The 281365-nt window shown below is 49.8% G+C and overlaps 10 protein-coding genes, 2 long non-coding RNA genes, 2 other non-coding genes and 2 pseudogenes across 29 annotated transcripts; 7 read left to right on the forward strand and 9 right to left on the reverse strand.

The window, feature by feature from the left end:
- Window positions 1-8998: 8998 nt before the first annotated feature.
- Window positions 8999-64125, reverse strand: GCN1 (GCN1 activator of EIF2AK4). 2 transcript variants are annotated; one of them, XM_019977433.2, is made up of 58 exons: window positions 64073-64125; window positions 59079-59181; window positions 56137-56200; window positions 55512-55643; window positions 54889-54997; window positions 51879-51977; window positions 51653-51787; window positions 50804-50872; window positions 50567-50675; window positions 49896-49970; window positions 49527-49655; window positions 48562-48612; window positions 48194-48292; window positions 47801-47974; window positions 46252-46404; window positions 44658-44750; window positions 43008-43083; window positions 42699-42858; window positions 41702-41891; window positions 41489-41613; window positions 40559-40737; window positions 40233-40326; window positions 38978-39091; window positions 38694-38892; window positions 37418-37573; window positions 36769-36950; window positions 34944-35024; window positions 34480-34623; window positions 33440-33567; window positions 33079-33268; window positions 32817-32887; window positions 32139-32304; window positions 31573-31767; window positions 29975-30221; window positions 29446-29567; window positions 29030-29144; window positions 28122-28301; window positions 25494-25714; window positions 24255-24323; window positions 23932-24070; window positions 23647-23843; window positions 23327-23469; window positions 21901-22018; window positions 21572-21787; window positions 20382-20546; window positions 18575-18736; window positions 18250-18342; window positions 17908-18051; window positions 17547-17816; window positions 17228-17341; window positions 16555-16785; window positions 14786-14979; window positions 14558-14672; window positions 12653-12749; window positions 12169-12317; window positions 11657-11764; window positions 10246-10464; window positions 8999-9712 (listed from the first exon to the last, which is right to left on the reverse strand). In XM_019977433.2, exons 1-58 carry the CDS (start codon window positions 64088-64090, stop codon window positions 9587-9589), a joined length of 8016 nt encoding a protein of 2671 aa, XP_019832992.2. In that variant the 5' UTR covers window positions 64091-64125; the 3' UTR covers window positions 8999-9586. The 2 variants fall into 2 exon arrangements, 1 of the variants encoding a protein (XP_019832992.2); XR_011561291.1 differs by lacking the exon at window positions 8999-9712 and adding an exon at window positions 10769-10977 and having other exon boundaries at window positions 10327-10464.
- Window positions 47080-47162, forward strand: LOC139176879 (U4 spliceosomal RNA; annotated as a pseudogene).
- A 38-nt stretch (window positions 64126-64163) lies between the features above and the next one.
- LOC109571068 (uncharacterized) lies at window positions 64164-68921 on the forward strand. 2 transcript variants are annotated; one of them, XR_002182592.2, is made up of 3 exons: window positions 64164-64508; window positions 64861-64998; window positions 66896-68921. It is a non-coding gene; the product is annotated as an uncharacterized lncRNA (long non-coding RNA). The 2 variants fall into 2 exon arrangements; XR_011561194.1 differs by lacking the exon at window positions 64861-64998 and having other exon boundaries at window positions 65321-68921.
- RPLP0 (ribosomal protein lateral stalk subunit P0) lies at window positions 65374-69488 on the reverse strand. The gene is made up of 8 exons (XM_019977217.2): window positions 69383-69488; window positions 69033-69134; window positions 67903-68078; window positions 67717-67804; window positions 67438-67584; window positions 67146-67331; window positions 66187-66327; window positions 65374-65606 (listed from the first exon to the last, which is right to left on the reverse strand). The coding sequence occupies exons 2-8, from the start codon at window positions 69084-69086 to the stop codon at window positions 65442-65444; spliced, it is 957 nt and encodes a 318-aa protein (XP_019832776.1). The 5' UTR covers window positions 69087-69134; window positions 69383-69488; the 3' UTR covers window positions 65374-65441.
- Window positions 69489-72283: 2795 nt separating this feature from the next.
- PXN (paxillin) lies at window positions 72284-115405 on the reverse strand. 7 transcript variants are annotated; one of them, XM_070769669.1, is made up of 15 exons: window positions 115247-115405; window positions 84297-84520; window positions 83874-83989; window positions 83367-83503; window positions 83054-83255; window positions 82000-82135; window positions 79683-80543; window positions 78382-78657; window positions 77852-78145; window positions 77099-77200; window positions 76670-76840; window positions 76394-76567; window positions 75774-75855; window positions 75521-75669; window positions 72284-74511 (listed from the first exon to the last, which is right to left on the reverse strand). In XM_070769669.1, the coding sequence occupies exons 1-15, from the start codon at window positions 115257-115259 to the stop codon at window positions 74245-74247; spliced, it is 3204 nt and encodes a 1067-aa protein (XP_070625770.1). In that variant the 5' UTR covers window positions 115260-115405; the 3' UTR covers window positions 72284-74244. The 7 variants fall into 7 exon arrangements, with proteins under 7 accessions (XP_070625770.1, XP_070625773.1, XP_070625771.1 ...); XM_070769672.1 differs by lacking the exon at window positions 115247-115405 and adding an exon at window positions 84782-84890; XM_070769670.1 differs by lacking the exon at window positions 77099-77200.
- Window positions 115258-119453, forward strand: LOC109570933 (small ribosomal subunit protein uS2 pseudogene; annotated as a pseudogene).
- An 11327-nt stretch (window positions 119454-130780) lies between these two features.
- On the reverse strand, window positions 130781-130921 carry LOC139176876 (U4 spliceosomal RNA). The gene has a single exon (XR_011561349.1). It is a non-coding gene; the product is annotated as a U4 spliceosomal RNA (small nuclear RNA).
- A 657-nt stretch (window positions 130922-131578) lies between these two features.
- On the reverse strand, window positions 131579-131719 carry LOC139176877 (U4 spliceosomal RNA). The gene has a single exon (XR_011561350.1). It is a non-coding gene; the product is annotated as a U4 spliceosomal RNA (small nuclear RNA).
- Window positions 131720-134793: 3074 nt separating this feature from the next.
- SIRT4 (sirtuin 4) lies at window positions 134794-147499 on the forward strand. 5 transcript variants are annotated; one of them, XM_070769677.1, is made up of 6 exons: window positions 137803-138625; window positions 141661-142161; window positions 144234-144528; window positions 144831-145043; window positions 145309-145444; window positions 147128-147499. In XM_070769677.1, exons 1-4 carry the CDS (start codon window positions 138549-138551, stop codon window positions 144981-144983), a joined length of 1026 nt encoding a protein of 341 aa, XP_070625778.1. In that variant the 5' UTR covers window positions 137803-138548; the 3' UTR covers window positions 144984-145043; window positions 145309-145444; window positions 147128-147499. The 5 variants fall into 5 exon arrangements, with proteins under 5 accessions (XP_070625780.1, XP_070625778.1, XP_019833557.2 ...); XM_019977999.2 differs by lacking the exon at window positions 145309-145444 and adding an exon at window positions 138939-139052 and having other exon boundaries at window positions 138585-138625; XM_070769679.1 differs by lacking the exons at window positions 137803-138625; window positions 145309-145444 and adding an exon at window positions 134794-137787.
- A 7954-nt stretch (window positions 147500-155453) lies between these two features.
- On the reverse strand, window positions 155454-161944 carry PLA2G1B (phospholipase A2 group IB). The gene is made up of 4 exons (XM_019977129.2): window positions 161800-161944; window positions 159258-159417; window positions 158372-158499; window positions 155454-155662 (listed from the first exon to the last, which is right to left on the reverse strand). Exons 1-4 carry the CDS (start codon window positions 161831-161833, stop codon window positions 155547-155549), a joined length of 438 nt encoding a protein of 145 aa, XP_019832688.2. The 5' UTR covers window positions 161834-161944; the 3' UTR covers window positions 155454-155546.
- Window positions 161945-168336: 6392 nt separating this feature from the next.
- Window positions 168337-193492, reverse strand: MSI1 (musashi RNA binding protein 1). 4 transcript variants are annotated; one of them, XM_070769683.1, is made up of 15 exons: window positions 193306-193490; window positions 193097-193137; window positions 192447-192528; window positions 192264-192348; window positions 189311-189352; window positions 187446-187538; window positions 183802-183850; window positions 182561-182643; window positions 181885-182002; window positions 178711-178791; window positions 177468-177524; window positions 172633-172701; window positions 171629-171783; window positions 171105-171168; window positions 168337-170164 (listed from the first exon to the last, which is right to left on the reverse strand). In XM_070769683.1, exons 1-14 carry the CDS (start codon window positions 193362-193364, stop codon window positions 171127-171129), a joined length of 1056 nt encoding a protein of 351 aa, XP_070625784.1. In that variant the 5' UTR covers window positions 193365-193490; the 3' UTR covers window positions 168337-170164; window positions 171105-171126. The 4 variants fall into 4 exon arrangements, with proteins under 4 accessions (XP_070625784.1, XP_070625781.1, XP_070625786.1 ...); XM_070769680.1 differs by having other exon boundaries at window positions 171629-171816; XM_070769685.1 differs by lacking the exon at window positions 177468-177524 and having other exon boundaries at window positions 193306-193492.
- Window positions 193493-193552: 60 nt separating this feature from the next.
- Window positions 193553-195329, forward strand: LOC139176856 (uncharacterized). Its single transcript, XR_011561336.1, has 2 exons — window positions 193553-193804; window positions 194545-195329. It is a non-coding gene; the product is annotated as an uncharacterized lncRNA (long non-coding RNA).
- A 55833-nt stretch (window positions 195330-251162) lies between these two features.
- On the forward strand, window positions 251163-253062 carry COX6A1 (cytochrome c oxidase subunit 6A1). The gene is made up of 3 exons (XM_070769686.1): window positions 251163-251322; window positions 251469-251608; window positions 252774-253062. Exons 1-3 carry the CDS (start codon window positions 251220-251222, stop codon window positions 252855-252857), a joined length of 327 nt encoding a protein of 108 aa, XP_070625787.1. The 5' UTR covers window positions 251163-251219; the 3' UTR covers window positions 252858-253062.
- A 1147-nt stretch (window positions 253063-254209) lies between these two features.
- TRIAP1 (TP53 regulated inhibitor of apoptosis 1) lies at window positions 254210-256514 on the reverse strand. Its single transcript, XM_019977541.2, has 2 exons — window positions 256326-256514; window positions 254210-255196 (listed from the first exon to the last, which is right to left on the reverse strand). The coding sequence occupies exons 1-2, from the start codon at window positions 256512-256514 to the stop codon at window positions 255113-255115; spliced, it is 273 nt and encodes a 90-aa protein (XP_019833100.1). The 3' UTR covers window positions 254210-255112.
- A 19-nt stretch (window positions 256515-256533) lies between these two features.
- GATC (glutamyl-tRNA amidotransferase subunit C) lies at window positions 256534-264321 on the forward strand. The gene is made up of 4 exons (XM_019977538.2): window positions 256534-256658; window positions 256757-256929; window positions 261284-261387; window positions 262583-264321. The coding sequence occupies exons 1-4, from the start codon at window positions 256578-256580 to the stop codon at window positions 262633-262635; spliced, it is 411 nt and encodes a 136-aa protein (XP_019833097.2). The 5' UTR covers window positions 256534-256577; the 3' UTR covers window positions 262636-264321.
- Window positions 264039-270444, reverse strand: SRSF9 (serine and arginine rich splicing factor 9). The gene is made up of 4 exons (XM_019977537.2): window positions 270137-270444; window positions 267606-267766; window positions 265950-266122; window positions 264039-264532 (listed from the first exon to the last, which is right to left on the reverse strand). The coding sequence occupies exons 1-4, from the start codon at window positions 270322-270324 to the stop codon at window positions 264389-264391; spliced, it is 666 nt and encodes a 221-aa protein (XP_019833096.1). The 5' UTR covers window positions 270325-270444; the 3' UTR covers window positions 264039-264388.
- Between the last annotated feature and the right edge of the window lie 10921 nt (window positions 270445-281365).

Genomic DNA, 281365 nt, shown 5'->3' on the forward strand with positions numbered 1-281365 from the left:
CGGGTTTAAATTCCTACCTGCACTAAAAATAGGTTGCGCCTACTGCCATCCTCCTTTGTAGAATTGCAGGGGGAAAATGTAAGTTACTGCTGAGTTCTGTATAGCTCTGTCCTTTTCTAATCAAGTACTTGCTAGATATTTCTTCTTGTTTTCCCAAACTTATTTTGACTTTATACAAAGTAATGCCTGTGGAGTTTTTTTTTTTTTTAATGTACAGAAGCTTACCAGAAAGTACAAGTTACCATTTACCCCCTCAGACCCACCCCCTCACAAGTTACTAAGTTTCTTGATACCTTAAAATGGTTAACAAATATTTGTTGAATGAATAAATGTCTTTCAATGAATTGTCTTTGCCTGTGGAACACACATGTATGTAAATTGCCTTTTCTCTCTTAACAGCATACTTAGATCTTCTGTCATTTCACAACCACAGAGCACTCCATCATTGGCATACTATAATTTGACCACTCTGCTCTTGATAGGCATTCACGTTTACAATCTCTTATGATAAACAGTGTTGCAGGGAAGATCCTTGAGTAGCACATGGGGTGTCTTGACTCAAGCTTTAAGTTGTTTTTCCGGGAGCTGAGAATCGGCCTGGTGATGACCAAAGAACATGGGCTTAGGATCTGAAGGTACTAGCTGGGAGGGGAGCTCTTCATATGATCATTGAAACAAAATGGTCCTTCTTGCTCTGGGAAAGATTAGTGGGATCCCCTTTGATTTAGCAGTTTTAGAAAATACAAGAGAAGAAAGAAGCCTCAGTTTCCCCCAGGCAGGCACAGTCCACCCTGCCCACCTGGTGAGGCAGAAGGTTGCTCTGGATCACCACCTCAACCTGCTCTGGAATCAGACAGGCTTTGGTTCAGTTGCCAGCTTTGAAATCCTGGCACCACCCCTTAAAAGCTTTTGAGAGTCTGGAAAAATCACATCAGTGTTTCAAAGCCCCCAGTTTCCTCATAATAGTTGTGAGGATGAGAGATGTTTGCAAATCACCCGGCTCCTACAGGCATATGATAAACAGTAATAGTAATGCTGTTAAACCTGAGGTCATTTTACACTGACTCATTCCTGCTTTGGGCCATTTGCTGTTGCAGACCTTAGCGCACATACCCAGGGAGGCCTCTTGAGAGCACAGCTGTAGGATACTTTGAAGAAGTGGAGCAGAACCAGCCGTTAGGAAGCCCAGACTCCTCTGACTTACCTCCGTGTGCCTTCTAGGAGGCAATGGGTGTTAATTCCTGTGCCACAGACTCTAGGATAGAGCTTTTCCCATCCAGGAGCTTTCAGTCTCATCAGAGATAAGACACACTTGTGAGGAAAAAAAAATACAAGATGAAACAGCTGTCAGATTAGCAGACTAGACTTCAGAGGAGAGCTAGCACTTTTGATTAGAATGGGGGGAGGTGGGGGGAAGGATTTCATCCTAGAGTTCTCATGGTGGAATTGGAATTGAGAGAGCTGGGAATGGCAGGTATGTTTTAAGAGCTGCTCTCACAGCCCTGAGGATGATGGGTGTTAGCCTTGAGGGAGAATTCCCCATGAGACAGGGTGTGTGCCTGGTTCCCCAAAGGGAAAATCTGAGCACATTTTCCTCTAGAAACATTGTTATACATGATCTAAACTACAATGCAGTGACTGGAGCTATGTTACGGTAGATAAAGTCTCTATTTAGAACAACATAAACTTTGGTGCCCCTGGAGGTAAGCAGCAGTATGTGCTGCCAATGGGAAACTTTGTTCCACTGTTCTGAAGGGCCAGCTTAGCGATGATGAGCTTTGCAACACCACCTGTTCAGACCTTACAGCGACTACAGTGGCGGGCATTGAAAGTTCCTGAGCAGAGGAGCATTATCAGAATGTTCTGGGGGGATGTTATCTGGTACAGGCACGCAGGAGGATTTTCAGCTGCAGAGCTTTAACGAAGGCTACTGCTGAAGCCCAGGTGTGACGTAACAGCAAGAAGGACCAGTACAAAATACGATATGCAAACAGTATCTACCAAATTTTTAGAAAACAGTTAGCCTGACACCTGGATCCCTTTACTAGTAAGGTAGGTATTGTGCACCTACTGGGTGCCAGCACTGAGGACCTACCAGGAGCGAAACAAAACTCCATCCTCAGGAATTTACAGTACAACTGGGGAAGATGAGGCAGTGAACATTTGAGGGCTCACAGCTGCCAGGCACTGATGGAGGAGCTGGAGAGGTGGCAGGAAATAAAGCTTTCAAGTCCCTGCTTCCATGGAGCTCACATTCTGATAGAAAATGCAAATAAACACATGTTAAAAGGAAAAACCAAAGAGAGTAAGAGGGACAGAGTATACAGAGATTTACAGGATATACAGTGATGCCCTGAAGGCAGTGGGTATATACTGTTCATTCAGTAAGTCTGGTTGTGAATGAAGAGAAATGAAGGGGCTGCTGAGAACAGTGGGGTGAATAAAGTATTTTCCAGGATAGCGTAGGTAGAGGATTGGCAGCCAGTGAACAGTAAGCATAGAGTAGTAAGAATGGGAGGAAGATGGGTTAAGAGCACTTTAAAAAGCTCAACTGGCAGAGGAGAGTCGAGTGCTGTGGAGGCGGCTGAGGGGAAAGGGGAGGGACCCCTGAGTGTGAGGTCTGGGTTCAGAGCCAGCAATGCCCAGAGTGGGAGGACAGATGAGGGCTAGTGCAGCAGAGGCTGGGGAGGGACCTGGGAAATCCACAGTTCGGGCTGGTCACCAGTGAAGTCTGAACTTGAACTCTCTGTTGAGGGAAAAAGCAATTGCTGCAATCAGGTAACAGGAAGTGGGTGCAGGTAAGACCAGAGGGCACCACTACCCAACATGATGGTCCAGGAGGGAGGGAATAAACGGAACTGTGGTCTCTTCTCTGACGGACCTGAGAACTGGCCCGACTCCCCACCTGTACGCTGCAGGCCGAATTGGATCAAGAGACTTGGCCCTGCCCTTTGGTCGCCCCTCTTCCAGATCAAGTGGACATGAAGTCCCTAGATTGCAGGGACCATCCTGATACCCACTGGGACCTGGACATGGTGGGCACTTGGTTTCCATTCAGTTAAAGTGCAGCCACACCTAGAATTTACAGTTAGGAGCCTCAGAAATAACCTGATTGAACTTTCTCAAGTTTGCTTTCTGTGAAGTGTGGGCCAAATTTGGGGTCTCTCATTGTAACTCAAGGTCAGACCCCCTCCCATTATAAGTAGGATTTTTCTCCCATCTTCAAGATTCGATCAGAATTTTCTAACTGCGGTCTAGAGACACCAAGGCCCCCTATGAGACTCAAAGGATTTGTGAAGCTGAAACATTTTCACAAAACTGAGATGTCATTTGCCTTTTCCACTCATTCCTTAAGAGGGCATGGTGGAGTCTCCCAGGGCTGCACTGAGCAGACGTGAGTATCCAGGAAGTGCAGAGGCGTGCAAAAATGCAAAGCAGTGCTGCCCTCCTCAAACTTAACACTTGCTATATGGTTATCTATGCTAATGTGTAATAGATTTATTTCAGGTGAATTAATGGAGCTTCTAAAATTGACCAGTTTTGCTAAGATGGTAAGTATCAGTAGGCAAGTTGCATATAAGCAAGAGTTCTTTGCGGTCTGCCACCATTTTTCACAGTGTAAAGGAGTCTTGGGGCTGAAATATTTGAGAAACACTGTGTTAAATACTGCAGTACCCCAAGCGTCCCACTTCCCTTCTTTATGAGGGTCTAAATGGTAGTTTGTGACCCAGATGCCATCTCAACCAACTCTCAGAGCAGCTCACAGTGAACTGGTGTTTCCATGCAGACACACTCAGGAATCTCACCCAGAAATCCCACTGAGCTGATAATCTTTGGACTAGTTTTTCCAGTTTCCTAAGCTTTGTTACTATCAACACCTTCCTTCCTGCAGGGAACCCTCCTAGCAGCTCAGAACTGCCCAATGAAACAACGGGGCTCCACCTCTTCTAAAAAGTGAAACCCAGTCACTCCACAGAACCACACGCCAAGAACTTGACTTGTTTGTTAAATTCGCCTTCCAAAAGTATTTTTATAATATGGCCCTGGGGCTTGGTGACCACAGTATCAAGAAATGTGGGTTTGCTTTTCCAGTTCTGCAGCCAACTGGCCACATGACCTTTGAGACGCTCCCTTCCTTCCCTACCTCAGTTTTGTTGTTGTTCAGTCATGTCTGACTCTTTGCAACTCTATGGACTGCAGCATGCCAGGCCTCCCTGTTCTCACCATCTCCCGAAGTTTGCCCAAGTTCGTGTTCATTGCATCAATGATGCTATCCAACCATCTCATTCTCTGACGCCTCTTCTGCTCTCGATCTTTCCCGGCATCAGGGACTTTTCCAATGAGTTGTCTGTGCACATCAGATGACCAAAATACTGGAGCTTCAGCTTCAGCATCAGTCCTTCCAGTGAGTATTCAGAGTTGATTTCCCTTAAGATCGACTGATCTCCTTGCTGTCCAAGGGACTTTCAGGAGTCTTCTCCAGCACCACAGTTCGAAGGCATCAATTCTTTGGTGCTCTGCCTTCTTTATGGTCAAGCTCTCACCACCATAAGTGACCACTGGGGAGACCACAACCCTGACTATATGGACCTTCGTTGGCAGAGTAATGTCTCTGCTTTTCAACACACTGTCTAGGTCATAGCTTTCCTGCCAAGAAGCACTCATTTCTTGACTTCATGGCTGCAGTCACCATCTGCAGTGATTTTAGAGCCCAAGGAGAAGAAATCTGTCACTACTTCCACCTTTTCCCTTTCTATTTGCCATCAAGTAATGGGGCCACATGCCATGATCTTAATTTTTTTTTTAATATTGAGTTTTAAGCTGGCTCTTTCACTCTTCCTTCACCCTCATCAAGAACTCTTTAGTTCCTCTTTGCTTTCTGCCATTAGAGTGGTATCATCTGCACATCTGAGGTTGTTGATGTTTCTCCCTCCTGTCTTGATTCCAGCTTATAACTCATCCAGTCCAGCATTTCTCCTCATAAAACAGGGGCTGGCTCCCAGCCTCTCCTGCTTCAGCAATGACAGGACTGCTGTCCAGCCCAGGCACAGTGAAGACCTGTCCACATGCTTACGTGCCTCTCTTTCAGTGTTTCAGTTCAGTTCAGTCGCTCAGTCATGTCCGACTCCTTGCGACCCCATGAATCGCAGCACGCCAGGCCTCCCTGTCCATCACCAACTCCCAGAGTTCACTCAAACTCATATCCATTGAGTCAGTGATGCCATCCAGCCATTTCATCCTGTCATCCCCTTCTCCTCCTGCCCCCAATGCCTCCCAGTATCAGGGTCTTTTCCAATGAGTCAACTCTTTACATCAGGTGGCCAAAGTATTGGAGTTTCAGCTTTAGCATCAGTCCTTCCAAAGAACACCCAGGACTGATCTCCTTTAGAATGGACTGGTTGGATTTCCTTGCAGTCTAAGGGACTCTCAAGAGTCTTCTCCAACACCACAGTTCAAAAGCATCAATTCTTCGGCGCTCAGCTTTCTTCACAGTCCAACTCTCACATCCATACATGACCACAGGAAAAACCATAGCCTTGACTAGACAGAACTTTGTTGGCCAAGTAATGTCTCTGCTTTTGAATATGCTATCTAGGTTGGTCATAACTTTCCTTCCAAGAAGCAAGCATCTTTTAATTTCACGGCTGCAGTCACCATCTGCAGTGATTTTGGAGCCCCCAAAAATAAAGTCTGACACTGTTTCCACTGTTTCCCCATCTATTTCCCATGAAGTGATGGGACCGGATGCCATGATCTTAGTTTTCTGAATGTTGAGCTTTAAGCCAACTTTTTCACTCTCCTCTTTCACTTTCATCAAGAGGCTTTTTAGTTCCTCTTCACTTTCTGCCATAAGGGTGGTATCATTCAAACACAGTAATCAATCCGCCAGAAAGATCTGACTCTAGGTTGATGGCTTTTCAAAACTTGGGCTCAAAAACTTAGCATCTGCAAATTCTGGGCCCACGGTTACCCCCAGATCGGAGCACTAGCAGAGCACTAGGTGCCCACGGTTCACTTTTTGTCCACACACCTCGCTTTACTCACACCATCCACATGTGCAGCACCTCCTGCGGGCCCGGCCATGTAGAGGGCGTTACCTCACCCACTCCAGACAGCCTGGGGGGCTGGACTGTCACTGTCCAGACGAGGACACGTTCTGAGAGGTTAGGGGACGTGCTCTGGATTAACATGAAGCAGTCAAGTTAAGGTTTAAACCTGACTTCCAAGTCCATGCAGCTCCACCAGGGTGCTCTGTATGAGGATTTTAAAGAAACAGCTGTTTCCTTAAAAATATTTTAGAACCTGTTAGGCTGGTTCCTGTTTTTCCTATTGCTCTTACTTAGAAAGGCTTGGAGCAGTTAAAGACCAGTCCACACAGAACCCTAGTTAGAAGAAAAACATCCCCAACCGCCTGTCTTGTTTTGACATCCACTCAGTAAAATAATGTCCCCAAATCCCTACCAATGAAATAGTGTTGACTCTGCAGATCCCCTGCCCTCTCCCAAACCCTCCAGCATCTTGGCAGTGGGATGAAGGGAACAAGGGACGTGAACCACGTCACACTCCCCTACATTTTAAAACAGTCTCAACACCAAGATTCCAGAGGCTCCCAAAGTTAAAAGGTTAAGAATGCTCAGCTTAGTTTTCTCCAGATTAGCTAAAGGCACACCATCTTGTCACTGCCCTTCTAACACATGGCAGACAAAGACAGGGGTCCCCTCTCTCACAAAAGTCTCAGAGAAGTGTCTTTTCTAACAACAGGAAGTGTTGGAAGTGTCCTATATACAGGGTGAGGTATGGATCAGCCTGCAGAGCCACGGGGGAAGGCCTGGGGTGGCTCAGGCCCCTGGCCAGTCACCTGGAGCCGCCTCGGCACTTCACCTCGTGCACTGCAGGACAAGAGAGGCCTGCAGGACCAGTCTATAGAGTGGCACAAGACAAGGCTTGTGCCCAGCTAGCCAGCGCAGCGGGAGGAAGAGCCAAGCTAAGAACACGAGTGGCTCTGGGGACAGACTGCCACTTATGACTATCCCGTGCCTCAGTTTCCTCCTCAGGAAAAAAGTCCTAACTAGAGAACCTACTCCACAGATTGAGTGTGTTAAGTGGGGGAAAAAAAAAAAAAGCCAAACGGCACCTGTTATAATTACTATTAACCCCTAAAGGATAACTTTAAGACATATGGGGAGCTTCCATTCCAAATTCCTCATTTTGCAGATGAGAAAACTGGCCCAGAAAGGCTGGGCGACTCCTCTGAGGCTAAACAGCCCTACGAACCACCAGGGCAGATGGCTTCATTCTCTGCTGCCAAGCTCCTTCTCCTCCAGGGTGTTCGGTCTGGGCAGCTGTTTTCAGGACCGCAGTAATTGTGGGCTGGTGGGATCCCCTTAACCTGCTCCACTGGCATGGCTGTGACAGCCCTTTGCAGCCCACTTTCCCACTTTCAGGGGATGCAAGTCAGTGCACTCCAGGATTCTGAGTCATCTCCGTCTGTGAATCAACCTTCATCCGTCCATCCATCCTGAATAGAGAGATCTCATTGTCCTCCAGTCTCTGAATGGGAACCCGGTGTTTCTCCTTTGAAAATGTCAGTGTGTTAGTTGCTCAGCCATGTCTGACTCTTTGTGACCCCATGGACTGTAGCTCGCCAGGCTCCTGTGTCTGTGGGATTCTCCAGGCAAGAATATTGGAGTAGGTAGCCATGCCCTTCTCCAAGGGATCTTCCCGACCCAGGGACTGAACCTGGGTCGCCTGCATTACGAGCAGATTCTTTACTGTCTGAGCCACTAGGCAGGTTTGGACTTTGCTTACTCAGAGTCCTCCAGCTGTAAGTACCATCAGGCTCTCCCGATTTCAGACTAGGGACAGCACACCAGAGGTGGACACAAGTGTCTGCTCTAAGATCCTGGAGGAAGCACTGGACACACCTCGGGCGCTTCAAAGAGGCTTCCCAGCCCACAACCCCTCCCTCCCATGAGAACTCCACCTGCCTCCCCAGGGCTGACCGGCAGAGGTGACTGCAGCTGCAACTGGCTTGCTGGACATATGCCCCAGGCAGCTGGGAGCCTGCCGGCAATCATCTGAATCCCAGGAGCAGAGGACAGTTACCATGGCTACCAAAGCTGTAACCATTGGCTGCTTTGGCCGTGGGGACCGGCTCAGCTGTCCTCTCAAGGTCCCTTCCAGCCCTGGGACTCCACAGTTCCAACGAGCCCGTGGAGACCACGTCTGCTGCAAGAAAACAGGAAGTCCTGTGACACACAAGGCTCAGGCACCTCAGAGGTCACCTGTCTTATTCATCAGAAGTGCTGAGTCACAAGGCTTTCTACCTCCGCTGCATTATTAATAAGCAAAGCCTCGCTTTTGTTTGTTTTTTGGTATAGTACTTTAGGCCTTTTATAACGTGAGCTCGCTCCCACCATGTTTCATTTTTTCCCTTCCTTTTACAGCTCATACCAGAAATTTTGGTACAAGTTTTGTTCCGTATTGTGACCAGGGAAAATAGCCCAGGAACACTTGCGTCACTGGGGCCCGGAGGGGCGGGCTCCGTCAGACAGGACGCCTGGATCACAAGCCTTCTAAGAACCAGGAGGAAGGAAGTCATTCATAAAGGAGGCAGATGCTCAACTGCGACTTTGGTTTCCTCTTGCAATTCTGATTACAGGAATGTGGTTTGTTCTTATTCCACAGAAGGGAAGACTTTCTCTGTAAAACTCGACTCTCAGAAGCTGCCTACCTTTCTGAGTCAGGACAGAACAGGGAGGCGGCTGATTCAACCCCTAGGATCTCCACACCAGTGAGATCTCAGGTCTGACTGCAGCCCTCTTGAGATCCGGTGGCTGCAGGTATCTATGAGACTTCAGAGAGCAGGAGAGACGCCCAGAAATCAGAGTTGCCTGTGCTCACGGGGACAGCTGCACGCACCCTTGCCTTGCTCCTGATGCACGAAGCTTCATGTTTAGTGGATGTTCGGAGATTTTTAAAAATCTGCTTATCAAGATCAAATCAAAGCCTTTATTCAACATCCCTCCTTCAAACTACCTGCGTTTAAACCTATTCCCCTCCCCCAACTTGCAAACTACTAGGGCTGTGCAAGTTTTGTCCCTGTCACCTGATGGGTCAGATCCAGGTGAGCTGCACAATGCTGAAAAGCCACGCTGAGACACTGCACGGGCAGGCCTCTGCAGTTCTCTGCCCCCTCGGGATCTAGGCAGAGGTTGGAAGCACTGGCCCTGGAGCCAGAGCTCTGGCACAAGAGACCAGGAGGCAGACGTCTGAGCCTCACGTTCTGGACCCAGCCACGCAGAGTGGACAAGCAGCTCCTGGTGACCGCTGGGCGAGGCTCATGCGTGTGCTTTTTCTTGTCTTCTCCAAAGAAAAGAGTGAGAGATGGAGGAGGCAATTTTCAGTTGTGTGTAGGTTTGATTTAAGGCTTTGGCTGTGGTCTGTTGATACATTAAAATACTTTCTGGGAACGCCATCTCCTAAGCTCCCCATCAGAACAAATGTATTTTCAAAAATGAAAACAGTGAACAAAAAGGTGGAGCTGAAATGCTGATACAAAGCCCAGCGGACGGGCCTGGGTCCGTCAGGTCAGGATGGTGTCGTCCACCTGCTCTGTGGAGTCAGCCTGGCCGGCCAGCTTCTTCAGAGACCTCCGGTTGCATTCATTCAGCACTTCCAAGCTGGCCACATCCAGGATCTTGCAGAGGGACTGGGGGGAGGAGGGAAATGAGGAGACAAAATGAGAAAATATGGCTTCAGCTTTCTCCAATCAAAGACAACACTGAACGCGAACCCAGAACTAGAACCACTGAGGGGGACCCTGGCAAAGGAAGAAAATCGAGTGGATCCAGAGACAGCCAAGACATGCAGGCCTCACACCCCGAGCCGATGATAGAGTGGGGCCTGGAGTGCTCAGCGCTTCAAAGGTGGCTCAGCAGGCAGGGGGCTGAGGGACAGAACTCTGGGCCTCAACAGGCAGCCCTGGGAGGTCTGTTACAGGTTTGGGAGCCACCTGAGATTTTACTTGGAGGAGGAACCCTGCTGCTGAAAGGAATCTCAACACCTCAGGAATAGAGGGAGTGTTTTTAGGCACCAGACCAGATGACTACCAGATGACTATCTGCCCATCAACACTCATGCCTATGGGGTGGCAGAGTACAAGCCTTAAACACTGTCATGCAGAAGGCCCACAAGACAAGCGCCCAGAAGCTGTGGGGAGGCCCGCCAGTCCCAGGCTCCCACCTGAAACACCTCCTCTCCCTGCCTCATCTTGAGGAGGTTGACAATCGCCTGGTCGCTGTAGGCCCTGACGACGGTGTTTTTATCCTTGGTGTTGTCCAGGAGGGCCTTCAGGATGGGCTTGATGGCCTGGGGGTCCAGGGCAGGCAGCGGGTCCTTGTTTGCCCACCAGATCATCTTCTCAGCCACCAACCTGATGTCACTGGATGGGTTCTGCAGACACTGTGAAGAGGAGCGTGGGCTTTCCATCAGGCACATCCAGCCTGCTCCTCGCCACAGCCCAGGCTCTGCCCTCGTCGTGGGACCTGACCCCCTGCTCCCTCCACAGCATTCCCACTGTGAGAGGGCGGCTGGGTGTGTTCAGACCCTACCTCCTCCACGTCATCTCACACCACCCTCTCCTCGGCTCGGCACTCTCAGCCCACAAGGGCTTCCAACTTCCTCAAACACCCCACGCTGCTTCCTGCCTTGCGCCCCTGCACTGGCGGGTCCCACTACCTGGGACGTGCTTGCCCCAGATCCTCACCTGGTTGGTCCCCTCTCATCCTTCAGGCCTCGGCTCAGATGTCAGCCTTCAGGCATCTCCCCGACAGCCCTATCTAGATGAGGGCCCTCCCACAGGCTCTTTGTGTACCTCCGCCTCCAGAGATCTTGTCTGCCCCGTTCACCTCTGTACTTCAGGGTCTAGCCCGGCCAGGAGCACAGCAGGTCCTCAGTAATAAACACTGACGACAGCTGCATGCGGGGTGATACAGGCTCAGTCCAATCAGGGCCCTGTACACCCTCCTCTCTGGGTGTCTGCAGGGTGGGGACAGCAGCCGTGGGAGCCTCCCTGCTCAGAGTGAGGCCAGTGCACCAGGGCCACTGACTGCCCGGGAGCTGGTTACAAAGGCAGGGTGTAGAAAGAAAGGCGGGCTCGGCTGCATTTCTTAAAACGTAGGTTCTGGCTCTGTGTGCACACCAGCGTTCGAGCAGTATGCTCTATCACGCAGATGCTGAAGACCCCTCTGCCAGGCTCCCCAGCTTTCCCAAGCGGGTCCTGCAGCCACCAGAGTAGCCATGCCTTCTAATTACTGTCATGCCTACTAAAGGGAGGCAGGAAAGCAAAGATAAATTTGAACCCAGGTCTGCCCCAAAGTTTGAAAAATTGGGGTACCTAGAAAGAATGCCTAAAATAGAGGTTCTTAACTTGATTTGGGGTCATGGATCTATGGGAGACTCTTGACAAAAAGTTGGGCCAAAAGAAAAAGTTGGGCAGTCTTCCAGAGACCATTCTGCACCCCAGCCCTACGGGCTCAGAGACCCCCCACCCCCCAGCCCTGCAGGCCACCCTCAGAGTGCCTGGAACACACGGACACACTTCCGGTGTCTTCTGGTCACAGATCCGTCTCATGAGCCAGGCTGCCCCACTCACCTTAATGAACAGGCTGGAGAGTTTGGCCGGCAACTGTCCTCCTCCGGTCTCGATGTGGTGCTTCATCAGGAAGCCCATGCCCCGGACCCCACTCACGGCGATGGGGATCTGGAAAGTGAGCAGAGAGCTAGACAGGGTGCCTCCGGCTCCCTCCTTGGGGCAGCAGGGCCATACACCATCCCTTCCCCAGGCATTTCCGGGGACCCTGGCTCTCCACCACCAGTCCCCACCCCACCCCTGACTACATCATCTCCAAGACCTTTTGACAGCTCTCATAAAGAGCTTCTGCCTGGCTGTGGGGCAGGTGAACAAAGCCTGAGACACTAGTTCCCAGAAACAGAATCAGAGACTTTCTGGCCTAGAAGGGACCTCTGGATGCTCCAACCCAAACTCCTCACTATTTAGATGATGAACCTGGTGCCCAGGGAGACCAAGCACTGGTCCCAGGGCACAGGAAGTTACTGGCAAGAGTGAAATTCTGACCACCTGGTCTGGCTGCCCCAAAGCCTTACCCTGTCTGCCATGGCATTGCTGAGGATCATGTCCTGGACGTCGCTGCCATACTTGCCTACGCAGAGTCTGCCAGGAGCCACGCTCACAGCCACGGAGAGAGCCAGGCTCCGCCCATGCCGAACCATCCAGTCAATGCCAGACACATCCGCTGGGTGGAAGGACACAGGGGGGCTGACCTGCACCGTCTACCGCCCGCGAAGCCCACCTCCACCACCTGAGACTCGTGTGTCAGCTCGGAGCCTGGTGGGAACCCCAGTCCTCACTGCACACAGACCTCCCTGCCCGAAGTGGCCGCCGAGCGGCCATCCCTCACAGGCCACTCCCAACCACAGCTGCATCCTCGGAGCAGAGACGCTCCGGGCTGCAAGACCCCTGGAAACTCCGTTTTGACATTTCCAAGGAGAGGGTGGTCCAGCTGCCAGAAGACCCTCTGAGGGGCAGGGGAGACAGAGAGGCCCCGAAAAGTGCACACAAGAGGCCTACCCAGCAAGTACTGCTGAAGAACAGTGCTGAGCTCCTCTTCCGTCAGAAAGGCACATAGCTCCCCCAGGCACCCGGCTGAGGAGATGCGCGTGTTGTCCTGACGGGGCAGAGAAGGTAGTGAACCAGGGTGCCACCTCACATGGGCTCCACGGGCACCAGGGCGGGAGGGAGGCGGACGCCAAGTCCAGTCTTCCCTGCAGGCACACTCACTCCCGCCGCCAGAGCAGGGCTGCCACTCACTGCGGCTGCCACTCGGCACCGAGTTAAAAATTACACACCCAGCACTTAACTTAATTATAGAAAACTCCAGCATGTGTGCATATGGTGATCATCATCATAATAGCAACAATAACTGTATTTACATAGCACCTTTCTTCTTACAAGCCTGAATACTTCACGTTTATTATCTCAGTTACTATCAACAGCCCTGTGAGGTGGGAAGGGATGCAAGCTCTGCCCACAGTCCTCAGGGAAGGTGGTTAGAGGACCACTGGGAGCTCCACCTCAACCTCACCCCACCCCACCCCACTCCCAAACCTCTCATGTGTCCGCCTGTGTCCAGAGAGGCTCCCTGCTGCCCCAACGTTGTGTGGGTCTGTCCTGGGAAGTCAAACTGAAGCTCTAATCAGCCCAAGGCAATAGGGAAAGGCTGAGGGTTCTGTGTCAAAACCAAAGTCTCGTACATAAGCGCTTCCTGGCGGCTCTCCCTGCTGGCTCACTACAGGATGCTGTGCAGAGGATTTTGGGTTACGTGCTATAATATTCGAAGTGCCAACTTGGCGTGCCTCTCCCAAACAAAACAACCAAAGAACCAACCAGGGCCTCAAGGGCCCATGGGGAGGCATGAGCCAGGCCGGCACCCTGGATTGCCACCTCTGATCCAGCTGAAGTTCTGAGGGGGAGGAGGGTGGCCGGCCGGCAGTCTGGGCCTCTGAGCTCCCAGGTGTCACGCGAGGCTAAAGCTGGCTCTCTCTGACACAACACCCACTCTCTCAAAGGAGTCTATTTTAAGCTCCATTGTGGTGAAATGCAAATTGGTTTGCGTACTAACTTTTGCTTGCACTGTGAGTGGCCCTATAAAACCCTGACAGACCGTGACCAAAAGAAGGCAGAGGCTCCCTTCTGTGCCACAAAAGGCCGGGGCCTCAGCTGCAGGGGATAACCGGCCCCGGGCATGGGCAAACGAGGTGCAGCTCCGCGCAAACCCCAAGGCCTCCCTCCAGAGATCAGCCCCACAGTGTCAATCTGGTGACATGGCAGAGAGACGTCTGTCAAAGGGGAAAGAGAAAATCCTTCTCAAAGACTCAACCGCTTTGGGGCTCACCAGAGCACAAGGCAGCCAACTGGTACTTCACAGATGCTTGCAGACTGGGCCAGGAAGGGCCTTGGGACTGAGAACCAGGAGTCATGGGCTCAGTCCCAGTTCTCACTCTAACACATGGTAGGGCACGGCCCCAGGTCAGTCTGCCCCTCACAAACAGGGCTGAACACCCCCTCTGGACAGACACCAGACACTGTTTCCTCGGGGCTGTGCCCACACTTCATTCACCTATGGGCAAGGCTCTGCACATCAGCAAATGTTTCTCGAGCCAAAAAACAAAACTCTTCATTTGACAACTGGGGAAATGAGGGGCAGAGCAGGGGAAGCGACTTAAGACTGGAGAACAAATGAACGAGACCTGGGACTTTAGAAACCTTAGGTTCCCTTACCTATATGATACGTCGTCCATATCAACACTAAGTGCCTATCTCCCTCAAGACCAGAGGTGTGGCAAACCAGAGTGACACGAATGTCGGGAGTGATGATCACTCCTGACCAGGTTCTGCTTCTCGAGGCAGAGACACCAGCCCAAGGGAAGGGAAACCAGCCCAGCCCGCGCGCCCCGCGTCCACCTGCGGCAGTACCTCGTCGTGTCCCAGCATGCTCAGCAGGAGCGAGACGATGTTTTTCCGGATGACCACATCCACTTTGGCCCCCGCTCCCTGAATCACAAACCTCAGGGCCTGCAGCATGGTGTCCCTGCAGAACCAACGTGCCCGACTCAAACCTGGCTGTCCTCCACCCACGCTCCCACTGCACAGGCAGGGCCAGGCCGCCCCAGGGCCACAGCTCTCCCCGCGCCAGCGCCTCACCTGACGCCTGGGTCCTCCATGACCCGGATGCCATTCAGCAGCTCCGTGAAAAGAGGATCCACCTTGATGTGGATGGAAATGAGCTTTCCTAGCGCATCGGCGGCCTTCAGGCGCACGCCGCGGTTAGAGTCCTGCAGGGCTTTGGTGAAGGTGGTCTGCAGCTGGGGCAGGAAGGGCTTCAGGGCGATCCCGACCTGTCAGAGAGACCCCCATCCCAGAGCCCGGCTGAAGGGGAGTGCAGGCCACAGGGCACACAGGCATCAAAACAGAGCACCCCAAACCTGCGGGGCTCCACATTCAGGCTAGGAGTAGAGGCGCCACAAGATGGGGGAGCCCAGCACAGAGGGTCCCCTCAGCCTCCTCTTCTGCTTCCAGCTTCCCACGGGTGGGGAACCATCCGCTCAGCTTAGGGGAGCTCTGCCCACGTGGACAAGTGACTCGAAACCCCCGGCTCTGAATACATTACAGAGCGGGCCAGCAGACCTGTCAGTACCGTGGAAGAACATTCTGCAAAGGCAGATAAACAGGTCAGGTGCCACCTACTGCACACAATCCTACAGAACAGGTGGCTTCGGGAGGTCATCCCTGTACACACGTGCACCTATGCACTGACAATCCAGTCTGAGTCCTGACCACGTACAGGAAAAGACGCACGTCTGTGACAAACTACAGATGGGTCCCAGAGGAAAGATCTACTCAAGGCTAAAAGGGAAGGAAAAAGAAGCTGTTTGGAGGCTCAATGCCATTTACGGTCTAGAGACACTGGGGTTGGGGCTGCAGGCTGCTGGGAGGCGGACCACAGAATAAAGCTAGCAAAGCTGCGGTGAGAGCCACCTGCCCACGGTGACACCTGGCTCACAGCCTGTGGGACAAACTCCAGGAGGGAAAGGTTCCATCTGGACACAGAATTCACACACACACACACACACACACACACACGGCACAGAATGGAAGATAAAGATGATACTTTAAATAAAAAGAAAAAAGAAAAAACAATTTCCAAGAGAACGAGGCTGATGCTCACAGTCCCATTTTTTAGCTGGGAAGTTGCTCCCCCACACTTTTCTCACAGAAGGAAAAGAGCTACCACTCTCTTAAGCTTTTGTTTCCAAACCACAAGTAACAATTTTTTTTAACAAAATAAATCTTGGCTGTTTATAACTCTCTAAGCCTAAAGGCTTTAATTATTGGCCTGTAAAGTATCAGAAATAGTTAATGTGTTGCTTCACTTCTGACACTTTGGGCAAAAACTGAAGTTACTGCAGTTGCTCTTGGACTTCCTTTGCGTTCTCTCCTCATATTCTCTTCATCTCCCTTTATAAGGTAGTCATAAAGATGGGAAATGTATGTGAACAAAGTTTCTATTGTACTCACATGGCCCTGGATTTTGTCCTTTGAATCAACCACTTCTAATAAAAGCGATTATCAGACACACACACGCTGGTGTGTTGAGTTAGAACGTGTCATTAGATGTTATTTCACCTGAGCCCCGTATCTCACAGCCCTTTGAGAGACAAGCAGTGTTGTACCCTCAAAACACAAGTGAAGGAGCAGACTCTGAGGTCATTCTGGCCACACATCTGCCAAGTGGTGGACCTGGACTTGACCATGTGTGGTGAGTCTAGAGACCAAGGTCTTTGCTCCCTCTGCTCTGCCGACTCCCAGGCAGAGCTGTCACTCTGCCTGCACAGCACAGTGGGTGCCGGTCTCCCGTGCACAGATCTGTGCTCTAAGATCCGCGTGGACCAAGTGAACCTGTCAGTCCTCACCTTGGCCAGCAAGAGGCTGAGTGTCTCGAGCAGAGCCGCCTTCACGTTCCAGCTGAACCGGTCCCCCAGGATGCGAATCAGAGGGCCAGTGATGTTGACCACGGATGGCCGCAGGGCGTCCGCCGAGGTCAGGCGGATCACCAAGCCTAACGCTTTGGCAGCTTCCTCCTTCTGTTCCGGGCTGCCAGTCAGGACCCCCTCCCGCAGCACTGGAAGGATGGACGTTACCCCCTGACAAGAGAACCACACCTGAGAGTCAAATTGCAAAGGTTCTGGGCCCGGGTGTCCCCGACCCGAAGCCAGGAGCTTCTGTCAGCCACCCTCTCTTCAACTCTGTGAGCGACCGAGTCGGGTGGCCAGGGTCGTGGCCTGAGGGTGCTGGCTGGGGAACAGTCTCCTCGACTTGAAAGTGATGAGAGCAGAGTCCCTGCAGCCCTGTCACTCATCTGCTCTGAGGTGGCCTCCACAGCTGAAACTGGAGGTGGTGAACTCTGACCCTGTCCCCGCGGGGCCACCATGGGGAAGAAACACGCTGTCCGTGGAGGTGCGCAACAGCACCTAGAGCACTACATGGAGTAACACGCAGCTGCTCCAGCAGCCCCAGCGCTGGGGACCCAGGGAAGGCAGAGGAGGGCCACAAGCCCACAGGGCCCTGTCCAGGGCCGTGGCTCACCTTCTTCGGGAGGCAGAAGCCTGGCACGTGCTCGCCTCTGCTCTCATTTCCTATGAACCGGATTTCCTTGTGCAGTTCCTCAATGAGGGCCAGCTGGTTGCCTGCATCCAGTTTCTGTGGGACACCGGGGAAAAGCAAAGAGGATGTCAGGGTTCAAGTCAAGCCCTCTCAAGACAGCAGGAGGAAGGAAAGGAAGGGGGTGGGCGGGAGTACAGGTAAGACTGGCCACGCATGGACAGATGCTGAAGCTGGCTGACAGCACCTAGTCTTAGAAACGCCTGGAACTGTCTTCACCAGAGGTGGTCCAGCAGCCCCTCACCTTGGTGATGGCATTCAGGGCGTCCCAGCTCTCCTCCAGAACCACGGGGCTGGAGTCGTTGAAGAGGCGGATCAGGCCTGAGACCAGGCTCCGCAGGTGGCTAGTGTAGTCCGCCTTGGAGCGTGAGCAGTAGATGTTGAGGATGATGGCCGCGGCCTGCCTCATGCCCACCTCAGGGCTGCGGGTGGCTTCCAACAGGTCCTCGATGATGATCCGGTGCCCGGTGTCGTCCTCCACGGACAGGATCACGGCCTGACAGTTGGCCATCTCCTAAAAGCACAGGCGACACCTCAGCTGAGCACACGCCTCCAGGATGGGACAGGACATGGATAGAGTCCGCAGGGGTGACTGTGCCCCTCACCAGCTGCTCGTCTGGAGTCCCCAGCTTCTCCTTCAGGGCCAACATGACCGCCGGGAGGATCACGCCAAGATGACGTGTCAGGGCATCACCCGCCACAGATGAAAGGAAAGCCAGCACCCGGGTGTTGACGGGCGGGGTCGTCAGCTGCAGGACGATGAACATCAGCTTAGTGGGGCCTGCCCATGCCAGCTGCAGTGCTGGGCTCTGGGAGATCCTGTCCCATTGCAGAGTCGCCGGCCTCCCCCAGCATCCAGGTTCAGAGCTGGTCATCACATAGACCTGGGGATGGTGACGTGGCTGTGGCTGCTGGGCCAGAGAGGGTTGCCATGTGTGGGGACTTACCTTGGGCACGAGGTAGGGCAGCACCACACGACTCTTGATGGCCATCACCTGCTTCAGACCATCCAAGGCAAACTCGGACACCTCCTCGTCATCCTGCAGAGGGGCATGGGGTGACGTCTGGGAGCCGCTCTTCTCCCCGCCTCTGCAGTCTGGACCTCCCTGGCCCCGACACCCCCCACCTGACCCCCAAGAGAGTCAATGCCATCCTGTGCACCCACTCCCTCTGGAGCCTGCACTGGCTGCCTTGGCAAGAGTCAGCCCTGGCGTGTGGCCTCCACGGAGATGGTGGAACCCCTCCTGGCAGGGGTGAGGCGGAGCCACTCACCAGCTGCTTCAGTAAAAACGGGAGGATGTCCTCCAGGGCCTGGTGGCCGATGGTGGAGTGCAGCTGCTCAAACGTCTTGGCCGCCGCCTCTCTGACCTCCTCCAGCGGGTCACACAAAGCCTTCCTCGCCGTGGGCACGAGGGACTCGGAGAAATACAGCACCTGCAACAGCATGAGAGTGCTGAACCTGACGTGGTGGAGGGAGGGGAAGTCAGCGGGGGATGGGGGTGGTGAGGACCTCTGGCCTAGACAGGCTTCCTGGACTCTTGCCGGGTCTAGACTTTTCACTCAGCTGGTTTCTGTGGAAATGCACAAGTATGAGAAAGCAGAGAGGATTTGCGATCTGCCCCTAAGGAGCCTTCCCCCAGTGGTGGTTGTTTTGTTGCTAAGTCATGTCTGACTCTTTAGACTCCCTGGACTGCAATCCGCCAGGCTCCTCTGTCCATGGGATTCTCCAGGCAAGAACACTGGAGTGGGTTGCCACTGCCTTCCCCAGGGATATTCCCGAGAAGGGATGGAACCTGCATCTCTGTGTTGCATTGTAGGCAGATTCTTCACCAACTGAGCCATGGACTTAACAGTTAATAGTCTTGATTTTTTTTGGCAAGTTCCCCAGATACTCTGGTCTCTCATGGGAATGCCAAACTCCTTCCCACGGTGAGGCCCCAAGTGACCTGGCCTCCACTCCCCAGGCTCCTTTGTTCATCCTCTTGGGAAACTCCAAGTCCTTCTTCAAGTCTCAACTCAAATACCTGGTCCCTTATGAAGTCTCTGGGTCTACAGTGGGGCCAACAACTGCTCTGTGCACTCCGTAACCAATTTCACCAAAGCAACGCCCCTCCATGAATCTAAGGACCAAATCTGAATATGGTGGCCATGTCATGGGCAGGGCCTCAGGCTTTGGGGCACTACCTACTTAATTAATCACAGTCCCATTTGATGACAGAATTTACCTTTGTTCTTTGAAAAACGCAACTATAAAAACCCCAAATGGCACACATGTACTGACACATGCAGGAGAAGAATCAGATGAGGCTGTTCAGGCTGAGCAACTGGCCACGTGCTTGCATCTCTGACCCGCTATCCACTCATCGCTTTGGCGCTTTCATCCCAATCTAGAGCTCTATGCCTATGCTCAACCTACTCAATTAGAAAAAGTAGGGTCGGTGAAAGACTCCAACCCCCCTTGACTGCTGCCATATGGAAACAATCTCACTGCTGGAGACGACGCGTTTCCACCCACTGGGTGCTCACTCTCATCTACTCCACGCCCTCCTGCTCCCCGCCACCCTCCACCTCTCACACACATGCACCTCCCTTCACGGCTAAGCACACCACACACGTGAACTGAACTGATGCACTGACGCAAAAGGATTAATCTGAAGCCACCTCAGGAGTGCTGAGAGAAAGACCACTTCAATCTCCAAAAGCCACCCCGCCCCTAAATTGCTGAGTTCTTAGCCTGTAAACTGATGGGAAAGCTGAGAGGTGAGAAAGCCCAGGGCGCTGTGGCCCCATCAGCACCTCACTGTCCACAGCACCCTCTGGAGTGAGGCTGGCGTGTCCCTGAGGGTGCAGTGTCGTTAATGGAGCAGCTTCTCCTGGAGCCCTCACCCCCTGGCCCTCTGAGGTGGGTAGGGGGCAGGCCTGCAGGCCCTGAGGACATGCTCACAGCATCCCACACCCCCAGGCCCTCTGAGAGGGGGTGGGGGGCAGGCCTGCGGGCCCTGAGGACATGCTCACCGCATCCCAACCCCCTGGCCCTCTGAGTTGGGGGCGGTCCTGCAGGCCCTGAGGACATGCTCACCGCATCCCGGCTGGTGGACTTCATGATCTCGCTCAGCCCGATGCACACGCCCTGCCTCTCGTCACTCTTGGGAGATCTCAGGCCTTCCTCCAGGATGGGGATGATCTCCGGCAGGATTTTCTCCCCTAACTTCCGGACGAGATCTCCCAGCGTCCTGGCTGCGATCTGCCGAGCAGAGCTCAAGTTAGGACAGACTCCCTGCAGACCCCGGGACACCCAGTGGGCCACTCCAGAATGAGGGCCCCAGGACCTCCCAGATGTTATTGGAGCCAGACTTAACTTTCCCCAACCCTCTATCCTGTGAAAAGCCCCCAGGGTACTTGCAAAACACCACAAAATAAAATTCTCTCTGCATCACACATGCCTACTCAGCTTAAAGAGTCAGCACCTTATGGACGAACAAGAAACTCAACACGTGTTGTCCAGTTGAGGGCTGATATCCCTGGATTGAAAACTGTGGCCTGGAAGTCACTTAACCCTCATGATCTTGCCCAGGAAAGGAGAGCTGGGTTTGTAATCACAACTTTCAGGGAAAAAGACCCATCTCCTCTGAGGCCGTGTGCAAACCCTTGTTCAGAGCCAATTATGCAATCTGTTTGACAGGGACGGGGGTTGGGAGTGGACTGTCAGAAGTGATCATTGGCCCTGGGGGCCCTCCTCCAGCTGCCCTGGCCTTTGCTTAGCCCCTGCTCTGGGCAAATTCCTTGCCCACCTCAAGGCTTGTGTGTGTCCAGTCCTGGTATCTCAACCACTGGTCCTTTGGTCCCAAACAGTCTTTCATCACCTCCTCACCTGCTAATGCTCACTCACCGTCCGTCTTCAAACATCATTTCTTCTGAGAAGCCTTCCCTGAGCCCCTAGTTGGCTGACCTGGTACACGCACTGGCAGTGCCATGTAGCACTCGCCATAGCTGCATTTCCCACTTGTTTGTGTGACTGTTTGATTAATATCCGTTTCCTCTGCCAGACAGCAGCTCCACAAGGCTGCTTTTCTTCTCTACAAGGTCCTAAGCCTCCACTTAGCACATGGTAGGTGCTTAAGAAATATTTCTTAAATAACTAAGTAAATAAAAGTTCCCCTGCTAGATGGTGGACCCCACTGTTCTCCCATTCTCTGCAGACCCAGCTTTCTAGCCTCTGAAAGGAGGCATCAGGGCTATGTGGTCAGAAGCCAGGCCCGGGACACTTACTGTTCTCTTATCCGCGCATGTGCTGGCCAGGAAACCCAGCAGGAGCCCAAAAAGGGTGGGAAGGATCTCACGCAAGGTGCGGGGGGTGTTAGAGACCACAATCTTCCAGACGTGCAGGGAGGCCTGCCGCACCACCAGCTGGGTGTCCGAGCGGCCCATGTACAGCCCCGCCAACACCCGGTTCCGCCGATCTACCCCCAGGGCGGTGATAATCGCCTGCAGTGGCAGAAGGGAGCCCAGAATGAGAGGTGGTGAAGCCTCCACGGTGTGAGTGCCAGGGAGTCTCCCCACCAGCAGCAGAGGGAGGAAGGTCAACTGGGGCTGTGCACCTTGTTGGACTGCGCGGTTCCAAAGTTGTCATCCTCTGAGGCAGTTTCTGTGGTCATCTTCCCAGTGACTCCTGAGATGTGGAACAGGAGATCGCCAAGGAGCTGAACAGAGCTGAACCTGAGAAGGAGGCCAAGAACAGAGTCATAAGGGTGCAGAAGGAAGTCTCAGCCAAGCACCAGCCAGAAAAAGAGACTGAAAGGAAATGAACCCCAAACACTGGTGGTGGTTCTCTTAGAACAGGAGAGGTCACAAATTATAGTCATTTCTCGACAGTCTCCCACGTATGTTCCTTCCAAGTTTTGTACTAATGAACGTTACTTTAATAATGGAAAAGAACAAGCTATTTTTAAAAGTGGATACAAATATTTCTATAATAAAAGTTATTAAAGAGAGAGAGAACACAGAGGAAAGTATGAACAGGGAATCCAGGAATGCAGATCATCAGGATGTAGGACATAAGGAGAGGCCTAGGAGAAACTGTTTCTCTTTGAATGAATGAGTATAAAACTAACAGTTGTATTCAAACTGAAAATTCAATTAATACAAACAAATAGAAAGAAAGAGAGGGTAAACAAGCGCCCAGACTGCCAGCACCCAAGCAACCGCTCCGACACTCCGGTGACAGCCTGTACACATCAATCACCCTGTACACAGACACTCCTCCCACACACAGGATGTGCAAAGTGGGCCTGCACAGGACCTGGCCACGGCCCGCACCGCCCCACCCGGCAACAGAAGGCGTCCGCTGACACAGGACGCCGTCCTCACACCATTCTTCATAATGGCCGGGTCAAAGTTCAAGGTGTGGACACGCTACCCGACTTTTTCGAACCTACCCCCAGGTTTTCAAATGGTAAGCAGTATCGAAACACACATCCTTCTAAATACATCTTTAAGCACTTGACTAAATATGTCCCTGAAATGAAATCCTAGAAGGAGAATCTCAAGATGAGAAAGTATTCACATTTAAAATTTTGATACAAACTGAAGGACTGAAAAGAAAGAACATCTTAGAGGAGAATCAGAATTACAGACACTGCTGTAGGAAACTGGAGAGTTACCAAATGGTGAAAAATGAGGATCTGGAAAAGTTGAGAGCTTTTGGCAACATTCTGCTTTTCATTTCTCAGTGCATGCGTGTGTGTGAGCTAAGTCACTTCAGCTGTGTCTGACTCTGCAATCCTACGGACCAAAGCCTACCAGACTCCTCTATCCATGGGATTTCCCAGGCAAGAATACTGGAGTGGGTTGCCACTTCCTCCTCCAGGGGATCATCCTGACCCAGGGATCGAACTCATGTCACTTACATCTCCTGCATTGGCAAGTGGGTCTTTACCACTAGCGCCACCTGGGAAGCCCTCATTTCTCAGTAAGTTCCCCAAACACAAAGCTATGGTCACTGGGTCTTTCCGCCTGAGTTCTTACCTTATTCTCCAGAGGTCATCAAAGAGGCCTTGCTCCAGCTGGGGCAGCAGCAGGGCAATGGCCGTCTCAGCATACATGGAGATGACCCGCTGGCCTGCACGCAGGGCAGTATCACGCACAAACTCGTTCTCATCAGCAAGAGCCTGTGCACAGAGCGGGTGTCAGCCAGACCTGCTGCCCCCTAGGCACCGAGACCCAAGAAAAAATGGGACTCCCTGCCACCCCAGCTGCATCTGGCAGAGAAGCCGAGCCCCCCAGGGGAGAGCATGTGTCCTGGCCCCACCCTAGGCCCTATCCTCAGTGGGGGCACCGGTGCCTACTTTGAGGATACAGGGGATGATGGGCCCCACATAAGGAGTGAATTTGTCCCCGAAGGTGATGGGCAGGTAGTTGAACATCATGATGTAGCCGTCTCGGACGTGGGGGGCAATGTCCACTTTGCTGGCTGTAGCCACAATTTCTGGCATCAGCTTCTCCAACTTCTCCACCCCCAAGCCGGCCATGACCTCAGCCAACCCTGCAGGAAAGGGACAGAGTGAGCCCACAGGACCTCAGGGCCCCCAGACTGCCTCCCAGGTCTGGCCCCTGGGCCCGCCCTGCCTCACCCTGCGCGGCGCCTGAGCGATCCACAGAGCTCTGCTCGTAGGTCAGTGTCTCCATCAGCCACGGCAGCAAGTCCTCAAAGCATGACTCCCCCATGCCCTTGACCATGGCCCCAAGAGCCTTTGCAGACACTGTCCGTACCTGTCAGGGAACCGAGAGAGGGCAAGGTGGGGAGATGTGACCACAGAGGAATGAGGAGAGGTCCCTAGGGTCTCCTGCCCTTCACCAGACAGATGCAAACGCAGCTTCTATGGCTTCTTAGCGATCGGTTGGCTGGGGTGGGGCTAAAGCCATGAGCTCCCGCCCTCTTCCCTCTCAGACTCACCTCAGGCACAGGATCCAGGAGAGAGGCTTTCAGACCAGGCGTCACGCTTGGCAGGTAAGGAGCCAAGTCCTGCAAAGACGGAAGGAGCGACTCAGTGGAGGCCTGAGGCCCACTTTCTCCAGACTGGTTCCTGGGTAGATCTTGACCACCCCACTCTGCTGACTAGGAGCACTCACAGGGATAAAAAACCCCCTCCATCCCCCTGGTTCCCTGAAGGCCCTGAGTGATCACTCGGAAAAACCTTTGAGGGACCCCAGGCCCTCCTCAGGTGGTGGAGAGCCCCCAGCTGCCATTCAGAGCTCTTTCTCCTCCTGGGACTGAGGGCTGCCCAGCCTTGAGCATCCACAAGATTCTCTTAGCACTTTCCTTTCAGAGTTGCACAATCTTTACCTTAAAAGGTTTATGTCTCTTGATACAGCACTCGACTTTCAGAAACAGTTTTAAATATAGAAAGAACCTTATGTTCACTGCAGTATCATTTAAAATAGCAAGAAACCTTGGACACTATGTGACCGACAATAGAATTATGTAAGTTATGGTATATAAACTTGTTGGAATGTTACATAACTATTTAAGACTCGGTTTTATGAATAACTCGTTATAACTTGGACATACGTTTATGTTCAGAAATATCATTTTTAAACGTAATTTTAAAACATAATTGTCTAGGCTTCTGGAGGGCTGAGGGTAAAATGTTTTGGTTTTCCAAATTCCAATTTCCCAAATTTCCTAGGATTGACCTAACTTTCCACTTCATCTCTTGTGCCTGTAGCCTCAGCAAGCAAATCAGAGCTGTGGTACTAAGAGCACAAACATCAGCCTCTGGGAGTGAGTGAACAGAGCAGATCTCTCAAACGAGGCTAATTTCCTGAGAGGCTCACAGAAGCCAGTGCTTATGACAAGGAGACACTGCCAGCAATCAAAGCGGCAGCCGCTTTCCCAACACCCCTGAAAAGTCAAAGGCCAGGCTGGACCTTTCCTCCCCATCAGTTGGTGAAAGGAGCTCACGGGGACGGGCCTCATCTTGGGGTGGAGGTAATCGAGACTTGTGTGGCTGGGCTCTGCAAGATGTGCAGAGGGCTCAGACTTCCACCCTCTACCCCAAACAGTCCACTTCTGCCCTGATACCATCAGGAATCAAATGCCCACAGCTGCCCTGTGTCTACTGTCGGTAGGGACCGTGTGTCCTGAGCCAGCATCCATCGGTCTGTCCTGCGTGAGCCCCCCACAGGCCCATACCTTCTGGTCTGTCAGGGAGTACATGTTGCCAATGATCTGGGCGGCCATCTTCCGTGTGTCCGTGGAACGGTCCTGGAAGGCTCTCTGGACGATGGGCATGATGAGGGCCAGGGACGGTGCATCGATGAAGTGGACAAACTTGGTGTCCAGCAAGGTCTGCAAGCACTTCTGGGTCTTCCGGGAGGGGTCTGTCAGGGCGTCCAGCAGTACCGGGGCGATGGCTGCGTGTCCAGACAAGAGAGAGGCAGCTGGGTACAAGTCTGTGGGGCAGCTGCCAAAGCCCCCAGCACTAGATGGGTCAGAAGAAAAGGAGACCAGGGGCCCTTTCCCGAGAGCCCCACAAGGGGCTGAAGAAGCCAGCCTGTCTGCAAAGAGCAATTCTATTCTTGCTCCCCAGGAGGAAGTGGTGTGGGGGCGGCAGCTGTCACCCCCTTGCCCTGCAGAGCTGTGGCTGGTGGGGTGCCTGCCGGCTAGCTTCAGTGGCCCTGAGCTACAGCCCCAGCTAGGCCTCCAGGGGAGGCCACTTAGCAACGTGGATCTTACTCAGGAAGCAGCATCAACCCAAAGAGGCTTTGTGAAAAAAACCGTTTGGAGACGACAAAGGCCCCCTGAACCAGTGGTGGGAATAAGGTACACAACACTCAGAGCAGCCGCCACAGGTAAAATGAGCTCTCCAAAGTCAGTGTTATCAGCCCAGTAGAAGGAATTTCAAGAAGGGTAGCTGGCTCATCTTTCCCACAAGTCCAGGGAATTCACCACTAACAAGATACACGCCAGTCAAGAGTTCTGAGGGAATTTCCTGGCGGTCCAGTGGTCAAAACTCGGCACTGCGGGGGCCTGGGTTCAATCCCTGGTTATGGAACTAAGAACAAGCAAGCCATGCAGAGTGGTGCCCCATTCCCACCCCCAATTTTTTTTTTTTAAATAACCCAATTTAAAAATGGGCAAAGGATTTGAATAGACAGTTTTCCAAAGAAGATATGCAAATGAAAAACAAGCACATGAAAAGACGTTCCACATCATTAGTCATTAGGGAAATGTAAAACAAAACCACAATGAGTGGTTAAGACTCCGTGCTTCCACTGCAGGGGGCATGTGTTCGATCCCTGGCTGAGGAAGTAAGATCCCGCATGCTATGTGGCATGGCCAAAACAAAACCACAGTGATATGCCACTTCATACCCACTAGGATTTCTGTAACCAAAAACACAGACGGTAACAGTGTTGGCAATTGAACACCTTTGTGCGTGTGTATATAGCTACTCAGTGTGTCAGGAATGGTACAGCCGCCAGGTTAACAGTTCCCTAGAAGAGGTGAACAGTTACCACATGACCCAGTTATGCCATCTCTAGGTATCTAACCGAGAAACCTGAAATCATGTCTACAAAAACAAAAATCAAATAAAACCTTGAACACAAATGTTAGTAGCAACATTAAAAACCAAAAAGTGGAAACAACGCAAACACCCATCAATTGATGTATGGACACACAAAATGGCACAGCCACACACGAGATACGTTATTAGGCCATAGAAAGGGATGAAACACTGACAGATGCTGCCATGTGGATGAACCCTGAAAACATATAGCTAGACACAGAAGCCAGGCATAAAAGGTCACACAGCGTATGATGCTGTTTCCATAAAGTGTCCAGATATGCAAACTCAGAGACAGAAAATAGACTAGGGGTCATTGGGGGCTAGAGGTAGAAGGGGAAATGAGGAGTGAAACCTAATAATGGGTGTGGGGTTCCTTTCTGGGGCGATGAAAGTGCCCCAGAACTAGACAGTGGTGATACTTACATAATTTTGCGAAGATGCTAAAAACCACTATGTTGTACATTTGTATAAAGTGAATTTTATGCAAATTACACTGCAATTAAAAAAAAAAGAAAAAAGGACCCAGGCTGGATTCCCAAAATGGAAGGCCTTCATTTGATAAGAGATAAAACGGTTCTGGGCCTTAGAAATGCCCAGGGCTGTTGGACATTGTAAAGAACGACAACAAAACCCACATCTACCTGTTCCTCCCGTAAAACCCATCATTTTCTGATTAAAATCAAGTCTGGAAATACTTAGGCTGAAACGCACTGAATGGTCACCAATGCCCTAAGCTGAAGCTTAAAATTTGACAAGTATGGTGCTGCAAGTCCACATAGCTGGCTGGGGTTTACTTCTAGAAATCAGTCTTTCCTAGTCACTCAAGAAACAACCATACTAAAGAGTAAGCTCCCTAATCTTCCCTCCATCATAGGTCTCCTGGAATGAGCGTGAATACAAAGTTCCCTGGAACCTAACCCCTGAGGGGTGCTGCTGCTGCAATCCAGAGCCTGTCATTCAGTTCTGCGGATCTCAAGGCTCCCTGAGAATCAAGCTGCCTCCGGGTCAACACCTCAGTTTCCCCACCTCTATGGTCAATGAGTGCTCTAGACCAACAGGAAAACAGACCACTTCTGAACTATTTTCCACTGATTATCGTAGGAAAAGGGCTTCCCTGAGTTTAAAGGTTATCTCAGGGCGACTGTCTCTGTCCTCAGAGGGCCTGTGCTGAACAAGTGCACGTTCCCTGCAGTGTCGAGGAGCACAGGGAGGAGCACGGCCTGCGCGCTCGTGGGAGAGGCCTTACGTACCCAGGATCTCTGGGTTCCTGATGACAGAGCCGATCTGCCTGAGCGCCTGCTGCCCAGCCTTCTGCACTTTGACGTGGGAGTCGGTGAGCACCTCTGTGAGCTTGGGCACGATGTTGGGTAGGCAGGACGACAGCTGCTTGGGAGCACAGTAGGCCATGGCCCCGAGCAACTCCACCGACCCTGCAGACGGCAGACACATGCCTGTGTGAAATCATGAACCACAGGCTGGCAGTTCACCCAGGCTGGCTGCCTGGGCAGAGGAGAAGCGGCCTGCTCCTCCCCAAGCGGGAGGGCACAGGGCTTGGCTCCAGCCAAGTGAGCAAGACGCGCCTGAGGCCGGCTGAGCCGGGGGAGCCCGGGTGAGAGCCTGGGCAGTGGTGGGGACAGAGGCCAGACCCAGCCTAGAACTGGCAGTGTCCCCAGGTCAGTTCACTGAGCTACTCTGTCCTCAGTCCGCTCACCCACTGAGTAAGAGAGTGAGTTTTCAAGACACAGTAGGGCAAAGCCTGAAGGACCACGGGGGAGCCCCGCCCAACGCTGACCCGCCCCAAAGCAGAGCAGCTTCGTTTTACAAGTTAGGATTCCAAATAAGATTATATTTTTAAAAAGAGGACTTAACAGGGGAAGAGATCTTAGAATCAGAGACCTAGCCACAGACCAACTTTAGAGCTCTGGGATTTTCTGATTTAGGTCTGTGGTTCTTGTCAGAGGCCTGTTTCTTGAACGAAAGTGAACAAACTATTATAGAAACAAGCCACCTGATGAGAGCCCTGGCCTCGCCCCTGGGCGGGAGGGTGGGGGGGGGGTGGGTGGTGTGCACACAGGACAAGAGCAGCATCTCTGCACCCCTGGGAAGGTGCTGTGCAGAACAGGAAGCTGAGACAGCGGCACCAAAGGAGCAGCCTCACCGGCTTTGGTTCTCCAGGATTCCTCCTCCAGGGCAGCCAACAAGGAGGGGAGCACCAGCTTCACCCCATGAGCACTCAGGTTGCTCATCACAGCCTTGGCACAGTCATCTGCAGCCTCGAGGGAGGAGAAAAGACGTTCAGGGGCTTTCTCCAGCACACCAGGGTCAAGGCCTAAGGCTGGACCTTGTGCCCCGCTGGTGATCATCGCTCACCAGGAGTCTACTGTGTCAGAGCCCGGGCCCCGGCCCACACAGGCAACTGACAGGAGGGACGCGGTTTCTCACCTCACCAGGCTTCCGTACTGCACTGGGAACCAGGGGAGTCCACACCAGTGACCGGCACTCGAGCGGTGGGCAGAGGGGCTCCCGTGGGGCAGGCCCCCCCACACCCCCACCCCGCGCAGCCTCAGGACTTACCTCCCGCACATACTGGTTCCCGTCCCCAAAGCAGAGCAGCAGATGGGGCAGCACGTGGACCACATACGGCTCAAAGAGCTTCCCCAGCATGGTGCAGAGCATCTCGAAGGCAAAGAGGGCTCCTGGGGGTGGCAGGGCGAGGTGGGGCAGTGAGGCTGGGATCGGGACATCCTCTGGGGATGGGGCAGCCACAGGACAAGTTCCTCGTCCCCTCCTCACCCTCTAGAAATGCTCAGGGCAGCTGGGGGGCTACAGTGGCCGCTCAGGAGGGAGCAGCGCCCTCTGCCTGCCCCAAACAGAAAGGAGGCAAGAATGGGAAGCACCACCAGTGAGAAAAGCACAGTCTCCCTCGGCTGAAGGTGCTTGAGTCAGAAACAAGGACGCCCAGGCCACACCGGCGTGGCCGGGAGGAACAGCTCACAGGAGCACACAACCCGACGCCAGCCTTTGGCAGGGGAGGAAATGCCAGGTTCCCTCCTCAGGCAGCCAGGGCGGGGAGGGGGCAGCGGCCGAGCCTGGAGATACTCACCCTCCCGGCGGCGGAAGTTCTTCTTGTCCTGAATGGCATCGGTCAGCGCGGCCATCATCTCCTGCTGCTTCAGCGACAGGATGCCCAGGCCCTTCACCAGGCCCGCCAGCCCGTACGCAGCCCCTTTGCGCTCGGCGTACTTGTCTGACTCCAGCAGCTGCTGCATCAGCCTCTGGATCATACCCCCCGCGTCTTCCTTTATGGCAGGGACGAGGGGTGGCAAGCAGCTGGCCACGGATTCCTGGACCTGGGGGAGGGGCCTGCCCATCAGTGCTGAGGCTCAACCACAGCCGGTGCCTGGCGGCTGATGCGGTCCCCCAGGCCAGTCTCTGCCACTGCCTGTCAGCCCACAAGGAGCATCAGAAAGGCCAACAGGGGCCCATGATCACGTCTGAAGTGCGTGCCCACAGGATGCACGCTACGTCTGTGAGCCCCCAAATCATCAGCTGTTATGGGGCTGTTTCTGGTCTGAAGGGAGAACCAAGGCCTGGGCAGGTGGGGTGGAGGCTCAGTACGGAAAAACTTACTCACAAAGAAGGATCCCGAGAGAAGTGGGCTACTTTGTCTTCTTAGAAACAGCCCGAGTCTCTCGATTCTCAAATTTGTTAGAATCACAGGGAAACGGGGCTGGGACTTAAAGGACCAGGCCCAAATGGAGTGGTTCCAGAAGATGCTGTCAATCATCCCGACAAAGTTCAGAATGCCCAACCAGGCCCAAGAGGCGGCCTGTGGCTAGGGGCCCTGGGCATGATGCTTTGGAGGCCGGGTGCTCTGACAGCTTATTCGACCACGATTCTGTAAACCTATGGTTTTCAACTGTGCCTTTGAGGAGGACACTCTGGATGGCTCAAAATGAAGTGACCAAAACGCAAGTCACAGAAAATACACGTAATGTGTTCTTCAAGAAAGAGAAAAAAAAAAATCCTTTGCCCTGTGGCCTGAAACTGCATTACTGCTGCTGCTGCTGCTGCTAAGTCACTTCAGTCGTGTCTGACTCTGTGCGACCCCATAGACGGAAGCCCACCAGGCTCCCCCGTCCCTGGGATTCTCCAGGCAAGAACACTGGAGTGGGTTGCCATTTCCTTCTCCAATGCATGAAAGTGAAAAGTGAAAGGGAAGTCGCTCAGTCGTGTCCGACTCTTAGCGACCCCATGGACTACAGCCTACCAGGCTCCTCCATCCGTGGGATTTTCCAGGCAAGAGTACTGGAGTGGGGTGCCATTGCCTTCTCCGGAAAACTGCATTAAAAGGCCCCCAAAACATACAACACACACACAGAGAATGTCATGAAAAGCCTAACACACCAAGGACGATTTTTTCCCCCTAATCTTTGTATATCCAGAACCAAGTTTATACTAAGTGCAAAAAATAACTATTAAAAAATGATTTAAAAAAATGCATATATTTAAGAGATTTAGAACATAGTAACAAACTGACTCTCCACTAGGGCATTTCTAACTGTAAATAAACGAGGTAGTCCCCCTGAAAGAAGGGCAGAGAACACAGCCATCTGGATTTGACATCCGACTTCGTTTGCAGCTCCCAAACTTCATTTGCACTGCCCACCCAAACAGGGACCAGGTAGTCGGGGCACATACCTGCTGGGAGGGGGTGGCGAGGGCAGCAATGAGCTTGGCGACAATCGGCTTCACTTTGGGGTCACTCTTGTCCAGGTGCTTGGCTAGAGAGCCCATGAGGACCACCACGCTCTGCCGCACGGCATCGTAGCTGGCATCGTTCGGCGCGTTCTTCAGGAACTCCTCGAACACCGGCAGCAGCGAGTTGACGTTCTCCTGAAAGCCCAGAGCACCCAGAGCCTCACGTCAGCCCCAGGGGCCGTGCCTGGGGACGACGGACTCTGCCCAAGCCTGGGTGAGTGACAGGCATCCTGACCAGTCAGCCAGCCATGCCAGAGGGCTTCCCGGTTTTCTGGCAGGATTGCAGCAGACTTACATCAATTTAATACCTTTTTGGGGTCTTTCTGACCCCAAGGAAATACAAACAGAATCTGCTGCGGGGCCAGCGCCCAGCCAGGACGTCCAGCACCAGGCCTCGCCATGGCACCATGGTGCAGCCTGCCGTCTGCCCCAGCCCAGCCTTCTTCCCGCTCCTTGGGTGCCTGAGACCTTCTCCCCCATCTCCTCGCCTGGCTGAGATCTCCTACCTTTCCATGTGTGTTGAGTGTCGCAAGAGCTGCATCCAACATGCACTTCCGGACATCTGGGTTTCGGTCGTTGAGGGCGTCGGGGACAAAAAATTGAAAGAGTGGCTTCACCTGAGAGCTGTCCAAACACTGGGAGAGCTTGTTCAGGGCCAAAGCCAAGCCACACCTGGGAAAGAAGGGGAAGTGTGTCAGGGGAGTTAGAGGCCTCCCGGCTAGGGGCCTCTATCCTGGCATGTCACGAGGAGCGCGAGCCTGCCAACAGCACACGCTGCTCCAGGGCAGAGCACAGCACAAAGCCTGCTTCCCTCTGTGTTAGTGCACTGCCTAGCCTTCTCCCACCAGGCAGGAGGAGACGGAGGGGAAGGAGGCAGAGGTGACAACACCAGAAATGCCCGTATTCTACAAAGCCAAGTATGGTGAATCAGCCACGGCCGTGAGGAGGTACCTGGGGACCTCTAAGAAAACAGTTCCCAGGGGAAAGGAGAAACACGAGCAAAGTAGCCCAGCTGGCCAAGAGGAGCTGGAAGTGGACCTCAGGCCTCTGACTCAGAGGGAGGTCTTGTCTTTTCCCATCCCTGCTGACCCATCACCCTCTGCTGCCTCCTCACGGCATGCAGCCTCCACCCAGCCACACGTCCAGAAGTGCTGAGCGGTACAAGGCTGAAACAGCTGTCGTACCTGGCTTCCCACTGGTCTGGAGGAGATTCGGAGATAACTCGTCCCAGAGCATCCAGCACCGGGGGCGGCCGCTGCAAAAGACAGGTTATCGATGCACTGCAGGGCTCTCTCCGGGCCCGCAGGCCAGCCAGTCGCCCAGGTGAGGCGGGATCAGGCACAAGCCACCCTGAGCCACGGGGTGGCTCTGTCTGGATTAGGTTGGAGGCTGATCAGGGTCCAACCCCACCTTGTATGCCCAGACTACAGTGCCCAGACTACTCACATAGAGCTTCTCCTGGTAGATCTCCATGAGCCTGCCCATGACCTCAGCCGCCTGCCGCTGGTAACGCGCCACCGCCTGGGAGAGGGCTTCCGCCCCGGCCTGCCTCACAGCTGCCTCGTGATAGATGACGTCGTCGATGAGCAAGGAGCAGAGGTCTGGCTGCAGATCTAGGCCCATGGTCGACCAGAGCCTACAACAGACCAAAGGCATCTATTCGGACCAGGACTTGCAGCGCAGGCCCTTCTGCCAAAGCCAAAGTCCCAGCCCTCGATCCCTCTGTAGGCTCAGCATGCTGGGTCCGATTACTCCATGAGAAGAAAGAGAACAGACCAGGACAGGCCAGCCTTCTGATGGCGCTCACCTCTCGGCCAACTTTCGGATCTCTTCCTCCTTGTCGAACTTAACCACCCAGAGCCTGCGGAGAAGGTTCAGGCCATTCTTCTCATCGGTGTCAGGCGCCGGCAACACCATGTGGAGTTCCAACAGGCCCTGAGAGGGGTGGGATCGCACCACGTGAGGCAGGACCTTTGGGAGAACACTCCGACCTGCCCTCCCCGCCTCCCAAGATGAAGCCACCAGCCACACGTGGGTCTCCACAGAAAATCAATTAACGAACTCTTAACTTCTTCAGCTGCACCAGCCACATTCCAAGTGCTCAGGAGCCACGCGATGGCTGGTGGCTGTCCTGCTGGATGACACAGTTAAACAGTCCCATCCCGGCAGACAGCTCCGCTGGACAGCAGTGCTGGTTAGGGAGCGCCATGAGGCAGCTCAACTCATTAGCTGCTCTGTCTCTTCAAAGAGCTTTTCTTTCGTGAGATGATGGCATGCAGTGGTAAAATTTTTTTTAAGTAAACTTTCAAAATTCAACTGTTAACATTCAAGATCGACAAAAATCTCTGAAAAAGGATGTTCCCTTTGTTTTAAGAATATCTGCCGCACTGCCATTGTGTTTTCCATTTTATCAAGGACTAGTGAACACTCTGTCACAGAGCAGTAGCTGGAGGCTGCAGACTGGCATTTGGGAAACACGTTCTCACACTCCTACGGGATCCTTTAGTTTGGGTCCCAAAGCTCCAAGAAAGGGCAAGTATAAGGTAGTGGATTGAAGAAATGAGCCAATCCTGTGAGTCAGATCTACAAAACTACCAAGTTCCACGGTGCGTTTTAGAAGTTAGGTGACGTCTTCAAAGGCAAAGGAAAAAACCAGTGATACAACTGCTTCGTTGTTCCAGTTCCCAGAATGATCCCAAGCCACCCTCTGTGACCTTGCTCTTTGCCTCCAGGACACACTGGTGCACACACGCGGCACATCCCATCAGGGCAGCTCAAACAGCAGCACTGAGGGACGATGTTGGGGGGCGGGGGGCAAGGCAGCCCCGTGAGGGCATGGGCACACACCCGGAGTACAGTGTCCCGCACGTTGGCACAGGGGGACAGCAGGGCGCAGAGCAGCACGTCCACCTCCTCCTGCTCTGCAAAGGCACAGCCATCCTCGCCACTGCTGCTGGCACACAGGGTGGTCAGGGCCTCTGAAGCCAGAACCTGAGGGAGACATCCAGCCACTGGGCTCAGTTCGACAAATCGTTTCCTACTACAGGGCCAGGCAGGGGAGCTGGGGATGAGCTTCCGGGGGGAATCTGAACTAAGAACGCCCATCCCACCCACCCCTACTAGGCCTCAGACCCCAGCGCCAGACCAAGGCCAGTGGCAGGATCCAAGCAAAACCACTCATGAGCTGAGAACAGTCTGGCTGGCTCTCACGAGTACCGCTGTGCCCAAGGTCAGAACTGTGGGCTGGGAGAGGCAATCGGAACCTGAGGGTGGGGTTGTGAACAGTAGAAGCCAGCAGGGGACCAGATTACCTGAAGTCGGGGAGAGCCCGTCCCAATCACCCAGGTCAGAAGGCGCAGCATGGCCACGCGAGGCAGCAACTCCGGGCCGTTCTACGGGAGAAAGCACATGAGGCAGGACGAAGCTCCACGGAAGGTCTGTAACCAAGCCCAGAGGCACGTGAGTCCCTCTCACCCACAGGGGAACATTCTGGGTCTTCCTGCTGACCACACTGGAGGGACCCTGTCAAGTCTACAACTCAATCCACAGGAGCCAACCCCAGTCAGCCGTGATCTCCAGGGACTAAAAATAACTATTCCTAACCTTGGCTGAAATTCACAGACTTTTGAAATACAGGTGGCTCATGAATACACAAAGAGACACTGAACTTTACAAATAAGTAAAGAAATGCAAAATAAAACAAGATACCATTCTTCCACCTGTCATTGACAAGCTAAACACTACATGAGGTTGTATGAGGTTTGGAGAAAAGGAAACGCTTAGCAAGGGTATAGTTCAGAACATGTCACATGACCTAACAATTCCACGCCCAAGAATCTGTCCTATGAGAATGTTCACGTGGTGTGCAAGGCATGTAAATGAACAGGGGACACCCCACAGCTGCATTCAAAACATGGAAACGTTTGCGGCCTTAAAATGTCAATCAGCAAGTAAAAAGCTGACTAAAACATTGTGCGCCCACAGAACACAGCCTGTAATATGAGATCCACATGATGTGGACCACACAGGTCCTGACACTGGAGGAGGCCCAGAGAAGACAGTCCCGTGGAAGGAGCGGTGCAATCCATTTTTTGCATTACTGCATTTGTGGGTATGAGCTTTATACGTGCTTAAATAAAAAAGTCCGCGAGGGTATAGACCAAACTGTTATTAATAGCTACCTCTGAGGAGGGGCATTTCTCTTTTTGCTTCTGTACTGTTGGAATTTTTTTAAAGTACGTAAGCACTACTTTCAAATTTTTAGAACATAATCTACTAAAACTGGGCTTCCTCGGTAGCTCAGCTGGTAAAGAATCCGCCTGCAATGTAGGAGACCCTGTTTCAACTCCTGGTTGGGAAGTTCCCCTGGAGAAGGGATAAGCTACCCCCTCCAGTACTCTTCCCTGGTGCTTCAGCTGGTAAAGGATCCACCTGCAATGTGCGAGACCTGGGTTCAATCTCTGGGTTGGGAAGATCCCCTAGAGAATGAAACAGCCACCCACTCCAGTTTTCTGGCCTGAAGAATTCCATGGACTTTATAGTCCATGGGGTCAAAACGAGTCGGACATGACTGAGAGACTTTCACTTTCAATCTATTAAAAAAGAAAATTCCTTGGGACTTCCCTGGTGGTCCAGTGGTTAGGACTTCAGGTTCCAATGAAAGGTGTGGGGATTCTAACCCTGGTCAGGGAGCTAAGATACCACATGCCTTATGGCCAAAAACCCAAAACATAAAACAGAAGCAATATTGTAACAAATTCAATAAAGACTTTATAGATGGTCCACACCCAAAAAGTCTTTAAAAAAAAAAAAAGAACCCAAAAATCCTGACTGAATGAGCTCGTCTCAAAAGCAAGTGAAAAGGATAGTAACCAGCACTGTCTTCTTAAGAACAACATACAATAAGTTAGAGTCCTTCAACTCCTTTGGCTCAGAAACTATCAGATGCAGGAGACCCATAGCTTCTGTAAGGCCTTGGAGGCTCTCTCAATAGAACATTTAGGGTCTCCCCACCAATGGCCGCTGCTGTAGGACCCCCTCCCCAGAACTGTTCATGGGTCAGGAAGTGTCAGAAGCCCCTGCCCTACCCCCCGCAACCCCACTCAAGCCAAGGGGGAGCTGAGCTCCCCAGCCTACCTCGTCCACACGCCCAGGTGGGTTGCTTGGGGAGGCCCGCAGCTGGGCGTGGACTGTGAGGATCTGAAGAATCTGGGCCATTCTTTCCTCCTCCTCCTCACTGTGGTGGGGCATCTCAGTCAGCACCATCTTCAGAAACGGGAAAACCAAGGAGAAGGCTGGCGCGGACAGGGGCGCAGCATCTGTGAGAGCAAGAAGTAGACCGACTCTGCAGGCGGGCCGGGCCCCGAGTTTGGCCGCCACAGCGTCCATCCTCAGGGCAAGCGGGCAGGGAGACGGCTGGAGGCCCTTTCTGATACCCTGAAGCCAGAGGCATGACAAGAGGGACAAGAGACGGCAGTCCAGTTCTAAAGCCAATGCCGCTCCTACCCCAGACAGCGCCTGGTTCCACAATGTGAGCATTAAAACAGACAAGTAGATTCCAACAGCAAGAACTAAACCCTCAAGGGGGGCGGGGGTGGGGTGGGGGGTCACAGTGACTGGACTCAAAAATCATCCATCTGGTTCAAGGGGTGAGGTGAGGAAATCAACACCAGCAAGGGGAGAGACCAGCGGAAGCTGCGGCCTCGGGAAGCCCGGAGGATGGAAGTCAAGCCCCCGCACGGTTCACCCACCTTGCGCCCTCTGTCCACCCTATCCGGTCCCTCACCTGGCTCGCCCTTGCCTGCCCTGCTGGTGATGGTGTGACTGTGCAGCAGGGTCACTGCTCTCTTCACGGCCACCGACAGCTCTTCCTGGCACCATGACTCGTCCAGGGCACATTCCGGCTTCAGCAGGCGCAGAGTCACATGGCTCACCAAAGTGCCTGTGTCCAAGAGAAGGGACCCACAGGGATGACCCACGCAAAGACACACAATCTGGCTCGGGTGTGAACCAGGGACCCACATCCCCCTGAGTTAACACTAATCAAGCTCTGCTCTGCCCTGCCCATCTCCTCAACCTAGTTTCTCGTTTCATCTCCGTGACACTCCAAAAGCATGGACAAGCTGGCAAGGGGCTATCCTCCTGACAGTAAGGAATCGGAAGTATGCAGCAAGGAGGCATGAGCCACACAAGGTTACTCAGCTGGGAGTGAAGCTCTAGCCACAGGGTGCTCCCACCTTCCATGCAGCAGCCCAGCCGGCTGGGTAACACTTCCGATAGGTTCTGTGTGCACAGCCTGACTCCAGCCTCACCCATGGGAACGTATCCTTAAGGCTCAAAGGTGTCATACAATCCACAGAGCGAGGTTACCACAATTCCCAGCTACCTCACAAGGTTCTTTGTGGCTAAAGAGAAAGCTTCTCAAGGCCACAGAGCCCTCTGGTCACCCACACCTGGCTGCTCAGGAGCTCTGGGCTCCATAGATAGGCCACGTGGCACCAACTATCCCACTGCCACTGAATTTAAAGCTGCTACCGAAAGATCAAGGGCTTCCCATGTGGCCCAGTGGTAAAGAACCTGCCTGCCAATGCAAGAGACATGAGAGATGAGGGTTCAATTCCTGGGTCAGGAAGATCCGCTGAAGTAGGAAATGGCAACCCACTCCAGTATTCTTTCCTGGGACACCCCATGGACAGAGGAGCCTGGAAGGCTACAGTCCATGGGGTAGCAAAGAACTGGATATGACTGAGCGACTCAGCACATACACATACACATACACACATACACACACACACACACACACACACACACACACACACACAATCACTGACTAGCATCTAAAACTTGGTCCTCAGAGTGAAGCCACAGTAGACATAAAAAAGGAGAGGAGATGGCATCACGTGCTCCCCGGGATGTGTAGCTTGGGCCGCCTGAGGCTGCACCCATGGGAACACAGGTCAGTAGCTGAGATCACTGCATGCCTCCCCCAAGCACTCAGGGCACGCCTGTCCGCCCCCCTCCTGACCCGGGGTCATGCCCACAGCCAGCCAATGAGAACTAACCCAAAGCCTTGAGCCTCGGGGGCATGACACAGGCAGCCAAGGACAGGAAAGGGGTCTTGATCCTGGGAGCAGCCAGGGGAGACTTCAGCAAGGGCAGGAAAGAGTCGACCAGGACCGGGATGTACTGGGTCAGGCCGGACGGGTTCTTGGCCAGGATGGTGTCCAGCAGCCCCAGAGCCGCCTCCAGCTCACTGTCCAGCTGTAAGCAGAGTCAGCCCAGAGGGCTGGTCAGCAGGGCCTGCCCTAACAGCAAGTGAGGCGGGGTCGCTGGGGCAGCCGCTCACCTCCTGCAGCCGCCTCCGGATCTGCGCCTCCTTGTCCAGCTGGGCCTGCAGCATCTCCTTCTGTTTGCTGGTCAGCTGCACCTCCTCTTTTATGCCTTTCTTCTTCTTTATCTCCTGAAGGAACAAGCACAGCAATTCCGTCTCCAGGGCCCAGACCTGCCTCCCTCCCACCACCAGGCAAGGTGAGCTTGGCGCCACCGTCGGTCCCAGGCCAGCTCTGAGTCTGTGATCTGGGCCCCAAACCTGCCGGCTGGCCTGCCCCACTCCCACAAGCCCAAGGCCGCCTGGTTTCTACAGAACAGAGAGCAGTAGAGCGGCCATTTCTTGCCAGATTCTCTATAAGGAAAACACAAAAAGAGTCTTTACATGTTAAGAGAAATGGAAAGTTCCTCCAAGTGTTGAAGAGGGTATTCTGGGAGCCACATAGCTTCAGAATTCTAGCCTAAGGCTCTCCTACCTCTGACCAGCCTGCCCTACACTCTCCTCTAGTGTAAGCTAAAGCCTGGCAGAGGCTGAGAGCATTCATTCATCTGATATTCACTGAGCACCTAGGAGGTGCCAGATGCTGGGGAGACTGTGGGAACAAGACCAAGTCTCTGCCCTTACAGAGCTCACCATCTTAGTGGGGGTGGCTATACAACGAACAGGGAACAGATACATAAGCAAGGTGGCTTCAGATCATGACAGGTGTCATGAAAGGAATAAATATGCGTAACAAACGAGAAGGGGCGGCTCGGCTCTGGGTAGGGTGGGCAGAGGGGTCACCTCTCTGCAGAAGGGACATGTGGGCAGAGATATAGAAGACAAGAAGAACTCAGCCTATAAAGATTGAAGAAGAAAATAAAAAAGACTGAGAGAGGTGCACAGGCTGAGACAAGAGAAAGAGCCCTGTGTGCTGTGCTTCCGCCAGAACCAGCCCCATCACCACTGAACACAGCCATGAACCCCGATGCCCCAGAGGCCACACTGTGCCAGGGCCCGCGCCTAGTCAGGAGGACAGACGGGTCCCGGCCATCCAGGAGCAGGGCGTGGGGACGGGCATAGAGTCAAGCTACACCATTTAGCACAGGAAATACATGAACTACTGACAGCAGGAAGAAAAATCTCTTTTCCTGGAGTTGCGGGTGGAGAAAGCTACTGAGAGACAGCAGATCAAGAAGGTGACAGGAGGAGCCGGGCAGAGCAGGGAGGTCAGAGGAGCATGCCACGGGTCAGGGTGACCCAATGGACCGGCCTGAGGCCTCCGCACACCCACCTCCTTCAGCTCCAACTCGATGATCTGCTCCTTGAAGGAGTAAGCTTTGTTCTCTCGCTTCATGTTGGCCTTTTTTATGCTGTCCTGCTGGGCACTGAAACACCAGAGTGGGTGATCAGCCAGGTTCCATCCAGCCATGAGGCCCTTTAGCCTCCCACCAGCCACGAGATCCCTGCTACCTCTTAAGTCATGGGCACCAGGCAAGTGCTGGGTCCTCCACACGCTCTCGTATCCGGGACCGAAGACTGTGTGTGGACCACAGCCAGCACTCCCCCAACGAACAGACAGACTGTATCACTTACTGAGCCCTCGAGCAGGCGGCTCACCTCTGAATGATGGACTTGTCGTACAACTCCCCTGCAGGGGTCTGCATGATAGCAAACTCCTCCCGCGTCACCTGGCACAGTGCTGGGTTCTGCACGGAGGTGGTGATGGTGCTGATGAGCTGCGGGAGGACCCGGTCTGGGGACAGGATCGAGAGGGAGCCCATGGCGTTCATGGAAGACTGCCAGACAAACACAGACACGGTCAGTGCCTGCCGCGGCTGGCACAGGAGAGAGGGCCTGCCATGTCTCACGCCCCGGGCGGCAGGCTCCCCTTCTTGCCGCTGCCTGTTCTTTCTGAGCCCTGCTGCTGGAGTGGACGGCTACAGGGTGTGCCTGCCTTCTCGGCATGCTGCACCCCGACATGGGGGACATTTCTCTCCCACTCTTGATCTCTGTGGTTCAGGCAGAGCTTCCCCCACCCTCGCTAGAGATGGACACGTGACCCAGACTGGAAGGATGGGCCCTGGGATGAGCATAAGACCTGAGTCAGGTCAACCCAGGCGGTAAGGTCCTCTGCCAGCTGGAATGGTTGGAAAACGCCAGCTTTTCCCACTGGAGCTAACAGGGGATGAGACGTAAGCCTCGAACAACTATCCTGCTACCAAAAAGCAGAGACTGGTAACAGAGCCCATGCTGCAGAAAGCAGCAGTGAGGCACAGACAGAGGAGGAAGGGAGACAGACAGAGAGCAAGAAACATACCACTTACGAGGTCTTGAGGACATTTCAGTCCCTGTCCCGTCACATCCAGGGGCTTACCAGTTAGACGTGGCAACCAGCAAGCTCCCTGCTAAGCTCAAACTAGTCTGCGCTTTCTGTCACTTGCAACCCAACAGTCCAACCCACTTCTCATCACCCCGTCTTCTGTTTCTCTGAATCTTCCTGGTCTGCCTGCTGACCTGATGCCAGAGCCAGCTCACAGGCCCAACTACCTGGTTCAAGGGGTTCTGGGTGGTGATCCTGGGGATGATCTGGTCCAAGTGCCTACTAATGAAGGCTTCCGGATCGATCTTCATCCTGGCGAGAAGTGCTGGCCAGAGGCCAGACTGCACAGCCACTGAAGGGAAGGGGAGCTCTTTGAGGCCTACTGCCCGCCTGCTCTTCCGACAGAGTCCCTGCCCTACCCGCCCACCCAGGCCACAGACCTAAGGATGGGTGGTGAGAGATGATCAGCATCTCCTGTGCCAGCTGTTCCATGCCGGTGATGCCACCCTCCAGCCCTGGCACCCCGGAGATGACACAGAGAGCCTCCTGCAGGACCCGCGGGGGCACGTAGGCCTTGCCCGCCTCAGTCACCTCCCCAGTGTCGGTCACCAGAGCCTCGAAGGGCAGCACCTGTGGGGAGACAACGAATGAGCCCCAATGATCAGAGTCCCGTGCCGGCCTAGCCCTCGGGAGATGAAGACGCCAGGAACGTAGCTGTCTGTCATTCAGTAGATTCTCTGGGCCCCCTGCTGGCGTGGAGACCAAGGCCCAGAGCCCTGCGCTGGGATCCACAGGCTGTGAGATAGGCCTGGAAGGAAACACCTAGGGTCCTGAGCCTCAAAGAGCCCAGAGTGGGTAAAAAGGCAACAGAATCCGATCCAGGGGGAATGAACCTGAGACTGCAAGTCTGTCACCAGCCCACATCCCTTAAGCCGGCTCAGGGAGGGAGGGAAGCAGTGAACGGGACACAGAGAGCACTGAAATCAGGAGCCAGGTCCCCGTCCTGCCGCCACCCGCTGAAGGGAGACGCTGAGCAAGTCATGTCAGCTGCCAGAACCATGAACAACTCCCATAAAACAAGCATAGTAAGCCTGTCAGCCTTTTAAAGGCATTATGAAAAACGGACAGAGAGAAGGGTAGAAAAATGTTTTAAAAATTATAAAGTGCTTTAAAAATGAAGTGTTTTTCCATTACTCAGGAATAAAAAGGTTGACTTATGTGTCATAAGACACGGGAAGAAAGAAAGGCATCTGCAAAGGAATGGTGTGAAACAAGGTGGTCCCTGAGCTGTGGGGCAGGGCAGGAGACCTTGGCATCACACGGAGCCCACGTGAGTGAGGACAGCCAGGGAGCACCCCAGGTGAGATCCCACAGCGCAGGCAGGGGCAGCTCGGGGGTCTGTGAGCCCCAGTTCTGGGGCCCGGAAGAGGCCCTGACCTTGTGAGAACTGAGGACGGTCTTCAGCTCCTCCAGCAGTCCGTAAGCCAGCTTGAAGCCCCCGAGAGAGGACAGCAGCTTCCGGGCCGTCTGCTGGGCCTGCCTGCGCACGTGCCAGGGGCGGCTCAGGAGCACGGCCGCCAGGGCCCGGTGGTACTGCCTGCAGCAGAGGGACAGGGCGCGCTGGGGATGGCCGGGCGCGGCTCTCTGCAGCCAGCCTCCCGCCCCTCACACACAGCTGAGGCTCGGGCTCCTGCCAGGGAACGGGGTCATCTGGCCCGAGGGGGAGGGTGAACGAGCCCCACGTACTGAACTTTGTTGCCTGTGAGTCGGTGCGGATGGTCAAGAAACAGTCTCTCTGTCAGGTGCAGCACGGTACACAGGGCTGGCGAGGGGAGAGAAACAGTGCAAGTGTTTTTAAAATAGAGAATACATCTGCGGCTGAACTGCCCTGAACGGGCCCGATCTCGTCTACAACAGAGGAAACGGGGACTTCCCTGGTGGTCCAGAGGCTGAGACTCCGCGTTCCCAATACAGGGGGCCCAGGTTCCATCCCTGGTCAGGGAACTAGATCCCACATGCCGCAACTAAGGCCCAGAGCAGCCAAATACACAAAGAAATTAATAGAGAAAATATCCAGAAAGAACTGGAAAAGTTGGAAATCAAAATGTAAGCGTAAAATCACAGTTTCACTTGAATTTTCTTTTTTTTAAACTTTTTACTTTATATTGAAGTATAGTTGATTAACAATGCTGTGTTAATTTCAGATGTACAGCCAAGTGACTCAGTTATACGTATATGTGTTATCTACTGAATTTGCTTTTCTGCTAAAAGCAAGTTATGCTTTTAGCATATACACACGTGTATCTTGGAACAAGCAAAAGTATACACTTTCTTTTAATTAAAACAGTGAGATCCTATGGTATAGCACACGGAACTATATTCAATACCCTGTGATAAACTATAGTGGAAAAGACTATGAAAAGGAACGTGTATATATATATATATAGCTGAATCATTCTGCTGTACAGTAAAAATTAACACACGAGTGTATTAATTCACTGTAAGTATATTCAACTATACTCCCATAATTTAATTTGTATGCAGTTCTAAAGAATAAGAGCACTTACTGATGTGAAATGATTTCCAAATCTAGAGAGCACAATGCATATAGCATGCATATTACCTTTTATATAAAAAGGAAGAGAACTAACACATAAGGATATTTATTGGTATAAAAATAAAATATCAACAATACACAGCAAGGGGATAAAACTGGCTCTCCATGGCTAGGGATACTGGGCAGATATCAAAGCAAAAGTGTAACTTTCAGTGTAGCCCCTCTTGGGGCTTTTATTTTTGTATTATGTGAATACATTTCCTGTTCAAAGACTAGCTAAATGTGTTTTAAACATCAGAAAGTGACTAACAGTTGTAGCTCATGAACAGAATGTTGTGATGTGCGAGTCAAAAGACTTTTCAAGTCACCAATTAGCCACAGATACTTCTAAGGCAACCTAGAATTTTAAACATACACTTAAAGATCCACAGTTCCTTTTCTGCCAAGATAGAAACCAGTAGTTTTTCTATCTCCCAGTGGGGGAGTCGAGCCAGCCACACTTCACTAGAGCTTCTCAGCTGTCTCTGAACATACGAAAACCTCTGAGACAGCACCAATTACCCAATCAGCTGTAATTATACCTAATATCACAGCTCTACAGCTATTAGTGCTCTGTCTCCACAAATCTCCCACTTCACTCCCACCTCCCCAGCCTTCCAGGCCCCACAGGAATAAATTCATTCTCAGGAAAGCTGAGCTGTTAGTCAGATCGCTCTGCTCCAGGTCTTTGCCGAGCTGACTGGTCAAAACAACAGGCAGTCCGGGAAGGGTCCTCTGTGAAGACCCACCAGAGAGACTCGGCCCTAAGTTCAACTTCGAGTAGGCAGGTAGTGACTCACCATCCTCTGAAGCCATGAGGAGGAATTTCTCGGAAGTGAAAACCTGCTTCTTCTCATCCAAAATGAGCTGCCAGAAACCACTCAGTTTGGCCTCTGCAAGAGACAAAAGGTCACTCCACCACACAGCCCACCGCCTCCCCCAGGGCTAGCCCCGCCACGCTGCAGCTGCCAGGGCTGGGTCCTCTGGAAGACCCGCCTCAGTGCAGCAGGCCAGGGTCCTCGCTCGGCAGGAAGGGGTCACTCCCAGGCTCACCGTCCTCCCACGCCAAGAACTAACTAGTTCTTCTGGTAGCATCACCCCTTATGGAAACCTCTGGTGCTTCTCCACTTCCTGCAGCAGCCCAGACGACTTGCCTCCCCCCTCGGATTCCCACCTGCTCCAGGTGCCAGGCTGAGCTCCTTAAAGTCCTCACATGGCACCTTCCCTTGTCCTTCCCTGGTCTGAACTCACACTGGGCCGTTCCCTTCCAGTCAGTGAAACTTCTTCTAGTCCTCAGGGCACTAGTTCAAACGCTCCATCCTTCAGGAAGCCTTTCCTGGCCCCCAACCCCAAAACTAAAAGCAACCCATCCTTCAAACCTGCTCTTATGCTATGTTTTGCCTTTAACAGCCGATAATGTTTGCATATCCCTTCTCCCATTACAGTAAAGGCAGCTTAAAATTTGCTGAAGCAGGGTCATGTTCATTTCTGCCTCCCCCCACGGAGAAGTAGCTGAGTGCCTTGGCATATACTCAGGTGTCAAGCAATAACATGTGAAGAGCTGAATCTTGTTTCTAACCACAGGAGTACGTCCAGCTACGTCCGCACAGAGCAGGAGTTAGACTAAACAAGCATGGAATACCCTGTAGCCCCAAAAACAGGAACGCTCTTTTTGTTGCACTGATATGGAACCTTTTCCCAGATGTGTTCAGTATATAAAATGCCACACTGTTGTTGTTTAGTTGATAAGTCGTGTCCAACTCTTTTGCAACTCCAGGGACTGTATCCTACCAGGCTCCTCTGCCCATGGGATTTCCCAGGCAGGAATACTGGAGTGGGTTGCCATTTCCTACCCTGGAGGATCTTCCCAACCCAGGGATCAAACCCGAGGTTCCTGCATTGGCAGGCGGACTCTTTACCACTGAGCCACCAGTGAAGCCCGTGTATAGTACGTTACCCAGCGTGTTTGGGCAATTTCACATTAGCCATCTCTGGACACGAAACTGGTACTGTCCTCCAAGGACAGAAACTGAGTGGCTGGAAGGCAGGCTGGCTAAACTCAGGGGACACTGTTCATGTTACACCTTAAAACTGTATAACCAATCAAAAACAAAGTCCCACTGAGCACCTGCAGGGATGAGCCTCAGGGTCACACTGAGCAGTGGGAGGGCAGCAGGGGGCGCTGTCACCGTCCTCCTCTGCTCTGTCGCCCCAGTGCTCAGGGACGGGAGCTTGCAGATAAAATCCATCCCGGCAGGTGCCAAGTGGCCCCGTGGCTGCCCAGGGGGTAAGTGGCCAAGCTGATGCAGCCAAATCCTGAACATTTGGCCCTCCTCCCAGGGACTCTGGAAGAGGCCCTTGTCTGCAGCCTCCTGGACACCGCTGGACTCTTACCAGCCTGCGAGTCGGCCATTGAGAGCTTCGTGAGCAGCAAGGCAGCGGCGACCCCTTCGGTGACAACGGGAACCTGAGTGCCTTGGGAGGCCGCCTTCTCCACTGTCTGGATGAGCAAGGGCAGCAAGTCCAGGGCCTGCAGCAGTGTGTCGCCTGTGGAGACAGGACCGGCGCCTGTCCATCACTCGGGGGCAGGGGCGGGGTGGTGGGGGGGAGCGGCAAGATTACCCGGGAAAGGACATTCACCCCTGTCTGAACCGGCTAATGATTACCTTTCAAATACCTCGAAGGAGTGGAATAGAATCTAGGGCTTAAATCAAACTCTACAACCTTACAGATAGAGCTAGAAGGGTCCTTACTAACCCAAGAGTCTGGCTATTCATTTGATGAATAAAGAAACAGAGGGGTGAAGTGAGTTGCCCATGGCCACACAGCTGGTTGGGCGAAGAGAACCAGGGCAAAACCTCAGGTCCACCAATTTCTTTCTGGGGCACTTCCCCCATACCAGACAACCTCCAGACCCAAACCCCCCAACCAGAACCAATCTGCTGACCTATGAACTAAAGTCTGTTTTTTCAAAAAAAGGTAAAAACCTACTAAAACCTGTAACTAAGCTCATAAATTACCAAAGTGGTATATCAGAATATTTCACACAAAGAAAGCATTTCATTTGGACAATGCCATGCTTTTGAATCCAAGAAATGTATATTTTAAAGGTTTATTTTATGTTTGCTTTTAAAGTCTGGAGCAGAACTAGAACTAGCTCCAGCTAGAGACGAGGTTAAACCAAGACTTGGCTACTTAGAACTCAATCTAAAGTCAACTTTGAGCTTTGCACAGTGGCAGTATCGTAGCCAACGAGGTTTATCCAAGGCGTGATTATTGCTAATTGAAAAAATAAATAAATAAATAAAGTCAACTTTGATCAGTGCAGCAAAACTGCAAAGTGATACAGACTTTGTCTGCAAAGCTCGGACACAGAACAGAAGGGGGTCACCTTTTTAGAGGGCACTTTGGAATCTCCCAGACATTTCTTTAGACAAAATTGTCATCCATTTAAACCATGAGTGAAACACAAGCCCATCTGAGAGGTGGAAATCAGCGCTGGAGATTTTCTCCTTGGGGATCAAGCTCCTACCCAGGTTTGCTGTGTCCCCTCACTGCACGTGGAAAGGAGGCAAGTGCCCAGATGACACGCTTGTCAGCCCTGGCGCAACGGCAGGGCTAGTTTCTCACAGGTCCAGGGTGCAGATTATACATTTACACCTCATACATCAGTCTATCAGAATCATATCTTCATGATTTCAGAAAACAGAGTGACAGGTTCTAGCTATGGGTCCTCTCTGAATAAACTTTGTACTCTGAAGGTCTGATAAGGGGGAGAAGTCAAAATCAAACGGGGCTCTGATTCTAGGCTTTGTGGATGACTAAGCTGGATGCTCCCATGGACTCAGGAAGAAACAATATAAAAAAGGCTGGACCGAGAGGGCAGGCCCAGAGCCATGTCGACGCCCTGAAGACTGTGTCTCCTCTGCGGGGAGCCTCTCACCTCGAAAGCAGACCAACATGCACTGCAGGTAGGCGTGCCTCACGGCAGAGGTGGAGGTTTTAAGGCTGAAGGCTTTCTTGAACCATTCGGTGAGCTTCTTGGGTACTTCCGTGGTGAAGCGGTGACACCAGAGAGCCAAGACAGAGACAGCGTGCACCAAGGTGCCTTCATGAACTAGGGGAGGAAGTTGGAGCCGGTCAGCCAGACATCTTACACCCACGTCACATCACCGCGAGCCGCATGCAAAAGCAAGCCAGGTAAAGGGAGAGGAAGCAGTGAGGCTTCAGGGAGGGGAAGCAGGGCCTTCAGAAGGGGTCACCACAGGCTCCAACCGCGAAAACCGGGCTCAAACACGGCGCCCAGCTGCAGCCTCACCGTGCTGCCCAGAATTACCTTCTTGCTGGAGGAACGGGATGAAGAGCTCAGCCACGGTCCCGCTCAGGACTTGACTAGAAGGCCCCGACACCACGTGATGACTGACACTTCCGATCCCTGGAAGACGGGGGTTCCCTGCTCAGCCCCTGGTCAGCACAGAATTGCCAACGCACCATCTTCCTGTTGCTGCCCCCTCCCGAGCGGCCACGCCTCTCCTCTGGCCATCACTGACCCTCCCTCAAACTCCCATCAGACGTCCTGCCTTTTACAGAAGCCAGGCTGGGACGTCCAAGACTGTCAGGATCCAACAGATTCGCCACACCTGATGGTCAGGGTGACCCTCATCTACAACCACACTTCCTGACACCCGAAGAGAAATTCTATACCTGAGAGAACGCTCATCTTCTGGGCTACAATAGTTAGCTTCCCCTCCGAGCCTAAGAGGAGAGAGAGCAAAGATTCAGAATTCCCATCTGCCACCTTTCCCAAGGGGGTGAACAAAGTAGTCATGTGTGTGACATCAAGACACACTGGGGGACTTCACTGGTGGTCCAGTGGTTAAGACGCCATGCTCCCAGTGCCGAGGGCCTGACTTCCATCCCTGGGTGGGGAACTAGATCCCACAGGCCAAGTGGTGCAGCCAAAAAAGGAAAAAAGAGAGAAAGAAAGATAGTTTCTGATTCTAAAAGTAGAGCCTCTTTATCATGAAGTTGGGTTTAAAACCACACTAATTGGGTTTTTCTTTTTTCTGACTAAAGAAGTAAATGGAGAAGGCAATGGCAACCCACTCTAGTACTCTTGCCTAGAAAATCCCATGGACGGAGGAGCCTAGTAGGCTGCGGTCCATGGGGTCACTAAGAGTCGGGCAAGAATGAGCGACTTCACTTTCACTTTTCACTTTCATGCATTGGAGAAGGAAATGGCAACCCACTTCAGTGTTCTTGCCTGGAGAATCCCAGGGACGGGGAAGCCTGGTGGGCTGCTGTCTATTGGGTCGCACAGTTGGACACAACTGAAGCGACTTAGCAGCAGCAGCAGCAGCAAAGAAGTAAATATGTTCTTGCAGAAAATGTGACGAACAGAAAAAAATTTTTTTTTAATCTAAAAACCACCCATCTAAGAATATTACTTATATTTTGGTGTATTTTTCTCTATTTTTTATAACCTATGTGCACAAAAACATCTATACTTAAATCTGAGCTCACCCCCATCCACACCACTCTGCCTGTGCTTCTACTCACATTCCTGACACAAGAAGACTCAGAGCACTGAGCTCCCAGCAGGCCCCAGCGCCTAGGGAGTGCCAGAGCCCGCACCTCAGCCATCCCCATGCCCGGAAAGGCGAGCCCACCTCCGAGGATAGCGAACAGGTGCCTGGCCAGGGCTTCCATCGCCGAGGAGTCACTGCACTGGCGGGCCAGGTTCCGCAGCGCCAGCACGGCTTCATCCATCAAGCGAGGGCTGTTGGACTTCAGCTGACCTGGACACAGAGAGCCGCTGCTCAGAGCTGAGTAGCCAGGCTCTCGTCTGTCTTCCTGGCTCCCAACTCATCCATCCTGGCTCTGCGTTCTCATGATCAAGGATCTCAGAAAAGAAACTCCGCGCCTGTAGTTTATTTCTAAACGGGGCTGTCTCGTGCCCCTTCTTCTACAACTGGGACAAATGCAACCAAAAACCCAAGGTGTCATTCCAGGGGTGGGAGAGGGGTCGGGACACTCACCAGCCAGTCCTTTCCCAATGTCCAGGGCATACTGGCTGAGATCCAGAGTCACGGATGCCAGCAGACTGGAGATAGCTGAGGGGGACAGAAAGCACACACCATGCTGACCTCGGAGGGAAGTTGCCCGTTTCTGCCAGGCTCCCCAGCCAATGCTCAGGCCCGCTATCTAGCCACATGGAACACGACCACTTTTCACCTCTATATGGTCACACCTTTATCCCTCTGCTCTGCTGTAAAGCTGTACACTGCCCCATCCCTACAGCAAAATCTGTGCCCCCAACACTCCACCTATACCTCTTACCAAGATAAAAAGGGACAGAGACTCAACTCTCATATCCTAGGGTTTCAAATACCACCGGCACCAAGGTCAACCTGTCTAGAGCAGAGGTTCTTAACCTGGTTTCCAGAAGGTTCTCAGACCTCTAAAAATGTATGTATGCAGCATTTTCAACGGATACACTTTGCACACTCTTTCAACAAGAGGGCCCATTACTTTCAACATACTCTCGAAAGGGTCCCTAAGTCTCCCTCTCGAGGGGCCCAACGAGGTACACAGTGAATACAGCCTCCCCCCACACCCCCCATAAACACTGCCTGTTGCCAAGCAGCTGCGATCTGGCTCACTGGGTGATGTCATCTCCCTCCCACTGTCCTGGCTGGCAGCAACCTACTTTCAATGACATTCTCTGGACTCCTCAGTAAGGACTTCTGTATGGTGGGCAGGACCAGATCCTTAAACTCCGAGTGGGACACGTACCGGAGCAAAGGGGCACAGTTATCCTGCCAAGAGAAAGGGGTCAGGCACCCTGCCCTTGTGGGAACAGACTAAGAATAAAGCATGGCTCCGAATCACAGAATTTAAAAGGGCATTCAGCTGGACGGACGAGGAAGGGCCACCGCTCACTCACCAACAGATACTTCTGAGGCTTCACTTTGCTCATCAGGATGTTCTTCACGTAAAAGTCCAGCAGGGCACTCTGGGGAAGAGAGACCTGTCGGACCCTGGTGCTCTGAGGTCCCTCTTGTGCGAGCACTTGTGAACAGTACCAATCAGGGCCCCATATGACATGGAGTCAAGCATGGAAATGCCAGTGTCCATGCCACTGCCCAATGAAAAGCCCTCCACAGCTTTCCATGGCTCCTGGGATCAAGTCCAGGCCCCTGGCGTGGCTCACAGGCCTGCCGGCTCCTCTCTCACCCGGGCAGCCACGTACCGCCCACGTCCCAGCCCACACACTGCTCTCTCTGCCCCAGATGCCCTTCCTTGCCTCTTGGCCTTGTTAACATCTCTTCACCCTTTAAGTTCCTTCCTTAGAGATGTGTTGCCTGACCCACAGCCTGAGACAGGTCCCTGCCACAGAGTATCACAGCCTCTCGTGTGGTCCCTTTTGTAGCGTGTTTCACAGAGATGACAAGATGCCGCTCTGCCTAACAGTGGGCTCCTCAGACTCAGCCCCGCCCGGGCAGGGATCACGGCCCCCTCGCTCACTGCTGCACCCCCAACACCTGGCACAGAGGTTGGCATAAGGCAGCTGCTCAGGGGTGAGTGACTCAGTGACAGCAAGAACAGGCAAATCAGCATCCCAGTAACTGCGGCAGGGCCCACCCCCAGTGAGAACCAGAGAGGAAACGTTCCCGCTCCTCACACATCACTGCGAAAGGCCGGGCTCTCGGGAGAGAAAACCAGCCAACTTCAGATGGGGCCAGTGGCTGGGGCCACTGGGGGAAAACGCACGCCCCGCCCAGCGCCCGCTTGCCTTGTGCTGGTTGGCCACGTCCATCTCCTTGTGGCTCGTGCAGAACTGCACCAGCAGCCCTAGCATGCCCGCGTAGCTCTGGTTGGGCTCCAGGCTGAGAATGGCTGACAAGTACTGCTCCACCAGCCCGGGGTTCTGAGGAGGAACGGGGAGGGCAGGGGTATCAGATGGCAGGGGGAGTGTGTGGAGGAAGCAGTGCCTGCCGCCCACCGCAGCCTCCGGTCACCTCTCTCCACAGCTTGGTGAGCTTCTTCACGGCACTGTCCACGGCGTGCTTGTGGGAGCCACCCAGCACCTCCAGCAGGAGCAGGCACTGCACCTCCACCTGCGGGGACAGGGTGCTCGGGTCCGGACGGAAACGGGAGCAGGGGACCCGTGGCCCTCACGGCCTGCCCAAGGCCTCCACCAGGCCCGCCAGCCGGAACCTGAGGCCATCTCTGCCAGGCCTCTCCCACCCGACTCCAGCCAGCCCCTCTTCCCTCCACCCCCCAGACCCCCAACTCAGCCCCTGTCCCAGAATTACATCTGTTCACTCAAGCACTTCTTAAGTATCTGCTGAACACCAACTATGAGTCAGACAATGAAAACACCAGGAGAATAAGACAGATATGGTCCTTGCTTTCATGTACCTCACACTCCAGAGGGAGAAAGAGATACTAAACAAATAAACACACAAATGAATACATAATTACAGCAAGGGAAGCGCCATGTGGAAAAAGGGTAAGCATTCTGTTGCAGGTACTTCTTCATCTGCCTTGACTATTTCCCCATTAATTCCCAGGCAGTGAGCGCTGATGAAACGGCAGGCATTAGGCTAGGCACTGTGGCTCGAGAAGTCAAGACCAACAGGCTGATCCTGCCTGCGGGAGCTCACTGTCCAATCCAGAGTGGAGCACAAACAGGTGCTCGGTTAACAAGCCTCACAGAGACCGTACGGGCCACAAGCACCTGAGGTCACTGGTGTGGACTGCCACCCTGAGAACGAGGGCAAGCGTAAGTCAGCCGAGTCCCATCTGCATGTGTACAAGGTGGGAGATGCCCAAGGTTACTCACGGCAACGCTTTTATGATGAGAGGCTATAAACACTGTACACGGCCATCAACAGGGGACTGGTTACATACTGTGGTACATCCACTCAAAGGGTTAGTAACAAGCGTAGAGAATGAGAAGCTCTTTATACAATACTCCAGAACAAATTCTACATCCGGTTAAAGAAAAAAACACAAGATGAGACAAAAAGTTTATATCTATGCCATGGACAGAGGAGCCTGGCAGGCTGCAGTCCATGGGGTTGCTAAGAGTCGGGCACAACTGAGCGACTTCACTTTCACTTTTCACTTTCATGCACTGGAGAAGGAAATGGCAACCCACGCCAGTGTTCTTGCCTGGAGAATCCCAGGGACGGGGGAGCCTGGTGGGCTGCCGTCTCTGGGGTCGCACAGAGTCGGACACGACTGAGGCGACTTAGCAGCAGCAGCAGCAGCATGCTATCATTTGCGTAAAAAAATCGACTTAATTATATACACAAGGAATATCTTTACCTACACAAGGAACTAGTTCTGGCGGGGGACCAAGATGCCTAGAGAAGGGGTGGGAAGGAAACTGGTATACATTCGACACTTGCTGAATATTGAACTTTAAAAAAAAATTTATTAAAATAGCTTTTTAAGCTTGCTGACATCTCATTAAGAACTGTACTGCTGTTCCTTCTTCCTGAATGCTCTAACCCTTCATCTGGGCATGGCTTCTTCTTTCACACCCTTCAGGTCTCTGCTCAAACGGCACCTCCTCCGGAGGCCTCCCTCCCACCACCAGCGTCGGCCCTCTCTCTATCCTCCTGCCTGCTTTTCTGCTATGCGGCTCTAAACCTTACCACCCAGGTGTGGACCTATTTGCGTCCAGCCTCTCCCCAGGACTGAAAGCTATGAGAAAGCAAGGTCCTCTTCCTTGTCCGCTGCTTCAGCCTCAGCTTCGCACCCCAGCACACGGGGGCCCTCAACAAATACCTCAGCAACTGAATGAACTGCCACCCGTGTGTACAGTCAACATCAGCAACGAGCAAAGGAAAAGCTCTTGATGCATCCTGTCCCATAAATACAACATGACAGGGTCGACCCCTCCAGCTCACTAACCCACAAGCACACTGACTTACCTCGGGTAATGGTTATGAGAAGTCATTGGAGATGCACCAATGAGGGGCCTGTGAGATAACCATCTTATAAGAAGACCTTTTGGTAACAATGGAACCTACACTCCGAAGGAGGGTTTGGAGTGTATCCACTACTTGTGAAGTCTCGGTGTTCTTATCCTCCTGTCAACTGCTGATGGCCAATCTACGGTCATCCCCAGGAGTGTGCTGCACAAGCTCCCGGGCTGAGGCCTCAACGCATCTTACAAGCTGGCTGTGTCCGGCAGCAGCGCTGAAGGTCTGCTAACGCCACGTGTCCACCTGCACAGCCCTCCCTAAGTTTCCACAGCCCTTTCACCTCTTCTGGGCCCATCTTCATGACAACTCTTTGATGTGGATGGGTGGGTGGTACTTGTTCCCATTTTCGCAGTAATGGGAAATGGACTCAGAAACTAAATGAAGTACTTGGCCAAATCTCAAGGCCAAGAATCAAATCCACACCAAGATCCTCAGACTCCTTTTTGTTAAAACTGTGATACCTTTCCTCTTGTCCTCCACTAAGCATATCAAGACATTCAAGAGAACCTCCCAATGTGGCCTGTGGGGCCATCTCTGGTTAGCAGACATGCTGGAAGGCGAGGAAGGGAAAATGGAAGGAGCAGGCATAGACCGGGGAGGAAAGGATTCAAGGATCAAAGCACATGGCAAGAATCCCACTCCATTAGCCAGTTCAGCACTGAAATCCAAACACAAGGAAAGGAATGCTTAGTCAGAAAAAACGGAATGATTTACACTGTTCTCTGGTTTCCTAGTTTTGCGGCTGTCTTCCCTACTCTGGCCTGTCATGAAGGCAGGGACCGCATCTCTCTTGCTCATCCCTGTGTTTCAGGTCCCAGGGTCTAGCCCACACCCAATCCAGGAAAGCTCACAGATATCTGTTGAGTAGATGAACGTTATGCTGCCCTCATGCCCATCCACCAAAGTCACACACCTCAGGGTAACTCAAAGCGCCGGTCACCCGGCCCTGAGGAGAACACTGACCAGAGAAGGTGCTTAAACACACCCCAACTCTGTGCAGGGAGCCGACTCCAAAGACACGGGGACCTACCAGTTTGTTCCAGATGTCTCCTTGCCGCTTGGCTCTCGAGGGAAAGACGATGCGCACCAGTAGGCCAGTCCAGGACAGGGCCAGCAAGGCAGCCGAGCCGCTGCTCTTACTGGGAAGGGAGGGGAGCGGAGGGGAGAGGTCAAAGCAGCGGCCTCCACCTGATGACAAGGGCTTCCCGCAGGGCCCTGCCTGGCACATAGGACTCTCTGCTGACCTACATGCAACTGGACGGAACCACACACTGGTTCTCCACAAACCACCTGTGACAACTCAGGACAAGGAGTGCCGAGCCCCTGCCTCTCAGCACTCACAACTATAACATCTGAAGGATGGTTTCCCACCTTTAGGGCAGGGAGGACGGGTTGGGAGGGGAAGCATTTGGTTTCTCCTTAAAATGGCCTTGCTGCCCCTAGTTTCCCAACCCTGTTCCCCAGGAAAGCAGTCTCTCTGCTGGGCCTGACATCCTGGCTTCTCTCTCCATCTCTCTCCATCCAGAAGGCAGACCACCAGCGCCCCCCCAGGGCTGCACAGGGCAAAGGGGCGGGCGTGGCCACCCCGGCTGGTCTGCATGGGCTCCCCCCGAGGACTCCAGAGCCTCAGGCGCCACCAGCTTCCCCTCTTACCTGGGGACACCCGCTTTGGAGCCGATGCCCGAGGACTGCAGAGAGTGCAGAAGGTTCTTGGCAGTGGCTTCAGGCTGGGCCTCAGCCAGCTGCTGGATGGCTGCCTGCAGGGCCCGGCGTGAGGCTGCATCCCTGGGGGAGGGGCAAAGGCCAAGGTGAACACGTGGACCCAGGGCAGGGGGTGGGCGGGGGGCTTCGGCCAAGCCCCGTCTTTCCAGGAAAACAACATTGCACTGTATTTCAGCACATCACAGATGAGGCAATTTGGAAGTAACTGGATAAATCTACCTCATCCCAGAGTTCTAGAAGCACCTAACAAAGGGCAAGGAGCCTTAAGGCTGTACGGGCACCACCTACATTTATAGAACACTTACTACAGGGCTCAGATGAGCCCTGGTGCCTTTACATGCACCAGTGAGAGCGCACAGAGCGAGCGAGAACTTCACACGAACCACCACGGAGGCACGATCCCTAGTCCCCAGAGGAGGAAACTGGGGCACACAGAGCTTCCGTAACTTGCTCAGGACACAGGCAGTCTGGCTCCAAAGCCTGGGCTCTAACCACTGCCCTCTACCACCTCTCTGCACAAAGTGGTCTGGACACCAGGCTGTTAGCTGGGACTCGCCTGTATCGATGCAGGGTCAAGCAGAAGAGTTTGCAGAGGCCTTTCACAGCTCCCTCCGGCAGATCTAAAACCAGAGATTCACAGAGGTTAGTCAATAAGCACTATCGACACTTCCTGGGCATTGGCCCAGAAATCACAACACCCAACACTGAATCGGAGCTCACGAGGCACAGGCCCTGCTCTAAGCGCTTGAGACACTAACTCAGTTCTCGTAAGGTGGGTACTGCGACTGAGCCAGTTTTTAAGAAGAAAAAACCAAGGCACGGAAAACTAAGCAGGCCAGTTGAGAGAAAGAGAAGCTGGTGGAACAACAGTGGTCAGTAACGGAGAGCCAACCTGTGATGGCTCTGCAGACCGGGCTGAAGCCCAAGGATGAAGGGAGGAGGGTCTGATGGGGGAAAGGGAAGCTGAGTGTCAGACAGACCAGCGGGCAGGAGGCTCACGAAGGGCTCGCCCGGGCCCCTGAGGGATGGGGGCCGATGGAGGAGGAGGAGCATGGACCCAGCTCCCCAGAGCCCTAAGCCTGGCACTGGCCCACCTGATTTGAGAATGTCTCTGTAACTGAGGAAAAGAGTGACTGGGGCCAGGAACAGGTTGTGGCTAAGAGCTTCCCCAACGGTTCAGCAGATAAAAAATCTGCCTGCAATGCAGAAGACACAGGAGAAGCGGGTTTGATCTCTGGGTTGGGAAGATCCCCTGGAGAAGGAAATGGCAACTCACTCCAGTATTCTTCCCAGAAAAATCCCATGGACAGAGGAGCCTGGGGGGGTGACAGTCCAATGGGTCGCAAAGAGTCAGACACGACCGACCGACTAAGCACAGCAGAGGAGAAAAGCAGTTAGTAACTGCTAACAGATACCAGGGCTGTTAAGAGCCAGGCACTATCCCTACATGTTCGCATTCCCTCCATACTCTCACCCTGTGAGGGAAGCACGGCCTTACTATCTCCACACTCAATGCAAGGAGGCAGGCTCACAGCTGAAGGAACCTGGACCGGGCGGGTCCCACAGTCTGGAGGCAGCAGAGCCATGGCCAGAACACAGAGCCCATCACCTCCGACTGCGCTGAGGGCCTGTGACTGGCAAGGCCAGGCCCAGCAAACCTGCCTCGCTAGCCTCAGGCTCCAGGTTCAGCGAGGCAGGACTGAGCAGAGCACCAGAGGCTGTGAGGCCAGGCTCGGGCTGAGCCAGGCTGGGCACCCGCCTTCAGGGTTTGACGGCCTCTAAAGAGGCCTTCCAGCTCCCTGCCCCGCCTTGGATGAACCCACCTGGGGACCTGGGACCCTAACACAAGGAGAGGCCACAATAACTATCACTACACAATGGCTCCACAGACTCCGAAAATGAGGAAATTGAGAACTATTTCATGTGAGGAGTTCGCTTCCCCCAAACGACCTGCACATCAAAGGCAAGCAAACATTTTACAAATATGATTCGCCCTGAACTGTAGAATTTCAGGGTGACTGGGGAGTAAAATCACCCTGGAAGGCCTGAGTAGTTCATAAACTTCACTCACACTTGTCGAACTCCTTATTCCACAAACTGGGGGGAAAGGGTGGCACTCGGCAGTTACTTAGCACGGAGTCGGCCACTAGGGTTAGGGTGGACAGCCAGCGTCTGTCATGTGGCAGCCTTCTTTAACTAGAACCCTGCTGAGAAATGACCAGAAGGACTTCTGAAGGTGCCATAAACTCATGCACCAAAGCTCTGATACACAGCAGAATCTCTCAGAAGTTCACGAACAGCAATTTACTTACACACAACTTTAACAAGCTTGGGTATGTAACCAGGCGACAATAGATCACAGCAGCAAATCAGAGTGTGGGTCAGACAGTGGAAGAAGGCTCTTTCCTAACAAGAAGTGAAAGCTGACAGAATCGGAGACCCAACTCTATGCCACCACAGTTCTCAAACTGCAGCAAACATGGGAATCAGCTGGGGAGCTTGTTAAAACACAGGTGCTGGGCTCTATCCCCAGAGTGTTCATGAATCTGCGTCTCTGGGGGTGGAGCTGAGATTCTGTATCTCAAACAAGTTCTTAGGCGATGCTGATATTGCTGGTCTGGGGACCACATTTTGAGAACCAACACTGCATAGGAAAAACACACCAAAAGGAAACTCAAAAACTAACGAGGATTTTATAGCACAGGGAATGCTGCTCAATTTTATGTGGCGGCTTGAATCGGAGGGGAGTTCTGGGGAGAATGGACACGTATATATGGATGGCTGAGTCCCTTTAATGCTCACCTAAAACTATCACAGCATTGTTAATGAGCTATACCCCAATACAAAATTAAAAGATAAAAAACCAACTAATGAAGATTTATTGGTTGAAGGCAAACTAGTCTTATACACACCCCCATAGTTTGCCGTAAGAGCCCTCAGTTATGGTACAGAATCAGAATAACTACATGTGCTCAGCATTTCCCAAAATGTGCTGCCCAGACTGAAGAGGTTTTCAGCAAAAAAGAGGTTCAAGGAAACACTGGATTAAAAGGTGACATCTCCCAAACTTAGATGATCTTGGAATCCTTCACTACCCAATCACTAGTTACGATCTTGCTGACTTTCATGAAACGCTGGCAAAAACAGTGCCTCCAGTCATTAAACAAAAAAAGTTTTTGTAAAATAAAAAAAAAAAAAAAAAAGTTTTTGCATCTAATAAATTACTTAAGAAAAACTATTGGCATCCATTACAACTATTTCCAGTCAAAATGGTTAAAACTGTTAAAAGCTTTGGCACCTAGAAGGATAAACTTTCCACCAACCCAACTGTTTCAGTGCACATTTATTTATTTTTTTTTTTTTTTCAGTGCACATTTATAACAAGCAAATATAGACAGTGAAGACAGAAGTTGCTGGAAGCGAGGAAAAGAAGGCCATGGTTCTAAACAGAGAGCCCAATTTAGTCTGAAATGAAATCAGTGATGTGAAAATAAATACCTTTTCCGGCAACACATTTCCCCAGCTCACTGAGGATTTCTCTCCGTTCCTTCACACTGGCTGTCGTCACCTTCCCTGCAAAACGCTTTAGTGTCTCAGAAACCTGCAAAGACCAAGCCCACGGAGAAAATGCCACCAGTCAGACTACAAAACGTCAGCGGGGAGGGAGAGGGAGGGCGTGCTGGGGGAGGGTCGTGCAGGGCTCAGAGAGGCTCCCTCCAACCCAGGTCTTCTCAGTCTCCACTTTGGGGACCAACTTCCACTCCTGATCATTCTTGACTGTGGGGGCTGCCTTTACACCCGGCAGGATCTTGGGCAGTGCTCCTGGCCTCTACCCACTGGACACCGGTAGCAGCATACCACCCTCCCACCACAGCTGAGGCAACCCCAACTGCTTCCAGACATTGTCAGGCCCCTCCTGGGGGACAAAATCACCCCCAGCTGAGATGTACTGCTTTTAACCCAACCGGTCAGCCACTCAGTTAAACTTTGGACAAAAAGAGGCAAGGCTTAAGGCAAAAACCTCAAGATAGAAAACATCCTTTCTGGGACTTCCCTCGTGGTCCTGTGGCTAAGACTCCACGCTCCCAATGCAGGGGCCCTGGGTTCGATCCCTGGTCAGGGAACTAGAGCCCAAATGCCACAACTAAGCATTTGCATGCCCAACCAAGACTCAGCTCAGCCAAATAAGTAAGGAAGTATTTTTTTAAAAAGAAAGAAAAAACATCCTTTCCGAACTAAGGAAAATTTAGGGAGGGCCGACTATGTGCCCGGTATGTCCCCTTTATATTATCTCTTATAAGCCTCCTGTAACGAGGAATATCCTGACAAGTCATAAGCACAGTTGGCTAAAGGGTAAAACATTTAAGAAACTGAATCCCAGTTCAGCCTCCTACCGGCTGTGGAAACTCAGTCAAATTATGTCATCTGCTTGATCTTCAGGTTCCCCATCGATTCAATGTAGAAAACAGCACCTACCTCATGACTGTTATGGGGAATAAATGAGAGAGTGCATGTAGAGCATTACTCTCACCCCGAGCACAAAATCAGCTACTACTAACCAGCAGGCCTTCCAAACAGGCATCGTATTCCCCACTTTTCAGGTGATGAAGAAATCGACTCCCAGAGGGGAAGCCACTGCTCAGACTGGAGTCGAGAGCCGCAGCACCTGCATTTCTGAAACTAAACCTGAAACCAGCAAGTGTAGAAACTGACGCGAGCAGTCCTTGGCTATCAACCGCCATCCATGTTACAACTGCCTCCCTTGCACAGAGACACAGCGTAAGACCTGGAAAAGGGGCGGTTTGCCAATACTCCTTAAAATCTGCTCCTGAACAATATTCCACAGCGGTGTTCCCCAACGTTTCTGGCACCCGAGACTGGTTTTGTGGAAGACAATTTTTCCATGGACTGGGGAGCGGGGGGAATGGTTTGGGGATGATTTGCACACATTACACTTACTGTGCACTTTATTTCTATTGTTATAACATCAGCTCCACCTCAGACCATCAGGCATTAGACACCAGAGGGTGGGGACCTCTGTTCTACAGGCTACAAAGCAGGCAGGTCATGGATATGAGCAGTAGAGCAGGGCATAGTAAGACCCAAGTGATCAACTCCTGCCCTCTTTTTCTTTTAAGGGTATTTGACAGAAAGGCCTTATTAAAAGAGTAAGACTTAAGGGTGCATAGAGAAGTAAAATAATGCTGAGTTCCTCTTATAGTTAAACCTTTGCCACAATTCTATCAGCAATGAATAAAATCATGTGCAAAACTCCATCTTCTACATAAAGGATCTGTTTACTGTCTTTTGCTCCTATAGTCATTCATGCATATAATTAAAGAGTCAAAAAGTTCTGGGAGGTTTGCTCTAAAAACCAGTCCCATGCCCTCACACACAAACACAATCTCTTTCACCAACTCTGACTGATTATTTCGGTAATAATTCCTCACGTTTCCTAACATACGTTAGTTCAGTAATTCCGTGTTTACATTACACGCAACTGGCATTCAACTTCCGTTTAATGAACCACGTTTGCTCTCCTACACAGCTTTTTAAAATTAACCCTGGAGTTGAATAATGAGTCCTTCATTCTCTACACTCTCAGTCTGCCTTGTTTTATCTGTTCTAATTAACCATTCAATCCCACAGTTTCCCCCGTGTCTAAATCTCAATACATTGACGCAGATCATGCAGTCTGACCAAATTCCACCTTCCAGAAGAGGTCTCTCCCAGTTTTCTGAGCTGTCCTGATCTGGTCTGTGATCGCTACAGCTGGGATGTGGTTTATCACCCTGAGAATGTACTCTTTTTGTGTGTCTGGGTGAACCACACACTCCAACTTGTGAAGTCCTTGCAGGTTTGAAAATGTTCTGACCTCCTACCTGAAGTTTGCCTGAATACAGAATGCTAGATTGAAATTTTCCTTCAGAATACTGAAGACTTTTCTCCACTGAGTTCTAGCATTCAGTATTGTTGGGAACCTTCATGCCATTCTGATTCTCGATCCTTTGTCTGAGATCTGATTTTTCCCCCCGGAAATTTCTAAGATCTTTTTGTATCCAAGGTTTTAAAATTTCAGGTTGGGAAAAAAAAAAAAAAATTTCAGGTTGGGACTTTCCCGGAGGTCCAGAATCCGCCTTCCAAAGCAGGCAACTAAGCCCACGCACCTCAACTAGAAAGCCCATGCGCCACAACGAAAAGATCCCACATGCCGCAAATAAGACCCGATGCAGCCGTAAATAAAATAAATATAAAGAAGAAAGAAAATATTTTTTAAAAAATAGAAAAACTGAATTTCACATTAATGTGCTCTGTCATGAGTCTGCTTTCATCCATTGTGCTGACCATTTTTGATTTGAAAACACATGCTTCGGTTCAGGGAAAGCATCTTGAATTATTCTGTTGATGATTTCCTTGGATATTGGACCTCCTACACTTTTGTGTGGTCCTGTTTTACACTCTCCAGAGAGGAAAACTTCCAGCCTTTTGCCAAGATGGAGAAAGAAAGCTGGGGTTCTGAAGGCATGTAAACAGGGCTTTCAACCAATCCTCCTAACTTAACCCCTCCCCACTCACCCTCACATCCAGGGGTTAGCAGCTGCCACCAATTCCCAGCTATCAGAGATTCTACAATGTAAATCAGGTTGGTTCTCAGCTTTCCGAACTGCTGGCTTAGGATCCTTTACCACTCCTCACTTTCTAGCTTCCCAAAGTTTGCTGCTGTTGTCTGCTCCCCATTCTCTCAATTTTTTTTTTTTTAACTTTTTACTAGTTTCAGTAAGGCTAGAGGATAGCAAATTGAGATGCATCTTTATATATATAATACACCCTCTACCTGAAATTCCCACATAGCTGTTTTTCCATGCTAATGGTAAGTCCCTGGCTACAGTTTCTCCCCAAAAGATTAAAGGGCATTTCAGGTACAAGGCTCTTTTTCTTAATCAGAAAATGAATGTCACCCACTTGGGACCCTGTCAGAACAAAAGTGAAGAAGAGCATACTAAGATTCTTCAGAGAAGTCATTTGTTGGTTGAGATCAGATGCAAAGAGCTTAAAAAGTTCACAGGTTTCTCTCTAGGGTAACACTGTCCAGAAGCACTTTCTGTGCTGATGGAAATGTTCTTTTGCGCTGTACAATGCATCAGTCACCAGCCACATACAGCTACCCAGGCACTGAAATGTGGCTAGTGCAACCGAAGAACTGAATTTTTAATTTCACTTAATTTTAACTAACCTAAGTAGTTGGCTATTAATTAACTGGCTACTATACTGAACAACACAGCACTAGAGATTTTTTTTTTTTAATATTTATTTATTTGGCTGTGTCAGGTCTTAGTTGTGGCACAGGGGGTGCCCAGGCTCAGTTCCCCGGTAGCATGAGGGATCTTAGTTCCTGGACCAGGGGCTGAACCCGTGTTCCCTGCACTGGCAGGCGTATTTAACCACTGGAGCACCAGGTAAGTCCCAAGAAGTGTTTGCTTTTTTCATTTGAGTTTTAATGTTACACATTCAGCATGTATTCTCCCAACCCCTTTCAAAATACCCCTTTCTTTCCAGGATCCATCACAATAAACTGAACAAATTACCAGTCCCTTCCTTGCACAGGAAACTCACAATACACACATTCTGAATAATGAAATTAAGGGCTCACTCTCTGGCTTCAGGGCCTTCATATCAAAATCAATAAATCTCCTCACCCCGACACCCAAGTGAGCCAAGCTGTCCTTTAGAGACCTGTTTCATTTCCCATAATATTGTCTTTTCTCTCTAAAACACTCACAGCTACAAAGGAGGCTGGGGTGGAGGAAAAAAGTCCCCCCCACCCCCACCCCCACAACACTCAAGGTGACAAGACTCTTCCAAAGTTGTGACAGCTCTTTTATCTAACGCTGGACCTAATAATAACCACCAACTTACATGAAGCCCTACTTTATTTCATTGATTCCTCACAACGACCCTACGAGACAGGTATTAGTTTAGCTCCATTGTATGGATGAAAAAACCGAGACTTGACAGGATTAAGAAACTTGCCCAGCGTCTTAGAGAAACTGATCAACTAGCACTCAAACTAAGATCCGTACGAATCCAAACACTATGCTTTAAGTCCCTGAACGTAGTAGATGTCCGAGAAATATATGCTGAATATAAAGTTTTAAGGCATAGTTGGCGCTGGCCGAGGTTCATGCTGGAGGGCTTCGGAAAAATGGAGCAGACTCTGAAAGGGTAACTGTGGCAACTTCAGGATCAAGAAGGGTCCGCCGAAGCCGAGGCCGGAGTCCGACTCGTCGAGCCCACGGCCAGTCTGCGCCGGCCGGGCGGGGAACCAGGGCGAACCCGGTCCGTGAGGGGTTGGCCCGAAGCGCCCCCAGGACCGCGCCCTCCGCAGCCGCCGCCCCATAACCCCCTACGGCAGCTGCACTAGCGGTCCGACCAGACCGCCGCCGTTCGCGCCCAGTCGCTGACCGCGTTGGCCTCGCAGTCGCCCGCCTTACCTGCGTGTCCGCCGCCATCCTGCCGGCGCTGACTCCGGAACCGCTTCCGGAGCGCTTCCGGGTCACAGCGCGAGCCCACGCGGCAGGGCGAGGCCGGGAGCCGGCCCGGGCCCGGGGCCTGGCGCCCCCGGGCGGGACGGCGGTCGCCGCAGGCCGGGCTTTGACTCAGGCTGCCTGAGTGGGTTATCTGAGGGATACCGGGGACTATCAAGGCCTGCCAAGGGCGTGATTTTTGACCCCCGGGTCCCAAGGCCCTTCTCAGTCCAGCCTCGTGGAAGACGAGGGTCCCTACAGCTCCGACCCACGTGTGCGCAGGCAGGTCCGGCCCAGGTACCCCCACGTGGGCCTCTCCTGTGTGAAGACAGTTTTACATAAGTGTGGCCTAGTTGTTTGCTAGAGGGGTTTCCTTGATGACAGCGGCTGAACTCAGTAACAGGTAGGCAGCCAAGTCGTGTCTTATCCCGTTGTTTGTACCCCAGCACCAATGTTAGAAGATTCTGGAGCTGAGGGAGGAAGCTGCCCAAGGGCAACTCCTTAAAACAAGGCCACAGGGTAGGAGGCTGGGGCTAAATTTTATTCTGTATGCAAACCTGACAACTCTACCTAAATATGATCTGCACACATCAGTCCTTGTCTCTGATATTAGCAATGGCTTTCAAACTTGTGTGTGTGTGCATGCTCAGCAGCTAAGCAACTCTTTGCAGGTAGATGGACTAGTAGCAGGTCAGGCTCCTGTCCATGGGACTTTCCAGGCAATAAGGGAATGGGTTGTCATTTCCTCCTCCCAGGGCATCTCCCAGACCTAGGGATTCAAACCGAGTCTGCTGGGTTGCAGGCAGATTCTTTACTGCTGAGCCACCTGGGAAGCCCCTTTGCACTTCTGAGACCTGGATACAACCAGCACTTACCTCATGACCCAGTACAGGGTAAGTGATATGTATGATTCCCAACACCTACAGGACATTTTCTCTCCTTAAATAACAGTGGCCACTAAATTGGAGCACCACCCAGTCTGAAACACCCCTGGCAGCACACAGCTTAACTCAGTATGACACTAAGCCTACTTAAATTGAGTGACCCAGGCTTGTGGCCTGATGGTCATGGAGACAAATTTCAGTTTAACAAATATAGTTAACGCTGGGTAGAGACAAAGTATAGGATGCTAGGAGAGCAATGTGTCACTTTGAAAGAGGACACCCAAATGTCAATTTCAAATCAAGCTGATTTTACCATGCCTTTGGTTTCTAGCATACAGCACTATATAACCTTCAAACGCACAAAATGAGAAGCTCAGAGACTCGTAAGAGAAGTAAGCCTTTATTTTCTCATTTCACAAATAATGCTGGCCTGGTTGGCTGCTTTTTAGTGATTAGTCAAAAAGACCGAATCCCATATCCTCGTCCGACTCCTCCGACTCCTCCTTTGCTTCAACCTTGGCTGGGGCTGCGGTGGTGGCAGCAGGGGCAGCAGCGGGGGCAGCAGCCACAGGGGCAGCAGCCACAAAGGCAGATGGATCAGCCAAGAAGGCCTTGACCTAGAGCAAGGGCAAAGTTCATGGTCAAAAGGGTCATCTTAGCACCCCTACTACCCACAACCCTTCTGCCTCTGCAGAGATCTGGGTTTAAGGGCCCACTTCCATGTCAGTGAAGCCTTCCTCTCAAGTAACCAGGCAGGACAGCTTGGGTATAAGCCTGGTGAACTCAGGCCCAGCTCTTACCCATTAAACTATCTCTGCTTTAAATCTCGTAATTTCTAAAATCAAGAACACATCTCCCCTGCCTCCCAACTTCAAGTAGACAATTGGCGCTCTGTAGCCAACGGTTTCACACTTAAAAGACTGAACCAACTGTGGATCAAAACTCAAAAAAAAAAAGGGGGGGGGTGGATTTCCAGAACTGAATTTGCTGTATTGTAGCAATTATTTACACTCAAGTTACATTGTATTTATAAACACTTACATAACATTCAAACTGGATTAGGTATTCTAAGTAACCTAGAAATGATGTAACCTAACTAACACCATTTTATTATATGACAGACTTGAGCGTGGATTTTGGTATCCATGATGGAAGCACAACTAGATTCTTGCTGTGGTCCCGGTGGGTTCTTTGTACCTTTTCAGCAAGTGGGAAGGTGTAATCAGTCTCCACAGACAAAGCCAGGACGCGCTTGTACCCATTGATGATAGAATGGGGTACAGATGCGACGGTTGGGTAACCAATCTGCAGGCACACGCTGGCAACATTGCGGACGCCCTGTGGAAGGAGGAAACATTCCTTTAGCTCTTCAGGCGTGACATCTTAAGAGACAATGAAGCGGAGCTCAAAAGCACACAGGATTTGCTCAGTACCTCAGTCTCACACAGGGACACTTCACCTCACACCAAATGCTTCTGGCAGTGAAATTCAGACCCAGTTTAATTTACAAATGCTTTTTGCCCTTATTCTCGACAAGGGTTTTCCCTATACCATAACGATGGTATTTACTTCAAAAGCCACCGTTTTGTAAAAATATATAGTCACGGCACTCTGAGAAAAACGTTAGTTCCAGGTGTGAATTTCGTCCACTACTGAGATTTCCAAAAGTAACCAGAGTTAAGAGTATATGTAATTACAATTGTCTATCTGTCCAAAAAAACAGGAATTATATATTGCATCACTTTGTTAAGAGAGTGTATTAGTGGCAAAACAAGACTAAGGATGGACTGAGAGAGCCTTTCTCCCAAGATAGTAGGGTACTTGGCAACACTTGTATATTAATTACCTCATTTTCCTTATCCCTCTTTTGACTCACTGACACTCAAAATCTCACATCTTATTGCAGGCCCTAAAATGACAGCCCTTACTATGTACCCAGCACAGTTCCAAGGCCTTACACTCATTAATTCATTAGCTCCTTCAACGATCCTATATTGTCATTGCTGTTTTAAGGATGAGGAAACTGAGATACAGATTAAACAACTGTTCCTGGTTATTAAACTGCTAGTCAGCTGCATTGCCAAGATCCAGCTGAAGCCAGACGCGCTCTCAACTATTAATGAGAAGGGAAGAGCCTGGAATGGGCCCTCGGGTACCTCCAGGAAGCGGGAATGCAGAGTTTCCTCTGTGATGTCAAGCACTTCAGGGTTGTAGATGCTGCCATTGTCAAACACCTGCTGGATGACCAGCCCGAAGGAGAAGGGGGAGATGTTCAGCATGTTCAGCAGCGTGGCTTCGCTGGCGCCCACTTTGTCTCCTGTCTTAATCAGCTGCACATCACTCTGAAGAACAAGGAGTTGGCAGTTAACCCCTGGATGTCCGGCAAGTCCAAGGCCACCGAGTCCCCACCGCTGGCCCAGCTAGCACTGGCAAGCCAGGTCCACTCACCAGGATTTCAATCGTGCCCCTGGAGATCTTCGTGGTGATGCCTAAAGCCTGGAAGAAGGAGGTCTTCTCGGGCCCCAGACCAGTGTTCTGTGCTGGCACAGTGACTTCACACGGCGCTATGGCACCAGCACGGGCGGCAGCTGGCACCTGAGAAAATGGGAAAAAAAAATGTGAACAGTGAGATGTCTTCTCTCCAGACACAACCTGAGATCAGTCAGTTTTGTTGCTTTTCAGGAGCCAAATGATAAGGTCTCTCCAGTCAACCTGATTCTCCCTTACCTTGTTGGCCAGCAGCATGTCCCTGATCTCAGTGAGGTCCTCCTTGGTGAACACGAAGCCCACATTCCCCCGGATGTGAGGCAACAGTCTGCGAAGAGAAGTTTACAGGAGAAGGTCACTTTTTAACACCATTCCTCTCCAAGAAGAGGGAGGAGGACACTGAGAAGAGAGGATAAAGACACTGACTTCTCCAGAGCCGGGTTGTTTTCCAGATGCCCTCGGATGGCCTTGCGCATCATCGTGTTCTTGCCCATCAGCACCACAGCCTTCCCGCGGAGGGACATGCGGATCTGCTGCATCTGCTTGGAGCCCACGTTGTCTGCTCCCACAATGAAGCATTTTGGATAATCATCCAGAAGTTGCTACAGAAACAAGCCAAAAACAAGCAGTGTTTCACAGGAGGAAAGAGGGAAAAGGTTAAGAGAAACCAAATCCCGCAATCACCAGCTTCCATCTCACTGACCCTTTCCTCTAAGCTTTTGAAATGACACAGAGATTGGGACAGTTCCTCCTATTGGCCACCTGAGTTAACACCAGTTTTGTCAAAGACTGGCTTGTTGAGTATAAATGGTAACTGTTTATACGGTAAATAAAAAAAAAAACTTAATTATAACTTTTGCTCTTTCCCCAATTATGAGGCATGTTTGATTCACTAAATGACTGCCTTAACAGAAAAAAAAAAATACTGTTCCAAGTCAGATTTACAGCAATCAAAATACAACATAAAGGAAGTACAACGAAATAGTAACTTGTAGGACCTAGGCTGTGTGTATATAATCATTTTACAAAGTTTTTTGTTAAACTGAAAACCTGCATGATAAATGAGGAAGAACGCAAAGAACTAAATTCCACAACGTATCCTATGGCTTGAAGAGCAGCGTGATTAACATTTCTGGCCAGGAAGACCCAACTCAAGGCCATCTAAATTAAAGAACTCACATGGTTTCTTGACTGACAGGCTCTAAATAGGCAACAACTTGCTCCATTATAATGAATCACTCATCGCCTCAGACTTTCTTAAAGATGGTGACAAGGCAGGAAAATTAGGACAAGTGCTATTTGAACTTCCAACAGGCTTGGGCTTGAATGCTCTTCACCTTAAGAGCCACTTCACCTGCCTGAGTCTGTTTATCTGCAACACTGGGAGGGGGAAGGGCATGGATCTCGGGAAATTGTGAAAATTAAATGAAATGTGCCTAAAAAGACCTAATGTGGTAGCTAAGGAGTAGGCCCTCAGTACATGCCAGCTGATTGTCCCCATTAGTGCCTGGGCCCGAGGCAGCACGGTGGGCGGCTGGGGCCTACCCCAAACTTACGATGATCTTAAGGAAGTAGTTGGACTTCCAGGTCGCCCTGTCTTCCCTGGGCATCACGGCGGTGCGTCAGGGATTGCCACGCAGGGTTTAAAGACGATGTCACTGAGGAGAGAAAAGGAGCTCAAGCCACCCCGACACGCGTCCCCACAGCACGGCGGGCTCCAAGCCCAAGGCACACGCGGAGTAGGCCACGCGCGGGCGCCCGCCGCCCCGAGCCAGGGCTGTGACCGCCGCACCCCCAAACCAAGGAGGCCTGACCCCGCGGTCCCCAAGAGCCTCCAAAAGAACCCCCAAGTAACCCCATCCTTCCCGCCACAGTTGCCGGTGAGAACACAGCGAGACGGACGAACCTCACACGAGGACGCCTGGCGAGAGGAGGGCCGCGCGCCGGCGGGCATCTTTTATAGATGAGCGAAGCAGCCAATCAGAAGCCACGGGCAGAGCCCCCCGCCTATTGGCTGGAGCCAACGTCTGTCTGAAGAAATCGGATAGATGCAGGCAGCCATTGGGTGGCATCCCTGCCATTCCAACCATCAGGAAGCTGTTTTTAAAGGCGGTAGTTAAGGAGGGCACTGCTGTGTGCTGGAGGCGCTTTCTCAGAGCTGCTGCCCTCTGCCGGGTTGGAGGTGCTGCCGTGTAGAGTTAGCATTTACAAGCTGAGTTCACGTTTCCTTTGGTCACCTGGCCAAGTCGCAACTACAGAGTATGACGTTGAGAAAGAACTCTCATGCTTTAGAAACAGGATGGTCTCTCGTCTCCTCTACAGTTTGTTCTTCCCCCTATCGAAACAAAGGGATCCTTTAAACCTAAGTCGGATCACTTCCTCACCTGCTCGCAATACTTTCGAGTCTCCCCATTTCCCTCCCAGAAAAAACCTAAAATGTAAATGGCCTACATGATCTGTTCCCCACCTTCACCCCATCATCTGACTTGCCTACTGACTCATTTCCTCCCAGCTGGGTGACGCTCCCATTTCAGGGCTCATGCACTCTCTAGTCCCTCTTCCTAGAAGGCTTTCTGCCGATATCCACACCTCCATCGCGTCTTGGCGCAATGATCACCTGCTGAAGGTCTATCCCGATTGCCCTATTCAAAATTACCCCCAAAACCACTCCCACTTCCCTCTTCCTCCGGTTTAACTTTTTGGTAGCACTTCCACCTAGTAACACACTAAAATAATTTGTCTCTCTCTCTGCCGTGAGCCTGGCACCTATGGGCATATAATAAACATTTGTTGAATGAATGGATGCAGAGTTTGCAGTCAGATAACCTGAATTCATATCCTTATTCTGTCACTTGCTAGGTTGGTCATCTTAGGAAGTGATTTCACCTTCCTGACCCTCTCTTTCCCTATCTGTAAAATGAGGATAATAGTATTCACACCCCATGAGGATTATGTGAGTTATGTGTTAACACAGTTCCTGGAATGCAGGAGATTACTTAATGTCAACATATTTTATTACACTTTCATTCAACATTTATTTGAACTATTGTGCTGTATCATTAAGTATGTTTTTAATGAATAAGCTTAGATCCTAGGGTGGGAAGGGGAGAGGTGATTCTCCCCAACTCCATCCTTTTAACTTGACCAAGTTAGAACCCCTGGTATTGTTTTCAAGCCTCCTGATGATAAGCCTGTATAGACAACTGCTGGAGTCCATTACTGCTAAGATCTCTTCTTAGTGACAGGGTATTACTGCACGCTCAGCATTGTACTAAGTACTTTATGCACATTACTGCTGTTCATCTTTGCAACAAACCCCCAAGGAAATACAGTATTAGTACCATTTTACTGGTAAGGAAATTCACAGAGGTTAAATAATTCACCCAAGTCCCTCAACTGATAAGTGATGGCTTCAGGACCAAAACCTAAAAGCAAGTTCAAAGCCCATGAGTCTCACTATGCTATACAGTCCCTTCCAAACCCTAAGGCTGTCTTCCTTCAAATGCACTTTTGCAAGGATATACATACTGACACATTAACTTCCCAAGGACATCCTGCCTCTGATGATATTGTCGCTAATTATAGTACATCAATATAATGGAATACTGTGAAGCCATTAAAAAATGATGCCTATCTCTATTTATTGACATGGGAAAACATAAAGTACAGTTGAGTGAGCCAGTTACAACGAAGTGGACCTGTTCAATTACGTAAGTCCAACATGAGCTGGAAATATGATTTTTGGGTGAGGGGTGAAGGTAATTTTCACTTCTGAGCTCAATGCGAAATGGTCAAGGTTCAGACTTGAAATTGACATGCGGCTTTTGGAGGACCATTCCAAACAACAGGGAGACTGCAAAGCTACAAAACTGTCCAGGAAGCTTGCAAAGGCCCAGGACTGGAGTTATGGCTCTGATAAGAGCCAAGGAGAAAGCATGCATGCAAATACAGACATGACCACCAGGGGGCAGTGGAGACCCATCCTCCACTATTAAGTCAGTTCTGTTTAGTCGCTCAATCGTGTCCAGCTCTTTGTGACACCATGGACTGCAGCACGCCAGGCCTCCCTGTCCATCACCAACTCCCAAAGTTTACTCAGACTCACGTCCATTGAGTCGGTGATGCCATCCAACCATCTCATCCTCTGTCGTCCCTTTCTCCTCCTGCCCTCAATCTTTCCCAGCATCAGGGTCTTTTCAAATGAGTCAGTTCTTTGCATCAGGTGGCCAAAGTATTGGAGTTTCAGCTTCAGCATCAGTCCTTCCAATGAATATTCAGGACTGATTTCCTTTAGGATGGATGGGTTGGATCTCCTTGCAGTCTAAGGGACTCTCAAGAGTCTTGTCCAACACCACAGTTCAAAAGCATCAATTCTTCGGCACTCAGCTTTCTTTATAGTCCAACTCTCACATCCACTTGCAACAAGGAAGGTTCTACACCCAAGGCATGGTGCCAGAACTAGGGGGCAGTGGTGGTGTGTCTGGTCAACATGTAAGAACACAGACAAGCCCTGGGTTCACAGCCTGTCTCTGTGCTCGTTCACAGGATATCGGCTCTCTCTGAACCTCTTTCCCATCTGTGAGTGGGAGGCCACACCCCTGCGCCCATGGGAGGCAACCCATGGCAAATTGCAGTGGGTAAGAAGCCAGGAGGCCCACAAGTGCCCCGTGAGGGCTTTGGCCTCAGGTAAGTGAACTGCAGTGACTGACCCTCAAACTGTGGTGCTTGTGAGTCTGGGGAGGGTTTGGTCTCTCTTCTGGGGCTGAGCTGTTCATCTCGGACCACAAAGAAATGGCACTAACACCGGTGAAAATAATGGCAAACTTTATTGGCATAAATCACAAGAATTAAAATGGGAAAAAGCCAGGTTATAAGTTTACAGAGGAAAAAAAAATTAAAAATCAAATCATCAAATAACCATCCACCCAGAGGGTAGAACCTCTGGAAGCCCCAGATCCTCCTCTAGGGGAGGGGTCTGGGGTGGGTCACTGTAAACAGAGCAATAAGGCCTAAGAGTAGAAGTGGAGACATCAGACCTGTGGCAGGACCTGGCCGAGCTCCCCAGACCCAGGCTGCTCCCAGCCCCGCCTCCAAGGAGGGACCCCCTTCTCCTCCTGAGAGGCTCAGGACATCCAGCCTCTGATGAGGTTGGTGGAGTGGGTCTGGCTTGTCCTCACTTAAGACCCCACTGGGGCCCCGTTCCACTGACCCAGAACCCCAGCCCTGCCTGTCTCATCCTCAGGGGGCTTCCTGTTGCCTCCTGCTGTTCTTGTCCCTCCGCCCAGAATCCTATCAGGCCCCCAGGCAACAGCCTGGGTGGGCTCTCTCCTCGGTGGGGGGGGGGGGGGGGGGGGGGGGCCCGCCACCACCAGTCTCCAGGGAAGGCAGGAAGTTTGGGGAAGGGACGCACCCAGTGGAATCAACAAGACTAACGGTCAAAATCAGATCCCATCTTTCCTGAGGAGGCAGAAGAAAGGATCCCCAGAGTAGCAGGGGGGAGGCTGATAATGTTCTCTTTGTGGCCAGAAAGTTCACAGGGGCGTGAGCACTCCTAACAGCTTACACAGGGAAGGGGCACCCCCAGAGTGGACGTCCCCCTCTCTCCCCGCTCAGAAACAGGACGGATGAGGTTCGGAATTCTCAGCCCCAGAGGGCAAGACACCGTTCAGGTGGGTTTCAGTGAAGAACTTGCTGGCCTGGGGAGTAAGGAAGGGGGTTCGAAATACAGCAGTTTATAAAAACAGTCCCGGAGAGCTATGAAGTTAAAGATGGGGAGTCAACAAAGCCGCTCCCCGTTCACCTGCTTGTGCTAAGAAAAAAATAAGATACGAATTGCTTCCCCACCCCGAGCCTTCAGTACAAGGCAGGCCCTGCGTATCCCGCAGCCACCGCGGTGCACACGGGGAGGAGTACAAAAGGAGTCGTCTGTAAAATCTCTTCAAAGTCAGTTTCGTATAGAGAAGTAAAAGCAATTCAGACGATATGAATCCAAACCTCAGTGTAGAAAACTATCAAAGTCGGTACAGTGTCCGGGCAACGGGGTGACACTCACCACCTCACGCGGCCCCAGGAGACGGAGGAGGTGCCTGGAAAACATTATTGCTGGAGAGGCCTTTCTCAGTAGAACCAGAGCAGTTGTGGGGGGGTGGGGGGCAGGTGTTGGGGGCAGCTGCCCAGGCCTGGGGAGACGGGAGGGGCAGGAGGCTCGTGAGGAACCTTCCAAGGCCCCGCAGGCACGTCCGCCCTTGGGTGGATGGGTGGGTGGATGGGTTGGGTGGATGCTGGCATTGTCTGGGGGGAGCTTGTGTCCCCCCCGGTACTCTCAGAACAAGGCTGACGAGGTTGGGGTTGGGGATAAGGATGCAAAGAGGCCCCCGTCTGACCCTGCCTGCCCTCCCCACCCCCGGCTCCACTGCCAAAATACAAGTAAGAGATGGCTCCAGTGTGGGGTGCTGGCTTGGCCAGGCGGGCTCGTGGGGACACAGGTGGGACCCTCCAGCCTCTGCCTCGGGGGAGGGTGATGGGCTGGCAGCCTGGGGGAGCCTCGGGAGGAGGAAGGCGGCCCAGCGGCGCTGGCAGGGGACAAGAGAAGCAGGCAGGACCCCTCAGTGTCCTCTCGCCATCGCCGAGGACGCAGTTCCAGTTTCAGTCGGGTTGGCCCCTTCGCCACCGCCCCCCACCCCGGCCCCCCCGGGACGAGGCCTCTGGGTCCCAGCAGCAGTGAGGAGGCTGGGCCGGGGAAGGGGCCACGGGGAGGGACGAGGGCGCCTAGCAGAAGAGCTTGAGGAAGCAGTTCTGACAGTAAGGCTTGTCGTTCTGCTCCTTGAAGGTGCCCTTGTTGAGCTGCTTGAGGCAGAAGGCGCAGACGAAGTGCTCGGGGTGGAACTTCTTGGCCATGGCGGTGATGCAGCGGCCCGTGATGGGCTTCTGGCAGCCCGAGCACAGCGAGCCCCGCCGCTCGTGGTAATGCGCCTCGCAGTAGGGCTGCCCCTCGTGCTCGAAGAAGCTGCCGTGGACGAACGGCGTGAAGCACTCCTGGAGACAGAGGAGGGCGGGGGGCTGTTCAGGCTGGGGGGCTGGGGGCCGAGGCAGCTCCTGGGTGACGGGCAGGGGACCGTCAGGGTGGCCACACTGCAAACGATTCCCCCTCGACAAGTGTTTTCGACATGCCGAGTGTGGTGCTAAACCCTTACTCAGCTCTCCCGGTAATGACCTCGACTCGCTGCTGCCAAGTTGCGCTGCTGTTTTTGCTGTTCAGTTGCTCAGTCATGTCTAACTCTTTTGTGACCTTACAGACTGTAGCCCGATAGGCTCCTCTGTCCATGGGATTCTCCAGGCAAGAATACTGGAGTAGGGTGCCATTTCCTTCTCCAGGGGATCTTCCTGACCCGGGGTTCGAACCTGCATCTCCTGCATTGGCAGGCAAACTGTCTACCACTGAGCCACCAGGGAAGCCTGCTAAGTTGCACTGCCTGGATTCAAACACAGGTCTGACTCCTGGGCACTGCAGCATATGTGCCCAGAAACCCTGGTGTCAAAAAAAAAGGGTTCTGAGGTCAAACTCCGCATCCTAGATTCCCGTTTATAGAGATCCGCAGGCACACTCAGGTATATTAAAGGCTCTGAGAAGTCCTGCAATGAACAGTGTTTCCCAAACTTACATAATCAGGGGACCCCTGCCGGAACCCTCATAACATCTGGGGGCCATCATCCCCCAGAATGCAGTCTGGAAACCATCCTCCATTGTCCGCCGAGGCTGCTGAAGGCTTGTTACCTCATTTCACTCTCACATCCCCTTCTCCTGGACCTGGCCTGACCCAGGGGCGGCTGCATAGGTCTGCCTTGCTCTCGTTTCTCGCAGCCCCTGCACAAGCCCTGGTCCAGGACCGACTGTGCTTGAGGGAGTGCGCCGCCTGCCTTCCCACCTCATCAAGAATCTCAAGCAGGCCCTGTAAGTCAGCTTCAGAAAGCACAGGGAGGTAGCCGCTTCTCCCCGCAACGGCCCGCTCTCAGCCCCTCCAGAGGAAGCGACGGGGCTCCTTACCCGACACACAAAGCACTCGGGGTGCCAGAGGGTGTTGAGGGCCGAGATGTAGTTCTCCAGGATGGCCCGGGCGCAGCCGCCACACTTGGGCGCAAACATGTCAAAGTAATCCTTGCGGCAGTAGGCCTTGCCGTCTTTCTCGTGGAACCCTGAGGGGCGGGGGTTGGGGGGCAGGTTAAGCTTCGGGGAGGGGCCACCCTGACTCAGCAAGGGCTCCCCCCGCACCACAGCCCACCTTCCCGAGGCTCAGTACCTTCAGGCCCGAAGAAGGCTCCACACTGGGCACAGAAGAAGTGCTCAGGGTGCCACGTCCGGTCGAGGGCTGTCACCACTTTCTGTGAAAGCCAAGCGTGCGGCCCCAGCTGAGCGGCTGGTGTGCGCGACAGACTCCCCCCACCCCCAGCTGAGAGAGACCCGCAGGCCAGGGTGTCCTTCCCACTGCCCCTCCACCGGTCAAGGAAGGAGCTGACGCTCCCCAGATGGGGGTCTCTCCCAGCTGTGCTCTGAACACCACTGAGAATTCTGATTTACTGAAAAGGACGTGACGTGCCAGACACGCTCTGTCTCCTGTAATCCTCACGGGCAGTTGAGGTCATACGTTCTACTGGGCCACCCATCTTTTAAGTGTAGACATGGAGGCCCAGAGAGGCTAGGCATTTCCCTAAAGTCTCACAGCAGAAGAGCGAGGGAGCCCGCACTCTGCTCCACCTATCCTCGGCAGAAGGGAGTGGGAGATGGCTGCATGATGGGCGTTAGGACCAGCCGTGCTTCAGGCTAGAGGGTGAATCCCAGTTTCCCGGCTGTGTGTGCTCGGGCCTGCGCGTGACCTCTCTGGGCCTTGCCTGGCCCCCACCCCTGCACCTGGGCACTCACATCCAGAATGGGCCCATTGCAGTAGTAGCAGCGCGGAGAGAAGAGGTTGTGATAGTCCTTTTCACAGTAGGGCTGTCCATCCCGCTCAAAGAAGTTCCGGGAGCCGATCTCCTCCTGGCAGTGGGTGCAGACGAAGTGCTCGGGGTGCCACGTCTTGCCCATGGCCGTCACCACCTGACGGAGGGGCGGGGGATGCGGTTCAGGACCCGGCCCTGCCCCTGCACCAGGCACCCTGCCTCTCATGCCCCCCGGCAATGCCCCACCCCTCCTCATCACCTGCCCCGCGATCGGCTTTTTGCAGGCCCCGCAGACCCCCTTGGCGACCGTGGCGACCCCCAGTTTGTTCAGGTCAGACTGCAGGCTCCCCAGCATGCTGTCCAGCTGGCTCCCGGGCTTCGGGGGGCCCCCTGGGGGAGAGCTGCTCCCCGTCTTCCCCTGGGCCATAAACTGCAGAGACAGGGAAAGAGGGCAGGTCAGGACACCTGGGCCTTGGGGGCGGGGACTTGCTGCCGCACGAGGGCGTCTCTCCCTCCTGGACAGACAGGTTGAGGCGGGCGGAAGTGTAGCCCCTCCAGGGGCCTTGGAAGCCCTCAGGTGGGAACGGTCTCCACAACGCATCCGGGGGTCCCAGGGGCTCACGGTGGGCCTGACTGGGCCCCGGAACACACCACAAGCAGGACCTGCAGCCCCAGCCTCAGCACTGACCCCTCCCATGTCCTGCCCTTCGGGGCCACTCTGCCTGCCGTTCAGAGGCCAGCCAGCCGCCCAGCACAGCTCGCCATCTGCTCTCTGTTCCAGGTCCTGGATCTTAGGGGAGGAAACGAGAAGGATTGCTTTTATTTTAATTACAGAAGAAAGAATAAGAAAACTTGTCACTAGACCATGTCACAAAAGGGACTCCAGGATGAGATAAGAGAATGGATTTTCCCCCCCCTACTGGCAGTAACCAAAATCAGGAGAAAAAGTCTACGGAAAAACCACCACGAGAGAGAGGGGCCCAGGGAGAGATGAAGAGGGAGAGAGAGGTGAGCCCACCAAAGGCACGGGACTGAGGGGCGGGGTGATGGGTCAGAGAGCCAGGGGGCCTTGCCAGGTACCAGACCTGGGGCTGCAGGGGACACAGGCTTGGTTTTCCTTCTGAGGACAGCATCCTCAAAGGGAGCCTGGGGCAGGACCGAGGGGCGGCTGACACCTCAGGGGAGGCAGTGAGCGTGGACATCGGGTGAAGCGAGGGTCCAGGGTCAAGGCCAAGGCCAAGGCAGGGCTGTGGTACCTCGCAGGTGCCTTGTGGTGGAGGCACAGGGCCAAGTGCAAGGACGGACATGATATCTTGGGGGTGGACAGAGCGCTGCGTGTGTGTGTGCGTGTGTGTGCGCGCGCGTGCGTGCGCGCGCAGAGTGGGGACGCCGCTGGAGCATAAGGACAGGCACAGGTGGGGCTGGGCCCCAGGAGGCCTGCCTGCATCGGGGGGAAGAGCGGATCCTCATCGGTCTGGCAGCCTATGGACCTCACGGAGCGGGGTGCAGCCACGCACGGGGCGGGGCCCTGCACGCCGACTCCCTGCGGCCCCGTCCCAGTGCTCTGGACCCCGGAGGGGCCGCAGGGGGTGGGCGGGCTGGGCAGGGGAGGAGAGCTGCTGGCTGAGGAGGCGTCTTTGCGGTGCTGGAGCAGAGGGCTGGGAGGAGGAAGAGGAGAAGGCAGAACAGAGAAGGTTCTCTGCAGGGGAATAGGAGAGCCGGGAGGGAAGACGACCTGGGAGGGAGAGAAGAGGGACAGAGGTGAGCACGGAGACGGTGGAGGAGACGGCAGCTCGGCAGGCGGGGGCTCCCAGGGCCCTCTCACTCTTGGCATCAGGGGTGAGGCCGGCCTCGCGAGGACGCAGGATGGCCCCCCTCGCCCGCCCCACCCCACCTGCCCTCTGGCCAGGGATGGGCAAGAACCAGAGGCCCTTTCCGCCCCGGCCCGGCCCAGGGGCATCTGCTCACTACCTTCTCCACCAGCTGCCCCCCAGCCCGCCTCCCACGCGGCTGCACAGTGATGACGACGCCCTCGGTCAGCCAGTCCTCAGTGGAGGCCCCTGCGGCCCCCGTGGCCTCCTCTGCCTCCGGCCGGATGCCCAGCCGACCCTGCAGCTCGGTGATGAGCCGCTCCTGGGACGGGGTTCTGCTTAGGGTGGCGGGGTCCAGCCGGCGGCGAGGGGAGGGCTCCCGGGACATGGGGTGAGCGTGGCCGGTCTCCCGGCTCCTCCTGATCACCGAGCGGATCTAGAGGGGAGGCACACTGTCACAGGCCACTCTGGGGTCAGCGGAGGCGGCTCAGTCCACACTCGGGGGTGGGGGTGGGGGGGGTGCCAGGAGGGGAGAGCAGAAGAACCCAACCATCAGAGATGAGCCGAGCAGAGCTAGAGCAGAGGCAGGGGGCCCTGACCTTGGGTAAGACCCTGAACTTCCAGGGCCTCAGCTTCTCCATCCTTTAAATGGGGTAATGGTATTTTTTTTTTCAATGGCTTTAAGGAGTTATTACAAGAATGATGTGAAAGAACGTTAAGTGGACATTCTCGAATGGGCTTGAGACTTTTCCTTCCTTTTTTTTGTTTCTTAATAGAAACAAAAAAAAAATAGTCTTTTCTTCCAGTATATCCTTTAACCAGTTGTTTTTTTTCCCCTCGTTTATATAAGAAGGATTATAACCTACTTGTTTTTAGCAGTTTGGTTTCATTTTGTTGTCGCTTTTGAAAAGGGCCTAAAAATTTCAATCAAGCAAAAAGCAGATAATAACATGACGTCAGCCACAGCTCACTGGGGACGGCGTGCTATGTTCTTCCGAAGCACTTTTCAGGCATTGTTTCATTTAATCCTTTGGACAACCTTGGGGGAAATGGGTCTATTTTCCCTCATTTTAAAGATAAGAAGACTGAGGCTGGTGGCGGGGGGGTTGCCCAAGGTCACATGGGGCACGCGAGTTGGAAGCGTGGTTTGTATTCATTCACTTCTTGCTGGTTTCAAAGCCCATGCTTTTAACCATTCCACACACATCCCATCAGGATGTCAGGCGAAGCTCATCTAAAGGAAAAAGCCTTCATTGAGCAAGAGGCTGGCTGTCACTAGGAGATTCCGGGGGCCACGGAGCTCCGCTGGCCCCACAGAGCCCACTGCCCAGCGCTGGCCGTCGGGGTCTCAGGCCGCAGCCTCTTGTAACCGGCTGCCCAAGCAGACATGCGCAGACAGGGAGGCTGCATGCAGCCAGCCAGGCGGGGCCACGCCGAGCAGCCAGGCGAGTGCGCGCCTGCCTGGCTAGATGTGGAAATCCTCTCCGTGGTGCTGGGCGTGTCCACGGCCACAGCCCGTGGGAGTTCTGGCCGGTCCATCCTGGCCTCGGTGGTGACTTCGGTGGTGCCCTCTGGCCTCCTGGGGGTCTCAGGTCCCCGGGCTGGCCTGACCAGGCCACCTGCCAGGGGCGTCTCTCCACCTAGCTGCTCGTCCTCAACGGGGGTGTGGCGGCCGCTCTCCGGTGCCCCTGGCTCTGGCCTTGCCCTCTCCTGACATCCACGTTCCTCCGTGAGGCTCCAGGTATCGGGGAAGACGGCCTGACGGTCCACGGCCACGACGGCCGGCTCGGTGACCTCCTGGAAGTTGGGAGCAGCTCCCTGCGGGGGCTCAGGCTTGAGCACCCCCAGAGCCCACGGCCCCTGCCAAGTGGCAGCCACCGCCTCTTCCGGGTGCAAAGCGTTGGCCAATGGCGCTTGGGGGGCCCCAGGATCCTGGGGACCTGTGCCCCCAGGGTAGGGTAGAATGTGGCCAGGAGGCACCCTGCAGAGCTCCTCAACCAGGTCTGGTGGGTCCCTCCAAACGTGAGCCTGGCTCTCTACACTCAGCAGCCCTGGCCAACCCTCTGTGGAGGGAAACCTTGAGTTGGGGGTGTCAGGCATCACCCCAAAGCCAGCCAAATCGAGCTGGCCGGGGGCCACGTTGTCCTTGGCGCAGAGGACGCCCAGGGTGTGGCTGTGGCCTTGAGGGGAGGGCTTCCGAGGGGGTGGCAGGCCTCCAGAGGACCCGGCAGGAGGCGGAGGGGAGAGGCTGTGGTGTGAGGATGGAGCTGAGCCGGGCGGCAGCCCCGAGGAGCTCAAGGCCACAGCAGAGGAGGAGCTGGTCTGGAGGAGGAGAAAGACAAGAGACAGGGGGGAGGAGAGAGACGGGAAAGGTGAGGAGGGACACACACTGGGGGGCAGACCGGGCCTCAGGGCTCTGACAGCCCCAGCTACACTGACCAGACCATCTGCGCTGACCAGACCAAGATGGCAGCAAAGCTGAAGCAGAACAACTGGTTCTGGAAGAAGACTCAGCCCCTAGAAGGGTTTTCCTGGGCTCCACCTCCCTGGTTCCCATCTACGTTCCCCATCCAGGGAGCCCGGGTCTGACTCCTGGTGGGGGAGCCAGATCCCACATGCCGCAACTGAAGACCCCACATGTTGCACCTGGGATCCAGCGTAGCCAAATAAAGATTGTCTTTTTTGAAAAAAAAAAAAAGAACCCAGGCAGCAGAAAGCAGCCTCTGACCCACGCCTGTGGGGCTCCTAGTCCAAGTAGGGACGAGAGAGAAGAGATTAAAATGGGGTGGACCGGGGGAGGTCAGCCCAGACATGATTAGGAGACAGGCAGCTGCAGGCAGCTCCCGGCTCTGTCTCTCCCTGGTGATCCCAGGTCTCCTACATCCCCCCGAAACCTCGCTCCTGGGGCTCAATGAGAACCAGCACAGCTTCTCAAGGGAGTCTAAAGGGAATCTCAAGGGGGTTTGAAAGCGACAAAGTGTAAAGGGCGCTGGGGCGCGGTTCCCGCCTGAGACCAGTGTACACGCTCCTGACTGTGACCACTCAGGAGGTTCACACGTGCAGGCCACTGCCCCGCCCCAGGTGAAGCCTCAGAGGCTCAGAGGTGCCCCTGGGGCCCAGAGCTGGTGCCCCTCCTCCAGTTCCCTAACCATGCTCCCCCAACCATGGGAAGGGTGGAGTCAGTAACGGTCAGGAACTGGAGTTCAGTCACTATCAGGACCCACCGAGGCACTGCCTCCTCTACACAAGCAGGTGGTGGGTAGGGGACAGGGCACCTCTGGCAGGTGTGCCCAAGAGCCTGATAGATGAGGTTTCCCAGACAAGAGCCTGTGGGCCTCGGAGGTCCATGGAGGCTGGAAGGAGGCCGGCGAAGGAGCCAGAAGCAGAAAAGAAAGAGGACACGCTGGGGACGCCAGCCAGCGTGGGAGATGGGGCTCCGGGACAAATGACCTCTGGGTGAAGGATCCCACCCGCCAGCGGAGCCCGCCCTCCCCCGCCAAGAGCAGCCACCAACACTGGGCCCTTTGTCCCAGCCTCCTGATCCTTGCCTGGGTGGTGGGGAGCCGGGAGCACCCAGGCAGGAAGGAATGTCCTGCTGAGCATGTCCCCAGCCTTCACAGGCTGCTGGATGCCCCTGTGTCCCAGGCTCGGGGCGAGGCACCCAAACCCTGAGTGGCCAAGTCCCAGCCACTCACACTGGGGTATGGGAGGGGAAAACTGGGGGCTTCTGAGCAGGCAGGGCAGGGGAAAGAGCAGGGGTGGGGGGACCTTAGGGCACCTTAAAATCCGACAGCGAGGCCATCAACTCGTCCAGCTCCCTGGTGGCGGAGGAGGCTGAGATGCGCGTCTGCTGCTGACTGGAGGTGACTCGCTGGGGACTGCTCATCTCTCCCTGGTTCACAGTGATGGTGGGGCTGCGGGCAGGCAAGGAGGCATCAGCAGGGACCCCTGGGGCCAGCCTGAGCGCCCCCAGCATGGCCCGGCCCTCCCCTCCCCAGGGGAGGGTCAACACTTCGGCTCCGACACTGGGACCCAGCCGCCACCCAACCCCGGGGAAGCCCACCAGCTCCCAGTCTCTCCTGGGGACATGTTGCTGGTGGGTGGGGGGGCAATGCTGTTGGCCAGGGGGACAGAGCGCCAAGCGGAGCTTACGGGGGAGAGGAGAAGGCAGCTCACATGGCACCTTTCCCAGAAGCCCAAGCCCAAGCCCAAGCCTGCCTGTGCAACAAGCCCCGGCATCCTGTGTGGCCTCCACGACACTAGACGCACACGCAAGGCTGCTGCAGCCATGCAGAAAAACAGAGAAGAGCTGACCCTGGGGAGGCGCTTACCATGTGGACTCGGTAACGTGTTCTAAGGGTCTTATCAGGTCTCAGCCCACTGAGGTGGGTGGTCTCATCCCCACGACCTCACTTCCCCTTATTCCCTTCTACAGATGGGAAAACGAAGGCTTGAAAGACGACACTCCCAAAGTGCAGAGCTAAGATGTGGCCCCGACTGTGTGGCTCTGAAGCCTACACTGGGGGACTTCCCTGGGGGTCCACTTCAGGGGCCACGGGGTCCAGCCCTGGTCGGGGAACTAAGATCCCACAAGCCACATGTGTAGCTGGAAACAAATAAAAAGCCTGCACTGACAGCCGCTGGGCTGGGGTGCCCTCGGTGCGCCCAGCGTCTGTCCTCCGTGAGGGATGGTGGCTCACTGCCGTCCCCCAGGGCCTGGTGCAGGGCCCGGCAAACAGCAGGAACTTCAGGGTGACACCAGGGATGAGCACAGGATGGGCTGAGCGAGACTGAGACCCTCCCCGGCCCGGGAGGGCCCCCTGGAGACTCACACGGGGCTGGGCACGGAGCTCTCCAGCTCATCCAAGAGGTTCTCCACGCTGGGCCGCAAGTCCTCCAGGCCCCGGCCACCGTTCCGTTTGGGCTTCTCTTTGGTCAGCGCTCCAGCTTTGCCCCCTAGCAGGCTGTTATTCTCTGGGACGCCATAGTGGGTGCTCAGAGCCCCCGGCAGTGGTGGGCTGGAGTTGGCCTCATCTTGGGAGAAGGAAAGAGAAGAGCCGCTCAGCCCTGAGCCCCGCAGGGACCCAAGACCAGCAGAAGGGGTTGGAGCAGGGGCGGAGTGGGGGACCCCTGGCCCAGTCCTACCTGCGGGGAAGCCTGGGGGGTTATGCTGCACGGCGTTCAGCTCCAGCAGCAGGCGGTCGAGCTCGGAGAGGTTGCTGCCCAAGGAGGAGCTCATGACGGTGGGCGAAGGCTCAGCTGACTTCTGCTTGTTGGGGAAGCTTCAAGAAGCAAAGGGAAGGCTGTGGTGAGAAAAGCTCCTCAAATCCTCCAGGAGAACCAGGAGGGGGCGGGGGGGTGGGGTGAGAATCCGACGTCTCCAGCAGCCAAGGACAAAGTGTGGGGAAGGGATGTGGCGAGAGGAGAGAAGAAAGGAAGTGTTGCTTCAGTTCCTGAACCTTCCTCCATGCAGGGCGGTGTGACACCCAGCCCAGTGGCTGCATGGGGATGGCAGATAAGGCCACACCGGGCCTTCCGCAGTAACCCGAGGACCCAAGGAGGAACCCCCGCCCCCCTCCAGCGCCCTGGCGCAGCCTCGGCTGACTCAGCCCAGCATGTGTGGGATCCCCGGGTCAGGGGAGGGGCTGGCACCTGTACACGTGGTCTTCCTCGCCGGCTCGGGGACACGGGGGCCCGCCGCCGTCCTGGGGGTTGGAGGCACTGGAAGTCTTGGCACTGGAGCCGTACACGGGGGATGAGGACTGAGGCTGTGGGGAGGACGGTGCTCAGGGCCTCCCCGAGGGGCGGGGGTGGGTGGAGAAGGAACAGCCCGCATCACCCCCGGGGGCCTCCCGCTCACGGCCAGCCTCACCAGGGAGTTTCCACACTCTGGCCAGGAGACAGGTGATTAACGCTTGGTCACTGTCCCTTCACGTGGCATCCGGTGGGGAGGGCCAGACGCTTCCTGCCTCTGCCGCGCCTCCCCCCCAACTTCCTGGGCTCCCCAAGCCCCTGCCAGACCCGCTCCACTGGCCCCAAAGCTGACTTCTGAGTCCTCCCCATCCCCCACCTTACCTGCTGGTGGGTGAATCGGGAGGTGCTGGGTGGCCAGGGGTCTAAGGGGTCAAGGACCGAGCCATTGAGGGCCTCGCTGGATGGGGGCGGTGGGACGGGGGGCACGGCGATCTCCTGGTACGTGTGGTTCCCAGTTGGGTAGGAGTAGGGGGTCTCCTCAGACAAGAACACAGGCCGCTTGGAGATGTGGGAGGTCGTGGACTCCAGGTCCGCCAGCAGGGCGTCTGCAGAGAGTGGGCGGGGAATGGGTGAGGGAGAGGGGTCCTGGGAACTCAGCCTCCAGGGCCGGCACCCTTCAGGCCTGCACCTGAGAGTTGATGAGCAACTTCTGAGCTCCGGCCCCACCCATGGGAGAAAAGACCGGCCCTGGGGCAGAAAGGTGCCAGCCCGGACCAGCCTGGCCAGGTGTGCGCCCAGAGCTCAGCTCCCGGCCAAGGAGGAGGTGCTCTGGGGGCTCTGGGGCTGCCCCCCCGGGGCTCTCCTACCTCTGGGAGCCAGGCACCGGCGCTCCCTCCCCGACAGGACTGTGCGGCTGGCTGGCCGGGAGTCAGAAATGCCTGCCTGACTCCGCAGGGCAAGGCAGACAGACCAGGCGGGAGGGGCCCCACGTCACGGGGAGGGGCCAGGTCCCCCCCAGGAGCTTAAGCCAGCTCAGCCCGCAGCCTGGAGGGGTGGTACCTGCCTTCCTGACCAGGTAGAAGCCCATCAGGCTCCAAGCTCCTCCCTAGTCTCAGGGCTACTGGGGAGGTGGGGGCCGGGACGAGGCTGGCATGCTGCTCCCTACCCCCTCGGCAGAGAGGGGCAGGCTGGACTGCTCTGTAGGCTGTTTCTGCAGAAGCCTGGCAGGCAGCCTGGCCCCAGAGGCTCCAGGGCCCCACTACTCTGCTTTTAACAGCAGCTAGGGAGCCGGATCGGCCTTGAGTGCGAGCTTCCATTACCCAGGCACCGGGCAACCAACAGGGGGGGCTCTGCATCTCCCCAGTCCTCAGACAAGAAGGGTACAGCTGGGGGAGGGGGTGGGGGCAGGAACTGCTGATCCTCCCCTCCTGAGACCCTCAGCTGCCCTATCCCGGCCGACATGCCATGCCCTCACTCATGCCCTGCTCTGTGCTCACCAACCAGCTCACTCTCACCCCAGTGCTGACCCATTGGGGTCGGGGCCTGGTGATAACCATCCTCAGAAAGCAATGGCTGGCTCACAGCCCTTTACTAGTAATGGGCCCAGTGCTCGGCACACTGTATCCATGGTCTCCATTAACCCTTCTAATGAGGCTGGAATTCCCACCCTCCCTTTACAGATGGGAAACTGACTTCAAGAGGTGATAGGACTGCTCCCCGCCCACCGCCGCCATACCAAAGTCCAGTGCGTCACAGGAACGACTCCTCGGAGGCCCCCCAAAAAACCCAAAACTCTGCCCTGCAAGAGGCTGCGGTGATCACAAGATGATGCCGGGTTTCAATGGCACAGCTTCCTGAATGACAGGGCCCAAGCTCCAGGGCTGCCAGTCTGGTCCTTCCTGGTGACCCAGTCTCCAAACCCTACCCCTGCTCAGAGGCAGTGAGAAGGAATCAAGGGCCACACCCAGGGCCCCAGTCTGCGGGCCCACACCGCCTCCCAGCTGCCTGCCCTGATCTCTGACACCCAAGGCTGGCCTGGCCCCACCTACCCCAGGCTCCTAGCCCTGCTGATCAGAAGCTTGTTCCAAGGAAGGTCAGGTCCTGCAGGTCCCCCTCCCCCTCCAGGTCCTTTGGAAGACGTCTGACTTCCTGTCTGTAGCAAACCGGAACTAGAGGGAGTCTGCGTGTGTCTAGGTAACAGAGGAAAAGGAACTAGCCTCCAGGGCCAATCCCAGTGGCCTCTCCACGGCCACACCTGCTGCCTTGGCTCCATAAGGCATCCTGGCTTCCTCTGTGCCCAAGCCGGCAGGGGGGGGGCGGATCCCTCCTTCTCCACCACGGACAGAGCCAGCCCCCTAGAGCTGACAACAAGTGCAAGTCCAGTAAGGGTAACGGGAGCAGCTGCCATGCTGGAAGGCCCGCCGCGTGCTGGGAGTGCCACCTGGGTCACCACTTTTGCTCCTCACAACACCACTAGTGCGGATGGCAAAACTGAGGCTCAGAGAGGTAGAGGCACATGCCTGCGCCACCTGAGCTGACCGAAGGGACGCCACTCGGACCTGAACGCGGTCTCTTGGGCTCCACTCAATCAAAGACAGATGGTGAACCTTCCCTGTCAAAGCTTCTGAGCTAGGGACACTGCCGCCCCTGCACCAAACGCCGTCCCCCGCCTTGTTCATGAGCTGACTCCAAGTCTGGCTGATTGGCTTATGATTTAAACAGACTCTTTTCAACACAGCTACATCTGTGGGCCGGAAGGCACAGTCCTGGGGGATCGAGACGGAAGAGCACAGGTTGTGGAGTCAAGCCAGACCTGAGGTCAGTCCCAGCGCCTCTGTCTACCCTACCCATGGCCATAGGGCAGATCACCTGGCCCCCACCTGACGGCACTGGTGCGAGGTTTACATGGGAGAGCAGATGATACAGGACATGGGAGGGGGCTGCAAACATCACATGTCATCTGCTTCAGAAATACAGGAGAAAAAAAAAAGATTTTCCTCCAAGGAAGCCAGGTGAGGGTGCCAAGTGCTGACTCCTCCTTCTAAGTCCTCTCTGGGTAGGATCTGGGCAGGACAAGAAAAGGGTGACCTTGAAGAGAGAAGAGCAAAGTAATAAAGTAACACTCAAAGTGAAACGTCTGGATGTCCGAGAGAAGAGCCCCGTCGCTGTCGAAACTCCTGTCTGAGGGAGGGATGGGACCCGTGTGGCTGCCAATTCCACCAAACCCCCCACAGGTGCCTCAAGGAAGACCAGGGAACACAGAAGGCGTGGGGGGTACTCTCTGGCCTCTACTTTGCGTTCCTGGGGCTGCTATCTCCCCAGAGGCTGCACAAGGGTGCCGGGCCAAAGTCTTCTTGCAGGCTCAGCAAACTCCTCTCTTGCCTGAATAAACAGAGGAGGCAGGTGGAGGACGGAACAAGGGAGTCCGCCTGCAGGCAGCGGCCCAAGGTGTCTGGGCTGGGGGGTCCCCAGTTTTCAGCTAGAGTTACTGCCTGGTGCCAGCTCTGGATCCCCTAGGGGCAGGCTCAGAGATTGCTTAGCATATGCCCCGGAGAGGGTGTCTGAGAAGACACCCTCCCACGTTTGCAGGCTGCCTTTCATCCACACAGAGGCGGCATCTGAAGCAGTTCAGGCTGAGGAAGGCCTCAAACTCCACTAAGCTTCTGGGTCCAGGCCTGAGCACTCTGGGACAAGTCAGAGCCACCAGGAGGGCCCCGGTCACCCTGGGGAAGGAGATCTCTCGGGGGCTTTCCAGTCTCCTTCTGGAGGAAACCACCCCAGATTCTGCAGACGCTTTGCCTCGAGGACCAGCTGATTCAGGCTCTGGCACTTCCATCCAAGGAGAGGGTCTCTGGGTACATGTGTACAGGGTCTCTGAGTCTCTCCTTTTGACACTGTGGGTGGAGGGTGTTAACGCTAAGTCTCCAGCCCACCAGAGGCAAAGGCCAGCCAGCGGCGCCCTGGCTGGGAGGGGTGTGCACTGTCCCCCACTGCCCGCCAGGGGGCGCTAGTCGCCCGTCGGCTCTCCACGGCCGGGAGTAACCGAAGGTAACCACGCTGCAATCACGGAATTTTAGAGCCAGGGGAAGACCCGGGAGCCCCTGGCCGGCCACAGGAACACCGGCAAAGTTTCAATGCCAGAAAGGCCTAACTGAGCTTTCAGGACGGAGCAGGCTGCGAGGAAGGGCACAACGGGTCCGGGTGCCAAGCCTGCAAGCACATATATCACTTGAAGGCGAGACTCAAAAGTGCCGCAAGAGCCCGCAGGAACCCGAGAGAGACAGGCACAAGCCCTGGCTTCCAGGGCCCGGTGGCTGCACCTAAGCAGCAGCTCAGAGAGGTGGTGGCTTCGGCTGAGAGCTGCCCAGGTGTAGGGAGGTATCTGGTGGGCACAGCGCACCAGGGCCAGGCCAAGGTGACAGGCCCTTCTCCCAGCTGGCTGCAGTAACCACCCGCTGAGCACAATCCTCAGGACAGAGTGGGAGCCCCTGGGTCTGCCGCCCTGAGAGGGTTAACACTCAGGTGTCCAGGCTCTCTGCCCTGGGAGGGAGGAGACCCAGGGGCCGGTCTGCCTGCATTCCAGGGCCACTCACATTCCCAAACCAGCTCAGACACGTGGGGATGACGGGAGGGGGACTCCGGGATGGGAGGACCCCCTGATGCCCCCAACATAGGGGATCTCTCCCCCAGGCTGCAGCTCCTGGGGCCTGAGCTGACCCAATAAGAAGTTAAAGAAAAGCCATTAACCAGCTCCACCCCCAACTGGAGTCTAAAGACAAGCCAGGCCTCTTTCGAAAGCCTGCCTTCCTCCTACCCAAGCTTGGCCACTTCTTAGAATGCGATAACGACTATCAAGATCAGAGGCCTAGAGCTGGCCAGACGCCAGAGAGAGTGAGATAAAAGGCCGGCCGTGATCCCTCAAGGTGGGGGCGGAGGGTGGAGGCAGGGTGGGGGGAGCCCAGCACAATGTCATTCCCCCCATCCTAGGCTCTGAGGACTCTAGGTGTTTGAATTCACACGGTGGGATGGTTCTGAGTCACACAGACTCTGCTGCATGGCCGAGTTGCTCGGCCAGGCCAAGCTGCTTGGCCAGGCCAAGCTGCTTAACTGCTCCTGTGCCTCAGTTTTCTTGTCTGTCCAATGGGAGTTTCACCGTCTGATTCACAGGAGTAAGGACTACAGGACAGAGTGGATATAAAGTGCCCGCTTTAGCACAGTCTCTGGGATGGGCGGGCAGGCGGACACACACACACACACACTCTCGGTAAATGAGCTCCTGCCCACAGGGATGGTTAGGCCTGGATGAGAAGGAGAAAAGCGCTTCCCCACCCTGGCCCACTCCTGAAGGGAAAGGATGCTGCAATCTCAGATCAGCAGTGAGGGGCACCGTTCAGGGGGTGGAAAACAAAGTCGCGACAGGAGAAGCCACCCCAGCGGGTCTTCATATTGGGGCAGGTTCATGGGGGCATCATCGCATCCCAGAGTTCACAGGCCACCCCCTAGCTAGGCCCCACCCACCAACGCTAGGCCAACTTAAAAGAGGTGGGGTCCTTTGGCCACCAGAAAGACCCCACCTCGACGTGCCTTGTATTCTCAAGGCCTGGCCGAGGAGGGGCCCACAACAGGAACAAGATCTTTCCAAGACTGGGCTCACCCACCTTCTTTCTGCAGGCCACTTTAACTCAGCTTCCATGGCCCAGGCAGGTATCTCCTTAGGAGCTGAGAAGCCGAGGGAGGGTAGAGTGGATCCTGCCCCGAGAGCTCCGGTACAGGCTGTCCCAGTGGCCCAGGGCCAGCCGTCCCTCCCCGCCATTTATGGTGAGACCCAGCCTCTCACACAGACAGCAAGTCCCTTCCCCTCTGGACCTGGAGAGGCCCGGCCTTCCGGCCTGCCCATCCTGCTGGGCTCAGAACGCCGGGCGAGAGGTTTCCACCCCTGCTGACCACTGGGGCAGCCTTGGTCACCTCGAGGGTCCGAGGAGAAGCTGCCCGAGCTCAGGATGCAAGCAGGGAGCAGGGCTCAGCCCTGCCTAAGGAAGGGGCCGCATTAACAGCAGGGCCGGCTCCCCTCCATGGGGATGGTCTCTCGGCCCCCTCTGCTGAGACTTCCAGATTAGGAAGGCTAGCCGCAGGAGGGCGGGTCTCCCCTCCCCCAGCCCCAAGCACATGAGCAGTAGGGGCAGAGGTAATCTAATCCACAGCGGCGGGGCACTTTTGCTCGCTGAGTAACTCCCCAGGAATGGGGAGCTGGGTATATTTATCCTGATAACTGTCCTGGGAGGACAGGCAGATCTGGGACTAGGAAGGGCCAGTCCGACCATTTCAGCCAGGTCCGCTCTGTACCGCCCAGCCCCAGCAAGCCTGGGCTAGGACCTGACTAGGAACTTGGTCTCTCAGAGGCGCCTTCCCCTGCCGATCTGGGTTCTGGGTTCTTGTCAACCAACGGCCTCCTCTCCAAGAAATTAAGCTCTGGGTGCCCTATCCCCAGCAGCTAGCATGAAGGGTTGAAAGACAGCGGGACAGTGAGGAGGAAGAAGATGGAGAAGAAGCCGTGAGCCAGAGAAAGCAGTGGGCCCAGCCTGCCAGGTACCCGTCACTGAGTCGGCCTAAAATAAGCAGACCCAATTGGCTCCCACGCCAGACTGCAAGCTCCGAGGAGGAGGAGACAACACAATCTCGGGTGAGATTTAGAGAGAACTTTCCTGGAGTTCTTCAGAGTTTGTCTAAATCCAAGGTACTGCTATTATCTGAATCCCAGACAGGGAAACTGTGCTCCCTAAGGGGCCAGGAGGAGAAACAATCAATACTGGAGTGTCATTTAAATATTTAATAGCTGTGCCTGGAGGTTATGAAGACTCAGCCACCGCTCCCCTCCGCTGACTCATGCCTCACTCAACAGGAACTGCCATTTTCCTCTGGGCCCTGCAGGAAGTGTGGGCTGGGGGTGACACACAGGAAACCCTGGGCGTAGGCCAGAGTCTTCCAGGCTGCTGCCCCGAGAGGTGGGCGGCGGCCCTGTGGAGAAGGCCGCTCTTCCCTGGGCTTTCCACCTGCCTCGGAGAACAGTTTCCCGCCTGCCCTTCCTTGCAGGGACTGATATAACGAGAGTACGCCAGCAGGCAGGCCGACTCTTGGCTGGGTGCCTGGGTGGCGCCCAAGGTCACCGAGCACAGGTAATCAGAGACACGAGAGAATAAAGGCGCAAAGGCAAATCCAGGGGCCACCCCAAGCTCCAGGCAGAAGCCAACCGAGCCAGGCCCTGTCTGCACCAGGCACCCAAGCAGAGCACCCCTCAGGGACCCGGCCCTGGGGGGGCCACCATGCTTCCCCATCTGAGGGGGCTCCAGCAGGCTGAGTAGCAACAGGTGGCGAGGCCGCCCAGGTACACACTGCACATCTCCACCACCCACAACGGGCACAGCAGCAGGTCCAGGCTGCCTGGACGGCCAAGTCTCGTTTCTGTTGTAAATAACTCATCTCTGGGTCCAGCACCAGCTGGCCCCGCCCTCCCCCAGAGGGGCCCAACCCCGTGGACACATTTCATTGGTCAGATTTCATCCACCTCCTCAGGTGCCCCGGGGACTCTGGACTTTTCTAAAGTCACATCTAGGGTCCGACTCCAGGCCCACCCCGTGATTTCTTCAAAGGGTGACATGCGGATTTACATACAACTAGTGAGACAGACAGCCTCGGACCTTGGAAGCTCAGAGGCCAGGGTTTTTCTCAGCTATTTCACAGCCAGGCCATCCACCCCTGCAATCTGGGCTCTTCAAGGCAAGTCGGGCTGCTGCAGAGCAGGGCGGCTCCGGGGGCCTCCCACCCCTGCTGATCATCAACAGAGGTTAGGAGGGGCTCTGCAGTGAGTCATCCGCCCTACAGAGACCCAAACAGAAAGTTCAAAAGTTTGCCTGTGTTCCAGGAACGAGCTGCAGTCTTTTCCCGATGTTTGTGGATTTCGTAGCACTAGTTACCCACTCTAGGCCAGTCAAGTTCTGACTGACAAACACGGCTCACGGAGGCCCCCAGCACAGGTCCCTGCTTCCCCATCTCTGGAAGCTGGGCCACTTCCCAGCCTTTCCCTGTTCTCCTGTAGCACCTGTGATAGCCTGCAGGTCCTTTCCCAACTCCCCACATGTCACTACCAAGTACCATCAGTTCTTCCTTCATTGGGCCTCTCCCCTTTTTTTTTCCCCCCCACTTTTTGGCTGCAACTCAGGGCATGTAGGATTGTAGTTCCCTGACCAGGGATCGAACCCACGCCTCCTGCATTGGAAGGCAGATTCTTAACCACTGGAACACTAGGGAAGCCCCCCTCTTCCCTTTACTTGCCTCCCTTTCTTTTTATCACAGGAAGCCAATCATTTAAGACTGGCAACCAAATCCATGCTCAGCCCTTTCTCGAACTCACCGGCAACCCCCTGCCCTGCATTCCCCGACTCTAACCCTTGCAGAAGAGGCCAGCATGTGAACTTCTTGATAATCCCACCCTTGCGTATGCATCCACTAGACAGCTCGCCCTCTGAGGGCAGGAACCTCCTTTCTGCTCCGCAGATCCACAGCACATGGCCCTTCGTGAGCCTCTCGGGTGGTAACTAAGTGTGTGTCAAGCAAGGGGGACTCACGGTGCCCAGCCACTGATGACCCTCTCTGCCTGCAGGGTGAGATCGGAACCCCCAGGGCTGGCATTCTGGCCTTGAGCCTCTTAGAATACAGTCCCGATCAGCCTTTACCTCCTCCTCGGCCTGCTCACCGCCACCTGCCTCTGCAGCCAAACTGGGCCCCTCTTCCATCTCCCCATCCGTGTGCCTTTATTCACAATACTGAACATATACCCCCACCGCCACCACCCACAGGGATGTCCATACCCCCAGGGGGCACGTGGAGGCCCAGGATACAGGAGCCAGCTGGGGGTAAACCCAGAACACCTTCTCAGGATCAAACTGACTCAGGAGCAGAAACTGAGACCACTGCCTTGAATTAAAGGACCACTGTACAGTGGATAGGAATCTGCCTGCCGATGCAGAGGACATGGGTTCAATCCCTGGGCCGAGAAGATTCCACGTGCCTCGGAGCAACTCAGCCCTCATGCCACGATTACTGAGCCCACGTGCTGCAACTACTGAAGCCCATGTGCCCAGAGCCCGTGCTCCGCAACAAGAGACGCCACTGCCACAAGAAGCCCACACACCGCAACCAAGAGCTGTCCCCACTCGCGCAATAAGAGAAAGCCTGTGCACACAGCAGTGAAGACCCTGTGCGACCAACATATAAATTAAACTGCTAGAAAAGGCTACTCTTCCAGAGTCCGATGCCGATGGACCATGAGATTAAAAACTGAGGTGTCAAAGCGCCCTTCTGCACGTGCTCGTGCTGAGGGCTCAGGAGACATTTAAGCAGCCCGTGGAGTCATCCTGTCTAAACCATAGACGTGGCTGCCCACGGGGTGCTGGGAGCTGGGCTGCTGACCACACAGCTCTCTGAAGCCCCCTCCTGGCATCCCAGCCCACATGGCAGTGTGGCTCAGTGGACAGAATGGGCCTCCAAGTACAGAGGGGCAGCGGAGGGGCACGTTCAAATCCACAGCGCTCTCAGCCTGCTCCCAGTGGCAATTCTGGGTTTTAGTTGCTCAGACACCTCACAGAGTGCAGGGTAAGGAATCAATGAAATCAATCAGTATACGAAAGCCACCCACAGGGGGAGAACCTCCTGGGCGTCCCGCTGGGACAGGAGACGACACTCAGGAAAGAAACCCCCGCTGGGACAGGAGGAGACACTAAGGAAAGAAACTCGAGGCCCCGCTCTGAGGACGGACGGGAGGGGACGAGGCGGAGCCGGGGACTGTGGCCAGGAATCCCGGGAGCTGTGACAGGTCTGTCACTGACTTGGGCCTCCTTGCCGAGCAAAACCACTGACCTCATCCCTCCGTGCCTCGGGTTCATTCCAAGTCCTCCTCGGAGAACATCAGCTGAGCCCAGGAGCCTCCGACTCACTCCCGGGCAAGGACAGAGGTCCCGGGGGAGAAGCTTCAGAGCTTCGCGGCCCCGCCCCCAGGCTGCTGCGGGCTGAAAGCCCTGTGACTTTGAACCTGGAACTGGGACAACTGGAGGAGCCCAGGGCAGGGCGGCCCCTTCCCCTGCCACCGAGGCTCAAAGCCTGCCGAGTGCCCCGAGGGAACCCAAAGCCAGGGCTGCCCCCAGGCACGGGCAGAGGACGGAGCAGGACAAGGAGCCGCGGAGACATCTGAGGAGTACAGCAGGCGGCCTGGCGGAGTCGCCACCCCCTCGGGGACAGCTCTGCCTGGCCACAGAGCTCACCCTCAGTCTTGCTGTAACACCCCACCGGGAGGGGAACAGCGCAGTCAGCTGTCCCTCCTTCTGCCTGTAACCACTCTCCGAAGTGCCCGTCTCCAGTGCCCCTGAAGCCATCCAAGAAGCCTGGCCACTGAGGTGCCCCTCCACCCCCACCCCTGCTGGAGCCTGTGCTCTGGGCCTCCCTTCTTGTCTCTCCCTCCTGGAGCAGGCTCCTGAGCTACAGGTGAGCCCCTCGGTGTGGCACAGGGAGCACCCTGTTCTAACTTGTTGCCTGGGGGCTGGGGGGGGGGGTTGTCTACTTGCAAGAGTGTTCCCCCCACCACCATCGCCGTGCCATACCCACTAGCCCACTGGAACATCATGACCCAAGATGGGGCTACCTCCGGGGCGGGCGCTGACCTCCACCCTCTTCTCATCTGGACAGAGGGAGGGGCCCGGGGCTCAGAGAGATCAGAGGCTCCCCAGCCTCCACCAGAAGCAGGGACAGGAAGCAGGAGAATCATCGGGAGACAGGCAGGCAGGCAGGGCTCCTCTGAAGGCACCAAACAGCCAACTGAAAGAGGGACAAAGAATCTCTCGCGTAATGGGGGATCGATCAGCCTGAGGCATGCCACCAACTGTCCACAGCTCAGGATCACAGATCGCGGACACTTGCTACTTTCTTGCTGTTACTTTTTGAGAATACACTGGCAGCGAGTTTGCGACCGTTGGCCCCACCCACATGTGTCCCAACATGATTTCTTGAGGGCGAGAAAGGGCTGGGAGGGGCTCGGAACCCCAGGCAGCACCCTCCAGAAGAAGGATGGGCAGCTCATGATCCTTATCTGCCATGAGTGTCATCTGGAGGGTGTGACGCTGCAAAGCACAGTTGGAACCACTATCTGAGAAAGTCAAGAGCAAAGACGAAGGGGCAGATGGGCCAAGAAAGAGCCAGGGCCAACTGGCCCCCAAGTGACCTCAATGACACTTTCGTTTCCCTAGAAGTATCTATGCCATCCAGCCCTGGTTTTCCAACAGTCTCACCAGTTTGAAAGCCATCTACTTGGTCTGGGGCAAGACAAAATTCTCGGGCCAGCTGACTGCCTGTTGGAACCTCCCTAGGAAGGGAGGAGTCCCCGGTCTTGTCCCAGTCCCTCTGGCATCGCTCATCTACAGAGGAGAGATGCCTTCAGCCACGGCCCTGAGGACAGGGCAGATTTCTCTGGAAGCCCAGATCCTTGCCCACTCTCCAAGCTGGGAAACCAGCCTCTTCCTGGACAGGGAGGGAGAGGATGGAGGCCGCGGTCCTCAACGGTGTTGCCTAACCAGAGTCACACTGCGAAACCGCGAGAGTGAAAAAGGAGGCAAAGATTTTGCTGAGGGTCCTTCTCAGGGAGGGAGGGACTGCTGTGGACTGTCGGTCTCGCTGGAAGGGCTCACATGTAGGGGCATCAAGGAACAGAGGAGGAGGACGGGCGAGAAGACCCTGTGGTCCACCAGCAAGAAACCCCAGAGCAGAGGCAGGGAGCCAAGCAGATGACAGGTCTCACAGGAGAATTGATCAGGGACATCTGTGCCCCGGAGATCATGAAACAGGGTCCCAGGGCTCTGCTTGGCTTGGCGAGGCTGGCCTCCCTCGATCATGCCCAGCTGGTGACATGAGAAGATGAATGGTGGGGAGGATCCATCTCAGCCCTGGTTTGGATTTTAGTGGAGACATCTGGGGCTCTGGGAACCCAACCCAGCAGAGCCAGGAGAGGTGACAAGAGTAGGCGTGAACTGTAACGCCCTGAAACATCACAAAGGAAGACCCCAAATGTCCTCACACCTGAGTTTTCCAGAATTTTGTTTGGAAGTTAGAGACTGTCTCTTTTGGGGGTGATGGTTCAGGGAGACCATTTCTATCATTCATTCCACAGGATGCTAGGTTCTGCGGTTTACAGAGAATGCTTTCTGATTCTGAGGGGGCCGAGGGGCCACCCAAGGCGGAGCAGGGGGCAGCTCAAGCCAGGACCACTGGATCTCTCATTGTGCACTCAGCCTAGTCAGGTGCTGTGCACTGCGTGCGTGCGTGCGTGTGGGGGGGGGGGGTGTTGGGGGGGGCGGCATTGGCCACACACAGCTGCCCTGGATGAGGCTGGTCTCAACTTGCTGAGAATGCACAGGACAAGAACTGCTGTGCCCCTGCCCCTGAACAACTACATGGGAAACGGGAGCCCTGTGGTCAACTAGGCAACCTTCGATCTGGACAGAACTGCCAGCTGGGGCTGCTGCCTCTCCTCCTGCCTGCCACTGCATCCAGAAAAGAAGTGGCCACCCAGGAAGGCGGCACGCTGATCAAGCACAGCCGCTCCAGCCCTCTTTAACACCGCCTGTTTCTCCTTTTCAAAAACGCGGGTCTCCGCATGGTTACCACAGGAGAAAGCGGGGGAGGGATAAGTCTGGGGTGAACAGATCCACACCGCTATAATATAAAAGGAATTAAAAAGGACCCCCTGGAAAAGGGAATGGCAATCCACTCCAGTATTCTTGCCTGGGAAATCCCATGGACAGTGGAGCCTGGCAGCCTACAGTCCGTAGGGTCGCAAAGAGACGGACACGACTGACCAACTGAGCACACACTGTATGGTACAGGGGAACTATGTCCAGTATCTTGTAATAACCTATAATGGAAATGAACCTGAAAAAGAATATATAACTAAATCACTTTGCTATATACCTGAAACGCTGTAAAGTAACCATACCTCAATAAAAAAAGGAAAATTACACACACGCAAAAAAATAACTGCAACTCTTTGTCCACATCCACCCCTCCTACTGTACCCTGAACTGTGACGTCTTCCTCTTTGGAAACCCTCCCTGGCAGGAAATCGGGGTGAGGTGGGGGGGTTGCCTATAAGTAGAAGGGGTGCCTGACCCCACTCCGCTGTCCCACCCCACACCCAGCTGAGACAGGAGCTGGGATGAGAGGAGTCAGCTGTCACTGGCTGTGAATAAGGACGCCCGTTTCCACGTGGAAGACACAAACTTCAACAGTCAGGCTCAGAGCGCAGCCCTGGCGCCCTCGCCCGACGTCCGGGTCCTCTGAGGCAAGATCCCAGGGCCGGTGCCCTCCTAAGCGCCACCGGCAGCTCCGTGTGTGGTGGCAGACAGTGGCAGGCGGGAGGAGGTGCCCACGGCCGCTGCGGGTGGGGCGGCAGGGCTGAGTCCAGCGGCTCCGGCCGGGGAGCACAGACTCTGATTTCACAGGGCCTTACTTGTCTGCACCTACCTATCTTTTTGGTGAAACAGGAAACATAAATGGCTAAGGGTTGGCCCAGATAATCTTGCAACAGCTTTTTTAAGTCAGGAACTCTGATTCTTCTCCTTCTGGAGAAAACTCTAGAGGCAACAGGACCAGGGGAAGGTGGGCGCAGGTTCAATGAGGCAACAGAGAACATGGCAGAGACCACCGGCCCAAGGCATGTAGGCTGCAGCGGGCCACATAAGGCCCTGGATGTGTTTGTGCTTTTCTGTGCTTTTTTTCCTTCCACTGTGGGATCTTAGTGCCCTGAGCAGGGATTGAACCCGTGCTGCCTGCGGAGGAAACACAAAGCCCCAAACACTGGACCGCCAGGGAAGTCCCTGTTTGTGCTTTTTAAAGAAATCTGAGTTAGCCTTAAGAAACTGAGAGGTTTCACATGAAAGCCAAAATGTCTGGCTTCCGGGGAGGGGTCACAAGAGCTAGCAGCTCACGTCCACTTTCCTTCAGGGCCGCCACTGGCTGTCTCTTGGAATCCAGCACCCTTCCTTTGGGCCTACTCCACTCATTCATAACACCCACCGGCCTCAGCGAGTACGTGAGTTTGCCACAAGAATGCAGTGTGAGTTTTGTAGCTGAACAACTCCGGTCCTTAAGTCCTGACTCTGTCACCTGCTGGCACTGCACCTCTTTGAGCTCAGTCCCCACATCTGTAGACTGGGTCTGAAAACAGCCTGTAATATCACAGGGGTGGGAGGGGGTTTCCTCAGAACACGCCTCCTCCTGTCCTTCCATCCCTCTCCCTGGGAGCCGCCTCACCTTCACCTCTGGTGGCCCTGACAAGTGTCTAGAAACACCACGCTGGGCACAGAGGTGACAGAAGTACAGTGCCTGGGACTTGCCTGCTGGTCCAGCGGTTCAGACTCCGTGCTTCCACTGCAGGGGGTGCAGGTTCGATCCCTGGTCAGGGAGCTAAGGTTCTGCATGCTGGGCGGCACGGCCAAAACATGACAGCGTCTGTCCCCACAGAGGACTGAGTGGGAGACCGTCATAACCGGGGCCGAGAGGAAGGAGCAGGGCTTTTTCCTTCCCAGACACAGGGAGGAACAGAGGCAGAGGTGAGACGCAGCCAGGCAGACAGAGGGGGCTGGAGCTCAGTGTGCAAGTCCCAGCTTGGGGAGAGAGGGGAGCAGGAGGTGCTGTGGAGTCTGGACGTACCGGGGCAGACGGCAGGGCGGGGGGATCGACAGGACCAGGCTTGTGCTGGTACATCAGCGTGTGCAGGGGAGCCCTGAGGGAGGCGGGGCGCACCCGAGGCAGCCAGGAGCCTCAATGCTCTAAATAAAAGTATGCGAAATCCAGGCGACCTGGTAACTGAGCGGCTGTGAGCAAAGAGGACAGGCTGCCTCCCACATTTGTTTCCTGCAGGCGGACGGGCCATCCACCAGATGAAACAGGGCAGGTTGGTGCGGGGGCAGGGCCATGGGGAGGAAGGCGCACAGGAGGGTCAGGGTGACGGGGACAGGTGACGACTTAGGACAGGCAGAGCCACGGGGCTACCGAGCCCCAGGTCTTTCTTTTCCCCTGGCCAAGCTGCCTCTGAATCTCTCCAGGGCCCAGGAAGCAGAGGTTTAGGAAAAGGCACGCCTGTGTGCTCTAGCTGGGTGTGGGGAGGCCGTGCACTGCATGCAGCTGGCTTGGGGAATTCTCGGGGTGCTCACCCCTCCCTTGCCCTGCTCCCCAAGTCCAGCCCTGGGATCCAAATAAGAGCCAGCTCCATCCCCTCAATGGCTCCCTTCCGGAAGAGGGGCCAGATCCGGTGTGTTATCACAGGAACCAGGTCCTTCCTGTCACACAAGCACATGGGCTCACCGCTGGGGCCAGCGGGCCCGGGACACTGAAATCTCAGGTCCCACGCTCCTGTGGAAAAGCCCTTCAAAAAGGGCCCTGGGTTCCACCCCGGCTGAGCCCGGGAAAGAATTTGCCCCAACGGAGGCTCTACACCTGACTGGGTGTCCCAGAGATCGGCCTCATTCCAACTGCCATACTGAGGCCACCCAAAAAGGTCATTCCACCAAGGAACCAAAGGTTAGCGGCTGTCAGTGGTGGCCTCGTGGCTCAAGGCTGAGTTTGATGAGCCTGTAAGATCCAACTGGGATGACACACAGTGCCAAAGCAGAGCCCATGAATTCATCATCACACACAGAAAGCCTCCTCCCTCTGGGCCTTTGCACTCACAGCACCAGCTGCCTAGACCACCCTCCTGTCTTCTTTACCACAATAAATCCCCTGAGACTCCTCAAGACTTCAGTTTCCTCTTCTGCAACCCGAGGATAAAGAGGATCCACCCTGCCTACCTAAACAAAAAGGAATGCATGGTTTTTATGCTGGGGAGGGGGCGGGGGAATGCCTCTTTTGTCAGAACTTCCCAAATCTTAGTATGGAAAATAAGCATTTTGGGAGGTGAGGGGATTCCAGCTTTTTCATTTTCCCCCTTGTACACAAAACAAAGTAGAAATAATATAGATTAAAACTTCAAAAGTAGTTAATGAGTAGAACACGGAGGCACAAAAATATCCAGACAGGAAGCAAGCCTATTTACAATGAGGAAGCGCACATAAGTTAAGGCAGTCTGTCGTTTTCCTTTGAAACGTTAAAAAAGAAAGTCAAAATACACTTCATGGGTGATGCTGTTGAGAGAAAACAACACTTATTCAGGGATGGGTACCCCACAAGGAACAAGTTTTACAGCACTTCTGTAAGAGATTTCCATATCTTATTATAGAAATCCTTGTGATTTATATAAACAATGAAAGCTTGGGGCTTTTCTAAAAGTCAAGACTCCAGTTAAAAAAAACACACATTAGGGACTTCCACGATGGTCCAATGGTTAGGACTCTGTGCTTCCAGTGCAGGGGGCACCAGTTCGATCTCTGATTGGGGAACTAAGATCCCACATGGCACAGCCAAAAAATAGAAACAGCAATGAGAATGATGAAATAATTTTTTTAAAGAAATATAAAATAAGTAAATAAATAAACCACATCAAAGAGTGAGTTTAGGGTACCATTTCCTCCAAGAAGCCCTCCATGACTACATCCCCGGCATAGAATTCCAAGCCCCTCTCCTTTGAGCTCCCAAAGCACCGTGCACATCCCCTAAGGGAGCACGCATCAAACTGGCAGAAACTGTGAGCCGGAGTGCCTTGGTCCCACCAGTCTGTGACAGTTTCCCAGTTTATCGAGGGCAGGTGGGCTGTCTCCATCCATCTTTACCTCCTTGCCCCCAGCAGAGCCATGCCAAGCCCATCCATCACCAAGACTTGCTCACCCCCGCACTCCATGCCACTCCTGGCTTTGGTGAGCGCTCATGACCCGCCAAGCACAATGTGGGGTGGGGGAGGGTGGCCTGCACAAGCAGCAGGGCCCCAGCCCTTCCTCCTCTTCCATCCCAGGAAATCGCCCTCTACTGGGATCTAGTTACCACCACCCCTCCCAAACTGGCACCGCTCCTGCCCTTTAAAGAAAAAAAAGAAAGAAAATCAAAGGAGCACCGCACAGGACTCTGTGGCCTGAGCACAGCAGCCCCTGGTGGGTACTTAAGGCTTCAACTCACTGTGTGGCCAGTCTGGCTTCCTCTGTGGGTGGAGGAGAGCAAGTCGGGAGTGGGGGCTGGCCGGCAGAGGCAGCTGGCCTGGGGGGAAGCTGGTACCCGGGGCAGCTCGGCCCTGGGGCGGGTGGGTACTTTCACTTGGCGCTGGAGGGCGGGGGAGGAGGAGGGCGGGGAGGAACAGGGAGGACCGCAGCCTCGGTGTCCTGCGGACCTGCTCCTGTCTGTCACACCTCTTCCCGGGGAACAGAGGAGGCAGGAGGAGACAGGAGCTGGAATGTGCTGATTTTCTAAACCCTGGGCCACTGGAATGTGTTAGCAACACCAGCCATGGGGCTCTGTAGCTGGGGCAGCTGATAGCATCATTGATTATCACCACCCAGCACAGATGAGGCAGCCAAAAAAGCACGCAAGGATTAGCGATGCAGAGGGAAGCCTCGCAGGCGGGGGCAACTTGCCAGCGAAAGAGAAAAGACGACAGTTTTTTGGAAGAGAAACTGAAAGAGAGGGGAGAGGGAAAAGATAAGGTTTTGCAAACATTTTTGTTAATTTCTTTGAACTTAATATACTCAACAAATCCAAAAGGAGGCAAGAAAAGAAGAATTCAGAAAAATAGTAGAGGGACTTCCCAAGTGGCTCAGTGGGAAAGAATCCACCTCCGGATGCAGGAGACAGGAGGTCGATCCCTGATCCGGGAAGATTCCACATGCCGCAGGGCACTTAAGCCCGTGCACTACGAATATTGAGCCCGCACTCTAGAGCCCAAGAGCCACAACTACTGAAGCCCACAAGACCTGGAGCCTGTGCTCAGCAACAAGAAGCCACTGCAACGAGCAGCTCAAGGATCGCAACTAGAGAGGGAGCCCCTGCTTGCTGCAACTAGAGAAAAGCCCACGCAGCAACGAAGACCCAGCACAGCCAAAAATTTAAAAAATAAACATTAAAAAAAAAAACAAGAACAAATGGTAGAAACACAAAACAAGAGGCAAGATCGCGGACTTACACCCAATCATGCAAATAATTACTTTACATGTTAGAAGGTCTATACGCTCACAGTTAAAAAGTAGAGATTGTCAGACTGGATAAAAATGCAAGATTTGAAATAGGACATTTATAAAATGATCAGGCAAAAGATACCACACTCATACTAACATCAAGAAAGTTGGAGTGGTTCCGTTAATACCAGACAACATGGACTTCCAGACAGGAATATTATTAGAAATAAAGACCCTCTGTGATGATAAAAGGTCAATTTGTCATGAACATTTAATAGTCTTAAACACACATATATCCAATAACTGAGCTTCAAACTAGATGAAGCTAAAATTGACAGAAATGAAAAAAAAAAAGATAAATCCACAATCATAGCTGGAGAATTCGACTCTCTAACTGGAATATAACCCAAAGGCCTTCCCTGGTGGTCCAGCGGCTAAGACTCCATGCTCCAGAGATGCAGGGGGCTCAGGTTTGATCCCTAGTCAGGGAACTAGATCCCACATACCGCAACTAAGACCGCGCAGCCAAATAAATAAATTAAAAAAAAAAAAAAGGTACGGGCACTCCTTTGGTGATGATGAAAATGTTCTGAACTGAACAGAGGCAATGGCTACACAACTCGTACTGCTGCTGCTAAGTCGCTTCAGTCGTGTCCGACTTTGTGCGACCCCATAGACGGCAGCCCACCAGGCTCCCCCGTCCCTGGGATTCTCCAGGCAAGAACACTGGAGTGGGTTGCCATTTCCTTCTTCAATGCATGAAAGTGAAAAGTGAAAATGAAGTCGCTCAGTCGTGTCCGACCCTCAGCGACCCCATGGACTGCAATCTTCCAGGCTCCTCCGTCCACGGGATTTTCCAGGCAAGAGTTTTGGAGTGGGGTGCCATCACCTTCTCCAACTTGTACTAAATGTACTAAATACCACTGAATTTAAGGTATACACCTTAAAGTGGTTAATTTTATGTTATGTGATTTTCACCTGGGCTTTTTTTTTTTTTTTCACCTGGGCTTTTAAAAAAATGAAGAATATGTATATTACATGCATGCCTATATATTTATAAATATATACAACATGGGTGGGTAAGATACACACCAAACCGTTAACAAGTTAATCCTGGAGGGGGATGAAGGAAGGACTTTCACTTCTGTACCTTCCTCTTTTTTTGTTTTACAATAAGTATGTATCTCCTCTGACACAAGAACTTTTACAAGTAACAGTATCAGACACATAATGACATTAGAAAGATCTCTAGAAGAAAACAAGGCCTGAGGCCACACTGTGGCAAGTGTGTGGTTCTAGAAAGAAGACTAGGACCCCAGATACACCCCCAAAAAAGGGCTAGAAAGAGAGGGGAAAAAAAAACAAAAACACAGCCTTGTTCTGCTACTAAGTGTCCTAGGCAAGTGCTTTCTCCTTGGAGAACTTCAGCCTGTCACTCTGTAAAACAGGTGGGCTGAACCTCATAAGTCATTTTCCAATGTTTTTATGTTCTTATTTTCAAATTTTTGAAAAACCACAAAACCCCTTTTGCGATTGCAGCCTCCAATGGAAGCTCAATATATAAACAAAGTGAGCAGCTCCGATGGAAGAAGTAACGGGCAGAAAACCCCAACCACGGGAGTGGGTGACATCCGAAGGCCCCTTCCACTCTACAAGTCCAGGAGTCTAAGGAAGACTGAATCGGCCCAGAACCACAGGGAAGGGAGTGGCCACTGGTCACGCCCAGCAGAAGATTTGGAAGAAAAACTTTCACAGGCAGTAGAAGCAGCGAGGAGAGAAAGGGCAGAGCTGGGACAAAGCCCAGGCTGGTGACAAGGAAAGGAGCTGCCACCAGCCACGCCATCAACAGCCCTGGACCACACAGCCCAGGGTCCCCCAGAGGCAGACCAGCTGTGACACCCCCGGGCCCACGCCTCTGCCCGAGGCCAGGCAAACAGATAACAGCTGGTTCCAGGCCGGTGTTCCCGCCGCACTAAGGGTGCAAACAGGATGTTTAGGGACAGCTGACCACAAGGGATCACAGGGAGCGTGACAACCGCCTCCAGGTGACCCCCAGCTTGCTTGTGGCATCAGCACACCAGGCCAAAAAAAAAAACTTCCGGTGCAGCTCTCCAGACAAAGCAGGGGTGAGGACTCTTGAAAGTTCAAGACACATCAGAAGAAGCCACCTGAGGGGTTGAGACAGGGAGGAAGCAAGGCCACCGAGCTCAGCAGCTCCCTTGCCCCCAAGATGTAGCTAGGCTGGCGCTCCGCCAGATGGTGAGAAAACTACAGGTCCACTTGTGGGAACAGAAGACTTTCCAAGATGAGCAGCAGGTGACCAAGTAGGCCAGGGGTGGGGGAGGAACCAGGTCGTGACCCCGAGGCACGAGCGTCATTTTCCAGGTGCTATGGTTGCTCTTCCTTCACACCCGCCCCAGAGGGGCCAGCCCGATTTGGCTGTCGTGCAGCTCAACCACACTGAGAACCCTCCCAGGCCGGCCAGCAGGGCTGGGAGTCCACGGGACACACGGTGAATCCGGAGGAGACCAAGTACAGGCTGTGTGGGACACACCCATTTCCACCCAAAGAGGAGGAATGTTCCTGGAAACAGAGGGCAAGGAAAAAGCCTGTCCAGGACTCTCTGAGCCGCTCCACACCCCAAATGAGGGGGGCCCGGTGCTGATCCAACATATCAACTGCCCCTAAAAGGGTAGAAAGGCAGGCAGGGGGCAGCCCAGGAACTAAGCCCACTCCACTGACAAAAGCCACAGTTTCCAGCCCAGAAACTCTCCTGTTCTACTGCTACTAGGAGCCTCACTGGCCTGGACCCATTGTGGGAGGCCTTGTAGATGCTACTGAGCATCTTTCATGGCCTGCCTTGGCCAGCGTACGGCCTGCGAGTTCCAGGAGAAGCCCAGGGCTGACCTCAGAGCGGCTCTCAAATTTTCGCCTTACATGAGCAATCAGGATAAACCAAGCCACCAAACAACCTCCTCCCCACCGCTTCCTCCTCAAAGCCACCAAAGAGGCTCGGGGAAGTGAGACGTCATATAACCAAACCCAACCTAATGCCACCAGCACTAGGACTGACCATTTCATTTGCAGAGCCCCAAACGTGCATTAGTCACCCCACAGGGCCACGACTGGTCCTCCGATCACATCGCCAAGGGAGCTAACAGAACTCAGGGTTCCTCCTCCAGGCCCTGGCTGAATGGCCGTCCAGAGCTCTGAATGCCACCTCCTAGGCCACAGCGGACACCGGCAGCAGGCTGTGAAAGCAGGCGGAAAAGTAACAGAGAAAGCTGAACCCCGCCCTGCCCGTGACCCACGACTAGATTATTCCATGGATGAAAAAGAACCATCGTTACCATTTATTGAGCACCTTACCGCATTTCAGGAAATGCACCTGTTTCACAGATGAGGGGACTGACGCTCAGGGTATCAGGTGACCTGTCCAGGTCACGCAGTTGGCGAGTGGCAGCATGGATACAGAGCGGGGAGACGAGAGGCTGATGGGGGACCCTGCGTTCTGCCCTGGGGCTCCAGGTGGCCTCCCCACCTGCTTGAAACCCAGAGGGCTTCACGCTGATTCTCCAGCGGAGGCAGTGTTTCGATGGGGGATCAGCGTCTTGGTGGGGGTCCGCAGTTCAAACCCATTTCATCATCGACCATTGTTAAATACTTAATAGGGTGGGCCTTCCCTGGCAGTCCAGTGGTTAAGGAAGGTTTCGCCTTCTAGGGCAGGCAGCATGGGTTTGCAGGCAGGCAGCCTGGTCGGGGGGCTAAGATCCCACATGCTTCGTGGCCAAACGACCAAAACATAAAACAGAAGCAATACTGCAACAAATTCAATGAAGACTTTAAAAATGGCTCACATAACAACAACAATAAAAACTTAAAAAAAAAAAAAACTCATTAGGCAACCACAGAAAGAACTGAGCCACATTTGGAGGTTAGGGACACTTGAACCGCAGGTGAGATCCCTGTCTTCGAGGGGTTTACAGGGCAGAGGGGGAAACACAAGGGGAAAAGCCCAATGGGCACAGATCTGTGAAGTTACAGGAAAGTGGGAGGGTCAAGAGGTTGGCTAGTTTTAACTGGAAAGGAAAAAAAAAAAACTTTCCTAAAAAAGTGCCTGCAACTGAGACCTTAAAGAGAAAGAAAGGAGACGGACAAGTCAGGGGGTTATTTTCTGCCACATGGACAAGGGTCCAGACCCCAGGCAGAGCTAAGCGCTTAGAGTGGTGAGAAGTCAGATCTAAGTCACAGAATGGAGTTTAAGAAATCCCCTAGATTTGGCAACTGCGTGTTTGCCATAAATGGAGGGCAGGAAGAGAGCGTTTTTAGGGACTTCCCTGGTGGTCGAGTGGTTCAGAATCTGCCTGCCAATGTAGGGGATACAGGTTTGATCCCTGGTCTAGGGAAGATCCCACATGCCACAGGGCAACTGAGCCCGTGAGCTGCAGCTACTGAAGCATGCATGTTAGAGCCCATGCTCTGCAACGAGAGACGCCACCGCGACTAGAGAAAGATAGAGAGCAGCAACAAAAACTCAGGGCAGTCAGAAATAAATAAATAAAATTTTTTTAAAAAGAGAGAGCATTTTTAGAACTTTTCAAAGCAGGCCTGCTACAGGCAACAGAGAAAGCCGCTGTGAGAGCCGAGCTGTCAAGTTCAACCCACGGGTGCCACGGAGGATGGGCATCCAGTGTTGCCAACTTTTGAGTTTCCAAAAAAAAAAAAAATAGCCTATGGGTTTTGAGGTGCCATCTCCTGATACTTTCAATGCTGGGGTCTAATTCTGAATATATTTAAATACCATGAAGGCCAAGTGACACGGGTCTGCAGGCCACAGGCACCCTGTGACTTCCCATCCCTACCTTCAGGCTTCCAGCATTGAAGAACCAAAAAGAGAACCGGCTGGGGCGCTCGAAGACCTGGGACCAAACTCTCGCAACATTATCTGCGGTGACACTTGGGAGTGTCCACTTCCTCTGTGCCCCGAGCTGCAGTTTAGCTTCCTCATTTGTAAAATGGGGAAACCACCGCTTACCCCAAAGGGCTTCTGTCAGAATCATCAATGATGATGGAGCACATAAACATGTTTTCCAAACTGTAAAATGTTGCAGAAACAGTTTAACCCAGGTCAAGAGAAGGGAGGGGACAAAAACAGAGCGGACAATAGACTGAGGGAGCGAAGAGAGTGAGAAGGAAATGAGTTGGATCTTTGCTGGCTTGCAGACCGGAAGAATCTGGACAATAGAATCCACGTCAGGGGTGGAAATATAAATTTAGGCATCACCAGCATTCAAGTGATAAAACAGGTCACGCAAGTAGATAAACTGACCTGGATACATAGGAGAGAAACAGGGGGCCCAGAAAAAGCCTTCGCAAAAATGCACTGGTGTTCCCCCAAAAAGGGATCAGAGAAGGAGGTGGGGAAGGAAGTGGGGGGTGGGCAGAGGGTGGTTCTTCAGAGAATGGGGGATCTTCAGAGAAGCAGAATTTAAGGAAGAGAGGGGGAAATATGGCTGCTACAGAGTGGGACGTGTTCTCAGCCAAAGAGAAAAACGTGGAAGAATGGCCCAGGCTGCATTGAAAACAGGACAAGGAGGAAACTAAATAAGTCAGGAGGGGGATTTCTCAAGAGGTCCAGTGGTTAAGACTCTGCTTTCCAATGCACAGGGTGTGGGTTTGATCTCTGGTTGGGGAACTGAGGTCCCATATGCCACAGGGTGTGTCCAAGAGAAAAATTAAAGAAGAAAAAAAGAAGTTAGGAAGGACAAACAGGGTCAGGGGGAAGAAACCAGAAGGAAAGCGGATCCAGGTGTATCTATGGATAGGTCACATCCAGGCACGGATGTTGACACTGATGGGAGATGCTGGGGGGGCAGGGGGGCGGGGGAGGCCAGGGAGTTATGGGAGGTGTTGAGGTGGGAAGGAGGGGGTACAGTGAATAACAGACAGATGTCTCGGAGGGTCTGTCGCCTGTGTGGGAGCACTCCCACGCCCACGTCACTTGGCCTCCCAACAACCAGGGAGGCAGCCTCAGGCTCAGTTTACAGCCCGCTTGCTGTAACAGGGTCTTGCTGTTGTTGCAAGAAGCATCCGTTCAGAAAGGCACCCGGATCGGTATCCAGGGGAAGAGTCCAGCCGGCCGAGGATCCTCGCTGTGAAGGGAGAGATCCCCAGAGGCCTCCGCCCACCTTGCTCACGCTCACCCCAGGCTCCACTCTCTTCCCAATCGGCCTCCTCGAGTGTGTGACTCGCTCTCCCCAACGAGAACACAGAACAGAACATGGCTGTTTCTGCCAAGCGCATTCTGAATAAGCTGCATTCCATTTCATTAAAACAATTACCTGAGTCCCAGCCAAGAATTACATAAAGCTTCCTCCCAGCACCACCCCTCCCCATCCCCCCACCCCGCCCATAAAACACACGTCATTCTGCTCCTCGAACAGGCGGTCAGGTCGGACACGCGGCTCTGAGACCTCCATAGGATGACCCCGTGATCAGGACCCAGCAGCCAGCCTCGGAGTCCTTGCTTGGGGACAGACAGACAGATGTGAGGCTCAGAGAAGACCCTCATGTGAGGCACTCCCCTAAGGAGGGCTGACGGGCTGCTAAATGCTTCTAGTGGGCACCAGGGGCCGTCTGAGCCAAGGGGGCCACTGGTGTGGGAATCCGGCTGTTTCTCCCACAGAGATGGGAGGCCCGGCGGACAAGCTTTGGAGTCGGCAGAAAGCGAGACAGGAGGGCCCTGGGAGTGGGGATGCCAGGAGCGGGAGCCTCAAGTCTGGAGAATCGAATGGCCAAGAGGGGCTGCAAGCAAGAGCCTGGGGCCACTCCGGCCTCCACTGCCCACCGGCTATGGTGTTCCTTTGGCCACAGATAAGAGGTTCTCCTGATGTGAAGCGCAAGGCATGTCATCCCCTCCTCCCAGGCTCCAGCTGCCCAGAGGCGGCTCTCTGCATCCCACCCAGGCCATCCCTTCCCAACTCCCACTGGGGCCCGGCATCTTGCTTGCCTGGACCACAGTCTGGTTCACATCGCTACACTCAGAATAACCCCAGAGGCTCCCTCCACACCAGCGATGCTCATTGTCTCTGCTGGGCCCTGTCCTTTCTCCTGCATGGGTCACTGTGCGTCCCCATCCCCGGCGGCATCACCAGTCACTCCCATGCCAGGCCTGCATGGCTCCTGTCTCTACCCACCTGGTCTTTCTACCACCTGCGTCAGAGTTACAGGAGGCCAAGAGTCACTCGGGTCAATCACAGGTAGGCAACTGATGCCCATCCCTGATGGAATGACTACGAGCCCGCTGTGGAAAAGCAAGGTTTTCTCACCTTTTCTCCCCCAACTTTTTATCATGCAAATGTCTAAACGTGCAAAGAAGCTGAAAGGCCGCTGCAGTGAGCACACACATGCCCTCTACCTGGGTGCAGTCACAGGTGATGTTTTGCCATTTTTTTGTGCACACACGCACAAGTTTCCTCTTTCCCTCTTTATATACACACACAGCATATACATATCCTCCCTACGTTTTCTACTACATCATTTAAAACTCAGTTGCAGACATGGTGACACTTCACTCCCAGATACTCTCGCCTGCACCTAACAATAACAACGTTCTCCCATAAAACCACAATACCACAATCACACAAGGAATAAGCATTAAGAGGCCCTCTTTAAGGGGAAACTAGGCCACTGGGGCTCTGCTGGGCCTGGCCAACCACACGTCCTGCCTGCCTCTGGCCCAGCATCCACGGCCTCCCCGGAGAGGCCAGCCCTGAGCCCCGCTGGGTAGGCCATCAATCCGTTAGTTGGGAGACTTATCTGGTCGAGAATGGACGCTTGAGGCCAAATGTGAGGCTCCCAACAGGACTGCAACTGAAAAGGCAAAATGGGCCTGGGAGGCCATAGGGCTCCAGGCCTATCCCAGGTCAGGAGATGATCTCTGGACACTTATTTATTTTACTTCATTATTTTTATTTTGGTCACATTGAGTCATGCAGTTTCTTAGTTCCCTGGCCAGGAATAGAACCTACGCCCCCTGCAGTGGAAGCTTGGAGTCCCACTCACTGGACCATCAGGGCAGTCCCCGGCCCCGCCTTGGAAGCTGTTGGTTTGTCAAGATTTCCGGGAAAATTCAACTTCCTAATGCTTTCTCTTCCCCTCTCCCTCTCCCAGGATTCCTCAGTTCACCACCTGAAGGTTTTCTGAGGATTTCTTCCTCTGGAAATGGGCTGGCTCCCAGTGGTAGCCAGGTGCAAACACCTGAACAAAGACAGGAGGGTGTACGGAGCTGGGGGCACAGAGGGCTTCTGACTCCAACCGCAAAGAGTAGAAGAGGGAGCGTGGAGCCTGCCCCGGGTTCTCAGCGCCAGCTGTGCTGGAAGCTCGCAGCTCTGTCTTGAGGCTAACCGGTGAGTGGACAGAGGACAGTGAGAGAGAAGGGAGGTCTTCCACCAAGCAGGAGACACTGCTGTAAGCGCCTAGCATCCTGTCCTGAGCACGGCATCCTTGAGAAAGAACCGAGAGCGAGGAAGCCACAGAGAACAGGAAAGGACAGTGTGAGACTGAAGAGAAAACGAGGGGACACACCTGGCAGACCAGGGGTTAAGACTCCACACCTCGACTGCAGGTAAATTCCTGAACTAAGATTCCTGCGTGCCATGTGACGGTGGCCAAAAAAAGAGAGAGAGAAAAGAGACTGGGGGTATGGGAAGGGTGGAAAAAGATTTTTAGCGTTCTAGAAACAGAAAGCAATCAAACCAACGGGCAAACCAGATCCAATTCAGTATCAGGAACAGACGTGGAAAATGGGTTACAAGATTTAAATCCCAGCCCTGCCACTCTCGAGTTATAGAACTTGGGCAAGTGGGCCTCCATTTCATCATCTGTAAAATGGGTGGCAGTAATAGTAACGGAACCTGCGCCTCGTAGGGCCAACATGATTCAATGAGAAAACGCGGGTAAGGTGCCCAGCCCAGGGCTCGCACGTAGTAAGTGCTCAATAAACGTTACAGAAAGGGGTCTGCAAACACCGTATAAACAAGCAAAAGCGTTCTACAGACGGCTGTGATCACGAATGAAGACACTGAGACCTGGACAACCCAGGGGAGGGCTGGAACGAGACTGAAGTGGAAGGGAGTTTTTCCAGTCTCTGCCCTGGGAACTAGAGAAAGACCTCAGGAAAGCTTTGGGAAGTCAGTACCCTCAGGCATGAGGATCCTGGGATGTTCCCTTGAGGGGACTCAAACCCTCAGTGGCAGGGCTCTGTCCCGCAGCAGCCTGAACCTCTCCCCACCAACCTCTGGCTGCCCAACAGAAAGGGCACCTGCTGAAGAACCAAACACACCAGGGTCTGAGTGCCTGCTCCGCACCTCACTAGAGTACAGCCTAGGAGGAGATCTGGGGCTGACGCAGGGCCCCCCGAGGAGCACACCATCACCCCACAGACCACCCCTGCCACAAGCCCAGCAGCTGGTGCCCTTGACCCTGCCCTAACACACAGAGGCACCACAGATGGGTGAGCCCAAAGTCCAGACTTTCCATGGAAACAGAGAGGCTCCGTAGCCTGGAATGCCCCAGGCAATTCCCCTGCTCCCCAGTACTCCCCACCCAAGGACAATGAGGCACTGTGTTCCAGAGGGTCAAGACTGCTGAGAAGCTGCAAGGAGACAGGTCCAGATCCCAGAGGCAACTGGGCATTGCCAACAGCTGGCTGCTCCCCCTGCAAGGGATGGGAATGGCAAAGCTATTGAGGCCTGAACCAGCCTACCTACTGCCACCCAGACCATACTGGACGATGGCCCCAAGGGCAGAAGTTTAAAAGGTACCCAGCAATTACTCAGCAGGCCCCATGGCTCATTCCCCTGGTTGATTACCAAGCACTTACTAACTCATTAGGGCTTCCCCCAGGGGCTTAGCCGCAAAGAATCTTCCTGCAGTGCAGGAGAGGGTAGTTTGATCCCTGGGCGGGGAAGATCCCCTGGAGGAGGGCATGGCAACCCACTCTAGTATTCTAGCCTGGAGAATCCCCATGGACAGAGCAGCCTGTTGGACTATGGTCCATGGGATTGGAAAGAGTCAGACATGACTGAGCATGCATGCGTGTACTACTTATTATGAAGATGATCAGGTCTGGAAGTGGATCAACCTGGGTTACAATCCCAGAGCCCTCACTGAACTTTCCTGACTCCGATTTCTGCGTCCATCAAGCAGGGATTAAACACCTCCCTCCAGGAATCGCTGTGATGATACCAAGGAGTGCTGAGTAGGCTGCCTGGCTCCTATCAAACGCATGTGATCACTATTAGCCCCCAGCTGTGGTCACAGTCCCCATCCCCCCACCCCCAAGCGCACTAAAAAACGTGAAGGAGGGGCGAGCAGAACATAACCAGAGTGCCTGTCCGTGTTGTGAGAACTCTGTCCAGGAAACTCCAGCCAGAACTGGAACACCGAGAACTCCCAGCCAAACCAGCATCTAAACAGCAACAAGGAAAGCCACCAGCAGCCACCCCGCAGCACAAAGCGGACGGAACACACAGGGAAGGGCAGGACACTACCTTTACTTATGGACTTTCTGCCCAAAGAGCTGTAACTTTGTAACTTATTAAACAACACATGGTGAGTTTGTCACTAACAGCTACAGGAAGGGGAGGGCTCCCCAATTTTTTTTCTTTTAGACCAAAAAATAAAAAACAAAGTCACAGCACAGACTCTGACCCCTCTAGACTTGCCACAGGTCAGACTCCTCTTTTAGGAACCAAGAGGCTCACAGCTGACAGCACTCTCAGGAGAAAAATAAAAACAAGAGGCTTGGCCTCTGGGTCCAGCCTAACTAAGGAAAACAGCTGACGGGCAGGGTGCTGAGCAGCCATCCAGACAGCTGATGGGGGCTGAGAGCAGAGGCGAATTCCTCTCTCCTCCTGCACGCCCCATTCCGCCCACCCCAGGCTCCTCCGGTCGGTCAGCCAGGCAGGCGTGGCTGGCCCCCTGGGAGCTTAGGCTGAGGCAGCCAGGCGGCCCAGATTCAGACAACTGAGGAGCCTCCAGGGGGAGGCAGAAGTAGTTACAGGTGGCAGCCATCACCTCTCTGAGACCCCCTTGCCACGAAGAAAGGCCTGCTGGTGCACAGAGCTGCAGATGCAGGAGCGAGGGATCGGGCTTCCAGTCATGATTTTGTCATCTTACGACTGTGCAACCTTGAGCCAGTGAATCAACCTCTCTTAGCCTCAGTTTTCTCCATTTGTAAAAGGCCAGCAGTACTGATAGCAGGGACCCTTAAGGGGCTCTTCAAAAAGAGTTACTGTGAAGACAGGACAGTTGAGGTACGGGGAAATACTCCAGGAACAGCAAATCTCAATTCCTACAATCTGCTCTGCCAGGACACTTTCTTTCCTTTCAAGAGACGAACTCAGTTCCCTGGCCCTAAATGGAAGACTGTCAGAGGACAGGAATTCTGGGCTTCAACAGGGAACTCTACAAAGACTTTCTCAGTCCTTCAAACAGCACGGGGCCTGTCTGGAAGCAATGGAACCGACACCAGCATTTCAGAAACTGACTCTGCTTGTGAGTTCCCACAGGGAAAGCATTGAGACTTTCAGATCCTGATTCGAAAAATATCCCCCAGCCTCCTTTCGGTTCAGTTATTTTTACATGAAAAAAAAAAAAAAAATACCTGCCTGGAAGCCATGCCAACCTTGAGTGTGCTGGAAAAATGGGTGCCAAGCCTGACCCAAAGACAGAACTATGCTTGGCAGCCATTGTACTCTGCAAAACAGGCAGGACCGCACACTCTCCCCAGCTCCAGGATCTTGGGAGTTAGGGGGTTGGGGAGGCACCTTGATCCCCAAAGGAAGCTTCTGGGAAGCAGTCATGCCCCAATCCTCCTCCCTGTTCCTTTGGAAGTCCAGTGCCTACAAATAACCAGTCTTAATTTAGTGCCCTATGCAGCTCGGGGGAGGCCCATCAGTCCTGTCTGATGAATCCACCCCTAAGAGCTTGAGACAGAGAAAGCATCAGTGGTCACACAAGCCACCCACAGTCCTTAGAGGGAAGACAAGGCTCCTACAGAGAAGAAACTTTCCTCCCCCTCCTCAACTCCCTGGCTCAGAGGCCTTCCAGCTCCAGGCGTGAAGGGGAGGGAGGGAGAGTGAATCCTCCCACTCGAGGGTTCACGGTGCTCAAGGCATTCCTAGAACCCCCAGCACCAAGACCCCTGGGTTTAGTGTCTGGTTCAGAAGATACTTTCTTCTGCCCAAACTCCAGATCAAGGCTGGACTGAAAAAAAACAGTTTGGGAGCTCCAGTCACATGAAAACAGTAAAACTCTATTCTGGGCATCCTATCCTCCTTACCTATGATAGGGCTTTCCGCAAGGTACTGCCAGCCTGGACAAGTTCAGAGATGGCCATACCTCGGGGGCCCACTTCCCACCTCGTTCCCTTGGCACTTCACCAGTTTGTCTCCCCAGCTTACGCTTCTAGGATGAGGCTGGTCTGTGATATGAAAGCGGAGGGGCTGGTCCACTGAGTGGCCAGGGCAGTGAAATGGACCCAGGGCCTTAGTGGGGCAGAAAAGAGCCTTGTCTTTGTGGGGATGTGGTCATGGAGGCTCATCCCTAACCTGTGAATCTGACCTGTGAAATAAAAAGGGTAGACTCGGACGGGCTACCCCTGAGGTGCCGGATGTCCGTCTGTGAAGTGGGGGTGGTCCTCCAGGGGCTGGGAGCAGGCCCCGGCTGCGCGATCAGGCAGCTGATCCCCAAATTGGGTGTTCCAACTGTGCGATGGGGGTGGGGGAGCGCTGTGTGAAGTGAGGGTCCCGCAGCGGGGGAGGTGGTCAGGTCCCGGCAGTGGGGGCCCGTCCCTGAGGCGGACCGGGCGGGTCCCTGACGAGCAAGCAGGTCCCTGAGGCTGAGCTGGGAGATGGGGGTGGATCCCCGAGGTCGGGGGGTCCGGAGGTGGGGCTGTCCTCGAGGCGAAGGGGTGGCGGCTGTGAGCACGGCGGCTGGCCTGGCCTGGGACTCAGGCCCAGCCCAGGATCCTGTCCCGCCGAGCCGGGGCTGGCCAGAACCAGAGCCGGGACCCGGGCCGCAGCGGGTGGGATTCAGCCCGCCGCTCGCGCGCTCGCTCGCCCCCGCCCCGGCCCGGGGCCCGGGGCCGCGCGCCCCTCGCTGCCTTCTCCCTCAGCCCCTCCAGTCACTCACCGAGGTCGTCCATGGTGGGGGCGCCGCGGGCGCCGGGAGCCGGCTCGGCGTCGCGCTCGCTGCCCGTCCCGGGGCCGCTCCTCGCCGCCGCGCAACTTTTCCGCCGCGAGCCTCGGCCCGGAACGGAACGCGCCGCCGCCGCCGCGCGCGCCCGCACCCGCTGTACGGCCCGCCCCCGCGAGCACGCGCGCCCCGCCCCCGGCCGCCCCCGCGAGCACGCGCGCCCCGCCCCCGCCGCGCCCTCCGCCCGTGGGGGCCCCCGCGAGGCTGCCGGCCCCGCCCCGTGCGCACGATGGCCACGCCCCCTCCGCCCACCCGCGAGAACGCGCCCAGCCGGGGCGGCTGGCGCCGCTGGGCTGGGCGGCGGCGCCGCCTCGCGGCCAAGCCTGCAGGTGAGAGGCTCCCGGGTTTCCTGTCTGTCAGTTTTTCTGTCTCACGGTCGCCTGCCTGACTGTCTGGCTAACATATCCATCCGCCTGTCTTGACACCTCACAATCTCACCTGTGTCTCTCCGTCCATCGGTCTCTCACTTATCACACCGCCGTCCACTGGAGAGTCAGATTTGTCCGCCCGTCCGTCTACGTCCATCTTTCAGTAAATTGCCACCCCACCAAAGAAGACCCTAAATTAGTACCAGGTAATGAGCAACCTAGATAGCATATTCAAAAGCAGAGACATTACTTTGCCAACAAAGGTCCGTCAAGGTGCCACAGTCAAGGCTATGGTTTTTACAGTGGTCATGTATGGATGTGAGAGTTGGACTGTGAAGAAAGCTGAGCGCCGAAGAATTGATGCTTTTGAACTACGGTGTTGGAGAAGACTCTTGAGAGTCCCTTGGACGGCAAAGAGATCCAACCAGTCCATTCTGAAGGAGATCAGCCCTGGGATTTCTTTGGAAGGAATGATGCTAAAGCTGAAACTCCAGTACTTTGGCCACCTCATGCGAAGAGTTGACTCACTGGAAAAGACCCTAATGCTGGAAAGGATTGGGGGCAGGAGGAGAAGGGGACAACAGAGGATGAGATGGCTGGATGGCATCACCGATTCGATGGACATGGGTTTGGGTAGATTCCGGGAGTTGGTGATGGACAGGGAGGCCTGGCACTGCGATTCATGCGGTCACAGAGTTGGACATGACTGAGCAACTGAACTGAAGGCTGGGGACGTTTGAAGGACCTTTCCTGGGGTTGCCCTCTGGCTCCGTGGCAGTGCAATCTCTCAGCCCAGCCTTTGAGGCCAGATTCAATATTGTCAAGGTTTGTTATCATTTAGTCACTAAGGCGTATCTGTCTGTGACCCCATGGACTGTAGCTTGCCAGGCTCCTCTGCCCACAGAATTCTCCAGGCAAGAATACTGGAGTGGGGCCATTTCCTTCTCCAGGGGAATCTTCGCTTCCCGACCCAGGGATCAAACCCACTCACTGGGGTCTTCTGCACTGGATTGTTTACTGCTGAACTACCAAGGGAAGCCCATTTTCAAGGTTATATATTCTTTAATTTTACACATATCCATCCTCCCTAGAAGAAGACTTTTCCAAAGTTCTGGGCAGAGCAAAAAGGACCCCACCTTAGACCCTAAGGGAAAAACTACAAGGAGGTTATACCCAGTGCTGGGCATGGTTTCCTGAAACACCCCACTGCCACCCCAGACCCCAAAGGGGCTTTGCTCTCACAAACTCAGAAATCATGTGATAGCACCACCTGCCGTTTTTTGTTTTTCCACCTGCCATTTATTGAGTGCCAGCACTATCAATCGGAGAAGGCAATGGCACCCCACTCCAGTACTCTTGCCTGGAAAATCCCATGGATGGAGGAGCCTGGAAGGCTGCAGTCCATGGGGTTGCTGAGGGTCAGACACGACCAAGCAACTTCACTTTCACTTTTCACTTTCATGTGTTGGAGAAGGAAATGGCAACCCACTCCAGTGTTCTTGCCTGGAGAATCCCAGGGATGGGGCATCCTGGTGGGCTACCGTCTATGGGGTCGCACAGAGTCTGACACGACTGAAGTGACTTAGCAGCAGCAGCAGCACTATCAATAGAATGAACAGGCTGTGAGCTGGGTGCTTTCCGTGCTTTCTTGCATTTAATTCTGACACAAGCCTAGGAAATGACCACTAGTATCCCCTTTTTCAGTTGGAAAAGTTAAGATCAGAGAGATTGAGTTACCCAAGGTCACAGAGCTAATAAGTGGGAAGACTGAGATCTGAACCTGAGAAGGCCTAGCTAAGGCCTCTGCAGGACACCTGCTACTCTGCCAGGTGAAACTATTGTCCTTAGACCAATCCCACAGCATACACATGTCCCTGTTTCAAAGGTCTCAAACCCTTTTTTTTTTTTTTTAAGGTGGATCAACTATTTTTTTTAGTATTTATTTATTTATTTGGCTCTGTTGGGTCTTAGTTGTGGCACGTGGGATCTTTCGTTGTGGCTCTCAGGCTCTCTAGTTGGAGTGTACAGGCTTAATTGTTCCCTGGCACATGGGATCCTAGTTCCCCAACCAGGGATCAAACCAGAGTTCCTTGCATTGCAAGGTGGATTCTTGACCATTGAACCACTGGGGAAGTCCCTCAAACCTTTCTTTTCAAAGCAATATTTCCTGGAAAGGAAAACATCAATTAAGCTGGCAATTATGCCTTTGGTGGGTGAAGTTCTAAGGAGGGGCTTCCCTGGTGGCTCAGTCGGGGAAAAAATCTGCCTCCATTGTGAGAGGTGGGTTTGATCTATGGGTCAGGAAGATCCCCTGGAGAAGCGAATGACTACTCACTTCAGTATTCTTGCCTGGAGACTCTCATGGACAGAGGAGCCCAGCGGGCTACAGTACATGGGGTTGCAGAGTCAGACATGACTGAGTGACTAAGCACATCAATTTTAATGTTCTAAAGAGAACTGAGTCTTTGCGGTTCAGTACTGTGACCTTGGACACTCAGTCCCTTACCTGGGATTTCCTCCCCTTGGGACTCCCATCCCTGAGCCATCAGACTTGTTTAATTCAAACCAGGTTTTCTCATCCTTCCTCAAGATGAACTGATGTTGCCTCTCCTCGTTACCCAGACTGGGGTCCATATGGCATTGTTCTGGATTCCCATTGTAACTTAAAGGGAAACTTTCACCATATCCAGAGCCCTTGATGTCCTGCAAATAGGGAGGAGGGTGTCCTCAAATTCCTTTCATCAGAAACTCACTTGTGTGTGTGTGATCAGTCACTCAGTCATGCCCAACTGTTTGTGACCGCATGGAGCTCGCCAGGCTCCTCTGTCCATGGAATTTTCTAGCAAGAATACTGGAGCAGGTTGCATTTCCTCCTCCAGGGGATCTTCCTGACCCAGGGATCTTACCCACATCTCGCTTCTCCTGCATTGCAGGCAGATTTCTTTACCACTGAGCCACCAAGGAAGGGAAACCCACTTAGGTGGCACCAACTTTAACTTTCAAACGAAACAGCATGTCTACAAAAGGAAAAGTCATGACATCTACATCATAAATCTGAAGAGAACCTTGCAGAAGCTTCTGTTGGCAGCTCATGCCATTGCTGTCACTAAAAACCCAGTGGACATCAGCGTCATTTCCTCCGAGAATACTGGCCTGTGGGCTGTGCTGGTTTGCTGCTGCCACTGGAGCCGTTCCTATTGCTGGCTGCTTCCCTCTTGGAACCTTCACTAACCAGATCTAGGCAGCCTTCCAGGAGCCAAGGCTTCTGGTGGTTACTAATCGCAGGGCTGACCACCAGCCTCTCACAGAAGTCTCTTCACCTGCCTTCCATTGATCTTTGTGACACAGACTCTCCTCTGTGCTCTGTGGGCCCAGCCATCCCGTGTGACAAGGGAGCTCACTCAGTGGGTCTGACGTGGTGGGTGCTCGCCCGAGAAGTTCTGCCCATACATGACACCATCTCCTGTGAACACCCTGGAAGGTCATGCCTTATCTTTCCTTCTATGGAGATGCTGAAAGGGATTGAAAAGGAAGAGCGGGCGGCCGCTGAGAAGGTTGTGACCAAGGAGGCATTTCAGGGTGAATGGACCGCTCCAGCTCCTGAGTTCACCGATGCTCAACCTGAGGTGGTGGACTGGTCCGGAGGTGTGCAGGAGCTCTCTGGGCTTATTCCACAGTTCCCCACTGAAGACTGGCCTGTAGCTCCCACCACTCAGGCCACTGAATGAGTAGGAACAACCACTGTGGTTGTTGAGGAACAACCACAACAATCTTAAGCTGTTCTTCTACAAACTTTTTTTTTTTGGCTGCACTGGGTCTTAGTTGCAGCACGCAGAATCTTTAGTTATGGCATGCGAATGCTTAGTTACAGCATGTAGGACCTAGTTCCCCAACCAGGGATCAAACCTGGGCCCCCTGCATTGGGAGCACAGAGTCTTAGCCACTGGAGCACCGGGTGGGGAGGTGGGAAGTTCTTCACAAACTCTTTAAATGGAAATAGGTTGATGGAAAATAAACAGTCTCTAAAAAAAGAAGAACTGACATTGACAGGACCGTGGGACCACTCCATGGCCAATGTTGCCGAGGGCCCTCTAGTCCGTGGAACTGTCTGTCTCTTCGTGTAGTTGTTCTTTCCACGTTCATGGCTCTGGATGCCTCTTCCTGTCCCAGCCCACGGGCGCCTCTGCTCAGCAGTGTAGGGTAGAGGTTAAGTACACAGCTCAGTGGACTGAGAAAGACCCAATTCCAGTTATCTTCCTTGATGGTGGTGAATCTCGGTCCATTTTACTCTTTGCATCTGTTTCCTCCTCTGCAGAAAGTAGATAAATAATAGCTACCTGTCAGAGTCATCATAGCATTAAACAAGATACTACACATTTACACCTTGGTATATCCCTGGTCATCAACAAGCACTGTCTGACTCAGGGATCCGTATGCCTTGCTCAGTTGCTCAGTGGTGTCCAACCCTTCACAATCCCATAGACTGTAGCCCACCAGGCTCCTATGTCCATAGGATTTTCCAGGTAAGAATACTGGACTGGGTTGCCATTTCCTGCTCCAGGGAACTCAGGGCTTAGCCCCTAGAAACAAAATGCAAAGTATGTAATTAAAAATTTTCTAGTAGCCGCATTGAAAAATATCAAAAGAAACAGTTAAAATGAATCTTAGTATATTTTATCTAATCCAGTCTATCCTAAATGTTACCATTTCAGCTTGTAATCAATATAAAAGTATCAGTTAGATAGCTTACTTCTTTTTTACTAGGAAGTCTCTGAAATCACATTTGCACATTACACTTACACCACATTTCATTTCCACTAGCCACAGTCCTAGGACTCAAGAGCCTCATGTTGGCTAGTGGCTACCACCCTGGACGGCACAGGTTTAAATGTTAGCTGGCATCATTATTTGGGGGGAGTGGGGAGATTTCAACCTAAAAGCCATTTTCTCAGAAAACCATTCCTTGGCCTGGTAGACTATGTCAGGGCTCCTGTGATTATGACCTGTTTTTAGCACTCCTCATAATTGTACAGTTGACTCTTGGAAAACACTGGTTTGAACTGCACAGGTCCACTAATAAGCAGGTGGGTTTGGTTTTTTTTTTTTTTTTTTTGGCTGCTTGGGTTGCAGAATCATACTTCCGCAATTAAACCTGTGATCTGGGCAGTGAACGCCCCAAAGAATCCTAACCACTGGACTGCCAGGGAATTACAAAGTTATTACAAAGGATTTTTTGTAATAACAAAAAATTACAAAGGATTTTTTTTTTCAACAAATGTAGATAGTATTACAAGACCTGAGATTAACTGAATTTGTGAATGCAGAACCGGAGACACAGGGCTGACTATGACACTTAAGCATCTAAGGATTTTGGTATAATGGGGCTCCTGGAACCAATCATAGATACCGAGGAACTGTAATGAAATACTTACGCACTTGCTTGCATCTGTCTGTCTTCTCCTAGATTCTAGGCTTCAGGAAGGCAAAGGCCAGGTTTGTCTCATTCACTGCTCTACCCAGTGCCTGGCACGGAGCACAGGATACAGTAAGTGCTCAATAAAAATATGTTGTCTGAATAACATCTATTATTGAATTTAATTGAATGAATTAAATTTACCACTGCACTGGGCTTCCCTGGTGGCTGAGGTTAAAGCATCTGCCTCCAATGCGGGAGACCTGGGTTCGATCCCTGGGTTGGGAAGATCCCTGGGTTGGGAATATCCCCTGGAGTAGGAAATGGTAACCCACTCCGGTATTCTTGCCTGGAGAATCCCATGGACAGAGGAGCCTTGTAGGCTATAGTCCACGGGGTCAAAAAGAGTCGGACACGACTGAGCGACTTCACTTTCATTTAATTGATGTTGGGAATAAAGAGGCGATGTGTGTGTATGTTAGTCACTCAGTCATGTCCCAACTCTTTGCGATCCCATGGACTATAGCCCGCCAGGCTCCTCTGTCCATGGAATTTTCCAGGCAAGAATACTGGAGTGGGTTGCCATGTCTTCTTCATGGGATCTTCCTGGCCCAGGGATTGAACCTGCCTCTCCTGTGCCTCCTGCATTGGCAGACAGGTTCTTTACTGCTGCACCACCTGGGAAGCCCAGAAAGACCCCTGTGGTGATAGTTTAGTTGCTTAGTCATGTCCGACTCCTGTGACCCCATAGACTGTACCCCGCCAGGCTCCTCTGTCCATGGGATTCTCCAGGCAAGAATACTGGAGTGCGTTGCCATTTCCTTCTCCAGGGGATCTTCCCAACCCAGGAATCAAACCCGGGTGTCCTGCATTGCAGGCAGATTTCCATAATTCCCCCCAAATTAATGACCAGTTGTAGATCCTTATAGACCATTCTTTTTCACACATATTGAGAACATTTATTGTTTAGCATGTGGGAAACACCTGTAAAGTCATTACACTATTATCTCATTTAATCCTTGCAAAGATCCAATGGGGGCGTTCTATGCCTGTTTTCCAGGCCAGGAAACTGAGGCTCATAAATGAAGCCATCTGCCCTACGTCACACAGGTACGATGTGGCAAAGCTGGGATTCAAACCCAGGACCATCTGACTTCAGAGTCTAGGTCATAGCTCCTGAAGGGGGGCTTGGGGATTGTGTCACACCCCTCAGCAAGTTTAAACTTCCCCAGAAGGCTTGGACACAGTGCCTTTATTCCTGAATTTGGGCGGAGGCCACCCCGCACTCCCCTGGAGCAGGAAATTGCAACCCATTTCAGTATTCTTGCCTGGAGAATCCCATGGACAGGGGAGCCTGGCAGGCTATAGGGTCCATGGTGTGGCAAAGAGTCAGACACAACTGAAGCAACACACGTGCACCCCCCACTCACTGTCCTGCTTAAAACCTTGCTGACACCAAAATAAAGCCCAGTGACTCCCCAGGACCTCTGACCTCATTAGGGGACCCAGTGCAAGGTATCTTCTCCTCAACTCTCCCTTCTCAGCTCCAGTCACGGGGAATGACTTTCAATTCCCCCAAGAGGCCACATTCTCCTAGCTCCAGACCCCTGCTGATATGCATCCTGTCCTCTTTCTCCTGGTTAACTTCTCTCTTCCCTCATTTCACAGCTCAACCACCCCCTCCTCCAGGAACCCTTCCCTGACCACCACCCAGGCTTGGATAATTGATCCTACAACACCCACCAAAGTATATAACTCTATGCCGGGCACTACAGGGAGCCTTTTCCCTATATGTTCTCATTTAACACCCACAAAATCTCTACAGCACTGACACATCAGAATGATCTGGAAAGCTTTAAAAAAAAAATTTTTTTTTTCCTGCCCCAGAACTAACACTCAGAAATTCTGATTGAGTTGACCCAGAATGCAGCCTGCGTATCAGGATTTGTTAAAAGTTCCCAGATGAAATTTTAAATGCTCAGCCAGGGTGGAGACCCATCGGCTTCTGAGATAGATGTGGTGACTCCGACACGCCTTTTTCAGCCAGGAAAACTGAGGCACAGAGAAGTTAAGTAAGCAGCCTAAGGTCACGCAGCTAGTGAACGGTGGAGCAAGGATTTTATATATATATATATAAAATTTTATTTATTTATTTTTAGCTGTGCTGAGTCTTTGTTGTTGTGCAGGCTTTTTTCTACTTGTGGTGAGCTGGGGCTTCTCTCTAGTTGTAACGTACTCATTGAAGTAGCTTCTTTTGTCGCGGAGCATAGGCTCCAGGGAGTGCAGGCTTCAGTGACACATGGGCTCAGTAGTTGTGGCTCCCAGGCTCTAGCACACAGACTCAATAGTTGTGGTGCCCGGGCTTAGTTGCTCTGCGGCATGTGGGATCTTCCCAGACCAGGGATCAAAGCCAGATCAACCCCTGTCTCCTACATTGGCAGGCAGATTCTTTACCACTGAGCCACCAAGGAAGCCCTGGAGCAAGGATTTGAACCCAGAAAGTCTGTTTTCAAAGCTTCATGGAAAAAAAAAAAAAATCAGTTGGTCTCAGCTCATTTCCCCAGTGATGAAGAAATGGGAGCCAGCTCCCTTCTGAGACAGACACTGAGGGCCCCTCGGGCATGGGATATTTTTAACCAAAAGAAGCCAGTGATTCCTGCAGCCAGCCTGCAGTGACTCGAACACTGGGAAGATTGTTTCGGGGCTTATGGACCCTCTTGCTGCTGAAATATTCCTCTGAGTCCAGCCTTCTGTCCCCTGAGGCCAATAGGTCCAGGCTGGCTCAGGTGACAGGGGTGGAGGGGGTGGGGTGGGGGTTGGCTCCATCTGGAACCGATGTTTCCAAGCATATTTCCATACATGGTGGAAGGGGAGAGGGTCAGGATTACCTCACCCAACCCAGCCCCTTCTCCCTGCTTTCTGCCTGGAAAGGAGAACAAACAAGTGTTGGAACTGGATACGAATTCACCCTCCTCCACTTCCCCTCCCTAACCCAGAAGAGTCCTGTGAAAGCTGCAGAACATGTCCAAACACACACATCGAACATTCTCCAGACGCTCTCCTATGTGGCTTTGTGGGAGGATTCATTGGTATAATGGTGGGGGAACCCAACTTGGGGGCACCTCTTAAAATGCAAAATATGGAGAATTCCCTGGTGGTCCAGTGGTTAGGATGCCACGCTTTCACGGCTGAGGGCGCCCTGCAGTGCAGCCAAAGGAAAATTAAAATGCAAAATGTGGGAATTGCCCTGGTGGTCCAGTGGTTAGGAATCTGCCTTCCAATGCAGGGGAGGAGGATTCCATCCCTTGTTAGGGAACTAAGATCCCATATTCTGAACAACACAAGGAGAAGCTCAGGTGCAGCAGCAGACCCAGCACAGGAAAAAAAAAAAAAAAAAAACAACTACTAAATAAAGTTCTAAGAAAAATAAATAAAATGCAAAATATGAATGGCTTTTGTGCAAGCAATCTCACCTACAGAATTTCCCCTAGAGATAGCTTACTGGGAGGCAGAATTCCCCCCAAAATACCCCATGAGTTGGCTAAAATGCACATTCAAGGATGTTCATCACAGCATTGCTCATCATTGGAAAAAACTGGCAACCACCCAAATGTCCATCCATAGGGGACTGGTGAGCTGAAGTGGGATGTATCTATATGGGAAGAGGAGAGCTATGTGCTGACATGGAAAATAGGTCCACCATCTCAGTTTAGCAGAAAGAAAAAGGAAATAGTAGAACTGGATGTGGGGTTCCCCAGTGGCTCAACCTGTCTCCAACGCAGGAGATGCAAGTTCGATCACTGGGTCAGGAAGATCCCCTGGAGGAGGGCACAGCAACCCACTCCAGTATTCTTGCCTGGAGAATCCCATGAGTGACTCATGAGTCCATGAGTTACAAAGAGCTGGACATGACTGAAGCTACTGAGCATGCACACATGCACAAAACTGAATGTAGAGTATAATCCAATGTTTGTTAATAATTAGGTTGACACATAAATAGAACAATTTGGAGGAATAACCTCACCTATCTGTGGCTGTTTCCTCTAGTCCTGGAGGTGGAATTATGGTGATTATTGACTGTCCCTGCTGTATATATATATATATATATATATACACACACATATATATAATATCTGGATTTGATATCCCAACATGCGGTAATCTTATTACCAGATAAAAATTAGATAGTGAAGCAGAAACTTACGTGAAAATCAAATGGATCCACTTGAAAATTTGTTCATGTTCTGTGAATTTTACTTCAATTTAAAAAAAAAGTCATTGTAACTCAAACTACCCAAAGAAAAATTCCACTAGAGCTGAGAGCAAAATATTACATGTATGTTCCATGAATTTTACCTTTAAATAAAACACACTGGGGTTTTCCTAGTGGTCCAGTGGTTAATTCAGGAGATACTGGTTCAATCCCTGCTCCGGGAAGATCCCACATGCCTCAGGGCAACTGAGCCCATGCGCCGCAACTACTGAGCCTGTGCTTTGGAGCCAGGAAGCTGCAGCTACTGAGCCCACGTGCAGCAACTACTGAAGCCCTCACGCCCTACAGCATGTGCTCCACAGCAAGAGAACCCATCGCAATAAGAAGTCTGCACACACGCCTAGATGGTAGTCCCCACTCTCCGAAAGTAGAAAAAGTTCAAGTGTAGCAATGAAGATCAAGCACAACCGAAAATAAAATATTTTTAAGAAACCATTGTTTTGCTTTTCAGCATTGTTTTGTTCATATTTTTGGTGCTCTTTCCATGCTTTTCTTTCTTGTAACTGCTTACAAATGAGTCATTACTTACTTGTTATTATGAATTCCAAAGAAATCTCACACACACACACACAAACACACACACAATCACATGTTTGCTAGAGCATCATCTGACTTTCCAATCAACACAAAATTTGCCATGGAGGGAGCATTCTTATTTTGTCTTTTCCAGACCTGTTTTGACACCCAGGTTAGCCATCTTGGCACCCAACTAAGGTGAAAAGAAATGGTTGGAGTGCATTTTCAGACCACGCTGTCACAGATATTTTTAACTCCTTGAAATTTCAGTCTTTGGGTAGCACATGTCGGCTCCTCTTGTAGTTCCCACATTTGGGATGCCCCTTTGGCAGCTATCACTGACCCCCTTTTTCCATCAATTTTGATACATTTGGGTCAATTAGGGACTCTTCTTCCCTTTTCTGGAACCACAGGGTATTCCTTGGTCTTACCAAACCTTCCCTGGGTTCCAGAGAAGTGACGTTAATTTATCTTACTTAGCCATATTTTGATGACTGGTCAGAAAGTGGTTTAAAGGCACGGTTGTGGAAAGAAAAGGTCTTTTTTAGTACCAAACAGTTCCTATGTCAAGGATCCTTCATTCCACAGATTACTGACTACACAGGGGAAAATGCACGTTTACAACAGAGAGAGAGCAGTTACTGCTTACCCCGGCATTTAAATTCAGCATTGATTATAGTGGCAGGTGTAATACCAAGTTCACAAGGCCATTTCTGAAATCCTGCTGAATCAAATCAAGCTGTGGTCTTGGTTACAGGAAATAAGGGGAACACAATCAGTGAAGTCGGAATGTGAGAGTTAGATAACTGTCTTGGACTCTTAAAAAAAAAATCACTGTTGTGAAGGAAAGAAAAAAGGCAGAGGGACTTGCTGAGTTTCGTTTTTTGGTGTTTTGTTTTGTTTTTTTGCTATACAATAGGTCCTTGTTGGTTATCCATTTTAAATATAGCTGTGACCTTCCCAGAGTCACTGCTATCCCTTCCCCTTGGTTGCTGGGATTTTTAAGAACTGTAGATGGAAAATAACATGGAAATGAAAGCCACTCTGGGAGATAATTTGGCAGCTTCTAAAAAAACTAAACATGTAACTGACTATACAACCCAGAGAATTAAAAAAAGTTATACTCAGAGACTTCCCTGATGGTCCAGTGGATAAAAATTTGCCTGCCAAGTCAGGGGATTGGGGTTTGATCCCTGGTCCAGGAAGATTCCACAGGCTGCGGAGCAACTAAGCCTGAGAGCCACAACTCCTGAGCCTGTGTGCCCTGGAGCCTGTACTTCACAAGAGAAGCCATTGAAATGAGAAGGCTGCACAACACAGCAAACAGCAGCCTCCACTTTCCAAAACTAGGGAAAGCCCCTAATGCAGCAACAAAGACCCATCACAGCCAAAAACAAACTTTTGATCACACAAAAGCTTGTATAGGAATACTCTTAGCAGCTTTATTTGTGCTAGCAAAATACTGGGAACAAGCCAGTGTCCTTCCACAGGTGAACGGTTGAACAAACCCTGGTACTTCCATTAATGGAAAACTATTCAGCAAGGGAAAAGAATGCACCAGCGATACATGCAACAACCTGGATGGACTGCAAGAACATATTTTTCATTAAAACAGTCTCAAAAAAAATCACATACTGTAGATTCTGTTTATATAAAATTCTAAAAAAATGAAAACTAATCTATAGTGACAGCAGCAGGAGGGAGCTAGTGGGGAGAGATGCTGGAGAGGGATGGATTGCCAAGGAACACCAGGAAACACTGGGGAGTCATGGATATGTTCACCAGCTGGTTTGCAGAAATGGTTTCATGGGTGTACATGTTTTTAAAAGTCATCAAATTGTACGCTTTAAATATGTGCAGTTTATTGAATATCAATTATCCTTTAATAGTGCTGCTTGTAAAAAAGAAAGGAATAGCAAGATGATTTCTGTGAGAACCTAAGTGAAATAAAGCATATTAAGCACTTTGTGTGGAGTCTGGGATATGAAGTAAGCGCTTCACATGGAGTCTGACACACAAGTCAGTGCTCAATAGCTGTTGCTGTTGGATCTTGGCTGGTCTCCTGGATGACTCCATCACATGTCCCTGTTTATTTTCTTTATAACATTGAAATAATCTGTAATTATCTAGTTCATATGTTTATTTGTGGTCTGTCTCAAGACTCTGAGCTCTCTGAAGCAGAGAAGAGTCTGATGACACTGGGGGGTTCCCTCCCCCCCACTCCTCCCTCCTCCCCCCTCCGACACACCCGGTGCTGCTTTGTACCAGTGGATGCTCGCCCACCACCTCCCCACTTAGATCAGATCAGATCAGATCAGTCCCTCAGTCGTGTCCGACTCTTTGCGACCCCATGAATCGCAGCACGCCAGGCCTCCCCGTCCATCACCAACTCTCAGAGGTCACTCAGACTCACGTCCATCGAGTCAGTGATGCCATCCAGCCATCTCATCCTCTGTCGTCCCCTTCTCCTCCTGCCCCCAATCCCTCCCAGCATCAGAGTCTTTTCCAATGAGTCAACTCTTCACATGAGGTGGCCAAAGTACTGGAGTTTCAGCTTTAGCATCATTCCTTCCAAAGAAATCCCAGGGCTGATCTCCTTCAGAATGGACTGGTTGGATCTCCTTGCAGTCCAAGGGACTCTCAAGAATCTTCTCCAACACCACAGTTCAAAAGCATCAATTCTTCGGCGCTCAGCCTTCTTCACAGTCCAACTCTCACATCCATACATGACCACAGGAAAAACCATAGCCTTGACTAGACGAACCTTTGTTGGCAAAGTAATGTCTCTGCTTTTGAATATGCTATCTAGGTTGGTCATAACTTTCCTTCCAAGGAGTAAGCGTCTTTTAATTTCATGGCTGCAGTCACCATCTGTAGTGATTTTGGAGTCCAGAAAAATAAAGTCTGACACTGTTTCCACTGTTTCCCCATCTATTTCCCATGAAGTGATGGGACCGGATGCCATGATCTTCGTTTTCTGAATGTTGAGCTTTAAGCCAACTTTTTCACTCTCCACTTTAATCAAGAGGCTTTTTAGTTTCTCTTCACTTTCTGCCATAAGGGTGGTGTCATCTGCATATCTGAGGTGATTGATATTTCTCCCGGCAATCTTGATTCCAGCTTGTGTTTCTTCCAGTCCAGCGTTTCTCATGATGAACTCTGCATATAAGTTAAATAAACAGGGTGACAATATACAGCCTTGACGTACTCCTTTTCCTATTTGGAACCAGTCTGTTGTTTTGCTAGAGGCCAGAGGAATGATTCATAAGTGGTTGCCTAAGCAGGTCAAGGATCTGCCATGCCAGGGATAGGATTCCTGAGGCCTTCTGTTCATAGACACACCTGGCTTCCTAAGAGGACAAAACTAGAGGTAGCCACTAAAGTGGAAACCAGCATCCCTATTAAGAGTTAGGAGACTTGGTTCCAAGAGCAGCTCTGCCAGGGACTCCATAGTGGGACCTGAACAAGTCTATTGTGTCCATTCCCCTCCTCTTCTTTTTTTTTTTTTCCTTTAAATATATGTATTTATTTATTTGACTGCACCGGATCTTAGTTATGGCATGTGATTTTTGTTGTGGCATGCGAGATCTAGTTCCCTGACCCGGGATTGAACCCAGGCCCCCTGAACTGGGAGTAAGTGTTAGTCATTCAGTCGTGCCCGACTCTGGACCCCATGGACTGCAACCCACCAGGCACCTCTGTCCATGAGATTGTCCAGGCAAGGATACTGGAATGGGTTGCCATTTCCTTCTCCAGAGCATTTTCCCAACCCAAGCATCGAACCTGGGTCTCCTGCACTACAGGCAGATTCTTTACCAACTGAGCTACAAGGGAAGCCCAAACTGGGAGTATGGCGTCTTAACCACTGGACCACCTCCTGGTCCTTTTAAAAGGAAATAGATGAAAATTTTTCAGACCTCTGTCTGGTTCTGTGCATCCGTGACCCTCTTAAGAGTCCCTGCCTCTTCAGGGGTGATGGGAGCCGAATTGGTCATTTGGCAACTGTGAGCTCCCAGGGGATAACTACAATATTACAACCAAAATCATGGGTAGTACTGTGGGAAACCTCCAAGCTGGACTTGCAGGTGTGACAAGGTGCATGCGTGCTATCATGTCCAACTCTTTGCGACCCTTGTGGGCTTTTAGCCCGACAGATTCCACTGTCCATGGGTTTTTCCAGGCAAGAATACTGGAGTTAGACACGTACCCCTAAATCACGTTGACTAGAAATACATAAGAAAACGCCGCAACTGAAACCAACAAACTCCGTGAAGCATGTTTTCACGTCAATATAGGTATGAGAGTAGGACCATAAAGAAAGCTGATGCGCTTGAACTGTGGTTTTGGAAAAGACTCTTGAGAGTCCCTTGGACAGCAAGGAGATCCAACCAATCAACCCTAGAAAAACAAATCAGTCCTGAATATTCAAAGGGAGGACTGACGCTGAAGGACTGACGCTGAAGGTTGAAGGTTGGCAATAAGTTGGCCACCTAATACGAAGAACCGACTTATTAGAAAATATTCTAGCGCAGAAACAAAGAGTAAGCCTGCTCACCACAACTAGAGAAAGGTCTCTACCAGCTACAAAGACCCAATGTACCCAAAAATAAATAAAAAATGAAGAAGTAAGATATCACAGAATGGCTCCTTAAGATAAATGTATTTAACGTTATGAAAAACTAAAAAAAACACTCTAATGCTAAGTAAAATTGAGGGAAAATGACAGAAAATGAGATAGTTGGATGATATCAACCGACTGTACAAACACGAGTTTTACGCAAGCCTCAGAATTACAGCGGTTAGAAAAGCCCAACATACTGTAAAACCAGCATAGAAAAAATACAACCAAACTTATAAGCCCAGAAGAAATTTTAAGCTTTTCTTATACAAGTAATATTCAGTCTCCGTAGAGACTGTCAAAAATTGCCAATGCCGACTGTATTTCAAGTCGTCATGGCGGGGTATTGGGAAAAGTTTTCAATTAGCAATAATCGCGCCTCGGATAAACCTCATTGGCTACGATACTGCCACTGCGCAAAGCTGGAGAACGTGAGCACGCACCCGCTTCCCCCACGGATGACAACTGCCTTTTCACTGAGGGTGAGCGACCGCCAGCGAGCTCGTGGATTGAATCTGTTTCCCTGCATACAGTTACATTTAAGGCCCATCCGCGCGGGGGGCTTCTTGTGGTTGGGCCATCTCTTGTCGAACACTATTATTTTGGAAATAAGAGCGCTCTCGCTGGGGATGCCGGGGAATGTTATGCAAATTAGCATGACGTCACAGAGACGAATCGGGTTGACTTGTACTCTAAGGAGGAAACAGAGCATCAGGAGGACCGGAAAAGCGAGGACAAACCGAAGAAGAACCAGGAATTGGAGGTGAGAGTGTGGGACCAGAAAAAAACATTTTCAAAAACCCGAATTAAAAATTTTAATTGTTAGTATTACAAAGATACAAAACTAGACAGTACGAATAAAAAACTGGATTTGCCTAACCACGTTTGATCAAGTAATCTTCATGAAAGCTTAACATAAAACGCAAAATCCAACAAACGGCTAGAATAAATGAAAACAGAATGTACTCTCACAAAGCGGTTATAAATGAAAACGTGAGTCTACTCTCTCACATAGGCACTTAACAAATATATAACTTGCTTCGAAAAAATAGTACTTTCTTTTAAAACCGGAATTATTCAGTCTCCGTAGAGACTGTCAAAAATTGCCAATGCCGACTATATTTCAAGTCGTCACGGCGGGGTATTGGGAAAAGTTTTCAATTAGCAATAATCGCGCCTCGGATAAACCTCATTGGCTACGATACTGCCACTGCGCAAAGCTAACGAGTAACGCCCCTTCTCATCGTTCCCAATAATCAAGGTTCCTATTTCAGAAAGGTGAATTGGCGTCTCGTGGCAAAACCCTTAAATATTGAATGAATAAAAATTAGACAACGATATGAAGAGCTCTCGGAAAGACATACGCTGATTCAGTTGCTTGATTTCGCTTAGTTTTTAGTGGAGAATGAAGCAAAGCATTGTGGGAGGGAACATGCTAATTAACTTAACTCACGACTAAGAATTGGGGAGGAAAAGAAATGTGCTCTGTGTTGAGTGCTGTTCACTTGGCTTCTGATTCACGGTGTGACTATCCTCTGAAAAAGTGTTGGTTATCATTATTATTGTTGTTGTTTTTAATTGTAGCAAAGTGTGCATAACATAAAATTCGCCATTTGAACCATTTTTAAGTGTACAGTTCGGTAGCAACCATCACCACTGCACACCTCCAGAACTTTTTCATCATCCCAAACTGTTCCCATTAAACACTAACTCCCCATTCCTCTCCCCACAACCCCTGACAACCCATATTCCACTTTCTATGAATTTAGTAGCTCAAGAATCTCATGGACAGAGGAGCCTGGCAGGCTGCAGTCCATGGGGTCGCATGAGTAGGACACAACTTAGCGACAAGACCACCACGAGTACTTCATATAAGGGAATCACACATTTATTTGACCTTTTGTATCTACCTTATCTCAGAGCATGTTTTCAAGGTTCATCCATGTTGTAGTATATTTCAGAATTTCATTCCTTTCTATGGCTGATATTCTACTGTACGGAATTTTGTTATCCATTTATTCTTTGACAGGAGGTTTCTTCCTTCTATTGTGAGTAATGTCTCTATGAACATTGGCATTCAAGTATCAGTTTAAGTTCTTATTTCTTTTGTGTATATATCTAGAAGTGGAATTTCTGAATCATATGGTAATTTAATATTTAACCTGAAAAGGTTTTCTCTGGGCAGGACATATTAATTCGGCCCAGAGAGGTTATTTCCACAGAAATGCCCAGCGTTTGTGAGTTTGAAGTAACAGTCACTCTCATTGTGTTGGCAAGTGGAAGGCTACTAGAAACCTTCATTGGACTTGTTTCAGCTCTGGACTATATTTTCCAAAAGACTTTTGGTTTTTGCTACTTGCCAAATTCAGACTTAAATTGAAGAAAGTAGGGAAAACCACTGGACCATTCAGGTATGACCTAAATCAAATCCCTTGATTATACAGTGGAAGTGAGAAATGAATTTAAGGGACTAGATCTGATAGAGTGCCTGATGAACTATGGAATGAGGTTCGTGACATTGTACAGGAGACAGGGATCAAGACCATTCCCATAGAAAAGAAAAGCAAAAAAGCAAAATGGCTGTCTGGGGAGGCCTTACAAATAGCTGTGAAAAGAAGAGAAGTGAAAAGCAAAAGGAGAAAAGGAAAGATATAAACATCTGAATGCAGAGTTCCAAAGAATAGCAAGAAGAGATAAGAAAGCCTTCTTCAGCGATCAATGCAAAGAAATAGAGGAAAACAACAGAATGGGAAAGACTAGGGATCTCTTCAAGAAAATCAGAGATACCAAAGAAACATTTCATGCAAAGATGAGCTCGATAAAGGCAGAAATGGTATGGACCTAACAGAAGCAGAAGATATTAAGAAGAGATGGCAAGAATACACAGAAGAACTGTACAAAAAAGATCTTCACAACCCAGATAATCATGATGGTGTGATCACTGACCTAGAGCCAGACATCCTGGAATGTGAAGTCAAGTGGGCCTTAGAAAGCATCACTACGAACAAAGCTAGTGGAGGTGATGGAATTCCAGTTGAGCTGTCCAAATCCTGAAAGATGATGCTGTGAAAGTGCTGCACTCAATATGCCAGCAAATTTGGAAAACTCAGCAGTGGCCACAGGACTGGAAAAGGTCAGTTTTCATTCCAATCCCAAAGAAAGGCAATGCCAAAGAATGCTCAAACTACCGCACAATTGCACTCATCTCACACGCTAGTAAAGTAATGCTCAAAATTCTCCAAGCCAGGCTTCAGCAATATGTGAACCATGAACTTCCTGATGTTCAAGCTGGTTTTAGAAAAGGCAGAGGAACCAGAGATCAAATTGCCAACATCCACTGGATCATGGAAAAAGCAAGAGAGTTCCAGAAAAACATCTATTTCTGCTTTATTGACTATGCCAAAGCCTTTGACTGTGTGGATCACAATAAACTATGGAAAATTCTGAAAGAGATGGGAATACCAGAACACCTGATCTGCCTCTTGAGAAATTTGTATGCAGGTCAGGAAGCAACAGCTAGAACTGGACATGGAACAACAGACTGGTTCCAAATAGGAAAAGGAGTACGTCAAGGATGTATATTGTCACCCTGTTTATTTAACTTATATGCAGAGTACATCATGAGAAATGCTAGACTGGAAGAAACACAAGCTGGAATCAAGATTGCCGGGAGAAATATCAATCACCTCAGATATGCAGATGACACCACCCTTATGGCAGAAAGTGAAGAGAAACTAAAAAGCCTCTTGATGAAAGTGAAAGTGGAGAGTGAAAAAGTTGGCTTAAAGCTCAACATTCAGAAAATGAAGATCATGGCATCCGGTCCCATCACTTCATGGGAAATAGATGGGGAAACAGTGGAAACAGTGTCAGACTTTATTTTTCTGGACTCCAAAATCACTACAGATGGTGACTGCAGCCATGAAATTAAAAGACGCTTCCTCCTTGGAAGGAAAGTTATGACCAACCTAGATAGCATATTCAAAAGCAGAGACATTACTTTGCCAACAAAGGTTCGTCTAGTCAAGGCTATGGTTTTTCCTGTGGTCATGTATGGATGTGAGAGTTGGACTGTGAAGAAGGCTGAGCGCCGAAGAATTGATGCTTTTGAACTGTGGTGTTGGAGAAGACTCTTGAGAGTCCCTTGGACTGCAAGGAGATCCAACCAGTCCATTCTGAAGGAGATCAGCCCTGGGATTTCTTTGGAAGGAATGATGCTAAAGCTGAAACTCCAGTACTTTGGCCACCTCATGTGAAGAGTTGACTCATTGGAAAAGACTCTGATGCTGGGAGGGATTGGGGACAAGAGGAGAAGGGGACGACAGAGGATGAGATGGCTGGATGGCATCACTGACTCGATGGACGTGAGCCTGAGTGACCTCCGGGAGTTGGTGATGGACGGGGAGGCCTGGCGTGCTGCGATTCATGGGGTCGCAAAGAGTCGGACACGACTGAGCGACTGATCTGATCTGATCTGAAGATGAAAACGGTAGTCTCTGAGAAAATTGTATTTCCCCCAACATTTCATTATGAAAAAGTTCAAACATGAAATGTTCAATGTATTGCTTACTGAATATTTATGTAGTCATCAACTAGATGTAAAACTGACATAAAAGGGCCTGTTTGGGGATTTTCCTGGTGGTCCAGTGGTTAAGAATGTGCCCACCAATGCAGGGGACACATGTTCCATCCCTGGTTGGGGGAGATCCCACATGCTGCAGGGTAACTAAACCCGTGGGACACTACTGAGCCCATGCTGTAGATCCCCAGCTCCTTAACAAGGGAAATGACCGCAGTCAGAAGCCTGTGCACTTCGACTACAGAGTAGCCCCCAGTCTCTGCAACTAGAGAAAGCCAGCACACAGCAACAAAGACCCACTGCAGCCAAAATTTTTTCTAAAAAAGACCTGTTTGATGCTGATGTCTAGTTAACTTTTTTTTTTTTTCCACAGCCAGAGTAGGAAAAAACAGCAGAGAGAAAAAGAAAAGACTAACAGTGTGATTAACTTAGAGGACTTTGTCATTAATGCCTGGTGCAGTGGATTTGTGAGAAATGCAAAGACTAGCATCATCCAAGGAACTTCTCAGCCCTTGAGAATGTCTCGATTGGGTGGCTCATTACAGCCCGTCGGTAGCTACCAAGGGAAATTGTATTTCACCAGCTGTCTTGAATGACTTCATCCTCCACGGATGACTTCCCAGACTAAGAAAGCTGGAAAACTCAGCTAACTTCTCCCCAGAACATGAGATTCTTTGGGGCCTAAAGGCACAATAATCTTGTGTTCCTGGCCAGTCTCTTAATGATGCTTATTCCCGTGGGAGAACTGAGGAAATAATGTGGATATGAAGTTTTCCAGGATAATATTGGCCTGAGATGGGGGTAATGTCATGTTTTGACATTTCTATAGGTTTTGATCAAACACTCATTTGTGCAGAAAATATTCTGGATTATAATTTTTTGCCTTAGTTTCCAGTCTACATTTTGATCCTTTTTTTTTTTTTTCCAGCCAGGGTTCCCTGTGGCTTCCCTGTATCTCTGCTGGTAAAGAATCTACCTGCAGTGCAGGAGACCTGGGTTCGATCTCTGGGTTGGGAAGATCCCTTGGAGAAGGGAACAGCTTCCCACTCCAGTATCTCTGGCCTGAAGAATTCCATGGACTGTATATTCATGGGGTGGCAGAGTCAGACATGACTGAACGACTTTCACTCACTTTCAGCCAGCGTGGTCAGGTTAACTAAGGCACAAAATATTCATGTCAGGTGATTCTCCCAGCCCAGGGACCTATTTGAGGTGTGACTGGAGGTACTGCTCCCAGAGTGATCTCTGGTAGCCTCGGCCTGCAGTGGCTTGAAGCAGAGTTTCGGTTCCCAGCCTGAGATTGAGGTCGGGTCTTGCAGAGAGAGAGCTGAATCCTAACTACTAGACCAGTGATGAGTGACAAGGCCCTGGCTTTGCAAAAAAAGAATTCCCCCAAAGACGAAAAGTAGTGAGACAAGTAAAATGTTTGTTAGGAGGAAAAAGAGTACAGTACGTCTAGATAGACACACAGGTGGACTCAGAGTCGCGACCTCATGGTAGCTTGAATCACTCATATGAGGCATTTCTTCTGGGTTTCCTTTGGCCAGTCATTTCAATTTGCCTAGTTCTGAGTCCCTATTCGGTGCCTCTTACTATCTTCCAATGTGTGCGCATGAATCTCTGTCAGGATGGATTTCACCAAAAAAACTTATGGGTAAATTTAGCATCATTCCTCTTTTGACCTCCAAAGAGTTTTCTGGTCTGGAAGTCAAGGTTGCCTTGACTTGAAGGATGAGAAATATGTGGTCTCTTATTTTCATCCGGGCAGGGGCCAGCCTCCTCTCTTGGTTATACTGCTATTGATATTTTGGAGTTTCTGTATACAGGAAATAAACTCAAATCGCTTTCCTTGTGGGTGAGTGGGGGGCATCTACCTCCTGCTTCAAAACTACTGAACTTACTTTACCAATATTTACCGCTATGCATTCAATGAGAGTAAACTCTGACTCCAGCTTTCATATTTCTTCTCTGGGCCTCAGTTTTTTGTTGTTGTTGTTTTGTTTCGTTTGGCGGTGTCCAGTGGGTTGAGGGATCTTAGTTCCCTGACCAGGGATTGAACATGCACCATCAGCAGTGAAAACTCTGAGTCGTGACCACTGGACCATCTGAGAATTTTCCTCACTTCGTTTTAAAATGGGGGAAGTGGTTCCTTAGAGTGGTCTTCTTCTTTGATGTGTTCTAAAGCACAAACTGATGTCTTATCCAGGCCACGCTACAGATCAGTGGCTCTCACTGGCTGCGTATTAGAAACAACTGTGAAGTTTGTAAAACGGCTTGGTGCCCGTGTCTCCCCAGACCAGTTAAATCAGAATTTTTGGAAGTAAGACTCAGGCATTGTGTTGGTTAATTTAATAAAAACATAAGATGAGAAATAAAATTGGAGAAGCCACATGTGTAATCATATTAGTCCCTGTGTATTATATTTCACTTTAATTGTTCCTTTCAACTGTAATCAGTTTTCTAGACATTTGTGAATGAATTTCTTCACAACTCACTGCATGGTGGGAACCTGATTCCGTTTCAATGCGTGGGAAGGATTGTAAACACTGAAGTTGAGGATGAGTCAAACCTAGATCCATTGCTGAAGTTTCTAATGAGAGAGTGAATTCCCACTTGGATTGTCAACTAAAAAAGATGCACAACGTGAGAGTTGCGAGTTAAGTTTTATTTGGGGTAAAATGAGGACTGCAGCCTGGTGGACAGCACCTCAGGTAGGTCTGAGAGACTGCTCTGAGAGGTAGTGAGGGAAGGTTAATATAGAAGATTCTGGTGAAAGGGGAGCTTACAAAAGGTGTTCTGTTAGTGATGCACCATGAAGGGATTTAGTGATTTTCTAGATAGGAAGAGATGGCAAAAATTGGGATCATGAAATCAGTTCCTGAAAATATCTATGTATCTAAAGACCTGTCCCACCAGATTCCCTGGAGCACAGAGTGCCTCACTCCACCCTGAACTCCCTTAGGGGGTGTTGAAGGTCAATAGCTGCAGCAGCACAGGGTTCAATCTCCTTGTTTTTATTCAATCGCTGGCAAATGCTCTTTGCAGCTCTTTGCAATTACAAATTTGCAAGTGCCAATTTGTAATTGACAGGATGTACTATTTAAAAAAATATTTATTTATCTAGCTATGCTGGTTCTTTGCTGTGGCATGAGAGAGGCATGCATGATCGATCTAGTTCCCTGACCATGGATCGACTGGGGCCCCCTGCTTTGGGAGCCCTGAGTCTCAGCCACTGGACCATCCGGGAAGTCCTTGGATGTACTATTTTGCACTCAGGACATTGGCATCTAAACTAACCGCTTCTCTCTCAAAAACATGATGGCTTAGGAGACAGCTACACATCGCATACCTGGGTTTGAAACCTCCGACCAGAGAAGGCCAACAGGGGGCCTTACTAGACAATCTGGGTCCTACAACTGTGAAGCCCAAAGGACTGTGGGATTTGTAGTTTTTCTTGCATCATTTCTGCTTCATGAACTACATTTCCCAAAATGCAAATATAGCCCGTCTGTCCCTGTTGGGCGTAAAGTGTCCCTTAAGCTGTGGAAGGTAAGTGTGTTCTGTGCCGGCTGCAGGTTTCTAGAAACTGTGGATTCCATTTCTCTTCTTTGCCTTTGGTGGGACCTGGGAGAGAGCAGTTGTTCCAGTTGAGCATGTTTTCAACAGGGTTTCCCGAGCCCTTTGGTCTCAGGAATCGGGAACCTGTATTTGTCTAGCTGTTCACGTGTTACTTTGGAAAGTCAGGGTCCTGATCCCAGATCTGGAAAGCCCAATATAAAATAATGTTTACGTATGGGGTGAGTGTCACTGGAGAATGTCTACATTTTATCAAAATCTATGTCAAGGCCTTGTTTTTTTACAGCTAGAAAAGCTGAGGAAGACTGTTTGTCATGTCTCACGACTCTTCACTGTGTCCAAGCATCTGTATTTGCAACTGAGGGTAAACTAATAGAATGTGGGGGAAATAGAATAAAAGGTAGGCGAGTGCTTAACTACATTAATAAAATCCTGAGAAGTCTGAGCAACAGTTTCATCAACTAAACTGGAGCTCAAATATGCCTCTTTAGTTTATGAAGAAATAAGATAATTTTAATTTATAAAGTGGGAAGTAGGTTTTTGGGACACACAGTCCCCCAAGGGATGGTTTTAACTAAAAATATAAATATGTTCCTCTGATAAAGACGTCTTTAGATGGAGTCATAGATAGGTTAACAATGAGCTATTAAAGGACTTAAATATTTTTTATTTTTGTCTGTGTCGGGTCTTCGTTGCGGCACGCAGAATCTCAGTTCCCAGAAAGTGTTGAAAGTGTTAGTCACTCAGTCATGTCCAACTTTTTGTGACCCCATGCACTGTAGCCCACCAGGCCCCTAACCCAGGCAAGAATACTGGAGTGGGTTGCCATCTCTTTCCCTAGGGGATCTTCCTGACCCAGGAGTCAAACCCAGGGAATACTACTTTAGTTCCCGGACCAGGGATCAAACCCACATCACCTGCATTGGAAGGCAGATTTTTAACCACAAGACCACCAGGGAAGTCCCAACCACTCACTTTTTGAAGTTTGTAAGAAATTCAGTTCTGACCAGCCAGGTGTTACTGGGAGAGACAGAATAGTTCTTATATTATGTTAGAATTCTGCTTTATCATTTTATCTCCCTCCTTTTTAAAATAGATTTTATTTTTTAGAGGCCTCCTCCTCTTTTTTTTCTTTCCTTTTTTTTTTTTTTTTTTTTTTAGGAAACCAAAACATACAGTTTCCCTTGGATGCAGAAAGCCTTGGCAGATTTGCCAGTCATAATTAATACCCATCTGATGGTCAGAGCATAGGAGAGCTATGGCTCTTAGGAGACCAGGAAGACAAGATAGGCTTGAGCTATCATGAAATAAAACTATACGTTTTATTTTGTGAACAAGGTTGTTGTTTAGTCGCTCAGTCATGTCCGACTCTTTGTGACCCTCTGGACTGTAGCCCTCTAGGCTGCTCTGACAATGGGATTTCCCAGCTAAGAATACTGGAGTGGGTTGCCATTTCCTTTTCCAGGACATCTTCCCAAACCAGGGATCGAACCTGCATCTCTTGGGTCTGCTGCATGGGCAGGTGGGTTCTTTACCACTAATGCCACCTGGGTTTGGGCTTCCCTGGATCAGGAAGAACCCCTGGAGAAGGGCACTAAATAAGGATGTTACCCAGGCTTTTCTTTTAGTTTCTTGCCTAGAGTTAAGGTTTGTCTGTGTAAGTTTAGGCTAAGCTTAGCCCTTGTTTACTGCTGTACTGTTGATAATCATGTGCCCTTGCTGTCATTTTTGTCTAGGTCAAGGGCAACAGGAGGGAGGTATACGTTTTAAGTTACCTGCCCTTGTTCACCATGTCTAGTTGTTTCAAATAGTTTTCTCCAAATACTATATGATTGCTAATATCATCCAGATATTGGAATTTTGTCTACCATGAAGGCAAAATATTCCATATTTAAGCTTCTCTTCAAACTTCTCCATTCTTCTTTCTTCTCATTAAAAAAAATTATTTATTTGGCTGTGTTGGGTCTTAGTTGTGTCACGTGGGGTCTTCCTTGCCCTGCGACCCTTGAGCTCCAGAGCATGTGGGCTCAGAATGTTGCAGTTTCCCTACATTGGAAACAGGGAGTCTTAACTACTGGACCACCAAGGAAGTCCTTTCTGATTTTCTGATCATATCTCCTGAGCTTATAAAATATGGGTATATTTTACTTGGCTCTTGGCATTTTCATGACTTTTGGCATTTCTGTACTTCCACTGTCCAGGGCACACTAGGGCATCCAAACATTCCTCTAAGAAATTACTGTTGAAAATTTTATTTGTTATTGTGGAGATAGGTAATGTAATGAAGCCCCATCCTTGGATCTAACACAGATCCTCAACAATGAACAGCTCTTGGTTAATCTTGTGCTATTTATATACTCCACCTATTGATTATTCACTCTTCTGTTTTGTATGTTTTTTAATTAAATTAAAATTTTTAGGGACTTCCCTGGTGGTCTAGTGGCTAAAACTCCATGTTCCCAATGCAGGGGGCTCAGGTTCAATTCCTAGTCAGGGAACTAGATCCCACATGCCACAACTGAATGATCCCACATGCTGCAACTAAGACCTGATACTGCCAAATAAATATTTAGAAAAAAACTTTTTTACATTTAGTTGAAAGTTTCAGGTGTACAACTTAGTGATTCATAATCTTTAAAGGTTATATTCCATTTATAGTTATTATAAAATATTGGCTATATTCATGTTGTACTATATATCCTTATAGCTTATTTATTTTATAGATCAAGTTCGTACCTCTTAATCCCCTCTCCCATCTTGCCCCACCCCCCTTCTCTTGGTTATCTTGATTTTTAAAACCCAGTTTCTGAACTTCCCTAGTGGGCTAGTAGTTAAGACTCTGAGCTTCCAGTGCAGGGGCACCAGTTCGATCCCTGGTCTCAGGGAAGGTCCCTGGATCCTATGGGATGTACCATGTGGCAAAAGAAAAAAACAATTAATAGATAAAAAAAACAAGTAATTAAAAAAAAAAAAAAAAGTTTCTCCTGTGATGCTTTTTTTCTCTCTAGCATGAGGATGAGCTTTGGGTTAACTTTCAAAAGGACAGCAAAAGTCCACTGGAGGGCAAACTTCAGCCAGCAGTGCTCACTCAGATCCACTGGGTTATTTGTGCCACCAAGTCCTCCTCTGGACCCTGAGAAGGTCAAAGAGTTACAACGCTTCATCACCCTTTCCAAGAGGCTCCTAGTAATGACCGGGGCAGGAATCTCCACCGAGTCAGGGATCCCAGACTACAGGTCAGAAAAGGTGGGACTTTATGCCCGCACAGACCGGAGGCCTATCCAGCATGGGGATTTTGTACGGAGCGCTCCCGTCCGCCAGCGGTACTGGGCTAGAAACTTTGTGGGCTGGCCTCAGTTCTCCTCCCGCCAGCCTAACCCTGCACACTGGGCTTTGAGCAACTGGGAGAGACTCGGAAAGCTGCACTGGTTGGTGACCCAAAACGTGGATGCCTTGCATACCAAGGCGGGGAGTCAGCGCCTAACAGAACTGCACGGATGCATGCACAGGTACGGGAAAACCTAAAACAGTGAAGGTAGAAATGTGTGCTCCGTCAGAGCAGGGACCTGGCCGTGCTGATCACTGCTGTCTTCCCTAGACCATGAGGAAATGATTCAGGAGGAAGTTGTTTACTTTGGAGTTGATCCTAGCAAATTCAGTGAGGGAATGGGACGTGAAACAGGGAAGATAGGAGAGCTAGGGAAAGGTTATGCTAATGAATGTGTTACTGCTTGGGGCAGCTGGCTCTCTGACTGTTCAGCAGTTTCAGAATCATCTTACTGAAAATCAAGGGACCTGGGGTGTTTATCCATCATCTCCCATCCTTCACTGGTGGAGGGGGACTCTGGGAGAATTAACTCCCTAATACTGACTCTGCTCCTGCAGGAAAGCTTCTATGGCCAGAGAATTAGGAAGCCATTTACAAGAGATCTGTATGCAGGTGGCCTCTGAGTGTTCCAGGGAACTGTGACCAGACCACCAAACAGCATGTGCTACAAACAGCTGGGTCCCCAGTGCCTAGACACATAGATCACAGGACAGCCAGGACCCAATAAAGACTGATGAAGTGAACATACGTAGCCCTGGTCGTAACTTGTAGCTAATTGGAGCCCATTTCCTTATCTTTAAGCCTGGGAAACAGTTCTCTGCGAACTGAAATCAGTCCACCATTTGTAAACTCTATTGGGTGCCTGCAACATGTGGTGTGTACTGGTGTGCTCCTTGCCAGTGTGGAGGGGTCAAAACCAAAATATAAAATGTGGTCTGCATTATATATATATATATATATATATATATATATATATATATATATATATAAAATAATACCAAAATATAATATGTGAGAATTTGGTAATCTTTTTTTGGGGGAGACCCGAAAATACCAGGTTTAATGACAAACAACTCCACACATGACTGTTATTTTATGTGGTCCTTGATAGACATGTTTTACAGGTTCAGAGAAACAGGAGTAATCAAGAAAGCTTTTATAGGTGAGATGGGGCTGGAGAATAGCTCAGGTTTAACTTGACAAAGGCAGGGAAAGAGGGCTTTCCATATGAAGGGAACTTTTGTAGAGTGTGGACTGGTCTCCTTGGAGACTAGTATGAAATCAGCTTGTCTGGGAAGGCTAGACCCAAATCCTGGATGCATTTAAAAATCTTGCAGTGCTGATTTGGGTCTGTTGTGAGAGACCAAAGGGGGCTGTTGGTGGTTTCTGAACAAGAAAGCAATATGATAAAAATAGCATTTGAGGAAGGCTGGACAGGATTAGGAAGAGTGGCTCAGGGAGGTCAGCCAGAAGGACTCAGACTAAGTTAGTGTCAGGGAATGAGCTGGGGATGGCTATGGGTTCATTAAGTTTTTTTCTGTGATGAAAATTTTAAAAATCCACAGAAGTAGAGTCATATAATGGACTCCCACGTACCATCACCCAGATTCAAAGAGTTTTATCAAGTCTACTTTATCCTTTCTCTTCATCTCTTCTTAAATTTCTTTTTTCCCGCTTTGGCCTCGCTGTGTGGCATGCAGGATCTTAACTCCCCAACCAGGGATCAAACCTGTGCCCCTTGCATTGGGAGTGGGGTGTCTTAACCATTGGGTCGCCAGGGAAGTCCCATTTTCTTAAATGTTTTAAAACAAATCTGGGACCTGGCAGTGAAAGCCTGGAATCCTAACCACTAGGCCACCAGGGAACTCCTGGAAAAGTATTTTCATGGGCAGCGATAATTACAGCAAATGATTAGAGCAGAAGATGGAGGGGGTTGGAAAACCCTGGTTTCGGGACTAGGAAATTATCTGGTAAAGTCTTTGCAGTCATGTTAAGGATAAAAGTGAGCTGCAGCAGATTTAAGCAGGGAGTGGGTGGTGAAGAAACAAATGCATTTTGTTCTAGAAGGCTGGCAGGCACTGGAAGGAAGGTGATAGCTAAAGAGGTCATGACAAGATATTAATAAAATGAGGGGAAACGGGGGGTGTCAGGGAGAGAAAGCCATCGTGATGGAGGAGCTGGAGATGGCTGGGATGAAAGGTCTCTGGCAGCTTTGTGCCTCCCCCAGGTCAGTCGGCCCTTCTGTGGTTTCAGGGTCCTCTGCTTGGATTGTGGGGAGCAGACTCCCCGTGGGGTGCTGCAGGAGCGGTTCCAAGTCCTGAACCCAACCTGGAGTGCCGAGGCCCACGGCCTGGCTCCCGACGGCGATGTCTTTCTCACCGAGGAGGAGGTACAGAGCTTCCAGGTCCCATCCTGCTCTCGATGTGGGGGCCCCCTGAAACCAGACGTCGTCTTCTTCGGGGACACGGTGAAGCCTGACAAGGTTGATTTTGTGCACAAGAGGGTGAAAGAAGCTGACTCCCTCCTGGTGGTGGGATCATCCTTGCAGGTAACTGGCTTGTTGTTACTGGTAACTGACTGCAAGCTGGGAGGCCCTGGTGCTGGTGGTAGTGGTGGTGCTTTAGTCTCTAAGTCTTGTCTGATTCTTTCTGACCCCATGGACTGTAGCCCCCGCCAGGCTCCTCTGTGCCTGGCATTTCCCAGGCAAATATATTGGAATTGGTTGCCATTTCCTCTTCCTGGGGATCAAACCCATGTCTCCTGAACTGGCTTTACCCTGGAGGGGCTCCCTATTTGGTCCAGCTCTTTCTGCGTCTAAAGAGCTCTCACCTGCCTCTTCTGCCCTGACAGGTGTACTCAGGTTACAGGTTCATCCTCACTGCCCGAGAGAAGAAGCTGCCCATCGTGATACTGAACATTGGGCCCACGCGGTCCGATGACCTGGCATCTCTGAAACTGGATTCTCGTTGTGGAGAGTTGCTGCCATTAATAGACCCACGCTGACCACAGCCTGATGTTCTGGAGCCGGAAACTGGGGCTTTCACTTTAATTCTGCTGCTAAGGGTAAAAAACCTTAGATACCAGATTCCAGTTCCTACTCAAGTCCAATACCATGCTTCCACTGCAGGGGGCATGGTTCCATACCTGATCAGGGAACTAAGATCCCACATGCTAAAGGGCGTGGTCAAAAAAAAAGGATGGCCATTTTAAATTATTATTTATTTTTAGCTGTGTTGCAGGGGCTTTCTCTGGGTTGTGGCCAGTGAGGGCTACTCTTCGTTGGGGTGCAGGGGCTTCTCATTGTGTTGTGTTCTCTTGTTACCTCTAGGCAGGAGGGCTTCACTAGTTGTGGCACGGGCTTAGTTGCCCTTCACCACGTGGAATCTTCCAGGACCGGGGATTGAACCCCTGTTCCCTGCATTGGTAGATGGATTCTTAACCACTGAACCAATAAGGAAGTCTTGGTATGGCCATTCGTAACTGAAACTTAAGTGAAATGGTTTCTTGATGGTTAAGTGAAATGGTTTAAACTTAAGTGAAATGGTTTCTTAAATGAAACCATTCTTAATTTTTTTATGTATGTTAAGCGATATTGGAAAGACAATGATTTTTGAATTCTAGGCACATAGCTATTTAAGACAATGTTCCAAAATCTGCCATTGCCTTTTCCCCCATTACCAAAAATAACAGCTTTATTAAGATATGATTCCCATACCATAAAGTTCATCCTTTAAAAAGTATACTTAAAAAGTATGTAATTAATGTGTTCTTAGTATACTCACAAAGTTTACACATGAATCATCACTACTTCTAGAACATTCTCATCATCCCAGGAAGAAAACCTATTAGCAGTGATTCCCCATTTCCCACCCTCCCTGGTCCTGACAACAACTAATCTTCTGTTTTTGCCTGTCCTGGACAGTTCATACAGTAGGTAGCCTTCGGTGTCTGTCTTCTCCTCTTAGTGTGATGTTTTCAAGAGTCACCCATATTGTAGCAGGTGTTAGTACTCTACCTCTATATTCACTATTGGTACAACCACTTAAAGAAAAAGGTTTTTTTCCAGCTTTGAGATATAATTCATATATCATACAGTTCACTCATTTACTGCATACAATTCAATAGTTTTTAATATATTCCCAGAGGAGTAAAGCCACTTTTTTAAAAAACAGATTTTATTTTTTGAGGTTCATGGCAGAATTGAGCAGAAAGTACAGGAGGTTCCCATACATTCCTTCCCCCTGTTTACTCACACGGTATTTGTTGTTTATTTACTGAAGGAATCTTGGTTGCTTCCAACTTTTTGGCAATTATGAATAAAGTGGAGGTTTTCTGTGGACATACGTTTTCATCTCATTTGGGCAAATACCAAGGAATGAGATCGCTGGATCACATGATAAGAATATGTTTAGTTTTTAGTTCTTTGATAGTAAGAAACTATCAAAGTGTTTTCTCAAGTGGCTGCTTCCCCACCAGCTATGTGTGAGAGTTCCTGTACAACTACTTTTTTAAACTATTTTAATGAAGATGTAGAGCATCAAGATCAAGGAACAGAACCCTGCTAGCCCCCAAGAAGTCCCCTTGGCACAGTCACTTTTGAAAGTGTTAGTCATTCAGTTGTGTCCAACTCTTTGTGATCCCATGGACTGTGGCCCATCAGGCTCCTCTGTCCATGGAATTCTCCAGGCAGGAATACTAGAGTGGGCAGCCATTTCCTTCTCCAAGGGATCTTCCCAACCCAGAGATCGAGCCCAGGCATCTAACATTGCAGGCAGATTCTTTACCATCTGACCCATCAGGGAAGCCCACAATCACTTTTAACTAGTGTCTTATGACTAGAATAAAACATATTTATTATGGAAAGTGCAGGTGATACAGATAAGTAAAAAGGATTTTCATACAAATTACCCATAATCTTACCACCAAGATAACCAAAATTTAACATTCTGGTGTAACTGAATCTAAAGCTTTTCTTTTCTTACAAAAGTTGAATCAAGCAGTGCAGTGTTTTACATCCTGTTTTCACCTTACAGAGGTGACATACCCTAAATTCTATGGTTTTTTGAATGGGGGACTGATGTACACAGCCATTTCCTCCTCCCCACTGTCGGCTTATTTTGGCATTAACTTGTTTCTTTTCTTTTCAGATACCTAAGGATTCATCCCCGCTTCCTCTATCTGACCGAGGCTTACCAACTGTAGCCTGCAGAGGGCGGCAAAGCAACATCTCTCTGCAGGACCATCTCTGAACCCAGCAGGTTTCAGAGTTCAGGAGTTAAAATCTTCAGGCTAATGAGATTTACCCCATAAGATGGACTTGCAGTTTCTTTTGATAGGAAAACTGCTTTTTAAAAATCTCATTAGGCAGAAGAAAGAGCCCAGGAAATATGTAAACCAGAATGACCTCCAGAGTGCTAACCTAGGGATCTCACTAATATCCTAAGTAAGGGGGTCGGGGGAAGGAAATGACTTAATTTCTAATTCTAAATGGTTAAATATATTTAAGTGAATCATTTTGATATACTTTTTTTTTTTTTTTTTTCAAAAAAATGATGAGCAATAATATGAATTAATTTTTTACTAACCAAGGGATAAAGGAAACATTTTTTAAATAGCACATTAGGTATGTGGGTTGTACTTTTATTTTTTTTAATCAGCTGAAAATGAATGTAGCTTTATGACCCAGTTCTCTAAGGATTTCTGCTTGATTTCAGCTGCTGGAATGAGACGGGCCTTGAACCTGGTCTGTAGAGAGGAAACAGTGAATTCCCAAGTGGGTTCTTAAATTGATTTGTTTCTGCTGAGGGAAGCAGCAAGCCGTGTTTGATTACTGTGTTAGCCAGAGAGAATCATCGTCCTACGCTAAAGCTTTCTGCACAATCTCATCAAAAAGTGAGGCAGGTGAAAGATTCACAGCCTATTCTGGATAGTCTTTTGTCTGAAATTGGGGCAAGCAATATACATTTATCCTGCATCTGCCTAGGAAGCAAATTTCAGTTAACTGGGATAACCCAAGATATTGAAAACACATAGCTTTCTTTTCACCTGCACAATATGTTTGCTCATAACCATCCATTAATGCTGGAGAGGCGTAAGGTTGTTGTAAATCTCACTCCAGCTTTTTTGCATCTAGAGATACTAAGATGCTCTGAACGAGATTTGCTCAGTTACTGAAAGTCGGTACTACCAATAATTGCATTCAAATCTGGGTCTTTTGAATTCCAAGCCATTCCCCGCCATGAATCTCATAAATGGTTACTGACCAACAGTGTATTTATCTACTAAGGCTACAAAGATACAGCTCCTTGTTCTCAAGTGGCTCACAAAAGATGTGTTATCTCGCCCACCCTCATTCCTTACCAAAAGATGTCACAGAGTCAGGCATGAAATGATAGGAGAGAAAATTTAGTCCATCCCCGATTCACTTTGTCTAAGATCCAGACTTAACTAAGGCCACAGTTTTTAAAGAGCCAGGACTAGAATCCAGGTAGATCTTCCTCCCTGTTCTTTTAGACAGCAGTGATTCCTACCTCTCTGAAGATTCCAGTTAGTAGGAAGTTAGCCTGAAGTGGAAGTCAACAGCACCCCTGGCCAAGAATGGTAACAATGTGGGCAGTGGAGACCAGGTTAGTCTGCCAGGGAGAGAGGTCAGGCTCTTTTATCACCTAATGCTGGCATGATTCATGAAACCAAGTCTTGAGGGCCTTAGGAATGTTTGTTTTGGTTGTATTTCCTCTGGAAATGAATTCTTTGCAAAAAAAATTTGCCTCAAGAGGAACCTGGCATTTCCTGAAGCTGATGCTTCTCATGTCTCTTACTTTGCATCTTTTGCTTTCTTCTAGCTTTGCAGTTCCCAACCCGCTCTAAGTGCCCTGAGTTGGACTAACAGACTTCTACTAGCGGGTGCTGTCAGCTTGTCGCTGCCCTGGTTACATGGTTCTAACTGCATTCATCCAGCTTTGGCTGTGACTTTCACTCATATCCTTCCTAGTTGCTTCCACAACTCTGCTATCACAGTTGTATTATATTGTTTGCTTTTTAATTAATTTATTTACTGTGGCTGTGCTGGGTCTTCATTGCTACACACAGGCATTCTCTAGTTGCAGTGAGTGGAGGCTACTCTTCTCTGTGGTGTTCAGGTTTCTCATTGCTGTGGCTCTTCTTGCTGCAGGGCACAAGCTTTTCAGCTCAGACTCAGTACCTGGGCCCCATGGGCTTTAGTTGCCCCAAGGCATGTGAGGTCATTCCCAGACTATGGATTGGACTTGTGTCCCCGGCATTGCAAGGCAGATTCTTATCCACTGTATCATCAGGGAAGTCCTCACGGTTTTCATAAGTAGAAGTCATGAAGGCAAACAAGCACAGAATACTCAAATCTCCTTCCCACTAACTCATACTCCTTTCACGATGTTAAAACTGAGTATCCTCTCGGCTCTCCCTTAAATAATAGCATTTGTTGAACACGCTATATCCCAAGCATTGTGCAAAGTATTTTACAACGTATCAGCTCGGTTGACCCCACCAGAGATGCTTGTGCATGCATCAAGGTCAATCCTCATTGGATGCCAAATGTTTCCTGAGAGGATCAGAGGCAGGATGGATAGAAAATGCAACACTCCTAGGTAGGGTGACCAGCCATCCCAGATTTTCCAGTACTGAAGGAGTTTCCTGATGCAGGGCTTGCAGTGCTAAAATCAAGATGACTTGTTCACTCTGCTCCAAGGAAGAGCAAAGGTTGCTGCCAGCTATAATAGTTAATTCCAGATATATTATTCTTGTTGAGATTCAAGATGGTCCTCTGATGTCCAGATTGTTTCCTTAATTTTTTTTTAAATATTTGTCTGCTCCAGGTCTTAGTTGTGGCATGTAGAATCTTTAGTTGCAGCACGTGGGATCTAGCTCCCTGACCAGGGATTGCACCCAGGTCTCCTGCATTGGGAGCACAGAGTCTTAGCCTCTGGGCAACCAGGAATGACCCTGATTCCTTAATTTTTATGTCACATGAACAAAAAGAAATTTAAACTCATCCAAGAAAGCAGAGTCTTTCTTCTTATTAGAGAAGGAATACAGCAATGCACTGAAACTCTTAGGATACAGGCAGACTTGGATTTCCAAAACCCTGTCTTGCTAATTAGTAGTTAGGTGAACTTGGGCAAGTTGATTTTATCTAATTTTCAGTTTCTATAAACGAGGATAATAGGAGCTACTTCATTGGGTGGCTATGAAGATTAAACAAGTTAATGAAGCATGTATAGCTCACAGCACAGTGCCTGGCAGAGTGAGCAAATGTCAGCCATTATCACTAGGATATGGGAGGTGGGTGGGAAGGTGAGGTGAGAAGCCATTCCATCTGCCAAAACCTTTGTCTTCTATTGAGTGCTCCTTTGAGTAGACTCACTCGGATCTCCCCCAGAGCCACTTTTCCTTATTGTGTACCTGTTTTGTCTTAAGAGGGACTCCCCTGGTGGTCCAGTGGCTACTTCTGCTTTATTGACTACAACAAAGCTTTTGACTGTGTGGATCACAACAGACTGTGGAAAATTCTTAGAGATGGGAATACCAGACCACCTTATCTGCCTCCTGAGAAATCTGTATGCAAGTCAAGAAGCAATAGTTAGAACTGGACATGGAACAACAGACTGGTTCCAAATCAGGAAAGGGATACATCAGAGCTGTATATTGTCACCCTGCTTATTTAATTTATATGCAGAGCACATTATGCAAAATGCTGGGCACAAGCTGGAATCAAGATTGCTGCAAGAAACATCAATAACCTCAAATATGCAGATGACACCACCCTTATGGCAGAAAGCAAAGAAGAACTAAAGAGCCTCTTGAAAGTGAAAGAGGAGAGTGAAAAAGTTAGCTTAAAACTCAACATTCAGAAAACTTAGATCATGGCATCCGGTCCCATCACTTCATGGCAAATAGATGGGGAAACAATGGAATCAGTGAGAGAATTTATTTTAGGGGGCTCCAAAGTCACTGCAGATGGTGACTACAGCCATGAAATTAAAAGTTGCTTGCTCCTTGGAAGAAAAGCTACGACCAACATAGACAGCATATTAAAAAACAGAGACATTACTCTGCCAACAAAGGTCCGTCTAGTCAAAGCTATGGTTTTTCCAGTAGTCATGTATGGATATGAGAGTTGGACTATAAAGAAAGCTGAAAGCCAAAGAATTGATGCTTTTGAACTGTGGTGTTGGAGAAGACTCTTCAGAGTCCCTTGGACTGCAAGGACATCAAACCAGTCCATCCTAAAGGAAATCAATCCTGAATATTCATTGGAACGACTGATGCTGAAGCTGAAACTCCAACACTTTGGCCACCTGATGCAAAGAACTGACTCACTGGAAAAGACCCTGATGCTGGGAAAGATGGAAGGCAGGGGGAGAAGGGGACGGCAGAGGATGAGATGATTGGATGGTATCACCGATTCAATAGACTTCCCTGGTGCCTCAGACGGTAAAGCATCTGTCTACAATGTGAGAGACCCGGGTTCGAGCCCTGGGTTGGGAAGATCCCCTGGAGAAGGAAATGGCAATCCACTCCGGTACTGTTGCCTGGAAAATCCCATGGACAGAGGAGCCTGGTAGGCTACAGTCGGATACGACTGAGCGACTTCACTTTCACTTTCTTTCACTTTCACCGATTCAACAGACATGAGTTTGGGTAAACTACGGGAGTTGGTGATGGAAGGGAAGCCTGGCGTGCTGCAGTCCATGGGGTCGCAAAGAGTCGCACGACTGAACTGAACTGACTGACTTTCCTGGTCCCCTCGATGCCTACCAAGGATAAACGCAATGGAGGTGTTCCTAGCAGAGGGAATGTAGAAGCAGGCGCATGTATGTAGAGAATGAGAGACCCAGAGTGTAGTTCACCCTTTTCTCACATTTGACTCGCCTACTCTGTCCTTGCTGCGGGATTCTGTAGAACTCAACCCCACCTTCCACGGACACCGACCACTGCGCCTGCGCTGGCTCGCCCACACCCTCTACCCTCACGCGAGAGGGGCGGGGCCGGGGCTCGGGGTAAGCGGCGGTAGGCTGGGGCTGGGCCAGTGTTCACCAATAGAAAAGAGGAGCCTAGAGCCACGTGGCCATAAGAAAGCCAGTCACATTTGCTACTGAAATCCTCCATCCTGGAGTGTGGCCAGCGAATTGGCAGGCCTGGGAGCACACGATCACGTGATCAGAAAAGGTAAATAAGGCCACGTGGTTTTTCTTCGTTTGCGGCAAATGGTTGAGTGTCGCTGTACCTTCAGTGAAAGACTATTTAATGAACGTGTGTGATGTGCCAAGCTCTGTGAAGATACTGTAGCTTCTGAGATTATACCTAATCCTGACATCGCATTACTCTCGGTCCAGTTTATGTGTTTATTCATTTAAATCATCCCAGCCGTTGTAACAGTGTTTCCGGTATTTCGTTTCCTGTAGTAAGCACCCCGCAGATGCTCATTAAGATTGTTACAGGAATATGTTACAGGAGTTCTCACTCCCCCAACCCTTGGGATAATAAAAAGAGGTAGGATTTTGCGTAAGAGAGTATTTTTAGAGCCCAGCTTGAGTACTCAGGGGACTCTGTTGTTTATCCACCGAAAAAAATAGGAATCAGAAACAGTCCCCTAAAATATTTTTCTTTCATCCAAACAGGGACTTGCAGTGTCCTTCCATTGAAAGAAGATATTTATAGGGACTTCCGGAGCGGTCCAATGGTTAAGACTCCTCCCTGCCAACTCGGGGCACTCGGTTGAGTCTCTAATTGGGTAACTAAGATCCCTCAAGACAGGCAGCTAAAAAGTTAAAACAAAACAACAACAAAAAAATGAACTTTACAGTTCTTTGAAGGCCGAGGTCAGGTCTAATTTAATTACTTGTCCCTTGCAATGATACTGTAGCACAGTATGTATAAAATAGACATTCAACCTAAATGATGAATTTCCTTTTGAAAATAGTCCCATTCTTGCCTGCGGAAAAGGTGCTAAGCACTAATGACCAACACTTCATTCAGCATTCGGCAATTATTCATTGAGTGCTGTATATATCAAGTACAGTACCAGGCAGACAGAGTTATGAAAGTGATTAAGACACCGCACTCTACCTTCAGCAATTCTCGATGTGATGGCATTTTTCCTCTAAATGACCAGATTTGGGTTCCAGTGTCAGCTATACCATCTATGAGAGGGTGACCTTTGACAGATGACTTGCCTCTTTGAGTCAGTTTCTTCATCTGTAAAATGGGGAGGTAATAATACCTTCAACTATAGAGCTGTTGTGAGGGTGAGGAGGTAATTGTGCAAAATGCATGGCACAGTCTGGAAGGTAGAACACAGCATATGTTACACAGCATATGCCAGTTGACAAGCAAGGAGAAAAAAAAAGTCTCAAAAACTGATGGCAGCTACTAACAATAAATCATTGTCTTCAGGCCAATCCCAGATACATTGTATCCTCAGCATTTTGTGCAGTGTCTGGCCCAGAGTGAGTATTGAATAAATATTCTTTGAATGGAGGAATGAAATGAAGGAGAAGTTGGGACCAAAGATGAATCCACATGCACTCCTTTGCTGCCTACCACACACCCGATAGTGTGTATTCTGTTAGTCTCCAGTGGTTTAAAACTGCTCAGTCATGGCTTTTCATAGTCCATGTGGTCCTTTCTCATCTTTGTTTTTCCAATTCAGTTCTCTTCTGTGCCCTTCTCCACTCTCTCTGGTGAATTTCATTGCCAGTGTAATAATAAACTTTTGTAGAGAAACCTGGCTGAGTGACTTAGTGGTTAACAGCTCAGGCGTTGTCAAGGAGACTTAACATGCTTCCTAAGTTGCCTCAGTTGTGTCCGATTCTTTGTGACCCTGTGGACTGTAGCCTGCCAGGCTCCTGTCACTGGCGTGGGTTGCTATGCTCTGCTCCAGGGGATCTTCCCGACCCAGGGATTGAACCCGTGTCTTTTATGTCACCTGCATTGGCAAGTGGGTTCTTTATCACTAGCACCACCAGGGAGACCCACCAAAGAGACACGTCTGGTCAAATCCTGACTCTGCCATTTGTGTGATCTCAGGCAAGTGACTTGACTTACCTGAATTTTTAGTTCCTCACCCATAAACTGGAGGCAGCTGTATGGATCTCAAAGAACTGGTTTGAACACTTAAAGAGATGAGACACAGAAAACACTTAGCACAGTAATATATCGTAAGTGCTCAAGAGGTAGAAATTATTATTGTTAATTATACTTTAAGACTATGATGTAAAAAATCAGCTTGTACAAATTCCTTCTCATCTTCCTTCTCTCAGAAATCCCTCACACCCTCTTTCTCTCAGAATTCCCTCTCTCCATCCCTCCCTCGGGCTGTCTCATCCATCCCTCCCTGTCAACGCAGGAGACAGGCATGGCGACCCACTCCAGTATTCTTGCCTGGAGAATCCCATGGACACATGAGCCTGATGGAGGGTCGCAGAGAGTCAGACACGACTGAAGTGACTAAGCACAGTGCATTCTCCCTTCCTCAGAATTCCTCTCACCCACCTTCTCTTAGAATTCCCTCTCACCCAGCTTTTCTCAGGAATCCCTCACACCCTCTCTCACTCAGATTTCTCTCTCACTCTACTTCTCTCAGAATTTCCTCACTCAGAATTCCCTCACTCAAATTTCCTCATACCCTCCTTCTCTCATAATTACCTCTCGGCCTCCTTCTCCCAGAATTTCCTCATATCCTCCCTTCCTCAGAATTTCCTCTCTCTCACTCTCCTCTCAGAATTCCTTCTCACCTTCCTTCTCTCAGAATTCCCTCTCACCTTCCTTGTCTCAGAATTGTCTCATACCCTTCATCTCTCAGAATTCCCTCACAGCCTCCCTCACTCAGAATTCCTCTCGCTCTCCCAGAATTCTCTCTCCCGTGCGTGCATGTGCACGCGCGTGTGCATGCGTGCACACACACACACATGCGCACACACACACCAGCTTGTAGACTGTGGTGAAGGCTTTGTAGAGTTTAGAAAGGAATTATAGAAAAAAAATGGTTGAACACGGTTGGAAGCAAAAGACAGAGAAACAGGGAGGGCAGGTCTGACTCAAAGCGAAGAGCCCACTGCCTCAGGCTGGGCAGGGTATGGTTAAGAGCCGATGTTCTGTTGGACTGTCTGGCTTCAGATCCCTTCCTTGCTCTTTACCAGATGCATTTCTCTCGGTGGGTGAATGACCTTTCTTACTGAAGCTCAGCTTAGAAAAATAGAATTTGCTAATAGTGTCTAAATCTTATAGGGCTGCCCAGAGAATCTAGAGACACACAGTTCAGGTGCAGAGTAAATAATACGTGGTTATTAATCATTATTCAGGTCTTGTGGTACTCACTTCCTAGAAATGTCCCTCTAATTCAACTTCCAGGTCTGGAATGAATGATGCTCCCAAAGAACCAGGAAGAAATTTAGTCATGTTCAGTAGGCAGAGAATAAAACAATCTCCAAGCAGGAGGCCTTTCAATGGGTGCTTTATTGGAGGACATGGTATAAGGTCAAAGCCATGGGGCCCAAAGGGAATCCTAATTTCCCAGGAAGATACTCAGATCTAGCAGTTCTTCTTGTCCAGGTTCTTGTGCTCCTTGTTGTATGGCACCTTTGAGAAGCAGATGGCGGCATTGCGGTCACAGTTGCAGATGAAGGCCTCACAGGCATTGTTTTCGCCTGGAATAGAGCAAGAACAGAGGACTGAGTCAAGGCTGTTCATGCTTTGTACGATCCAGGGGCAGGAAGAATGAAATGAAACGATTTGCTGGCAATTCCACTGGTGCAAATTTAGGGTTGACAGATAAAGCAAATAAAAATACTGGAATTTCAGATCAACAATAAATGCACTATTTGGGACACAGACTTTAAAAAAAAATCATTTCTTGTCCATCTGATAATCAAGTTTTAACTGGGCAGCCTGTTTTATCTGGTGATCCTAAGGTACGATAGCTGCTTTTGGGATATTCTCTGTTTCACACTTATAAATGAACTCACTGCTCTTAAAACCCATATAACCACAGAGCACTGATAACATAGATAAGCAACTGCAAATCGTATGGGAAATACTAAAACACATACTCAAGGCAGCAAAATATTTTACATTTCAACTTAGTGAAGTTTTGTAAGCCAATTTCTCTACTTTAAAGCACATATTCTTAAGATTACAGAATGTCCTTACAATACAGTATTATAGAGATGTTTAAAATAATTGTGTCTATATGTGGAAATGTTTCCAAGATATTTTATTAACAGTAAAAAGTGCATAGTATATGCTGAAAAAATCTGAAGTGCAATATATATAACTGGTTTTCTAGGGTATTAGGATTATAGATTAGATGCCTTCTGCTTTCTATGACATACATTACTGGAGAATTTGATATTATATTATTTTGACCTCATTTACATTTGTAACCAAAAGAAGCAACGCAGATAAAATGCATTTCAGCTTTATTATCCATAATTTAATTATGTATATCTGCTTACCTTCAATAATCTTATTAAGGTTTTGTTTCTCTACTCCTTTCTTTTAAAAATCATGAATGTTTTCCTCAACCACTCATTAAGCATAAATTAGTGCTTAGTTAGATTATAAAGTGTGCATAATGAGAATTATTTAGTGAGTTTTTTTTTCTTTTAATTTTGTTTTATTGAAGTTGAGTCGATTTACAGTGTTGTCTGAGTTTCAGGTGTGCAGCAAAAGTGATTCAGTTATACATTTATATTTTCTTTTTCAGACTAGTTTCCATTATAGGTTATTACAAGATATTGAATATGGTTCCCTGTGCTATATAGGTCCTTGTTATTTATCTATTTTATATTCATGGCATCGCAAAGAGTTGGACACGACTGAGCAACTGAACTGAACTGATACATAGTAGTGTGTGTCTAGCAAGTTATTGTTTATAATTTGAATCAGTGTCTTATGCTGAAGGCTTCTTGACTAGCTTGTAGGGGAAGAAGACAGTTGCATTAAAAATAAATTATTTGCAAACATGTATGCGTGGTGTGTGTGTTTCCCTGGGGAGAGTGTCTATAGCTTTCAGCAGATTAGTAAAGGAGTCCAGAATCCATAGAAAGAAATTCTTACTGATCAAGTTTCAGGGCAAAAATATGATTTTCTGTATATCTGGCTTTCTGAAGTAGAGCACAACTGAAATCTCTGTTACCAGGGACTCTGTAAGCAAATGAAGCTATTTTATGCAGCTTTGAAAGAAGTAATAAGGAAGACTGTGAGACCATGGAAACATGGTCATAAAGTGATAAGTGAGAAAAACACAGAATGCAAGATTGTATCTAGACTGCATTCATCAAACATTTACATCGAGAGCACCTATGATTCCAAGCTCTGATCTAGACTCTGGGGACACAGCCATAAAGAGAACAGACAACCTCTGATCTTGTGAATCCTTTCTATTGGAGAGACAGCAAATGAAGGAATAACATTAATATGTCAGCTATTAGGAAATTCAGTGGAGAAAATAAAGCAGAGAGAAAAGAGAAAATGCTGGAGAGATGGAGAAAATGTGTATATGATTTAAAGGAACAGGTTGAAGGAACTCCCTGGTGGTCCAGCAAACTCTGCGGTTCCTCTGCAGGGGTTGGATCCCTGGTTAAAAGGAATAGAGTCATGCAACTTTATTTCTTAGGGTGATGGGATGCCAGGTCAGTCTTTTCTTGGCATTTTGGGAGTTGGACTATGGTGATTCCAGTGTTGTTAGTACAATTTTCAAAAATTGGGATGTATCTGTGATTGCAAAATTAAGGGCAATGAAAATTTAGAATGCTGGTCTCACAAGACAGAACCCTACACCTCTCTGAATTGTCTTGCTCTCCAGAACTGTCTTCACGGAGGGACATGTTTCATCATGAACGCTGCATAACTTAGTGGTTAAGACCCGAGCCTTTAAAATCAGAAGCAACCGAGTTCAAATGCTGGCCCTACCACTCATAGGTTGTGATTTGGAGCAAGTGACTACTTTGGGGCCTCAGCTTCCTAACCTGTAAAATGGGTTTAATAAGACCTATCACATATGCACATAATGAAAGCCTGATATGTGGGAGTTCTAAGCTCTTTTTATGAAATAAACAAAGCAGTATGGCCTGGCAGTTAAAAGCAGAGGTTTTGGAGTGATATAGACCTATGTTCAAAAACCAAACACCACCATTTATGGGACTGTGTGCCCTTGGACAATTTGTCCAGGCTTCTGAGCCTCAGTTGCCTCATCTGTAAAATGGGGATAATAACAGTACCTATTCCATACAGTTGTTTCAAGGATTAAAGGAGATACTGCCTGGCACCAAGAAAATGATCAGTCAGTGATGGCTATCATTACTATTATTTCCCTCCATGCCCGCTAACAAGAGCCAACAAGAGGGTAAACCTACTGCTGCAGGTGATCTCATTGTTAGAACATGAGTAGGAGTAGTTGTTGGTGTAGGGATTGTCCACGAGGACTTTACAGCTGTCCAGTTTCTTGGCTTGTTTGTAGCAGTTGTCGTGCGTCTGGCAGCACCTGGAGAAGGGGAGGAACGGAGCTGAGGCAGGAGCATGGGTAGGGCAGCACGCCAGCCTGAACTTGCTCCCTTGGAGCAGGTGGGGCTGTCTTAGATGACCTGCTCTGAGAGGTACTGGTCCTGTGGCTTGAAAACAGTAAGTCTTTTGCTCATGTTTATTGAGGATGATTTTTAAATGGTTGCAGGAATACAGCACAAGCCTATACAGCACAAGAGGCAGTGATGGTTTCACTCCAGCTGGAAGATTGAATCTTTGCAGTGATCGTTTGTGCTGTAAAGTCCTGCCACTAGAGGGCAGCATTCACACACACACCCACACACACACCCTCCCTCCCTCCCCCGCCAACCTTCAGCTCACACACACACCCTCCCCCGCCAACCTTCAGCTCACACACACACACACACCCTCCCCTGCCAACCTTCAGCTCACACACACACACACACACACACACACCCTCCCCCGTCAACCTTCAGCTCACACACACACACACACACACACACACACACCCTCCCCCGTCAACCTTCAGCTCACACACACACACACCCTCCCCTGCCAACCTTCAGCTCACACACACACACACACACCCTCCCCTGCCAACCTTCAGCTTTCCCCTCGCTCCCCTCAATTAAGAGGTGAACATGTGTTACTTTAGCAAATAGGCAAATCTTTTTCCCCCCCTTTTTTTTGTGTCTTGTTTGACCTTTGTCTTCTGCCCTCCCTCCATCTCAGGGATACTTTCCCGGCAGGGCAACTCACCTGTCCAGATCATCCACAGGGGTCCCTGATCCACCCAGGCCACAATAGCAGCCATAGTTGTTGAAATCCAGCAATGGTTCACTGCTGGGGATCTTGCACTTAATCATGCCGTTGAACTGCCATAACGCCCTCGAGTTGAGGCCGGCCTGGCCAGCGCCCACTGCAGGAGGACATAGCCAGAGTTCAAATATGTCCTGGTTGGCTGCCGGCGCCCCAGGGACCTTACTACCTGCTTGCCCTCTCAGGCCCCATGCTGTCCCCCTGACCCCCCATCAGCTGCCTCCTCTGAAAAGAGCTGGGTACAGGAACCTGGTAAAGCGAGTAGGCATTTTCTAAACAACTCACAAAACATGAAACTCACCATTTTAACCAAAGCACACAATTCAGTGGTTTTTAGTATATTCACAGAATTGTGCAACCATCAATACTAATTCCACAACATTTTCATCACCCCCAAATGATGCCCTCTGCCCATCAACAATCACTCCCCTTTCTCCCCTCCCTTCTGGCAACCACTAATTTGTTTTCTGTTTCTATGGAACTGCCTATTCTGAACACTTTGTGTAAATGGAATCATACAATATATGGCCTTTTGTGACTGGCTTTTTTCACTTCACATAAGATTTGAGTTTTATCCTTGTTATCACAGGTATCAGCTTTTCAGTCCTTTTTATGGCTGATTAATATTCCATTGTATGGACAGATCACATTTTTTTAGTTGTTCCTCATTTGACGGACATTTGGGTTGTTTCTGCTTGTTGGCTGTTATGGATAGTGCTGCTGTGAACATTTGTGTACTAGTTTTTGTGCAAATATATGATAATTTAAAGCTATTTCCATTATTTATTCAGTAAATATTTACTGAGCACCTGTTATATGATAGTCACTGCCCTGGAGACACATCAGTGAACAAATGAAAAATCTGTAACCTCTTTGAGCTTATGATCTAGTGCAGGAAAAAACAGTAAGCAATAAAGGTAATAAATATGGGAATCGGACATTGTGTTAGAAGGTGTCAAAATTGAAGCACAGTAAGGGAATCTAAATGGGGGGTTGGGTTGGGGGATGACGAGGTTGAAGGGGGCCAGGAATGTGAAGAATGGTGAGGAGGCCCATGGCATGCAGGATTTTAAGCAGCAACATGTGGGATCTAGTTTCCTGACCAGAGATCGAACCCAGGCCCCGAATTGGGAGCACAGAGTCTTAGCCACTGGACTGCCAGTGTAAGTTCCTAGGACCTCTTTACTTCCAATGCAGAGCCCTACCTGTGAGATTTGGTGCCGTAAAGATGGTGCTAAGTGATTTCAGCCCCTAGTGTCATCTCTTTGCCCCATGCCTGGCCCTTCCTGTCCTTGATATGCTGTGGACACTGGAGTCGCTCCAAGTGCTTAGGCTCCAGGACTCAGGAAGGGTGGCAGCTGGTCACTTTCTCTCAAGAGCAGCCTCCACGGTGGCAGCTGACAGCGGCTACATCCAGGAGCAGACCCCAGAGGAGTGGTGGAGCTGTGCTCAGACAGGAGTGGCCTGACTGCCTTGGCCCCTCTCCGGACCCCTCTCCTGCTTCCCTCCTCTTTTTTTCTCTCTGATCCCACCAGTTCTGCTCTTTGCAGAGGCCAGACCTGAACGGAGGTACTGCTCGAGTGCATGAGCATACCCCCAGACAGAGCATGGCTGAGTCCTCAGTCTCAACCCTGAGCCTGATACCTTAGAGACTCTGATACCATCTATGTTGAATGAATGAATAATGGCTGAATGAGGTGTGATTTGAATTCTAGTTAATTCTGATTCTATTAATCCATTCATTAAATGGTGCAAACAGCACTATCACCGCTCTCAAGGAGTCTGTGCTTAGGTGTGGGTGTGGGATAAAAAATGAATCAACAAGAGACATGCTGCAGGCCAAGACAGGCACTGAGAAGCCCTTGTACCAAGGCCATGGCTCGGTGGTAAAGAATCCACCTGCCACCAGGAGATGCAGGTTCCATCTCTGGGTTATGAAGATTCCCCCGGAGAAGGAAATAGCGGCCCACTCCAAGGAGAGAGAGAACAGGTGCTCTTAGCTTGGATGGACAAGGAGGGTAAGCCTTTCTGAGATGGGTCATCTGAGTTCAGACCTAAAGGTGGAGAAGATGCCAGATGTGGGGAATTTGTTGGTGTGTGTGTGTGTTAAGTCACTTCAGTCGTGTCTGGCTCTTTGTGACCCCGTGGACTGTTGCCCGCCACACTCCTCTGTCCATGGGGATTCTCCAGGCAAGAATACTGGAGTGGGTTGCCATGCCCTCCTCCAGGGGATCTTCCCAACCCGGGGACTGAACCCTCGTGTCTTAGGTCTCCTGCATTGGCAGCTAGGTTCTTTACTGCTAGTGCCACTTGGAAAGCCCATCGAGGGGGATTTGAGGGGACCCCAATATGGGAGCTCTTAAGCCCCATGGTGAGCCCTGAAAAAGACCCTAGGTCTGGCCATCCCTGTGACCTCTGGCCCCCATTGCTGAGCAAAGAGATCCCAGGGCAGGAAGGGGTGGGGCTGAGGGCACTTGCCTACCTGTGAGCAGAGCAGCCAACACCAGGAGTCTCATCCTGTTGTCAGGTTGGTGAGCAAAAACTAATGTCACTATGGCCTCCCTCCTTATAGCTGCCCTGCTGCCCTGAGATAAGACCGTCGTGTTTGCTTTGCTCCCTGCTGACTCTGAGTTGGCCTTGAGTCTGTTGCAGAAATAATCCTGAGCAACAAGCAAGCCCTGCCAGCCGGGGGTCCTTGGAAGTAGTGTGCGTATTTGTCATCCACCCTTTGGAATGAAAGGGATTATTTATGGAGTTGCGCACCTTGGAATTTTGACCCTCATACCCACCCCTTTTGTGTGTGTGTGTGTGTTTCTTTTTCTCTTCTTTTTTTTTCTTTTACCCACTCGTTTTTACTCAGTCCAGCTTCAACACTGTGTGTGTGTGTGCGTGTGTGTGTGTGTGTGAGTGTGTGTGTGGAGGGGTGGCTGTCAACCCCGTTGAACAACTGGGAGAAGGGGGATGGGAAGGAAGTGACTGTTGCCTCCAGGTCCTCTCATGAGCCTGAGTCTGGGCTGTGGGTCTCATTGAAAGGTTCCCATCAATCATGCACTTTGCTGGTGAGGAAACAGGCTCAGAGAGGTGAAGCAACTTGCCCCAGGTCACACAGCTAGCCCCCTAAGCAGGGGCTCCAACCTAGGACATCTGATTCTAAGGCACAGCTTGAATTTTTTTTCCCACTCCAGCAATACCACTCCCTCTCCCAGTCCCCCACCGTGGATTTGTAAGAAAACCCTGGACTTGGGAATTATAAAGGCTTGCATCTGACTTGTAGAATAAAAAGAATTTTACAACTGTCATATCAAAGGTCTATATAACATTTTTTAGGTGAAATTCACTTCATAAGACATGACATTATTATTTTGGACTTCCTAGGTGGTGCTAGTGGTAAAGAATCCAGCTGCAATGCAGGAGACGCAGGAGACATGGGTTCAGTCCCTGGGTTGAGAAGATCTCCTGGAGGAGGAAATTGCATCCCACTCCAGTATTCTTGCCTGGAGAATCCCATGGACTGAGGAGCCTGGCGGCTCCTACCAGGGGTCAAACCCATGTGCTCTTCATTGGCAGTGCGGAGTCTTTACCACTGACTGCCAGAGAAGCCCCCTGGACCTGGGCATTTTGAGGAATACTAGTCAGGTGTATCATATGATGCCCCTCTCTTGGAATTTGTCTCATGTTTTCTCATGGTAAGACTGGGGGTTGGCTATGGGTTTCGGGGAGGAAGGTCACAGAGGTGAAGTGTCATTTTCATCCCACGGCCGTGCTGGTTTGATCGTCTCTTGTCTTGTAATGGATCTTGGGCACTTTCTGGATGAGAACGCTTTCCAGATGAGAACTTCCAGATGAGGTTCAGCCTGGGATGAAGCTGGGAATGGCCATGCCAAGACTTGAACCCACACCTGTCTCTTCCCACTGAGACACCTCCATTTGCCCTTGGCAAGGTTATGTTAGGTTATGTCACATGAATCAGAGCAGAATTGATAATTCTGACTCTTGTGACCTCTGCTCACGCATGCACCCCAGGATTCCAGCTCTGTACTTTGCCCTTGAACAGGTACTGGGGGCAAGAAAGAAGAAATCCGTCTGGAAGAGCTTCCTGGTTTCATTCCAAGTCCAAGAGCCCCAGAAAAAGGTCCTTCAGCTAATGCAGTAACACTGAAACAGCATTTAGTAAGCAGATGGGGAAACAGGCCCAGAAAGGGGAATGGATTTATTTGCCTGGGCCTGACTCTGCCGCTATTTGATCCAGGGTTTTCATCACCCATCTCTTCCTACTTGCCTGTAGATATTCTCCATCAGTCCATTAGCCAGTGTGCATACTAGTGTACCGTAGCCAATAGCTATGGTAACCATTAGCCACAAGTAGCTATTTAAGTAGCAAATAATATTGAAAATTGGCTTTTCAGTCCCACCAGCCACATTGCAAGTGTTCGATAGCTACAAATGGCCAGGCGCTGTGATTTTGAACAGCACGAACTTAAAACGTTTCCATCGTCATAGAAGGTTCTACAAATGGCCAGAGGCTGTGGTTTTGAACAGAACGAACTTAGAACATTTGCATCATCACAGAAGGTTCTATTGCATAGTGCCCCTCAGGGTGTAACAGCACCTGTCCCGGGGCCGGCCCACAGGTGTAGGGAGGAGACCTGTGAGAGCTCCTGGAAGAAGAACAGGGTTAACTCAGGACCCAACTTCAACCTGGAAAGTGGTTCTGCCTCTTCAGAATGAGTGAAGGCTGTCCAGGAAAAGGGGAGTCGTGGCCAACAAAATGCTAAGTCCCTCTTGTGTTGGGTTCTTTGGGGCTGAGAACAGAGCAGAGAATAGGCACTGCTCCTGTTTGGGGGTGATCTGAAGGAGGAGGAGTAGCTGATGCTATAAAAATCCTCTAAGGCTAATAGTATTAACTACCATTTACTGACCGCTAACAGTCCAAGTTGCATGCTGAGAACCTGGCACAGCCCTCTGAGGCAGGTCCAAGGACGAACTCCACTTTACAGAGGTGACGGAGGCTCAGAGAGGTTAAGTCACTGCCCAATGTCACACAGCAGGATGCGAGTTGGTTCTGGCACTGATGATAACGCAATGTCACCTCACAACAGGGAATTGTAGTAGCAGGTGGGAATGTCAAAGGCCCCTGGAGGCCAGAAGGAAGTTTAGTCCTGCCTGCTTCTCTCCCCGCGACCCCAGCCAGCTGGAAGTCTTCCACAAGGGCAGGCTGGACAAACTCCCACGTGCAATTTGTGCCGGGGCTTAAGCAAAGCAGCTGGTGGGAGAGGGGTCAGACTGCTGCTGGAACCCTCTCCCCCTGGAAAGAGACGAGATAAATGTGACAATCCAGACCTCTGCAGGGGACACAGAGGTGGCAGCGGGATGGGCCTGGGAGGTCACTGATAGCCCACCAGGCCCTTGGGATCTGCACCGTGACCTGCTGTTGCCCTTGCACAGGTGTGTACAGCACAGCTTCTCCCAGCCTGGGAAAAACACACTGTCCAGTGGAAAGAATGGCTAAGTATAGCTTCTTGACTCCTTCAGGTGATGACATACCCACACTCTAGCAAGGTCACACCTGGCCAGCCCCTGGAGGACACGGCTCCTGCTTCTAGGAAATGCTTAAGCGCACCTACCATTTACTGAGTGCTTCTGTCTGTTCAGCCCTGGGCAAAGAGTGTTACGTTGTTTTTCATCCTAACAACCATCTTCTGACGTAGTTATTATTTTTGTCGTCATCTTATTTTTATAGATGATTAAACAGGTTCAGAGAACTTAAGTTCTGGCTCAAAGTCAACACAGCTGGAAAGTGATGGAAATAGGATTTGAACCTGCATGTTCTTGCCTCTTAATCCGGCACTGAGCCCCGAATGCGGGCTGTTGGGAAGTTCCCAGAAAGCCTTAGGTAACACTGGACTGGGTTTAACTTGGCTGGGGTCACCTTAAGGGGCTGTTTCCCTTCCCCCTCTCTCATCACTCTGTCTGTTTCCAGTACATCTGGGCTCAGCTGAAAATATTTCTCAAACTGAGCACACCCACCGAGGAAGCTGACCTTCTTCAGAAACCCGGGAACTCTCCCCATACTCACTCTCTTTCCTGTCCAGTCCCTTGCAAGTCCAGCTCTCAAGCCACACCGACCTCCAATACCTGGTACCTGCCCCAGCATCCCTTGCCCAGATGGTTGCAGCACCCTCCTCAGTGACCCTGTGCTCCCTCCACAATGGCGTTCCTCAAATCTTTTCCCTATGGTGTGGGCTGATGACATGTTCAAACCCAAACCCAATTACATCACGTCATCAGTCTCTCACCCCACTGCCTAAAACCCTTCATGCCTTCCCATGGCTCTTCTATAAGAAACAAAATCAGCCTAGAGGCCCAATTTCCTCTACCCCTACCTACCTCTCAGCCCAGAATGGGGTGGAATACCCTCTTCTCCAGCCACAGGAAGCCTTGTCTCAGCTGTCTGATTGAAGTCCTTGTGCTTTCTCCCATTTCAAGGCTTTTGCAACTGCTGGTCTCTCCTGCTGGTATGCTCCTCCTATGTGAGCCTTGCCTAGTTAATTCTTACCCTTCTTGCAGATTTTAGCAGAACTTGACCCCCCCCTACACACCCAACTCGGAGAAGGCAATGGCACCCCACTCTAGTACTCTTGCCTGGAAAATCCCATGGATGGAGGAGCCTGGTAGGCTGCAGTCGGACATGACTGAGCGACTTCACTTTCACTTTTCACTTTCCTGCATTGGAGAAGGAAATGGCAACCCACTCCAGTGTTCTTGCCTGGAGAATCCCAGGGATGGGGGAGCCTGGTGGGCTGCCATCTATGGGGTCGCACAGAGTCGGACACAACTGAAGTGACAGCAGCATACACACCCAACTGAAATCACTGCCTTTCAGATGACTAATTGTTCTGATTTTTTTTTTTCCCCCTTCAAGGACTGAAGGGTTCTTGGGACACAGAGTTTCCTGTATTCAAACCAGAAAAGTCCCTGGCAAAGCAGGACAGATTGGTCACCCTTTCAGTTCTTAATAGTGATGCGCGCACAGTCGATGCTAAGGGAATATTTGTTGAATGAGCGTGGGAGCCAGTATGGACCACCCAGGAGGGGGCAGCCAATGCTGAGCCCCAATCACCTGGAGGAACCTTGGGATTCATAGCAGCTACTATTCACTAAACACTTACTTCGTGCCTTGCCTGGTGTTGAATCCTCTGTCTGCCCTCCCTGTTTAATTAACCACCACCCTAGTTACTGCTGCCATTCTGTTTTTAAATTTGTTGAGGTGAAATTCCTTTACACATTAGAAAATAACCATTTCAAAGTAACCAATCCAGTGGCTTTTATCAGACCCACAATGTCATGCCACCACCGCCTTTAATGACATTTTCATCACCCCACAGGAAATCCCTTAACCATTGAGTTTATTCCCCTTTGCCCCTCTCCCTCCAGCCCCAGTCAATCTGTTTTCTATTTCTTATGGATTTACCTCTTCTGGCTATTTCACATAAACAGAATCTTACCATGTGACCTTTTATATCATTCCCATTAATAGACGAGAAAATTGAGGCTCAGAGAGGTTGAGGACCCTCAGCTGGGACAGGGAGGAGCCAGGTGTTAGAACCACCACATCTAACTTTGGGGGATTACCCACACCCACCTGAGCTGGTTTTCCTGCCTCACCCTCTTAGGATTCTCTTTGAGTTTAAGGCAAAGCAGGGCAAAGGTGGTGCTAGTCGTAAAAAAACTGCTTGTCAATGTAGGAGACTGAAGAGATCCATTGGAGTACAAAATGGCAACCCAATCCAGTGTTCTTGCCTAGAAAATTCTTTGGACAGAGAAGCCAGGCAGGTTATAGTCCATGGGGCTGCAAAGAGCCAGACACGACTGAGCACATGAGAGTAAGGGGTTCGATGCCAAGCTTCTTTTTTTTTTTAAAGTGGAAAAAAATACATAACAAAATTTACTGTGTTTTACAGCCCCTTCCCAATTTATCATTTTTCACTGTACAATTCAGTGGCATTAATTATATTGACAATGTTATGCACAATCCATTTCTTAAATGTTTTCATTATCCCAAACAGAAACTCTGTAACCACTAGGCAATAACTAACTCTCCACTCCCTCCTTCCCAGCCTCTAATCTACTTTCTGTCTCTATGAATTTGCTGATTCTATTAATCAGATCAGATCAGATCAGTCTCTCAGTCGTGTCCGACTCTTTGCAACCCCATGAATCGCAGCACGCCAGGCCTCCCTGTGCGTCACCAACTCCCGGAGTTCACTCAGACTCATGTCCATCGAGTCAGTGATGCCATCCAGCCATCTCATCCTCTGTCGTCCCCTTCTCCTCCTGCCCCCAATCCCTCCCAGCATCAGAGTCTTTTCCAATGAGTCGGTACCTCAAATGTGTAGAATCATACAATATTTGTCCTTTTGTGTCTGACTTCTTTCATTCAGCCTAATTCAAGGTTCATCCATGTTGTAGCGCATAGCAGTACTTCAGTCCTTTTTATGGCTGAATAATATTCCACTGGCTGGAAAGGCCTTATTTATCCATACATCTGTTGACAGATGCATGGGTGGCTTCCATCTTTTGGCTGTTGTGGATAATGCTACTGTAAACATTGGTGCACAGCATCTTTTTGAGCCCCTACGTTCAATTCCTTTGGGTGTATACCGAGGAGTGGAACTGCTGGATCAGATGGTATTACCTTTTTGAAGAACTGCCAAACTTTTCCACAGTAACTGCCCATCCTACATTCTTACTAGCAATGCAACAGGGGTTCCCATTTCTCCACATCCTCACCAACATTTGTTATTTTCTGGTTTTCTGATGATGGCCATCCTACTGGGTATGAAATGGTATCTCATCATCAACACCAAGTTTTGAGGCTGGTCAAGAAATTGGAGATGGGAGCTGGATTGACAAGAAAGTAAAGATTATTCCAGGAGGAAAACAGAAATTAAGGGAAAACAGGGTATCTTTGGGGTACCAAGTTCTGAATGCACAGAGAGATATAAGACACAAGCTCAGGCCCGTTTTCAAATAATTTATTAGGAATTCAAAACTGAAAATAAAACCTGGAAAAAGAAGTTACAGATGTGGAGAAAAGAGACACCGGAGGGTGGTAACTTGCTGGCTTCAAAACACCGTGTAACATCTTTTTAAAAAAATTTCCCAAACAAATCAGAAAACGGAATTCCAAGGCCCTGAGCCCATGGGTGGGCCCAGTGGGGTGGGGGGATCACAGGGAGGGGAGGAGAGGAAAGCTAAGTCTCTCAAGACTCAGCTCAAGTGTGTAGAAAATTAAAAATAAAAACCAATAAAATGCAGCTTCTCTTTTATTAGGAAACATTAAAAAAAAAAAACCACGAACAGCCGCGCATCTCAGTAACAAAGATTATTGCTTTGTGTTCTCAGGGCTAATAGGTTAAGCACCTCACACAGACAATTAACTCTCCAAAGGGGGTTTTCAGGGGAGGGGACTATGATGGGGAAGGGAGCTTAGGTTCCCAGCCCCAGACGTGGGGGAGAGGACACGGGCAGGCAGTGGGTGGGTGGGGGGCTCCACCCCGCCACACCAGCCTGGTCACTCGCTGTTCATGAAGTCATGACCTGAGCCTCTTTTTCCTTTGAAGAGGGCCCAGGGACTCGGGGCTCTGGCCACGGGACCATCCTGGTGGGGAACTTCAGTGAGAGAATGTGGGGGTTCCCTGAGAAGCCCTTTGCTTTCCCCTGGGGTCCGCCCCTTCCCAAAGTGCCCACCCCCAATGCCCACTCATGGGGGGCTCAGGGCAGAAACCATGAAGGCCTGACCAGGTAGGGGGTGGGGGGGTGGGGGGTGACCTTTGGAGAGTTAATTCCTTTCCAGCAGTGGCTCCGGGCGAGCCCTTCTCTTCCCTCGCCCCCACACTGGGTTTTTTTTTGGGGTGAACAGGCCCAAGGCCTTTGACCCCATAGGGCCTGAGAGAGCGGGGCCTGCCTTGGCCACAGTTGAGGCCTGCAAGCTTACAGTAACGGTGTCTGAGAGGGAGGTACAGAAACGCGGGGTGGGGTGAGGCAACGCCCTCGCCCCCAAGGGGTCTTAAAGACGGGTGGGGGCTTCACCTCGCAGTATTTACATATATGATACAGGACGGGATGGTTCCAGGGGCTCGGCCTGGCCTCCTCAGCCTGTCCTCCTCTCCAGGGCTGGAGGGAGCTGGCCAGGGGCCCACACCCACACAGACATTTTGTTCTCAGCTGGTGGGGGGGCACCTGGCCCCTTGCCCCCTGCGGCCTGGGGCTTCACATTCACAAACCTAGAAATAGTTTAAAAAACGGTTTCTTTAAAAAACAGAACAAAACAAAACAAAAAAGAAAGAGAAAAGGAAGGAAAAATCAGAATAAAAAAACCAGGGTTGTGGCTGTGGCCTGTAGCAGGCCCCCTCCGCCCTCACTCTAGCTATGCACAAATACAAAAGCCTTCTGGGTGGGGGGGTCCTATGGGGGCGCGGCGGGGAGAGGGGCGCAGACCCGACGTGGTGGGGCGCAGAGAGGAGAACGGGGCGGGGTGGGGGGGGGAGACGGTGGGCATGGGGAGGGGGCAACCGGCTAATCCAAAATAAATAAAAGCAGGTAGGACAGGGGAGGTGGGGGAAAGGGCTGGGGGCGGAAGAGGAGGAGGTTAGTAGGGGAGCCAGACATGGATGTCTGGGGGTGAGGTGGGGGGGCAGCAGGGCAGGGGCCGGGGGGCCCAGGGAGTAGGGGGCAGGCAGTAGCGGTCCGAGTCGCTGCGGGGGAGGGGGCGGCGGCTGCGGCTGAGGTGTCCCCGCCCCCTCGCTGGCTCACTCGTGGTCCTCAGTCAGCTGCAGGCCAGGGCGCTGGAACACAGCAGCGGGTTAGGGGGTCCTGCCCCACGCCTCTCTGCGACTCGCAGAACCCACGTCTCCTCGTGCCTAAGGCCTCTTTCCCTAATCCCTTCCTAGGCAAGCTTTGCGCATATATTTCGCATCTCCTACTCCCTGTCTGGAACCCTCTTTCCCTAGATTTCTGGATGGCTGGATTTGCTCCAATGTCACCTTATCAGGGGCTGCGCTCTGAACCCCTGAAGCAGGCAGACCTCTCACGTGCAATTTAGAATGATCTCAATTGCTCACTTGTTTTTTTGTCTGTAGAGAGAGGCAAGCCTTCTTGGTCTTCTACCACCCCCCTCCTGAAACAAATGCTCAATGAATAGTTGTTGGAATGCACAAATGGACAAACAAAGGAAGTGTCGCTGGGACACAGAGCGCCCCACTGTACACAGCATGATGGCTGTGTGTCTTCCCCTCCCCCTGGCTCTCTGTATATGTAGATATGTGGACAGTATCCTGTTTCACCTGTTGGATATTCCAGTGCATGCATGCAGTCTATTTAACCGCTCTCCTGTTGATGGGCATTTCAGTTATAAAAGTAAATGCCTAGAAGTAGAATTGCTGTGTTATGGGCATGAAATGCTTAGTCCAGATAAACCCTGCCCTTTGAAAAACCTGAGCCGATTTGCACAGGTTCCTCTCCTCCCTCATCACAGCGGAGCCCCAACAGTCTTAAAAAAAAATCTTTGCCTGAGAAGCGGCACGTGCTGCCTTATGGTGGCTATCATTTACATCCTTTCTGGAGCAGTTTGAGTAGCTTCTCCGGGTCTTCGATCATTGTTGGGATACAGGTCTGTCTCTCCACTGGGGCTGTGGGCTCCATGAAAGTCTATGTCCCAGACTGTGTGGCTCAGCGCTAGCCTCCCAGGTGCCACCCACACCCCAAAGCCCCAGCCCACCTCCTCACCTCCTGCCACCTGTTTCCTGCTTCAGTGGTACCCATTGGTGAAAGCTGTGGCAATCAAGGGGCCCTGGAAAGAAAAGGATTTGACTCCTAGATTCCTGGGGGTGGCAGAGAAAGCCCAGGGGCTCCTCCTCTCTTCCACAGGAGCCTCAGGTAAGGCACAGACCTTCTCTAGCCCTGCCCGTATCACCCCTACTTTCTGCTAGGGTAGATTATCCAGGGTAGGGCCTGAGAATCTGCAGATTACCAGCACCCTGGTTAAAAGCAGGGCACCCCTGAGATAGAATCTAGCCTCCACACAGGCAGAGATGCTGAGCCTCATTTGCACAGTATTCCCAGAGCCCACCCAATGCCTGGCATACAGAGGGCGATCATTAAATGCCCACTGAACAAGTGAATGATAACTCTCACTGATCCCGGGTCTCCCATCCATTATCTCTTGCCTCTCTTCTCCCCCTCCCTCAAAAGATAGACAAGGCCTCTCCTTCCTTCAACTTCTGGGGCCTCCAGGTCTGGGGGCCACTCACCCCAAGACTGTGGCCGAAGCCAGTGCTGGGGGCGGGGCTGGCAGCGCTGATGTAACTGCTGACCCCCGAGTCCTGATTGGCTGCTCCGTAGAGCTCGGCCATGGGGCCGGGGCTGGTGGTCCCCAGGAAGCCCCCTGTGCGGCTGGGAGTCGAACCTGGAGGGGGAGCCATCGTCCAGGGGTGAGAGCCTGGCAACCCAGAAAGAAGACAGTGATAGCCCCAGCGCCCACTGTGACCCCGCAGCAACACCCCCCAACCCATCCCACCCCCTCCCCAGACCTTGACCCTTCCCTGGACCTTGACCCTTCCCCCAACCTTGACCCCTCCGCCTCGGCCTCATCCCCACATCCAGCAGAGTGTTGTGGGACCACTGCCTGGAGATTGCCCAGAGTCCGTCCACCCCCACCAGCCTCAGCCCAGGGCCCCCCTTATCTCTGGTGCCATGGCTCAGCAGGCTCCTTACTGACTGCCCCACCCTGGTGGAGCCCTTCCCACCTGTCCCCACCCTGCAGCTGCCTGTGCTGTCTAAAATGATCATCACTCTGCTATTTAAAATGTTTGGTGTTTCCCTAGAATCTGGTTCCTTGTCTCTACTCCTCATTCCTCCACTCCACCCATGCTAACTGGCCTCCAAGCCTTGGCACCTGCTCGTCCCTCTGTTGGGAATACCTTTCCTCCTCTTTGCCTTCAGATCGGAAGTTAAGAGGGGCAACCTCCTGGCAGCCCTTCCTGAGAGGCCCCTCTCTGACACCTGACTTCTCCCGCTGGGGCTGTAGCATGGGATCGCCTTTTTAACACCTGCCACCCCACCAGCCTGCAAGCTCTGGAGGGCAGAGACCACACCTGTCTCCTTCCTGGCAGGCCTGGCAGATGCTCAGTTCATAGTCCTTGAGTGAATGAATAAGTGAGTCCCTCTGAAAAGGGGTGGCCGTGGCCACCTCCCCTCCCCTCTAGACTTCTCTGTCCCCCATCCCCCTCGCTCCCTGTACCCCAGACGGCCTCACCTGTCCCTCGAACCACGGCCGCTGCTGCTGCCGCCGCCGCCATGGGTCCATAAGCGGTGAGGGGAATGGCTGGAAGGAAAGGTGTGGGCACTTCAGTGTGATGGCTGAGGGGCAGCGGGGGTGCAGGCAGAGCCTCTCTGGCCATACCCCACCTCAGAGGGTTCAAGCACAGCCCCGGGGTCAGGCAGAAAAAAGCTCCCTTGGAGAAAGGGAGGAGAGAGGATGGCCTCCCAGGGATCGGCTGGGCCTCAGCTTCAACCTGGACTTGAGGGACACATGTGCACGACCCAAATGTCATGGTGGGGGCAGGGGGTGCACAAGCCACATCTCATGGGGGGTGAGATGGGGGCGGGGCACCCCCTGAGCTGCCCTGAATACTACCCACTGCTGCCATCGCCAGGGAGGGCCCTTGGCCGAACGGGGGGGCTACTCGGCCCAGGGCTATCGAGAGATACATCCCTCTTTCCAGTCCAAGTCAACTAGAGCCAGTGACTGACACAGGCACCAAAAACCGGGCCTGTCGCTCCAAGGACCAACGGACCAAGAAGTGCATTCTCGCCTTCCCTGCACCCCCACTCCCCCCACCAAAAGATCGGGCTGAAGCTTCGACAACCCCATTTTGCTCTTTCTGCTCCCTGGCTGGCTCCCCTCGTGCCCCTCCTCCTGGCTCAGCACCCCTGACCATCACCCAGGAAGAAATGACCACTCCCTTCCCCAGGTCTCCTCATCCCCTTTTCTCTGACCCTCTCTTCAAACACAGGGATCTGGCTATTCCCTAGTTTGCTGTCTACCCCACCCCCCCACCTCTACAGCACCTAGCACCCTGCCTTGTACACAGCAGGTGTTTAAGGAATAGCAGTGATCAAGACCATCCGCAAGAAAAAGAAATGCAAAAAGGCAAAATAGTTGTCTGAGGAAGCGTTATAAGTAAATAGCTGAGAAAAGAAGAGAAGCAAAAGGCAAAGCAGAAAAGGAAAGATACACCCATTTGAATGCAGAGTCCCAAAGAATAGCTAGGAGAGATAAGAAAGCCTTCCTCAGTGATCAGTGCAAAGAAATAGAGGAAACAATAGAACGAGAAAGACTAGAGATCTCTTCAAGAAAGTTAGAGATACCAAGGGAACATTCCATGCAAAGATGGGCACAATAAAGGACAGAAATGGTATGGACCTAACAGAAGCAGAAGATATTAAGAAGAGGTGGCAAGAATACACAGGACAACTATACAAAAAAGAGCTTCATGACCCAGATAACCACAATGGTGTGATGACTCACCTAGAGCCAGACATCCTGGAATGTGAAGTGAAGGCCTTAGGAAGCATCATTATGAACAAAACTAGTGGAGGTGATGGAATTCCAGTGGAGCTATTTCAAATCCTAAAAGATGATGCTGTGAAAGTGCTGCACTCAATATGCCAGCAAATTTGGAAAACTCAGCAGTGGCCACAGAAAGGTCAGTTTTCATTCCAATCCCAAAGAAAGGCAATGCCATAGACTGTTCACACTACCACACAACTGCACTCATCTCACACACTAGCAAAGTAATGCTCAAAATTCTCCCCCTGCCAGGCTTCAACAGTACATGAACCATGAACTTCCAGACGTTCAAGCTGGATTTAGAAAAGGCAGAGGAACCAGAGGTCAAATTGCCAACATCCGCTGGATCATCGAAAAAGCTAGAGAGTTCCAGAAAAACATCTACTTCTGCTTTATTGACTACATCAAAGCCTTTGACTGTGTGGATCACAACAAACTGTGAAAAATTCTTCAAGAGATGGGAATACCAGACCACCTTACCTGCCTCCTGAGAAATCTGTTTGCAGGTCAAGAAGCAACAGTTAGAACTGGACATGGAACAACAGACTGGTTCCAAATCGGGAAAGGAGTACGTCAAGGCTGTATATTGTCACCCTGCTTATTTAACTTATATGCAGAGTACATCATGCGAATGCCGGGCTGGATCCAAGCACAAGCTGGAATCAAGACTGCCTGGAGAAATATCAATAACATCAGATACGCAGATGACACCACCCTTAGGGAAGAAAGCGAAGAACTAAAAAGCCTCTTGATGAAAGTGAAAGAGGAGAGTGAAAAAGTTGGCTTAAAACTCAACATTAAGAAAACTTAGATCATGGCATCTGGTCCTATCACTTCATGGCAAATAGATGGGGAAACAATGGAATCAGGTGAGAGAATTTTTCGGGGGCTCCAAAATCACTGCAGATGGTGACTGCAGCCATGAAATTAAAAGACGCTTGTTCCTTGGAAGAAAAGCTATGACCAACCTAGACAGCATATTAAAAAGCAGAGATGTTACTTTGCCAACAAAGGTCCATTTAGTCAAAGCTATGGTTTTTCCAGTAGTCATGTATGGATGTGAGAGTTAGGCTATAGAAAAAGCTGAGTGCCAAAGAATTGATGCTTTTGAACTGTGTTGTTGGAGAAGACTCTTGAGAGTCCCTTGGACTGCAAGATCAAACCAGTCAATCCTAAAGGAAATCAGTCCTGAATATTCACTGGAAGAACTGATGCTGAAACTAAAACTCCAATACTTTGGCCACCTGATGGGAAGAACTGACTCATTTGAAAAGACCCTGATGCTGGGAAAGATTGAAGGAGGGAGAAGAAGGGGACGACAGAGGATGAGATGGTTGGATGGCATCACCGACTCAATGGACATGAGTTTGAGTAAGTTCCTAGAGTTGGTGATGGACAGGGAATCCTGGTGTACTCCAGTCCATGGGGTCCCAAAGAGTTGGACACGACTGAATGACTGAACTGAACTGAACTAGAAGAAATATAACTAGGAGGGATCCGTGCTTTAATGATGGGTTGTCATGAGCCTGGAGCTGCCTCCGGCTGGGGGTGAGCACCCCCTACTGCTTGGCTCTGCCACTGCAACCCTGAGAGGCCACACTCTCATCCAGAGCCAGCGTCTCCCATTCAAAGATGCGCCCCTGGGGGCTGTTTTAGTACCCTAGCCTTGAACTGGAACTGGAAGTGGGGTGAGGGACTCTGGAAAAAAAATCCTCGTGAAAATTCTTGTGTAGGTTGTTGGACCAGGAGATGAAAATCTAGGACAGCATGCTTGCACAGTTGGGAGACGATTTGCCTAAGATCTTTAGAGTGCTGGCACCTTCTTAAGACATAACCTCCTTTGAGAAGCCTTCCCTAACTACCCCTACTAAGGCAGCCCCTTGTCCTGACCCGAGCACCTTAGCACATCTCCTTGTTTTATTTTCCTTGTGGAACCTCTCACCCGGTGCAAGTATCTTGATTTACTTGTTTATTCCTGTCTCCCTCCACTAGACTGTCAACTCCAGGAGGGCAGGGAATTTGTCTGTCTCACTCCCTACTGAATCCCCACCACCTAAAACAGCATTTGGCACAACAAAAATATTGATTAAATGCACAAGGAAATACTGTCGTCTCTTGAAGGTGAGGGAAAAGTTCAGACACCAGACCTCCAAGAACTGCTCAGCCTCGAACCCACTGCCTCCCCAGGCCAAAATGTCTGCAGAGGGGCTACTCCTTCCCTCAGTTCTTTAAGGGCAGGGTTGGGCCCTGAGGTCTGGTTTGGGGCCCAGTTAGGCATTTCCTGAAAGCAAAACCAGCATGCTCTCATCACAACAGTAAAGCATTACTCATTTGTATAATAAGTATTTATCTCTTTCTCTAGAGCACAAGTTCTGCAGATGAGAGCCTGCTGTCTGGTTCCTTCTTTGCCTCCAGGGCTTGGCTGTCTGTCTCACACAGTAGGCCCTCAATACGAATTCTGAGATGAGTAGGAAAGACCCCCATCTGCCCCTCAACTCACTCTGCTCAGGGAAGATCCTCTATCACCCCCACCGCCAGGACTCCCTCCCCTTCCTTCACCCCAGGTGCCTCTTTCCCCTCCCCCATTTTGGGGGCCCTCTGGGCACCCCTTGGAAGGAAGGTCTCATCTAAAGCAGCATCCACGCTGTGTCTTCCACACGCGGCTAGGTTGGGGGAAGGAGTCTGGGGGTGGGGTGAGGGGAGAAGCAGGTTGAACAGAGAAACCCGTTGCAGCTCACCTCATCTGCATCCGCCCCTTGCCCCTTGCCGTGGGCCTCCGCCCCGGCCCCAGCTCCAGAGCTGAGCTGACAGGCCCAGGTGAAAACTCCACCTGGAGAAATGGCCCAGGATGGCCGCACACATCACCCTACTTGCCCACAAGTTGCAAATGGGCTGGGTTCGGCCCTCAAATAGGTTTCGTTTGGTCCTCAGGGAACTTAAAAATTTGAAAATCGTTGCTAATATTTGAAAATAACTGAAAAATTCACTTGAAAGTGAAAGCCGGGTTTCTGGCTTCTCTTGGAAAAATGGGATCTGAACATATCGGGTTTCTACGTTGCCTCCTAGCAGAGGCAGAGCGGAGCCACGCCCACCGCCGGAGCCACGCCCTCCACCGTGTCCTGACTGGGGCCGAAAGAAGCTACGCCCACCACTGGAGCCACGCCCTCCACCGTGTAGGACGTCCCCACCCCGCCCACTCCTCTCTGAGTTTGAGACCCTGGCTGGTTCACCGCTGGATCCCAGCGCCTACACGGTGCCTGGCATACGGGAGGCGCTAGATAAATATTTATCAAATGGATGAATGAGTGATTTCGCCTCCATCTGCTGGCCTTGGCCCTGTGCCTTACCCTTAAGGACCATGTAGCTACGCAGACTGGCCAGTGCCCGAGGCTGCTGCACCGCCGGAGGACTGGAGGGCAGGAGAACAGGGTCCCCCTAGCTTTCCCGGGGTCGGTCCCTGGGTCATTCTCTTTCTCCCCCATGTGGCCTGTGAGGTGTACGAAATCCGAGCGACTGACCTGTAAGCTCGGGGAGGACTGGGGCGCTCGGGAGAGGGGTCCGCTCTACACGGAATTCTAAAATGAAACGTAAAACAGCTTAGGAAGATGCAGAGAGGCCCCTCGTGCGTGGCCCAGGGAGGATGAAGGCACCCACGGGACACTTGATGGGGGGACAGGCCATGCACAGGACCCGAGAGCTGGGGATTGGGAGAGCGTGGTCGCCAGCAGGCCAGGGTGGGGAAGGAGACAAAGACACAGAGAGGCGAGACCAACAAGGAAGGAACAAGTGGGCAGAGTTGCCACCTACACCCCGGGCACTGGGAGATGGTGGAGCTTCTGTCCCTGGTGTTTTTCTTAAAAGGTCTGAAGGCACTAAAACATCTCCCAGAATCCATCTTTTTGTTCTATTTTGGGGGCAGGCAAGCAATGACCCTAGAGCAGCTCTGCCGCCTTCTAGATGAGTCATCTTTGCAGTCACTTTTCCCCTCTGAGCCCGTTTCCTCACCTAGAAAATCAGGCTCATCCCGCCTCCCCCGGAGATCACTGTCAGGACTAGTCAGCGTCATGGGCACAGAGGAGTCATAGCTGGACAGCCCAAGGTGCAAGGGCTTAGGGGACCCCTCCAGAGAAATAAGATGAAAAAACAAACAAGAGCCTTGCAAAAATATGATATTTGATATTAAAAAAAAACATTGAATAGTCATCATGGGAAAGGCTCAGAACTTTGTTGGGCTTCTTGCCACGTATGGGAAGGGCTAGTGTTGTTTTTATTTTGAATTGCAAATGAGGGTGGTGATCATCATGGTTTTAAATTGCTTTTCAGCATTCAGGGTCTCAAAAGGTCTCATCTGCCTTGGAAGGAGCTCACTGTAGCACATGGTCATTATAGGTGACTCCATAAGGACACAGCCAACGCTGGCCCTCAGGGGGGACTCCCCACGACAAGCCTGATGCCCTTTTGGTGGAAGTGGCAACCCTGGAGGCGGGTAGGGAGTAAAGGCAAGAGACTGGCAGAGGTCATCCTGGGAGGGAGGGGTGTCATGCAGGGCCACACAGGGAGCCCCACCCCCAGCTTCTCGGGAGGGGAGGGGGGGCTGGGTGGGGAGAGGCGCTCCTTCCTCAGACATGCCCTTCCTTCCTAACCTCCAGCAGCCAGACCTCCCCCCAGCCATGCACCACCCCCTGAACACTGCCCTGAGGAGTCAGACTGCCTGGGAACCGGGGACATGCTGGCAGCAGAGGGACATTGGGCAGGACTTACCGGGGAACTGGTAGGTGTAGCCGGGGGCGAGGCCTGTATAACTCCGGCTGGCATAGGTCGTGGCTTGGAAACCAGGGTAACCTGATAAGGCAAGGGGACCAGTGTCAGATGCTTTATCTACAGCACTGTGGGGGAGGATGTATCACGAATTCCCCTCCCCACTTTGTATCATGAATAATAATCACATTTACCACATACATACCATCTGCATGCCAAACCCTATACAAAGCCCACTGCACACTTTGCTCTCTCCTTAACCCTCATAAGAATCCCAAGTGGCACAGTTAGGAGCCTCATTTTATAGGTAGAGAAACTGAGGCTCAGTGAGGTGACACTAGCTGAGAATAATCCAAACCCTTATAAAGGTTCTTCGTGCTCTGGCTCCTGCCTCTATCCTCTCCTCATCTACACCCTGCCCCTCCCCTCTCTCACTCTGCTATGGCCACACTGGCCTCCATGCTGTTTTTCAAATTCACAAGCTCCTTCCCACTCCAGGGCCTTTGCACATGATAATTCCTCTGCCTGGAACACTCTTCCTCAGGTTTTCACATGACTATGTCCTTCTCATTGTGCAAAAGGCAGCTCAAATGTCACCTCCTCAGAGAAGTGATCCCACAAAAGACCTCTCTCTCATCAGTTACAACAGTATTTATCATGTGACTCTCCCTGGTTTTTCCTTTCAATATTTATCATGTCACCCTGGTTTTTTCCTTTCATAGCACTGATGACCAGTATCTGAACTTATCCCAGGATTTCTTCAAGAGCTGATTTTCTGTCTTTCCCATCTTTTATTTCTGTCTCTCCATCACCAGCACAGTGCCTACTAGTTAGTATGTATATAATAGATATTTGCAGCTTTGAAAGAAAGATCACATAGTGAGTAATAATGGTATAATTGGGATTCAAAATCAGATCTGACTGGCTCCAAGTCTCTTAACCAATATTCTGTATTGGTTAGAGGTGTTCTTTTCTCTCCCCCACCCTCACTTTTTTTTTGTTGGGGGGGGGCTTCGACAAGCACATGTGGGATCTTAGTTCCCCAACCAGAGATCAAACCCATACCCACTGCAGTGGAAGCACTGAGTTTTAACCACTGCACTGCCAGGGAAGGCCCCTCCCACACTTCTTAAAAGGGGTAAAACCAGCTAATAAATTGTTTTGAAAGGAAAATTTTCTCAAAGTTCCAAAGGACGCTAAAGAAACAGAACAACTAAATTCAAAAACTGATTCTGGTGGATCTTGTTCTGGAGGACAGAAATAGCTATAAAGAACAGTATTGGATCAACTGATAAAATCAGAAAATAGTAGACTAGATTAAAATATTTTATCAATATAAATATATGAAGTTGATAATTACAATGTTTCATGAAAGCACACCCCTAATCTTGGGAAATACACACTTAAGTAATTTACCCTCAAATGATTTAGAGAAAAATCACAAGCATATCATATATGTGTGTGTGTACACATATGTGTGTGTGTGTATATATATACACACATACACTTATAGAGGAAATGAGAAAAGCGAATGGGGTCTGATGTTAACAATAAGTGGATCTGGGGACTTCTCTGGTGGTCCACTGGTTAAGACATCACCTTCCAAAGGGATTAAGAGTTCAATCCTTGGTTGTCCCCCAACCAAGTCTAATATCTCACATGCCTCTCAAGCAAAAAACCGAAACATTAAAAAAGAAGCAATACTGTAGCAAATTCAATGAAGATTTTAAAATGATCCACATTAGAAAAAAATCTTAAAAAAAAAAAAAAAAAACAGGTGAATCTGGTAAAGGGTATACGGATTTTTTGGTAATACTACTTTATTTTTCCAATTCTTCTGAAAATATAAAGTTACTTTCAAATAAAAAGTCAAAAAACAAAAACAAAACTTTAGGAGCAGACAATGTTCCACTTGGTGGGTGTGCTCCTCACGCCCTCTATCTGGGATCCCATTCCTGACCCTCTAGCCCTGCTGTACCCCCTTCTCTGAGTCCTCAGGGCACCCCTCCCCCATCTCCAGCATAAAGACCCCCTTGTTAGTGTTCTCTTTCTGTGTATATACAGCTTGTCTCTCCAGGAAGACTGTGACCTTCTTGGGGTCCCAGCTCAGATTTTTCACCCTTGGTCAAGGGCCCCAAGCACTGCTGACTCCTGTTCATCTTCCAAGGCTCTTGGTGACCTTGACCCCCCTCCCCAGGGAGCTTCCCCAACCCCCAGGTCGATTTAGGTGCCTCCTCGGGCCTCCCACAGCCTGCAGTCAGTCTGTGGTGACACAGTCTGTTTAATCTTGTCTCTCACTTGATGGGAATTACAATGAAGGCAGGTCCTATTTCTCAGAAGCTGCTCAATAAATATTAGTCGAACAAACAAGAAGAAACAGGCTTCTCTCTTCCTTCCCAAAGGCATGTGCGTCTGTAAATGCTGTTCCATCTGCCTGACCATTTTTGCCCTCCCCTGCTCCTTGCCCTCCCATGACTTAGCTCCTACTCAACCCTCAGACTCAGCTTAAATGTCACGTCTATCCTAGCGTCTCCAAGTCTTGGTCAGTTTCACTGTGACCATGCTCCCTACGCTTCTCCATCCGAAACCTAGTATGTTTTTGTTGTTAGTCACTAAGTTGTGTCCGACTCTTGTGCGACCCCATGGCTCCGCTGTCCAGGGATTTTCCAAGCAAGTACACTGGAGTGGGTTGCCATTTCCTTCTCCAGGGAATCTTCCTGACTCAAGGATGGAACCCGTGTCTCCTGCATTGGCAGGTAGATTCTTTACCACTGAGCCACCAGGGACTCATTTGTTTTTTTCTGCCAGACCATAAAGCTCCAAGGAAAGTCACTGCTGTAATTCTTGGCACAGGGCCTGGCATTTATAGTTGCTCAGTAACTACTTACTGGATGGATGAGTGGACAAACAAATTGAACAGGGGGATGGACAGAAGGACCAATTAATGAGCAACTGGACCATTTTTTTCGGTCACCACCAGAGGGCAGCACCCCACAACCAAATCACCCACCTTGGTTAGGACTGCCAGCCCTGAGATCCTTGGTCCACACACCCTGGGCACTGTCTTCCCAGACAGGAGGGCAGACCACAGAGGAAAGGCAACACCCACACAGCTCCTGGTAGCCCCAGGTGCACTTCTGGGCAGGAAGAAGCCACAGGTGCAGGCCTAGCACATACCCAGCATGCCGATGCCCAGCATGAAGGCGTCCATCCCGTAGGGCATGACTCGAGACCTCCCCCGGGCCGAGCCCGTCGGTGACATCACCTCTTTTGGCTGAGCTTTCTTACATTCCACCTGCAATGAGATCCGGCAGTCAGTCCCTCCTATAGACCCAGGGTCGTGGACCCTCCTATTCCCTGGCAGGCCTCTTGTTCATTTCATAGTTACTATTTTTGGCGTGATCGCAATGTGCTAGAGATGGGTTGAGCATGCAGTGGTTCATCAAATGCTTACACCGGCCCTGAAATGGATGGAGGTACTACTGACACTCTCGTTTTACAGACAAGGGAACTGAGGCTCAGAGAGGGGAAGTCATCTGTCCAATGACTAGACTAGGAAGTGGTGGAATAAGGATTTCAGTCCAAGTCCCTCTGAGCCCACCAGCTGTGCTTTCTAACTGCCATGTTCCTGTCCACACTTTCAGGGGGGTGAAAAAACTGGCTCTGGCCCACGGACTGTGAGGCCTCTCTGCCTGCCTCCAGAACCTCCAAGCATTCCCTGACTCAGGCTAGAGACCCGGTCTCCCTCTGCACATCATGCACAACGTTCCCAACCAGGGACTGAACCTGTGCCCCTTGCAGTGGGAGCACAGAGTCCTAACCACTGCACTGCTAGGGAAGTCCACCTGCTCACCATTTTGTTGTTGATTTCGTGGAAGTGGATTTCACACACTTTCTCCACGATGTCCTCACTCTCAAACGTGACAAAGCCGAACCCTGGAGGCCAAAGGCAAGGTCAGAACCGGGCTCCTGGTCAAAACCCAGCCCCGAGTCATACCAAGAGCACCACTCCCTTCTTACAGGCAAGTGTCTAAGAACTAATGAGAGGCTTCACCCGCACCCTGGCAACCTCTCAATTACGTGATGAGACAGGATTTCAGTTCCCAAATCATAGACGTGAAAACCAAGGCTCAGTGAAGTGACTGGCCCAAGATCACATAGCAAATTAGAAAGAGGCAGGGCTGTGACACATATCACATTCAACATGCCTTTTCTCTTCCTCAGATGCTTTCCAGAGAGAGAAATAGAAATACTTTTAAAATACACACACAAATACTTTTAAAAACGTACATGAACATGGACAAGTATATTTTTGTATACAGATACACACACACACACATACACACCCCTAGGTACCCATACATCACAGAGACACTCTAACTAGTGCTCACAAAGGCATAAAGGCCCCTGTGTGCATATGAGTTACCCTGACATGTAGGTCTACACAACCGTTCATATCAAATACCCTCACATGCATAGATACAAACACATACACACACACACACCAGCACATACCCCATTCCCCAAACAGGCTAAAAGGCCCAAAGCTCTGAAGGCACTGGAGAAACAACCGTGCCTCCTCCTGGGTGTGCCCCAGGGGCTGGAATGGTATTTCTCAGAAGGCAAGGCCCTTGGGAAAAAAACAAGCAGGCAGTGCGCACCCGGTGGCCCAGATGCTCACAGATCCAGGGGCAAGGGGGCTGGGCTCGGCCCAGGGGTGGGGCAAGGGGGCCAGTGGCAGGAGCAGACTGTAGAGTCAGCCTGACCCTGGGGTGGCCGGGCCTCAGCTCTGGTTACCAGGGACAAGGTAAGCCCAGCAGACACCGGCTGGGGCGGGGGCGGAGGGCTCAGTTGCAGGGGGAGGAGAGGTCCACTCCTCCGTTCCTCTCCTCTCGGGTGTCTGCAATTCGGCAAGTTTCTAGCACAGGAAACGGCGGGACAAAAGCCTTCTGTAAGGCCAGGCCCGGGAGAGGATGCAGATCCTCGGGGATAGGATGTCAGGAGGCGAGATGAAAGGGCAGCTGTGACCTGTAGCCCCCTGGCTGACCACAGGCCCCCCAGCCCGGCCTAGGAAGGGGGAGGGGCCACACTCACCTCGGTGCCGGTTGGTGGTTTTGTCAAACATCAGCATGGCATCATCCACCTAAAACAGAGCTCCCGTGGAGGACCCACCAGACCCAAGGGTCTCCAACGCAACCCAGGAGCGAGGGCTCCGACACCCACTCCCCTCCTGCCCGGTCCAGGCTTTATCTTCAACCTGCTTCCTGGGTGGGGGACAGCATTCCATCTGTAACCCCAACTGGCTACCATAGCATCCCCGTTCAACCACCAGATTCTCCTGTAAATATTAAGCACCTGCTATATGCCTGGCACTTTGCCCCACCATCTTCTCCTTGCATGGTAAAAGCCTCATTCTGTCGATGAGGAAATGGGCTCAGAGAGGTAAAGTCACCTGTCCAGGGTCACACAGCACATCCCAGATCAAGCCTGGGAGGAGTAGGAGGAGGCAGACGGTGGGTGTTAGAGGAGAAAATAGAGGAGTAAGATAGGAGATGGGGAAGTGAAAGCCTCTTTCCCACTTGCAAAAGGCCAGGAGGCCAGCAGCTACTCCAGTCAGACCCAACTCCCCTCTCCTCCTACAGATCTTTTCCTTTAATTGAGGTTTCCTTTTTGCTAGAGGCTGTAATTAAAGCAAGTAGAGTTCAGTGCTTGGGCTGCTGGCCTCCCACTGACGGGGGAGGGGAGAAGGGTGGAGGAAGGGGGAGGTTCTGCATTATCCCCCATCCCTTGGACCCCAAGTCTTCTCTTCTTGCTGCTCCCTCAAGGCATCCCCTTGGATGCACGGACAGCCACAGGCCTTCTCTTCCCTTCCGCAGTCTCAGCTTCCCTCTACATCTGCTGCTTCCTCCTTGCCCTCTTAATTCTTCAGCCAATGTCAGCTGTCTCACGGGGTTAAGCTAAGGTCGGATTCATCCTGGGTGGAAATCAAGGGCTGCCTCTGACACTGCCTCTCCCCGTTCCACCTCCCACTCCAGCTGCTGACCCTCCCCCAAATGGTCAGACACCCAAGGGATCAGGAAAACTTCCTGAGGCCTTGGGGCACAGCCTCTTCCCCACTCGCCTTTGCTCTCTTTCCAGGCTGTCATCTGCCTTGTTGAAGTGGAAAGGGCGGCCCCTGAGCTGGGTGGTCCTCCAGCTCTTAGGCACCAAGCAGCAATTGGGCCCCTGACTTTCCCCAAGGAGAACCAGAATCCCCTCACACCAGTAAGTCAGGAGGCAGCAGGGTCCCTGGAGAATCTCAGGAGAAAATGACATCTCTCCGCCCAAAGAGGCACCTGACCTAGGGCCGCACAGCTCGGTGTCACCCTTGCTCCTATCCTTATGGACCCATTCTGAGTCCCAAGTCAGCTCAGCCATCCAAACTGGATGGACACTTCATATTTGGCACAGAGAAAAGAGAAACCCGGAAAGGGGGGGCTTGTGATAAAAGCATAGGCTTTGAGTAGGACCGGCTGGAGCTGGAAAGTAACCTTGGCCAGCAGCTTTAGGTCTCTATGATTCAAGTCCGTTTTCTGTCAAATGGGGCGTTAGCTGTGTCTTATAGGGAGGTGTTAAAGGAGATCTGCATGCAACACTCCTAACTCACAGCACCCGGGATAGAGTAAGTGCTTAATAAATAGCAGCTGTTATTATTATTATTACCTTTATTAGAGAGGGGCTTGCCCACAGTCACATGGGGCAGACTCGCGAAGCTAGAGAGTAAACGACTGGACACCACTGGCTTTGAAGGCTCCATGAAGGCAGTGCCAGGTCGGTCATGACCACCCTATCCATCACGGGACTTGTGCTCCCTGATTATTTTTTGAACAAATGAATAGATGAATCCAGCCACACCCTCCTTCCCTATCCCGCCGCTGGGTTCCTGATTCAGCCCAAATCCACCGCCCTTCCTCCAACCAACCCCTCTGGCTCCACCAGCCCTGGCCAACCCCCACCCTTCAACCTAGGCCTTGGCTGGACAGACCTGGAGTGGGCAAGGGGGGTTGAGGCCAGGGCACAGAGCAAGGAAAAGTGGTTGGGGGTCCAGGGGACCCCCCCCACTGGCGTCCCCTCCTGGGGCCAGCAGAGGGGAGGGAGGCTCCCAGCCCAGTGTCCTTAATAGGCTTTGGTCTCCATGGGAACCCGGGGGCAGGGGGGCTCGGGCGGGGGGGGGGTGGGGGGGAGGGGAGGCGGCCGAGGCCTGCTGACCAGTGGGAGCCGCCAAGTTCGGCGGCCGCTAAGCCTGAGTGGCAGCCATGGCGGCTGACCATTGTTCCCCCCTCGGCGGCGGCCCCTCGATCCGGGCGGGGGGCCCCCCGCCGCGGGGCCCTTGGCATTCCCGGCTGTCCCCCTCGCTCCCTGGCAGCCTATTCTCTGGCTCCCCCTGGCCTCCCCGGGCCGGTTTCACATGCCAACGCCGATTTAGGCCCGAACAAAAGACGCGGCCGCTGACGGCTTCTCCTGGGGCCCGGTTGCCATGGCAACGCCGGCCCCGGGGGCAGGCGGCCTCCAATCACAGCTGCTGGATCAGATTAGTGCGAGCTCTAATGCTCGGCGCTCAGACACAAAGACACCCCACCGGAGCCCGAGCGGGGCCTGCTGCTTCCCAGGAGCGCCCTTCCCTCTGGGGCCCAGGCCGCCGACCTGCCCTGGATCCGGTACCCGGGTCCTGCGGAGGCGCCTTGAGCCTAGGCCTCTGGCCCCGGCATCGCCAGCATACGCTGGCCAGGGGACCTCCCACCCGCTCCCCTTCTACCCTAGAGGCAGGGGGCTGGAAACCCACCCAGTCACCAGCTCACGTCCCATTCCCAAGCCACGGTTCTCCTGTGCCCTGCGCCTAATATAGGGAACCGAAAGGGCCTTGATGAGGTGAGACCCAGCCGGCAGCCTGTTTCACGTCTGAAAAACATAGGGACCCCAGCACTCAGCACAGAAATCTCTACTTCACCCTGAGGCTTAAGTAAAACTTGGTCCCCTCCTAGCCATCTCTCCATGGCACCTTGATGTTCACACGCTCCCCTTTCTGGGGAAGGCGGGACACGCTATTGTCTGATGTCACTACATTGCTTCTGCATGAACTAAATGGCCCAGAAATTTAAGTTCCAAGCACCACAGAGCTGAGAACCAGTTCTCTGGGACTGATCAGGAATTTGGGGTGGTCTCTGCAGCCCCTCCCCAATAAGCTAAGAGATCTGCACCACCACCCCCACCCTAGCTCCTACCTGCACAAGCAGGGTTCTGAGTACAACTGGGAGTCATATTTATTGCCTCGTTATCATCCTTAGCAGGAAGGAGTGGGGGAAGGTACAACCACCCTGTGGACTGGACAGGTGCAGACTCCCAGGAGGCCAAGGGGGTGACTGGATTGAACTGGCTTCGGGAGAACAGCCTCCCTCAGGAGAAGGAAGATAAGCAGGAGAAGGGCGACAACAGGGATAGCTACTGTGTGGCTTCCCTCCCTGGGGACGCGTCCACAGTCTGAAGCCCACAGATAGGCCAGGAGCCTGAACGCTGGGTTTGGCCCAGCCTCACCCACAAAAGGACCCAGCCCCCTTTGCGACTCTTGCAGGAATTGGAATGACCTGGCTGGACTTCGTGCTTGCTACCCGACCAAAATTCCACAGGGCTTTCATACCCTGTGCCCGGCCCCCCTCCCCCCGGCCCTGACCCCCAGCCAGCACTCCCTAGTTAGGACCCACCTTCCCGAACTGCTCAAAATACTGCTTCACATCCTCCACCGTGGTGTTTACTGATAGGCCCCCAACAAAGATCTTCTTCGTTCGAGTCACCATCTGTTCGGGGAGGGAATGAGAAAGTGGGCATCTGAGTCCTGTGGCCTACCGCCACCAGCGGGGGCTCCAGCCCTCCTGCCGGGGTGCCAGCTGACTAGCTCTCTGTGGCCCTAGCTACTCAGAAGACTCCCCCCACCACCACCCCAAGCTCCCCCCTTGGACTCCCACCTCTGGGCCTGTCGCAGGCAGCTGTACACCCCACACCCTGGCTCGCTCCCTGGGTCTGTGTCAGGAAGCGGGTGGCTGGCTCAGTGACCCAGACCTACAGCCGTACCCCGAAGACCCCACCAGCCACTCCTAGAAGAGGCCTAGGCCCATCCCAGGGTCCCCCTGAACTTAACACCGACATTTTCCTCATCAACCTCTTCCCAACCCAACCTCTGGCAGCCCCGTGGCCCCAGCCCTGTTTTAGGAAGAACACATGGTCCTAATTACCCCAGGAGCGCATGGCTAATCCACGGCAATTCCCAGCCCCATCCTAGCACTAAAGCACCTTCTGTCACCAAACTGCTTAATGGAATTAACCCAATTCCGACCATGTGCTCCCTGGTGCGGCTTCCTTCCAATACCTGGTCTATAATTGCTTTCAGGCCCTCTGCTGGACCCTGGCAGGGATGCCCTTTTCCTGTCTCCCCTGCCCCTCTCCTTTCACTGTGGCCAGAGCTAGGCGCCATGACTCAGAATCGTAAAGCTACCAATTTCCACCAAGCCCTTGCAAAGGGGGAAACTGAGATCTCCTGGAGAGGGACCTAGTCCCGGGACACATGACATCAGCCGACGCAGGGGTCCTGCTCCCAGGACTGCAGTCAGCCCACCGCCTGTCTCCTGTTTTCAACTGCTTAAAAACTAAGATGTAGCTAGGTGCCCTGGGAACTGGAATACCACTGTTAGGCCCCTGTGCTGCACCAAAAGTTTTGAGTTCTGTATGGCTCCACTGCTCAGAGAGCTGTTTTGCGGGCACCCAGAAAAATTTGCCAGAGCATCAGGGACAAAGAACACTTAGGAAGGCAGCCACAGTCGCCCAAGTTGAAAGATAACAGGTAACAGATGCCAGGATCCCTTCCCTCTCTGCAAGCCCAACGTACCTCATCCCAGAGGTGAGGGGAGCTGGGGAGGCGGGGCACCGGGGGTCAGAGGTAGCTCCCTGACCTGTCTCTAGTTCAGCTTCAGCAGGTAAGTCTGGGCTGTATTTGAGTGCCTCCCACCCAAGAGGTGCGGGCACAGAAGTTGTGATCTCCAAAGTCACAGAATTAGAGTCCAAAGTTTGCATGCATGCATGCTGGCACTTCAGCTGTGTCCAACTCTGTGCAACCCTATGGACCGTGGCCCACCAGGCTCCTCTGTCCATGGGGATTCTCCAGGCAAGAATATTGGAGTGGGTTGCCATGCCCCGCTCCAGGGGATCTTCCTGACCCAGGGATTGAACCCACATCTCTGTGTTCCACGCATTGCAGGCAGATTCTTTACCCTCTGAGCCACTAAGGAAGCCCAGAATCCAAAGTGTACTGACTTCAAATACAGGGCAATGAATCCCCTGAGGGGTTCCTCTTTTTCTCAACACACGCAGCCCCCTCTCCCTAGTCCACCCCAGAGCACAGATGGAAAAATGCATCATCTCTGCAATCCAGAGAGCAAGGACATCAAGAATCCTCCCTCCTCCCACCCCATGCCATGCCATTAGCACTCCACCCAGAAGCCTCTTCCATAGAAGAGAAAGATGGGAAAATCTCTACTGGTGGTACAAAGCTGCTCCCAGACACAGACATACCTACCTTAGGCTGTGCTCGCCGAGGAAAGGCCACCTTGGGATCAATCTGAAAGAGAAGACAGAGGTAGAGGAGCCTTGGTTATTAAACACAGCCTGAAGATCTGAGGACCACTCTCATCCCAGGACACAGAGGTGACACAGAAGTGACAGAAACCACCGTGGCCTCTGGCAGGAAGATGTAATGGTTAGAGCTGGGCTGTTGGGCTCAAATCCCACTTAACACTGCTTCCCAGTTGTGAGATCGTGCACAAATGACTTAACCTCTCTGAGCCTTAGGCTTGAGCTCACCCGCAAAATGGACCCAATACTGACATCCACGTCAAAGGGTCCTCTGAAGATTATTTGAGGTAATGCTTACAAAGCACTTGTCTAGCCCTCAGCAAGAACCAGAAAAAAAGTAAGCAGAGACTTATTCCTTCCGGCACCAGGTATATTGAAGCCCTTCCTGCCTGAGAGATACCTGTCCAGGTGAGGCAGGCTATCCAGATTACGGGAGCCTTGGGAATGGAAACAATCTTTGCCTGCAAAAGGCTTTGAGATAAGAGTTCGTAAACCACAAGGGTAGACTCCATTCTGTTTTCCCAATACCACCGCCATCTAACAGTCCTTCCTGATGGTGCAAGCAAACAGTTCCCTGGTAGTACAGGTCGGCTTGGGGTGAAACAGAGCACAGGCTTTGGTGACATGCAAGAGCACGGGATCTGGACTCAGAAACTTTGCGCTCCTGGCCAAGTCTGTGATCTTAGCAACTTGCCTGACCCCTCTGAGCCTCAGTTCCCTCATCTGCAAAGTGGGGACAAGAGCACCCACTTTTCCCAGAGGCAGCTGCATGGAATCAAATGAGATAACGCAGGTGAAAGCGTTCCTTTGTGAACTGCCCTTCTTTGCACAAACAAAGGTGCTATTACCAGCGGGCCACCTTTGCCCTTGGCCATGAACAACCAAAGGGGAAAAAGCAAGATGCACCTGGGTACTCCCAGGTACTATATTCATACTAACAAACATCAAAAGGCAGAGCTCGAGATACTGTGATCAACACAGGACCTCTGAGGCCCAGTCATTTCAGAGTTTCTTGCCACTCACGTGGGTGGACACCACTCAGAAGTTCACCAGCCAATCGCAGGCAACATCTGTCTTTCCCCACAGCTCCTTCCGTTCACAACTCAGCCTAGTTCTAGGCAACAGACTCTGTCTCCTCACTGCCTGAATGGCACGAGCCAGGGAACAGCCCTCCTGTTTCCCCCACTGGAATCTACCCACAGAGAAGGAACCTCCAAACTCCACACTGGGCAATGCTTCCTCTCTCCCCAGATCCCATGGGGCTCCAGGGATAATTATAGCTGCCCACCGATTTTGTATCTCAATGGACATGTTCATCCTTCTATTGCTCCTGGAGGCCACCAGAACACACCTCTGACAGTCCCCCTGCGCAGACACTGATGGGGAGATGGTACCTAAGCCACGGCCCACAGACCCACGCACAACCAGTCGCTGACACACCCTACCTCCACTCTGACTCACAGCTGGCAACATAAAACCCAACAAGTAAATAAAAGGTGAAAGTCAGAACCCAAAATAGACTCCCCACAATAAGCCTCCCTTCCACCCCCACCCCTTTCCCAGGCTGGAGAACGCCAAACACAAAGCCCCTGCCCTTTGCAAAGTTCCGCATCTCAGAAGGATGCCTATCTCTTGCTCCTTCCTCCCCTCTCTCTTCCTCTTGTCCATCGTCCATGCCCCTGCCCCCCCAGCTCCAACCCCAGTCCCAACATCTCGGCTTCCTGAGTGCCGCAGAAGCCATCAGTGCATTCTGAGGACAGGGGATGGTAGGAGAACAGGCAGCTTGATGGCAGATAATCACCAAAAACAATAGGCCACTGTCTCTCCATTCCCAGCTTGGGTCACTTGGTCTGCGCCAAGAAGATCCTTTCAGGGCCGGCAAAGTTGAGGCCTGGCCTCATTGGCTCATTACCGCGGGCAAGAGTGGGAGCCACTGGGCAGAGATAACAGGAGCTGGGGACAGGCGGTAGTTTAACAAATTCTTGGGCACAACCAGCTATTGTTGCAGGTAAGCAGGAGCCAGTGACTGACCCAAGCAGGGAGGCCCAGCGCTGGAGGAGAGTGGGGGAGTGTGGAGAGAGATCGCACTGTCCCTGGCAGACAGTCACCCCATCACAGAGAAGCCCTTCCTCGGTTTTCTCCTCTCCCCTCTCCCCTCTAGCCGGGGCCTGGGCCAGCGCCCCCTGCAGGGCCCAAGACACTGGGGAGCGGCGGGACAGCAGCAAAGTGTTCCCAGAGTCTGAATGCCCAGCCAGCGGCTTCTCCCCAGACCCAGCCGGCAAGAGTTGTTTCCAGGCAAGCTAGGGCCCTCCTCATAAATTCCTCCACGGGCAAAGCAGGTTCACATCTTCCACACAAAGCCAGGAGCTCATTGACCAAAAGTCAGGGGAGGGGGGGAGGAAGGAGGGGGGATTCAATAATGCTTTGCCATTGGTCTGGAATGGGGTAGTGGTGGTGGGGGGGGAGCCAAGTACTAGTTAGAGTTCAGAGAAGCCACGGGTGGGTCACTGCAGCCCTGACTCACCCCATTTGGGCTAGGGGAGGGACCTAGCCCCACCCCAAGCTCCTCTCTGAGGCATCAAGATTAGTATGTGCAGGGAGGGGGAGGCAGCTTCACCGTCCCTCCCCGGTCCTGGAGGGACTGGGGTGGGGTGGGGATGTAACATCAATTAGCAGGCTTGGGATTTTGCAGCTCCGTATCCCCTCAACTCGACTGACAAAGTTTCAGAGCGTGGCAGTCCTTCTACTCGGCAAACTCCCTCCTTTCTCCCGGGATCCCATCCAACTGCCCCCACCCCGCCCCGCCCCCCCGCCCACAACCCCGGACAGAGTCCTGCCCCTCTCCTCCAGCGACCTCCCTCTCCCAAAAGACCCCCGAAGCCCCGAGGGCCACTCACTGTTTTGGAGTCGAGCTCGTGCCGCGACTGCGCCAGGACTTTATCCACCCCCGCCTGGTCCATGAAAGTGACGAAGCCGAAACCCCTGCGCGCCGTAGTGAGGGAGAGGCAGATGGTTACAAGGCAGAGAGTGGCGGCGGAGCGGGGCGAGCCGGGAGCCGGAGGAGGGGGTGAGGGGCTCACCTGGATCTCTTGGTCAGGGGGTCCCGCATCACCAGACACTCCTTCACCTCCCCGAACTGGCCGAAGTATTCGCGCAGCCCTTCTGTAACCACACACCCGCCTTCGGACCAGCCCGCGCCCCTGCGCCCTTCCCCCCTTCCCCCGTCCTTTGCCCCCAGTGACCCCGGCGCGGTCCGGCCGCCCCCGCGCCCGGCAGCCTGCACGTTCTCCGGCGCTTCCCCCCCACCCCAGGTCTTCACCCGGCTCCCCTGGAGCCTCCTGGCGCCCACGGGGGCCCCAGGAAACCGAGGGCCGAGCAGGGCTGGAGGGGGGACGGCTCCGGCCGGGTTCCCGCCGCTCCGGGAGCCGCCTCACAAAAGTTTGAGCCGCAGGTGCGAGCGGAGTTGGCGCTGCCGCCGGCGGGTCCCCGGGGCCCAGCCCACCCCCCACCCCCGATGCCCCCTGAACCCCTCATCTCCTCCCCTCCACCCGCTGGGCCGTGCGCGCTTGTCGATCGCCCTGCGCTCTCGGGGTCCCCGGGCGGGGCGCGAAACGGCGCAGGGGCGCCCGGGGTCAGCGGGGCGCAGGGCTGGGCTGGGGTGTCCGGTTCCGGGGCGCCGGGGGGTCCCGGGTGCCCCGCCGGGCCGGCGGGCGCTCCCGGGCTCGCTCACCCTGCGTAGTCTGCCAACTGAGTCCCCCGATGAACATCTTGCTGCGGAGGAGGAGAGACACAAAGGGCCCGCGTGAGCGCCGGGCGCCCGGGCGCAGGGGGCGCGGGCCCGGGCCCCGGGGAGGCCCGGCCCGACCCGGATCGGCCATGTTGGCGGGGCCGGGGCGGGCGCGGGCCAGCGAGGCCGGGCCGGGCCGGGCCGGGACGTACCAGGGGTCGTGCGGCGAGTCCGGGGAGGCGAGGCCGGGCTGGGGCGCGTCAGTCTCCATCGGGAGCCGCGGGCGGCGCGGGCAGCGGAGCGGCGGCGGCGGCGGCGGCGGCAGCGCTCGGCGCGGGGCAGATGAGGAGCGCGGCGAAGGGGGCCGGACGGACAGGCCATGCTGCCCCCTCCCCCGACCCCGCTCGGGCGGGCGGGCGGGGACGGCCGAGGGGAGGGCCCGCCGGGGGCCGACCTGCCGGCTCCTCCCCCCGCCGCCCTGCGAGCATAAAGCCCAGCGCTCGCCAGCCCGCCCGCCCGGGCGCTCGCGGAGGCGGCGGCGCCCGGACCTCGCTCCCGCCGGGCTCCCGGGTCCCCGAGGGCGAGAGAGACCCCCTCGAAACCCGAGGCGGGCCGGGACCTGGGCGCGGCCGCACCCCCCACCCACCCCGGCACGGGGGCCGGGCCGCGGGAACGCCCTCCCGGAATGAAGCGCTTCCCGGTGCCTTCAAGGTAGCTCGGTTCCGGATCCCCATCCCTAGTCCTCCCTTTCAGTTCCCCGATATCTAGAATCTAAGAAATCCCCAATCTCCCTGGGTTGGGTGGGAGATAGCCCCCCAGTGCCCGCACGTTCCAACTGGTGAGGATCCCTCCATTCCCCCAGTCGGAGCGAGAATCGCCCTCCGAGCCCCCAATTTCCGCTAAACCTAATTTAGAGTTCCCCCCTCGGCTGCCCTCGGTCCACTCCCAGTGTCCCATACCGCCCCACCTCCCCCAAGTCCAGTTCAGGGAACCCTCTCGGTGCATCGCGTCCCGAGCGGGGAGCCTCCATCAGCACCTCGGTAGAAACCGTGTTAGTTTCCCTCGACCCTTTCTGAGACTCCTTCTCGGGTCCCCTCACCCCCAACCCCTTCTTCCATCCACAGCCGTGGACTCTATAGTCATTTTGAGGAAACCCTCCTGCTCTGAGCTCGCGTTCTTGGTTTGCCGGTTGCCCACTGCCCCCACCTCCCCAATGTGAGGAATCGCCACCGTTTGCCTCACTCCCCGGCTAACTCTGGTCAGCCCTGCTCGAACTTCTGTCTAGATTCGGGAAAGCAGGTCCCAGAAGGCTCACCGCCCAGTCCCTATGGAGGCTGGGGAAAAGGTCAGCGCCTCCAGAGGGCCCCCCGCACCCCGCTTCCAGTTTAGGAACCCGTTGGCTCAGCTGTGCACCTTCCTCTTTGAATGACCGCCCCCCCTTTTTTTTGCAGAGTTCTAAACCCCACCCCCATCGGACTGGAAGAACCTAAGATGCCTGCCCAGTGTGTTTGAAGATACTTCTCTAGGTCCGTCTCAATTTAAAGGGATCCCCATGGAGGCAAACGCCTTCCCGTCTTCCTTCTCCCCACATCCCCATCTTCTGGGTCTCTGAGACCCTTTAGTGCCTTTGCCCTAGGCTCTTGGGAGCCATCTCGCCCACCCCTTAAATGCCTTCCCTTAGCCCGGCTAGTCCACCCTGAATCGCGGGCAGATTCAGGCCACTCTCCCTACCCCATCTCTCCAAATCCACAGGCTCTTGTCAATTCCCTGGCAGAAACCACTCAAGAAAGGGTCAAAGCAGGAGGCTAAGCAGCCACTCCTCCCCAAATCCCCAACCCTGCTGGGGTGGGGGTTGGCAGTCTCAGCGCCACACAAGCCCCCCTCCACCAAACTCACCTCCACTCCTTTTCTCACCCCCCTCCTTCAGTCCACTGTCCCTAACCCGGTGACAATCCTCGCTGACAAGCCCCTTGCTCACCTTGACCTCCACCCTCAAGTCAACCACTTTTTATTAATGTGTGCAGGAGCTCTGGGCAACATAAACCTGACCTCTGGAAGTATGCCCATCCCCCTCCTCTGAGTACACTTTCCCCGCCCCCCACCCCAGCCACCTCTGGTAGAAGAACGTGAGAGACTCAAGTTAATGGTTTCCTTGGGGACTTTCTGGGAACACTCAGCAGGTATATCCTGCCACCCTGTGTGCATAACACTAGAAACAAACTTGCTTTTTCCTGTTTTTATCGTCTGACTGGTTCCACAATTTCTCAGACACCCCCAGACTGGGGGTGGGGGGTGCCCCCACACATGGTATTTCTCACCATCTTAATACAAACTGGAATATCAGGTGTGTATTGGAAGAGACATGGATAGGGGTCAGCAGGGTGCATCTCCAGTGTTAGGGAACTGACCATTCCTAGGGCTAAATTTCAGGTTTCCCGTGTGTAAAATGGGGCCAATGGGGAGATAGAAGGAGGGAGCCCCAAGCACCCATGAGCATTGATTTTGGTGCTAGCGCTGTTGGGTACTAGCTGTTGGAGGGTGGGAGATGGGTAAGGATCATTTGTGCAGAGCCAGCCAAGCCAGGTGAGAGAAGATCCATTTATTATCCTCCTTGTGCAGGACCTCAGAGGAAGAAACAAGCGTCTACTTGTTGTCACTACCTGTCACGTGTGGGGTGAATTTACAGAAGTCCCCTCCCACTGCAGGTTCATCTCAGTCTCATTGCTTCCTTCCACTTTCACAGTAGGGGCAAGGAGTCCTTCGAACGGTAGCCTTCATAGGACAGTGTAGCTGTAAATGGATGGTCCTCATAGTAAAATGAAGATCTCAGCGGCATTAAGGAAAAAATGATCTTTAGAGCAACTGGGCCAGACCCAGAATTAGGAGATTAGAGGATTCGGTTCCAGTTCTTTCTCTCTAGTATGACACACCCTGAAAAACCACTCAGAAAATTAAAGCATAAATTGGTTTATACTTAAAAAAAAAATCCTCTTGAGAAATACAGTGGGCCAATGACATTCCACCCAAGTACCAAGATAAAACTTGGCACATTCATTCATTCCACAAATACTTACTGACACCTGCTACCTACCAGACACTGTCTTAGGTGCTATATTCCTAGCAGCTACCTTGGCGAAACTTGCTTATTAGAGACAGGAATCAGACAATAAATAAATAGATAAATAAAATTGGTGATTTGTCAGTTACTTAATGGTAAGTGCCAGGGAGAAGGAAGGGGGATGATGAGGGTAGGGGGCATGGGGGAGAGGGTGATAAGCAATTTTACATCAGGAACGTCCTCACAGTCCTCACAGGGAGGGTGATGTTTTAGTCAAGACTTGAAGGAAATGAGGTCCATTAATCTGTTATCCAGAACACTCATTTAAGCAAAATCCCCGAATCTCCTAAGTGCAATGATAATTGATATTCATAATTTTATTTTCACTGCTCCAAAGCAGTGGTTCCCAAACTTTAACGTGCATTTAAAAAAAAAATCACCCAGTGATTTTCAGTAGACACAGGGTGGACGGGGGCTCTGCAAATGGCATTTTTAGACAAACGTCCAGTGATGCTGATAGCTGAGGTTTTCCTTGGACCACTCTTGAAGAAACACCGCTTTAAAATATACTAAAGAGTCTTCTAGAATGACAACAACAAAATTAAAGATTAAATTACAGCCTGTGTGGTTTTAGTGTTGAGAGAATTTCACTGTGTTCTCATTCTTTGAAAATGCAAAACCCTGGATTACCCAGAACATCCCATTTCTTGTCCATGCAGGAGGAGAAGGGAAATTTTATCACAAGCTGATTAGGAACCAAACATTTATAATCAGTCTGTCTGACATCCTTCCCCCCCCGCCCCCGCCCACAATTGTGCCCTAATTTCTCTCTCTACTTATTACTTTCCCCAAATTTCTGGACAGCAAGCAATCCACCGGGGTTAATGAGAGCACTTGATCAAGAGTCCTGGGGTCCACAGCTTGGTCCTGGAACCACCACTATTTCTGATTGTGTGGGTCTAGGGATTTGCCACTCAGCCTGCTGGACTGGGAAAGATTGAGGGCAGGAGGAGGAGGGGATGATAGAGGATGAGATGGTTGAATGGCATCACCAACTCAATGGACATGGGTTTGGGTGGACTCCAGGAGTTGGTGATGGACAGGGAGGCCTGGCGTGCTGTGATTCATGGGGTCTCAAAGAGTCGGACACAACTGAGCGACTGAACTGAACTGAACTGAACTGCTGGACTTGCATTTACTCCCAGAATTGCTACAAGACTTAAGTGAGAGCATGTATACAAAAACACCTTAAATACTCTGAAGCATTTCGTAGGAAGCTCTGTGACTGTGTATCCCCAGGTCCAGTTAACTTCGTCCAGTTCAAATTCAGTTCCCTTCAGGACTGTGTGGAACTGGCATAAGGGTATACATAGAGATCAACAGAACAAAACTGATAGTCCAGAAATAACACCTCACATTTATGATCAACTGATTTGCTGATAAGGGCATGGACACAATTCAATGGGAAAAGAACAATCTCTTCAACTGGATGTCCACATGCCAAAGAATTAAGTGTCATCTCTTCATCACATCATATACAAAAATCAACTCAAAATGGTTCAAAGACCTAAAACTATAAAAAGAAAGATAGGGCTTCCCTGGTGGTCCAATGGTTAAGACTTTGCCTTCCAATGCAGGGGGTGCAGGTTCGATCCCTGGTCAGGAAGCTAAGATCCCACATGCCTCTCAGAAAAACAGAAACAAAAACAAAACCCATGAAACAGAAGCGATATTGTAACAAATTCAATAAAGAATTTTTTTTAAATAATAATAAAAAATAAAAAGAAAGATAGACCAGTTGGACATCATTAACATAGAAACCTTTGCACTTCAAAGGACACCATCAAGAAAGTGACTAGAACAATGGAACTTCCCTGGCTTCAACTTCCTTGAAGGTTAAGACTTCAAGCTTCCAACGCAGGGGAAAAATGAGAAAGTGAAAATAACAACTCAAAGAAGAGGAGAAAAATTTCGCAAGTCATGTATTTGCTAAGGGACTTGTATTATATAGAATACATAAAGAAGTTGTGCAGCTCAGTAATAAAAGGATAGCCTGCCAGGGTCCTCTGTCCATGGGACTTCCCAGGCAAGAATACTGAAGTGGGTTGCCATTTCCTCCTCCAGGGGATCTTCCAAACCCAGGGATCGAACTCACATATCCTTCATTACAGGCAGATTCTTTACCAATGAGCCACCAGGGAAGCCACAATAAAAAAGTAAATAACTCAATTAAAAATGAGCAAAGGATCTGAATAGACATTTCTTCAGAGAAGATATGTAAGTGGCCATAAGCACATGAAGAGATGCCCCAACGTCATTAGCCATCAGATCAGATCAGATCAGTCGCTCAGTCATGTCCGACTCTTTGCAACCCCATGAATCGCAGCACGCCAGGCCTCCCTGTCCATCACCAACTCCTGGAGTTCACTGAGACTCACGTCCATCGAGTCAGTGATGCCATCCAGCCATCTCATCCTCTGTCATCCCCTTCTCCTCCTGCCCCCATTCTCTCCCAGCATCAGAGTCTTTTCCGATGAGTCAACTCTTCGCATGAGGTGGCCAAAGGACTGGAGTTTCAGCTTTAGCATCATTCCTTCCAAAGAAATCCCAGGGCTGATCTCCTTCAGAATGGACTGGTTGGATCTCCTTGCAGTCCAGGGTTAGCCATCAGGAAAGTACAAATCAAAGCCACAATGAGATACCACTTCACACCCACCAAGATGGCTATAATCAGAAAGATAGATAATACCAACTGTTGGTAAGGATGTGGAGAAACTGGATGCTTTGTGCATTGCTGGTGGGAATGTAAAATGGTACAGCACTGTGGAAAACAGTCTAGAAAAGCAGGTCCTCAAAAGGTTAAACTTGAATTACCATATAATCCAGAAATTCCACTCCTAGGTATACACCCCCAGCGAGAAACGGAAACATAATCTGCACAAAAACTTATACATGTCAGTTCATAGCAGCATTATTCATAATAGCCAAAACGTGGAAACAACTGAAATATCTATCAAATCTATACAATGGAATATTATTTGGCCGTACAAAGGATTCAATACTGAGACCTGCTACAAAGTGGATGAACCTTGAAGACGTGATGCTAAGTGAAAGGAGCTGGAAACAAAAGGCCACATAACTGTGTGATTCCATTTACCTGAGATGTCCACAGAATCAGGAAATCCACAGAAACAGGAAGTGCACTGGCGGTTGTCTAGGGTTTCAGCGGTGGGAAAACTGGAGATTTAGGGAGGCAAAGTGACTGCTAGTGGATATAGGTCTCTATTTGGAGTGATGACATATTCTAAAATTGATTATGGTGATAGTTGCACAATTTTGTGAACACACTAAAGACTATCGAATTATAAACTTTTAATGGGTAAATTGCACTGTATGTGAATTGTGTATGTATGTGCTCAGCCGTGTCCGACTCTTTGCAACCCCATGGACTGTAGCCCACCAGGCTGCTCTGTCCATGGGATTTCCCAGGCAAGAATACTGGAGTGGGTTGCCATTTCCTCTTGCAGGGGATCTTCCTGACCTAGGGGTTGAACCCATGTCTCCTACACCTCCTGCACTGCAGGCAGATTCTTTACCTGCTGAGCCATTGAGTATGTGAATTATATCTCAATAAAGTTCTTAGGAAAGAAATCACTTACCTGTTATAAACCTTTTTCTTAGCTCTGTGTCTATCCATCAAAATGAAATTTACTCTTTTCTCCTGTAGCACCTTTTTTTTTTTAATCATTATTGTTACTATTACTATCGTTTAGAAATTATTAAGTACTTTCCACATACCAGCACTGTGTTAAGCGCTTTTCAGGGATCTTCCCATTTCATTCTTTCAGCAATTCTTCAAGGTAGGAACGCTTGTATTTTCATTTTACTGACCAGGAAAAACTCTTAGAGAAGTTTAGTAATTTATCCAAAGTCACATAGTAAATGGGAAAAGTAATAGCTAAGATTTATTGAGCTGCCCTGGTGGCTCAGACGGGTAAAGAATCTGCCTGCAGTGCGGAAGACTCGGGTTTGACTCCTGGGTCGGGAAGGTACCCTGGAGAAGGGAATGGCAACCCACTCCAGTATTCTTGCCTGGGAAAATCCATGGACAGAGGAGCCTGGTGGGCTACAGTCCATGAGGGTCCCAAAGATTTTTTGAGCAATTAGTATGTTCAAGGCTGAGTGACTGAACTTACACACAAACAGACACTTCGCTTCACAAAACTCATTCAGTCCCCACAACAGTTTTGTTAGGTAGGCTCCTATTTTACCCATCTGGAAACAGAAGCATCGAGAGGTAAACCTGCTAATAAAGATCAGAATGGTAGCAAGTTTGATGCCGGAATCTCCACCATGAACTACCATATTATATAATCTACCTATTTCATGCATAACAAAGTGTTTATTATTACAGAAGTTCTGGACTGTCAGGCTGGTAGGAGAGCTACTTAAGGGCAGGGTATCTGTGCTAAGCTGCTTCGCAATCTTGTGCACCATCATCTCCATCCCCAGGACCATAGCTTAGATTGGTGTTCAGTAAATCCCTGCCTAGAACTCGTCACTGTGCTAGCACTGGAGGGTGTGACAATGAATGAGACAGGCAGCTCTTCTTGCCCTTGTAGAGCTTACAATCTAGAGTCAAATACAAGAGATAAAACTACTACTATAAAACTGCAACTTTTTAAGCAAGTCGTTGAAATCACTGCAATCAATAATCCAATAAGTAGGTTCTGTTAGCATCCCTATTTTACAGATGAAGAAACTGAAACTCAGATACCAGAAATGACATGCCCAGCGTCACACGACTAGCAAGGGTGTGGGGCCAGTCTAAACCCAACTCAACCCAACTCAAACATTAGGCTACGTTCTGTCTCCATTTTTTTCTCTCTGACTTTTCCCCCTTGCCCTGGCAGAGAGGGAATTAAATAAACTATTCTGCTTGCCCAGCTGAGAACACCCACAGTCTGTCCAGACCTGCTGACTCTCCCACTTTCTCACTGTCGCTTCCAATGACAGCCAGAGTCAGTTTGATGTGTTGGTGAAAGGCAGATGCTTTGCGGAGTTTCACGGTTTCAGCATCTGAAGTCGCCTCTCTGTTGTAATTAACAATTTGATTTAGTATGGTCAGTTAATAATTCCACAATTCTTGGGCTGAAGACAAAGATGCTAAGAGCCTGCCTCCTTTATTTATTTTTTATTTTTTTAAATGTTTATTTTGGGAAACTGAAACTGCAGACCTGAAGCACAGAAACCGCAGGTCTGTGGGGGAAGGGATGCCAGTCTGTTGGCAGGGGCTTCCGGTTACAGTCAGGCAAGGCATAAAGATGAGGGGCTGCCTAGAAGACAGGGTCCCATCTGTGAGTGCTGTTTGGGGAATAAATTGCTCTTTCCCTAGAGACCAGGTTTTCAGGTATCCCAGGGAAATCGTTTCTGGAGTCAGTGAATATAGTAGAAAAAAAACATTAGGCAGGAAGTCAGGAGCTTGGGGCTCCATCTCTGACCTTGAAGCAGGCTCTTCCCCTGTCTGAGCCCTAGTTTATTCATCAGCAAAATGGAAGGTGGCCAGATTATTTCAGACGTGGGAAATTGGTTTCAGTTTTTCTATTGATTAGTAGTGGCTGGGGCAGGGCAAGGATAGAAAGCTGTGATTGATTAGCGATGTCTGACATGGATACAGGTAATGAAGGAATATAGAAGAAGTGCCATGTATTTGCCTTCCCAGGACCATCCCTATGTCTTTTCCAGTTTTGGTCTTCTAGGGACTTTAGAATAAGCAGGGCAAGAATCAAGAGCCACGCAGCCATCTCCAGAGGTCAGGAAGTCAAGGGAGGAAGAAGCAAAGTGAGAATTTTATTAATAATGATAATGGGTGTGTGTGTTAGTCTGACTCTTTTCGACCCCATGGACTGTAGGCCTCCAGGCTCCCCTGTCCATAGAATTCTCCAGGCAAGAGTACTGGAGTGGGTAGCTATTCCCTTTGCCAGGAATAATAATAATACTTGATTCCATATGTGGAGGGAAAGGTTTGAAAAGATTTACACCAAACATAAACCATTAACATCAAACAGGGGTGGAGGCCCACATTGTGTGTTAGTACGCAAATGGATTTTTCCTGTCAGTGCATGCTGAGTTGCTTCAATCGTGTCTGACTCTTTGCAACCCTGTGGACTATAGCCCTCCAGGCTCCTCTGTCCATGGGATTCTCCAGCCTAAAATACTGGAGTGGGTTGCCATTTTTCTCCAGGGGATCTTCCTGACCCAGGGATCGAATCCACATCTCCTGTGCCTCCTGTGATGGCAGGCAGGTTTTTTTTACCACCAACACCACCTGGGAAGTTTGTAGGTATGGATTCATCTTAACAATAAGAAAAAACACAGTAAATATAATTGATGAGACTATTGAAAGACTTTTTCAAGAATGGTCACAGGAGCATTATTCATAATAGTCAGAAATTGGAAGCAACTCAAATGTCCATTAATAGGAGAATGAATAAACTATCGTGTGATCTATTCATACAATGGAATACTACACAAAAATAAGAAGGGATGAATGACTGATACATGGATGAATTTCAAAAACATTATGTTGAGCAAAAGAAGTTGAACCCTTAAAAATATATATTATGTGATTCCATTTATATGAAGTTCTGGAACAAAACTTCTGAATCCATTGGGAGAGAAATTGGTATAGTGTTTGTTTTGGGGGAGGGGAGAAGGGAGCAGATATTGCCTGGAAAGCAGGGAAGAATTTTCTGGAGGATGAAAATGTTCTTCTATACCAGCACTGGCCAATAGAACTAAGATGCAAACCAGAGCTGTCAACCAAATACAATTGTTAAGATATCTTCTACATTAGTTGATATCCAACGTATACTTTACGGCACTTCCTAGGTTGGACCAGCCACATTTCAAGTGCCCCGTAGTCACATGTGGTGAGATGCACACAGGTCTGCATTTTATTTACTGTGGGTTGTAGTTATATATAAAAATTCATCAAGCTATGCACTTAAAATATGTACATTTCACTTTATTTAAATTATAGCACAATAAAAAAGAACATCATGCTTTACTAAAAAGGCAAAATTTTAAAAATAAATAAATAAAAGAAATATAGGAAGAGACAGTGGGGGAAAGAGTAACCAGGCAAAGAAAGAATGTGCTACTGGGACTTCCCTGGTTCATTGGCTAAGACTCCCAGTACAGACCCCCACCCTTGATCCCTGGTTGGGGAACTAGATCCTATGTACCTCAACTAAGACTGCACGTGCTGCAGCTAAAAGAAAAATTCAAAAAACCCCTGCGTGCACAACTAAAGATCCTGAGTATTGCAACTAAGACCTGGCACAGCCAAATAAATATTTAAAAATTTAAAAGTCATATTAGAAAAAAAGAAAGAATGAGCTACATCCATAAATCTGCTTAGCATCTTAGCAGAGAAATCTACCTGTATTCAGGACCCCCAAGAATGGGTCAGAAAACCACAAAAGATTAACTTTGGAGAAGCTAATCAAAAGCATAGTTTTCAGCCTTCAGCTTCGTGTCATACTCTTCTAGTGTGTTATGTGTGTGTATGTGCTCAGTCGTGTCCGACTGTTGCAACCCTACAGACTGTAGCCTGCTAGGCTGCTCAGTCCATGGAATTATCCTGACAAGAATACTGGAGTGGATTGCCATTCCCTTCTCCAGGGGATCTTGCCCGCCCAGGAATCGAACCCGAGTCTCTTGCATTGGCAGGCGGATTCTTTACCGCTAAGCCACTGGGCATGTAAGTAATCACAGTACATGTAGATATAGACAATTTTTCTGAACCCTTGACACCTGGTCCAGATGATGCTAAGAACTTTGCTGCATGATCTCTCTTAATCCTCTCCACAGTCGTCTGAGGTTGGTTCTGCTCTGATCCTCCAATTTTGCAAACCAGAAAACCCAGGCTCAGAGTAAACTAATAATCATAATAACAATTATAAAGAAAAAAGAAAACCCAGTCTCAGTAAGTTGTCCAAAGTTACTCAACTCAGAAGTGGTGAAGAGGGGATTTCTAGGCAGGCCTCCTGGCTTCTGACCTGGTGTTCTTTTTTTTTCAATTTAATTTTGGCAAAGCGGATCTTTGTCATGTCATATGGGATCTCTTGTTGCAGCTCAAGGGCTTTCTTCTCGTGGTGCATGGGTTCCACAGCACTCGGCCTTAGTTGCTTTGCAGCATGTGAGATCTTACTTCCCTGACCAAGGATCGAACGTGCATCCCTTACACTGCAAGGCAGATTCTTAACCACTGGACCACTAGGGAAGCCTCTGACCAGGTATTCTTAAATGCTCCCTCTATTGAAGCTTGAAAATGCGTTACTTACTTTCAAAAAAATGAAAGAAAAGAAGAGAAAGAAATAAACAAATGAGGAATGGTGGACTCAAGGTTATGTCTATAAATAACATTACGCTTGCCCCCTGACCTTCAGACGTGCTCTCCAATGTGCTTTCCAGGAAGAGTTGGGATTATACAGGGCTTCTGACTATCTTATCTGAATGCCCATGGAATTTGCATCATATGGAATTGTCATTCCATCAGGAGTGTCCCAATTTCAGAAAGGTTGAGAATAGCTGCCATGAAGAACCTCTGAAGCCTTCTTGCTTTACAGATGGAGAAACTTAGAGATCCAAAAAGAGAAGGGTTGGGACATCCCTCATGGTCCAGTGGTTAAGACTCTAAGCTCCCAATGCAGGGCACCTGGATTCCATCCCTGATCAGGGAACTGGATCCCGCATGCCTCAGTGAAGATTCTGGGTGCCACAACTAAGACTCAGCACAGCCAAATTAAAACAAAACAAAAAATTGCAGACTCTTGCCCAAGTACTCAGTGGTTCCATCTTTGTCTCTTCACTTCCCACCGAATAAATCCAATATGCATTTTCTACCTAGTCAGTTCCCTTGGAGAAATCTACATCTGAATGAGACTTGCTGTCAGTTCTTGAGGAGTTTATTGCTGTTTTGTTGAGTTAGTAAGTTGTGTCTGACTCTTTGTAACCCCATAGACTGTAGCATGCCAGTCTTCCTTGTCCTTCACTATGTCACAGAGTTTGCTCAAACTTATGTCCTTTGAGTCGATGATACCATCCAACCATCTCATCCTCTGTCGCCCTCTTTTGCCTTCAATCTTTCCCAGCAGCAGGGTCTTTTCCAATGAGTCAGCTCATTGTATCAGGTGGCCAAAGTATTGGAGCTTCAGCTTCAGCATCAGTCCTTCCAGTGAATATTCAGGGTTGATTTCCCTCAGGATTGACTGCTTTGATCTCCCTGCAGTCCAAGGGACTCTCAAGAGCCTTCTCCAGCACCACAATTCAAAAGCATCAGTTCTTCAGCACTTAACCTTCTTTATGGTCCAGCTTTCACATCCATACATGACTACTGGAGAAACCATAGCTTGAGGAGTTTAAGTTCAGTTCAGTTCAGTTGTTCAGTCGTGTCCGACTCTTTGTGACCCCATGAATTGCAGCATGCCAGGCCTCCCTGTCCATCACCAACTCCCGGAGTTCACTCAAACTCATGTCCATCGAGTCGGTGATACCATCCAGCCATGTCATCCTCTGTCGTCCCCTTCTCCTCCTGCCCCCAATCCCTCCCAGCATCAGAGTCTTTTCCAATGAGTCAACTCTTCGCATGAGGTGGCCAAAGTATTGGAGTTTCAGCTTCAGCATCAGTCCTTCCAATGAACACCCAGGACTGATCTCCTTTAGGATGGACTGGTTGGATCTCCTTGCAGTCCAAGGGACTCTCAAGAGTCTTCTCCAACACCACAGTGCAAAAGCATCAATTCTTCTGTGCTCAGCTTTCTTCACAGTCCAACTCTCACATCCATACATGACCACTGGAAAAACCATAGCCTTGACTAGACGGACTTTTGTTGGCAAGGTAATATTTCTGCTTTTCAATATGCTATCTAGGTTGGTCATAACTTTCCTTCCAAGGAGTAAGCATCTTTTAATTTCATAGCTGCAATCACCATCTGCAGTGACTTTGGAGCCCCAAAAAATAAAGTCTGACGCTGTTTCCACTGTTTCCCCATCTATTTCCCATGAAGTGATGGGACCAGATGCCATGATCTTAGTTTTCTGAATGTTGAGCTTTAAGCCAACTTTTTCACTCTCCACTTTCACTTTCATCAAGAGGCTTTTTAGTTCCTCTTTACTTTCTGCCATAAGGGTGGTGTCATCTGCATATCTGAGGTGATTGATATTTCTCCCGGCAATCTTGATTCCAGCTTGTGCTTCTTCCAGCCCAGCATTTCTCATGATGTACTCTGCATATAAGTTAAATAAGCAGGGTGACAATATACAGCCTTGACGTACTCCTTTTCCGATACACTCCAGTAAAGGGACAAATTACAGTATATTAAGTAAAGTAGGAGGATCATAAGACCTTAAGAGAGCTTTGCAGGGTCAACAGAGGGAAGGTACAGCAGGTTGGAGAGGAAAGGAAGATTGGCATTTGAGCTGGATCAGAAAGCAGAAATAGAGGAGTGGGCACTCCCTGAATGAGAGGCAGTGGGCACCTGTGTTGACTGAACTGTGTATGCATGTCCCACATCCACTGCACAACATGGTGCTGGGTCTACATTAAGGCTCAAGGAGCGGTGGTAGACGATGCGGGATGGAACTCTCACCAGAAACAGAGAAAGATGTACTCATCCATTCATTCAGCAAACACTTACTACAAGTCTGTTATGTTCCAACCATAGTGCTAAATGTTTACCTGGGATTTAAGTCAAATATTCCATCACCAGCCCCACCTCTCTTTATTGGACATAACAGAAAAACAATAAGAAGAAGAATAGGAGTGATAATTACCATTAGTCACAGCTTACAATATGCCAGGTGCTTGGCTAAGCAGTACACATTAATTGAATCATATCATTTTCCCTCCCAAACTGAGGTAGGTGCATTTATCAACTTCACTTGGCAGAAGAGGAGACCCAGACCCTGAGAGGGTATATAACATCCCAAGGTCACATGGCAAAGAAATAGGGAGCTGGGATTTTCACACAAGTTGGTTCTTTAAAAAAAATATTTATTTATTTGGCCATGCTGGGTCCTAATTGTGGCAAGGGAGGATCTTCAGTCTTCATTTCGACATGCAGGATCTTTAGTTGCAGCATGTGGGATCTAGTTCCCTGATTAGGGATCGAACCCTGGCTCCTTGCATTGGGAGTGGAGTCTTAGCACTGGATCACCAGGGAAGTCCCCAGGCTGGTTCTAAGCCACTTTAGAATCCAGTCACTTCTATGTGTTGTCTCGTCCACCACCAGGTTCGGGTATCATGCCCTCAGTAAGATGTCTGTAAAGCATGCCTGGTATTCTAGCAGTTGCTCTGGCTCTCTGCCCCAGGCTGAAAACCCTCTAATAGCTTCTTTCCTTCAGTGATAGAATAAAACCCAGACACCCAGAAAACTCTAGATAAACTGGCATCTGTCTGCCTCTCTAGCCTCATCTCCCCCACGTTCTGCTGCTGCTGCTGCTAAGTTGCTTCAGTCGTGTCCGACTCTGTGTGACCCCATAGATGGCAGCCCACCAGGCCCCGCCTTCCCTGGGATTCTCCAGGCAACAACACTGGAGTGGGTTGCCATTTCCTCCTCCAATGCATGAAAGTGAAAAGTGAAAGTGAAGTTGCTCAGTCATGTCCGACTCTTAGCGACCCCATGGACCCTACCAGGCTGCAGTGGGGTGCCATTGCCTTCTCCCCCCCCCCACATCCTACCTCCTCTCTTTTCTCTGATCAACTGGCCTTTCAGAACCTGGAATCACCAAACTCTTTCTCCACGGAGGGCCTTGGAACCACCGTCCTCCAGACAGGAGGATCTGTTTCATCCTGGAATGCCTGCCCTTCTCCCTCTTCTCTCAGCCTGCAGCCCCCTTTATTCAACCTGCAGCACCTTTCTGAGCCTGGACACCCTTCCCCAGTCTGACCATGCTGCCTCCAGCTGGGAACATCCTTTCCTTCTGTGCCTGCTTCCTTTCTTTCCATCTTTCGAGTTTCCGGATATATGTCACTTCCCCACAGGACTTCCCCACATCACTTCTCTGATCTTTTATTCCTTTGCCTTTTCCCCACTCCTTCTTCCTCATAGCATCTGCCACGGTGAAGATTCACATGTACCTATTGCTTGGTTAATGCCTGTGTATCCCTAGGTTATAAGGTTCTTGAAAGTAAGGACTGTCTTCTCCTGTTCCCCATCATATGGCTGGCACGTAGTTGGCACTGTATAAATCTCGATAAAATGAACAAACGGGTAAATAGGGTGGTAGATACAGTATCCTCTTTAGGTGTCAAGTAGTAATAATAATCACTGCTGTGTTTCAAGCTCTTCTGGCAGGGCAAGGACGTTCACGTGCTGTTTCATTTGCTCATTAGATAACGCTACGGTGCAAGTGCAATTATTATTATCTCCCTTGGAGTGATGAGGATGCTGAGGTTCAGAGAAGTGTCACCATCTGGACAAGGTCACGTGGCTGGTAAGAGGAAGAACAGGCCACCCAGGCCTCTCTGCTCAAGACACCTCTGTCTCACCCATCACACCACACTGCTCCTCAGAGTGTGGCCTGGCCCATTCCAGGATGGCCTCTCCCTGCTTCCCTTCCCTATCCCTTCCTTCAGCTCCTCCAACCAGGGGTACCTGCCTTGAATTTTTTTTCTAGAAGAAGAGGATCAGAAGGTCTGTCAGAACTTGGCTCCTTAAGTATAGTAATAATGATCATTGTTTTTCGTTTTTTCATTATTTGGCTGTGCCAGGTCTTAGTTATAGCATGTGGGATCCAGTTCCCTGACAGGGATTGAACCCAGGCCCCCTGCCTTGTGGGCATGGAGTCTTTGCCCCTGCACTACCAGGGAAGTCCCATTACGGTTTACTGAGACATTATCAGGTGCCAGGCCTTGTACTCATCTGTGTCACAAACCACCCCACGAAGTGGTTTATCAGTTTATAAGTAGTTTATGTGTGTGTGTTCAGTCACTAAGTCGTGTCCGATTCTGCAACCCCTGGGCTCCTCTGTCCATGGGATTTTAAAAGCAAGAATACTGAAGTGGCTTGCCATTTCCTCCCCTAGGGATCTTCCCGACTCAGGGATGGAAGCCACATCTCCTGCATTGGCAGGTGGGTTCTTTACCACTTGAGCCATCTGGGAAGCCCATGAAGTAAGTGAGGACTATGTTATCTGAGGGCTTCCCTTGTGGCTCAGCTGGTAAAGAATCCGCCTACAATGCGGGAGACCTGGGTTTGATCCCTGGGTTGGGAAGATCCCCTGGAGAAGGGAACGGCTACCCACTCCAGTATTCTGGCCTGGAGAATTCCATTGACTGTATAGGTCATGGGGTCACAAAGAGTCAGACATGACTGAGTGACTTTCACTCACTCACTGACTCACTCATGTTCTCTGAGCCTCAGAAAGCAAAGCCATTTGCCTGAGTTTACGCAACTAGGAGATAGAGGAAGGGTTCAAACACCTGCCCCTCTGACACCAGACTTTGTAACCCGGAAGAGAGACATCAGATCCAACCTGGAGTGCTCACCCTCCCACCAGCAGCCCCAGCTGTCCCTTGAGAAGGACAGCTGACTTTGCTCTGTCCTCAGGATCAGCAGGCTCCAGAGAAGGGCGAGAGCCCTGGGAACTCTCAAGATGTGATCCACCAAGAAAAGACCAGGCCTTCTACATTTTGTCCTATTCATCTTTTTTTTTTTGGAAGCACTGAAATGCTGATTGTGGGATCTTAGTTCCCTGAATAGGCATTAAACCCCTGGGCCCTTGGCAGTGAAACTACAGAGTCCTAACCACTGGGAAGCCAGGGAATTTCCTATTTTGTCTCTTAAAATGATCCTTTGTATACATTTCATAACATAGATATTATAATTGTACACCTATATACTTAATAAATAAGTACATCTACAGGAACTTACTTGGTGGTCCAGTGGTTAAGACTCCACTGCAGGGGCCAAGGGTTCGATCCCTGGTTGAGGAGCTAAGATCCCGCAAGCCTCCAGGCATGGCCAAAAAATAAATAAAATAAGTACATCTACATATACTAAAGATATGGGCTCAAAGATGATTTCCTCTAGGGATGTCTGATCATAAAAATTTGGAGATCATTGGTTAAGATACCAAGGACAAGGATTGAAAACAATTATGATAGAATCTCTACAAGGAAAAGAATGAAGTTAGGTAGGTCCCTACCTCACACTACATTTAAAAACTTACTCAAAATAGATCAAAGACCTAACACTATAAAATTCTCAGAAGGAAACATAGGAGTGAATCTTCATGACCATGGATTTGGCAATGGATTCTCAGTTATGTCACCAAAAGCACAAACATAAAAGAAATGGATAGACTTCATGAAAATTGAAAATTTTTGTACAGCAAAGGACACTATCAATGTGAAAAGACAACTGACAATACGGGAGAAAATACTTGCAAATTATATATTATTATATATAATTATATATAAGGGTCTAGTCTCCAGAAGGGGCTTCCCTGGTGGCTTAGCAGTAAAGAATCTGCCTGCAAAATGGGAGCTTCAGGAGATTCAGGTTCAATCCCTGGGTCAGGAAGATCCCTGGAAAAGGAAATGACAACCCACTCCAGTATTCTTGCCTGGAGAATGCCATGGACAGAGGAGCCTGGTGGGCTGCAGCCCATGGGTTTGCAAAGAGTTGGACACGACCAAAGCGCCTTAGCACGCAGCACAGTCTCCAGAATATACCACAAGAACTCTGTTGTTGTTGTTTAGTTGCTAAGTTGTATCCGACTCTTTGCAATCCCATGGACTGTAGCCCACCAGGCTTATCTGTCCGTGGGATTTCCCAGGCAAAAATACTGGAGTGGGTTGACATTTGCTTCTCCAGGGGATCTTCCCCACCCAGAGATGGAATCTGAGTCTCCTGCATTGGCAGGTAGATTCTTTACCACTGAGCCACAGGGAAGCCAACAGGATTCTTACAACTCAATAATAAAAGGATAAACAACCCAATTAAAAGTGCACAAAAAACTAGAATAGATATTTCTGTAGAGAAGATACACAAATGGCCAATAAGCACATTAAAAGATGATCAACGTCATTAACCATCACAAACACAAATGCAAGTAAAAGCCACAATGAGATGTCACTTCACACCCACTAGGATGGCTACAGTAAAAAAAAAAAAAAAAATTAAGAAGGAAATTGCAAGTATTGATAAGAATTCAGAGAAATCATAATCTCTCCACTGTGGTAAGTATGTTAAATAGTGCAATGTTGTGAAGAACACTTTGGCATTTCTTCAAAAATTATAGAATTACCATATCACCCAGCTCCTATGTATATACCCCAAAGAATTGAAAACAGGTATTTAAATGAAACTTGAAGACAGACTATAGAAGCACTACTCACAAATGCCAAAAGATGGAAACAACCCAAATGTTCATCAAGGAATGGATGGATAAACAAATAGTGGTGTGTCCACACCGGGGAATATAATTCAGCCATGAAAAGGAAGGACACGCTGATGCCTGCTTCAGCATGATGAACTTCAAAAACCTGATGCTAAGTGAAAGAAGCCAGACCATAAGAGGTCATGTATTTTATGATTCCATTCCTATGAAATAGCCAGAGACGGCAAATCCACAGAGACAGAAAGGAGGTTTGTAGTTGCTAGCAGCCAAGGGAGGGCAGAATGGAAATAAGGGCTTAACAGGTATAGGGTTTGCCTTTGGAGGGATGAAAATATTTTGGAACTAGATAGAAGTGATGGTCACGCAACACTGTGAACGTACCAAAGGCAGCAGAATTCTACGCTTTACGTGGTTAAGTCAACCTCAAAAAACAAAATTAAATGCTATAAAAGAAATACATGATTGTGGTAAGAAAATATTTTTTCCCACAGGACAGAATGGTCCTGAGGTCTCTTCCTACTCTCCATTTCCACTCCGCAAAGGGAATAAAGGAAATGTTAGTCGCTCAGTTGTGTCCAACTCTTTGCAACCCCATGGATTGGAGCCCACCAGGTTTCTCTGTCCATGGGATTCTCCAGGCAAGAATACTGGAGTGGGTTTCCATTCCCTTCTCCAGGGGATCTCCCTGACCCAGGGATCAAACCCAGGTCTCCTGCATTGCAGGCAGATTTTTACCCTCTGAGCCACCAGGGAAGCCCAAAAGGGGGGAATAAACACGGATACAATTTATTACGTATTTGTCTTAAATGTTTTCTGCCCATGTAGCACTGTGCAGTAAGTACATATGTATGTTTCTATGTGTATCCATATTTCCTTTTTCTCTTACACAAATGGGATTACGTTATGCTCAGTATTGCCTTTTTTCTCTTGGCAATGTATCAGTGATTGGTCCATTTCAATACATCCTTCTTAATGGTTCCATTATATGAAAGTACTCCCCTGTCTCTCCATCCTCCGAGTCCAGAGTTCCAGCTTACCCGTGACTTTGACCTCGGTTGTTGCTTCTTCAAACGCATTGTGAGGAGTCTCTAATACCCAGCAGGTGCCTGGCCCTGTGGGCTTTGTGAAAATGACAGCTCCCTTCTCCCTCACCCTGCCCTACTCTAGGACCAGCTGAGGGTACTGAAGCGTAATGCGTGGGCTCTAGAGTCTAGACTCCTCTTACTAGCTGGGTGACCTCAGGCAAGTTCCCTAACCCTTCTGAGCCTCAGTTTCCTCCATCGCACTGAGGATTGTCACAGCTCTCCGGGTGGATGCACGTCAGGTCCTGAGCCCCGCTCAGAGGCTAGCGTCACAGGAGCTTTCAGGAAGAGAAGATGGGTTGAGCCCTGGGTCTGTGGCCACCTGCCTTTGGGTAGGGCTCTAATACGGGGTGCTGAGGCGGGAAGGTGAGGCCCGGCTGGGCGGCCCTGGGAACCCGGGAAGGAGGCGAGGCTGAAGTGGAGACGATTAGAATGAGAACAAACTGGCTCCTGAATAGAAGCTTTTATTCCTGCCGGAGAGGGCTTTGTTCCCCAAACACGTGACACACAAAAGCCTCTACTTGAATTCGGGAACCCTAATTGGTTCTCAGGTGGGGGAGGAGAGGGGTGTCTGGATTTAGGGATTCCTTAAAGGGACAAGGCTGGGGAGAGCTGGGCTCAGGGCGTGCGTTCTCATTGTCAGGGGGAAGGGAGGGGTTGGGCGGGGGGCGAGGGGGTGGGGTGGGGGAGAGAGCTGGACCAGTGGGGGCGGGGCAGCAGTTCGGAAGAGGCGGGGGAGGGGACAGGAGGGGAGATGGGCAGAGAGGGAGAAGCCTGAAGAAACTCACAGGGCCCAGCCCCTGGCCCAGTGCCTGGGAAAATAGGCAGGAGGGGAAGAAAAGGAAAGAAGGAAGGGAGGGAGGGAGGGAGGTAAAGAGGGTAGGAAGGAGGAAGGAAGTGAGAGAGGAGTAAAGGAAAGAAGAGTGGCTTCTTCAAGTCCAACGAGCCTGCCTGGCTAAGGCCCTTCTTCCCTCCCCAACCTCTGCCCATGATGCCCCGCTCCATCCTCTCTCCCAGTGCTGCAAGCCCAGGGCTGCTCCACCCTGCCCCAGGATCTTTGCACTTGCTCTCCCCACAACCTGCCTCCTTCTTCAATCTTCCCACAGCTATCCTGAAGTTCAAGTATCACTTCTTCAGGAGACAACTACCCAGATGCCCCCACCACCACCAGCACCACCATGACTCTAGTCTGCAAGGTCCTTATCACTCACAGAAATTTCTTGCCTATGGTCAGATTCCAACTCCAGGAGGGCAGAATGACAGGCTATGTCTGTCTTGTGCCCATCTCTGTCCCCTGCTGGCACTCAGCACAGAGCTTAACACACACGGATGATCAAGACACCTGAGGCCCGCTGGCTGTCAGTTGAGAAGGGGGACGGTCTGCTGTTGCTTCCCGGACCCCAGAGCCATTGTTTTTAGGGGTCAGCTGGCCTCCTGCCTCCCTTTGAAACTTCTAGCTGGGTGGCCATGGGCAAGTCACTCTCTGCCTTTGTTTTCTTCTTCTTCAAACAGTACAAAACCCACTTTGCAGGGTGTGTTTTGAGAATTGAAGAGAGAATCTAAGTGCTGAGCAAAGATAGGCATATAAAGGACACCTAATAAACCACAGGGCTTCCCTTATAGCTCAGTTGGTAAAGAATCCTCCTGCAATGCAGGAGACCCCGGTTCGATTCATGGGTCGGAAGATCTGCTGGAGAAGGAACAGGCTACCCACTCTAGTATTCTTGGGTTTCCTTTGTGGCTCAGCTGGTAAAGAATCTGCCTACAACACAGGAGACCGTGGTTCACTTCCTGGGTCAGGAAGATCCCTTGGAGAAGGGAAAGGGTACCAACTCCAGTATTCCAGCCTGGAGAATACCATGGACGGTCCATGTGGTCACAAAGAGTCAGACAAGAATGAGAAACTTTCACTTTTGCTTTCTTGATAAACCATAGCCATGTTGGCAATGACACAGTAGATGTTTCTATGGAAGGCAAACAGAGGATTCCTATTCACTTGTCCCCAACCATGTGACAGGCACTCCCATATGGCACTTTAGTGAATGCATATAAATAATATTTAAAATATATATTTTTCTGGCTGCACCTTGGGGCTTGTAGGATCTTAGATTCCCAACCAGGGATTGAACCTGAGTTCCTGGCAGTGAAAGCACAGAGTCGTAACCACTGGACCAAGAGGGAATTCCACTGAAACAGTTTTGTTTTGTTTTAATTTATTTATTATGTATTTATCTGTAGCTGTGCTGGGTCCTCTTTGCCATGTATGGGCTTTTCTCCAGTTGCAGAGAGCGGGGGCTACTCTCTAGTTGAGGTGCATGGACTTCTCATTGTGGTGGCTTCCCTTGTTGCGAAGCATAGGCTCTAGGGCTCGTGGGCTTCTGTAGTTGCAGCAGGTGGGCTCAGCAGTTGTGGCTCATGGGCTTGGGCTTAGTTACTCCACGGCATGTGGGATATTCCAAGGTCAGGGACTGTACCAGTCACCCCTGCATTGGCAGGCAAGATTCTTTACCACTGAGTCACCAGGGAAGCCTCCTGAAACAGGTTTTGATTGTCCCCATTTTACAGCTGAGAAAACCGAGTCTCAGAGCGGTTAGGAGACTTACCCGAGATCACACAGGTGATAAGCAGCAGAGTTAGGACTGGAACCCTGCTCTATCCCTGTGCTCCGCCCATTCTCACCCAAAGTCTCTCTCTGCCTTCCAGTGCCAGGAGGCTGGAGGGACAAGGAGAGGTTCAGGATGCTGAGGGTGGGGATGGGCAGAAGGAAGAAGACCCTGAGGGACCTACAAAGATGAGGCTGCCTCAGTGTCCTCCATCAGCAACGTCCGGGGGCCTCATTATATACAGGTAGGTCAAGTCCGCGTTCTGAAGCCATGGGCTCTATGCTTCAGCTACTTAACAGAGCACCTACTCTGTGCCTCGCCCCAGGATACATACAGATGTGAACAGTTCGTACCCTCCAGTTATGCACTAATGGAGCCAAGGAAGATTGAAACAAGAAGCACTTTGAAATCCCTAGTGAGGATGAACCTTTTCCCTATGGCCTGGGGTGATGGCACCCACACTTTGCTAGAGCTGAAGGTATTGTTGGGGTCCTTTCCCCGCTCCCAGCCCCAGCGTGGGCCCTGGGTGTAGGGGCCCTTTAAGAAGATCCTGTTCCCCTCCCTCTCTGCACCCGCCCCCCCCCCCCCATAATTAGCCAGCTAAAGAAAGAGCTGGCTCAAAATGGGATTGTGCAGACCCAGCTTTGGGCCCCGAGGACGTGGGATCGGGGATTGTTATGCTAATCGCCTGAGATCAGCAGTTCCCCGTGTCCTTCAGATGGCAGGTAGCGATGCCCAGCGGCTGTGGCTGCAGAGCTGCAAGGAGCCGGCTTTTTCCTCCTGCTTCCTGCTTCCTCTGCCTCCCCCATTGGACCCGCCCTGTCTGTCCTCCAACCTGCCTGGTAGCTGCGATGCTTGGCCTCTCCTAGAAATATCCGGCCCTGCTTCTTCCACTCTCCAAAGAGAAACGGGTTCCACTGTCCCCTGCCTGCCTTTGGAGTGGGTGCTGGTGTAGGACACAGAGGCGGGAGGAAAAGGTACCCAGATCCTCTGTAGAGCCTCATCCTTCCTGGGTCCTTCCTGCCCCACCTTCTGTAACTGGGGCTTGGCCACTTACTAACTACGCCAACATGAGCAAGTGACTGCCTCCCAGAGCCTATTTCCTCATCAGTAAAATAGGTTGATAATAATGGTACCTATTACAAAAGATTGAAATGCAGATGGAATGAGAGCTGGCATCTAACAGGCCCAACTCATCAGTCGCTACTGTTAATCCCATGCTTGACTGTATAGCACCCTGTGCTGAGTCCTTTTTTATGGCATTATCCAGTTTGGCCTTTCAAGTGTCCTGAGAGGCAATTTTCATTATCATTTCCATTTTACAGATGAAGAAACTGAGGCTCAAAGGAGCTAACTCACTTACCGAGGATCCACCCTGAGCCAGCCTATTCTCTTAACCTCTATTCTGTAGTTTGGCAGGTAGCCGTCAACCCTGCAAAAGGTGAGCTTGGTTGGTACAAAAAAAAAGCAAATACTTTTAAAGTATAAGATGCTCACATAAACATGTAGAATAGTTATATATTTATAAAACTGGCATGTCAAGCCTGTGAATTCACAAGTAATCTTGCTTAGGTTAAATGTGTTTAAGTCCGTACAAAGACTAACACAAGTCTGAGCATAGCAGTGTTATTCATAGTAGCCAAAAACCAGGAACAGCTGAGACATCCATCAAGGAGAGAATGGATGAACAAACCATGGTACAGCTATACAATGAAATAAACTTACTGATCCAAGCCGCAACGTGGACAAATCTCACAGACAGAATATTGGATGAAAGAAGCCAGACTCAAGAGAGTACATACTATACGATTCCACGTATATGAAGTTCAAGAACAGACGGAAGTCAGATTAGTGGCTGCCGACTGGGGAGGGTCTCAACAGGGAAGAGATCCAAGGGAACCTTCTGGGGTGATGGAAATACAGTATATCTCGATCGGGTGCGATCACATGGGTGTCTGCGTAGGTAAAAATGCATCTGGAGGTACATTTGATGTTTATTCAAATTGATGTGTGTAATGTATGCACCAGTAAACCACTGTTAATAATTTAAGTTAAAAAATAATGAGTTCATTTTAAAATAATAGTGAATAAATAGTAGTTGTTCAGGGCACATGCAGATATGACCAAACCAAATCAAGAGAAAAGAAAAAAATAAAAAACACAAAAAAGCAAGACAAAACAAACAAAAAACAACTCCAGCGACTAAAGTTAGGAGAAGTATAAGCCTAAATTGTATTCCGCTTCCTCTTCTCCCAGAGTGCCAGATGAACATACAGGAAGCCTGGTTAAATTTGAATTTCAGATTTAAAAAAACCAAATACTTTTAAAGGATAAGTATGTCCCATGCAATAGTTGGGACATACTTAACACTAATTTCGTTTTGCTTTGCTTTTTATGTGTTGTTTACCAGAAACACACATTTAATTGGGCGTCCTGTGTTTTTATTTGCTAAAATCTGGCAACCGGACCCTCTCAGGACCCCACCCGGTCTCGCAGCCCGGTGCCCACCGCAGGCGGGAGAGCCCCGCGCGGGGCACTCACGCCGGGCGCAGCCTGGCAACGCAGCCACAAAGGGAGCCCGGGAGGCGGAATCTTTCCACATGCCTGATCAATGGGGGCGCGGAGACGGCGGCGCAAACAGGCCTGAGACAGCCGCACAAAGAGGAGGCCCCTCAGCCGCTCCCGCCTTCCATTGATCCCGGCCCTTTGTGGCTCGGACAACGCGGGCACGGGGAGGCGCCTCGAGGGGACTCGGCCCATTCTCATTAGGGGGAGAAGGCCCGGGAGGACCTCCGCCCTGCCAGCCCGCCCCACCGTTGCCCCTCCGCCCCACCGTTCCCCCTCCCGTGGGCTTCAGGATTCAAGTCTGGGGGAGTCCAGCTCCCTTCAGGGGCACAGAGTGGGGCCGGACCAGGCCAAGGAAGACCCTGTAGCCCAGAAAGGTCTAGAGCCTGCCAGTGGAGCCTGCCACCCAGATCCGGCCTCCCGAGGATCCCCCAGTCTGCCCTGTCAGGCTTTCTCTGTCCCCCTGGTTACAGGCCGGCCTTGCAGTCTTTTTTTTTTTTTAATTGAACAAATATTTATTGAGCATTTGCTCCAAGCTGTTCCCACTCTCCTGCCCCCGTGGCCACTTACATGGGCTAACTCCTCCTCCAAGTCTCGCCTCTCTGGGAAAGCACCCCTGACCCCTCTCCCACTGTCCCCCGCCCCCTGGATTGGGCAGGGAGTCCCCCTCTCTCTGAGTGTGCCACCTTCTATCATGGTAGGAACAGTTAGCAATTACTGAACACTTTCTGTGGCTTCCTAGGTGGAGCTAGTGGTAAAGAACCCGCTTGCCAATGCAGGAGACGTCAGAGACTTGGGTTTGATCCCTGGGTCAGGAAGATTCCCTAGAGGAGGGCATGACAACCCACTCCAGTATTCTTGCCTGGAGAATCCTCATGGACAGAGGAACCAGCAGGCTACAGTCCATGGGATCGCAGAGTTGGACATGACTGAAGTGACTTAGCACGCACTCACGAACTCTTATTATGCTTGCTGGGCTAAGCATGCAAGGTTGCCCTCTAGTTTCATCCTCATAACAGCCCTCTAGGTTGAAGAAGCTTAGATCCTTTCCGGGAGGTGGGAACTGCAGCTTGGTATGTTAAGGTGGTTGGTCACCCAAGGTGACACACCTAGCAAGGAGCAGAGTGAGGATTTGAACCCAGGGAGTAGATTCCAGAGTCAGGGCATCCTCCCCACAGTGCAGGCTCCAGGTTCTATGCAGGATTCACTACCGTGACCCAGCTGGCACACCCTTGATGTCTCACTTACCCCATCAGAACACTGACTGCACTGTCTTGTTGTATCTATTTGTTCATTTTCTTCTGTTTTCCCAACTAGATGGATAGGTCTGTGACCTCAGCACCCAGCACAAATAAAGATGCCTGAGGTATATTTATGCGTGTGTGTGTGTGTGTGTGTGTGTGTGTGTGTGTGTTTTGTCTGGCTGTACCGTGCTGCTTGCAGGATCGTAGTTTCCCAAGCAGGGATCGAACCCACGGTTCCTGCAATGGAAGCACTGAGTTCTAAAAACTGGACCACCAGGGAATTACCAAGATATGTTTGTTGATCTGCACTATTGAGTTTGAGAATAGTTTGCTAGACCCCAGGGGTCGGAAGAGGGAGAAAAACCTAAAGATGAATCTGATCCAGTTTCTGCCCACAAATGGGCTTGAAATCAGACACTCAAAGAATATAAGAAGGGTTGCAGAACTTGGGAGTCTAGTGAACAATTTTTCCCCCTTTAAAAAAAACCAACTTTATTGAGATACAATTTACAGGCAATAAAATGCACCCATCTTAAATGTCCAGTTCAGTGAGCACTGGCAAATGCATACACCCATGTAACTAGCATCTCTGTCGGATATAAAACATTTCCATCTCCCCAAAAGTTCCCCTGTGCCCTTTTGCAGTCAATGCCTACCCCCCCCCTCCACCCCTGGTTCCTAGGCAACCACTGATCTGCTTTCTGTCACTATAGGTTAGTTTGCATTTTCTAGAATTTCATATAAATGAAATCATACAATGTGTACTCTTTTGTGTCTGGCTTTTTTTTGCTCAAATGCTAGTTTGGAGATTCAACCATGCTGTTGAATGACCCCTTAGTTTCAAATCTCCTCTCTCCTGACCTCTTTGAGCTTCAGTCTCTTCATCTGTAAAATGGGAGGGAATGCTGGGAGGGCTTGTTTAAAGACTGTCTGAAGGCAATGGCACCCCACTCCAGTACTTTTGCCTAGAAAATCCCATGGATGGAGGAGCCTTGTAGGCTGCAGTCCATGGGGTCGCTAGAGTCGGACACGACTGAGCGACTTCACTTTCACTTTTCACTTTCATGCATTGGAGAAGGAAATGGCAACCCACTCCAGTGTTCTTGCCTGGAGAATCCCAGGGACGGGGAAGCCTGGTGGGCTACCGTCTATGGCACAGAGTCGGACACGACTGAAGCGACTTAGCAGTAGCAGCAGCAGTGTCCAGGACCTACACATAGTAGGCACATAATAAGTGTTCTAGATTTGTATAGCATTTCTGATAGATGGCAAGTTCCATGACACGGTAGGCACAGGACCTGCACACAGTAGGCATTCAGTAAATGCTCCTGATTAGCATAACTTTCTGCTTGACTGCAAGCTCCATGAGGACAGGGACCTGACTAGACATGGTGAATCCAGACGTTGAGAGTGGTATAGCAACTTGCCTAAGATCACACAGCTAGTAAGAGGCAGAAGTGAGATTGAATTCAGTCAGTCTAGTCTTGGGGTTCCTATCGTTTACTATTACTGTTATAATTGCTGTGAAATATATGGGATCTTCACTCTTTTTCTTTCTTTCATTTTGTGCTGTGCCACATGGCCTGTGGGATCTCAGTTCTCTGACCAGAGATTCAACCTGGGCCACAGCAGTGAAAGCTATGAGGTTTTTCTGTTAATCACTACACAAAACTGCCTCACAAATACTTTCCTCATCTCCCACCATCTCCCTGAACCATTTTGTCACCTTCATCTTTACCAACGAAATGGCAGTATTCTTGCCTGGGAAATCCTATGGACAGAGAAGCCTGGTGGGCTACGGTCCATTGGGTCACAAAGAGTCGGACATGAGTGAAGCAGCTTAGCACATACACACACGGGGGCAACATAATGTAAAAAAGAACAACTCTACTACCACTAATATATTTTTTGAGTTTATGTGCCAGGGAATATTCTGAGCCCTTCATGTATAATAATTCGTGTAATTCCCCAACCACACTGTAAGGTCAGTTCAGTGTTTCTTCCAATTTTACAGGTGAGTTGGCTGAGAGGCTGCAATTTTGGAGTCAGGACAAGCCTGGCGTGGCCACGCTCTCCACGATGGGCAAGTCTCTTCCCTCCCCAGCCTGTGTGTTCCCCCTGCCGAGGCTTCCTGAGCGCCCCTCCCAGGCCTGCCTTCTCCTTTCTGACCCCTCGGCAAGGTTTTCTCTTCCTGTCGATTCTAAATTTCTTTCCCCAGTCACTCCCTGGGCCTTGGCAAGTCCAGGCTACAATTTCAAAAGGAGCTGAGTTCCTTCAGGAAAGGGGCTGGGTCTGAGCCCTCCCCACCCTCCCGTCTCTTCCCATAAATACCCCCTGTGTGCAGCACCCAGGGGCCCCAGGGAGTCCGGCTGCTGACCTGTAATTAGAAACTTTTCTCCCTTCCCCAGCCGGGAGGAGGAGGGCCGAGTCTGGGCCAGCCATTTTGCTTGTCATGAATTATTCAGGAGATGGGAAGTGGTGTTGAGAGGGATCCTCTGCTGACCAGACATCTCAGGCCCTGCCCAAAGCAAGCTAACCCACCAGCTCTGCCCCTTTCTCTGGTTCAGACCCAGAGACTAAACAAGCTATATGCCAGGCTCATTTACAGAGGAGATATTCATCGGATCCCGTGAGGGAGGTGTGTCCTCCAGCTGAGCAGGGCAACAAGGACTTACCCAAGGACACAATGCTAAGAAGTGGACCACTGAGCTGGGATTCAAACCCAAGAACGATGCTGAATAGAGGCAGTGGGCAGGGGCTGTGGGGAGCAGGCTGGAAAGAAAAGGCAGAGGTGATTCCCTTTTTCTCCTTTGCCACCCTTGTTAAATCTCTGGGGGTGTTGAGAAGGGAGATATTGTGAGAAAACTAGCACCAGCTAGGTGACAAGCAGGCATTGTTTTGCAGACAATGCAATTTTCACAACTTTCTAAGGAATGTGTTATTATGCCCATTTTATGGATGCAGAAACTGAGGGGAGACTAAGGGAGTTTATTCAAGGATACAAAGAGCTGGTTAGTGGCATAATGGGCTCAAACCCAGGACATTCCTCCGTGGCACTATCTTTTCCACCGCTCCTGGAGGGTTGGGTAGGAAGGCATGGCTGAAGAGATCCCGTCTCTTAAACTCGCAATGATCCTTGGATCCGACTTCCCTGTTGTCAAACCTCTCAGTATCCAAGGCACCAGATCCATGGTTCTGCTGCAGGAGAAATCCTTTGAGAATCATAAATGAGCCTCAGGATGCTATCTGCCATCCCACAGTGGTTAGCCTTTGCAAGGTAACCCTTTAGAAGACTCAGGGCTTCCTCTGTGGCACGGAGTTGGCAATTCTGAGACAGACCAGCTCTAAACGTAGTTCCCAGAGGAGCTAAGATCACAGGATTTGGGAAAGGATCGCCTAGTTCCACTCCTTACTATCTGTACCAACTTGGCCCAGTGCTTTAAACACTCTAAACATCAGTTTGCCCATTGGTGAAGTTAGAGGATGCCAAGGAAAAAAATATGAAGAGTAAATATGATAATGCCTAAAAAGCATTTAACATAATGCCTGGCACATGGTGAGTGCTCAGTAAGAATTATTTATTATTATTGTTCTTGATAACAGCCTCTCCTTAAGCTTGGTTAACAGAGGAGTGGGAACTACCAGATACACATATGTCTTCTTCAGGGAATAGCACCCCAGTTTCCCTGGGGAACTCTCCCTCTGCCAATATTAGTCTGTGTACCTTGGGTGGGATTTACTCCAGCCTTGTGATCCAGCCTGGCCATAGGATTGGTTGGAAGATGGACCTGTGGCCCAATGAGAGCCGATCAGAGACAGCCCTGAGATTTTGGCTGGGAAGAGGCAATTTCTTTTCCACTAGGAGGAGAAAGCAAGCATGGGGCTTCTGAGGGCCATCTTGTCACCCTGGGGATGAGCGTATCTGCGAGAGAACAAGCTGCTGAGGAAACCAGAGCCAAGCCATGGCAAGAAAATTGAGATCTTTGGATGCCTGGATCCAGTTGTGAGCCACAAAATAATAATTATTATTAATTATTACTTTTTTTGTTTGCATCAGTTTGAGTTACAACCAAGCATTCTGGCTAAATATACCAATTATGTCCTCTCTCTCTGTATTATACATATATGTACATGTATATATACGTGCTAAGTTGCTTCAGTCATGTCTGACTCTTTGAGACCCTATGGACTGTAGCCTGCCAGGCTCTTCTGTCCATGGGGTTCTCCAGGCAAGAATACTGGAGTAGGTTGCCACGCCCTCCTCCAGATCTTCCCCTCCCAGGGATAGAACCCACATCTCTTATGTCTCTTGCATTGGCAGGCAGGCTCTTTACCACTAGTGCCACCTGGGATGCATATATATATATATATATGCATATGTATACTTATGTTTGTATATTATACACATATATATGGTGGCTCAGCAGTAAAGAATTCTCCTGCCAATGCAAGAGACGCAGGTTTGATCCCTGGGTCAGGAAATGGCAACCTACTTCAGTATTCTTTCCTGGGAAATCCCATGGACAGAGAAGCCTGGCAGGCTATAGACCATGGGGTTGCAAAGAGTCGGACAGGATTTGGCAACTAAACAACAACAGCAATAAACATATATACACACACACACATATACATATGCACACACATATATTTGTGCATATATATCTTTAAGTAAAATGACAGTGTACATTGAAGACTCACTTCTAATTATTACTTTTGTTTTACAAACTTAGGTCAAGAGGTAAGGCCGAGTAAGACTTTAAGATTCACAACACCTACGTACAAATTATGGGCCTTTAACTCCCTAAACTTATCCTGTCATGGAGTCGCAGACTTAGAGTCATGGCTTGGCTTTAACCATGGTTTTCCTTTCTGCTTTCAGGAAAACATTTAATTTCCACCCTGGGCGTAGTCTACTCCAGCTTCCTTGTGGTGCGCTGTTTCTGTCTGCCTTTTGTCTGTGTGCTGCTGGTGTCGGAGCCGGTAACTCTCTGTTTACAGTTTCAGGCAGCAGCATTAATTGCCTTTTGAACCTCCCATTTTCCTCTAAGAGCTCCCCTTGACTGTCTCAACTGTCTCACTTGTATTTCTTTCTGCACAAAGAAAAATGTCTATTTTTTTCCCCATAAAGTCTGACCACCTGCGAATCCCTGCGCATTCTCTCGTGAGGAGGCAACATGAGAGAAAAACATGTAGGCAGCAAAATATCTGTGTTGAACAGGCTTTCCAGGACAAGTTGTCACAACCCAGAAGCTTCGAGGCCAAACGAGGAGGCAGCTGTGGGATGCTAAGAAGACCCCTGGAATTGGAGTGAGACCAACTTTTGAAATCTGGTGTTTATTTATTTTTTGCTCATTCGCTGTGTGACCTGGGGCAAGTTACTTCATTTTGCTGAGCTTTAGTTTCCTCATCTATAAAATGGGCATGATAGTACCTGCTTCACCAAGGTGGACACAACAGCTGCCAGACAAAATCACTTTCCTCTGGAAAAGCACTTTCCAATGACCTTTACTAGTCTGGTATGGGTTGAAAACAATAACAAAACTAGCATTTATTGAGTACATACTATGGCTCAGCATTATTTCAAGTGGTATTCAGCCTTACAACAAACCCTATGACGGAGCTATTTGTAAAAATATTAATTTTAATTTATTTGTTTGGCTGCACTGAGTCTTAGTTGCAGTACTTGGGATCTTCTGTTTTTGTTGTGGTGTGTGTTACTGTTTGTTGTGGTGTGTGTGTGTACTAAGTTGTTCAGTTGTGTCCGATCCCATGGACTGTAGCCCGCCAGGCTCCTCTGTCCGTGGGATTCTCCAGGCAAGAATACTAGAGTAGGTTGCCATGCCCTCCTCCAGGGGATCTTCCCGACCCAGGGGTTGAACCCACGTCTCTTATGTCTCCTGCATTGGCAGGCAGGTTGTTTACCACTGAGCCACCTGGGAAGCCCTGTTGTTGCATGAGGGATTTCACAGTTGCAGCCTGTGAACTCTTAGCTGCAGCATGTGGGATCTAGTTCCCCAATCAGGGATTGAAACTGGGCCTCCTGCTTTGGCAGCGCAAAGTCTGAGCCACTGGACCACCAGGGAAGTCCTGAAGCTACTATTATTTGGCACCTATCTTACAGAGTGGAAATGGAGGATCAGAGAGGGTAAGTAAGCTGCTGAAGTCACACAGCTCAGAGGCTAAGCTGGAATTTGAACACAGCAGTTTCACTCCACAGCCTTCTCTTATCAATAAGTACATGGCTCCCAGTGAAGTAGCAGATACCAGCCACCCCAGCTGGAAGCCAGGCAAGGTCAGAGGCTGGGACTGCTGCCTCTGGAGCAAACTACATCATTCTGACTTCCCTGCCCTGATCTCCAAGTCTACTCCACAGAAACCTTGATGTTTCCAAAGTCCAGACTCCACTACTCTTGGAAGGCATGATGGGAATAGGACATGATATTTTGGGTTTGGAATCCAAATCCTGCCCCTCACCCCTGAATATTCGTTGGGAGGACTGATGCTGAAGCTCCAATACTTTGGCCATCTGATCCTACTCATCAGAAAAGACCCAGATGCTGGGAAAGACTGAAGGCAGCAGGAGAAGGGGAAGACAGAAGATGAAATGGTTGGATGGTATCATTGACACAATGAACATAAGTTTGAGCAAGCTCTGGGAGATAGTGAAGGACAGGGAAGGCTGGTGTGCTGTAGTCCATGGGGTCGCAAAGAATCAGACACGACTGGGCCACTGAACAACAACATCTTATAAATACACTTACTCCTTCTGTGTACCAAGGGGAAGGGGGAGAGAGCAGGGAGACAGGTCCTGTGGGAGCCTGAGTGGGGGACCCTGGGTGCACATACATCCCCACATGCCTTGCCCAGGTACACTCATGTCAGCAGAGCACATTGTTTTGTTTGTTTGTTTTAATATTTGTTTTTATTATTTGTGTATTTGACTGTACCAGGTCTTAGTCACAGTACATGGGTATCTAATTTCCTGGCCAGGGATCAGACCCAGGCCCCCTTCCCTGGGAGCATGGAGTCTTAACCACTGGACCACCAGGGAAATCCCCAGAGCACATGTTAACACAGGCTCATGTTACATGGGCATGCACTCATGCCGTCACACTCACAGTGAACACGTGGGTACATGTGATCACACAAGTATGTGCATCCTCCCCCCACATTTACACCTCCACCCACCCCACCCTGCACTGAATTCCTGGGTGTGGTCAGACCCCAGTAAGCAGTGTAGTGTAATGGTTAAGCACACAGACGCTGGCTCTTGACTGCTGAGTTTGAATCCAATGCCAGTTGTGGGGTTCTGGGCAAATCCTCTCCTCGATCTGTGCCTTGACTTTCCCATCTGCAAATGGGAGCCATAAGAGTATCTACTCCCTGAGGGTGTTATCAGATATTTTGTATGAAGCACATAGTACACACACAAGTGATGTTGCATCCTTTATCCAACAGAGGCAGACTCAGAGACGGAGGGCTTAGCACACAGAACTTTATTAGAATTGCTCCTAGGGCCGAATCCTGTAGAAAGGGAAGGAAGGAAGTGGCAGTGGGTAGAGGGAAGAGTTGGGCTCTAATGAGTCTCACTGGGGGCCCCAGCCAACTGCCTGGGGAGCTCTGAAGCTAAGATGGTCCATCAGCGTGGTCCTGAGTTGACATGAGGGGGCCGAGCATTTATAGCTGCATTGAACCAGCCCAAGCACATAAGTTACCCTGAGAAAAGGGCATGACCTTGGTGTAACTGCTCCCTTCAACCATGAGGAAGCCACAAAGAGGACTCAGCCATGACTGGTCAGCCACCAGCACCTGGGAAATGCATGCCTAGGGGACCAGGGCAGTGGCCCATGGCATGTGCTACACAGGCCCCAGATCACAGCCGGGTGGGGGGCCTTCTCCTTTCCTCTCATCTCTGGACTCCAAACAAGGACCCTGAATACAATTAATCAAGCAGTGGAAACCTCTGGGACTTCCCTGTCATTACAGTGGTTAAGACTCCACTCCCCCATTGGAGAGGGCATGGGTTCGATCCCTGGCCAGGGGAACTAAGATCGTGCAACTCAGCTTTCCCTGACTTGACCAAGGTGTTTGCTTTCGCCTTTGTTATCCATGGCAACTTATTCAAACCTCAGGGCCCTATATAGAACATTCCTGAATAATAATAAGTGGCATTGGGCTTCCCTGGTGGTTCAGTGGTTAAGAATCCATCTTGCAATACAGGAGACCCAGGTTCGATCCCTGGTCTAGGAAAATCCCACATGCGGCAGGATAACTAAGCCCGTGGGCCATAACTATTGATCCTGTGCTCTAGAACCTGGGAGCTGCCACTACTGAAGCCCCCATGCCCTAGAGCCCAGCACTCTGCGACAAGAGAAGCCGCCGCAGTGAGAAGTCTGCACACCACAACTAGGGAGTATTGCCCACTCGCTGCAGCTAGAGAAAAGCCTGAGCAGCAGTGTAGACCCAGCACAACCATAAATAAATAAAATTATTAAAAAAATAATAAGTGGCATTAGACTAAGGAGCATGTGCCCAGCAGATATGAACCAGTTCTAAGTACCTTAAATGGATTAACTCATTTAAGAATTACAACAGCCCTCTGAGGTGACTATAATACTGTTATCTGTACTTTATGGATGAAAGAACTAAGACACCAAAGAGGCTAAGAAATTTGTCTAAGGTCACATTGATTATGGGCTTCCCTGGGGGCTCAGACAGTAAAGAATCTGGCTGTAATGCTGGAGACTCAGGTTCGATCCCTGGGTTGGGAAGATCCCCTGTAGAAGGGAATGGCTACCCACTCCAGTATTCTTGCCTGGAGAATTCCACAGACAGAGAAGCCTGGCAGGCTACAGTCCATGGGGTCGAAAAAAGAGTGGGACATGACTGAGCGACTGACACTTTCACACAGATTATATGTGTGGTAGAGCCAGGATTCTAACTTGGAGAGTCTGATTCTAGCACTCCATCTTAAACAGCATGCCCACTAGTAAACTAGTTGTTAGTGTTAGCATGGATGATGGATACCCATGGATAGATGGATGGATGGAGAGAATGACTGGCAAGTGGATGGATAAATCAGTGGATATATGAATGCATGAACGGATGAATGGATGGGTGGACAAATGGATGAATACATGGATGGATGGATATCTATTATCTTGACCTTTTCGGGAATTTTCCATTCTACTAGTTGTCTTCCCATTAGAGCCGCTGAGTCCACATGTGAGCAGGGAGTGTGGCCCAGGCCTAAGCAAGGAAGACAGAGCTCGAGTTTCACCTCCTGCAGCTCTGATCGTCAACCAAGAGATGATGGAACTGTAACAGAAGGGACTCAAAAGCAATGACAGAACCCAGGCGTGCCATCTCTGTGGCTTCGGAGAACCTCCCTCTCTCTACTGCAGAGACCTTATCAGTAAAACGCAGTGACTGGAACTTCTAGGTCAGGCACACTACAGTTCTTTGAAGTGGGAACTCAGGCTGGAGCACTTGGTCCTCTCTCACCTGTGGGGACCAGCCAGTTCTATTTCTTCCAGGCTCCAATCTCCTTCTCTACTGCCTGTTTTTGCAGCCTTCCTGCAGAATGCACTCGTTTTTAAAGCATTTTTCCTTCTCCTCTTCTATCATCTCTTTTCTGTTTATCTTAATACTTCATGCTCCCAACCATGGAATGGCCATGGCTGAACATGCAGTGGGGCTGCCTGATTTCCTCCCTGTCTGGGCATGTGGGTGCTTAACTGCTATTTCCTTTTTTTTTTTTTATGACTGACAGGCAGCACCCAGCCCTGGAGGGGAGACGCACAGTTAGGGCTGTGGTTCTGAGAGACTCTGAATCTTCTTGGAATCAAAAAGCCCCACAGGCAGATTTTCGAAGGCCAAGAATTTTGGAACTCCTGCAGTCTTAACTCCCTGGATTAACACTCTGTGACCAGACAACAGAGCATAGCCAGAAAAAGTTCAGCAATTTGGACTTAGACTCTTTTTCTGACTTTGGACAATTTGCATCCCTTTTCTGCCTCAGTTTTTCTTATCTGTAAAATGACTGCTTGATCAGCCTATAAATCAGGCAAAGGAAAACAGATTGCCTGGTTCAAACTTTAGGTGAACCACTTGCCAGCTACATGACCTTGGGAATGACACTTACCTCCCTAAATCTCAGTTTCCTCATCTGTAAAATGGGGATGGTAAGACCACCCACTGAAGAATTGATACTTTTGAACTGTGGTGTTGGAGAAGACTCTTGAGAGTCCTTTAGACTTTGAGGAGATCAACCAGTTCATCCTAAAGGAAATCAGTCCTGAATATTCATTGGAAGGACTGATGCTGAAGCTGAAACTCCAATACTTTGGCCACCTGATGGAAAGAACTGACTCATTTCCCTGATGCTGGGAAAGATTGAAGGCACGAGGAGAAGGGGACGACAGAGGGTGAGATGGTTGGACGGCATCACCGACTAGATGGACATGAGTTTGAGTAAGCTCTGGGAGCTGGTGATGGACAGGGAATCCTGTTGTGAGGCAGTCTATGGGGTCCCAAAGAGTGAGACACGATTCAGCGATTCAGCGACTGAACTGAACTGAAGACCACCCACCTCATAGGGTTCTTGGAAGAAGTCAATGAGATAATGGATTTACAATGCAAAGCACAAAGTAAATGCTTAGTAAATCTTGGTGGTTGCTGCAATCCTAGAGAAGAGAAAGAAAGAGGGTAGCTGGCAACAGACAGGCAGAGATATATATTTAAATTTCAAGTGTTCCCACCCAATCTTGCCGAACCCATCCTCCTCCAGAATGCCTGTGCCCATCATACACAGTGAAATGGACAGGACATTTTAGAGACTGTAGGTGAGATGTAAGGGAGGGTAATGCTTGAGAAACACTGGACAATGCTTTCTAAGTGCCAGAGAAATGGATACTGCCTTTTAGCCCAATAACTCCACTGCTGAGATACAAGGACATTGTTTGACACACACACAAAAAGATGTAAGTACAAAGTGTTCATCTGAGCTTTTTATAATAAAAAATTGGAAACAATTTAGCAGTCATTAATAGGGAAAGATTTGAATGAAGAATATTTTGTAACTATTAAAACTAGACCTGTGGGAATTCCCTGGCAGTCCAGTGGTTGGGACTCTGCACTTCCACTGCAGGGGGCATGGGTTTGATTCTCGGTCCGGGGAGATAAGATCTTGCGTGCCACTCAGCAAAAAAAAAAAAAAAAAAGACAACAAAAAACCTGCAGTTGCAAGTCATTTATAATAACATAAAAGAGCATATAAAAATAGACTAATGAATTAAAGGAAAACACAAATTTACATATATAGAAGGAATAGAGTCTAAAAAAAAATCAACTCCCCAAAGAAAAGGCTGCAGAGAAGCATTCAAAGTTTATACACTAAAATGTAAACAGTGGTTATTTCTGAATAGTAGGGTTTGAGTGGTATTTATTTCCTAACTTTGCTACAAATATATCTTTTGTGTATATTTTTCCACTAGTGTATTTTTCAAAGTTAAAAAAACTTCAGAAATAAAACTAGAAGGAAATAAACCAAAATGTTAACAGTGGAGTCTTTGGATGGTGGTGGTGGCTAGGTCACTAAGTCATGCCTGACTCTTTGCAACCCCGTGGACTGTAGCCTGCAAGGCTCCTCTGTCCAAGCAAAAGATTTCCCAGGAAAGAATACTCGAGTGGGTTGCCATTTCCTTCTCCAGGGGATCTTTCCTACCCATCAAACCTGAGTCTCCTGCTTAGCAGGCAGATTCTTTACCACTGAGCCACCAGGGAAACCCTTTGGATGGCATAAAGGATTATATTTTCCTTAGTCAACACTGTATTTCTTTAATGAATTTTGTGTTTATTTAGTAAATATTGTACTTTTTTTAATGAACATATATTAGAGTTATATATAGCTAAACTACATTTTTGTGAACTACTTTAAAAGTATCAATATAACATACGCTCACATTAAAAGAAAAATTCAATCAGTACACAAAGGTAGAAGGTGAAAGTAAAACTTCTTGGACCCCTCTTTATTGTTTAGTCTCTTTCCCCAAAAGTAATTGTTACCACTTTCATGTGTGTTCTAGAAATTTTCTGCGCATGTACACTTAGATGTGATTATCCACTGAAAAAATGTGTTTATGTATAGAGATTCATACAATATAATTTTGGAACTGGCTTTGTTATTCAATGCAGTATAGATTTTTAGGTATTTTTGCAAGTATGATATTCTGTTACAATGGCTACAGAACATTCCACTGTAATGTGACATAGTTTAATTAATCCCATCAAGGTTGGTGATGAACATCAAGAGTGTTGCTAGATTTTGCTTTATATTGTAAACACTGCTGCAATGTACATATTTATTTATACTATTTATCTTTTTCAAATTCATGTGACTACCTCTGTAGAATAGAATTTTATTTTATTTTATTACTTTATTTATTCAGCCATACTGCTTGGCCTGCAGGATCTTAGTTCCCTGAGAAGGGATTGAACCCTTGGTCTTTAAAGTGAAAGCACAGATCCAAACCACTGGTCTGCCAGGGAATTCCCTGTGGAATAGCATTTTAGATATGGAATTGCTGGGGCCCAAGAGTTTGTATATTTTAAATTTCAAGATATTGCCATCCAGTAACATAAATATAGATATAGACATTTATAATATTTAAATATATAACTTTATTATATAATATATTTATATAATAAATGATATACAAGTGTATACTATATATAATACATTTAAATATATTTATATGAAATGTATATAAATACATGTATGTTTATATACATACATTTACACAAATTTAAATATATACTATATAAATACATAAAACACATGAAGAGACAAGACAAATGGAAGAAACCTTAATATGTTAAGTAGTGTGCAAAGTATACAGTCTAAGTATGCAAAAAAATACCAAAATAGAATGGAAAAAATTTGAAATAAATCATCAAAGTCCATATCCTAAATATTAAAAGTGACTTTCTTTGGGTGGGAACATGAGTAGTTATGATTATTTCAGTATTTTACGTTGAATATGAATTTCTTTTCTAATTAGAAAACAGGATCACAAATATTATGAAAAGTACCTCTCTTTTAATTACAAAAGGCAATATGTAGCCATTGCACTAAGTCAAAAATAAAGAAAAGTGTTAGAAAAGAATGTTAATAATGTTCCTCTCCTCACCTCCAAGTTCATTCCCAGAGGTTAACAATGTGCAGGGCCTGGTGAGACTACTTCCATACTTCTTTTCTGGAGCAGGTTATTTTTACACTGGAAAAGAAAGAATGAATAAAAGACCTTCCAAAAAAAAATTTTTTTTTTAAATTAAGACCCCCACGGCCCTTTCGCAGACCATCCCTCCCTTAACACCCACTGTGCCAAACTGTGTACCCTCTTTCCACGTCCAAACATCTTGCCCCCAAAGAAACCCACTTGGGGCCCAGCTCCCCGGAGGCACCTGCGCCTCGGCCTGGTGCGGCCCCAGCCCCGCCAGCCCCGCCGGGCCGAGTCAGGCTCCCCGCGCTGGGCCCGGCCGGCCGGGGGCTCGGGGCGAGGCCTCCCTCCCGCGTGGGTGGAGCCTGCGCCGGGCTGCCCTCCCGCCCGCTTTCTCCAGGAGTAATTAAGAGTGAAATCCCCCTCCTGGTGACCCCCGTGCTCTGGGCCCAGGCTGATTTACACATGAAAGGTCTACGGAGGGCCTGGGCTTTCTCCTTTTCACATTCACAATGAGGCGCGGCCTATAAATAAAACCTCTCTGAGAAACAAGAGGCTTCAAAAAATGTCTTTGTGTGTGTGTGTGTGTGTGTGTGTGTGTGTGTGTGTGTGAGAGAGAGAGAGAGAGAGAGAGAGAGAGAGAGAGAGAGAGAGAGAGAGCAGAGAAAACGGAAAACGAAAAAGGGATCTCTACTAAGAGTTGGGATTTCTTATTGAGTATTTATTCTGCTCAGCATCCTCACTTCACTCAGGTGAGAGAGATACCATGGTGCCTGTTTTACAGATGAAGATACTGAGGTCCAGGCAGGGGAAGACCTGCCCCAGATCCCACAGTGAATCAGGCGGAAAGCTTGGGCTCAGGAAGTGGGCTGAGCATGAGATATAAATGGGGTTCTCCATTATGATGGTTACAGGACTGTGCGGATTGGTCAAAACTCACCGGACTATATACACTCAAAAGGGTATGTAAAGCATACTTTACTCTATGTAAAGCATACTGTAATACAGTTAGTCGCTTAGTCGTGTCTGACTCTTTGCGACCCCATGGACTGTAGCCTGCCAGACTCTTCTGTTCATGGAATTCTCCAGGCAAGAATACTGCAGTGGGTAGCCATTCCCTTCTCCAGGGAATCTTCCTGACCCAGGGATGGAACCTGGGTCTTCTGTGTTGCAGGTGGATTCTTTACTGTCTCAGCCACCAAGGAAGCCCATACTGTAATAATCCTGACTTTAAAAAGGTAAAGGAGGGGAACTTCCCTGACTGTTCAGTGGTTAAGACTTAGCCTTCCAATGTAGGGGTTGCAGGTTCGATTCCTGGTGGGGAGCTAAGATCTCACATACCTTGTGGCCAAGAAAGCCAAACCATAAAACAGAAACAATATTGTAACAAATTTAATAAAGACTCAAAAAAATGGTCCACATTAAAAAAAATCTATTAAAAAAGGAACAATAAAGGAAAATAAAATACACATACACATAAAAAGAAACAAAGGTGCTTATGGGCCAAGAACGGGTGAGGTCCCCTGGGTGCTTGGGGCCTTTCTGCACCTTCCATCTAGCAGGGCTGTTTCCTTATTCACCTCTGTATCCTTAGGCTCAGGGATGTAGATACTGGGGAAATGTTTGCTTGCTTTGATGAATGAATGAGCTAAATAATTCTCTCTGGACCCATTTCTCCATCTGCAAAATGAGAAATTGATGAAACACTAAGGTGAAGTCCTACCCAACAGTTCAGAGGTCACCTCCTCGGGGAAGCCTTCCTGGATCCCCTCCCACTCTTAGGCTGGATCTGTCACCTCTTCTGGGCTCTCACAGAGCAAGGTTATACTCTCATCTCTGCACTGATCATGCTGGATGGTATTTGTTGCTTCTGTGTGCTCTTCGTGTGAATATTCAGGTTCTTTGCAGCAGGGCCTGCATCTGTTTTATACTCTCAGTGCATGACACAGAGCAGGTGCAATGTCTAATGAATTAATGAAGTGATGCCTTTATTAATTCTGATCTGAGGTCCAAAACTGAATCATGCTGGTGTTGGCTGGAGCTGGGCGAGTGTCTGAAGCAGCAGGAATGGTCCAGGGCACAGAACCAGGAAATCCCTGTGCAGCAGAAATGAGTTGAAAGGCTTGACTTGTAGAGCACCAAGAAAACAATCCTGCTGTGACCCTTGCAGGAAATCCAAGCCTCCTCCTGCATCAGGCAGGGGGGCCCGGGAGGAGAACAGTCAGCCTCCTCCGGAGGGCAGATGGTTTGGAGGAGGAGGGCTCCCCTGGCACCAGAAGCTGGCAATCTGCCTGCATCTGTTTGAGGCAGGGGTTGGGATGGGACGTGTGAGGTACTTGAATGTTGTCAGGCCCCAGCTCTCCTATTTCTTAGCTGTCCTTCAGCCTCACCAAGCCTCAGCCTCCACATCTGTGAAGTGGGCAGAGAGTAGACTCCTACCTACTTCAACCCATTTATCAGGAGCGCCAAGCGACTTAATGGGGTCAAAATGCCTGCTATCTTGTGGTGCTCAAAAAACTTCTCAACCTCCTAAAATTTTTTCCCTTTTCTCCCAAAAGTATTTCACCCTGATTAGCAGCCACTCATGAGTCCCTAATAATAGCATTAGCTCTGTGTAAGGTTTACTGAGTGGCTGCCGTGTGTTCGGCACTCTTGTTCCATCGCTAAGTCCTGTCTGACTCTGCAACCCCATGGACTGCAGCCTGCCAGGCTTCCTTGTTCGGCATTTTACTATGTGTATTTTCTCATTTCCTCTTCACAACTAACTATCTTGGAGGTTAGGTTTGTTTTTATTCCCATTTTCCAGAGAGAAAACCGATTTAGAGAGGTACTCGTCTGAGATCACACAGCCTCTAAGTGGTAAACCTGGGATGTGAAACATCTGTTAATTCCAGGGAATGTTGTAACTCCCTGGAAGGTTTGTTCAAACACAGATGACTGGGCCCCACCTTTAAATTTCTGATGCAGCAGGTCTGGGGTGGAGCCTGAGAACTTGCATTTCTCACAAGTTCCCAGGTGATGTTGCTGCTGCAGGTCCTGGGAGCACACTTTGAGGACTGCACTCTGAGCTTCATACCAAGGTTACTCCACTGTCATTATCCCCATTAGGCAGGTTATGTCATGCCCAGCCTATTACATTAGGCTCAATTCAAAGAGTTTTGGTTTGTTTTTTAATTTATTTTTGGCTGTGTTGCTGTGCTTTCTTGGGTCTTTGTTGCTGTGCTCGGGCTTCTCCTTGCAGTGGCTTCTCTTGTGGGGCAAGAGCTCAGTAGTTGCAGCTCACGGGCTTAGTTGCTCTGCAGTATGTGGGATCTTCTCAGATCAGGGATCAAACCCATGTCCTTTATGTTGACAGGTAGACTCCCAACCACTGGACTACCAGGGGAAATCCTCAAAGACTTTGAAGTCTAGTATAATTTATTTGGCACTTGGCACCTATGACCCGATATTCCTCATTAACTCAAAAAAAAAAAAAAAACTATCATCTGTTTATCAGCTGTTTTAAAGTTGCAAAAAATAACTAGAAAATATAAATGAGCAGAAAGGACAGGATTAGTTCTGGTTTCACCAATTACTCAGAGAGATAGCTTTTTGTTATACATGATTGTATGGTAGAGGCTCTCTGGATTAACTAACTTACTGAGGAATTTCCAGGTGTCCAGTGTTCAGGACTCAGTGCTTTCACTACTGGGGCCTGAGTTCAATCCCTGGTCAGGGAACTAAGATCCCACAGGCCATGATGAAGCCAAAACAAAAATCCCCCAACTCACTGGAGCTGGCTCCTGGATTAGCCATCACTCACCTTGCCTACTGTAAACTCCAGAACAATGTGATGCCCACAGCAGCTGGAGGACTGGTCTCTAGGACAACCAACTTCTAACTCCTCCCACTGACTTAACAAGGATGCAGCTGGGCTTACCAAAAGTCAGCTGGGTAGGTTCTCCAGTCATTTACTCTTGTTATTAAATCACATAATTGTATATGACTGATAAAGAGGAATGGGAAAAGAAAAGTGATCTTGGGACTGTCCTGGTAGTCCAGTGGTTAAGAATCTGCTTGCCAATGCAGGAGACACAGGTTTGATTCCTGATCCAGGAAGATTCCACATGGTGCAGGGCAACTAAGTCTGTGAGCCACAACCCACAGTAAAGCCCCACGCGAAGCAATAAGAGAAATCACCGCAAAGAGAAACCTGCTCAACAAAACTAGAGAGTAGCCCCTGCAGCAACGAAGACCCAGCACAGCCAAAAATAAATAAATAATTTTTTTTTTTTAAAGAAAATTGATGTTTCTCCAAATGCAGTCGAATGCTTCGGAAAGATTCATTTTAAAAGTTAGTTGGCATGCGTCATTACAAACGTGTCCACACTCATAGACAGTACAACACCGTCACATCAGAGTGAGCCCTAATGTAAACTGTGGACTCTGGGTGATAATGATGTTTTAATACAGGTCCATTCATTGTAACAAATGTACCACTCTGGTGGGGGATGTTGAGAACGGAGGAGGCTGAATATGTATGTATTGTTGATGGGGGGAGGGCTATGAGAAATCTCTGTACCTCTTGATAATATTGCTATGAATCTAAAACTCTCTGAAAATACAGTCAATTTAAAAAGAAAGAAAGAAAGACGGAGCAAAGCCCCAGCTTGACACACATGACCACATAATATAAGCACAAAGTAAACTTTGTCATAAACCACTGGGGCTGGGACTGGGGATGGGGGGATGATGGGGTCGGGGGGGCCTGAAGGGAGTTAGTTAAGTGTGGCCTGGAGAACTAGAGACTATTGGGTGGCCATGCAATTCTAAAAATCTAGACAAGGGCCTTAGGATCTACATCGACTTAAAGAAGCTCAAGCTAGAACTCAGAGGAGTGTTTTCTGCAAGAAGGATGTTGGGGAATGCCAACCAGGTAACTCAGATCAAACTCAAAGAAAAGGCTCTGGCCCTACATCAAAAGATGGGTGAATGAATATACAGCCATAGGTGTTTAAATTGGAATATTTCAGGGCTATATCCTTTTTTTCTTTTTAATCATTTCCTGCTTTGATGGAATTTTTCAATAAACTTACCAACTATTCATCTGATGAGATGGAATGAGAGATGCTACTTACAGATTACTTTTTAAAATTGGAGACAAGAGGGAGGGGATGATGCAGTTCTTGATTTTTTTATTCTTTTTGGTGTGTGGGGGTGGGGGGCAGCTTGCAGCTTTGGGATCTAAGTTCCCCCAACAGGGATCAAACCCATCGCTCGGCAGTGAAAGCATGGAGTCCTAACCACTGGACCACCAGGAAGTCCCACTTTCCCATCTTTAAATGGTTAAAAGCTAACATTGTCCTTTTTAGGAAATGGGCAGGCATCGAAAATTTTGCACTCCATTTCCAGATGTTCATAGAATACCCTCCTGACCCCCCACACCTTATATGTATATTCACTCTCCCCTACCCACCCCGTGCAGGACCAGGGATTGAACTGGCACATTTTTCAGTGAGAATCCAGAATCTTGATCACTGGACTGCCAGGGAATTCCCAACCCCCACTATGGAGAGGGTAATCCATAGAACCCTGAGTAGGGAGCCCCTGAATTTGAGGATCTAAAGTCCCTCAAGCCCCTCATTGGAAAAGACTCTGATGCTGGGAAAGACTGAGGACAGGAGAAGGGGACGACAGAGGTTGGATGGCATTACCTACTCAATAGACATGAATTTGAGCAAACTCCGGGAGATAATAAGGGACAGGGAAGCCTGGTGTGCTCAGCCCATGGGGTCGCAAAGAGTTGGACATAACTGAGAGACTGAACAGTCACAACTAGCCCCGCTAGCTCTTATGTTAATAGCTGTAGTAAAAACAACAGCGATAATAATAACAGGATCCAGAAGTCTTCAGACACTGACTCTGGGCCAGCACCCTTGCTTCATTTAATCTCTTCACATCCCTGTAAATAATGATGCAAACACTCTTATTATTATTGTTTCTACTTTGCAGATGAAGAAACTGAGGCTTAGAGGGACTCATTAACTTGCTCAGGGAGTATGGCCGAGAAGTAGGGCACCGGTTTCCAATTTGGCACTGGGGACACCAGAATTTCAGCACTTTCCCACGCCCATTCCAGGAGAGGATGGAAGCCCCATAGGGCTTTTTCAAGGCCAAAATCAAGTCGTGTTTGGAGAACATAGGAATGCTGGCCACCATTCATTCCTTCAAGCATTCATTCAACCATCATGCACGTGTCAGACACAGGCTGACTAATGTGTGGCTCATGACAGATAACGATGGTCCCTGCCTTCAAGCAGCCCCGTTTACTGCATCCTTCCTCTGACAGCACCAGACTCAGGGTGTGAACAACCCCACGGCAGATCCTCAGGCCCTGCTCCAGTCCCTGGAATCAGACTCTCTGAGGTTGGAGTTGAGAATCTACATCTGACGAAGTTTCCCCAGGGTGACATAGACACCAAGATGCGGGAACTCCTGGATCGACGGTGAGGGGACTTGACAAGCAAGCAATGCTTACACAGAGAAAATTGTCTCTCTGGATTGTGGAGGTCACCAGGGCAGGCTTCTTGGAAGAGGTGACCTTTTGAGATGAGACCTGAAGGGTGAGTAGGAGTGAACAGACCGAGAGGAAGGGGAAAGAGACACAGCAAGGAAAAAGACAGTCTCTGGCTTTAGAGAATTCACAGTTGGGGAGAGGGTAGTGAGAGGAGAGAGGAGGGAAGGGGACAGCAGCTTAGCAGAAGAATGTGACCAGGAGGCTCTGGGAAGGTGGAAGAGGCATCTGACTCAGCCTGAGGAATCAGGGGTGACTCCGCAGAGGAGGTGACTGTCTTCCAGGTGTAAGTATGTGCTTCATCGCATTTTTTTTGTCACATGGGACTGCATGTGTGCTCCTCGACCGGGGTTGAATTCGAACCCCTTGCACTGGAAGCACCAGCGGAGTCTTAGCCACTGACCACCAGCGACGCCCCTTCATCACACGCACCTCAAGTGAAGAGAATGGGCGTGGAAAAGAACCAGGACTGGCCAGTCTCCCAGGACATTAGAGGCCTCTTATCAGCCTACTAATAGTGGGCGGAAGCCATATCATCCTGTAATCAGGATGCTATTTTCACCTCCATTGTCAATGCTAAGCCTTTGTTTGTTTGAACTAAGTCCTTCCATCTAGAGTCCTTAGTGCCCAGTAATAAATGGTGGAGCAGAATTCCTTTGTAATGGGACCTGGAGCACACCTGCTTAGAACCACCCTATCACAGAAGAAGCACTGGATCTCTTCCCGCTCTGAATAACCCTCCTAGACACCACTGATGACTCAGATTAGGTGAATGGTAAGTAGGACTCTGGCCCTGGTCAGCCTGGACTCAAATCCCCTGCCATCCATTAAAAAAAAATTATTTATTGATTTATTTGGCTACTCTGGGTCTTGGTTGTGGCCTGCAAGGTCCCTAGTTTCATCATTCAGACTCTTAGGTGCAGCATGCGAGATCTCATTCCCTGACCAGGGGTGGAAGCTGGGCCCCTGCATTGGGGCCACAGAGTCCCCAGCCATTTTCTAATGACCTGTCCTCGAGCTGTGTGACTCGACTTTCTGATGCCTCCATTTCCTCCTCCAGCCAAGCAGTCTACCAATGGTACCACCTGTCTCCAAAGAGTTATGTTGAGAATGGAATGAATTTTCCTATGAAATGCTTAGAAAAATGCCTGGCACACAACAGGACCTCAGAAAATGCTGAGTAATTAATAAGAAGCAAAAGCTATTTTTTTTTTTTTAAATGAGACTTGCTATAAAGACAGAGGTGCTCTTTTAGAGAGAGGAACCAGGGAAGCTCTCTCCAAAAAGGTTCCCCCTTGAATAAAGGGAGACATAACCACATGACAAGTTGGGGGAAGAAGGTTTCAGGCAGGGGGCAGAGCATTTGCGAAGGCCTAGAGGTGGGGATGAATTTGGCTTGTGCAAGGAACAAGAAAGCCAATACAGGGACTTGCCTGGTGATCCGGGAGCTAAGACTCTGACCTCCTAACGCAGGGGGCCCCGGTTCGAGCCATGATCAGGGAATTAGATCCCACATGCTGCAAATAAAGTTCCTGCATGCCTCAATAGAGATCAAAGACCCTGTGTGCCACAGCTAAGACCTGGGAAAGTCAAATCAATACCTAAATATTAAAGAAAAAAAAGGAAAGAAAGCCAATACAGCTGAAATGTGATCCTACCATTACTGTTGTCATCTTCCAGCTGAAGAAAAGAGGCTCAGAGAAAGCAAAAGACTTGTCCAAGGGCACACAGGAAGTGCTGGAGGCAAGATTTGAATCTGGGTTCAACTTGACCCAGGAATTGTTCATGCAATGTTTACAAATTTGAATGGAGACCTGGAGCCTGATTGAAGCCTGAGAATGGCTTCAATCCATTTCAGATGAGATTTAAACAGACTTCCTCTTCACCAGAGTCACTGGTGCCAATGTGTGCCAACTTTAACACAGAAGATGTATAATGTTAAGATCAATGCTATGTGCATGAACAACTACAGGGTGTGGTGGGGGCTAGAAATTAAGAAGAGAAAGGGATCCTCCAAGATCAGGCTCACAGGCAGGCCGGTGAGTCTCCTCTTCCTCCCCTGAAAAGTCTACGAATGGAAACAAGATATAGGTGCCATTTAAATCAGCAGTGGTGGGACTTCCCCAGGCAGTCCAGTGGCTAAGACTCCACGATTACCGTGGGGGACATGGGTTAGAGCCCTGGCTGAGCAGACTAAGATCCCACATGCCACTCAGCATGGCCAAAAGATAAAAAATAAATCAGCAGTGGCTCTAAAAGGGAGGGCCCACGGGGAACTCGTACCTTCTAATTTATTTCTACCTGCAGTTTATACAATTGACATATTTTCTTTTGTCACCAGAATAAGACAACAGCAAAATAATAATAAAACTCTTAAATGTAAAAAAAAAAAAAAAAACATTTTAGAACAGTTAGTATTTATTACTCAGAGAAGGCAATGGCACCCCACTCCAGTACTCTTGCCTGGAAAATCCCATGGATGGAGGAGCCTGGTGGGCTTTAGTCCATGGGGTCTCAAAGAGTCGGACACGACTGAGTGACTTCACTTTCACTTTTCACGTTCATACATTGGAGGAGGAAATGGCAACCCACTCCAGTATTCTTGCCTGGAGAATCCCGGGGACGGGGGAGCCTGGTGGGCTGCCATCCATGGGGTTGCACAGAGTCAGACACGACTGAAGTGACTTAGCAGCAGCAGCAGCAGCAGTATTTATTACTGGGCAGCCTGGCATGGGAAATGCAAACAGAGGCTGACTGTCTGGGTGCAGTTTAGGCTATAACTATGGGGTGTACCAAATCCTTAGATAAAAACAAAGACAAGGTGTTATATTGCATGAAAGGGAAAGTGTTAGTTGTTCAGTCGTGTCTGACTTTTTACCATCATGTGGTCTGCCCATGCAATTCTCCAGACAAGAATACTGGAGTGGGTTGCCATTCCTTTTTCCAGGAGATCTTCCTGACCCATTTTGCATGGTAGAGTCCAAATTTTGTATCAAAATGTAACAAGCAGAATCATTTCATTAAAAAATATATATTGATTAAGCAAGCACCTGGTTTATGTCAGGCACTGGGTTCGGTGCTGGGATACAGGAGTAAGCGAAGTGGACAAGGTCCCTCCTCTTATGAAGCTCCCCAGATGCTTAAAAGTTATCAAGACAAGGAGTGGGAAGAGAATTCCTGGCAGAGGGAACAACATGGGCCAAGGCCCTGAGGTTGGGAGGGACTTGCCATATTTCATAAACAGAAAGAAGGTTAGCTCAGATGATGACTGAGGTGTCCTTAGTGAATATGGTGGCCAGAAGCAGTGATGGTCCTTTGGAAGACAGATGGACTCCTAGTTTGCTAGCTTGGGGAGTGGATGGATGGTGGTGCCATTATAAGGCCAGCTACCCAATGACGAGGGACCCCTAAAATGAGTAATCCAGTAAGAAAGGCAGGGACGGAGACAAACACCCATTACTGGATTATTCATTTTAGGGGTCCCTTGTACCATCTTTCTCATGGTCTCCTCTTTCATTTTCACAACCAATCAACCAGCAAGAGGAAATGTCTGTCGAATGTTCTCCATCCCTGTTTTGTCACAGCCACTGTTGTCTCTCCACTGGACTATTGCATTAGCATGAGGGCTGCTCTGTCCCCTTACAGGTTCACCGCCTCCAATCTGTTCCCCACAGAGCAGCTGGGATGACCCTTCTAAAGGGCCAATCTGACTAGACCTCTCCTCTCTGCAACCCTTCAACGGCTTCCTGTTCGATTAGGATAAAACCCAGTGCCTCACTCTGACCTCCAAGGTCCTGTGGGATACACCATCACTGTACAATGAAATATGCTAAGAGAGGCTGGCGGGGCCTCTGGGGTCCGGGAGGCGGGTAGATTCTGGCTGGGGAGACTCAAAGAGAAAAAGATCCCAATAAATGGAGCTGTTGGAGGGAGGCTAGAGACTAGGAGGCTGGGGAGATGGCAACGTGATGCGGAGCTTGGAGACCTGTGTGGGTGACGCATAGAGTGCGGTGGAGGTGCCCTTGGGAGGCCCTGCATGCCAATCCAAGGAGTCAGTGAAGAGAAATTATATCCTGTTCTAGAAGAAGAAGACTCAGTCCTTCTTAAATTTTAGGAAGTCATTGATGAGTATGTGAGAGGCAGTAATATAGGTGTTTGTCTACGTATCAAATATCTCTAGAAGGATCATCAGAAATCTCTAGTATGATGACCTTCTTTGTAGTGAAACTGGGTAGGTGGAGAACAGGAATGGGGGAGGCTTTTAAATCATTATTATTACAACTATTTTGTAATTTGTACTGTATAGATGTATGTATTCAATACTTGAATACTTAATATAGTTTAAAAATAATTTAATTAATATATTTATTTAGGGTGTGCTGGGTCTTCTTTGCTGCTCCGGCTTTTTTCTAGCGGGGGTGAGTAGGGGCTACTCTTTAGTTGTTGTGTACAGGCTTCTCATTGCAGTGGCTTCTCTTTTGTGGAGCACAGGCTCTAGGGTGTTGGGGCTTCAAAAGTTAGAGCTCCCAGGCTCTAGAGCGCAGCCTCAGCAGTGGTGGTGCACAGGCTTAATTGTTCCGAGGCATGTGGGATCTTCCCAGACCAGGGATCAAATTCGTGTCTCCTGCATTGGCAGGTGGACTCTTTAGGACTGGGTCACCAGGGAAGCCCCTTATACTTAATTACGAAGGAAAAACATGTACTGCTAAAACGCAAAGACTTTGGGGTCAGACAGCCATACCTTTGAATCATGGCTCTGTCCCACTTGCTCTCTAGATTTGTCAGTATTTGCTTCTCTGAGGCTCAATTTCCTCATAGGTAAAATGGGGATAATAATAATTCTTACTTCAAAGGGTTGTTGGAAGGATTAAATGAGATAATATATGATGAGTGCCAGTACCATAGGAAGGGTAGGTTAAACAAATGCTATTAGTATTTTTTTTAATGTAATTTAGTTTGGAATACACCCTCTCCAAGGATGTCTCAGTTTGACACAGGATGGGGGGAGTGGAGGGAGGTAGGGAGGCAGAGATAAGAAATGGGGCTGGAATCCGACTCAGCAGCGATCCGCTTCTCTAAGCAAGCACTACCTCTCTAAGGCGCAATGACCCTTGTCTGCAAAATGGGAGACTAGCACACCTCTCTTCTAAGATCAAAGAGCTACTGGGTGGGGGCAATTAGTCCACTGCTAGGCGCAGCAGGCCGTGAGTTATGAGTTGTGAGGATGACGATCTTCAGGGAGGACCACTTTCTTTATCTTCCAGGTCCGGGGACCTTTCAGTTTCTCCTCTCTGCCTCTCCTTGTGGGGTGAGGTGGTGTAAGGGGACATTCTCTACAAAGTAAAGTTTTCGTTTCCTTGTTTCAATCAGGGGAAGATGCTGGAGACGTCTCAGAGGCGAGGCCTTAAGAAGGAGTCCCCGAATCTGGGCTCTCTCTATTCCTCTCGCAGATTCCGCCTCTCTCCCTCCTACAAGGACCCTGAGATCAGATAGCCACGTTGAAGGTCTCAGGCGCGACTCCTCTCTGGCCAGACTCGTGGGCGGCGCCCGCACATGCGGAGCCTGCCACCCACAGGGAGAGTGCGGTACTGCAGGTGAGGGTACCAGAGCCGCCCCCATCTATCCGGTCACCTTTCCGTCCATTACTCCGCGCCTTTCCGGCGCCAGGCAGAAGGGATCCCTGCCCTCATGGGGCTTACAGTCTAATGGGACGAATACCAACAACAGAAGTGCTGAGAGCAACTTCATGGTCGCTTTTTGGTGAAAGTCTTTGTTTTCATAGCACAAGTAATAAATATTCATTGCAGAATTTTTTAAAAGAAAATTAAAACACAGACATACCTCTCTTACCATGTAAGTATAATCCTTATCAACCGCTGAATATCCATTGGAAGAACTGCTGCTGAAGCTGAAGCTCTGATACTTTGGTCATCTGATGCGAAGAACTGACTCATTAAAAAAGACCCTGATGCTGGGAAAGATTGAAGGCAGGAGGAGAAGGGGACGACAGAGGATCAGATGGCATAACCGACTCAATGGACTTGAGTTTGAACAAGCTCCAGGAGATGGTGAAGACAGGGAAGCCTGGCGTGCTGCAGTCCATGGGATAACGAAGTCAGACAGGACTGAGCGACTGAACAACAACATAACTCTTATAGCATTTTTCCCATGCATTTTACAAAAATGGAAACACACATTTCACCATACTCTGTAGCCTGCTTTGTTGTGTTTAACAGCTTTATTAAGATATATTTCACAGACCAGACACTGGTTCTGTTTTTAACTTAATGTAACAGTGGTGGTGGTTTAGTTGCTAAGTTGTGTCCGACTCTTGTGACCCCATGGACTGTAGCCCGCCAGGCTCCTCTGTCCATGGGATTCTCCAGGCAAGAATACTGGAGTGGGTTGCCATTCCCTTCTCCAGGGGATCTTCCCAACGCAGGAACTGAACCCAGTCTCCTGCATGGCAGGCAGTTTCTTTACTGGGGCTATGAGGCAATCCCAATGTAATAGTAGATGATTAATAATAATATAACACAAGTTGCTATTTGTTAAACAAGATGCTAAGTGCTTGTACACACACCATCACTTTCAGTCCTCCCAGCCATCCTATTAGGTGAACATATACTATGATTCTCCCTGTTCTGCAGATGAGGGAACTGAGTCCCAGAAAGATGAAGGGGTTTGTCCAACAAAAGCAGCAAAGCCAGGATTTTAATCCAGCTTTGACTGAGAAACTGAGTTCTTGACCATTTTGTTATGACTGTTCTGTGTAGCATTTCAGGGGAATCTTAGAAAAGGGTGGGGGGAGGGGCGATCTGGAGCTCAGAGTGGAAATGAGATGGAATAGTTCTCAAATACAGTTCAGTGAGCTTAAACCTTGCTAGGGGACCAGAGGCCCAAGGCTTGGTGTAACCAGGAAAGGCTTCCTGTAGGAGGTGAAGGCTGAGGGGAGTATGCAGACAAAGATGGACAACAAGTCAGGAAGGGCATTTCTAGCCAGGAGCGGCCAGCCTGTGCAAAGCCTCAGGTGCAAAGTTGAGTATCTCTCTCCTTGCTCAAAAGCAAGTCTTCTCAGGGAATTTACTAGTGGTCCAGTGGTTAGGATTCTGTGCTGAGGTTGAGAGTTTAATCCCTGGTCAGGGAACTAAAATCCCACAGGCTGTGTGGCCCCCAAAACCCAAAGTCTCTTCAGTACCTTTTGGATAAAATCCTAACTCAGCATAGCCTGCAGGACTCCTATGGGGTTGCTACTATTATTATCCCCATTTTACAGATGAGGAAATTGAGGCACAAAGAGAGGTGAGGCCAGACTTCTTGGATTTGAATCCTGGGTCAGTCACTTCAAGGGTTGTCAAACTTAGGCAGATGAATTCACCTCCCATGATTTCATAGCTAAGTAGCTGATCTGAGACTTGAACTTGTACCAAGGTTCATGCTGGACAGCCTTCCATTGAAGAAACCTATCACACTGACAGTAGTAACTGCTTATTTGTCAGTCTCTCCCTCTAGTCTGTGTGTTCCATAAGGTCACTGCTGTCGCCCCAGTCCAAGGACGTAGTTGAGATTCCACATTAAATGAATTAATGATGCTGAGCAGCTCAGACAAGTTATTCAGATGATGGAAGTGGTGGTCACTGCACCCCAACCTCCCCTGCAACATACTTGGAAAAATACTTCATGCCTTCTGCATAGTCCAGGCCCCTCTGCTCTGATTCCATAGAACCTATACCCTTAACCATGATCATAGCAAAAATAATAATGAACAATAAGTGAACACTTAATTAAGACACAGCAGTTATCTCTTGGCAGACGAATATTTATTGGTCCAGGAACTGGAGGAACTCTTAGCTGGGAGAAACCACAAGAGAAGTAGCAGGCAGGATGCCCCAGATAAGCTTTCCCCTAAGCAAGCCCTGTCCTTGGCTAGGCAGCCTCCCCCAGCCTTCCTCCAATTACCCCACCAGCAGCTGGCTCCAGGATTGAGGTGCCTGCCTGCCAGCTCTCTATTTCAAGGAAATAGAGCGCCAGAGACCGTAGTGGCTTCAGCATGAGTGTAAACATCACCAGCTGCCAGAGAAGATGACGTCAAATCCAGGCCTGGCTGGCCATGGCCTTGGGGAGACTCCCTCACAGAGAGGCCAGATGCCCTGGGGGTCACTGTGAGAGGCAGCACAAGGTGGGAACTTCCAGCTCAGCACCTAGAAAACACATCTGATGGTTCCATTCATTCTCGAGGACCCATGATTTGAAATATTTTTCTTTCCAAACCTACTGAGATCAGAAATTATGTAGCTCTTTTTTTTTTTTCCTTGTTCATCCCTGTTCAGAGCATCAGACTAGCATGAGCTCGACAGGGTGACCTCTCGAAGTTGGTGTCGTTCTACCTACAGCAAAGTCTGCATGGCTTTGAGGTTAAAAAAACTGACTTGACGGACTTTCCTGGTGGTCCAGTGGTTAAGAATCCGCCTGCCAATGCAGAGGGCATGGGTTCTGTTCCTAGTTGGGGAAGATTCCACGTTCTGCAGAGCAACCAAGCCTGTACACCACAGCTACTGAGCCTGCATGCTCTAGAACCTGTGCTCTGCAACAAGAGAAGCCACTGCAGCGAAAAGCCCTCATCGAAACTAGAGAACTCTCACAGCAGCAAAGACCCAGCACAGCCAAAATTAAATTAATTTTTTAAATTTTTTTTAAAAAAGAAGAACTTGAGTCCCACACTACCTGGGTCCACCAACTGCCTAAAGCTTGGGGATCTTGGGCAATATCCTCACAACTTCAAGTCTGTTTTCTTATCTGAAAAGTAAGGGGAGAATAGTATCTAGTTCACAGGTTCATAGCTCAGTCGGTAACGACTCTGCCTGCAACGCAAGAGACCTGAGTTCGATACCTGGGTGGGGAAGATCCCCTGGAGAAGGAAATTGCAACTCACTTCAGTATTCTTGCCTGGAGAATCCTATGGACAGGGGAGGTTGGCGGGGCTACAGTCCATGGGGTTGCAAAGAGGTGGACATGACCGAGCAACTAAACCACCACAGGTTCATGGTTGGGATTAATGTACATTCAGCGAGGTCCTATAATGGGCCAAGTGGTCACACCAGTGAGCAAATCATAGTCTCTGCCCCAGGCAGACCATAAACCAATAAATATTTAATACAGCAGATGGTGGGAAGTGCCACAAAGATAGCTAAGGCACAGTAAGGAGGATAGAGTGTCAGGGTGGGGAGGAGCTACGTCACTTCAGGGTGGCCTGGGAAGGCCTTCCTGATAAGAGATGACTTCTAAGACAACCCCTGAGTGAAATAAGGAAACAATTCATGCCGCTACCTGGGGGGAAACTCTTCCAGGCAGAGAGATGAGCGTGTGCAAAAGTCCTGAGTCAGAGGCATGCCTGGCACGTTCACAGAAAGGCAGGAGGGTCAGTGTTGCTGGCGTGAAGTGGGCAAGGGGGCAGGTAGACTAGATGGTGTCAGTGGGGCGGCTGGGGACACGGTGTGTGGGATCTGGCAGCCCACTCTCGGGACTTTGGCATTTACTGAGTGAGATGGGAACCACTGAGGATTTTGAGCAGAGGAGGAAGATGACCAGTGTTAGAGGATTCCCCTAGCTGTTCTCTAAGAATAGACTGTGAAAGGGCCAGGAAGCAAGGAGACCAGTCAGGAGGCTTTGCAATTGTCCAGGTGAGAGCTAACACCTTTGATCAGATTGGGAGCAGTATGTGGTAAGAAATGGTCAGATTCTGAGTAAGAATTGTGTGTATAAAAAAAAATAATAAAGTACAATAAAATAAAATGTACGGGGGGGACTTCCCTGGGGGTCCAGTGGTGAAGACTCTGTGCTTCCACAGCAGGGGGCATGGATTCGATTTCAGTGGTCAGGGAATTGGATCCCACATGAGAGACAGAGAGAGAAGAGAGTGATCAAAGATGATTCCAAAGTGTTTCACTTGAGGAACCAAGTCACCATTTTCTGAGGTGGGGAAGACAATTTATGCAAAGTGCTTGTCATAGATGTGAGCATGAAGTAAATGCTCAGTAAATATTAGCTATTTGTTGTATTGATGACTTTGGTTTCCTGGACTGTCTAAACTCAGTCACCCAAGGCTTTGCAAATGCTGAGCATACTTGGCAAGAATATCATAGGTATCATGCCTGAGAAGGTACTGTGTTCCAAACATATTACAATCCTTACTTAGCAGTACCACCCTGCAAGATGTATTAAAGTCCTATGGGAAAATAAACATTTGTTGAATTTTTAACATATCCCGGGCATTGGGTATTTTTTGCTTAATCCTGTCTCTAGCACTGAATTGTAAATTGCATGAGAGCTCTTCCAGCTCTTGCACACTACTGTGTACACCTGGCACACGGTAGCCACTGTAGTTAATATTTACTAAATTAACCATCATGACTATGAATGGAGGGTGAGTAACTTCTCCAGGTGGAGCTGTGTCTTAAATTACTGTTTGTCAGATAAATGAGTTAAGTGCATATTACATTCCCACTTTAGAGAAGAGGAACAGCTGAGGGCAGACCAGATTTGAACCCAGGATTTCCTGATCCTTGAGCTCAGATCCTTTCCATGGCTACGCTGTAGGGCTTCACAGACCCTTTAACTCTGTTCGATGATGCCTAGAGATTTGACAATTCTAATTTCACCATAACATGCAAAAACCCAGGCTACCCAGAGAAAGAAAGATCAGGTTGAGAAGCTCTGGTAATATGACCCTGTTTTTGTTTTCATGAAACTGCAGGATGCGTTTATCTGACTTGCTCAAGGTCATACAGGCTGTGAGGGATGGGAACAAAATATGAATCCAGTCTACCCACACCAGATTCTCTGTTTATTCCTCTAAGTAGGGGTTCTTAATTTGGAGCACAGGACTCTTAGGGGGTCTCTGGGTGCACTCTACCTTCTTCCCCTCTCATTGTGTGCTTAAACTGTGTGTGCTGAGAAGCTGTATTAATATTTCATTTGAGGAAAGGATTCAGAGCTTTCATCATATTTTTAAAGGAACCTATGGTCAAGAAGTTTACTTTTATTTTACCTTATGTATCTATTTTTAAGATTTTGTTTATTTATTTTTATTTGGCTTCGCTGGGTCTTAGTTGCCACATGCTAGATCTAGCTCCCTGAGGAGGGATGGAACCTGAGCCCCCTGTATTGGGAGGGTGGAGTCTTAACCACTGGACCACCAAGGAAGTCTCTCTTACGCATCTATTTTTTAACTTTTATTTTAAAAACTGTTTTTAGATGAGTAGAAGAAGAAGAAAGAAGGGTAGGAAAGAATTGCAGAGATAAAGTATGTGGCTGTGGCTAAGTCACTTCAGTCGTGTGTGACTCTGTGCGACCCCATAGACAGCCCACCAGGCTCCCCCGTCCCTGGGATTCTCCAGGCAAGAACACTGGAGTGGGTTGCCATTTCCTTCTCCAATGCATGAAAATGAAAAGTGAAAGTGAAGTCGCTCAATCGTGTCCGACTCTTAGTGACCCCATGGACTGCAGCCTACCAGACTCCTCCGTCCATGGGATTTTCCAGGCAAGAGTACTGGAGTGGGGTGCCATTGCCTTCTCCGGAGATAAAGTGTAAGAGATGTCAATTGTTTCCCGTTGCTATTCATTTATTCAACATATTTGTGTTAAGCACCTGTTACTTGCCAGGCACGATCCCAGAGTTTGAGGATGCTGCAGTGGCAAAATCTTTTGTTTCCCCTGACAGATTATAAGCTGTGTGATGCCTACAAAATAATAATGATGACAATTATTATGTCTTGGTGTCTTGAAAAAAAAAATAACGCAGAGACAGAGGATGAGGAGGGAAAAAGCATTTTAGATAGGAGATTTGTGCTCGGAACCTGTTGATGCGCACGGACTCCAACGAAGGGAGCGACCCTGGATGCCAGGATGTCCTTCCACAAACCTTTTTTTTTACGCGCTTAACTTCACCGCGGTGCTGACCTTAGGAACAAGGTATGCACACAGGAGGAGAAGGCAATGGCACCCCACTCCAGTGTTCTTGCCTGGAGAATCCCAGGGACAGGGGAACCTGGTGGGCTGCCAGACGTTTCGGACACGACTGAAGCGACTTAGCAGCAGCAGCAGCAGACACGACTGAAGCGACGCAGCAGCAGCAGCAGCAGCAGCAGCAGCAGCAGCAGCAGCAGCAGCAGCAGCAGCAGCAGCAGCAGCAGCAGCAGCAGCAGCATGCACACAGGCTTGCTGAGCGCATGCTCCCTCTGGCTTCCGCGGCTCCGAGCTTTCACACTACAATGCGCAGCCTCCGCGGAAAAGGTACCGCCCAATAGGAACTTCCTTTTGAGGTTGTGGTCCCACCCTCCACAGGCAACATTCTATTTCCGCTTCCGGCGCGGCGGGGGACTCAGGTCGAAGATGGCGGCGGCAGCTGGATCTCGGGTTTTTGGGTTGCTGGGTCGTTCCCGGCTGCAGCTGAGTCGGTGTATGTCCAGTGGCGCCCATGGCGAGGAGGGCTCAGGTACTGGGACCGGGGTCGCGGGGCGGGCCTCTGGTCTGCTGAAGAGAAGAGCGGCGGGGTTTTGACCTTGGTTTGAGGACTTGGGGGAGGGAGGTGAGACGCGGGCGGCTCCTCGCCCGGCTTGAGCGGTCGTGCCCCCTCTGCAGCTCGCATGTGGAAGGCCCTCACCTACTTCGTGGCGCTCCCTGGGGTGGGAGTGAGCATGCTGAATGTCTTCCTGAAGTCGCACCACGGAGAGGAGAAACCCGAGTTCGTGGCCTATCCCCATCTCCGCATCAGGTCCAAGGTACCCCCTTGCAGTCTCTTCGCCTTTCCCCAAATGCCCTAGTCCAAGTTCTTAATTCTCTAAAACGGTGGGTGCCGGGCGTGCACAGTTTCTCATTTAATCCTCCCAAACACATTTTTATTTTCTCCGGCCAGGCCTGAGTTTTCTTTTTCAAGGTCATACAACAAGTGCCCTTCGGTTTTTTCTGAGTCATCCCATCGTTTAACTTCTGATGCTGTTAACAGTTGTCGGTTGTACAAAACTTGGAGGTTTGTGAAATTACCTTAAGCTGGGAGAGTCGGAAGGCGGTTCACCTCTCTAAAACCTGGGCATCTGACAGCTACTAGCTGCATAACGAAGAGATTGACAGCTTCTAATCTTCACCCCTGTGCTAGTTACCACCCCGACTGTGTCATTTTTTGACTCTTGATGTAGATATTTAACTACTATCACTTAGCCCAAGTGGAAAATTAAGCTGGATTCTTAAATTCCGAAAGAATTGATGAGTCTCAGCGCCACTGCCACCCTTGTACGGTAGAATTAGAAGGCATACATACAGCGAAATGTCTTAACCTCGGTACCATTGACATCTGGGGCTGGATAATTCTTGTTGGGGCAAAGGGCAGTCCTGTGAGTTACAGGATATTAGCAGCATCCTTGACTTCTAACCACTAAGTGGTAGTGGTACCTCCTCTTCAAGATGTCTCCAGATGCTGGCCTGTGTCTCCACAAGGGCAGAATCATCCTGGGTTGGAAATCACTGCCCTGGAGCAATGTTTTTCAAAAGTACCATGCAGAATAGTTGAGGGTATGTTGCAGTTTCCAATCCAGAGATTTGTTTCAGGTCCAGAAATCTGCATTGAAGTCAGCATCTCCTCCCCTGTACCCGCCTCTAGCATTCTGATGTAGGTGATGGGAGGACTGCACTTCCAGAAACACAGCACTGAGGTTTAGTTACAAGGGAGAGGCTTATGAGTAATGGACTTGAGCTTGCCTTTCCTACTGTCCTCTTTACAGGCTCCCCTGGAGTTTATAAGAGCTCTCTTACGGGAGCACTGAAACATGGCAGTTATGTAAAGGATGAATTTCCATTTTATGTGTTACCTGCTACTTGCTCTGTTTTAAGCAGTTCGTGGCAGTGCTGACTGTTTTCTGGAACTGCCTAATTGCCGTCTTCACTCCACAGCCCTTTCCCTGGGGAGATGGTAACCATACCCTATTCCATAACCCTCATGTGAACCCGCTTCCAACCGGCTATGAAGACGAATAAAGAGAACCTGGACCACCACCCAGTGGGGACCAGAGCACTGGTTTGGACCATTACTCTGCACGCATGGACCAGAAAAGTATACGGGACCTTAAGCTCACCACCTTGTATCCAGTGATGACCATTACACTTGAGGACCATTTCACTGATCTTCCATCCCTTTGCTTATAGCAGGAAGAGATGGCTTAAATAAATAATTTAGTCATGACCTGAGAGTTGCATTCTTTGGTTGTTTTTCCCTCAGAAATTAGTGTTAATATTCTCCCTGTTTGTACAGTGACAGTCTGTGCTACTGTTGACAGTGTTTCAGGTCCGGGTCAGGCCTCCCGAAGAACAGTGTTTGTAACAGGCCTGGTCTTGGTTTCTCGTGCCTGGGGTGGGTAAAACAAAGATCTAAATTGAGCTAATTAACAGTCAAAATTGGGTCCTGGCAGACTTTGGATGGCAAAGACACTGACATTTGCTGAAGGATACTCCCTAAAATCAAACAGTTTTCTCCAAGTTCGCATCTTGGGTCCTGTCTCAGCTCCCTTCAGGCTAGAAGGGTTATAACCTGGAGAAATAAAGGCAGTATGGCAGTATGACACTTCTTGCATATAGTACTGGCTTTGTTTGTTTCTGGAATTAAAAATTTCCTGTAGCCATAAGAATTAGAAACAACAGTCAGTAATAGTTACAAAATCACCCTTAAAGAGCAATTAAGATTTCCTCTTCAAAATTTAAAACCTTTGAAGTGCCTCAGATAGTTGGTCATTTTATGGGCAGGATAAAGTAAAAATAGCATGAGGAACAATCAGAAAAAAAGTATTCCCTCAGCAGCAATTACAGTAAAATTTGTTTTATTCTCAAGGCTCATCCAGACAGTTTTGTGGTAAGATCCAAGAGGCTACAAGGTTCTGACCGACTTGCGGCCAGGCTTATTTCAGGGCAGTTTACTTAACTCGTTTGCTGCCTGGCCTCCCTCAGCTGGGTTCCAAATCTTTTATGTATAATGGACCTTAGCTTGCCAAAATATAAATGCAGATGTACTGCACTGGCATTAAGGACTGGTCACATTAAATATGAAGTTAATAATTGGTAAAGTGGAAAAGAGATATAGAGTCTAGGCTTTCTGTAAATCAAGTTTCATACTCTGTGGGCGCATAAAAAATTTTGTGGGTTGGGTGCCATTATATAAACATTGAAATCAGTGAGGTTTCCATTTGCTATACCATACAACCTAGCTTAGATAAATCTTCATTTTAAAATTATAAAGCATATAAAACTCCCCCCCCAGTGTACATGAGATGTGTGGGGTTCATAGAATGGAAGTTGTTCCATAAAATGCACTGAGTTCCAGGAACAAATAATGAATATAAACTAAATGTTACAAATTTATTCCATCTTCATGATTTCAGGCATTACAGGGCAGGGTGAGTAAACAAGGCAAGTAAAGGGACCTCTTCACCCCGCCCGCACCCCCCCCCCATTTAATCATATGCAGCAGCATTTTGGCATTTTTATGATACACAGGTTGACTTAATTCATTGACTTAAGTTGAAAGCTGGCAGCAGCAAATCTTGGTAATTTAGGATCTTCCTCCATAGCCACTCCAGATTTTAATTCCTGAACTACACCAAGTGCTCTGAAATGGTGTTCACTGCAGCATTCACGAAGCTTTCACATCTTAGTATGAAATCTGACACCTCTTGTTAAGGTAGGAAACTGTTGAAAGCGGTCTTCCTCTTGGCTAACCCAGTCCACCAACGATCTTTAACAGTTAAATTACTATATGAAAATAAAACCGTGCTTCCAAGCGTTGACTGAAACTGTTGTGCTGGGAACCCTTTCTAGAGGATTAGCTCCCTGAGAGAAAAGAGATCTTAACCAGTTGCTTCCATGAACAAAGAACCCCAGGAGAGTGTACGTAATGTCCTTCAAAGAATGGCTCAAGGTCAGGCAACCTTAGTCATCCTGACAAGCTTACTAGAGTTTTTATACAAGATATATTTAAAACCGATCCCAGACCAAGTACTGCAATGATAATCCCAAATAATCCCATTATTTACTGAGTTCCTGCTGTGATGCCAAAGCCAGAAATCTCAAAGCAAAGAGTGATGGTTCATCATTTTTTACAAATGAGAGAAAGATATCAAGGAGGAAAGGAAGTTCTTCCCTCCTAAATTCATCAAATCATGCTATCTTCAGTTTTAATTGATACGATCCAGAGTCCTCAATTTCCTGATTTGAGGAGTCCACTTTCAAGATGACTGTCAAGGTCAAGAAGAGCTTTCAGGCTTTTCTTTGCCATGGCCCATGAACTCCAGTCCTTCAATAGGAATCTCCTTCTCCTTTATCGCTTTCTGATGGAAGAAAACATGATAAAGGGACTACATGAAGCCTGAAGTTGAAACTAGAAATATTTTGTAGAATACTTTGTACTTTAGGTACAAAAGTAAAGGACTACCAAACACGACAAACCCTAAGTGTGATTAGGAAGAAATTAAGTGTTAAGACCAGAGAGAGATTGGAGAGTTGTAACAAAATTCAGAAGTGCAATTTAAGCAGTATCACCACTCTGTTGTACTTGTTTAGTCACTAAATCGTGTCTGACTTTTGTGACCCTGTGTGACCCCTGCCAGGCTCCTCCGTCCACATGATTTCCCAGGCAAGACTACCGGAGTGGGTTACCATTTCCTTCTCCAGGGGATCTTCCCAACCCAGGAACTGAACCAGCATCTCCTGCATTGCAGGTGAATTCTTACCACTTAGCCACCTGGGAAGCTCCTATTGTGACAGACACAAGTTCAAATCGGTCCTAGGACTTACTGGCTATATAACTTTGAGCAAGCCTCTCTTTCCAATCTGTCTATGGGACAAAGACAGCAACTCCACCTGGACTTACTGAGGATGTTTTTTAACTTAACTAATTGGGAATGCCTTGCCCTGGGCTGTTCTTATAAACAGATCTGTTTCACATTCACTGTGCTGGAATAAAGATGTTCTAACTAGCCAAGAGAGAAAAAATAGGCCAGTGAAGGCATTGTGACAACATAAGAGGACCCTCCATGAGGTCTAACAGACCAGAGAGACTCAACATCCCGTCTCTCCCCTCAGCAACAGTGGAAAAGTGCACCACCGCAAAATCCAAGGACACTTGATTCTAGTGAACTTCGACTACTCGTTTAACTATTTCTGGGCGTGAGTGTTCCACGCATAAAATACAAATAACTGGGCTCACTTTGCAAGTTCAGGTTCATCACCAAAGGAACCAAAGAATGTAACTGGGCTCCGCAGAAAGTAAGGTGCTGCAAAAAGATTTACATCTCCGGATTTGACATCCGGAGAGATACCAGGCATCCTGGGTGGTGAATGGTAAGGGAGAGAACTCCTGCCACTGGTCTCATCGAGGCTTTTCTTCCACCCTGCCCGTCCCAACCCCCTCGAGCTGGGGCCTGGGGCAGAGGCGAGAGGGCCCGGGTCGGAGCTCACCTGAACACACTGCTGGTAGCGCTTGAAGAGGTCGGTGCATGGGTCCCCGGAGCCGTCCCCCTTGAGGAACTTCTCGGCAAACCAGCGATTGAAGCACTGGTCGTACTCGCGCTTCATGTCGGTGCAAGCCTCCCCTACGCTGTTCATGGCGTCGACGTCCGCGGCGGTGGCGGCGCTCTCGGATGTCATCACTTTTAAGCGCGTCGCGCGGCCTTAGGAGAGGATGCGCTACGGCGGCCGAGACGGAGCGAAATGTGGGCGCGGGCCGTGCACCTGGGTCTTCGGGCTGCGGCGCGCGGGCGCCGCGGCTTCACCTCCAAGGCGGATCCTCAGGTAGAGGTCCAGGCGGGTGTCGGAGCGGGGCGGAAGGCGGCGCAGGCCCCACCCGTAACCCACACCCTCCGCCTCATTCCCCCCCACCTCGCCCCCAGGGAAGTGGCCGGGTCACGGGCGAGCTGATCCAGCACCTGGAGCGGCTATCGCTGGTGGACTTCGGCAGCCAGGAGGCCGTGGCCCGGCTGGAGAAAGCCATCGCCTTCGCCGACCGGCTCCGCGCGGTGAACACCGACGGAGTGGAGCCCATGGAATCAGTCCTGGAGGACAGGTAAGCTCGCGGACGCGGCCCTCGAAGGCTTGCCCGCGGCGTCTTCGCTACCAGTAAAGGCTGGAGCTTAGTCACTCATTCCACCGAGGGGAAAAGAACATTAGCGACACGCGAGAACTTGCCCACGGCCACCCTGCGGGTAAGCGCTTTCGCTCTTTGCGTCGTACGTTAAGGATCATCTCCCTCCCTTTTAAAATCCTCGAGCCTTCCCAGTGTAACTAGTAACAAAATCCAAACGTCTGAGCTTTCACCTTCTCGGCCCAACTTTCTAGAGCGCCCCCTACCTCATCACTCCGGCCACTTGACTTCCTGCCTCTTTCTGCTGCACGCCCGATTCGTGGCTTCTCTAAATTCTCCCTCCACTCCCTCCAGTCACTACCTCCTTATCCTGGTGGGTTTTCTTCCACTGTTTTCTTGAATATCTTATTTTTGTTGACTTGTACTATTTCTTGTAATTAGAAAGTGAGCTCACATCTGACTTGCTTACTCCTAGATTCCTGTCTCAAAAATTTTTTAGATATACACATATTCTGACCTAGTGGTTCCCTGTCTGTGACATATATCTGTGACAGTGCATCAAGATGCGTGCACGAGCATTCAGGGTATGCAAATCCGTTGATAATACAGAACAACAGAAAATAAACTGGGAGGGACTAGGGGCAGGAGGAGAAGGGGATGACAGAGGATGAGATGGCTGGATGGCATCACCGACTCGATGGACGTCAGTTTGAGTGAACTCCGGGAGTTGGTGATGGATAGGGAGGCCTGGCGTGCTGCAGTTCATGAGGTCGCAAAGAGTCGGACACGACCGAGCGACTGAACTGAACTGAAGCGTCCTTCATGGCTAACCTTCATACATTGAAATGGCAGTTAAAAATAATGAAATAACCATATATGCTGATATGGAAAGGTTTGCAGGGTATACTTAATAATAATAAAAAAGGCAAAGTTCAGAATATGGTATGTGGTTTCATTGATACTTTATGTGTATATTTTATATAATCTGGTGCATGCATTAAGTTTTGTTTTGTTCCCTGAAAGGGCATGCAGGAAACTGTTAACCATGGTTAGTGTTAGAGATGGAGAAGGCAATGGCACCCCACTCCAGTACTCTTGCATGGAAAACCCTATGGACAGAGGAGCCTGGTAGGCTGCAGTCCATGGGGTCGCTGAGAGTCAGACACGACTGAGCAACTTCACTTTCACTTTTCACTTTCATGCATTGGGGAAGGAAATGGCAACCCACTCCAGTGTTTTTGCCTGGAGAATCCCAGGAACAAGGGAGCCTGGTGGGCTGCCGTCTGTGGGGTCACACAGAGTCGGACACGACTAAAGTGACTTAGCAGCAGCAGCAGCAGTGTTAGAGAAGGTGGAAATGCAGAGGGAAATTTTACCTTGGAAAGCCTAAGGGGACAGAGTAATAACCCAAGTAGTGAAGTAGTGTAATGCAACCCGGAGGGCTGGGTCTTTGACAAAGCGGCTTGTGTATACTGTACTTAAAGTGTGCAGCCCCTAACCACCTCTACCAGTTATTGCCAAATCTTAATACATTTTTAAAGAAAACACTCTCTTTTGCAAAGCAGACTTGTTTGCCATTTAGGAGTGCAGCTTCTTGGGAAGGATAGGTATGCAACTTAAAAAGATAAGGGCAATCTACAACCCTGTCCTAGCCTTTTCCTGATGGAATTTTTAAAAATAAATTCCTGGTAGAAGTGGGCGAAAGGCTGCCATTAGTCAGTGCCAGTCAGGAGAGCCACACTTATCTGTAACTGTAACCTTCGTGTTGAGTGCTTGCTAGCCTCAGGACTTCCCCCGGGGTTCCAGTGGTTAAGACGCTTCACTTCTACTGCCAGGGGTCATGGGTTCAATCCCTGGTCCAGAACTAAGATCCTGCAAGGAGTGTGGGGTGGCCATAAAAAAAAGTCATCCCATAGAAACTATTCTTTTTCATCTCAGAGCCAGAGACTGACTCACATGGCATCTCTGATTGCAGTCAAATAACTTCAATACTTAAGATGTTCCTCAGGGTCTTGTTTGCCACATTGATTAGCTCTCATTTCAATCTGCGTGAAACTAAATGAAAAGGCTTGTAGATGGAGGTAGACTGGTGGCCAGAGAAACAGCTCCTGGCAGCTGATAGCTGGGAAGAAGCAGAAAGAAGCTAAAACAGCAGCAGAACTGTCCCATTGGTCAGCCCCAGGGCCAGCTGAGGCACTTCTTCCATCATGCTGCCATAGTGCTTTCTGTGAAATTAGATGCATTGCCCACAGTTACTGGTTTAAGTGCCTTGTCCATGAACTTTAGAGGGCAGAGATTTTTTTTTTTAGAGATTTCTAATTCACAGTTGAAACTGTTCTTAACCAGGGCTTTTCATCTGATTGAGAATACAGCAAGATCAATGGACTCTTTTTCAATTCTTCCAAGGATGGTACATAACTAACAACTAGACCAGACGCATAGAAGTTGTCCTACGTTTCTGGACTAAACTCTTGTAGAATCCCGACTGAGAAAGATGAGGTGAGGTAGACCTTCATAACTGACAGGCACCTGAAGAGCTCATCTGGTCCTGTTTGGTGTTTTATGCATGATTCCAAGGTCAAGAAAAGTTCAGCAGCTTGCCAAATGAGGGGTCTGCTTGGTGTGCCCTCACAGAGACTCTGGGTTCAATAGCCTATGATTAAGAAAATAGGGAGGTGTGGATTTATTCTACAAACAACTTCACCTTAAACAGTAATTGGGTAGAAATGTGTGATAATTAAAGAGGTGAATTTCATCCTTCAGGAAACCTTACTAGGAAACCCAATTACCAAATGAGTGAACCTGGGAAATTTTTTATATTGGTTGCGCTAGGTGTTCATTGAGGTGTGTGCGCTTCGCTTGTTGAGAAGCACAGGTTCTAGAGCATGTGGACTTAGTTGCCCCTTGGCTCAGACCTTTTTAAACATCATCCCAGCAATTCTCTGAACCTTCTTAGAAATAAGGTAACTGATAAGGAAAGGGTAAGTAACTTGCATACAGGCCATGTGCAGCTCTGGGGTTTGAATTCCGCAGTGATTCAGGGGCCCCAGCTCTTAAACATTTTGTTATATTGCCCAACAGAAATATAAACTCCAGAAAGTCCAATGGTCACCTTTACAGATGATTTTTACTGTTGTTCTCCAAGTATCCTTATTAAATGAGTATGAGTGCATATTCCTTATATGGTTTAAAAAAAAATCTAGTGCATTCACTTTTTTGGCAAGAAACTTAAAGTCTAGAAAGATCATACTTGTCCAAGGTCACACAGTTAAAACAGTGCCAGTCCTAGAATAAAGTTCAGCTTTGAACTCTTTGTACCATTAATAAGTGTTTATCCTGTCTCATTCAGGGCTGGGTGCCCCTAAGAAACAGAACCAGTCCTTTCCTAAAAGAAACTTATGATTACACCTTGGCCTTTCTATACAGCCTCTACAGATGTTCATGTCCCATCCTTGCCCTACTACGTTTAGCCCTCAATCTGTGTCTGGTTCAAAGCAGAAAGCTTGGCTGCTATCCTGTTAGTGACTGAGCATACTGCTTACTTTTCAGCCCAAGTATCTGGAAACCATCTCAAACCTCTTGTCATGCACTTTCAAACCTTAAAACAGTAGTAAAGCCCCACAGATGTGTTCAACTCCTGTTTGGTTTCACTAGTCTCCCATCTGGATAGTTTAATGAAGCCACTAAGCCCCGACAACACTACAAGATTCTTGGGCTACGTTTGTGGTACATCTTGCAAGGGAAGGTACTTTTACATCCAAAGGTGGCTGTGATGAAGAAAGCACTCATCCTAGGGATACCAGAACCAGGCTCAGATCCCAATGCTGTCCCTTAGCAGCTTAAGTCACTTATAACCACTGTTGAGAAAGTTTCTGTACCTTACTCATTTCCCATCCCCATCGTCCCCCACCCCCGAAATCCAGCTCTTTCTTGATCATGATTAAGGGGTAACATCACCTGTTCTGAGGACCACAGGCTGGGTGGGGTCCCCTTATCAATTTCCTTGGCAAGCATTGCTTACCTCATTAGACTTAACACACTGTATTGTAACTGCCTTTTTACTATCTCCACCAAAAGCACCTTACCTGTAGTAATCATCAAAAATATTTATTAAAACTTGTCCATATTGAGGAATTATTAATTAATACCACTTATCTCACAAGGTTGCTAGGGAAATCAATAAATGGTAGGCCATTATTTGGTCTTCCATCTTTGAGCAGTGACTCTTAACTCGAGAATATGCTGCTGTCATCTTCTCCTCCCACTGTTGACCTTTTCCACCCATGCCCTTAAAGCCATGTTCTGAGAAGCTAACCTTAAGCTTCTGGTTTTGTAGATGTCTGTACTTGAGATCCGACAATGTGGTAGAAGGCAGCTGTGCTGAAGAACTACTACAAAACTCCCACCGAGTTGTGGAAGAGTATTTTGTGGCTCCGCCAGGTACGTGCTGCCCAAAATGGCTTAACAGACTGTGCCGAGAGTGCTGTAGGAACTGTGAGGCCCAGATCTGCTCTGTGAAAGCACTCTGACCAAGTATAAAGTGGCAGTGGTGATTGTCCAAGGGTTCAGACTTCTAGTTATGAGTTAAATAGTCCTGGGGATGTGTGATGTACAGCATGGTGACTAGTTAACAATAGTGTATTGTATACTTGAAAGTTGCTAGAGTAGATCGATCTTAAAAAAGTTCTCACCACGAGAAGAAACTGTAACCAAGTGAGACAATGGACATTAACTAATCCTGCTATGGGAATCAATTTGTGGTATATACATGTATCAAATCATTGTGATCAAATCATTGTGTTGCACATCTTAAACTTTTACAACTATATGTCCGTTACCTCAGTAAAACTGGGAATAACAAAAACACAGTATGTATAGGTGGCAAGGTGGCGGTGGATTCTTGAAGTCACATTAACCTCTAGGGATCAGTTGGTAACAGGAATGAGGAAAACAAAAACAGGACTGGGGTGGGGAAGGCTGTGCCGAGTGGCAGATCTGGAGCTCTGCCTTAAAGGGACAGCTGCCATGTGCTGCTTCTCTTGTTCAGGGCCAGGCAGGAATGGGATGCCCAGAGAACCTGGACATCTGGCATTCTGTGTGCTGGTTCCCAAATTTTAACTGTTAATCAAAGACTTTAAAAAAGTAAAATACCGTGAAAGTAAAAAACATACCTGCAAGCCAGGTGCATCCTGTGAGTCATCAGTTTGCAACCCCTAGTGTGCAAATTTGCATCTTTAAACCTCACTGTAACTATTTTAAAACTTTGGGCCAATAACAGCACCCAGAACTTTGGGTGTTAATCTTTGATAGTTGTTACTGTTTGAGCGGACATAGCCATTGATCACATACGCTGTTTCTCACACAGGACCTTGTGTCAGGTTTTGCTTCTTGGGAAAAATTGAGTTCACGTAGTCTCTCCTTCCTCTCCTATATACATACAAATGTCTAATTAACATTAGACATGTCTAATGCTCTCTGCTACTTATTTAAGTGTGCATTAATTAGGCCTCACTTATAACTGTGGTTCTTTCAGATACTCAGAAAAACAGGGTAATAGCTACACTTACTTCCATTGCTTATTTTTCATGGCAAATCAGTTAGCTCAAAATTCCTTTCTGTTATTCTTTTCAAACAGGTAATATCTCTTGGTCAAAGCTGGATGAAAAACAGCCCTTCTCACATCGCTGAGTATCTATTCTGGGAAGGGGCGTTCTATGAACACATGGAAGTGCAGCAACTATTTTGCAACAACTATTTTGTTATTATGAACACTAATGTACCATTTCCTTCAGTCACCTGAGAAAAGTGATGGCTAGGTATCTTTTAGTAACTAATTCTTCTGAAGACAGAACTGGGAAAGATCGCCAAAATAAGGCAGAGTCCCTGATACCAACAGGAAGTGGAAGGTACGGCTGATTTCCAAGGAAATGGATCAAGTATATTCATAGATACTCATAGACCAGTGTGGAAGACTTTATCCCTCCCTAAAAGACTGTCTACCAAACTGCACTTAAGTGAATCTATTTATGTAATTGTTACAGACCTTGCATCCAATCACTTCATGACCACCTTTTCAGTTGCTGTTTCCGTCAACCTGAGCAGCCTTTTATCTTTACTAAACATACTTAAATTTGTTCTTGGGTACCCACTGTATTTCAAGCTGAGTGCTGACTTTCTGCTATGGTTAAAGGTGCCCCGGGGAGGCAGTTTGGGGAGGTGATGGGTGTTTATGACGTTCACGGTTGTCATTTCATGTGTGCATACCTTCACTCCAAACTCATTGAGTTGTATCAGTTCAGTTCAGTCACTCAGTTGTGTCCGACTCTTTGCGACCCCATGAATCCCAGCACGCCAGGCCTCCCTGTCCATCACTAACTCCCGGAGTTCATCCAGACTCACGTCCATCGAGTCAGTGATGCCATCCAGCCATCTCATCCTCTGTCGTCCCCTTCTCCTCCTGCCCCATAGTTCAATGTAAAAAGTACAGCTTTTACGGGCTGACTATATTTCAATAAAGTGGTTTAAAAAAATACCCTGTGACAATGTAGCCCCCTTACCCTGACTCCCTGCCCTATGATTACTGAACTAAGCAGAATCCAAGACAGTGGGAGGTTTTGGTTTTGGGGTTTGTCTTTTTTTATAGCTCAGATACCAAGGACAAATATGAGACAAATTTAGGAGCGAAAGTGACAGAACCAAAACTTAAATGAGTTTTTTCCCCTGACTTGCTAAAGTTAAGCAAAGTTGGTTAAGAATTTCCCAGTGATCTTTATGCTGGCACCCACTTTTAAAAGCCTGTTTTTAGCCTTCTCATTCCCTTCCCCTATCTGCAATGCTCCCCTTTTCATTAAAGCAGCTTAGTTTATATGGTTGGCCTTGAATTGTAAGAAAACCCTGAAACTTCCCTCGGATGTGATGTTCTCAGACCATCGTCAGAGCAGCTAACTTTATCCCCAAATAAGTAATCCACTCCTGCTCCTTACCAATTGGGCACAAGTTGCCACTGCAACTCAATGTTTTGGTTTTTTTTAAAACATATGAGTGTGCCTCTTGGTGAAATCTATGAACACAATCAAAGACAACTACACCTGTCAGTTATTAAACGTTTAAAATATATTTCTAAACAGAATGGGCCGACTCAGTCACAGTAACTGCTGATCTCCATAGAAGAGCAACCCACAAGGATACAGCACTGATTTTTTTCCCATCATCGGGGTGAAAAATATACAACTCGTTTCTGAACCAAAACCACAATTTCTGCAGTTAAAAATGTTTCACTGCTAATATGGCCCTGGTAGAAATTATGTAGTTTTATTTCCTTAAAAAAAAAAAAATTAAAAAAATCTCCTAAGACACTAAATCATCAATCTGGAATGTAGATTCTGAGCACAAAGCAGCTCAGTTCACCTAAAAAATAAAGAAAAAATTCCCACCACCTGTCTCAGTAGGGTCTGAAAGGAGAGAAGTAGTGTGGGGAACCCCTGCTTTGGTATGGAGAGTCACGGCCCCTCGACCCAGACCGAGACCGTGAATAGCCATAGCTGGTGCTTCTCTCTGGATAAACTCGGATGTAGGATGTTTCACCCTGAAAAGGAAACAAAAAAGTCAAGGAAAAAATAAGACCTAGAAGAATAAGGCATACCAACACCTAACATGGCCGCCTAACAATAATGTAGTGTTGAGCACCATTTGGCACAATAGTGCCACAGGCAGGCATTCTTGCTCAAGGTAACACAGATAATAAATGGCAACTTGATTATGTGGTAAATAACTCCAATACTGGCTACTGCTGTTAACAAACCTAAATTATACCACTGACCCCCATAATCTAAGAACTGGAAAGGCTCGCAGAGGTCAGATATATGGTTCAGTCCCCTGCCACCTTTTCTGGCGGGTACCTACGGAAGAAGCTGACCAGTATTCAGCACCTCCCAGGTGTCAGGACCTGGGCGAGATGCTTCATAATTTAGCTTCCTGTCAAGTCTTATAAGATAATGCTATTATTGGGAACTATTTGCATATACAGGAACCAGGGTTTGAAGGTGCTCAGCTAAGATTGTAATAAGCAGCAGAGGAGTGTTCAGGCAGGCCTATCCCCAGGCTTTTCACCCTCAGCTAGCATTCTCAGATTTAAAGATGCTAAGATGAAAGAAGCCAGATGCTTGTTCCCCTCGGTAAACTCAATAATTTGATTTATCCTAACCAAGGCCCCGCTCTGTAACTGAGGACCAGGTGCTGTTTTGTTTCTGCTCCAAATTCAAGTCCTAGAGAATAGTCTGAGCAACAGCACTGTTAAGGCGTGCAGCCTTCAAGCCATAGTTAGCGAAGTGAATCCTTAGAGAAAGAAATAGGCCTTGAAATTGATGTTTGCAGACATCCCTAAACCCCATAGCAAGCCAGGACAGTGTAACCAGGACAAAAACGTCCAATGGGTGGTCTGGTCTCCGTGGTATCAAAAGAATAGCTACCATGAGAATCAGACTGAGGTCCAAAACAGCAGCCACCTACTTGAAGGGAAGAACATGGAAAGCTAAGTCCCCAGGGTGAGATGATGAACAAGAAAACCTGAGCCAAGGGCTCCGGTTTCAAAGAGGCTTCTGCACCACTTTGGGAAAGGCAAAGTGAAATGACAGCCAGCCCCAACAGCAGTACCTAAGAGGGTAAGGTGATAAGGTTGGCTTGCAGAGCCCAGACCAAAGCCCGAGAAGGGAGAGCCATAATAGTTAGGTTCATGGAGGGACACTGTGGTTTAAGGCAGTTACCACATGACAGACTGGGTATTCTCTCTGGGTTAAAAATACTATGGCTGCAGACTTCTCTCTGCTATGACCCTGCATTGCTGGGACATAAGGAATTCCTTGGCTTTGTCCACTTAAGATAGCTCTTTAATAGTATTATAAGGTCACTGAATGGCAAACACAGGGCCTGCTGCTACTTCTGCTAGGTCAGCTTCAGGTGGAGTGGCATGGCAACGAGCTCCTTGACAGCAGGTGGGGACTCACCTCATGAGAGCGGAATTTGGTTTCATCCAGTTTACGCAGGGCATATTCCATGTCTTCTTTTCTGAGATACTCAACCATCCCCATTCCATCTTTCTGCACATCTGCGTAACAGACGTCCCCAGCTTCTCGCATGTGATCCTTCAGGTCCTGCCAGCTGCCTGATGGAGGAAGTCCTAGGCACAGAGAACACAAGAGAAGAGGCCACATCCTTCATCCATGTTAAGAGCCCCAAGACCTAGGGTCCTTTCCCCATCAGTCACTACTTTTAAATCCTAATGGTCCCCAAATCACAGATTTTGACAAGGGACACAAAACCAAAGAAGAACACTGAAGTATGGGTGATAAAGCACCGTGAGAAGCTGGTCTAGGCTACTCTCCCAGAGACTAAGCCTTTCTTGATATAGCAAGAAGTCTATCCCATTACAGATTTAGTATCTCTAAGAATTCAAGCATCTCTTTCTCTGTCCTTCACAATTAATAACAAAATCCCAAGACTTTGAATTCTAAATTTTTCCATTATGAAACTTTATCGGTACCAATTATTTATTGTCTGACGCAGGACATGGGAATTTTGAAACCATCCAATAAAATAACCAAGGTGTAGATGAAGTAACACAAGAAAAACCTAAAGTTTGTTTTCTTGTAGGTGGGAATGACTGACAAACTAGACAAAATACCTCTTAAAATATCACCAACACTCTTCAATACAGTAGGGGAAAAGGTAAGACTCAGACGCTAAAACTAGTCGGGAGTCATACAACCCTACCTGATGTCATGAAAGGGAAATGTGCTCCTGCTCTCAAAGGCTGTGTTTACCGCTCACAGCTCAGGACTGCAGCCATTTCCTAATAGTTTTCTAAGCAGGATTTCAGAGCAGCATGGAGAGAAAAAAAGATATGTATGACATCCTGAAGGAGGGAATAGAGTTCTGGGGTTAAACACTTACAAAGGGACACAGGCAGATACTGACAGTATCCCTCTTCAGCACCATGGGAGTCGCTGCAACTGTGTGACATTCACATCTCAGGTGCCAGGTTCCTCAATATACCTCACTCTGCCAGGGGCCTAAAACACCCCTACAACATGCAGAAGGCCCCAGCTTTTTACCAGTGTGTTAGTATTTCCAAAAAATGCATAAACCTCTGAGCTTAGCATCTCATCACTTGTCAACACTAGACATTTTGTTCTGTCCTTCGCAATATGATCCCTAAGACTCCAAGTTGTTTGGTTTCTTTTTTCCATAATTCCAAAACCATCACAAAATCTGACCTATTTTAGGATCCAAGGCTAGGTATAATTTGTTCAAATCTGGCTTCTAGAATGTCTTTCTAGCAAGTCAGATGCCAAGGTACATTTCCAGAAGAAAATGTCTTTAGAATTCTGGCTGAAGAGGTTTGGGCATCATCTTCTCCTTCAACACTAGAAAGGTCCTTTTTTATAAGAAGCAAGTCTCTGTTCTATCAAGGCCACACTATCAGTGAAATTTCATTGGCAAGGTACCTGCCTCACTGGCAAGGCTTCAGATTGTCACTGTGCATGAGAAGAAAAGCCCACAAATCCTAAGCACTGAGAAACAACAGCTAACATTTCTTAGAGGCCAGACTCTGTGCTAAGTATTTCACATGCATCATCTCATTGAGTTTGAAAGGAACATACCTGAAACAAGAACTCGGAAATCAGATCTTCTTGTAGGAGGCCCACTCCTCCCACCGCGGGGCCACCCACCCCGACCTCCGTAAGTCCTGGGGAACTCCACACGAAGCCGACACTGGCCATAATCATAACCGTTCCTTCCATAAATTGCATCCTCAGCATCTCTGCAGAGAAAAGTCTGGAGTTAGTGTTGCTCAGGAGGACCAACTAATTTCCCTGTGAGGGGCATGAGTAACCAGTATGAAAAAAAAAACCTGAAGTGAGAAAAAAGCAAAAGAACAAAACTCAGGAATTTGATGTACTACTGCTTTGAAGACCTTTCATGACACTGGAATTAAACTTTACAGCTGTCACACACACAGGGTTTTCTAGGTATGAAATGATAATGAATAAACAGGTAAGAGAATTCAGAAAAAATAAACTGTTGGCAATGACTGATTTTGCCATAGAACAGTGTTTCTTTGACCTTGGGCAGCTGTTTCTCAAAATGCACACCACACACTAGTCCTTTAATATTCTTCCTCAAGGCCTGGTACATTCAGGTCTACAGAAGGAAAAAGTCGTTTAAAAACAGGGAAAGCTCAAATGAATATTAGTGTTCTGTAAGAAATACGGAATTCCCTCAAGTGCACCTTTTCAGCATGGCTTCGAGGACTAAGTTGTCAAAACCACTCTCTGGGTACAGTTTTGCCAAAAGAGATAAATATTCAATAGAGTAATACTTTAAAAGTCTTTCCTAGGGTTCTAGGAGAGTGAGGAACACCAAGATGGCTCTCCAGGATTTGACAGGAAAGAGAATGCCCTGAGGCATGGGGGACTAACAGCTGAAGACACACTAATGAAAGAATCATTCAGATGTCAGAGGCACACAATCGCTTATGAAGATTCTAGCCCCAGGATCAAAAGCAAGGAGGACCACATCCAGTTCAACCCTGGCTATATGCAGAATACACTGGGAGAGAGGCGGTACTGCTCGGGTTTAATGTTGTGAATGAAAACTGACCTCAGTTCAAATCATTCTGCTACTTACTAGTCTTTGTCTCTGGGTAAGTATGCGATCAGGACTTCACATCTAAGTGTAAAATGCCAGTTTTGAAACGATTAAATAAGATAACTGTGTGTGCAGTGCTTTGCTTGAAACTTGGCACTAGTGTATCAAAAAGATAGCTTTTCCACTATGAAAGCAAGGAGGGGGGAAAAGACAATGTAGCACATCACACGGTAAGTTTGTGTTCAAAAGGGCGGAACAGGGGATTCAAATTCTACCTTCCCTGGTAGCCCTCCCTTTTATCGACTCTATCCTCAGTTTACTCAGATGTCAAAAGTAACAGAGCCTACCTTGTAGGCTGTTGAAAATGCTTAGTAATATATAGTACAGTACCTGACAAATAGCAACTGTTAAAAAAAAAAAAAAAACACCCGTACCGTTAATAATTCTTAGAGGTGCAACCTTTTCCAGTTTAGGTGTGGAAATGCCTAGTTCCATTTTTGAGGCAAATGGCAAAGATACTAGGAACGATTTCTGTCAGAATCTTCATCCATCAAAGCCTCAGGGTGCGTCCTGCCTCCCCATCCTCAGACGCTCCCCTTGCTTCGCATCACCCGCCCACATCCCCCAAGATGGGCAAGACATCCCACGGGCAGTCCTCGTAGCGAAGCCCGCAGGGCGCAGACTAGGCAAAGCGCTCCCCGAGCCAATGCTGGAAACCAGAGAGCAAGCTCCGATTCACCCCAAGCGTAGTAGCCAGCACAGTGCGGTGGCTTCTAAGAACCAACAATCGCAGTTTTGAAAGTTCCCAAGCCTTTTCTGGGAGACAAGGGCCGACACTGCAAAATTACAAAGACTCCTTCGAGCCCGTTTCGGATCGAGCGCGTCCAAACCCTCGGAGACCTTTACCATCTAGCTGTGCCTCCCCTTATTAGGGAAGGAAGAGTGAAATCCGAGACCCCATCAGACTATAAGTCTCCCCAAATCCCTGATGCTTTTATCAGAGCAAGGCTCTCGCCCCTGCGGGGCGGGGCGCGCGTGGATGGAAATCCGGTCCATCCAAGAGCCAGCTCGCTTTCGGCCCTGCAAAGGCATCCGTATCGCCCCGCACTGTGCGCCCCCACAACGGCGAGTTCCAGCGGAGGGGAGGGGAGGGTAGAGAGGACAACCGGTCTCCTCACTCCTCACCGAGTCCTTTCCGGGCCGCCTCAGGGGCCAAGTTTCCCAAGCTCTGGGCCGCTTCCCCCGAAGGGTGCCTGGGTACCAGCCCCCGAGGCTGATCCGGGCTGGCTTGTGCCCTCCTCAGACCCGGCTTTTGTGTTTTCAAGTCAAAAAAATAATAGTAGAGGAAGTGACGGAGCAAAGGACTGCCTGGAGCCCCGCGGTGAGAGGAGGCCTTAGCCTCCACCCGGGGGCGCCCTGAGGGGTCTGCGGCGAGAGGGGGAGGGGAGGCCCTTGGAAGCGAAGGGAGAAAGGGAAGGCGGGGGCCCGGGGCCTCAGGCTGACTGACTGACGGGCGGACGGGTGGGCGGCGCGGGGCCCTCACCGGGGGTCCTCGAAGCGCACGAAGGCGAAGGGCACGAGGCCGTGCCGATTCTTGAGCTCGATCTCGCTGATGCGGCCGTACTTGTAGAACAGGTCCTCCAGATCCTTCTCGCGCACGTCGCTCGGAAGGTTCCCCACGTAGATGCGCCCGTCGCCCTCGCCGCCGCGCTCGTCCGCCCAGCCCGACATCCGCACCGCCCGACGCCGCGGGCCCGCCGCAGCCCACGTCGCCGCCGCCGCCGCCTCAGCCGGTGATCCCCCCACAGTGTCCCCGCGGGCTCGGAGGCGCTCAGCCGCACAGCATTGTGGGAACGAGAGCGGAAGCGGAGGGGTCGGGAGGAGGCAAAAAGGAATCCTCTTAAAGGGGACGCGGCTGCGACGACTGCGCGTGCGCCTGCGCCCCCTGTAGGCGCCCAGGGGACCCAGGGAGGGACGACGGAGGGAGGTTCTAGAGTCCGGGGATTTGGAGTCAGTTTCTGAGGGCAGGTCACACTCTCCAGCTGTGTCGACTTGGGCAAGTGACTCAGGCTCCCTTGGCCTCGATTTTCTCGCTCTGTAGCGCTGCCTATCTCACAGGCTTTTGTGAGCATTTGCTGAGGTAGACGCGGGTGTAGCGCCCGGGGTGGGTCCCCCGGGCAGTCACTCCGTGTGCGGGGCGCCAGAGGGAAGGAGTCGGCTGGGGCCTCAGGCTGATCCCACAGCGGCCTGGAGGAGCCCCCGACCGCTAGATTGAGCGGGGCCGTCGCGGCCCCCTGCCCCAGATCTGTAGCCCCCTGGCCTCCGTCCCTGTTTTACAATTGCTTAGAACTAAGAGTGTAAGGTGGACTAAAATGAGTGCAAAGAGGCCTGAGCTGGCCTCCGTAGCTTGGACGTGAAGTTTGTCGGAGACCAAGAGGGAGTAAAAGAATCAGAACTGGGAATTGCCTTTCCTGCGCTTCCACTGCAGGGTTACGGGTTCAATCCCTGGACTGGTAACTAACATCCTGCGAGCCGCGCGGTGCGGCCAAAAAAGGCGGGCGGCGTGGGGGTGGGGGGAATCATAACTATAGCGACTGTCATTATAGGGTGCGACTTGTGCTTTTAATACTCACACAATTTGGAGGGATTACAATATTTAAAAAGGGGCAAAAACGGAGGTATAGTGGGTCAGGATTAAAACCCAAGCCATACTTCCAGCCTATGCGCCTAGTCCTTCAGAAGTCGAGGAACTCAGATTCTCATCTTGGAACGTTTCCACACTTATGTTCCGTAGTGCAGAGCATTGAACCTGGGGACATTACAAGAATGAGTCTTGATCAAAAAAGGTTTTTCATGTTAAAAATGAAACCTCTGGGGAATTTGCTGGAGGTCCAGCGATTAGGACACCCCGCTTCCACTGCTGGGATCTGGGTTCTGTCCCTGGTCCCTGGTCAGAGAACTGAGATCCCTCAAGCTGCCTGGATTGATGGATGAGTAAATATATGAGAAAGCAAACGCAGTAGAATGTTAACTGTAGAATCTAGATGGTGGATGTGTTCAGTGTGTTCACTGTACCATTCTTTCAACGTTTCTCTGTATTTAAAAACTTTCATAATGTTGCAGGGAGTTATGAAACAAAAGCAAGCTCCATTAATGCATAGCAATCAGATCAGATCAGTCACTCAGTCCTGTCCGACTCTTTGCGACCCCATGAATTGCAGCACGCCAGGCCTCCCTGTCCATCACCAACTCCCAGAGTTTACTCAGACTCACGTCCATCGAGTCAGTGATGCCATCCAGCCATCTCATCCTCTCTCGTCCCCTTCTCCTCCTGCCCCCAATCCCTCCCAGCATCAGTCTTTTCCAATGAGTCAAGTCTTCGCATGAGGTGGCCAAAGTACTGGAGTTTCAGCTTTAGCATCATTCCTTCCAAAGAAATCCCAGGGCTGATCTTCAGAATGGACTGGTTGGATCTCCTTGCAGTCCAAGGGACTCTCAAGAGTCTTCTCCAACACCACAGTTCAAAAGCATCAATTCTTCGGCGCTCAGCCTTCTTCACAGTCCAACTCTCACATCCATACATGACCACCGGAAAAACCATAGCCTTGACTAGATGAACCTTTGTTGGCAAAGTAATGTCTCTGCTTTTGAATATGCTTTCTAAGTTGGTCATAACTTTCCTTCCAAGGAGTAAGCGTCTTTTAATTTCATGGCTGCGGTCACCATCTATAGTGATTTTGGAGCCCAGAAAAATAAAGTCTGACACAGTTTCCACTGTTTCCCCATCTATTTCCCATGAAGTGGTGGGACCAGATGCCATGACCTTCGTTTTCTGAATGTTGAACTTTAAGCCAACTTTTTCACTCTCCACTTTCACTTTCATCAAGAGGCTTTTTAGGTCCTCTTCACTTTCTGCCATAAGGGTGGTGTCATCTGCATATCTGAGGTTATTGATATTTCTCCTGGCAATCTTGATTCCAGCTTGTGTTTCTTCCAGTCCAGCGTTTCTCATGATGTACTCTGCATATAAGTTAAATAAACAGGGTGACAATATACAGCCTTGACGTGCTCCTTTTCCTATTTGGAACCAGTCTGTTGTTCCATGTCCAGTTCTGACTGTTGCTTCCTGACCTGCATATAGGTTTCTCAAGAGGCAGATCAGGTGTTCTGGTATTCCCATCTCTTTCAGAATTTTCCACAGTTTATTGTGATCCACACAGTCAAAGGCTTTGGCAATAGAGAGAGAATAAAACCAAACCTTTAGCTCGAATGTAGCTGATTGGTAGTTATACCACCTCTGAATCTTTTACAATCAAACAAAAAAATCAAACATCCACATATAACTACTGAGTGTATAGCTTTTTGAAAGTCAGTTGATGGTATATATTAAGTTTTGATCATATACCTCTTGACCCAGTAATTCCACCTGTAGGATTTTATCACAAGAACATAAGAAATCCTCACAAATTTTGTACGTTCATTGCATTCTGTGCAATTAAAAAGTTAAACTCCTGATAATAAGGAGGTGGTTCAGTCAATAATATTGATTGTTACACAAGTATTAAATGATGTTTTGAAGGATATTAAGGTCATGCTAATTTAGTTAAAATGGTGCACATATACACATAAAACTATATATTCTGAAGGAATCTATTAAACTGGTTGACACTAATTGTCTCTAAAAAAATGCAGTTGTGAGAACTTTCAATTTAGATGTCATACATTTCTATAAAGTTGAAGATTGTTACTGCAACTGTTTTATTTTTGTATTCTAGGGGTAAAAATGGAAATAAAATGTTATGCAATATTGTTCAGTTCTGTGCAAGAGAATACATCTTTTTTTTTTATTATTATTGCTAACCTCCCAAATGTTTGTGGAGATATCTCTGATGCAAGTGGTTTCTATATTTTTATTTGTGCTTTATCGTGTTTATTGTCTATAATTGTCATGTACTACTTTCATAGTTGGAATGAAACAATAAATTATTTCTAAAATAAAACAATCAGAACCTTTTGTTGTATTCTGAATTATGTAAAGCTTCTAGATGTTCTTTGCTGCCCTTCAGAAAGCAAGCAGGAAAGAGCCCTGGCCAGAGTATATACGAGCTTATGTACCCTAAAGGCATCCTTAAGTCCAGAGGTCTCCTCATTTGAGGGGTGTGCTTAGGTGTATTAACACCATTCTCTGAGGCCTACCGCTCCTACATGGTGTGGCCTGGAACGTGTTGGTGGAGACAGTTGGGCAGTCTCCTAGAGAGAGAAGCATGGAGTTAGCTAAGTGACCTAATAAGACTCTAAGTATAAATAGTAATGATTCAACTTGTATTGTGCAAAGTTTTGCAGCTTGTGATTACCAAAGGTGTTCATACCTAACATTGAAAATGTGCCCATATAATGGGCTGTGACAAGTACAGCCTTTCTGGATTAGGAAGAAGACCGCTAAATTGCTAAGAGGCATTATCCAGGGAACCCCAGAGGTGGATTTTGTTTCTGTGAGCCCAGGTACTAACCTTTGCAAGTTGTAACTGTTAGGTAGGTAGAATAGAGAAAAGGAGTCCAAAATGGCGGTGACTAAAAGACAAGGAAGGTCCGAGGACCAGAGTGAAGACTTCAGGCAGAACAAACAGCACTCCTGGCTAAGCCCAATTTGCATAGGGCAGGCCCAGGTGGAGGAAAAAACATATAAAAGGAGGAGCCAAAGCGGTTTCTCTCGGACTCTCCCGCGTGCATGTGCTCTCTCTCGCTCTGGCTCTCTCTCCCTCCCTCCCTCCCTCCCTCCCTCCCTCTCTCTCTCTCTCTCTCTCTCTCCCTCCCTCCCCATGCACTCCTCCACTCTCTTCTCTTTGAGTCTTGGATTCTCCTCCTATCTTATAAATAAAATGGAGCTGTAACGCTGATTTGCCTAAGAGCTGTAACACGGTTTGTCCAAGACCCGACAGCCGTGATGCGCCGAGGACTTTAATGTCCGTTTCTCCAAATCTTTGTTGTGACGAGACAAAGAACCGAGGAACATACACTCGTGACATAACCCAAGTGAAGCTAAAATTATGGTCTAATGCTTAAGGGGCCCCTGGGCTCCATTCTCTACTAAGGCCATAGACACTAGCAGGAACACCCTTTTGAGCTTTTGCTCATCTAGTTATTCAGCATTATCAAGGGCATGCTATAATTTAGGCCCTGTTTGTATGCAGTAATAATCACTCTGACCTGTTGCTAATCAGTCATTTAGAGCACAGCTGTGATAAGGGTAAACTGCCGTGAGACTACCTAATGCATTGTTAGAGATGATAAGACAGGCTTCCAGGAGATGTTTAGGTTTAGCCTTCAGGGACAGTAGGAGTTAACCGTGGGGAAGAAGGAGAAGGCTTTTTAGACAAAAAGAACGGCATGATCGATTGCCCAGATCATGAGATTATGGCAGAGTAGGGGCAACCCCCCATCGCTCTACAGTATGGCTGGAGCAAAGAGTTCGATTAGGAAAAAGGCAGGGGTGAAGGAGCTAGGTCTGGGGCCTGCAAGGCCTAGTAGACTGTTTTATGGAGTTTGGACTCTACTTAGGGCAGTGAGTAGCCATTAAAGGGTTTTAAGAAGTTGTGTTGGGATGAGACCTTCTCGGAAGGAAGTGGCAGCTGAACAGATGGAAAATAAAGAGTAGGGGAGGAGACTAAGAGCTAATTTGAATGGAGGGCAGCTGCAGGACAGTGAGGGAAGGAAAAGGAGACAGGAAGAGATGTGGCAACAGCGGCCATTATTGGAGAACTTGGGGAAAGAGCAGAAATAATTAAGGGGTCAGTGTAGGAAGTGTTGCTGTGTAATCGCAGTGTAAGCCCCCTCCTGTGACTTCATTAAAAATCTGCATTCTCAGGACTTCCCTGCTGGTCCAGTGGTTGAGATTTCGCCTTCCAGTGCAAGGGGTGCAGGTTCGACCTCTGGTGGGGGAGCTAAGATCCCACAGGCTTGTGGCCTAAAGACAAAAACATAAAACAGTAACAATATTGTAACAAATAAAGACCTTAAAAAAATCTGCATTCTCTGTTAATGATTTTGATTAGAGTTGAATTTGTATTGTTCAGGAAAGATAAGGCAGTGTGCTCAGATTAGCCTCAAGGTGAATATAGATAAGAACAGGGATAGTCCCAGGTGGCCTATTGACTAGCAAGTTACACGAGGAAGTATCATAGGAGTGGGTGCAGGGAGACACCAATGGGGAGACCACAGCTGTCATCCAAGCATGAGAGATGCCAGTCGCCTGATGAAAGGTGATAGTGTGCTTGTGTGCTCAGTCACTTAGTCCTGTCTGACTTTTTGCAACCCCATGGACTGTAGCGCACCGGGCTCCCCTGTCCTTGGAATCTTCCAGGCAAAGATACTGGAGTGGGTTGCCATTTCCTCCTCCAGGGGATCTTCCCCATTGAGGCATTGAGCCTACATCTCCTGCATTGCTGGTTGGTTCTTTACTACTGCATCACTTGGAAAGCCCAAGGTGATGGAGGTAGATGCTAAGGAGATGAGATATCCCAAGGGCAGAATCATAGGATTTGGAGATAGATTGGTCACGGGGGCTTGAGAAGGAGGAAGACTCCAGATCGATTCCCAGGTTTCTGGCTTGGGGCACTGGCTAGGCAGTGGTTATCATTCCAAGATGGGGAATGAAGCAGATGGAAGTGATCTGCAAAAGGATGGACAGCGATGAGTTCAGATACACGTGGAGGATACAAGAAGGAAGGTTAAGAAGTGTAATGACTGGGCTTTCCCTGGCAGTCCAGTGGTTAAGAATCCATTTTTCCACTGCGAGGACATGGGATTGATCCCTGATCAAGGAAGTAAGATCCCGCACGCCACACAGTGCAGCCAAAACAACAAAAAAACCTGTAAAAGGAAAAAAGAGGTATGACAGTTCTAGGCTATATGTCCCCTCTGTACTGAAAACAGAATCCCAGGTGCATGAGCAGGTGCTGGTGGGTGGGCATGGGAGACTTCAGGTACGTGGGATAGACCTGCTCTTCCCACAGGGAGGAGTTTTCATTTAAACTGTGTTGTTGTTGTCTAGCTGCACAGTCGTGTCTGACTCTTTACAATCCCATGGACTGCAGCTCGTCAGGCTTCCCTGTCCTTCACCATCTCCCGGAGCTTGCTCAAACTCATGCCCTTTGAGTCGGCGATGCCATCCAACCATCTCGTCCTCCGTCGTCCCCTTCTCCTCCTGCCCTCAATCTTTCCCAGCATCAGGGTCTTTTCCAATGAGCCAGCTCTTCACATCAGATGGCCAAAGTATTGGAGCTTCAGCTTCAGCATGAGTCCTTCCAATGAATATTCAGGGTTGATTTCCTTTAAGATCCCATGAACAGTCTGGAAAGGCAAACTGTATGGGAGCTCAATAAAATTTATCATTCCTGATGTGATGATAAGAATGGCACCATGGGATTGTCTTCAGATTAAAAAGGATCCTTTGACCTTGGCAGACAGTTAAGAGTTAAGGCATTTCCCACAGCAAGCCGTGCATTTACTCCCTACGAGAGAGCAGGGCAGTGCCCAGTAAAAAATAATAAGAAAACAATTAACACTGGGGATAAAACATTCTATGAACCTGCCCATCTGGTTTCCTCCCTTTGCCTATGACATCAGTCCCCTCTGGCATTCAGGCAAAATGTTTTCTTCTCTGCTAGGCTCAGTCAGGAGCTTCTCCCAGACCCTGGCCCTTGGGAGGAGTGGGCAGAAGAGGAAGTGATGGCAGTAAAGCATTGGTGGGAATATGAGTCATCTCAGAGAGACTAGTCCAGGCTGGCAGGGAGGGCTTGGGCTGGGTCACTGTGGAATATGTTTCTGACCGCTGTACCCTGGGAGCTTTCTGTCATTCTTTGCCACTATATTTGTGCACTGGAGTCAAGTGGAACATTCTGGAGAACTACATAATTAAGAACTGAGCTGTGCAGGGGAGGAAGGGGACAAGCAGCAGCAGAACTAGGAGATCTGAAGAGAGTTTGGAAGGAGGAGCAGAGAGCTTCAGGGAAGCAAGTGCCATGTGTGGGAGGATGAGAAGGGAAGAAAGATGGGAAAGATAATTCAAGTAGAGTTGCAGTACACCGTGAATATTTGGTGTTTTCTCTAAGAGACTGTAGAAAATCGTTAATATCTTCAATTATTTTTGGATAATGAACTGATGTTTCTTTTTCTTTTTTAATTAATTTATTTATTTGGCTGCATCAGGTCTTAGTTCAAGGTGTTCGAACTCCTGGCTATGGTATGCGGGATCTAGTTCCCCGAGCTTCCCGGCATTGGAAGCTCAGAATCTTAGCCACTGGACCACCGGGGAAGTCCCTGAACTGATGTTTCTGTAAATGTGGCCAGAGTAGGAACACAAGGGCCTGATTTTATGTGAGGTATATCTACAGCAGTGAGCATGCTGAATTTGTAGCAGCCTCCTTGCTTTATTTTTGCCAACGTCCTGTATTCTGAGATGGAGGCGTCAGATAGCTTGTTGTGTCAGGGATCCTTTTTCTTGGATCCATAGGCTTTGGCTGTCAGCAGAGCACTGCCTCCCCACCCAACCCCGACAAACACCACCCTGCGAAGCTGTAAAAGTTGTAAAGTTGGACACAAAATATTGCACATGAACAAGAAAGTCTTGATTCTGGAAGGATACCAGCGCAGTGCTAACCAGTAGAACTTTGTATGAAAATAGAAATGTTCTCTTACTTGAGTTCTGTATAGTAATCACATGTGGCTACATGTAGCTTTTAAGCACTTGAAAGGTGGCTGCTACAGCTGAGAAGCCAAACTATTCATTGCATTTCATGGTAATTAATTAATTTTGATTTTAATAGCCAAATGTGGCCAGTGGCTACCATACAGTTTATCAGTGCAGTTTATAATTTTCAAAGATCTGTAAATCTACACCCCTCAACTCCCCACAAAAAAGGTGAAGAATCACTGGGACCAATCCTTTTCCTTTACAGTCCTGTGTGTTGGTACACAGTAAGTGTTTAATAAACACCTGTTAATTTCATTAACTAATACTTAAAGAAGAGTTGTTCTAGCTCTAGAAAAGGCAAACTGAAGTATAAAATGACAAACGGACTTCTCAAGTTCACCAGGTTTTCTTTTCTTTTTTTTTTTTTTTTTGATTTTTTTTTCAGGTTTTATTTTCTAAGCCCTAAATTCCTTACTTTCAACCCAGAATTTTTCCCTAAACATTTTCCAGTCTGTCACATACCTTGGAAACCAGAGTGAACCAGGAACATGAGCAAAGGGCGGAAGGGGTGTGAAACAATTAATGACAGCGCTGATAATGTTTTCTGATGCAGCAAGAAGATGTGTTGATTTAATAGCATCCTATAATTTGCACCCAATTTTTTATTAAGTGGATTTTAGAAAGATATTTACTTATTTATTTGGCTGTTCCGAGTCTTAGTTGAGGCACATGGGATCTTCAGTCTTCCTTGTAGCATTCAGGATCTTTTAGTTGTGATATGTGGGATCTGGGGCTTCCCAGGCGGCTCAGACAGTAAAGAATCTGCCTGCAATGTGAGACCTGGGTTCGATCCCTGGGTAGGGAAGATCCCCTGGAGAAGGAAATGGCTGCCCACTCCGGTATTCTTGCCTGGAGAATCCCATGAACAGAGTTGCCTATGGGCTACAGTCCATGGGATCACAAAGAGTCGGATACAACTGAGGTATGTGGGCTCTAGTTCTTTGACCAGGGATTGAACCCATGCCCCCTGCAATGGAAGCACTGAGCCTTAGCTGCTGGACCATCAGGGAAGTCCCTGTACTAAGAAGATTTTTAATGAACTGCATCAGTATAACTTGGTAACAGCATCTCAAAAGTTCACACACTCCTTAAAGGTAAAAACAAATACAGAACATATTTGGAGATTTTATAAATTAAAAAAACAAAAACAAAAAAGCCCAGCCTTCCGAGCCATCCCTCCCCCAGTGTTAACATGTGCACAGTAGCTGAATTTCCTTCTGTCTGGCTGAGGCTGACTCTCCCCCTCAGCCAGCACATGTGCAGGGCTTCTGTGAATGTCACATTGACAAACGTTCCCTGGAGCTAGGCAGCTGGGGACCAGTTTCTTTTGTTATTCCATCCTTCTCGTGGGCTGCCAGTTTTTCTCGTTGTGGTATACTCCTTGACCATGCCTGCAGAAGACCAGAGGTTTTTCTCCCCCTCGTGAAACTCTCTGACCCCAGCTCTAAAAAGCCCAGGCTTGTGTCTCTGGCATCTGGGACTTTGATGGTTTTCCCCACTCCTTGACCACTTGACATTTGTTCATTCATTCAACTGGGTATTTACGGAGCCACAGAACAGCCTGGCTGTGTGCTGGGCTCCAGGGACACAAGAGTGATCAAGACCAGCACTGTTCACAGACAACTAAAGGGACAATGGCAATGGGTGCTCCTGCAGCCCCTTAACCTAGAGCTGAGTGGGGTGTTCAGGGAAGGCTTCCTGGAGGGGGTGGCTTCTGAGCTGACACCTGAAGTTGCAGCTAGTGTTGACCAGGTACATGAGGAGAGGCGAAGAAAGCATTCCAGGACTTCCCTGGTGGTCCAGTGGTTAAGAATCCACCTGCCAGTGCAGGGGACTTGGGTTCCCTCCCTGGTCCAGGAAGATCCCACGCGCTGGGAGGCAACTAAGCTCCCGTGCCACAGCTAGTGAAGCACGTGTTCTCAGTCCATGAGCTGCCCGGGCACCGCAACTGAAGAGTAGCCTCTGTGGCTGCAACTAGAGAAAGCCTGCATGCACCAAGGAAGACCCAGTTTATTGTTAAAATTAAGTAAATAAGTAAAAGCATTCCAGGCAGAAGGAAGAGCATTTGCAAAGAAAGCTGGGAGAACAGAAAAGAGCTTGGTGCTTTTCCTAACCATAGTTAGGTGGAGGTAGCAGGGGCGTTCTTCCTTTTTCACTCTAAAGCCACCAGTGACGTAGGGTGAGAAGCCCTAATGTAAGTCAGAGCCCGGCTGGGTTAGATTATACGTGTAAATCCTAAGTATTTCAGCTGCTCATACAAATGTTTATTGTATATCCCTGACTAGGATGATTGTAAATGGGATGAGACACTCAAAGCTGGGGGAAGGCGAGAACCTGAGGGGAATATAGTCTCACAGTCTCCTAGGGGAGCTGTGCAGAGCAAAAGGGTGTTTGTTGGGAAGCCAGAGGGAAAGCAGAAGAGGACCAAGCAAAAAGCCAGTGATCCCTCTCAGGCCTGAGGAGGAAGGCTGCAAGGGGGGTGATATTCAAACTGCTGGGAAATTCAGAATTTCGTAACTGTGATTCCCTAAGAAACTGGAAGCATCTCAGGGTCCATCCAGAGGATCAGAACGACACTGGAAACGTGCAGTTCTGAATACCCCGCAGATGTTAAAACAACCAAGTCCTTAAACGTAGTTATGAAAAGATCTGCAGGCTATTTCTGGAACACCTACTGTGCGCACTGCGCTAGATACTAGGGTCCCAGCGGTGGAGGAGACAGTGTCTGTCCCTCTGGAGAGAGCCCTATCTGTTCTCCTTTATCTTGACCCTTTGTGATTTGCCTCCAGTCTCTCCCTCATCTCCCATTACTCCCAGACTGCCAGCTCCTCCAGGATCTGCTGTGTCTCAGAGCCTGTACTCTGTCTTGCAGGGGCTATTTCTTCTTAGAACATTGATTTCTCCGCCTCTGCCTCCTCAGTCTTTAGCCTGGTCAAACCTTCTTTGATCTTCAGGTCCCTGACTTAGTAAGTTAGTCTTCAGTGCTGCCAAGACCTGTGTGACCCCAGCCTCGTACTTTCC

The sequence above is a fragment of the Bos indicus genome, chromosome 17, assembly GCF_029378745.1.
Source record: "Bos indicus isolate NIAB-ARS_2022 breed Sahiwal x Tharparkar chromosome 17, NIAB-ARS_B.indTharparkar_mat_pri_1.0, whole genome shotgun sequence".
Classification (NCBI taxonomy): Eukaryota; Metazoa; Chordata; class Mammalia; order Artiodactyla; family Bovidae; genus Bos; species Bos indicus.

Excerpts from the sequence above, each read along its gene's own strand:
- GCN1 (XM_019977433.2), bottom strand. Across the intron at positions 54,998-55,511 it reads TCCAAAGCGGGTGTCCCCAG|TAAGAGCAGCGGCTCGGCTG; the intron begins GTAAGAGGGGAA and ends CTCCCTTCCCAG. Across the intron at positions 51,788-51,878 it reads TCACCAAGCTGTGGAGAGAG|AACCCCGGGCTGGTGGAGCA; the intron begins GTGACCGGAGGC and ends GTTCCTCCTCAG.
- RPLP0 (XM_019977217.2), bottom strand. The coding sequence starts at position 69,086 with ATGCCCAGGGAAGACAGGGCGACCTGGAAGTCCAACTACTTCCTTAAG. Across the intron at positions 68,079-69,032 it reads ACTACTTCCTTAAGATCATC|CAACTTCTGGATGATTATCC; the intron begins GTAAGTTTGGGG and ends TTGTTTCTGTAG. Across the intron at positions 67,585-67,716 it reads ACATGCTGCTGGCCAACAAG|GTGCCAGCTGCCGCCCGTGC; the intron begins GTAAGGGAGAAT and ends CCATTTTCTCAG.
- PXN (XM_070769669.1), bottom strand. Across the intron at positions 83,256-83,366 it reads CCCCCCAGGCTTCCCCGCAG|ATGAGGCCAACTCCAGCCCA; the intron begins GTAGGACTGGGC and ends CCTTCTCCCAAG. Across the intron at positions 74,512-75,520 it reads CCGAGTGCTTTGTGTGTCGG|GAGTGCTTCACGCCGTTCGT; the intron begins GTAAGGAGCCCC and ends CTCTGTCTCCAG.
- SIRT4 (XM_070769677.1), top strand. The coding sequence starts at position 138,549 with ATGAACTACATTTCCCAAAATGCAAATATAGCCCGTCTGTCCCTGTTG. Across the intron at positions 138,626-141,660 it reads TGTCCCTTAAGCTGTGGAAG|CATGAGGATGAGCTTTGGGT; the intron begins GTAAGTGTGTTC and ends TTTTCTCTCTAG. Across the intron at positions 142,162-144,233 it reads CTGCACGGATGCATGCACAG|GGTCCTCTGCTTGGATTGTG; the intron begins GTACGGGAAAAC and ends CTGTGGTTTCAG.
- PLA2G1B (XM_019977129.2), bottom strand. The coding sequence starts at position 161,833 with ATGAGACTCCTGGTGTTGGCTGCTCTGCTCACAG. Across the intron at positions 159,418-161,799 it reads GTTGGCTGCTCTGCTCACAG|TGGGCGCTGGCCAGGCCGGC; the intron begins GTAGGCAAGTGC and ends GTCCTCCTGCAG. Across the intron at positions 158,500-159,257 it reads CCTGTGGATGATCTGGACAG|GTGCTGCCAGACGCACGACA; the intron begins GTGAGTTGCCCT and ends CCCCTTCTCCAG.
- MSI1 (XM_070769680.1), bottom strand. The coding sequence starts at position 193,364 with ATGGAGACTGACGCGCCCCAGCCCGGCCTCGCCTCCCCGGACTCGCCG. Across the intron at positions 193,138-193,305 it reads GACTCGCCGCACGACCCCTG|CAAGATGTTCATCGGGGGAC; the intron begins GTACGTCCCGGC and ends CCTCCTCCGCAG. Across the intron at positions 171,169-171,628 it reads GCTTCGGCCACAGTCTTGGG|GGCCCCTTGATTGCCACAGC; the intron begins GTGAGTGGCCCC and ends TTTTCTTTCCAG.
- COX6A1 (XM_070769686.1), top strand. The coding sequence starts at position 251,220 with ATGGCGGCGGCAGCTGGATCTCGGGTTTTTGGGTTGCTGGGTCGTTCC. Across the intron at positions 251,323-251,468 it reads CCATGGCGAGGAGGGCTCAG|CTCGCATGTGGAAGGCCCTC; the intron begins GTACTGGGACCG and ends CCCCCTCTGCAG. Across the intron at positions 251,609-252,773 it reads ATCTCCGCATCAGGTCCAAG|CCCTTTCCCTGGGGAGATGG; the intron begins GTACCCCCTTGC and ends TTCACTCCACAG.
- TRIAP1 (XM_019977541.2), bottom strand. The coding sequence starts at position 256,514 with ATGACATCCGAGAGCGCCGCCACCGCCGCGGACGTCGACGCCATGAAC. Across the intron at positions 255,197-256,325 it reads GCTACCAGCAGTGTGTTCAG|AAAGCGATAAAGGAGAAGGA; the intron begins GTGAGCTCCGAC and ends TTCTTCCATCAG.
- GATC (XM_019977538.2), top strand. The coding sequence starts at position 256,578 with ATGTGGGCGCGGGCCGTGCACCTGGGTCTTCGGGCTGCGGCGCGCGGG. Across the intron at positions 256,930-261,283 it reads GAATCAGTCCTGGAGGACAG|ATGTCTGTACTTGAGATCCG; the intron begins GTAAGCTCGCGG and ends CTGGTTTTGTAG. Across the intron at positions 261,388-262,582 it reads GTATTTTGTGGCTCCGCCAG|GTAATATCTCTTGGTCAAAG; the intron begins GTACGTGCTGCC and ends CTTTTCAAACAG.
- SRSF9 (XM_019977537.2), bottom strand. The coding sequence starts at position 270,324 with ATGTCGGGCTGGGCGGACGAGCGCGGCGGCGAGGGCGACGGGCGCATC. Across the intron at positions 267,767-270,136 it reads GTGCGCTTCGAGGACCCCCG|AGATGCTGAGGATGCAATTT; the intron begins GTGAGGGCCCCG and ends TTTTCTCTGCAG. Across the intron at positions 264,533-265,949 it reads CCAAATTCCGCTCTCATGAG|GGTGAAACATCCTACATCCG; the intron begins GTGAGTCCCCAC and ends TTTCCTTTTCAG.